At 34.7% G+C, this 288358-nt stretch overlaps 13 protein-coding genes, 1 long non-coding RNA gene and 1 other non-coding gene across 19 annotated transcripts; 4 read left to right on the plus strand and 11 right to left on the minus strand.

Annotated features, from left to right (window-relative positions):
- Positions 1-22722: 22722 nt before the first annotated feature.
- Positions 22723-71219, minus strand: LOC117684160 (uncharacterized). The gene is made up of 19 exons (XM_066065870.1): positions 71082-71219; positions 70896-70964; positions 69114-69173; positions 68589-68927; positions 67491-68134; positions 64833-64989; positions 62413-63207; positions 62146-62324; positions 61886-62060; positions 61703-61797; positions 52160-52199; positions 31878-31993; positions 29716-29865; positions 29095-29174; positions 28970-29000; positions 28716-28843; positions 28385-28559; positions 27272-27420; positions 22723-25624 (listed from the first exon to the last, which is right to left on the minus strand). Exons 2-19 carry the CDS (start codon positions 70897-70899, stop codon positions 23950-23952), a joined length of 4992 nt encoding a protein of 1663 aa, XP_065921942.1. The 5' UTR covers positions 70900-70964; positions 71082-71219; the 3' UTR covers positions 22723-23949.
- Positions 71220-85182: 13963 nt separating this feature from the next.
- On the minus strand, positions 85183-106191 carry LOC105324997 (uncharacterized). 2 transcript variants are annotated; one of them, XM_034455240.2, is made up of 18 exons: positions 106064-106191; positions 105850-105924; positions 99851-99910; positions 98940-99293; positions 98006-98652; positions 97320-97476; positions 96159-96956; positions 95890-96068; positions 95629-95803; positions 95439-95533; positions 95282-95321; positions 94905-95020; positions 94409-94558; positions 94141-94323; positions 93891-94015; positions 92999-93173; positions 92572-92720; positions 85183-88263 (listed from the first exon to the last, which is right to left on the minus strand). In XM_034455240.2, exons 3-18 carry the CDS (start codon positions 99906-99908, stop codon positions 86982-86984), a joined length of 4683 nt encoding a protein of 1560 aa, XP_034311131.2. In that variant the 5' UTR covers positions 99909-99910; positions 105850-105924; positions 106064-106191; the 3' UTR covers positions 85183-86981. The 2 variants fall into 2 exon arrangements, with proteins under 2 accessions (XP_034311131.2, XP_034311132.2); XM_034455241.2 differs by having other exon boundaries at positions 106013-106136.
- LOC136270284 (uncharacterized) lies at positions 106191-117942 on the plus strand. Its single transcript, XR_010708047.1, has 2 exons — positions 106191-106323; positions 116213-117942. It is a non-coding gene; the product is annotated as an uncharacterized lncRNA (long non-coding RNA).
- On the minus strand, positions 117345-120967 carry LOC105348950 (RNA-binding protein RO60). The gene is made up of 2 exons (XM_011458572.4): positions 120632-120967; positions 117345-119744 (listed from the first exon to the last, which is right to left on the minus strand). Exons 1-2 carry the CDS (start codon positions 120883-120885, stop codon positions 118280-118282), a joined length of 1719 nt encoding a protein of 572 aa, XP_011456874.3. The 5' UTR covers positions 120886-120967; the 3' UTR covers positions 117345-118279.
- Positions 120968-123870: 2903 nt separating this feature from the next.
- Positions 123871-134132, minus strand: LOC105348951 (protein mono-ADP-ribosyltransferase PARP12). Its single transcript, XM_011458574.4, has 8 exons — positions 133065-134132; positions 132821-132953; positions 131304-131582; positions 130837-131026; positions 130401-130624; positions 130145-130304; positions 129836-129975; positions 123871-127727 (listed from the first exon to the last, which is right to left on the minus strand). The coding sequence occupies exons 1-8, from the start codon at positions 134053-134055 to the stop codon at positions 127313-127315; spliced, it is 2532 nt and encodes an 843-aa protein (XP_011456876.3). The 5' UTR covers positions 134056-134132; the 3' UTR covers positions 123871-127312.
- A 10089-nt stretch (positions 134133-144221) lies between these two features.
- On the minus strand, positions 144222-144294 carry Trnak-cuu (transfer RNA lysine (anticodon CUU)). Its single transcript has one exon. It is a non-coding gene; the product is annotated as a tRNA-Lys (tRNA).
- Positions 144295-144363: 69 nt separating this feature from the next.
- LOC105348952 (uncharacterized) lies at positions 144364-155155 on the plus strand. The gene is made up of 6 exons (XM_011458576.4): positions 144364-144525; positions 147201-147261; positions 147691-147762; positions 147977-148119; positions 148696-148795; positions 151324-155155. Exons 1-6 carry the CDS (start codon positions 144441-144443, stop codon positions 151427-151429), a joined length of 567 nt encoding a protein of 188 aa, XP_011456878.1. The 5' UTR covers positions 144364-144440; the 3' UTR covers positions 151430-155155.
- A 3048-nt stretch (positions 155156-158203) lies between these two features.
- LOC105348954 (uncharacterized) lies at positions 158204-170582 on the minus strand. The gene is made up of 9 exons (XM_011458578.4): positions 170418-170582; positions 168494-169941; positions 166098-166166; positions 164514-164671; positions 162927-163081; positions 161319-161470; positions 160952-161179; positions 159170-159347; positions 158204-158992 (listed from the first exon to the last, which is right to left on the minus strand). Exons 1-9 carry the CDS (start codon positions 170435-170437, stop codon positions 158764-158766), a joined length of 2637 nt encoding a protein of 878 aa, XP_011456880.2. The 5' UTR covers positions 170438-170582; the 3' UTR covers positions 158204-158763.
- An 11920-nt stretch (positions 170583-182502) lies between these two features.
- LOC109617202 (CCR4-NOT transcription complex subunit 6-like) lies at positions 182503-189394 on the minus strand. Its single transcript, XM_034457036.2, has 4 exons — positions 189274-189394; positions 188498-188761; positions 187229-187327; positions 182503-182549 (listed from the first exon to the last, which is right to left on the minus strand). The coding sequence occupies exons 1-4, from the start codon at positions 189392-189394 to the stop codon at positions 182503-182505; spliced, it is 531 nt and encodes a 176-aa protein (XP_034312927.2).
- Positions 189395-190864: 1470 nt separating this feature from the next.
- LOC105348956 (large ribosomal subunit protein uL1) lies at positions 190865-197823 on the plus strand. Of its 3 annotated transcripts, none has more exons than XM_034455246.2 (9): positions 190865-190990; positions 192331-192475; positions 193102-193321; positions 193451-193540; positions 195110-195181; positions 196615-196741; positions 196853-196962; positions 197262-197396; positions 197588-197823. In XM_034455246.2, exons 1-9 carry the CDS (start codon positions 190903-190905, stop codon positions 197639-197641), a joined length of 1041 nt encoding a protein of 346 aa, XP_034311137.2. In that variant the 5' UTR covers positions 190865-190902; the 3' UTR covers positions 197642-197823. The 3 variants fall into 3 exon arrangements, with proteins under 3 accessions (XP_034311137.2, XP_034311136.2, XP_034311139.2); XM_034455245.2 differs by having other exon boundaries at positions 190866-190990; positions 197262-197355; XM_034455248.2 differs by lacking the exon at positions 190865-190990 and adding an exon at positions 191178-191245 and having other exon boundaries at positions 197262-197355.
- A 3234-nt stretch (positions 197824-201057) lies between these two features.
- On the minus strand, positions 201058-208609 carry LOC105348957 (glutamate dehydrogenase, mitochondrial). Its single transcript, XM_011458582.4, has 12 exons — positions 208146-208609; positions 206152-206352; positions 205722-205808; positions 205438-205526; positions 205167-205265; positions 204858-204995; positions 204638-204775; positions 204121-204201; positions 203160-203283; positions 202857-202951; positions 202189-202251; positions 201058-201995 (listed from the first exon to the last, which is right to left on the minus strand). Exons 1-12 carry the CDS (start codon positions 208537-208539, stop codon positions 201876-201878), a joined length of 1629 nt encoding a protein of 542 aa, XP_011456884.1. The 5' UTR covers positions 208540-208609; the 3' UTR covers positions 201058-201875.
- Positions 208610-211833: 3224 nt separating this feature from the next.
- Positions 211834-220425, minus strand: LOC105348958 (tetraspanin-5). Its single transcript, XM_011458583.4, has 8 exons — positions 220197-220425; positions 218285-218479; positions 216259-216333; positions 215966-216064; positions 215458-215577; positions 213426-213467; positions 213189-213305; positions 211834-212045 (listed from the first exon to the last, which is right to left on the minus strand). Exons 1-8 carry the CDS (start codon positions 220305-220307, stop codon positions 211968-211970), a joined length of 837 nt encoding a protein of 278 aa, XP_011456885.1. The 5' UTR covers positions 220308-220425; the 3' UTR covers positions 211834-211967.
- Positions 220426-222803: 2378 nt separating this feature from the next.
- On the minus strand, positions 222804-232978 carry LOC105348959 (protein FAM234B). Its single transcript, XM_066066376.1, has 15 exons — positions 231940-232978; positions 231543-231861; positions 231071-231433; positions 228456-228599; positions 227726-227917; positions 227464-227606; positions 226995-227172; positions 226545-226692; positions 224949-225113; positions 224504-224597; positions 224223-224417; positions 224078-224102; positions 223823-223969; positions 223239-223322; positions 222804-223125 (listed from the first exon to the last, which is right to left on the minus strand). Exons 2-15 carry the CDS (start codon positions 231544-231546, stop codon positions 222812-222814), a joined length of 2196 nt encoding a protein of 731 aa, XP_065922448.1. The 5' UTR covers positions 231547-231861; positions 231940-232978; the 3' UTR covers positions 222804-222811.
- A 14814-nt stretch (positions 232979-247792) lies between these two features.
- LOC105348960 (RYamide receptor) lies at positions 247793-265469 on the plus strand. The gene is made up of 2 exons (XM_011458585.4): positions 247793-249099; positions 264750-265469. The coding sequence occupies exons 1-2, from the start codon at positions 248398-248400 to the stop codon at positions 265176-265178; spliced, it is 1131 nt and encodes a 376-aa protein (XP_011456887.1). The 5' UTR covers positions 247793-248397; the 3' UTR covers positions 265179-265469.
- A 7380-nt stretch (positions 265470-272849) lies between these two features.
- Positions 272850-283253, minus strand: LOC105348963 (RYamide receptor). Of its 2 annotated transcripts, XM_020062602.3 has the most exons (4): positions 283066-283253; positions 279415-279529; positions 276922-277719; positions 272850-273335 (listed from the first exon to the last, which is right to left on the minus strand). In XM_020062602.3, exons 3-4 carry the CDS (start codon positions 277681-277683, stop codon positions 272898-272900), a joined length of 1200 nt encoding a protein of 399 aa, XP_019918161.2. In that variant the 5' UTR covers positions 277684-277719; positions 279415-279529; positions 283066-283253; the 3' UTR covers positions 272850-272897. The 2 variants fall into 2 exon arrangements, with proteins under 2 accessions (XP_019918161.2, XP_019918162.2); XM_020062603.3 differs by lacking the exon at positions 283066-283253 and having other exon boundaries at positions 279415-279777.
- Between the last annotated feature and the right edge of the window lie 5105 nt (positions 283254-288358).

A 288358-nucleotide genomic window follows, 5' to 3' on the forward strand; every position in this document is an offset into this window, starting at 1 on the left:
AGTAGTGTATATATATTTGTGATTGTTTTATGATTTTCACGTGGTATCTTTCACTAAAGGACTATATATTATAAAGGCTCTATGTTTCCCATTGAAAAAAAGAAATGAAAAATGTCAATTTTTGACTGATTTTGATTAAATTACGAAAACAGCCCCACTTCTGACTTCATATGCAGCGAGTGAGAGCAAATAGATTTAAAAAATAGATGAAAACATTTATCATATTAACTTTTCTTAAAAATAATATAAAAAACTAACGTACCTGAAACAGTTTTAAAAATTGCAAATTATAGGGACCAAATTTGACTCTTATCATATGAAGTTCTTTAACTGCAGATCCGCAGTTCAACGAATATTGCTGTAAGAATACCCTGCCTACTATAAAAAAAAAACAAATTGGCGGTGCGCAAACTAATTAACTGCGCTAGTTTTAAACTTATTAGCCTCATTTCCAAACAACGTTTTAGAAATGCTTAGAACCCCAAAACTTTAAGGGACATTTTACTTCTTATTAATTTTCTTGCCTTTTGACACCCTCTCAGACATGCTCGCTTTGGAAAGTGAAGCATGTTAAAATTATGTGCGCAGAGAGAGAGAGAGAGAGAGAGAGTCGCCATTTTTACATCGGTAGAACCGTTTAGGGAAATTAAGTTACTAGAATAACCACTTCAACAAGACCTTCGACTTTCGGTAGAACGTAACTATCTCCTTTTTGCATCAAAAGGAGTTACAAATGACGCTGGATTCGCGTGAAATATGCATAGATGGCGCAGTCTTAGCTTAAAAAAACTTATCTTTTTTATTTAAACTAGAGTTTGACCCGTGCGTGCACGGGTTGACATATTGCATATGATATCGGACATTCGCGAAATTGAAACATCAACACACCGTATTGGGGACATTTACATAACCAAGCTTTAAGCATGCAATTATGCTATTAATTTCACTACACTCTACTTAGTTAAAATAATCTAACTGTGTCTCAGGACAGGCCTTCACCACAGTTAAAATGCCTCTTTTATACCCGTAATGAAGCAAAAAATTTGCAGAATCGCCCCGAAACGATTTTGGAGAAAATTAATGAAGCTGCATTGCAAATAATAGTCAAATTATTCATAATAAACCATTTTGAGGCTGTAAATACCTTTCATCTAAAAATTAAATTCATATTATTGAAGTGACACGATGACTACAAAAATTAACAATATATAAACCAAGTTGTTTCAGACATTAAATTGCTGTCTAAAAATAGTTACAATGGTATTGACGCAGTGAGAAAAGAATTGGAAGTTGAAGTTATTCGATGTCTCTAGTACGAAATATGCATCATAAAGTAGGAAAGACGAATAAATACACACAAAAAATATTTTTTATCTCGTAATAACGAGAAAAAAATCTCGTAAGTACGAGAAAAGATCTCGTTATTTCTGGTAAATTATCTCGTAATAACGAGAAACAGATCTCGTAATAACGACAAATTATCTCGTTATTACGAGTTAATTATCTCGTGATTACGAGAAAAGATCTCTTAATAACGACAAAAGATCTAGTTTTTACGAGTTAGTTTTCTCGTTATTACGAGAAAACATCCAGTAATAACGAGAAAAGATCTATATAAATTTGTGCGTTTCATTTTTTTACAGTCTCTTTATGTAAAATGGATGAACATATTCATTAATGGGACATTTTCACAATTTTGGTCAAATTCTATTTTTATACCCGCACTTTCTAAAGAAAGTTCGGGTATATTGTTGTTACCCTGTTCCGTCCGTCCGTACGTCCGTCTGTCACGTTTTATTTTCTCAAACTGCTCTTACATCTTATAAACCAGCAAACTGAACTCTTGGAGTTTGATTCGGGGTATCATGTTGTTTTGAAAAAAGGTTTCTCTGTTAGTCCTGGGGGTCAAATAATTGGTAAAAAATGACGTTTTTTCACAAAAAACCTTCTTCCTCGAACTCCTCCTACATTTTCAACAGTAGACAAATCATCTCTTGGAATATGTTTTAGGGTATCCTAAAGATGCGCAATAAGGTTTCAGAATTTTCAATTTTGTCCTGGGGGTCATATGATGGCTGAAAAATGACGGTTTTTTTTGTTTTTTTTTTTTTTTTTTACAAAAAAAAAACTGGTTTCAGAAACGTTATTTTTTTTTTATATCAGTAGCCAAATGATCTTCTAGAATATGATTTGGGTTGTCATATTGAAGTGTGATCAGGTTCCAGAATTTTTTTTTATTAAGGGGATCAGTGGTCAACAAAAAATAACGTTATTTTTCAAAAAAGTATGGTTCCTAGAAATTCTCTTACAACTTTTGGAGTAGCTCCATCATTTCTTGGGATATAATTGAGGCTGTCCTATAGATGTGCAATGAGGTTTTAAAAATTAAAATTTCATCCAGGGAGTCGAATAGTAGCAGAAAACTGACGTTTATCACTAAAAAAAAAAATAGATCCTAGAACTCATCTTATGATTTAATGGATAGACACATCATATCTTGGGATATGATAGGGACTGTCCTATAGATGTGCAGTAAGGTTTTAAAAATTTAAATGTCATTCCATTGTGGAATAACAATTTGTTTCAATACAAGGGCAAAACATTATGTTTTCAGAATTGGATGGCGAGCAATATTTTGTATGTAAAAGATGTATTTAATAAAAATGGTGTGTTTAAATCATTACAGGAATTTTCGGATATTCTGTCAAATAAATCCAATTGGTTGTGTGAATATAATATAATTCGAAATGTAATTAAGAACAAGAGTATTTTGTTTGATATGAAATGCTGTGTTTTTACTAGAACAGACTTTGTAAATACATTCAATTTTCATAACGGTGTTCATTGTATCTTAGAGAAAAAATGTAATTTTTACTACGAAAATATGTTGTCAAGAAAGTTTAAACCTCCTTGCCATCAATCTTATTTAAGCAGAAATTATTGTGTAAATAAAGAGTATTGGCCAAGCATCTATGCAAATAAGATAAAGAACATGTATGACAAGCGTTTAAGTGAATTCAATTACAACTTGCTTAACAATATCTTATGTACCAATTCTTTTTTGCAAAAATGTAAAATAAGACAAAATGCAAAATGTGACTATTGTGACATCTCAAATGAAGATATTAAACATCTTATTTTTGATTGTGATAATGTCAAACAGATATGGCATAATTTGAACAATGCTTTAAATTTTACTGTTAAATGGAAACATGTTGTAATTGGTTTTTATGTTGAAACTAACCCAAAAGTATTGTTTTATAATACAATTATATCTTATATAGCTTTTAAGATATACAAATTCAAAATGGGATGTAGAATAAAAAACGAGTGTCAAGATACTAGTAGTTTAGAATTAAAACAATTTGTTAAAAATTCTTTATTTAAGGATATGGATATCATGCTAGATTTTTCAAACCTGAATTTGTTTAAAAATATGGTAAAGCGTTTCACAAACCTGTTATAAATTACTTTTGTTCTGTTATTCTCATTATTATTATAATGATGCCAATTTTCCTAATACCCGGGATATCTGGCTTTTGTAAACGGGTATTGTTGTTGAAGTGAAATAAAGCATAATTAAAAAAAAAAATAAAAATTTAAATGTCATCCAGGGAGTCAAATAGTAGCAGAAAATTGACGATTATCACTAAAAAAACATAGATCCTAGAACTCCTCTTAAGATTTAATGGATAGACACATCATATCTTGGGATATGATAGGGACTGTCCTATAGATGTGCAGTAAGGTTTTAAAAATTAAAATTTCATCCACGGAGTCGAATAGTAGCAGAAAATTGACGTTTATCACTATAAAAAACCAGAAATCCAAGAGCTCCTCTTATGATTTAATGGATAGACACATCATATTATGGGATATGATAGGGAATGTTCTACAGATGTGCAATACGGTTTTGAAAATTAAATCTAACCCTGAGGCCCATTACCTACATACCTTTTGATGCCCTTTAATTAAGGATCAAGAATATATATGGTTAAGGGGTGGGGATCACAACCGTTTTCGAGATAATCCTGTTTGATGGGGGCCACGACCACCCCCGGGGCCCATGACCTACATACCGTTTGATGCCCCTTGACACAAGGAAGAATATATATGGTTTAAGGATGGGGATCTCAACTGATTTGAAGATATTGCTGTTCGAGGGGGTCAGGACCACCCACAGGGCCCATGACCTACATAACATTTGATGCTCCTTGACATCAGAACCATGAATATATATGATTTAGGGGTCATGATTATAACAGTTTCTGAGATATATGGTAATTTCAAATTCCTGGGGGGGGGGGGGGATGACCCCAGGGGTCAGATCTAATAAACCCTATATATTGCCAGTAACAGCCAATATATGATTATGAAAACCCAATATTATAATCTTTGTCCGTTTTCAAGTTACCATTTGCAATAGAGTCTACTATTCTTCCTACAAGGTTCAATGTTAGACCCCACACCGTTTTGACCACCCCCCCCCCCTAAAAAAAGTGGTTGTCTAACCCAAAATGAGAAAAAATGAAACCAGGATGACAACTAGATATGCCGGCCTATCATATCCTAGAGTTTTGTACAATTCTGTTCAGCCATCTATGAGAAACAAGTTCAGAGTGGGAAAGAAGAAGACGAATAATAATAATAATACATGTATTAAGAACCGTACAAAAACAATAAGTCTCCAAATTTCATTCGGGAAACTTAATAATAAAGATTAAATAGAGATAGAATCATCAAACATCAATAATCTAAAGATAATTGACATTTATGATTCTAAGGGGGTCAGGATAATCCTGACCCCTTAGGGTCATGACTTACATGTCATAATGATCTGATGCGCCTTGACCTAAGGAGGAATATATCTTTGGATTAAGGTGGGTGTCACAGATTTTCGAGCGGAATTAATTAAAATTTATATTTACTGTAAGACAAAGACTAAGACAATATTTTTACATTGTTTTTACATATTTAATATAGTTTGAATTGATACATATTGAAAGTAATTGTCCTAGTAAGGGAACTGGTAAGGTCCTTTACTGTAGTCTATTGCCACTTGGTCTTGACAAGAATTGACTGGTAAGGTCCTCCTGTAAACAATGTTCTCTACTGGCCACTTAGTCTACATAAGACTTCACCAATATTCGACCACCATCGATGAAAGTGGTTTATACAATGGCTGGCAAAAGGGACCTCAGAAAAAGCCAGTACCAGGTTCACCCCAGAGTAAGCACACAGCTATTTATATTAACAAAAATCATAGTGACTGGATGGTATGCACGAGAGAAGTATAAGTGCGTCCTTCCCTCTGGACTGCCGCGTCCAAACTGATACTGCACGGACTGGCGGGTTTAAGGCCCAGTGAACTGAGGTTCAATATGGGTATTTACAAATACGTAAGACTAAAATACTAAGGGGCTCACCACAGGATATGTGGTTAAGTTAAAATACGAAACTAAATATATACAATGATGAATTTTAATGTGACATTTACTTCCCTTTTTAGAGAAGTACGAAGTACTGGAAAACCCATTAAAATTTAAAATACTGAAAGTAAATATATTTACATCAAACGACTTAGGTAGTCTGCACCCACATTGTCTTTACCTTTGACTGCATGTATAGTAAACCTGTAAGGTTGCAAACTAAGCGCCCAGCGCATAAGTCTAGGGTTAGTGACCTTAGCCTTATTTAAGTACACAATTGGGCTATGATCTGTTTCTAAAATGAACTCATGTCCATACAAATACTTCTGGAATTTCTGAATTGCCCATACTTTCTCAACCGTTGCATACTTGCACTCACTCTCTCTTAGCTTTCTACTAGCATAAGCAATGGGGAGTTTCTGACCACGTTCTTCTTGTAAAAGAACTGCACCTAGACCTCTGTCTGAAGCGTCCGTCTGTAGAATGAAAGTCTCCTTGATATCAGGAAGTTTCAATATTGGACACTTAGTAAGTGAAGCTTTTAACGTCTGAAATGCCAAATTGTGAGCATCTTCCCATTTCAACTTAGTGGGTAAACCTTTTTTGGTCAAGTCAGTCAATGGTGACGCGATTTGAGCAAAATTGGGAACAAATTTCCGGTAAAACCCAACTAAACATAGGAATGACCTTAACTGTTTTTTCGTAACAGGAATAGGAGCATTACATATAGCTTAAACCTTGTCAAAGTCTGGCTTCAACTCCTCATTACCCACTACATGTCCGAGACAGTCAATATTTGAATAGGTCAATGAACATTTACCTGGTTTTGCTGTCAGACCTGCTGTTTGCAATCGCTGAAAAAGCTCATCTAATACAACAAAATGATGATCTAGAGACTTTGTGTACACCAAAATGTCGTCTATGAAATTGTCTACATTCTCCATTCCATGCAAGCCTTTGCGCATTAATCTTGAAAATGTGGCCGGAGCCGTAACTAACCCAAAGGGCATGACCCTGAACTGAAACAAACCCTTACCTGTTCTAAAGGCTGTTTTTGGTTTTGAATCATCTGTTAGCTTAACCTGCCAGTACCCTTTTGATAGATCAATTTTTGAAAAGAATTTATGTCCTGCAAGTTTGGAAAACATTTCGTCAGCATCTGGCATTGGCTCTGAATCAAATATAGTCTGATTATTTAACATGCGAAAATCTATACAGAACCTGTTTGTTCCATCTTTCTTGGGCACGATAACAACTAGTGAACAATACGGGGAGTCAGAAGATTCAATAATTTTCACCTTCAACATGTCACTCACCTCTTCGTTTACTGTTTCCTCCATTGAATATGGTATCTGACGATTTTTTACATGAATCGGTTTGGCACTTGTCGTTCTAATTTCATGTTCAAGTACACTTGTGATACCAGGACGGTCTTGAAAAACATCATTAAACTTAAAAAGCAACTTCATCAATCTGTCCTTGCTCTTTAATGCTAATGATGGGTTAATGTTTACTGTGCTTACACTAACCTGTGATTGAGGATACTCATCTAACTGTCCATCTTGGTCCTCATCATCCACGCAATCAACTACTGCTGTGTTCACTAAACTAAGAACACCTGCATCTTCTGTCACTGAAGCAACATCTGAAATTGGTCTCTCAATGTACTTTTTCAAAAGATTTATATGAAAGGTTTTTGTCTTAACTTGCATATCTAACTGATAATTAACTCTGTTGACCTTCTTTGTGACCACAAAAGGTCCTTTCCACTGAAGCAATAAGTTGTTATTGTTAGTCGGTAAAAGAACAAGAGCTTTATCTCCTACCTTTAGACTTCTAGTTCTAGTTTTCCTGTCATAGTGTTTCTTGTATCTGGTAGACGACTTTTCCAGACTCTCTTTCGCAAGTTCAGCCATAGACTGGAGTCTGTCCTTGAGATCTAAGACATATTGGTAGGTTGTCTTGACGTTGGGATCTGGTATGTGTACGACTTGATAGTTGGAAACGTTCCAGATGCCAAACCAGCAGATCAACCAGATCCAGATTGGCAGGTAAATGCTGTTGAGACTAGGCAACAGAAACGTGACAAGAATAAACCATATCCTCAACTTAACGTTCCAGAGATGATTACTGAAGATATCAATTCGATGACAATTAGGGATGCGCAGGAGCATGATCATTCTTTGAAAAAGGTACGTGAAAATGTAGAGAACAATCTCTCTCAGGTTAAGAAAAATGGTAAAGTGAGTTGGTTTAAGAAAAACGACCTTATGTTTAGACAGTATAGTACTCATGTGGGGGATAGGGAAAAGAGTTATTCTCAATTAGTTGTTCCCGATAAAGTCCGAAACCAGGTAATGAAACTTGCACATGATTCATTGCTAGCAGGTCATTTAGGAACACAGCGTACTTTAGCGAGAGTAACGTCAGAATTCTAATGGCCAGGAATCCAGAGTGATGTGCGAAGATTTTGCCAGTCTTGTGACATTTGTCAGCGCACAGTTCACAAAGGTAAGATTAAGAAAGTACCTCTTGAACGAATGCCACTCATAGACGAACCGTTTCAGAGAGTTGCTGTTGACCTGGTGGGCCCTCTTTCTCACAAAGGTAATCGCTTTATTCTCACTTTAGTGGATTATGCTACTCGCTATCCTGAAGCCATCGCACTTACCAGCATCGAAACAGAGAGAATTGCAGAGGCTCTAAAAGAAATGTTCTCGAGAATTGGTATACCTCGTGAAATGTTGACAGATATTGGAGCTCAGTTTACTTCCGCATTAATGTCAGAGGTAAGTCGCCTTATTTCTCTTAGTCAGCGGACAACAACCCCGTATCATCCTAGCTGTAATGGGTTGGTGGAACGATTTAACGGGACCTTAAAGCAGATGTTGAAGCGACTCTGTTCCGAGAAACCAAAAGATAAGATTGGGACAAGTACCTACATGTAAGTGGTGTGCTGTTTGCCTACCGAGAAGTGCCACAGGAGAGTCTTGGATTCTCACCCTTTGAGTTGGTATATGGTAGATCAGTTCGTGGACCTATTTCCATATTGAAGGAGTTGTGGACAAACGACATACCAGATCCCACTTCTGACACCAATTTGTCACAGATTTGCAAGCGGAATTAATTAAAATTTATATTTACTGTAAGACAAAGACTAAGACAATATTTTTACATTGTTTTTACATATTTAATATAGTTTGAATTGATACATATTGAAAGTAATTGTCCTAGTAAGGGAACTGGTAAGGTCCTTTACTGTAGTCTATTGCCACTTGGTCTTGACAAGAATTGACTGGTAAGGTCCTCCTGTGGACAATGTTCTCTACTGGCCACTTAGTCTACATAAGACTTCACCAATATTCGGCCACCATCGATGAAAGTGGTTTATACAATGGCTGGCAAAAGGGACCTCAGAAAAAGCCAGTACCAGGTTCACCCCAGAGTAAGCACACAGCTATTTATATTAACAAAATGCATAGTGACTGGATGGTATGCACGAGAGAAGTATAAGTGCGTCCTTCCCTCTGGACTGCCGCGTCCAAACTGATACTGCACGGACTGGCGGGTTTAAGGCCCAGTGAACTGAGGTTCAATATGGATATTTACAAATACGTAAGACTAAAATACTAAGGGGCTCACCACGGGATATGTGGTTAAGTTAAAATACGAAACTAAATATATACAATGATGAATTTTAATGTGACAGTGGTGATACTTTACACCATATTTTCCTGTTTCGTGGGGTCAGATCGAACAGTCCCATAAGGTCATGACCTACATTATATTTGATAATACATTCAGAAAGAAATACTCCTTCCTTCCTATTATAACTCATATAAAAATGATAAGTGTCTACATTTACCTACATGTAATACACAAATTTAATACGAAATTGTTTATACAGGGTCAATATGGGGTCAACTAAATAGTGTAAGTCTGACAAATAAAAAATACTAACTTTTGCAATTAAAATGACAGAAACTTTACAAATGCGATAGGATACATGTAGGTAACAATGATAAGCTTATTTGAATATTAAAAGATGATGATACAGTATGCTGTCAAAGGGAGATCACATTTACAAAGTGAAAGTAAAACTTATGTGTGCTGGCATCTCATTATATTGTGCTACTGCTACTACATGTATTATACTTACCTATATTGGTCAACATCATAATGATAATCCAATTAAAGCACAATAATGAATTCCTTTAGCTGATCTTAACTAATCCTTTTCTGCATATGGAAAACACATACCGGTACATGAAACCATCTAATCGAAGAGCTGTGTAAAACTAGTACCCGCTAATAAGACCTGCAGACCTGTGTTGTGTACGTAACTTCAGACAAAGATCAGTTATTTGTAACATGCATGTATTTTTATGACCAATTCTTCAAAACCCCTTGTACTATTTTATTAGGTAAATAAAAGCTTTAAGGTGGTGCAGGACACCTGCATATTGTGATGTATACTTCCTTAATTGAGATAAACAATAAAGTATAGATATTAATTAAATATTTACCCCCAAAATAATGTTACCTAACATTGAAGCGCAATGGGTTAGAACGTTTACATGTCTGTAAGAGCATTGGGGTTCAAGGTGTATTTTTGGTAATTTTACTATTGATATGAATGAATTTTCATTGGGGGGGGGGGGGTCTTGACCCCTCACTTCCATACCTTCTCTAAATCTGTGCACACGATGATGTACATGTAGGCACATAAAAGCAAATCTAAAACCGGCAACCGCCACGGGAAGCAGCATAATTTAATTTTTAATTTTGGTTGTAATAATTATATAGACCATTATACTTTCTATGACATGAAATGTTAAGATCATTGATTAACTGAAAATTCACTGCAAACAGTTCAACCCCAAATTTCACATTAAAGTGCTGCTCATGTGTATTATCATATGGGAAGGGATATCATCCTTCAGTTATGAAAATTATAATTTTTAAATGTATTACAGAAGCTTGCATGTGGCGTTCATTTTTAATTAAACTGGTACAAAACAGTGTTATTTAGATGTAATAACTTGGTGCGGGTATTACTGTCTAATGACAGCATCTAGTTATTATTTACAATGCTTTAGGAATGCATTTCTAATTATCAAATAAAATTTGAGAGTCAGTCGTTAAAGGCAGAATACAGGAATCACAGTTCTTTGTCATGTAAACAAGGCTCGTGCTCTGTTTTTGTTTACGTAGTTTCAATATACCAGTAAAAATTCTTTTTCAAGCTGATTTGTCTATCTCCTTATTCATTTCAAGCACCAATAAACAATTCATAATGTTTAACACATTTATTTTAGGTCTAGAACTGAAATTGTTACTTCAAAATTCAAAATGTAAACAAGAGCTTTGCTTACATAACAAAGAATTGTAAACTTACAGACATGTAATTGCTCTAACCCATTGCGATTCGATTCAATGTAAGGTAACATTATTTGGGGGGGGGGGGGAATATTAAATTTATACTTTATTGATTTCATCAGGAAGTATATATCACAAGTGTCCTGCACCACCTTAAAGCTGTAATTTACCTAATAAAATAGTGCAAGGGGTTTTGAAGAATAGGTCTTAAAAATTCATGCATGTTACAAATAACTGATCTTTGTCTGAAGTTACGTACACAACACAGATCTACAGGTCTTAATAGCGGGTACTACTTTTACCAAGCTCTTCGGTTAGATGGGTTTCACGTGGTGTATACATACATGTATGTGTTTTTCATATGCAGAAACGGATTAGTTAACATGCATAAACATTTCTTTGTGATGATCAGCTAAAGGGATTAATTATTGTGCTCTAATTGGATTAACATTATATTGTTGACCAATAAAGGTAAGCATAATACATGCAGTTGCACAATATAATGAGACACCAGCATACATAAGTATTACTTTCACTTTCTAAATATGTGATCTCCCTTTGCCAGCATACTGTTTCATTATATTTTAATATCAAAAAAAGCTTATCATCGTTGCCTATCCTATAGCATTTGTTAAGTTTCTGTCATTTTAATTGCAAAATTTATTTTTTCATTTGTCTGACTTACACTATTGAGTTGACCCCATATTGACCTTGTATAAACAATTTCGTATTAAATTTGTGTATTACATGTAAGTAATTAGTGTAGAGAGTATTTGACCCCCTAAATGAAATTTAACTTTTAAATACCATAATCCACATCTGTCATATCCCAAGATATGATGTGTCTATCCATTAAATCATAAGAGGAATTCTGGGATCTATGTTTTTTTGGAGTGAAAAACGTCAATTTTCTGCCACTATTTGACTCCCTGGATGAAATTTAAATTTTAAAAAACCGTAATGCACAACTATAGAACAGTCCCTATCATATCCCAAGATATGATCTCTTTATCCATTAAATCATAAGAGAGCTCTGGGATCTATGTTTTTTTGGGGTGATAAACGTCAATTTTCTACTACTATTTGACTCCCTGGATGAAATTTAAATATTTAAAACCTTATTGCACATCTATAGGACATCCCCAATTATATCTTAAGAGATGACGTAGCTACTTCAAAAGTTGTAGGAGCAGTTCTAGGAACCATACTTATTTTGCAAAAAAACGTAATTTTTTTTCGCTCACTGATCCCCTTAATAAAAAAAAAATCCTGGCACCTGATCACACCTAAAAATGACACCCCCAATCATATTCTAGAACATCATTTGGCTACTGCAAAAAATGTCATCGTTTTTGAAACCAGTTTTTTTTTTGGTAAAGAAAAACGTCATTTTCAGCCATTAAATGACCCCCAGAATAAAATTGAAAATTCCGAAACCTTATTGCGCATCTACAGGATACCCTTAAACATATTCCAAGAGATGATTTGTCTACTGTTGAAAATGTAGGAGGAGTTCGAGGAAGAAGGTTTTTTGTGAAAAAACGTAATTTTTTACCATTTATTTGACCCCCAGGACTACCAGAGAATTTTTGAAACCCTTTTACAAAACAACATGACACCCCAAATCAAACTCAAAGAGTTCAGTTTGCTGGTTTATAAGAGCAGTTTGAGAAAGTAAAACGTGACAGACGGACGGACGGAACAAGGTAACAACAATATACCCGAACTTTCTTAAGAAAATGCGTGTATAAAAACCTTCTACTCTGCACTTAGGTGTGGGTGCTCGTTGTTTGAGGAGATACGGGGTATATAATCTTCCTTCATATTTTATTTTATCTATGCATAAGTTAAAAAAACCAAACTCAGTGTTCTTGGAATCAAAGTCAAACTCCTTCATTTAAAATGTTCAATGATGAAAGAAAAGAATACAATCCTTTTCTTCTTGGTTTTGAAGAATATCTGATAGTCACTGTCCTTTATGTCAAATGATATCTTTTTTTGCTTGATTTAATTACTCTATAACAACTGTATGCTGCCCTGGTCCATCCTGTTCTTTGTGTTTACATTTGCAAATCATCGGCTTTCCATCTGCGTATTTCACGTGAAAAAGAAACATTTTTGATTTTTTGGAATTAATCAGACGAGAAAAATTGGTAAAAATGAATAAGTATTTAAACATTCTGTTATTTCAACGGTATGTTTTGAATAAAAATGTTTTCTAGAGTAGCCGAGAAAACATCATATTGAAAATGGCAAAGACAAGGTAACAATTTCCAATATTACCCTTATCACGTAAGGTCCTGTGGTATATTAATCAATGCATGCCATTTCTAATTGCACTGCAAAATTCTCATTTTAACACTCTACAAGTTCAAGTTCTTTATTCCAAGGGACTAAGAAATTTCATAGATTATACATGTGAACAATGTGTGTTTATACATAATACAGTAAGTTAGCATTATACAAAGTATATGTAATGAATTTTGATTACTCGCATTAAGAGTTCTATGCTTGTTTGCATACTATGAATAAATTTCATTCTATAGACACTTGGTCTTACAACAATATTAGTTTACCAAAAGTGCATAATTGTATTTCTCGTAGTAAATATTTTAATTATGGCTCACCCGAGGCAAGGTGTCGTAATATTTTGTAACTAACGTAATTTATGCTTTATTACGTCTAGTCCTGCCCGATCTAATTGCTACATTGTACCGAAACGATGAAATAGGAATTGATTTAGAACAAATCTATTAAAAATACTGACTACTTTAAATATAAATATTTAAACATACTTCAAATATATTTTACGTTGCGGAATTTAAACTGGACTGTGTCGATTGCTTATCTAAACTATGTGTGTCGTAACGCCACGGATACGCTAGATCTCCCAAAACCCATCAGATCAAAATTGGCGATGTTTAGATGTGGTGTACTCCCCCTGAGGATCGAGACAGGTCGCTACAGAGGAGAACCGGTGGAGGATAGAATATGTAACTTATGTGATCTTAACGAAATCGAAACTGAAAAGCACTTTTTATTACGTTGTCCATTCTTTAATTACCAGAGGAGTCAATTATTTTATAAAATTGGATATGATTTAACAGTAAGTCAAAATAATACAAATGACAGTACTCTTTTCTTTGACCTAATATGTAACTACCCCCGCCAAATCGCTTATTTTATTAATGAATTATACAATTTAAGACAGAAACAATTGATAAAGCCATCTTGCTCCCAAAACATATAAAATCTATTCACATTGTAACAGTTTGAAAGTGACTTATAGGTCAGTTGGGCCGGGTGTTATATTTGTAAAATGAATTTTGTAATCATGCTATATACACATGTCACTATAATAAATTATTTACTTACTTACTGTATATAACCATCAGATTACCAAAACCTCACTTTAATTTTAATTTTCAATATTCAGGCTCGAATGATATAGGTATGCAGAGTCCATCAAACTCTTTCCCAAAATAGTACTCAGATTTGAAGAATGAGTTTGTTAATAAAAATACGTTACAAAATCAGAAATAATAACAAATGAAACAATAAACACATTCATAACTACATTTCAACAATATTACCGTTTAATGATATATTCTTATATTATTATACAGGATCATGAAGGAAATATAAGTTATTATTCGGTTTGGGTTTATTTTATAAGTAGCTACATGTGAAGACTCAGTGGCCTTAAAAATATTTATGTTTTATCCGCTGAAATACGGTCTGAATAAATAAATATAGTGCAAACTTTGGAACCTGCTGAGCTTGTCGACATTTTTTGATATGCGTACCAAATGGTACGCATATCGGCTTAATACTAGTGACCGATACCAATCCAAAATACTTCCCGATATCCAAATGAACCATCTTCTGCTATGTAAATAATACATAATGATCAACAGTTTGCTCAATCAAGCGCAGGAATTAACAATTCACACATTACTATGACATACATGTAATACTTAATATGTTAAATCAATTATTTTGTTCGTTTTGTATATACTTTGTCCGATTTTTTTCTTATCTTATTCTTTATAATTGAAATAAAAAATAAACTTCATTTTTTGGATATTTAGAGGAGCGGACAGAAACTGAAATGAATAATATACATGTACGTTGCCTTAATCCTGTTTGTTGCAGCTGACTGAATTTTTTTTTTTAATTGTTTTTATTTCAAACCAGTGAATGGGTATTGTTTTGAACATATTTTATTGATTAAACAAAGGGATCAGAAACAAGTTCTAACCACTTACAAGTTCCTCTCCTTAAATATAACAATAGTTGTCATGCATATGAATATAGAACAAAAGAAAATATAATATTGATATACACAAAGAAATGTTATTTAATTCTCAAGGATTCGTCTATAAACTTTTGTACAGAAGCAAAAATGCTTTTGTTGATATGTAAAGGTAGGTTGTTGTTGCCATATAAAAGTAAATTAGTATCAATATTGACTAAATCTAAAAACAATTGATCAAACATGTTGTTTTTTGCTCTAGAGTATTTTTTACAAGAAAAATGATACACATCTTCTGTTTGACCACATAAACACAACGGATTATTTATAATATTACGTTTACAAAGATCATAGTTTAATACACAGTTATGTCTCAGCTTTGTATGAATAATGTTGGTACAGCGTTTACCAAAAGAAAAATAAATAGGGGGTTTCGTAACTTTAGGCATATGTTTGCAAAACAAATTGATTGAGGTGGCTGTTCTGGCTTCTATACATGTAGTTAGTGAATGGGTATTTAGTGTCTCTCTAAATTTGGTTCTTTAGGTCAATTTTTCAATATAATTTCTATAACTGTCCCAAATAAAAATTTCAGATAAAAGACTTATTTGAAAAAAAAAACATTTAGAGGAGAAGGGGCATTCCCATTTATCCATATAGACGTAGACTACAATAATATGTTCATTAATCATTAATGTTTACAAATTCATGTCTAAAGTTTACAAACAATCTGTTGGGTTATGCATTTTTATCCATTTGCATACATATTTTAAACCAAAGTTGTCAGATTCAAAGTATCTGCCCGATGATTAACTCGCCCTACACTTTCCGCCATGATGTCAATTAGTCAGCCCGTTTCTGGGCACCCATAATCTGGAAAGTTCTTAGCATTAATACCTAAATCGCATTAATTGTTCCATTTTATTTATTAACGTTTTGTATAAATCAAAGTCCGATTTAAGGTATCTGCCCGCGATGCATGATGCACTCGTCCTACACTTTTCGTTAATTAGTCAATCCACGTTCGTAGTTACCCAGTTCTGGAAAGATCTATCCCAGATGTCGCAAGCGAATGAGTATCAAAACTACAAGTTTAGCTTTTTTAAAAAAGCTTACCGTCTTTAGAACAAACCCTTAACAGCAATTAGTTATCAAAGACAGTTTAATTCTTTTTAGATAAATGTCACCTTCTTCTACATAGCATGGCGAGTGGAACATTTTATGTGTCGTTTAAGCCTTCGTGTCTAAAATTGAGAACTGCGTACCCGAGCTTGTAAGTTGAGATCGACTATAGGGTAAATCAGATCTTAGGTAGGGTCGTAGACTCGTATTATTTTTATAAAATCAAAGTTATCCCACTGCATTTATCTATCTAAGGTGCAAATAACTTTACCGATATTAGGGCTACCGCATCAATTTTTGTTATTTTGTATAGATATTTGAATAAACAATGCTAAAAGAAAAACAAATAATTTCAATGTAGATTATAGAATGTTACTTTCTAGTTGGACCTGAAAACCAAAGGCTGAATTTTATTCATAGCAATTTTGTATTGCTTTTTCGTTTTCTCACTTTTTAAGATTTGAAATCTACGAAATTTGTTAAGTCGTACATGAAAAAGATCATCAGAAAATTATCTCCCTTGCGCCGAACAGTATTTCAACCAATGAAATAAATGTAAATTTTCACATCATGTATTTTCTACCAATCACAAAGGAAAGGAAATGCACAACCCGGAGACTGTAAATTATTTCAACTCTTTATACCGTCTTCCAAGGAAGACGCCCACTAAAGAAACGAATTGACTCATTTTATATATTCAACTTTTGTCAAATATAAACTTCTATGTATTCTCTAAAAAGGCTCACAGTAAATATTTTCACTTTTTGATCGAGATTATCCATGACTTGGATCCGCTAAAGCGTGTTCACCACCTTACTCAAATTTTTGGTTTTTTGGGCTTGTTTATCGAAAATGAAAGTAGGTTGTTTTTTTTTTTTTATTAATTTCACAATAATAACTCATTAATTAAAATTCAAGTGTACCTTACGGACATCATCAGACATGTGTTGAAATACCAAAGGTGTAAGTAAATACTCTGGAGCAGGCATTTTGTAGTTTATTTGCAAAATGCCTTAATTTATAAGTATAGATAAGATCAGCATATTTTAAGGGGCTAAATAACAAACCTATGCAGATTTTTTCCCTCCATACTTTATATTTTGATGATTTTAAACAAAACATGCGTAATGTGACCCTTACATTCTGGTACCTTGGGTTATTTTTTTTCAATTGATTAAGAGGTTAATAATATCAATATTTCAGAGACTCTCAAATTTCATTTGATCTTTAAAAATGCATTCCTATAGCATTGTAAATAATAAAAACAGAAAAATAGAATTTGACAAAAACCATGACCCTTTTACATGAATTTAATAAACATCTACTGATCATTAAATGTCTCTAATTTAACTTGATTCACAATTAATATCCTGAAAGTTAGGAAATCAAAGCAAAAAAAAAATTGCGTCAAAATATATGGTTTATTTTTTATTTCAAAACGACTGACCGATGAATTACCTTTTTAACAGTTACTATTATTACAACTGTGTAATCAGTTATGGAATGGCATCCATAAAATCAGTAATGAGTAAATAAATATTATACAATATACAAATATTGACTAGGGTTGAGGGCAACATTGATTATATTAGCCCCCGAGGGAAGAAATATTGTCCGACGCAAAGCAGAGGGCAATATTTTCGTCCCAAGGGGGTTAATATAATCAATGTTGTCCGAATTCACAGTCAACATTTGTTTTGTAATACATGTATGAAGAAACAAACAAAAATTTATACTCTGTCCCAAGATATTTTGGATTCACGTTTGGCTTAATTGTTTGATATTTATAAATACCTCAGGATTCAAACGATGTTCATTCAAAAGTATGAAAAATTTCCAAGATTTCTCAGTCAAAACGCCCTGTTAGCTTATCAGGTTTCAATACAATGCTAAAATATGTGATGTCTACGGAGATTTTGCATTGCAGCAAGCCCGGATGATAACGTTGAAATATTGCGCGATGTATTCCGAGTGTATTCCGAATGGAGAAAAGATGTAAACATTCCCCATTATAAATCTCCGTAAGGAATCTGTTATCGTTCCTGTGAATTTTTCCGAGTGAAAGATTATAATGTGTCAATGAAATTATCTTGGAAAATATCCCTTTCAACTATTTCAATTGCACTTCTTTCACAGGTAAGTGTATTTTTATTAAAAATCGTCCAAATGTGCAGCATAAATATCTTGGGACAGACTATTTTTTTTTTATAAGAAAGTAATTGAAATCAGATCGCCGTAATTTTCTCAGCTAAACAAAGAATTCACGAATTCAAATTTGTGCAAATTTCATTTCCAAAATATCCTCAGCATCAAACGATCACTAGTGATATTCCGCCGACCGTAAGAATTAACATACAGATGTTCCACCTGGTTTTACTTCACAGTAATTCGCAAATCCTTATATCCGTTTTGATAGCAAACCGTCGCATTGCGCGTCCGTTGTCTACTTGCCTTGACTGACTGTCTATTATGACGTCACCTTGTTTTGGAGTCGCGAAGAGTTACTTACGTCATCGTTTACGATTCAACAAATCAGAGTGATTATTTAAGAAATGAACTCAATGTCTACCCAAGTTATACTCGTATAACCTGGGTTGGGGCAATTTACGCTTTATAATTCGCGAAGCGGATTATAAAAAAGCGTAAATTGCTCCAACCCAGGTTGTACGAGTATAACTTGGGTAGATATTGAGTTCATTCCTTATAATTTAATTTTCTGGAATTTGCTGTACAAATTGAGTCCGTTTTACTTTTAAAAATGATATAAATCTGTTCAAAATTCAAACGTAACGTCAAGTGAATTAGTACGTTGGTGCATTGTGATGTGTCTTGTGACGTGCAAACCAGGTTATACAAATTTAACTAAATTTTTCTATCCAATCAAATGCCGCGTTACAACCAGAATTAAATTATTTGAAATTGAGGGAATGTTCTCTAGATATTATTTCTACCCGTTCAATATTATACAAATATTGACTGGGGTTGAGGGCAACATTGATTATATTAGCCCCCGAGGGACGAAATATTGCCCGACGCGAAGCGGAGGGCAATATTTTAGTCCCAAGGGGGCTAATATAATCAATGTTGCCCGAAAACACAGTCAACATTTGTTTTGTTATATGAAGAAACAAACCAAAATTTAAGAAATTAATTGAAAACAGATCGCCGTAATTTTCTCAGCTCAACAAAGAATTCACGAATTCAATTTTGTGCAAAGTTCATTTCCAAAATATCCTCAGCATCAAACGGTCACTTGTGATATTCCACCGACCGTAAGAATTATCAGACAGGTGTTCTCCCTAATTTTACTTCACAGTAATTCGCAAATCCTTATATCCGTTATGATAGCAAACCGTCGCATTGCGCGTTCGTTGTTTACTTGCCTTGACTGACTGTCTATTATGACGTCACCTTGTTTTGGAGTCGCGAAGAATTATTTACGTCACCGTTTACGAATCAACAAATCAGAGGCGATTATTTGAAATAGAGGGAATGTTCTCTAGATATTATTCCTAGCCGGTCAATATCTAAAAAATATTGACCGGTCAATATTTTTCGGACGAGCTGATATTACAATTATTGACTACTCGTCTATATAGAGTTATATAGTGAGAATATACTACTGAATATAACAACAAAAAATATTGACCGGTCAATATTTTTCGGACGAGCTAATATTACAATTATTGACTATTCGTCTATACAGAGTTATATAGTGAGAATATACTACTGAATATAACAATATACAAATATTGACTGGGGTTGAGAGCAACATTGATTAAATTAGCCCCCGAGGGACGAAATATTGCCCGACGCGAAACACAGTCAACATTTGTTTTGTTATACGAAGAAACAAACCAAAATTTAAGAAATTAATTGAAAACAGATCGCCGTAATTTTCTCAGCTCAACAAAGAATTCACGAATTCAATTTTGTGCAAAGTTCATTTCCAAAATATCCTCAGCATCAAACGGTCACTTGTGATATTCCACCGACCGTAAGAATTATCAGACAGGTGTTCTCCCTAATTTTACTTCACAGTAATTCGCAAATCCTTATATCCGTTATGATAGCAAACCGTCGCATTGCGCGTTCGTTGTTTACTTGCCTTGACTGACTGTCTATTATGACGTCACCTTGTTTTGGAGTCGCGAAGAATTATTTACGTCACCGTTTACGAATCAACAAATCAGAGGCGATTATTTGAAATAGAGGGAATGTTCTCTAGATATTATTCCTAGCCGGTCAATATCTAAAAAATATTGACCGGTCAATATTTTTCGGACGAGCTAATATTACAATTATTGACTATTCGTCTATACAGAGTTATATAGTGAGAATATACTACTGAATATAACAATATACAAATATTGACTGGGGTTGAGAGCAACATTGATTAAATTAGCCCCCGAGGGACGAAATATTGCCCGACGCGAAACACAGTCAACATTTGTTTTGTTATATGAAGAAACAAACCAAAATTTAAGAAATTAATTGAAAACAGATCGCCGTAATTTTCTTAGCTCAACAAAGAATTCATGAATTCAATTTTGTGCAAAGTTCATTCCCAAAATATCCTCAGCATCAAATGGCCACTGGTGATATTCCGCCGACCGTAAGAATTAACATACAGATGTTCTATACCTGATTTTACTTCACAGTTATTCGCAAATCCTTATATCCGTTATGATAGCAAATCGTCGCATTGCGTGTCCGTTGTTTACTTGCCTTGACTGACTGTCTATTACGACGTCACCTTGTTTTTGGAGTCGCGAAGAGTTATTCGCGTCATCGTTTACGAATCAACAAATCAGAGGCGATTATTTGAAATAGAGAGAATGTTCTCTATACTCTGTCCCAAGATATTTTGGATTCACGTTTGGCTTAATTGTTTGATATTTATAAATACCTCAGGATTCAAACGATGTTCATTCAAAAGTATGAAAAATTTCCAAGATTTCTCAGTCAAAACGCCCCTGTTAGCTTATCAGGTTTCAATACAATGCTAAAAAATGTGATGTCTACGGAGATTTTGCATTGCAGCAAGCCCGGATGATAACGTTGAAATATTGCGCGATGTATTCCGAGTGTATTCCGAATGGAGAAAAGATGTTAACATTCCCCATTATAAATCTCCGTAAGGAATCTGTTATCGTTCCTGTGAATTTTTCCGAGTGAAAGATTATAATGTGTCAATGAAATTATTTTGGAAAATATCCCTTTCAACTATTTCAATTGCACTTCTTTCACAGGTAAGTGTGTTTTTATTAAAAATCGTCCAAATGTGCAGCATAAATATCTTGGGACAGATTATAGATATTATTCCTAGGCGGTCAATATTTTTCGGACGAGCTAATATTACAATTATTGACTATTCGTCTATATAGAGTTATATAGTGAGAAAATACAACTGAATAATATGTTTTACGGTGCTACCGTACTGGCGAGCGCAGCAAGAATTACACATACCTTGCATCATTGTCAACATAGTGTTATTTAAGTATCACCGAACGTCAAAGAATTTTTGAGAGAGTATTGCTCTACAATGAGTATGCCAAAGGTACTAATTTTAATGGTTATGATACATACAGCGCAACCCCCCTTGTAGGTGTGTAATTTCCCACCTTTAAATTTAATGGTGTGACTATATGCAATATCTACATAAATTTTTTAACTGTTTATTTTTTCTCTTTATTCCTTTTTATTTAGTTCAAAATGTCCTATTGTTTATTTCCTGCCTACTCATATACTTACCTGCCTACTGTACATGCATGCACAATTAGCTTAAAAATTGAGTAAAGTATGGCTCTTGCTAGTATTTATTTATATAATCTCTATGTAAAAAAAATAAATAAAAACAAATCATATGTCAATGAGGCAGGTATCGCAGTCTATACTGAAATAGCTAGTAAACGCATTACAGATGTTTGATCCACCTCTAAATTTATCGCGGGAAATATAGAGCGAGAGCACTGTGACGTCATCCATGATTTGTTCGTCTTTGTTTACGTATCTCGACTCAATATACGAAGGTATGGAAGCATGTAACAAATTTCTTGAGTCTCGCCAAAGCATATGCGGTACCAAAACGTGTCTTCAAACCTTAAGACACCGTAAATTACGAGTTAAAAGTCGGCCATTTTTGACATAGCACCACGGGTGTAAACATTAGAGAGCATTATGGGACGTAGACAAAAAATTTTGTTTGATGAACTGTAGGTTTAGCTCGTTCTTTTTCCCGCGCACACTGGTTCTTAGAGCTCGCTTTGCTCGCCGGCGCTGCGCGCCGGCGAGCTGCGCTCGCTATAATAGTATTTTTAATTCATAATATCGGGCATTTGAACAGAAATAATTTTAAAAATAAATAATAATTTTTTATTTGAATTTATTTACACATGGATATATGTTTAAGTTTACAAATAAATATATGTATGTGTCACATATTTTTGATATTAAATTAATTATAAAAAAAAAGATTTTTAAAATTATTTATTTATTTATTCACTGAAAAAGAATTATGTCATTAGTGATATTGATTTTATCGTACAAATTACATATTGTTTTAGCGTAATATCAGTGCTTTTATACAAAATATATCAAAGCAATTTATGAATATATGTTATTTGTTATGCATATTGGCATAATAATAATTATATACATGTATGTTCAAACTGTAAAATGTATACTAATACTTATATTAATACACATGTAAGTAGGAAGATGGCGTATTAAATTTTCAAAGCTTATGCTCAATCCCATCTTAATCTAATGCAATAAAATATTTAATATAATTTCTGGTTTATCCAAACAAAATCAATCAATGTATATTTTTCTAATGTAAAAAACAGACTTTGTGGCAAAATTTGGAACTTTTTTCTGTTTCAAACATAAAAATATGTGATTATTTTTTATACATGTAATATAATAATGTTCATAGCTTTATTATCGTTGTTTTTATGATCTTTCCAACAAAAAACTATGATTGAATTAAGAGATAGAGTTAGAAAGAGTACAGTATTTGTATTATTATTTGTATTTTCTTTGATTCTATGTCTAGGGTCTCAATATTGAGCGATAAGATAGTTTTGTTTGCAGCCTTTCTAAATATATTTGTAAATAGCAATAACTCATACCAAAGTATGTTTAACCTTAAAAAACGCAATATTAAAAAGGCCACAACTGGTAGTCGGGCAAATAAAAAAAAAACCTTTTGTTAATCTCCTTCAAATCTTAGGTGTTTTGATGACAGTTCCTAATTTCTTATAGAATCTTCTCCACATATTAAGGCAGCATATATAATATAAAACATTATATAAAAAGTGCCTGTTTGGGAGGGTAATTGTTGAAATTGACACCCCGAGACAACCATTGTCAACCGACGCGAAGCGGAGGTTTACAATGGTTTTCGAGGGGTGTCAGTTTCAATAGTTACCCTCCCCAACAGACACTATTAATTTTATTATACTGAATGTCTTAATTTGAAGGAAAATTTTACTGCTTTTATATAAAAATGAAGTGAATTCTACGGCGAACCGTACGCGCATAATATACGCGCATGTAACAATTCGTTGTGTTACCCGTTTCCAAGTGCGTTGCTAACGCTGAGGGTAATGGAACGGATTACCAACTGCGTCTAAACCAATTAGATTTCAGTATTTAACATGAAAGTATAATAAAAGTATATGTTTACTGAATGGTATTCTAGATGGTACTACAGGCTTTGTTTCCAGTTGAATCTGGTTTATGTATTCTGAAGTTGATGTATCATGTGTTTCCCTTATCTTGGCCATTGTTGTTGTAATTTATTCTAGGTTTTGCCTTTGGCTTTGGAAGGACTTTAGGTTTTGTTTTGATTACTGACATGGGTTTAAGGTTGATATGATTGTCGTTTCCCACTTGAACTATTCGATCGCTGTCTGTTCTTTTATTGGTATCTTCTCGGCCTTTAGACACATTTTCTGAGCTTGGCACAAATTCGTAAAAGTCGGACCCTTTATACATAGAATCTTTTGAGGGGATCTCGCGTGTTACAGTTCCGCAAAAGTCGGATCCATTATTTTCAGAATCTAGAGAGGTGACCACGCTTGGTACCGTTTCGTAAAAGTCGGATCCTTTATATACAGAATCAAGAGAAAAGCTACGGTCTGCTTTCCTATCTGTACAAATTGATTGAACAGAATATTGTTCAATGAAATTTCCGTCGGGTGCTTGAAGAGGAATTCTGGGGGACCCGGGACAATTGACAAATATTGAATCAACATTTTTTTCTTTGACAAATTCTGTTATTGAATCACCTTTTGTAGAATTTGGTTTCGGAGGTCTTGGTGGTAATGAGAACATTTTTGCCAATTTAATATTATTTTCCCTTAGTGATACTGGAAGGCTAGATTTAATTTGAAGAACATTGACATCTTGATCTTTTCTATCGATTCTATCAGACTGCTCCGGTATAATTGGAAGAGACAGGGATAAACAGGAGTTTTTATCAAAAATATCTGCAGGGTTCTCTTTGTTTTCAGATAACACTGAATGTGAAGGTCTTTTAAGTGGGTTATTTATAAAGCTATTGTCGTCGTAAGGCATTTGCTGTTCCGCTGATTCTCTGTCTTTTAATGGTACAGGGAGCACAGAGGAAATGAGCTCTTTTTTCTGCATCTCACGAGGATTATTCGGTGGTGGCAGCGGTGGTTTTCGTCGGTAATACGGGAACGGAACGGGTGGAGGTGATTTTCTTTTTATAACCGGGTTGCTAGTATTATCATCAATCTCAGATTTCGTTGATTCCTCAATGTTTGTGTTAGGCAAAGTCAGACATGAAATAGCATCGTCATATATATCTTCATATTCATTTGTATAATTCAACTTTTCTGGTGTTGATAGGTGTGGTAATTGTCGGCGAGGTCCCTCTTCGAGCCGTTCTTTTATGTCCATATTGCAGTAAGTTGAAGAAACCGGCGGACGAGAATTCGTGAACTTTTCTTTCTTGTCTGTGTTGTAATAGAAGGAAGGCATGGGCTGACTTGGATGTCGTTTTATGACTTCTGGGTAAACATTATCATCCTCATCGAATTTTTTAGATTCATTGATATTGGAGTTTGACTGTATATCAATTGGTTCTGCATCATCAATTGTTATAAAAATATCATCATATTCATCTGATTCTTGTGTTAAAGTAGGAAAACTTAGGTTCTTTTTTGGAAGAAGTGGTGGCGGTGGTGGTGGTCTGCGGCGATCGTTTTCATGAACATCTTTTTTACCCTTGTTGGAATATGGCGGACGACTACCCAAGGGCAATTTTTGCCTTTCAAAATCAGAATGAACATCGTTATCGTCATCATCATATTGATCGCAAATGTCCTCATACTCATCTGTATCTTTTGCATTTTCCAGTGTTGAAGAGGGAATACTCAAGTTGTGTTTTGGCAGAGTCTTTCCAAGCCTACAAAATTAACGTAGATGAAAATGTTGCGTTTACTGAGTTATTTCATACAATTTTAAGAAAATGGAATAATATTCTAATATTTTGCGCTGAATTAAATCCAGATCAGATTTATTCAATAAAGAAGAGAAACACAGTGAAGGATGACTGATGTTCTATGTTAGGAATATACACTCTAACGAAGAGCTTAAAAGTAAAAGTAATCTCGAATTTAAGGTGTTAGAATCTACCATCATTACATGTATATATACTAATAGCCCATCCCCTACATGAGTAAGGCCAAATAAAAAAAAACCACGGTAAAATGTGATAGTTTCACAAGAGACTTATAATTTCATTTTCTATGAAATAAAAAAACAAGCAGAATAAGAGAACCTTTTCGCAATTCTCAAAGTGAGACTGTTTATTTCTCGCAGCAAAACAGCTGCGTTTTGAAGGAAAAAAACTACGACTTGTGGCCGTATTTATAACTTTCAGATTCATTTTCAATAAGCTAACCCAACTGTTTTAACTTGACGCTAGTTAAATATCTATACTTATATATTAAAATAAAAAACTCGAATTGTTGGGCTTAAATACCGAGAAATCGGAAGAGAACTGTCGTTTGTTTTAATTATATATTTTAAACATCATTGGTACTTGAAGATTGCCAATAAGTTTTTATTTTTTCTCAGTCAAGCTTTGCTAATTAATAATCAACGAAAATTCCTAAAAATCATTTTTAAAATCCGGAAATCATCTGGATTTTTTTTATTTTACAATCTTGCGCACGCGCATTGCATTCACGCTAAATCACGGGAGGCTCTTTAGTTTATGTTTCCACAAAATCAGATTTGCATGGATAAACTCAGAAACGATAATACAAATACGTGTAAATTTTCAATGAAAATTTGCTTTATATTCTGTTCATCAAAGAAAATGAGAGATAATTCTTAATCAAAGCATTTAATATAAAAAAAATCCCGAGAGTATCGAATGTCAATATGGTGTGTAAATTTGAAGCGAGTAAAAAAAGTTGGTGAAAAAGTGTTGAATTCTTCATAAATATGTATTAAATTTTTATATGAAAGGTATTTACAACCACAAAATGGCTTGTTACGAATAATTCGACTGTGTATTTTTAATGCAGCTCCATTAATTTTCCTAATGGCATTATTGTAGGCATAAAGCTTGGTTATGTAAGTGTCAACAATACGGTGTATTGATATATCTATCTCGTAAAAGTTCGATATCATATGCAATGTCAACCCGTGCCCGCACGGATCAAAGTCTAGTACTTAATATAATTGGAAGTTTTTGATACAAAGTGTTTTGTATACGTTTTGTACAGTAAGAAATATGAAACTGAAAAGATTTACGACTTTAATATATATTTTTTGGTTGTTTATCGTTATTTTCATCGACTCGCTTACAAAATTGCCACTTGTTATTCTTAATAAAAAAAGTTAACAGTTGGTTATTGTTTTAATTGTGGAAAATGTAATACGGCAAATTTTGAATTTACTGGGTGGATGTTAATACAAAATATGCAACATGAAATGTTGCAAACTGCAAATTTGCAACATAACGAACGTCAAACGAAGATCTCAACAATCATGAAAAATAGTAAAAACAATGAAATAATGTATGAAAAAAAGCTTTAAGTACTTTGTTTGTAAAACAAGGAGAATCGTTTTCATGGAAGGTCGGTCAATTTTCTGATGAAGAAGACATGGTCTGGTGATTTCTTGATAAAACCAGTCTGGGCATTTTAAAGGCTTTTCTGGAATGTATCCCTCGATTAAATGCTGAAGAATCTGAAATAGCATATGTTACCAAAGAAATAAGAAATTCATATTTGAATTCAGATAAATTTTCCTTTTATCACAAGTTTGCCTTTAATAAATGCTTGACATACACACATATTTGAATTTTACATTTTATATCAATAATAAAAGTGATTATGTACTCTTCAGATGATGGTTTATTATATGCAGGGTTTTCCCCCAAAACATCGCACCACAGACAGGTGCAAAAAAATGTATCATGACACTAGCATAATTATCCCAGTACATGTGCGTGTAGAACATAAGGCATTGATAATTCAGGGTTATGATTTTAACTCACAAGAATTCACACAAAATCATGATGTAATATTGTAATAATGTCATATTTTCAAAAATAAAATTTTAATACTCTTTCTATATATATTTTTTTTATAGAAATAAACACATCCAACGATCATCGACCATTTTTATTTTATTCCGGGTTTTAAGAATCGACACACTTTGAATTCCATTATATAATCATAACACTTGCTCGATAATTTTACAAACAGTCTTAAGGCATAAATATGTCATAAATAAAAGTTAAATAACGATATGCAAAAATACTATACAATATTTGCACATATATTAACTGTGTGCCTCTCCTTTGCCGTAATTAAAGTATTGGCCCTGGGATATGATTGGAACAACGAAGAATCTGTTATAAAACTTTTTATAAGTATTACAGACTTTGCTCCTAATAAATGAATATTTTAAGACACTAACACCATTTAGGTTTGACTTTCCTATAGATGGCAAAGGAGCGTTGGTCCATATATTTTTTTAAATTTTAGTTTGTTTTTATGATCATCTACGGATATTTGTGCAAAAATTGTTTAATTAATTCTAGGGATGGCGTTCTTGTGAATTTATTACTAAAACGAACGGTAAAAAAACATCCAACAGATTATAAATCATTTGAGATACAGCTCAGATGAGCGTATTCATTTCATACATTTTCCGACTGCTGGTAGTTAAATGGAACACATGTCAACTCTCGGCCTTCATCTTTGTCATACACGACTCCCTCTTGTCCAAAAGCTGTCATGACTTCCCATGTGACCATGCCAAATGCATACACATCACTTTCTTTAGAATACAGACCAGCTTTGATTGCTTCAATTGGAAGCCTATAAGATATCAAAATAAATGTAACAGATTTTTAGTTAAAATAAGAATTAGGGCGGAACGTTACACTCGGGATCAAGTCTTCCTGTATAAATTACATAATTTTTGAAAATTATTGTAGTGCATTTACATTGAATCATTTGTAAACCAAAACATACCACTGAACGCCGTCAATGTCCTCTCGACTTTCAACCTTAATTTGTTCTAGATGTGCATCAAACTCAGGTGAAACAATTTTTCGGTATCTACCAAATCTTGGTACTACTATTGTTTTTTCTTCTCCGTCCTGAAATTGACATTATACCAAAGCATTATGACTTTTTTCACAAAAGAAATGTAAGAACGCGGAGAACACATCTTACTGTTATAACAGTAAAACAATCTAATTCTATAATATGCGTTTTTATCTTACTTCTGTGTCCAGAATCCAAACATTTTTCGCTCTAAGACATCGAAATATCCATCCTGCTGAATGAAAAGAGTCCACGTGATAGGCTAATTCATACAGAAGCTCTATGTATGGATGAATTGTCTCACCGCGGCCTTTGTGAAGAACTACATCCAGAAGATGAGTTGACTTCGGGAATGTGTAATGCTGAACTTGGAAATCTGTAAAGCTTTTACACAAAAATTGTACGGTTAACTGGTTAATTGAAATTCGAGATTTTATTTGTCAAATATTGAGCAGTCATCCCAACTCATTCTTGTATCAAGCTAAGGTATACATATAATATCTAATTGAAGATATAAAAATTTACAGTAATTTACTAATTATTACTGTGAATCATTAAAGATGGTGACAAATTTTCGTGGATTGCTTAAATTTTACAGGTTTGTGGGGACTTAATTTTTTTTATATCCACAAAAACCCTCATTGATTAATTCGTGGATGAGAGGTACCCACGACTCCATAAAAACGGATCGACCCACCACGAAATCTAATGATTCTACATTCCATAAAAATTGAATATCGATAGAATGGTGTTAGATTAATTGCTGTTATCTGTAATGGCACACAAACAAGAGAACCAATCCGTACAACATAAAGCTAAATCAAGGCAATAACTGTTTGTTTAAACGTACTAATTTGAGTAAACATTTAAAAAAAATGACTTGGTTATTAAAATTGTTTACTCTAAATACCACATAATATTATACCAGCTTAAATCCATCCGCCGATTTACTCTTTGATGGTGGCCATGGCTCTACACACATCTTACTGCTGTCGATTTCGTTCAGACTGTTGTATGTAAACTTTAAGAAGTCATCAGTCACTCTTTCCATTACCTTCATTTTGTTTATTTTGTCCTGGTGTTGAAAACAAATGAAGAATTCAAATAATGATACATGTTATCTTTTTAAAAAAGCCAATTTCAACCTGTATCGATGTCGATTTTTATCTCATATATTAGTCTGTCCCAAGATATCTACGCTGCACATTTAAACAACTTTTTAAAACAATACATACATATGAAAGAATTGCAATTGAAATAGATGAAAGGGAAAATTCCAAGATATTTTCCTTAAGGTCAAGATCTATTAAATGAAAGGTGCTTACAGGTTCATACAATTTAAGAAATAAATTCTTTCAATGATTCTTCATAAAAATAGCTTTATTTGATAGGGTGTACCGGGGCTAAAATGTTTGGTAAACACAATGAAAAATAATGTTTTAAACTGTCATTTTCAATGAAATATGAAGGAATAATTGAGGAACAAATTTTGGAGTTTTGTCCATTTTTGACTAAAACATATAACTAGAAAGCCTACAGTCTCCCACAAAAAACGGAATTAAACAAGCTCTTGACATCCTCTTTAAAATGATGTCCAATTGAATATAGGTATCGGGATTACTTTCCCTATGTCAAGAAGTTGTTTAATTCCCTACATTATTCCTTTAAAGCCGTAAAGTACGGGAAATGATTCTTCAAATCAGTTATAACGTCATAATGGTTCTAGCACCAAAAAGACACTCTGGAATTAAGGTCAAGATCTTGTAAATGAAAGGTGCCTACAGGTTTATGAAATTCAAGAATTCTTTTAATGATGCTTCATAGCAATATCTTTGTTTCATAGGGTGTACCGGGGCTTAATTTTTGGTAAACACAATGAAAAATCATGTTTTAAACAAACATTTTCTATGAAATATGAAGATAAAAGTAACAAATCTCGGAGTTTTGACAATTTTTGACCAATGAAAAATATCTAGATTGCCTACAGTCTCGCCAAAAACGACATTAAACAAGCTCTTGGCCTCCTATTTAAAATTATGTGAAATTGAATATAATTACCGGGATTACTTTTCCCGTGATAAAATATAGAATGTCAAAATATTGTTTTATTTTCTACATATTTCCTTTAAAGCCGTAAAATACGGGAAAAGATTCATCAAATCAATTATGACGTCATAATGGTTCTAGCACCAAAAAGACAGTCTGGAATCATTTACTAGATCTTGACCTTAAAGGGGCATGGTCACGATTTTTGTCAAAAATCTTTTTCCGTTTTTAATGTTTACAATGCTTGAGAAAGACATTTATAATAGTCAACCAAAATCTGAGGGTCAGTAGTCGGTTTATAAACAAAATACGGAGCTCACAATTCCTGCCATGTAAACAAAGTTTTTGTTTACATTTTGAATATTGATAAGAAAATTCCAGGTTTAGACTTGAAACGAATGTGATAAACGTTGGGTACTGATTATTTCTGTTCAAAACAAATTAGCAGAAAGAAATTAGCCTAAGAAGAGCTTTTACCGTTGTATTGAACCAATGTAAACAAGAATATGGCACGAGCCTTATTTACTTCACAAAGAATTTTAAGCTCTGAATCTCGCTTATATCTTTACGACTGACACTCAAATTTTGATTGGTCATTTAAAAATGCATTACAAAAGCATTGTTTACATTAAAAATGGAAAAACAAACTTCGACCAAAATCGTGACCATGCCCATTTAACACATTATTGTTTTTCAATCGGAAAAATTAACAGAAACGGAAACCGATTTCTTACCGAAATATTGATAGCTTTTCTCCATTCGGAATTCACGCGGAATATCTCGCATAATTTTCAACGTTATCATCCGGGTACCTTAAACTCTTTTGCGATGGAAAATCCCCGTAGATTTTTTATTTTTAACCGTGAAAAGAATTTGAAATCCGACAAGCTAGATAGGGTGTTTCAAAGGGGAAACTTGTGGATTTTTTTTGTATTATTGAATTAAAATCGTTTGAACCGAGATGTATTAAAAAATATAGAACAATTTAAGAAATATGCGGCATACATATCTTGTATCAGACTATAGTAGGTATGTATTTACCTCAGATTCCACATTGTAGTTGTCGACAGAGGAGATTTCCAAAAGCTCTACTCCTGTTTGCTCTTTCAGCCTGCTATTGTTTTCTGCAACCTCCAGTGCAAATGCAGTTATAGGATCTATATTGTAAACAAGTGTATCACAATTTCTAAAAATGGTTAAAAAATGAAGTTAAAGAGGCTGGGGGGGGGGGGGGGGTCCAAACCAACTTTGCAGAAATGTCTCATATAATCTTAATTTACATTTTAATGTGAAAGACCACATCACAATTATCGTCAATTTTATCATTTATTGCATCTGAAACAATTACACATTATGTCAAAAAAAATATGAAAAATATGTGAAATATTAATAAAGGCAAAAAACATACCAATAACATTACACAAAATAAACACAATAACAAAAACTTATCAGTCCACACTTCATTTCATATCTTCACATAATAAAAACACCCTTTAATTTCATTGCAGCGCACCGAGCAGGCTGACGCCGGGTTTATTTTTCAAACACATAAACAAACCATTGGACAAGGCATTAATATTGAGTAACATAAAATTACAATATGTGCATCCATAATACTATGGTATAACATGATTTAAGCCTCCTCCGCCTCCCAGGAAAAACCATAGATAAAAAAACCCAGATGTTTTGAAAAACTATGGAAACCTGTGTATCCGCGGCCAAATGCGAAGTGATCAAACATGCGAGTGGCGGAACCTCACTAGCTAGCTCTTTGACTAATTTATAGAAATAGGAAATAGGAAATACACCTATATATATATATATATATATATATATATATATATATATATATATATATATATATATATATATATATATATATATATATATATATATATATATATATATATAAAACAAAACAAAAAACACGACTTGCTCGGGACGGCATGCGCTAAAAAGTGAACCTTACTGACAACCCATGAATCAATTCGAACACGTACAATCGATTTCAAACAGGTGGTAAAATTTCTCTTCTGGATGAAAAGTTTTACGCCTGTCATTGAACAATAGCATTGCAAAAGGTAACGCCCACCGATCCCGAAGAAAACGATTGGCTGTGTTCACCCACCGAAACGTGTTCAATACACAAACTCAATACAAAATAGGATTTACGTCTCAATGTCATAATTGCACCCAAAATCCCGCCAGCCACGTGACCGATCGAGATGATCTCCCCTTGAAGAAAAGATTCGATATTTTCTGTTATTACTTTTCCGGTTCATTAAAAAAAAAGACGTGTGTGTGTCATGTAAGACACTTAGTCTAGACACTTAATTTCAATAAACTAACAGTTAGTTTGTAGTTACTTAATATATATTATACGAATTTTGTTTTATTCAGTATTCCTTTAAAATGTTAACTAATACAATACATGAAAAATGGGATTAAAAGAGTATCCGTTGATTCGAGTTATATTTCATTTCAAAATTCTCTCTCTCTCTCTCTCTCTCTCTCTCTCTCTCTCTCTCTCTCTCTCTCTCTCTCTCTCTCTCTCTCTCTCTCTCTCTCTCTCTCTCTCTCTCGTAATGGCTACAAAAGATTGCTTTTAAAATTGCAAGTTTTACCTTAATCACCTATTTTACTCAAATGTAAAATATTTGCTTTGTCCAAAATGCAATGTTGTACGACTTTGAATTTTACTTTTGCCAAGATTTTTGATTATTTTAAGGGGATTCAGTTTTTTCTTAATTTGATCAAATTAAATGAGACATATTCATTCATCAGCAACAAATTAAGAAATCGCAACTACACATTAATTTAAAAATGACTTATGGGAAAAGATATAATATCCGGGTAGCGCTGTGGTAAGCGCATTCGCATCTCACCGCTGCGATCCGAGTACGATCCCCGTGATCATTAGTGGTTGTACGTGAGAGGGTATGGTGGTCGCCCACTCGGACACGTGGGGTTTTCTCCAGGTACTCTGGCTTCCTCTCAATTTTATACACCGAGTGGACTAGAAAACGTCTTCAGTTTCTTATATATACGTTCCAGTGGGTGAACACAGTCAATCGTTTTTGCTTTCTGCGGGATCGATGGGCGTTACCTTTTGCAATGCTATTGTTCAATGACATGCGAAAAACTTTTCATCCAGAAGAGAAATTTTACCACCTGTTTGAAATCGATTGTACACTCAATACTGAAATTTCATTGGCTAAATACCCCATAACAAGGTCAACTTAGTAACCCCACACTTTCGTAATTGTTTACATGTCGTCAGGACAATTATTTTTCGCTATACTTCGTAACGCACGTCTACACATAATAAAAACACCCTTTAATTGCATTGCAGCGCACCGAGCAGGCTGATCTTGGACATTACCAAAGAAAGGGAGAGAAAAGAAGAAGAAAATAATCATAATAACAATTGTTTTGACACATATAACCTTTTTTCTACAGAATCCTTCACATAAACATTTTTGCTAGACACCGATTTCCATCGCCCGTGTCTTTGTAAACACCTTTCATTGACACTTGTATTTGCAGCAGCAGTTGCCCCTCCTGATCTAAGGGAGTGTAGACCGATATTTAAATCCGGAGCTACAGTTTTTAGAAGATTAACAATATTTTTCTTTGCTGCAGTATAACTAAGCTTTTTATTTTTTGTCACTAATTGGAAATACCATTGCTTCTTAAAGCGGGCTTAAAAATAAAATGACCAGAACACATATCAATTTCCGCCTCCTTTGTATAACGTAAAAACATGTCATTTGGGCAAGCACTAGTAAAACCTTTTGCGATGAGTACTTCGTTTCCATCTCTGTATTGATCATTTTTGCATTTTTCAATAAAAATTTGCAAATAATTTTGTTCAACAATGACATCTTTACATTTCAAGGAACTTATTTCGTCAAATCTTAAAAACCCTGCAAAACCTATAAAATCGTAGCTAAATTTCTAAGCATAAGAACATTCGTTATATTTGTATGCAAATCGCACAGTGTTTGTAGCATCTGACGGTCGACGGGATCCTTTCTGCGCACTGGTCTACCCGTTAATCGTTTAGCCGACTTTTGTAGTGATTTCACAAAGGAATTATCTGTGGGATCTGGATAACCACTGATTTCATGCATCCATTTTATTGAATAAATTGTGGTGTTTACTGTAGAATACGAAACCTCAGAATCTAACAGATAAGTAAAAATAAAGCAACATGAATTGGCTAGAATCTCACTGTGTCCGTGGTCATTTATGAACTTCTTCCATCGTTGAAAACCATGTTTGTATGTCTTGTTGGTACTGTCACTATTTGATGATAAAAGGTACCCACACATGTGCTCGCTGAAAGTCCCCAATTTGCTGTACAATGAAACGCCGCTTTCGGTAACTGCTTTGTTTATATGTGACTGTACTCCTAGACCTCACCAAAATGAAATATCATTTTTGTTTTAAATATTATGAACATGTATTTATTTCTAAAACTGTATTCTCAATACCAACATCTTAAACTTCAGTGGAAATTTTGCAAAAAACTGATTTATAACTCTTGCCATGCGTTATCAATTTTTTATCAGGTAGATGATAACAAAATTTTACAAAACTTTTCTAACAGTTTCCCTCGAATATCAAAGGCCAATATGAAGACGACTTCCATTCCGGAATAATCAATGTACCTGTGGCCCTTTCTGCTATCATTTTGTTAATAACTCTTGGTATATAACTGGGCGGAGGAACTAACCAGTTTTTTTCACTTACCCAAACCTGAGTAAACGCATCAACTGCCTCTGTACCAGGCCACCAATATTTAGAATTAAACCTTTCACACTTTTTAATGTAATGTGTAGCAAATCTATCAACAGTATGGCCGGGGCTGTATGCATACCCCATAGTTTTTCGTAACTGTTAAACACATCATCGTGCACTGACCAATCGTCCATGTCCGTTACACGACTTAAGAAATCTGCTCTTTTGTTTTCATTTCTGGGCTTCCAAACATTACTTACTTGAGTGCTGTTTTTGGTGCAAGTTTCAAATATCTGGCTTGCAATGATTTGCAAATATGGTTTTTTGCTCCCAACTTGAATGATGTTTGCAACGTTTTTACTGTCTGATATAACATTTAAATTTGAATTTCTTATAATACTGACTTTACTTTTCATGACCCTATTAACAGTTTCTAATTCTCTTCATGTTGAGCTTTGCTTCTCGCTTCTTCTGCTGTCCAATTTCCTACTACACTCCCCATAAACACATTTTCATTTTTATCATTGGTACATTCAAAATAACCACCAAAGCCTACATCCGAGGCGTCACAATATAAGAATAAGCTGCATACATCTGATGCACTTACAAAATCAATGTAACAACCGTTTCCATTCAAAATTGAAACACTTTTTCACCAAAATTCAATTTCTCTCAAAGTATTTGCTGTTATTTTTACCTGAACTTCCCAGCTAGCCTTGCTTGATATGCAGTAATACAAAAATCTTGTTTTCATTCTAACAATATCACCAAAAACAACTTTCATGGAAATAATTTGACCAACAATTTTTGCTAAAAAAATGTACACGAAAATACAATACATTTTTCAGTACCTCACCATGTATAGTATCTAAACACAAATTTAGACGATAAATTTTGTCTGTGCTGATGTGAACTTGACCTTTCTCTGTATTCCAATGCAAATCTAACCATGCAAATCTAACCAATCACATTTTTGACTTGGAATCCAATTACATTTGTCGTCTGCAAGCAAGAAACCCAAATTTTGAAAAAAGCTTTTTTAATTGAATAACTTACGTTTGATGTCACTTCGAAACTGCTGCCTGCAGCTATGCCGTCGTCTAAAAATGTTAAAGTTTTTATTCCATCTGATCTTAAATGCTCAATCGGTTCTCTTAGAACTTTTGAAAAAATGTACCCTGCTGTAGAAATGCCCAATGGTAAAACATTGTATATGAAATATGAAATTTTGCCATTTTCTTCCCATGAGAAACCTAAATATTGTCGGTGTTCCTCGTAAATTTCTATATGGTGATAAGCTGATTTTAAGTCAAAAGTAAACATAAAATATCCCATTTTAAGCATTTCTTTTGCAGTGACAGCATCTTCGTATCTAAACTTAAACTTGTGCAAATGAGGATTCACGTGCCTGCAATCCAGTACCAACCTTCGCTTACCGTTTCTATTTTTGGCCAACGTCAAAGGATTTACAACTGTTGGTTTTCCCTTACCCGTGACACACATCCCTTTTCTATCAAAATCCTTATCTCACCTGTGACGAATTCTGGTTCATCTCTCGCTTACCTATTGTTGTTTAATTCAATAGAGGAAGGATTTGTTTTGAATGGAATTTTATATCCTGTCTTTATAATATCTAATATTGTTTTACCTGTCCCAATTTTCTCCCATTCGCTGTAACGTGATCTTAAACGACCAACTGGAGATATGACATTACTTATATCATTAAAATGCGCCAAATTTGAAATAGGCAATTGTTTTTCTCTTATCTTGTTTGCTTTGTCATCTTTCTTCGTACAATCCTGACTCCAATGTCCCTCCGCAGTCAAAACATCTGCCGGGTTTTCCACTGCTCGTTGATCTTTTATCTGTCTCCATACGGTCGCCGGTTTCTTCTGATAGGGTTCGAATCTCTGACGTTTTCTCCCGTTGAAAACTTTCCGCTCGGCTCTAATCTGTGCTCTGTACATCTTCTTCTCATCATCCGAATCGTCTGCTATGGGGTTGGCCTAATACTCTTGGACTACTTTCCAACCAAGCTGAGACGAATCTTCCAACTTAATCACTTTCTGGCGATTTTTAACCATTTCAATACCTTCAGCGATACTGCTCTTTGCCGACTCCACTCCATCGACGCTTCCGCAATTTAAATGTTCCCCCTGGCCTCTTCTAACTTCGTGAGCACTCGGGCTTCATGCTTATACTGATTCTCGTTTCCTTTTTTACGAAACACATAATGTTCATTCAAATTGTCCTCAATTTTGCTTATTTGAGACGCGGAAATTTGTTGAATATTTTGTTGAAAAACTGACAAACGACTGTCCATCATATTTTGCAAACTGCTTAACAATTCGGACTGCTGACGTGAAACAACTCTGTTTACTTCTTCTTAAATTGAGCTTTGTATTTGTCTGGCGTCCATGACGAAAATCACGACTTGCTCGGGACGGCTTGCGCTAGAAAGTGAACCTTACTGACAACCCATGAATCAATTCGAACACGTACACTCAATACTGAAATTTCATTGGCTAAATACTCCATAACAAGGTAAACTTAGTAACCCCACACTTTCGTAATTGTTTACATGTCGTCAGGACAATTATTTTTCGCTATACTTCGTAACGCGAACTTTTTTTTATTATTTGTTATAAAGAAAAATATCACAATTTTATCAAAAATATATTTGTCACACAAATTAAAATATGTAAAGAAAAAAAAGTAGCCACAAAATTATTTCCAAATAACATGATAATAATCAATACAAATGTAACTAGATGCTGTCATTAGACAGTAATACCCGCACCATGTGTTTGCCCCTAGATAACACTGTTTTGTACCAGTTTAATTAAAAATGAAGGCTACATGCAAACTCCGGTAATACATTTAAAAATTATAATTTTCATAACTGAAGGATGAGATCCCTGCCCATATGATAATACACATCGTGACATGAGCAGCACTTTATGTGCAATTTGGGGTAGAACTGTTTGCAGTGAATTTTCAGTTAATCAATAATCTTAACATTTTATGTCATAGGAAGTATAATGGTCTATATAATTATTACAAACAAAATTAAAAATTAAATTATGCCCCTCCCCGTGGCGGTTGCCGGTTTTAGATTTGCTTCTGTGTGCCTACATGAACATCATCGTGTGCACAGATTTAGAGAAGGGGTGGGAGTGAGGGGTCCAGACCCCCCCCTCCCCATGAAAATTCGTAAATTACCAAAAATACACCTTGGACCCCAATGCTCTTACAGACATGTAAACGCTCTAACCCATTGCGCTTCAATGTTAGGTAACATTATTTGGGGGGTAAATATTTAATCAATATTCAACATACTTTATTGTTTATCTCAATAGGAAGTATACATGTACATCACAATATGCAGGTGTCCTGCACCACCTTAAAGCTGTTATTTACCTAATAAAATAGTGCAAGTGGATTTGAAGAATAGGTCATAAAAATACATGCATGTTACAAATGACTGATCTTTGTCTGAAGTTACGTACACAACACAGGTTTGCATGTCTCATTAGCGGGTACTAGTTTTACCCAGCTCTTTTATTAGATGGGTTCACGTGTATACATACATGGGTGTTGCTAAAACGCGGAACGGAAAACGGAACGGAAGGAAAACGGAAAATCTTATCTAATGTTATTTACCTCATAGATTTGTTAAGTATGCTAAAACGATATACTTTATGTACCTTTTTTAATTTTTTTTGAAAGATTAGCAATATTAGATTATTTATTCAAGAATATTTATTTCCTCAAAATTAACAGTACATGCATTGACCACTATATTCTGTCCCAAAATATCCTCGATTCACTTTTTGCTGTATATTTATATATACCTCAGGGTTCAAGCGATTCTCTTTTAGAAGCATTAAACATTCTCATTATTCTTTCTTTAAAACGTCCTCTCTAGCTTATCAGCTGGTATAAATACACGGCTAAAAATAAAGAAGTCTACGGGGTTTTGCATTTTAACAGACCCGGATGATAGTGTTGAAAAATTGTGCAAGGTCTTCTGAGTGACTTCCAAATGGAGAAAAGATGTCAACATTTTCCATTATAAATCGTCCAAATGTGCTGCATGAATATTTTGGGATCGACAGACTATAGTCCCAATATATAATCGGAAAATCAAACCAGGCAACGTCTAGAGCTCTCTATTCGGATCATATGTATATAGCTGCTGGAATAAACAACTGCATGCTTTGTAATGCAAACGTAAACAAAATTGCATTGCTAAAAATACTAGTTTCACAAATTACCGGGTATTTTAATGTTTACTGTATTTTAATTTTTTAATGTCGTCAGTCCTACAGTTTTTTTCTTCCATCTCAATGATACTGTATCGTCTGTATGATAAAAGATCGTCTAGAACACCGAAAATTCAATTTTGATGTAAGTATATACATGTACATCATATTTGAAAATAATATAAAAATACTCAAAACACGCATAAAACGCTTTCACTAACTGCGTACGTTACGCTAATATGCCAGCAATACCATATAAGAGAAATAAGTAAAAAGTTATAGCTAATTTGCTCGTTTAATCATGTTAATGTTTCACAATTCGTATACATTTGATTTTTCCGATTCGTACTCAACTAAAGCCGAATGAATACAATGCTATGATTGATAGACATTCATATGAATATTAATAAGATAGCAACATGTTGATAATCATTCATTAGATATAAATAAAAGATACAAAGTAAATCGTTTCTGGCCAGTCTATACCCTTTTTAAGCGATAAACGTGATGATATTTTCCATTCCGTTCCGTTTTCCGTTCCGCGTTTTAGCAACACCCATACATACATGTCTGTGTTTTCCGTATGCAGAAAAGGATTACGGTAGTTAAGATCAGCTAAAGGAATTCATTATTGTGTTTTAATTGGATTATCATTATGATGTTGACCAATTTAGGTAAGCATAATACATGTAGTAGCAGTAGCACAATTAATATAATAAGATGCCAGCATGGGATTCCTGCCAGCATACATACACATGTATATAAGTTCTACTTTCACTTTCTAAATGTCATCTCCCTTTGACAGCATACTGTATCATCATCTTTTATTATTTAAATAAGCTTATCATCGTTACCTATCCTATCGCATTTGTAAAGTTTCTGTCATTTTAGTTGCAAAAGTTATTTTTTTCATTTGTCAGACTGCATGCACTGTTGAGTTGACCCCATATTGACCCTGTATAAACAATTTCTTATTAAATTTGTGTATTACATATGTAAGTAAGTGTAGACACTTATATTTTTTATATGAGTAATAATAGGAAGGAAGGAGTATTTCTTTCTTAATGTATTATAATGCATCAAATACAATGTAGGTCATGACCTTATGGGACTGCTCTGACCCCACGAAACAGGAAAATACAAAATATCTTCTAAAGTCATTATGATGCATCAACTGGTGTAAAGTACATTAATGACCCCCAGGTGTTGTCTTTAAACCCCCCCCATCCCCCCCGCCTTTATGAAATAGGAAATGATATGATACGTACTGTATATTTTGTTAACTTAATCTGAGATCTGAGATCCTCATCCCTAAACCGTTTAATTTATTTTTGCTCTTTGTGTCATTGCGCGTAAAATTGTATTGTAAGATTATGCCCCCTTGGAAACACCCTGACATTTTAGAACTAGAAATAATAATGTATTTTATCTTATTCATATGTTATACAGTAGTGTTTGATCCATGTGGGTAAAACCTAGCCTAATGATGTCACTGCTTTGTTTAGGAGACTTTACAATTGCCCCAAATAGGTGAATACACATGGAAGTGATGCATATAACATTTTGTTTATAAATCTTAAAAATTGAATTAAGCAATTTCCAAAATGTTAATGTGAATCACGAGAGAAAAAGCAATCAAGAAATGATTTAAATTTGCTACTGTACACATGTAAGAATGTATTAAGAAGACTGAATCTTTATAAGCAGGTTAGATTGGGGGGGGGGGGGGGGATGAATGTGGAGTATAAACATTTATAATTTGAATCATTTATTGTTATTAATTAATTTTAACTTGTCAATGAATACTACTTATTGATCCCAAGGTAGAAATATGACCTCTGATCGTATCTCAATAGATCATTTGTCAATTATGCAAGGTGTAATGTAATTTTTTTTAAGAATAACATTTTTTACCAGTTTATAAAAGTTTTTAGACACCCAAATTATATTTTGATTTTAATAGATTATTCGACAAGGAAGGGGGGGGGGGGGGGGGGAAGAGAGAACAGTTTACATTTGAGTTTGTTTGGAAGTGGGGGTTCCAAGTCATATATTTGACAATTTTTTAATGTAATTTAAAATAAGACTAAGCCATACTACAGTCATGAACATGAATAGTATAGAACAAAACACAAACTAATACATGTACATGTATATATACATAGGAAGTATTACAAAACAGATGATTGATCTATATCTTGGTTCTTAAATTGAATCATATATCATGTACATATTATATTATTGTTTCTTTGTTCAAGGCATTTAAGATGGTATGTAGGTCATGATCCCAAGTGCTCTTCCTGAAATTATCAAATATCATAAAAACCATTGAGATCCCCACCTTAATCCAAAGATATTATTCCTCCTTAGGTCATGCAGGCGCATCAGATCATTATGGCATGTAAGTGTTAGCATAGGATAAGGGGGGTACCATTTTTTATGTACAAGCAAAGAGAGGTAACTCCAATTTATGGTTACGCTTTGACTGGTCCTCTGTTATTGGAACTCTTTTACATTAGAAGTCAGTATCTGGTACCCAACCAAATAAACGAATTTATTTCTATCTTCACTCTTCTTTCCAGGTAATTATTACATATTTTGAGACTTGTAATGTATTTGTAATGTTGCAGAAGTATACCTAAGATCCAGCGTATAATGTTTATATTCATCTTTTGTGGTATCACACAATAATATTGTTTAATTGGGGTGTTACTGGGTTTGGCCAAGCACATGTGCGGCGCATGTTCCCGCCATTGGTATTTTTGGTGTTTTTATCATTTTCAACTGGAATTTAGACTTATTACTTATCTGTCAAATAGAGAATAACATTCTTTATATATTCATTCATGTTCATGAGATTGTTACATACCTAAAATGCTGTAGAAATGATTTTTGGGAAATTACCGTATTTACCCTTATAAGCCACAGGATACTTAAATGTTGAGTTGTGAATTACCGTAGTTACTCTTATGTAAGTATTGTTTACATTAGAAGTCAGTATCTGGTACCCAACCAAATAAACGAATTTATTTCTATCTTCACTCTTCTTTCCAGGTAAAGTGGCAATAGTTACATTTGGGGGCTCGTCCGGGATAATATATCCATAGCCATGGGAGAGAAGCAGGAGATGGAGTTTGAGGTCCTGGCCAAGTTGTACCAGGCATCTACAGAAACCCTGCAGGGAATTCTGAAAGACAACAAAGTTGTTCGCGAACCAGAGAAGCTAGACAAAATGGGGGCAGTCAAGGCCATACTGGCGTGGTTAGATGAGGCCGAACAGACCACCGATGGAAATTTCACCGTGTTGCTGTTGTTAAATGACTCTTTGACACCTAGGAAGATCAAGGCGGAGAATATTCCAGAAAAGACACAGACTGCCGGTACCAAATCAGGAGCCTCACCAACAGTAGAGCCCAAACACAAGCACCCACCGTTATGTACCAAGGACTTTAAGATTAGTGGTGAAATATCAGACAGGCCAACCAGACTTTCGTTTGTAAGTTTAGTGAGACAGATCGAAGCAGGGCTCCGCAAGTCCTACAGTGAAGCAGACATTATTGATGGGGTCACCAGAGCAATTTCTCCAAGTTTACCTTTAAGAAGCTACCTCGAAGGGCGTGAGAACCTGTCGCTTTCATCATTAAGAAAGATCCTTAGGTCCCACTATGAGGAGAAGTCCGCCACAGAACTTTATACGCAGTTGACTAACTCAACACAGGGCAGGGATGAACCGCAAGACTTCCTACTAAAGCTGTTAAGCCTGAAGCAGAAAGTACTGTTCATTTCCAAGGAGGAGGGTGCAGATGCGCAGTATGATGAAAAATTAGTGGTACCTGTGTTCCAGCATACCTTGTATTTGGGGCTGCATGACGAAACACTTCGGCGGGAAGTAAAACCCATCCTAGACTCCAAGGTTGAAGACGACGAATTAATCCAACAGTTCAGTACCATTGTGGCCAGGGAGAAAGAGAGGAAGGGGCGATTAGTTAAAGCCAAGGTGAACGCAGTTACAGAGGCAGTCCCAAATTCACCCAAGAAAGAATCAAAGCAGAAGTCAGATGTGAAAGAGGGCATTCTTTGGGCAGAACTTCAGGAGCTACGTGCGGAGATTGCAGAGATCAAGAGGCAGAGTCCGAGAGCATCCAAGAGTTCCTCAGAAACAGATGACAGATTTCAGATGGGTTGTGAGGCATGTCGTCAGTCCAACACTGGGTTCTCCTGCACCCATTGCTGGGTCTGTGGGAGTGAAGACCACTACAAAGCAGGCTGCAAGCAAAGGAGGAGGTCGGGAAACGGGAGGGGGTCACGCCGAGGGGGCAGACAGTGACTCCGAAGTTAGAAAGCTCCCAGTGTGTTTCGAGTATTTCTCACTCTGACTTTGCGAGACCAGAAAGTGCAATAGAAACTATTTATCCTCATGTGAAATCAAAACTAATTAATCTTATCGGTAGTAAATGTATTGTGACTTGTTACTTAGACAAAGTACCTGTACAAGCCTTGTGGGACACCGGGGCACAAGTTTCCATTGTGTCTAGTCAATTCCTCCGGACTCGGTGTCCAGACTCCGATGTGCGCCCTGTTAGTGATTTAGTGTCCAGTGACTTGATACTCACCTCGGCTAGCAACAATGAGATTCCCTTTGAAGGATGGACGGACCTGGAGTTCCAATTAGGTCAAAGTTCTACTTCCCTAAGAGTTCCATTCCTTGTGTCCAGCTCTACAGCTTTAGTCCGACCAATCATTGGCTATAATGTTATCTGTCATTACGTCAGTTCAAATGAAGGTGTAAACCAGGCCCTGACAGAGGCACTGCTGGAGGTGAGTCCTAGGACAGTCAACCTAATAACACAGATGCTACGAGAGACGAAGACAGAACATGATGTATACAGCAAGTCATCAGCACAGGAAATACCGCCAAAAAGTTCCCAGATTATACGTGCCTATGTGAGAATCAAGAGGAACCACGGAGGTCAGTGGAAGGGATTGTTCACCCCTTCAGTTTCAGAGGACAGTGGATTGGTGATGAGTGAAACATTACTTACTGTGAATGGCAATCATAATCGGTCAATGATTTTTGTTAGCGTCCCAGTAAAGAACCAGACAAACTCTGTTGTGATTTTAAAGAAAAATACTTACTTGGGCACTCTAGAAGCGGTGTCTTCATCTGTGAACGTAAATTCTGTCAATATGTTGAGTGCGGAGACCATGGACACACAAAGTACAAACAATGGGAAGTGGGATCCACCTGTACCTTTACCCACAGACAAGTTAAATACTGAAGATCAGCAAAAAGTGAAGCAGCTGCTTTTTGAGTATTCCGATATATTTTCACGTGATGAGGCTGACATCGGATTTGCACCAGATTTGAGGATGGACATAAGTATGCAAGACCCTACCCCAGTGCGACAAACCTACCGATCTATTCCGAATGCTTTGTATAGTGAGGTGAAAGACTATATTCATAATCTATTGTCAAAAGGATTCATCCGGAAGTCGAAGTCCGCCTTTGCCAGTCCGTTGGTATGTGTGAGGAAGAAGGACGGTAGTCTACGTCTCTGTGTGGACTACAGGAAGATAAACCAAAAGTCAGTAGCTGATAGTCGGCCCCTCCCAAAAATCCAGGATGCACTTGACAGCCTTGGGGGCAGCAAATGGTTCTCTCTACTTGACCAAGGGAAGGCTTACCATCAGGGGGTGATGTCGGAAGACAGCAAGAAGTTTACAGCTTTCATTACTCCTTGGGGGCTGTATGAATGGGAGCGAATTCCGTTCGGTCTGTCGGGAGCTCCAGCAGCTTTTCAAACCTTTATGAACGACTGTTTGGAAGGCATAAGGGATCGGTTCTGCTTGCCTTATCTGGACGACACCTTGGTTTACTCGGCAACTGTCACGGATCATTTGTCCCATTTACAACAGGTTTTCCAACGTTTCCGGGAGAAGGGGGTTAAACTGAAGCCGTCGAAATGTCACCTGTTTAAACAGGAAGTGAGATACTTGGGACATTTGGCCACGGGCAATGGGTATACGATGGATCCTGAAGACAAAAGAGCAGTCTTGGAACTAAAGGAGAGGAGACCTGCCTCAATTGGAGAAATAAGAAAACTGCTTGGATTCTTAGGGTTCTACAGAAAGTATATCCCAGATTTTGCACGCCGTGCACGAATTTTGTATGACTTGGTTAAGCATCCAAAGAACAAGACACAGGCTAAAGTTAAGAAGAATGGGCAAATATCTTCTCAAGTAAGGATAAATTGGACTAAGGCCCACCAGGATGTGTTAAGTGACCTTGTAGATGCCCTCACGAATCCACCAGTCATGGCTTATCCACTTTTTGATAAACCATATGATCTGCATGTGGATGCATCCGGGGAAGGACTGGGAGCCATACTTTACCAGAGGGATGATTTAGGGGTACCACGAGTGGTTGCATATGCATCCAGAACGCTTTCACCGGCAGAGAAGAACTACCACATGCACTCAGGGAAGTTGGAGTTTCTAGCCATGAAGTGGGCGATAGCCGATCGTTTCCGAGACTACTTGTATTATGCACCACACTTTACGGTATACAGCGACAACAACCCTTTATGTTATGTTCTTACTACGCCTAGACTAGATGCCACTCGACTTCGGTGGATAAGTGAATTGGCCGACTTCAATTTTTCTGTAAAGTATAAGCCAGGACCTAAGAATAGAGATGCTGATGGTCTGAGCCGTATGTCATTAGATTTTGCAACTCTCCAGACAGAGTGCACTATGGAATCAACGAAAGACGAGGTAGAGGCTACCGTCAGAATGGTGGAGGCTCGCACCGGTAATAAACTGCAAGGATTTGTTTCACCAGTTTGTCCCACACCAGATTCTGTTGAAAGTGTTACGAATGTACCGGAGGGGGACAAGGTCAGCCGTGAAGCTCTGCGGACAGCGCAGGAGGAGGATGAAACTATATCATTGGTAATCAAGCTGGTGAAAAAGGGGAACCAACCCAGTGCCAAGGAAAAGAAACTTTACCCTCTGCAAGTTAGACAACTTTTACGTAGCTGGAAAAAGCTTTTGGTAGACGAGCAGGGAATACTTAAACGCCTTGTGAAGCTGTCGACCGGTGAGACCAGATATCAAATTGTTCTACCATCTGAACTCAGAGATTATGTTTATAATGAACTGCATGCCAAGATGGGACATTTAGGGTCTGACCGAGTTCTGGCACTGGCTCAAGAGAGATTTTATTGGCCGAGGATGGCATGGGACATCGGGGAATTTATTCAGAAGAAGTGTCCATGTATCAAGGATAGACGGCCAAACATTAAGCCTGTTGCACCCCTTAACCCCATAGTAACAACTTACCCTTTTGAGATGGTGTCGATTGACTTTTTGCATTTAGAACCGTGCAGTGGTGGTTACGAGTATATCCTGGTCGTGGTTGACCATTTCACACGGTTTGCCGCTGCCTACCCCACCAAAAATAAATCTGGGCGCACTGCCGCAGAGAAAATGTTCAACGATTTCTTTATGTGGTTCGGATTTCCTGATAAATTGCATCATGATCAAGGACGGGAATTCGAGAATAGCTTCTTCTCGAGACTGCAGGCACTAACAGGTGTTAAACATTCTCGAACCACCCCATACCATCCACAGGGGAATGGCCAAACGGAGAGGATGAACCGTACACTTCTTGGGATGTTGAGAACCCTACCCAAAGATCACAAGCGGAATTGGAAGAAACATCTCAGCAAGATGACTCATGCTTACAACTGTACAAGAAACACTAGCACAGGATACTCACCTTTCTACCTCATCTTTGGTCGTCATCCAAGATTACCAATAGACCTTATCTTCGGACTTGACAATCAGATGTCAGGAAAGAAGTGCGACTATGTTACTGAGTGGAAAAAGGGTTTAGAGGAAGCTTATCGAATAGCAGCTAAATCAGCAGGAAAGGCTGGAAATCGTGCAAAGGACCGATATGACCGGAAGCTCCAAAGTGCTGCCTTAGTTAAGGGGGACCGTGTCCTCGTGAGAAATCTGCTGGAACGTGGTGGTCCAGGGAAGCTGAGATCATATTGGGAACCTGAAGTTCACATAGTTGTGCGACGACTAGGAGATTCGCCAGTCTATGAAGTCAAAACGGAGGGAAACGGAGGACGGCTACGTCGACTTCACCGTAACCTGCTACTACCGTGTAATGACCTACCTGTACCTGCAAAGCAACAACCAAAACCAAAGTCTAAACCTAGACGGAGGGCAACACAACAGTTTAAGAAAGAGTTGTCCAGTGACTCCTCAGATACAGAAGAAGTGTGCTGGGGGTATCAATCTGAAACCACAAGCAGTGACCCAAGGCTTGATCCTAGAGCCAAAGAGTTTGTACCAAACACACAGCAGGAGGCACCCGCAGATGTTACAGAGGATTCCTCACAGACGTCCGTATTGACTGGAAATTCACAAGGACCTTCCAGTGAAGAGTTCGTCTCCATTTCAGAGGATGATGATTCAGAAGAAGATGAGGACACCCCTACAGCTCGCCCTACTCGTACCATCCGGCCTCCAAGACTCCTAACCTACGACAAGCCAGGTCAACCAACATTCCGTGCAGTACAGAACAGTGTCAATGCATATCTACGCCTAGTGTCGCTTGACCCAGTGTTTGTGTAAATTGTGACTAAGGACTTTTCTTTAGAATGCATTGATGTTTATAATACATATGTTGCTAATGTACTCTCCTTACAGACACTTGTGATGGTGTTCATGTTCTTACACATGTAAAGTTACAACACATGTATATATATATAGCCAGTTATGCCACTAAGTTCAGTCATGGTTACAGTAAGGTATCATGTGCACCAGTAGTTTATATGTAAATGTATGGTTGTTTGACAAGTTGGATAAATGTGTGGTATGACTGTAGTCAAATGCTAGTCATTTTTTTTAAACGTTGGAACCACTGTATGAACATCCTAGTATCTACTACTTAACATTTTGTTAAGGAACACTAATGCTTGGCCAGCTGTGTGTGAAAATTGTTGCTTCATTTTGAAATATATGTAGGTTTTTGGATCATAACTATACTTAAAGTATAGACAAACATATAGTCGAGTACGGTCAAGTGGTTATCAATGTTGTTCGAAACCAATAGGTTTAATCATTTATACTTACTTTAATGTCATACATTGGTATTGACATCCTGGTTTTTCTTATCTAGTCAAGTTGTATTTTTTTTTTGTTTTTGTAAAATGTCGGGTCGACATTTGTCGTTCAGGGGGAGAGTGTTAGCATAGGATAAGGGGGGTACCATTTTTTATGTACAAGCAAAGAGAGGTAACTCCAATTTATGGTTACGCTTTGACTGGTCCTCTGTTATTGGAACTCTTTTACATTAGAAGTCAGTATCTGGTACCCAACCAAATAAACGAATTTATTTCTATCTTCACTCTTCTTTCCAGGTAATTATTACATATTTTGAGACTTGTAATGTATTTGTAATGTTGCAGAAGTATACCTAAGATCCAGCGTATAATGTTTATATTCATCTTTTGTGGTATCACACAATAATATTGTTTAATTGGGGTGTTACTGGGTTTGGCCAAGCACATGTGCGGCGCATGTTCCCGCCATTGGTATTTTTGGTGTTTTTATCATTTTCAACTGGAATTTAGACTTATTACTTATCTGTCAAATAGAGAATAACATTCTTTATATATTCATTCATGTTCATGAGATTGTTACATACCTAAAATGCTGTAGAAATGATTTTTGGGAAATTACCGTATTTACCCTTATAAGCCACAGGATACTTAAATGTTGAGTTGTGAATTACCGTAGTTACTCTTATGTAAGTATTGTTTACATTAGAAGTCAGTATCTGGTACCCAACCAAATAAACGAATTTATTTCTATCTTCACTCTTCTTTCCAGGTAAAGTGGCAATAGTTACATAAGTCATGACCCTAAGGGGTCATCCTGACCCCCTTAGAATCAGAAATTGTCAATTATCTTTAAATTATTGATGTTTGATGATCCTATCTCTATTTAATCTTTATTAATTATTAAGTCTCCTGAATGAAGTTTGGAGACTTATTGTTTTTGTACGGTTCTTAATACATGTACCGGTATATATTCTTCATCTTCTTTTTCTTCTTTCCCACTCTGAACTTGTTTCTCAGAGATGGCTGAACATAATTGTACAAAACTCTAGGATATGATAGGCCTGCAAATCTAGTTGTGCACCCTGGTTTGATTTTTCTCATTATGGGTTAGACAACCACTTTTCGGGGGAGGGGGGGGGGGTGTCAAAAGGGTGTGGGGTCTAACATTGAACCTTGTAGGAAGAATCATAGACTCTATTGTAAATGGTAACTTGAAAACGGACAAAGATAATAATATAGGGTTTTCATAATCATATATTGGCTGTTACTGGCAATATATAGGGTTTATTAGATCTGACCCCTGGGGTCATCCCCACCCCCCAGGAATTTGAAATTACCATATATCTCAGAAACTGTTATAATCATGACCCCTAAACCATATATATTCATGTTTCAGATGTCAAGGGGCATCAAATGTTATGTAGGTCATGGGCCCTGTGGGTGGTCCTGATGCCCTCAAACAGCAAGTCCCTTAATATCTTCAAAACAGTTGAAATCCCCACCCTTAAACCATATATATTCTTGTTCCTTGTGTCAAGGGGCATCAAACGGTATGTAGGTCATGGGCCCCGGGGGTGGTCATGACCCCCCTTGAACAGGAAGTGCACGAATATCTCGAAAACGGTTGAGATCCCCACCCCTTAACCATATATATTCTTGATCCTTAAAGGGCATCAAAAGGTATGTACCGGTAGGTAATGGGCCTCAGGGTTAAATTTAATTTTTCAAAACTGTAATGCACATCTATGGAACAGTTCCTTTCATATCCCAAGATATGATGTGTCTATCCATTAAATCATAAAAGGAGTTCTAGGATCTATGTTTTTTTTAAAGTGATAAACGTCAATATTCTGCTACATTTTGACTCCCTGGATGAAATTTAAATTTTGAAAACCTTACTGCACATCTATAGAACAGTCCCTATCATATCCCAAGATATGATTGTCTATCCATTAAATCATAAGAGGAGCTCTTGGATCAATGTTTGTTTTTTTAGTGATAAACGTCAATTTTCTGCTACTATTTGACTCCCAGGATGAAATTTAAATTTTTAAAACCTTATTGCACATTTATAGGACAGCCCCAATTATATCCCAAGAGATGACGTAGCTACTCCAAAAGTTGTAAGAGGAGTTCTGGGAACCATATTTTTTTTGCCAAAAAACGTCATTTTTTGTTGCCCACTGATCCCCTTAATTAAAAAAAAAATTCTGGAACCTGATCATGCCTCAATATGACACCCCCAATCATATTCTAGAAGATCATTTGGCTACTGCTTAAAAAAAATGACGTTTTTTAAACCAGTTTTTTTGTAAAAAAACGTCATTTTTTAGCCATTAAATGACCCCCAGGACAAAATTGAAAATTCCGAAACCTTATTGCGCATCTATAACATACCCTAAAACATATTCCAAAAGATGATTTGTCTACTTTTGAAAATGTAGGAGGAGTTCGAGGAAGAAGGTTTTTTGTGAAAAAACGTCATTTTTTACCAATTATTTGACCCCCAGGACTGACAGAGAATTTTTGAAACCTTTTTACAAAACAACATGATACCCCAAATCAAACTCCAAGAGTTCAGTTTGCTGGTTTATAAGATGTAAGAGCAGTTTGAGAAAGTAAAACGTGACAGACGGACGGACGGACGGACAGACGGACGGACGGACGGACGGACGGACGGACGGACGGACGGACGGAACAGGGTAACAACAATATACCCGAACTTTCTTTAGAAAGTGCGGGTATAATAAAGATTGAGCATTAAAAAAGATTTTCGATTGTGAAATTTAAAAAAAATCAAAAAGAAAGAAAATATTTGAACAAAATATTTGGAGTATTACAAGTTACCTCCCTTTCAAAAGTTAAAAAGCTTAAATGATTCTTTAGCATCTTGTATCCCTTGGTTACCATCAATTGACTATTTAAATAATGCTTCAATACCATCATAGGCATTTTTTTCAAAAGACCATTCCAGTAAGATGTAAGAGTTATAGAACATTAAAGTGAAAATCTTTTTTGTGTAGAGATAAAAACACTTTAATATGGCAGCCACCCCCCCCCCCCCCCAGCCTAGTTAAAATGTCCTTAATAATTTTGCAGAAAGAAATTAGCGCTAATGAACATGCTTTAAATTCTTATACCTAAATTCAACTTAATTTTTAAGAAACTGTGTTACCCTCAAGCTCTCTGTATCTTTGAATTGATGTTGGAATTCCCTAAAAAAGACAATTATAAAATTTCTCATGACTGTGAAAGTACAGGGGAAAGTATTATAAAATTATATTAATAATTGTTGACTATGTGCTTAATTGGCCCTACGCAATGGCGTTTTATCATTAAGGGTTGATACTATATCAACCTCCAATGATAAACAAAGCTTAATGATACACATATCATTAAGCGTTGCAATTGCAACCCCTAATGCTATAAATACTTCATAAATAGTTGACAACATCAACCGCTAATGACAAATCGCCGCTTAATGATACAATTTTTTCATTAAGCGTCGCAAATGCACAGCAGACATAACGCTTAATGAAGCAAGCCAAAAGCTACATGGTCAACCCCTAATGATACAATTTACATTTATATCATAAAGCTTTGCATTTGCACTTCTAATGATATAATGATATATCTAATTGTAACTGGACTGCGATGAACGTATGACTTACTGTGAATGTCATTAGTTATACAATATAAGTAAATGGTATATACATCTATTAATCTTAATCAAAATCGCATGTTATATCATAAAACTCCTCCACTTACTTAATAATAATACATTACGATGGTACTGTACATGACTACATGCACGTGTTTATGCGTCTTTGGACTGTAACCAAAGTCTCTAGTAAAGAGAATATTAAACATAACATTCTTTTAAACAATTACAATGGTACATGTATGTCATTAAAACGCGCATGCAATAAGTCTACTTGAAATTCTACTGGTGTAAAAGATTTGCACACTAAATAGCATTTTTTATGTCTCTAAGAGAATGATCAGAGATGTGATTATATTATACCTTAAATGGTATCACCGATGATACATTAAAACCCAATCCGTATGATTTCAAACTCTTAGTAATCTAAAAATGCTTGGACAAGTTACAAAATAGCGATCTATATTACAGAATAACATCTTTGCTTTGATTTCAAAAATTACACTTTGAAATGAGTGTCATATTCAGGAGTAAAATATTGTAACCAAGCCCTTTAAAAAAAATTATATCAACAAACTTAAACTTTGTAAAAAAAAAAAATGGTAAAAGCATAAGTCTGACAAAGTCAATTGGTATTCGATAGTCAATTCATGGCCTAATACTTATCTAAAAAAATTAAATTTTTGTCTTAGACAGATATTTATTTTTGTATACATTTTTAATCATATTGCAGCCTGAAAGCACTGGCTGTTGACAGTCACCATAAAATATTTATCTAATGATATTGTAGCATGCAAATTCTGGGTAATGACATTCACCTTTAAACATTTTTAAAAATTGTTTATCGACAACAATGCTTTGGAAAAGATTTCTAGTGATAAACTAAAATTTGAGTGTCAGTCATAAAGTTACAAGCAAAATAGAGAGTCCACACTTCTTTGTCATGTAAACAAGGCAAATGTCATGTTTTAGTTTACGTTGGTTCAATAAACCGGTAAAAGGTTTTTTTTTCCAAGCTGATTTTTCTCTCTTATAACTATTTTAAAGTATGAATAAATAGTTTCTAGCGAAAATTACATTCAAACTAGACACTATCTCGTTGCGAGCAACGGGGAGGTCTTCCGTCCGATTTTTAGAATATGGAATGACTTTGCTCTTGATCTTCGTCAACGAAACCAATCTGGAAACGGAGGGGGGATGTAAGTGTTTTGGATGAAAGACTATCTTCCCCTTTAGTGTCCCTTATTTGAGGGGTCTGCTCGTTTTACTTCATTTTAGTTAAAAGGTATTTTTGTGTACCGTTAATAAGTGTATAGAAAATGGTTACCTTTCTTGAGATATCTGGGAAAGATCGTTTTAAGATCCGGTCATAAAACTCCTTTATGGTCCAGATAACAAACAATTTTTGTAGATTGTTAAGCACGTTATTTTGAGCATCTTCTGTTCAATGTGCTTTACAGAATTTTTCTGCATTTCGAGATATTGGGGATCAAAGTTTTTGATTTTTGACCCCTTAAAATCCCTAATATCTTTGACCCCTTAAAATCCCTAATATCGTAAGGAATGAGTAAATAATTGTCATGTAGAGATAAATAACGTTATGGTAAACATAATTGCTTCGCTCATGTATTACAAAATATTTCAGTTATAAGTTATCAATTAAAGACTTTAGAGCCCTCTCGGTCCCTAATTTGAAGAGCCAGTCCCTTTTTCTTAATGTCATAAGAGAGCTTTTGTCAATTCAAACACATTTTGTTCAACAATTGTTTACAAATTTTGTACCGTTCTCGAGTTATCTGGAGAAGGTCGTTTTAGGGGCCGATACTGCAACTCCTTTTAGGGACTAGTTAAAAATGAAATATTGGTGTATATTGTTAGGCATATTATTTTGAGCATTTTTTGTTCAATATGGCTTTTTAAAATTTTCCTCGATTTTCAGACAAAAAGGATCAAAGTTTCGAAGTTCTTGCCCCTTAAGATCCCTCATTGCGTAACAAACAAGTAAATAATTGTCATATATAGGTAAACAACGTTATAATAAACCTATTCGCTTCTATAACAAATAACAAAATATTTCACATTAAAAAGTTATCATTTAAAGACCTTTTTGGCCCCTAATTTGAAGAGCCAGCCCCTTTTTCTTGATGTCATAAGAATGTTCTGGTCAATTTAAACACATTTTGTTCAACAAGTGTGTACAAATTTTGTACCATTCTCGAGTATGTGGGGAGGGTCGTTTTAGGGGCCGACCCTGTAACTCCTTTTAGGGACCACATAACAAAGAAATTATGGTTGCATATTGTTAGGCTCAATATTTTTAGCATGTTCTGTTCAATATTGCTTTTCTGAATTTTCCTCCATTTTGAGATATTGAGCATCAAAGTTTTGGACTTCTGGCCCCTTAAAATCCCTAATTACGTAAAATAGGAGTAAATTAGATCTCGTTACGAGTAACGAGTAGGTCTTCCGTCCGATTTTGTTTTATACAATACGATGTAATATCAATACTCTCTGCCAAATCTGAGATCCTGGTGAAACTAGGTTTTTTGTCCCGAGACTGGAAACGGACGAACAAAAGTGGTTTATGAAAATAAAAGCTGGTTTTTTTTATTTATTTGCCTAGTGTACATCACTGTTTATCATCCTAGATGAAACACTAAAGACAATCGGTTAAACTTGTTAAAAATATTTTAAAGTGCTTCCGGTGACGACCGGAAGTGACGACGATTAAAACAAAATATATCAAATGAAAGCTCTTGATTTTATAAAGTTTTTTTGTTCTACATATTATAACAAAATATTATCGAGAAAAGAGATATTGAAAGAAAACCACGAAAAATCACGACGCTTTTCTAACCGTAATTTTCGAGCTCGGGCGAGCTTCGGCGCGTTTGGTCACAGGAAAATATATGTCCACATGTCAGATCTATAACTTTTTGTCTAAAATCCATGAAGAGAAATCATTTCGGAGTTTACCCCTGGACAAGCCGACCCTCTAAAAATCGCTTAATTGTAAAAATCTCCAACCCGGAAGTGACGTCATCAAAAAAATGTCCAATAAAGTTCAGATCATTATCTATCAGATCTGAAAAATTCATGTTTATCAATTGAGAAGTTTTAGAAAAATCGCGTACGCAAAATTGGTTGGAAAAATAAAATAGTAATAATAGGGGAAAAGAAACTGAACGAAAACAATAAGGTCTTCAGTTGGAAACGGAAGACTTTAATAATAGGGGAAAAGAAACCGAACGAAAACAATGAGGTCTTCCGTAGGAAACCGAAGACCTTAATTAAGTCTAAAAGAGTATTTTTCACTTCAACTTTTAAAACATGCATAACGTAAGCTTTGTTAACATTACACAAAGAATTGTGAGCTCTGTATCTCGCTTACAACACTTCGACTGAAACTCAAATTTGGTTGACTATCAACATTTCCTTACTGAAGTACTGTAACCATTAAATTCGGAAAAATAATTTTCAACCAAAACCATGACCATGTGTGAAGCTATCGACATATACCGTTAAACATTATCAAATAATATTTAGGCGTGTAGTACTGGCTGTAAAGTTCACCTTTAAATATTTTGTTAAATGTTGTAGTTTGCAGGTATTGGCTATTCATCTTTAAACATTGTCTAATAATATAGTAGCCTGCATTTTTGACTGCAGCATATGCTCTTTATTAACGGTTAATAGATATTGTGAGACAAACTTGAGAAGCAAAGACTTCAAGGAAAATCTTTCTTGAATTTATATGATGTGTATTTTGTTTATATTCTTCATAATGCACGATTGTATCTGAGGCAAATTATTTAGAAATTTGTTTTGTAATTATTTTCCCTTTAAAAAATGACCATGAAAAATAACATATTTGCACTTTATTTCCTATTCATAGTCTACCAAACTTAGTGACTATAATTTGACCTGATACAAAATACTAATAGGTTAAACCAAAAAAAAAAAGATAATATATAGAAACAAAGGAAACAAATATCTAAGGTTATACCATATTAAGCTCAACTGAGCCAGGTGAGCGATGTGACCCCTGGACCTCTTACTTCATAAAAAAAAGTGTTTTATTAGTTGACCTCTTATATAAAAACTATGCATAAAAAATTAGATTTTGGAAATCAAAATGTAGCAGACCATATCTTTAAAATGCACAAATTTATTCTGAAAGTGCATCACACTGGGCGCTGATTAAAAAATAATAACGATATAATACAATACTATAACAATATATATAACACTTTATTACATACTTAGTAATAAATACAAGTTTTTGGCATATGCGATACTGATGACATCACAAAATCCGTATCGGCCTTAGGGGCTTATACAGGTTATCAGCCCCATAGGGCTGATACGGATCCGTATTACACCCCTTTCGGAACTCCTCTGCCTTTTTTCGCTTCGGCATTTTTCATGTTTACAGACGAAAAATAAAATATTTTCAGTTACAGTCGACATTTTTAAGTGCAGTTGAAAACTTCAAATGCTAGCTAATGTTTAAAGCAGTCAACTTTTAAAACCTGATGAAATTCTGTTCTGTAGCTTCATGTTTGTTATAACAAGAAGAATTCATATTTTCATTAAATACATGTACATGTGCAGACTTTTTTTTAAATAATATGAATAATCATATTTGTTCAAGTTGATGTTTTTTTTTTAATTTATTACTAAGTATGTAATAAATATAATAATAGATACACTTTTCCATATCACAGCTTGTATCAGCCCTTTTCCAATATCAGCCCTCGGGCTGATATTGGAGTCTCGGGCTGATACAAGCTGTGATATGGAAAAGGGTATGTATTATTCTCTATGTATCATGTGGTACGATATTCTATGATATAATATGATATTGTATACTATTATAAAATATGATATCTTAACATTTCATATGATGACATATTGAATAATATGTATGATATGTATCACAAAATCATACTTTTATTTCGTATAATGTGATATTGTATCATATTATATGATATTGTATCATAATTTGATACTGTAATGGGTAATATGTTACATTTTCATGGTATTGTTACGTTTGATACAAATTTGTATTGCCTAATATATGTTGTGGTAAAATAATTTATCGTATAATATAATTTTGTATTATTTTTTATACAATTACTCTTACAAATAAAATGAGATATTTTGATAAAAAATAAACAGATACCTATAACCCCCCCCCCCCAAAAAAAAAAAACACCAAATAACCAAGGGTTTAATGAACTCGTAATAAACTAGATACAGTTTCAGTAATATTTTCCTCTGTTTTAAATCAAATCTGAAAAATTTAACAGGAAATTTATATCTAAGATTTATCTGCACGAAAATATCCAAAAACTAAGAATCTATACAGAGTTCCCTAATTTAACTTTCATAAGGGTAATTGTGACGTCATAGACAGTGTGTTTTCCCGTAATTTTCTTAAAACTTAGCAGAAAATACATGTATTAATGAATTATATTCAGTGTTATTAGGGTTTTTTTTAATAGAAAAATGTGTCCGCAGTTGCTGCCCACGATTGAACTCGCATTACAACTTTATTATATAATATTACATTAAAACATACTAATTTTATTGTGGGCGATGGCTGCGGGCACATTTTCCTTTTTAAAAAAAAGACTACGAGAAAATGCGCCGTTTCCATCACATTTGGCTTAAATTTAAAACTATGCCAAAATGTTGAAGTCATGTATTTTCATCACATTAAAACAACTTTTGAATTTTAGGGCGAATATTAAAAGAAATTGTACATCGTCTTTCTGAATGTCTATTTTTCCTTCCATCAATCCTTGTCTTTCTGTTTTACATATTTAAAAAAATGGCCAGCGTTCTACATGTACATTTTGGTATGATATTATATCATTAAGAGTGTAATTGTAACGCTTAATGATAAAATGTTTGCATCATTAGGGATTGACCATGTACCGTTTGGCTTGTTTCATTAAACTTTCTGTCTGCTGTGGTTTGCGACGCTTAGTGATAAAATTGTATCATTAAGCGGCGATTTATCATTAGAGTGGTTGATGTTGTCAACTGTTAATGAAATAAATTGTAGCATTAGGGGTTGCAATTGCAATGCTTAATGATATTTGTGTCATTAGGCGACGTTATCATTAAAGGTTGACACAACCCCTGACCAAGGGATTGTGAATTTCACAACGGAGGTAGAGGGCTTCATGGACTACAACATTATATTAACCTTATATCACCTGCTATGGATAGCCCCGCCTACGAGCCTAAACCATTCATCTAGGGACCACGCATTTAGTATTTATAATATATATGTTTGGGAGTAGCGTACAACATTTCTAATATTTAATTTTTTCATTTTAAAGGGGCATGGTCACGATTTTGGTCAAATTCAGATTTATTATTTTTAGCCGGGCTCTGCTGAAAGCAGAGTCCTGGCTATAGGCAGGCAAATCGCCAATGTTACTATAAATAGCACAAATAAACATAAAACCAAACAGCGTCAAGGTAAAGCTTCCGCTATACCAAATAGTTACACAAAGAGCCACGTTTTGTCAAAAGTGTTGGCATTTTGTTTCTTTTTTTCAATTTCGAATGAATTGTCTATCTTTTTTAGTTTTCTTATTAATAACGTGTTTTAAAACAATACTATGCATTTTGGACACATACAATGCGCATGAATTTCCATGAACTACTTTGCTGCGCGATGAAGAAACGGGGATTGAATATATAATGCTTGTTGCAAAATTCAAGGCAGCAACTGTTGAACTTTTAAACTTCTACTAGACAGACATATTTTTTGTTTATAGCCGCTTACAGAATTTGGTCGCTCTCTGATGCTCTGCCGACATTAAAAGCATGAGAGAGAGAGAGAGAGAGAGAGAGAGAGAGAGAGAGAGAGAGAGAGAGAGAGAGAGAGAGAGAGAGAGAGAGAGAGAGAGAGAGATACTTTCAGTCTTTACTACACAATATGCATAAAGACACACCAAAAGAGCCCGGATTTCAGTACTTCAGTACTTTGATTATTATTTACAATGTTTTAGGACTGTATATCTAATGATCAAGTGACATTTGAGAGACAGTCGTGGAGTTATGACAAAGATACATGGGTCACAACTCTTTGTCATGTAAACAAGGCTCATGATCTGTTTTTGTTTACATAAGGTCATTATACCAGTAAAAAACTTTGTCAAGCTCATTTGTCTATCTTCTTATTCATTTAAGCATAATTAAACAGTTTCCAACGTTTAACACATTCATTTTAAGTCTAAAAATGGAATTTTCACTTTAACATTCAAAATGTAAACAAAAGTTTTGTTTACATAACAAAGAATTGTAAGCTTTATACCTCGCTTAAAGCTCAACAAACGATGCTCAAATTTCGGTTGTCTATTAAAAATGTCTTACTGAAGCACTGTAAACATTAAAATCGGAAAAATAATTTTTGACCAAATCGTGACCATGCACCTTTAATGTCATATTGGCCCCGCTTTAAACCCCTGACCTAGAGACGATGAATTTTTATAATTTTGGTATTAGGCTTCACGGTCATCATAACCATGTATTCAGTGTTTCTCAAATATATTTAGGAGTTTCATGTTTAATACCTTTTGACTTTATGCTCTAATTGGTCCTGCCCTAGGGCCTGAGTCCCTGACTATTGGGCCAAGAATTAGGTAAAGGGTTTATGGACATCATGGTCATGATTTTAGTTATTTTCCAAAATGTGAATAAGTAAAAAAAGTTTTGAAAATTTGGCCCTTTTTTACTTATTTGGACCCGCCATTGAGCAAAAGGTTACATTTTTTAAATCCTAAAGATGCTTCACACCAAAAATAGTAATAATTGGCATTGTAGTTTTCAATACATGAGTGACTCAAAGTCTTAAAAACAGAAACGTTTTAATATGTTAAGTCTTTTACGTTGGTTTTCATATCGACAAAATGTTACATTCATAAATGACTCCACATTCCATTAGAAGTAACTAAAAACAAAGTTATTTAACTTAACGATATCAAACATGCATGCATAATTTCCCCTTCTTTCAAATAGTATTAACGAGAAAGACAAATACGACAGGGTTAAATTATTTTCATAAAATTCATGATTATATATTCCTTTTTGCTTCCCTTTTTGGGAGTTGATTTTAATCAACTCTCCTATGCAGTTACTCTGGTAAACCGAAAGTGAAACAGTGTTTGGACCTAAGCACAAATCATCACCGCTGACAAGACTTAGTTCTTGAAAATAATAGAAAAATTCAAAGTAATGTATGCTGAAGCATTGTTTTTCAAGGAAACTTATCAATAAACACTTTGAAAATAGTCAGATTTTATATAATACGAACAACTAAGATATTTTTATAGTCTCACGTATTCCTACGCCAGAGTTTAATATAGCCTCATTCAACCAAACGCTCGGCTGTCTCCGTAAATCTCCGAAAAGCAAAAAGGCCCTCTTGCTTGTCGGAGATTAACGGAGACAGCAGAGCGTCTGGTTGAACGAGACTAGAGGTCGATATCAATAGTGCTTGGATCCATAAAATTTTTAGAATTGCTTCGATTACTTATACATGATTCAAATGGGGTTTCTCGAAATTCTTGTCGGAAAAGTCTAAAATTCATATAATGAAAAAGTGCATAATTCAAATATAGACTAGAAACTAATTGCCATGCAAAAAAAGTTGATTTTAAAATAAATGATAATCGATAAAATCAACTCCCGTCAGTACTTTGATTAAATAATACATTTTGTATTGACCGCGCGGCCAGTAAAACACAAAGTATTACACTGTAAAGTCGAATGCAATTATCATGAAGTAGTTTTTTTTTTAATTTTCCTTTGTAGCTTTAGTTGTAGCAGTTGTTATTTGCTTTTAGTATATCATATAATTCAATGCGCCCAGAGGAAGAAACTGGTTGTAAAAAAATTATGACCATGTTTTAATTCAACTGTTACAAATAAAATTTGATTAATTCACTAGAAAGTGTATTGCGTTTAGTATTATTTCTTTGGACTTGACCTGACACCTGAAGACAGTGAAACACATAATTAGTTATACTATCTTACTCTTTTAAACACCGAATTTGCTTTTCGTTGTCGCTCTGTAATGGGTGGTATATCATATGTCTTGCTGCAAGTTCCTTCTACTCCTGAATATGTGTCTGTTAACAAACAAGGGATTTGTTAAAGTGCCAATTATTAACCGGAATATATAGATTTACAGACTTCGACCTACACTTTAATACCAACCATATAAGCTGTAGCTGTCTCCTCCGTCAATATTGTCCAGGATCTCGAGCAACCTCTCTCTGAGAGCCTCCAGTTTAAGTCTCTTTTCAGGAACGGAATTAAGTCCTTCCAAAATCAGACCTTGCACACGCCGAGGTCGGTTAAATCCCTGGGGTTTAAGGTGGGTAAAAACTATCTGAAAGTAGTTAATTAAGATCATAAAAAAACTATCAAATTGTTAATGATAAATGGTAGTAACTAATTATAAAACATCACATTACATGGGTACACATATCATCAATGTCTGCGTCGCTGATATCGGAGTATGGCCAGGCGGCATAGTTAAGGATCTCGTCTGCTAAGATGTTGACGGACCAGACATCGCTGTAGATACTGTAATGTCCTTCCAGCAGACTTTCTGGGGCTGCCCAGCGAATGGGAACTCCTTCAAAGTCCAAATCTTTTAAGCAAAAGAAGGTTAAATCAAGGCAAACGCTTTTAACGCTTTTAAATAAAAAGTACTGACACATTTTATTTATTCCACCCACCTATGACTCCACTAACAATTCCACCTTTTGGAAGAACTGATGGCTTTGCAGCCATCTCAAAGTTTTTCAGTTTTAAAATATAGCCGTCATCTAACACCGTACAGCCATAAGAAGCCGTGGTGATATCTCTTAGCAGACATCCTTGACTGTGGACGTATATAACAGCCTTCACTGCTTGGACAATGATGTTAATTAGATCAACGATTGGGATTATCTTTTCTTTTTCTCTTGCTTTTAGGAGGCGTCTTTGCAAGTTGTCGCCTGGAAGCCTCTCTTTGATGTAAAACTTAGGAAGAGATCGGTTAAAGGCAAGAAGCCTTGTCACGTTGATATGAATACTTTTTGACTCTAAATGTTTTAAAACCGCTAATTCATTTTCTAAGTTTTCTTTTCGATATTCACAATTGTTGGCATTGATCTTTCCCATTGAGGTGTTGTCATACATATCATCGTCTGTTTCCCATGTAACAGCTTCATAAAACCATGTTATAGAAGCATCTACATTACAGAGCGTACATTGTTTACGCTCTAGTTTGCTGCTCAACTGCGATGAAGATTCGTCAAAAACAAGACCGCATTTGTTCAAAAGTGTTTTCATATAATCTTTTGTTAATGCATCTGAAATATTATCAGCGTCTGTCTCACACATATCCCTATACTTAGAACGAACCCTTTCGTTGTGGTGGAACCATAGACAATGTAAAATATCAGTGTCCTCTGATTGATCCTCTGAAGTGTCAGTTTTCAGTATAGAAAGCAGTTGATCGTGACAGCTGTCGAGTACATCCGTTTTAACTACAACATACATTGAAAAATCTAACACCCTTGCTACAGATGCTTTTTGACTAGCAACTTCAGCACCAGACTCGCTAATGTATAACTTGGCATTTAAAAAAATTAAAAAATTATCTTCGTCGAAAAGTATTAACATGTTTTCTGCTGCATATAATTATAATTACACATTTATTTTTATAGCCGCATGGCACGTTAACAAATTTTAAGTGAATCTAATGTAATATGATAAATAGATCTAGATGAAATTGGGGAATTTATTGTTAATTTTAGTTTTTTGATGCAATATGAAATGTGTCTAGCATGATATATCCTATCCAACACTGAAATCACATTTTGGTATATTGTCTAATTTCAAATCTAATGATCAATCAAAATGTGGGGGTCAGTTGTAGAGATAAATGCAAGATACAACGCTTACAATTCTTTGTAATGTCATGTGTACAACGGTTCAATATATTGGTAAGAGCTCTACGTCAAGCTGATTTTTCTATCTCCGAATTCGTTTTGAACATAAATAAACAGTCTAGCGTTTGTCAATTTCAGTTTAGATTTTAGGTCTTAACCTGAAATGTTCTTATTAATAATCAAGATTGAACTTTGTTTACATGACAAAGAATTGTGATCTCTGTATCTTGAATTTAACTCAACCACTAGCAAAAGAAAAAAAGTAGCAAATCAGTTTCATTGTCTCTCATATAATTTAATTGTGTTAATTTTCATAATAAGTGATTTGTTTGCTTAAAGTGACACGATGACTCATAACAAAAGAAATATGAAGAAATATAAGTCACCATCTACCAGTTTACAAGTCGTTAAAACGTATCCGGAATTACACATGTAAACACACTGATTTGTTTTGGACATTGATTTGAGTGTCACATGATTGTGGTTGCTGTTTAAAAATATTTACACTGAGAAAAGACTTTGAACTTGAACTTATTCGATGTTCGTATTATGAAACATGCAATTTTAAATTGTGCATTTCAATAAAGACATAGAGACTTCACTGAGAGGCCGTTCACGCAAAATATATGACGCACACTGCAGTACTAACATTTCCATGCGCTTGCATGGCTATGAAGCGGAACTCCAGGCAAACTCAATATTTTTGTGTTGGCTCAACGCTTAATTATATTTGTCTTTTTTTATTGGATTTATTCAATTTTGAGCATCGTAATTTTTCAAAATTTCATCTTTTAAAATGATATATAAAGTATGTGAAAATTGTGTAAAAATTCGATATTTAGAAATCATGCTTTGTGTGTCACCTTGTCTCTTTAACTTTTGACGTCGCGCGCGTGCCCAGATTTTTTCTTTAATATTGGTATCAGCCTTGAGCAATGTGGAAAGAAAAAAAAAGTCCACAATAATGAACTAACAAAGGGGTCAATATTCTTCTGTCATTGCCCTTCAAGATTGATGTCATATTACCTTTTGGGGGTCTTATAATGAACGAAGTATTGTTGTTACGTGGAAGATGACTCAAAAGAATTTATATTTGTACATAAAAGGCAGAATTCGAAGCCATTAAACCGATTTAATGATTGGTGAAGATCCGAGGTAAAATTCAAGGTTCGTGATTATTGTGACATATTCTTGATTCATTTACCTTAGATATAACTTACCATCAGGGTGATCTTGTTGTAGTATACGGACAACAAACTGCGTGAGTAAGCACCGAAACCACCAAGTCCTTCTTGTATCACTAGTTCCTTTCATGAACGGAGACAAATCTAAAAGTTTCTGTACACCTGCCTTTAGCTTTGATTGTTGTCTCAGTATCTATTAAAACAATTTTTAAGAACCAAAACTACTAATATGAGATAATTTTCTTTTACGAAACGAAACAATCAAATCTGACCCAATTATTCCCTCTAGCAATGTTTTAGCTTAAAACAAATAAAGTACAATTACATATGTTTTCAATTTTTTCACATTAACCAAAATAGATCGGTGGTAGACATAAATTATTTCCAAAAAATCAAGAACAATAATTAATCAGTTGACATTACAAATTGAATTTGTACACAAGGTCCATGTTTGCCATGTTTCCTGACCTTGATCGATTTTGGGGGTTTTTTTTAGGGGGGGGGGGGGTTGCATGGGCACTGCTGGGACCTATTTTAAAAACACATGTATTGTATGTGAATGAATAAAGAAGAAAGATGCGACACTCTTTTTAAGGCAAAATCGGGTTTAACAAATTCTGGGCGTTTCTCAAAGAAGAAGGTACGGCTCCTTTCAATATTTGCCCTAAACTTCAAAAGTTGTTTAAGCTTCATGAAAATACTCATATACCATCTTAAACAGATGTGTATATAAAGTACCAAGTTATACATTTTTTATCCTTTTTCAAAATATGATGACCTCAACATTTGTCAAAATTTTTGGATGCAGTCAAAAATGATAAAAAAACGGCACATTTTGTCATAGTTTTTTGAATAGGAAAATGTGTTTGCACCCGCAGTTCACAACGAAACTGATATATTTTAAGTGATATCACAAGATAGAGCTAAGATGATAATTTTATTGTGGCGACGGCTTTAAACATAGTTTTCTTTTTATAAAACTACTGAAGATTTAGTGTCTTCTTTTCAATTTTATGAAGAATACGGGATAATGTACGATGTATGAGGTCACAATTACCACTAAATTTAGGTATACTTGTGAAAAAATGTTACAGGTCAATTTTTATCCGGGTTTTACAAAGGGAAATCTGGTTACTGATATGGTGAAAATGGTGGGCGTGCGGGCGGCTGCCGAAAGGATACCCTTATTGTACGGATAACTCCTACAGTTTTCAGGATAGGATAATGTTCTTTTGCAGATCAATCGGACATGCATCAGAAGTGTGCATATTGCTAGGATTTTGACTTCTGATGATTTCTGAAAAAAATACCACCTGTTGAACAAAATATAGCATATAGGGTATCCCTATTGTACGAATAACCTTCCTACAATTTTCAAGATAGGAATATAGGTACATGTAATGTTCATCAATTCTGGGTTGACAAATGGATTATTTATACTGTTCACACAAAAGAAAACCCGGTTTGCTGTCACATTGACAGTAATTCTCTTGTCTGATATATTTTTTTTCAAAAAATATTTTTATACAGGACAATATATGACTGAACTCGTCGTTATATTATCACTAAATTTAGTACACATTTCAGCAATAGTTTCAAAGAATTTTAAACATAAAAGTTTATATATTCCTTTATTTCTAATAATTTTTACAATCTAATTTTGCAAAAATGAGGTCACAGCGCACGGTCAATATTTGTGTTCCGTCAACAATAATCCATATTATGTTGAAAGTAATATCTCCATAAATTTGGCTTAAAACAAAATATTATTGAAATCTCATATTAAGAATGTTCATGCTATTCCATGTATTAATTTAAATAATAACAGGTATATAAAATTGTTGATAAGATATTAGTAACTTAAGACAGATAGTCGTCTCTAAAATTGACTAAAACATTGATGTCGCCGGACGTCACGGCGCAACGAATAGTATAAACAGAATGGAGGTAACTCGGTGTAAAGCCGATAAAAAGACATATATCCTTCGCGATAAAATGTAAAATATATTTTACGAGAAATGCCATGATTTCTTAAAAAGTCAACTTGTAGACATGTTTTGCTATTTAATATTGTTTTGTTTTTTAAATAATAAGGGTTTTTTTCGGTAAGTACTTCTTTTATTTCATTGGAGAGCTGATAAAATCTTTTCCCGATCTATAAAAGTGCATAAGGCCAGAGCCTATCTCTGCTTTCCTTAGCGCTGAGCGGATGTGAGTCACTGACTCTCCCTAGGTTGGTAACCAGTCGATCGCAGGTTAACTTTCAGCGTATGTCGGTACCTACATGTAATTTCAGCTAGGTAGATTGGGACAATGTGGATAAAGGGGGTTTTCTAAGGGAACAGCCCCAACATCAAGAGTCCACAGCGAACTTAGTTTGGCGATTTTTTGTTATGGCCTAACGCATATGAACACTAGGCCATGTGTTTCACTTCGGAGGAAGTATTGCAATTTAAAACGTTTGCACAGAGAAAATGATTTTAAAAAATCGGCTTCTTTAAATCTATATAACCAGTTTCTTTTTAGGTCGAAGCACCTTAAATTACACCTTAAATTATTATTAATCTTCGAATATAAAATTCCTTGGATTTGTATAAAAACTGTTTCCTTTTTTCTTAATCTTTTATCATATTGATAAAAATACTAAAAAATGATTCTATTTATTTCAAATCAATCATTCCGATTCATATTTACCAGATTTCCTGTATGAAAAAGAGCAGCCAGTCCTTCAATGCAAATGACTCCATCGTCCATGCTAAATTCTGGAATAAAATCGTCCACATCTTCCCCCAATAATGAACTATCATCTAAGTCCACATTTTCTAAATCAAATATACATTTTGCTGTTTTGGCAAAAACCCGAACATCTGGGTCACTTCTTTCCATGATCTGTTTAGTTTTTGATTGCAGGGTGTTCATAACACGCCGGACACAAGCAATCCAATCGTCCATTGCTTCGACTGCTTTTAGATAAATAAAGCAATTGAACATAATACCGAGTTGAATCAAAGGTTTGAAAATGGAGAATGTTTTCTTCGTTTTCGCAATGGCAGTAAATAGCTGGACCGTGCCGGTGTCATACAGATTCATCAGATCTTCCCTAGAAAACTTTTTATGATCAATCTCCAAAATAATGTCGGTCAGTTCTTGAATACAAATACTTCTTACAAATTTATTTTTGCATGAGAGAAACATAAAGACGTCGGCAATTTTGTTATCCAGCTTCAGACTCGGAAGCAGATGAACAGTTATGAACTTCTTCAGGTCCTGTTGATCATCTGTTTGTGATTTGTCCATTTCTTGACATATCATGGCAACAGACATTTCTTCATAATTACCTGTAAGTCGATATATACATCTACTATATTTGATTAATATATTCGATATATTATAACGACAACAAAAAGTGTTATTTATGAAAATTTCGATACAAATATAATAAAATTAAGATAACTACTGTAGATTCCTTATTTTACGCGAGTACTTAATTCCGCGATTCAACGATTTTCCATCAAATCGCGAGAACATAGAATCGCGAATGCCGAAATTTTATCATAGTTTCATGTAGTTTACATTTGTCCGAAAATTAAAAGCGAGATTTTAGAATTCGCGAGACGGGCTTCTCGCGATTTTACGCGGATATTAATTCCTCGCGTTTAATTAGGAATTTACAGTATGTTGACGATCACTGGTATCATAATATCATGGTATTAACAAAGTATGCTTGGAACAATAATAACTCCAAGGAATTTATTCAACGTCCAGTATAAAGTGCCATAGAATCAAAGGTACCTTTTGGGGACATCAAAAACGTGCTGATCACAGGATTGTGACCGTTTTCTTTGTACAGATCAAATTTAATCGCATCAATAAACGTATCTTCTAATCTATTGTCTTTCATTTTTGGTTTACAGCGTACTTCACCAAAAGTTGAGTACCCATACTCATCGTCATCCAGGTCTTCTATTCGTCTGTTAGAGGAGACATGTTGTAGGGGAAGATCTCCAATAACATCTTTGCTGAAAATTCTCCTGGTTGAGGAATAATTAATAGGCTGCTTGGGAATTGGTGATGTCGGTAAAAGAGGTCGGATTATGTCATCACTAGGTTCTTTACTTGCGTCAGAGTTACCTGTCAATTTGAAGTATACTTATATTCGTTTTTATACATTAATATAAAGTTTACAAAAGTTTTAGATTTGAGCAATTACTGTATCATTTTGCACAGATTGCATATATCAAATTTTGCGTAAAAATCTCTGCCATTCATAGAAGAAAACGAATGAATTTGTCAGAATATCAGAATACAAGTTCAAACCTGTGTCTTTTTCTTTCTTGGTCTTTAGTATCTTTTTAAAGATCTTGTTTTTGATGATCTCTTGAAATCGAAAGACACGATCATGAAATAGAAAAAATCATTCAAAATACACAACTATAAAAAAAACCCAGACGATACAATTTCAGTACTGCCGCTTATAAGATCAATTTCATGATTGCAAAGATTTTAATTAAGATGGATGGTCAACATTTGATGAAGAGAACTCTGGTATCTATGCTAGTTATAGAAAACTTGAAAGAAAATCTGAAATTTCCTCAAATTTTGGCTTTTAAGCTGCTTAAAAGAGCACTTTTGAGCTTAACTGAAAAGATACTTATAAAGAAAATTCAAACAAGACAGCAAAGAAATCGCTTAAAAAATTCAAAGCTGAACAATGAAAATATACTTTATTCATGCTATTAGCCAGTATAAGGCTTAGGCCAGCATTTTTGGCAGATAATAAAGAGGCATGGTTAGCTACCAAATATGCTAAGACGACAATTAATTTCAGCCGAGGGTTTAGTATAAATGCAGAGACGCAACGAAAAATTCATGGCAGATATCCTTGCAGGAGACAAAAAGTATACGCTTTACGAGGTGAAAGTTCATCTGGAAAAAGAACACTAATGGATCTACCAAGCAAATATCGTGTCTCATACAGACATCTAAGAGCACAAGTCCAAATGGTTCAGAGAAAAATGTGTTTAAATCAAAACTGATTTGAACAGCTTAGACGCCCCTCTTCTATTGTAAAGAACCGCTACGGAAACAACAGTGAAGATGAATTTTGATACGACAAGCCAAAGATAACTCCATTCAAAACTTGTGCTGTGAAAGTTGGTGAGAAATATCACACATTATTAAAATCGCACGAACAATTTGCACACCCACTGAATTAAAAGACTTGTTTCGTCCGTAAAGCAGGCAGGAAAGTCGGGATCATTTGGAACAAGACCTTTGAAATATTGGTCAGGGAGGTTTGAAATACTGGTTTAATACATTTTTAGTCGGGCTCTGCTAAAAGCAGAGTCCTGGCTGTAGGCAGGCAAATCGCCAATGTTACTATAAATAGCACAACTTCAAAAGTAAACAAAAAACCAAACAGCGTCATAGTAAAAACTTCCGCTATACCAAATAGTTACACAGAGAGCCACGTTTTGTCAAAAGTGTTGGCATTTTGTTTCTTCTTTTTTAATTTCGAGAAAAGAGAGAGAGATTTTTAGTCTTTACTACACAATATGCTTAAAGACACGCCAAAAGAGCCCGGCTTTCAGTACTTCAGTACTTTGATTATTCTATTGTCATGTTGGCCCCATCCTGAACCCCTGATCCAAGAGCCAATAATTTCACAATTTTGGTTGAGGGCTTCATGGATATCATGATCATGCATTTAGTTATATTTTCCCAACATATGTGGGAGAAGAAAAAGATTTACGATTTCCCGCGGGGGTGATAGAGCTTTAAATTTTCAAACTTAGATTTCCCTTACAAAATAGTAACAATTGGCCTTTTAGTTTTCAAGAAGAAGTTAAAAATGTAAAATTATTAACGCACGACAACGGACGAAAACCAATTGTAATAGGTCACTTGAGTGGCTCATGTGACTTTAAAAGTAGTTTGTTTGGTAAATCATGACAATACAAAACTCTGCACTTTGTACACATGTATGTTACTGATAATGCCGAGAAATATGACAGTGCATCGTAGTGTAAACAGATATTGCAGATAAAATCAACGCCCATCTTAAAAAAGCTGCTTAGTTTAGACAGAAATTAGACTTACCCATCCCTATTTCTTTTGCACGTTTCCTTCCTATTTGCTTTGTTTGCTTCGATGTTTCTTGATTTTGTTCTGTGACCAAAAAAGACAGTATTGTAGTTATTTTTCCTTCAGAAATAAATTCTAATAACTGTATAATTTCCCATTTGAACAGTAATATTTATATAGATATGATACTATAACACTTACATGAAAGGTTAATCTCTGGCGAACACCTGAAGAAAACGAATAACATCACTCATAATTAATTTTTCGTTCGAATGCATTACATGATCTATGCTTGGACGTTGTTTTAAGGATAACAGTTTTGACCTGCCGTGCAGAGATATGAAGAAGGAGGAGTAAAGGGGGGCACAACTCTACGAAGGATAATTTGATTTGTTAAAGTCAACATTATCTGAACAATTAGAAAAAACAAGACTTTGACCTGTGCGTGCACGGGTTGTCATTGCCTATAATATCGGACATTTACGAAATAGATATTGTTGACATTTACGTAACCATAATGCTATTAATTTCACTACACTCTGCTTAGTTAGAATAATCTAACGGTGTCTCAGGACAGAAGAAGTCAATACTTTTTCACTAACGTTGATGATTTCTGGATTTCTTAAAGGAGTTTCCGTTGATTATTAATCAGCGAACCTTGATTGAGAAAAAATAAAAACAAATTGGTAATCTTCAAGCACCAATGATATTTAAAATGTATAAAATAAAAGACAGTACTCCTCCAAATTCTCGGTATTAAAGCCAAAAATTCGATTCTATTATTTTAATATAGAAGTATAGATAGATATCATCGTGCATCATTCATTAGCGAAAAAAACATGAAAGTATATGTTTGTATAAAGCAAACGCACAAAGTCACAATAGGAGTAAGGCGTTTGTTTTACAATCTTATGTAACATGTGGTTTTTTGTTGAGATACATGTAGGCTTGTTGTGACATGATAAATGGAAACTGTTTAAAATTGTAATCAGTAGTAATTATAGACACAAGAAAGATTTTTTTTAATGTGTGTCTGCACTGAAATCCACTTGTTTTATTTTGTTTGTAAGTGTTTAGTTTTTTCAGCAATGTATTTTGCAAAAGTAATGTATAGATTATAACAAGAATACCCTAATACGGGACAAGATCGCGTATATGTAGCCCCCGATATTGTATCTCAGTAATTTATCTTAATGTTTTTTGTTATGATTTATTTTGTTTTGATGAGTCAATATTACACCCGAACACCATAAATCGAAAGAAAAGACTTGTAGAAACACGTTCTGAACAAAACTAATATGATAACCATTGCACTGCCAAGGAATATCCAATGAATGTCGAAACAAAACAGACTGAAATCAAGGTACACATACTTAAAAAATCTTTCAAAAATCCTCGATAATAATAATTATTGTAGACCGTGTTCCCGTGTATGTTATAACATCGCACATGTGCAAACCACACACTCTGGCACATCGAGCAATGTCAATGACTGCATGGATTTTAGAAACAGAGTGATGGAAACGGTGATACGCTGTTACTTTCTTGGAATAACTATCATTTATCTACTGTGTTGGACGTAGTGCTGCTTGGGTTTTCAAAAAGATGCAGACGTTAAGCACTCTGTATGAACGACACACGTGTTCGATGTGCATGCGAAGTAAGGCAGCACCATCTGAGCAAAATGATACGGATTCCTTGGAAATTCCTTTAAAGAATAAATATATTTTGTGTTTTATTGATTGAGGTTTCCTTAATTCGTTATTACTATTTTACTACAATGCGTAGTTTTTGCATTTGGAAGTCCGTGAAACCTGAATGCCTTGATCGGAAAGCAACCGACCGTAACTTTTTCAACCGGTATATATACCCCAGTCACCCTTGTGAATGTTATTGTTATATATCTACATTCTACTGTGTTTTCCCATTAAATTCTGTGATCTTCAAATGCCTCTAAATGCAACAAGTAGTCAAAGGTCAAATTGACGAGTTTTATTATGACGTCACAAACGCTGAACGCTGCAAACTGCAACGTCACAAGCGAAAATCAAAGTTCACGCTTGTGGCTGTTACTGTGGCTCTTCCATTAATATTAACTTACCCTTAGAATAAGATAGGAATTTTAAGGCATGAATCACATTTGCAGACAAGGCAAGAAGTTGAAAAAATGTAAATATAAGCATTAAATCATGATTTTTTGAAGTATACACTCTCATAACTGCCGCGGTGTGTGCATACAAATTTTCATAACGCGCTAACGCGCGTTACTCAATTTGTATGCACACACAGCGGCAGTTATGAGAGTGTATACTTCAAAAAATCATGATTCAATGCTATAATATCTACATTTTCCAGTGTCTTTGCCTGTGATAACACTACGTATCGATTTTGTTCTATATAACTCCAAATTGAGGCTCCAGCGGGATTTGCTTATTATTTGAATTATTTTAAAATTAGTACTGCAACGAGTACTATATTGGCGAAACGAGCAATCCACTTCGGGCCCGTGTGCATAAACAACAAATAAACACTCCGGGATATCAACAGATACCGTTAAGTGAGCATTTGGATATTTGCGGCAATAAACAGTTTTAAATATTTCCGTTTTAAAAACGGTTGAGTGACAGTCATGTTCGAAGAAGAGAAAAAGAAAAACATTTTATCCGTATTTTTAAACCCAAATTAAACTGTCTGTAATAATCATGTATTGAATTATATTTACATTCCACATATATTTTGCATGTAAAGCTACCGCAGATATAGCACCATAACACATACAGGGTACTAATAGGTTAAATCACGAGTTTTAATTGTGACGTCACAAACGTTGAACGCTGATAAATACAACGTCACAAACGAAAATCAAAGTTCACGCTTGTGGCTGTTACAGTGGCTCTTCCATTAATTTAAATTTACCCATAGGATAGTACAGTAATTTTGAGGTATAATTCGCATTTGCGTACAAGGCAAGAAGGTAAAAAATGTAAATATAAGCATTAAATCCTTATTTTTGAAAGATATAGTCTCATAACTGCAACGGTGTGTGCAAACAAATTTTCAATTATTCAATTTGTATGCACACACCGTTGCAGTTATGAGACTATATCTTTCAAAAAATAAGGATTCAATACTTAAGGTAATTATCCATACGTCACAAAACAACGTCTGACGTAATTCACGCGTTATTACGTCTTATCCGTGCCCGATCTAATTGAGACCGAACGTTAGAAGGTGCATTTCAAAACAAAGAAATCAAGCTGACATAGAAGTTGATTCAAAACAAAGATATCAAAAATCCTGACAACTGCAATCAATTAGGCCTACCGGGGTATTAATCAGCGAAATAACATGACTGGGTTGTGTCGATTGTGTTCTCGTTTTGAAAATATAGACCGCTTACTTTTGTACTGCATAACCATCAATCCAATATAAGGTTAAATTTAATCCAACTCGTCGAACATTTAAAATCCCTTAAAGTCCATAAACATCCAAAATGAAATCCTGACCGAGATCTATATTTCAGTGCATAAGGGAGATAAAAACACAAGGGGAAATAATTTGACCTATATCAAGACATCTTTATCCTATTCGCGATTTATTTCCCACCCCAAAAAAAGTTTTTAGAATTAAAATCATGCGCTGAAGAGAAGTTATTTCATTATAAGAACAGTCTTTAAATTAAAAACAGTAAAAAAAAAGTTTGAATAGAGGTTTTGTCTTGAAGGCATATATCAGGTATTTAGCATTATCAACGCATGTGACTGCAATTTCTAAATACCGATCTCGATCCATTATACTTACCAATATCCAAAAAACCATCTATTGCGATTTAAATTATACAGATTAATCAACAGTTTGTTTAAATCATGTTTTCTAATTAACAATAATCAAAACATATTTGTTTAGAGTTATAAAATAATTAACCTATGCACAGTTTTATTTTTACGGATCTTTTGTTCAAAATATATATTTTAATGATTTTACCAAAAATATGCCAATTGTGATCCTGAAAAGGCCGGTCCCTTGGGTAATTTTATTTCCAATTGATTAAGGGCGTTAAGGTGTAAATAATATCAAAATTTTACAGAATTCTGTACGTAAATAAAATTATAAGAGCATAAATTCTCTTTGAAAATTTATTCATTTTTATCCAATTTGTATGCAGATTTATCTATCTTTTGATAAATAAGCAAGTGTAACATAAAAAATTTTGTTTTGAAATAATAATTTCTTTATTTTACATAGGATATAAGTCAAAAATGATTTTGTGAAAGTCAAATTTCAGGCTTAGGCTTACATTCTTTATGTATGAGAAAAGCGCCATTTTCCGCAATCGGTTCTATTTTTAGCAACGGCCCTGGCTTTTATAATACCGATGGACCAGCCAACAGGGTAAAATTTGATAAGAACATATCCTCAGATACACGTTTGAAAAATATGAAAAAATTATGTACGCATTTTATTTATCTAGTGGGGTATGGACCATTACCTTAAGTATATTATCTACTATGTTGCATATTATTTTTTTTTCTCGCTAAATCTAACTATGACGTCTTAATAGACATTGCCGATCAAAGATTTTGACGTCACGTTACTAAGCTACCATTATATAGCTTCTGAAGATTTTAAAATGAAAGCGCTTAACGAGGCCAGGTCTAATTTGTCCTGCCCTAGATTTTGGAATGAAATTTTTTACATGAAATTCTACTGATATAATTATTATTTTAAGATAAAAAAATAAGACATTTACCACATCGTTTGTTTAAGGGGTCATCTCGAAGATTGTTAATTTTTAACATAGGACCCTATGGGATTTTGCTTGAAATGTATCAATTTTAAACATTTTTTTTAAAACTTCTGCCCTAGGGTTTTCTTTTTCTTTTTAATAACATATTAAAGTTATTACTAAAAGGCATCAAATGGTCAAATAAAAAAACACCTTTTACTTCCTGTTTTGTTCCAGGGGTCTTATCAAAATTGTTTTTTGTATGCCCAATTTCCCAGTTTGTCAGATAATGGCTATTTTTAATTTGACAAAGAAGGAAATGGTGATCTTTATAGTATTATTAAAACATTCAGACAAATTAAAGTAATAAATAAATATATAACATCACATATTAAGGGTCATTCATATAAAATACATGGTTAATGTCTTGAAATATATGAATTAAGCTATATTTAGGCGGGTTAAGAAAACGTGACAGAGGGCTAGGCTTGCTGAACCCTCTTCACGTTTTCGACCCGAGCCCAAATATAGCTTATACTTCGAGACTTTAATGTTTATTCCACATTATAATATCAATTTTACGTATCAAACGAGCTATTTTCAACAAATGTTGCTGAATATCTGCAGTTGAAACTACATGTATCACGCCATGGCGTCAACAAAGCGAAATGATGACGTCACAATACGAATGAAACGCTGCGCGAAAGCGTGCGTACCCGTTCTGTACTGGGCCTTGTTAAGCTTTTCGTGTTTTCTTTTTTACCGTTTATCTATAACTCGCCGACCACTGTAGATTTTATTGTGTTTATATATATATATATATATATATATATATATATATATATATATATATATATATATATATATATATATATATATATATATATATATAATTATTATTATTATTACAAGGCAATTCTTATATCGCATCCTATATTAGCCCGATGTCGCGGTATATCAGCCCGAGAGCCGTCAGGATGCGATATAAAAATTGCCATGTTATGATTTTTATATCATATACTTAAAGAAAATATTAAAGAAACAATAAAAAAACATCATGTGATGAATGATTATTGTTAAGAAATCGCTATATGTCTATATATTCCATCTCTGATAATCTTCCATGAAATTTTTCCGCCAGCTGTTTGTATACTAGGTTGACGTCGATGTAACTTTTTACGTCATACTCGGAGATCGGAGTTGAACGACGCATACCGAACTCTACGTCATAATAGCCGGTGATTAACGGAAAGGGGTGTGATAAAACATCCGAAGATTGTCGGAGAGGGGTGTGATATATAGAGGATATCTATATTGTGTGATTTTATATTTGCTTTATCCAACGAGTTGAAATGGTGTATATATTCGCGAGGCTTGCCCCCCCCCCCCCCCAATAGCCCGGGTTCATATATACAAACACAAAGAATAAGTCCAGTGCTCAAACAACTTTCATCTATAGCGCTTTCGCCCTACCGGGCTCTTCAGTAGATTAAACAAAGTAAACAAGAACATTATGACGTCAATCTCGTGACGTTAGTTAGGCAACGTTATACAAACAAAGTGTTGAAGACGTGATTGTGACGTCAAAACATAGTGACGTCAAAACATTATACAGTGCATAAAAAGAGTCAACACAATTAGTATGTTAAAAGTCCAGTGTCTCTTGTACATAATTATATACATGTATGTACAGTTGAAGAGATATTATATGCAGCTGTTAAAAATTCATAATATTAAGAATTTAACTTAGGTTTAAACAGTTCAACAAAATGGTATTCTTTAGCTTTACGTAATTGTTTATTGTTTTCTTTCACTTTATAAAATAGGGAAAATATAAACATTCTCTTTTCGCATATATCGAAATGGCTGCTGCATGTTGTGTTTCTCACAGATAGGTTTCTAATCTGTTGCTTGTGGACGCGCATTCTATCTGCGAGTTTTGTTCCAGTTTGTCCTATATAGTTGTCACCACAAGTAGGACACGTCATACAGTAAATCAGGTTCTTGGATTTGCAATTCATTGTTGAATTAACGTTAAAATGCATACTGTTCTTGAACATTATAGATGGGCCGGTTTGAAGAAAAGGACATGTCCTGCATCGTGGATCCTCGCATATAGATACAGTTGAATTTACAGGGTTTGAAGTGAATTTGGCTTGGTAAGAATATTCCTCAGATCTGGAGGTTGACGTCTGCTGTAAAGTATATCATTAGGCTGGATCAGTTCTTGTAAGTTTTTCGATTGTTGTAGAATAGGGAAAAACTGTTTGGCTGATTTAAACATGTTGTGATTTCTCAACAAGAGAACAAAAGGAATTTTGTTATTGTTGCTTTCCTCATGTTGTTTAATTGATCTAAGTTCTGCAATTGGTGTTTCTGTCGCCTTACGTATTGCTGATTCAATGAGCTGTATAGGGTATTTTTGTATAGTAAGAAATATTTTAAGTTCGGACAATCTTGTTTTCCACCGTTCTTCATCTACAACGATGGTACAGATTCGCCAGGCCATATTAAAAGCGATGTTTCGTTTTGTATGAGAAGGACGACATGAATCAAAAATCAAATATTGGTGAGGGTCTGTCTTCTTGTAGTAAAGATCCGTAGTAATTTTCATTCCCTCTTTTATCACTAAAATGTCCAAAAATGGTAATTCTTTTCCACTAATTTCTATTGTAAATTGTAGGCTGTCATGTAGAAAATTTAGAATTTTGTGGACATTTTTTAAGTCATCCAGTGATTTTGTCCAAAAAATGAAACAATCGTATAGGTACCATTAGTATAAAGGAAGCTGACAAAGGCGGAGCAATCGTCATCATTGATAGAGACCACTACAAAGAAATTGGTTCTTGGTTACCTCGAAGAAAAACTTACTTCAGAGTGCATAACATTTTTTGGAGAAGAATGTACCCTAAACATAAAAAACAACTGGAAACGCTACCAAGACGATTGTTTCATTTTTTGGACAAAATCACTGGATAATGGTATCATCACTTCTAATATTTTCTAATGCTTTTCTTTCTAATATTGTAATGTTATCTCGTACACAGATATCGGTCTGGTTTATTTGAGCTGCGGTTTTTAGCAATAAATATAATCTTCTAATTGTTTGTCTCTGTTTGAGTTGAGTTTAAAATTACTTTTGTTTCTCACCGATTGTTCATCGCTGTTTTCCGAGTTTTGAAGGAAAAAAACTCTCATATATATATATATATGTGTGTGTGTGTGTGTGTGTGTGTGTGTGTGTGTGTTCAAAGATAATAAATTATAATAGTTTTATTGGGTATACTATCAGGCTATTTGAAATTTGAAAATTAATCATTATTTTATCAAAAAATAATTAGACGAGACAGACGCGTCAGAATAAATTCCGTTGTGGAACGATCTAAACGAATCCTTAAAAATCAGAAATCACGGACCCCAACACGCTTTAGCAGTAATGCAATAAAATACAAATGAAAGTATTTAGTTATTCGCGAAAAGGTTGTTACAAATCGTTGAAGACGAGTATAATAATTAAAGATAGATTAACAGACCATTTGGTCCAACAACAATTAGTAGATATCTTTTGCGATGGTTTGACCTTTGACTATCTCAGAATGAAAATACTTCGAGAGAACCCTAGAGACTTGCAACTGGAGTCAACGATTCAAGTAGCTATGCACAAACACAATTTAAGACAAAGAATAGCCATAAGAGGATCAAATATGACAAATACTGTACAGAATGACGACAACAGACAGACTTTTTCAAGGTTTGACACTATGTGCCTCTCTTAAGCGAACGATTGGTAAACTAGACAGGAAGAAGCTAGGGCCATTGATAATTCCAGAAACAGTGGGTTATTCAAGTGTAAGAAAATGGGCCATAGGCAAAATAAACTTCAGGTAAGATCCAGCCCCCAATCGAATAAACGACCCAATCAAAACCGGGCTGTACATAATGTTGAACAAAGTCCCCACCGATTGAGTGCTGGAATTGTGGCAGTTTATGGCATGTGCGCGCAGATTGCTGGAGCTCACACAGGTATCAGAGGACACAACAAAATCGAGGTAGGTCAGCGATTGTCAAGAATCACTTGACTTTAAAGACCAAGTTGATAGGAGATCACACAAAAACTGTAGCCGTCGCGCCATTTTTGACAAACAAAATCAGTAAAAGTAGGATGTTCTTCGTTCGTTGAAGCCCAAATGAAGAACTATCACAAAAGACCTACATTTGAAATTAATTCTACTTACAACCTCAGTAGCTGTTTATTAAAAATAGGTAAAAATAAATTTAGAGCTTTGGTAGATACTGGCGCGGCCGTATCTTTAATCAGTAAAAGAATGTATTATAATTTGTTTCTCCGCCCAAACTTGTGTAAAAATGATATTTTCTCTTCAAGCAGCAAATGCTACAATGTAATTCCTTAATCGCAATAGGATATGTAAATATTTCATATAAGATATCAGGGTTAACTTTAGACCATAAACCGAAACCTGATTCTCGGTCGAGATTGGCTCAGGAAAAACAATGTTCGTTTATATTTGATCTGAATTATTCGCATTGATGGCAGGACTTATGCCGAATTAAAAGAAGATCTGCTCATTTCAACAATTGTAAGAACAACCAAGAATTCCCAAAGGTTTTCTGATATGTTACATAATTAAGGGTTTTAATGGGCTAGTAGTCAAATATTTCGATCATTTATATCTTAAAAAAGAGAATTACTCTGAAAGCATTATAGAAGAGAAGATGCTCAGAATAACGTTAGTAATAATATGTAAACCATTAAAGTTTTGTTTAATGGCCCCTATCAGGAGATAAAGGTCGACCCTTAAAACAATCTTTTCCAAATATCTCAAGAATGGTTACGAATTTCTAAACACTTGTTGAACAAAATATGTTTAATTTTAAGACACCTTTCATTTGCAACTGATATCAAAAAAGGGGCTAGCCCCTAAAAAAAATGGGACAAGAGGGATCTAAATGTTCCAATCGAAGCTCTAATAAATGCATCAGAAACAAAACAAGGGCGAGAAGTCCAATACATTTATGATTTACATGTATTTGTTTAAAAAAAGATATAGAAGAAAAGAGTCTTTTAAAAATCAAATGATTTTTTCTTCTATTTCCAAATAATGTTAAACTGTTTAATAGCAAAATAAGGGTTTTAGATGTATCCTAACTTCTAAAATTGGACGGAAGACCTCCTCGTTGCTTTTTTTTAAAATTTTTTTTTTTTACAAATTTTGTGCCCGCGATTTCTCAAAAACGCCTCTGCAGATTTTAAAGAAACTTTCAGATCTAAAGATATTGATCTGAACTTAATATACAATTTTATTTTGATGACGTCATTTTCGTGATTGAGATAATGACGTTTTAGCGATTTTAAGAGGGTCGGCTTGTCCAGGGATCTCCTCCTAAACGGTAAAAGATATTGAGTTCAAACTTTCAGGGATTGTAGACAAGAGATTGTATATGTGCCATTTGGTATTCATATTTGTCATGCTCAAAACGCGTTAGAGCTCGCCTTGTCCCGAAAATTGAGACTAAAATTTTTCTTTTCTTTGTTTATCTCTTTTCTTAAACAATTTTGTTAACACATGTAATGTAAAAAAAAGTCAAAATTTAAAAGACCCTTCGTTTGATATCAAGGAAAAGGGGCTGACCCTATAAATTAGGGATCTAGAGGGGTCCAAAGTTTTTTATTTATAACTCTTTACTGAAGAATATTTCGCGATAGATTATAGAAGCAAAAATGTTTATCTTAGTGTTATCTACCCATACAGTATAATTATTTTTTCATATATTACGTAATTAGGGGTAATTAGGGGTCAGAAGTTCAATACCTATATCTCGTAAAGGAAAATATTTTGATAAGCAATATAGAAGAAAACATGCTCATAATGATATACTGTACAATATTCAATCATCAAAATTTCGTTAAACGGACCTGATAAGGAGATAAGGGGTCGGTCCCTAATATGTTCTTTCTCAGATATCTCAAGGACGGTAAACACTTGTTGAAACTAGAGGAAACTAAAGTATTTTATTTATAGCTCTTTAATGGTGGATATTTTGCAATAGATCATAGAAGCAAAAATGTTTATCTTACTGTTATCTACCAATACAGAATAATAATTTTCTTAAATAGAAAGTAATTACGGGTGTTGGGGGGTAAGTTCAAAACCTGATTACCTATATCTCGTAAAGGGAAAATATTTTGATAAGCAATATGGAAGAAAAGATGCTCACAATGATATACTGGACAATAACAAATCAACAAAATTTCGTTAAGCGGACCCGATAAGAAGATAAGGGGTAAGCCCCTAAAATGTTCCTTCTCAGATATCTCAAGAACGGTGAACTTTTTTTTGTTAGTGGGGGAATTTATCATAACGAAATACTACAGAGACAGGTTAAGTGCATTGGCTAGACAGATAACGAATAATTGTTTATATTCGTAGAGAAGTGGGTAATTAAGTCCAGTGATGAACCTGTCTGCGCCGGGCCAGAAATTATGAATAAACATATTATGAATAAACTGTTCGGTCTCGCTTTCTAAAGGAACATTACAGTAATGAATAAATTTAGTTAATTTCTTCATAGTAACATTTTTAATAAATCAAAGTCTTTCAAATATTAAAGGGTGTGTGATCGAATCGGGAGTGATGTATGCAAATGTTTATTGTTGGATAATAAATGATACACAGAAGCAACCTCGGACTGAGGAATCATACATTTTATTATCCGATATTTTGATTAATCATTATTCACGGCATGTTATCAGACCTCAAAATTTCAAAACAATCGGTGAACAAACGAGCGAGATATTAAGGATCAAAGTTGGCGTCTAGAAGAAATAAAAATAATAAGACATTTGAAATTTTTTCAGAATAATAGTAAGGTCTTCTGCTCGGATGGGCATGCGAAGTAAGGCAGCACTATCTGTGCAAAATAATATGGATACCTTGGAAATTCTTTCAAAGAACAAATACATTTTGTGTTTTATTGATTATAGTTTCCTTTATTCTTTACTACCATCATTTTACTACAATGTGTAGTTCATGCATTTAGAAGTCCGTGCAACCTGATGCCTCGATCGAAAAGCAATCGACTGTAACTTAACTTTTTAAACCGGTATATATACCCCAGTGGGAGTAGAGGAGCGATCGAAACTAATATGGCGACCAAATGCTTTTATGATTTCATGTCATGTCATGTGCTGTCTTTGTTTAGTTAAAATCAGCCAAAATGACATTGTTTTATCGCCTCAAATGATACATTTTAATTGGGATAGGAAGTATTTGAAAAATAAAAAGACAACAACATCATATTTAGTTAAAAACTAATGAAAGAATAATTAAAAATTATGTATTCCTTTTATTGCCTGTTAATAAGCGTTCTTTGTTAAATTCTTCATGACCTCGCGAGATGAATTTAAAAAGTAAACAGGTATGGCTACTAGAAAGCGTGGACGGCAAAAGTGAACCAAAAAAATCTGTTGTTTTTTTTATTTTAGAAGGTGGGTTTTAATGCAAGCTTCTATATAAAAGGTCAGTGGCACAACAATTGATTAAGTTGTTTTAATATACTTTATGTGAAATACTGAAATCTGATTGGTTTAGACGCAGTTGATAATCGCAGCAATGTTAAGGCGTCCCGATGCTAAAATACATTTATTGACACCGACGTTAAACATAATATTTGATGCATTTTTGTGACGTCATATGTACTTTGTAATCACGTGGCGGGCGAATCTTAATATTGCAAATGATCTATTTAAATCGCATCGGCGCAGGTGATTAATGACATCAAATCATACATATTTTTAAGAAAAATCCTTTGTTAAGTCATATACTTTAAAATTCTTGCTTGGGAAAGAAATAGATATTTCGTTTATGGAAAATATTGTTGAAACATTCCACAAAATCATCAAAATAATGCACAATTTTACTAATCAAAAGCGATTTACAAATAACTGGGGTAAATCCGTAGGTTTCCCAAGCACGATTCACCTTGGTACTTATATTCTCTACCAATTTTACATAAAATACCGGTATCTAAAATTGTGTTGATCTTCCACCTGCGCCAAGCTGGTTTTACATGCATTAAAATGTCTTCATTCAGTTGTTTACACGTAGCAGGGAGAGTCTCCAAACCACTAGTTTATAAATAGTTTACTTAAAACGAAGTAATAAAACTGTCGATTATTTTATACTGGTTTTTAATATGAATAAATTCTTTACGTCTAGCATTAACGGCAGCATCTATGTTAAGGAAACATGCGGTATTATACTGGTTTGATATAATTCACTTTTAACGTTAAGATACATTCCCTGAGAACTATCGACAGGAATGCAGATCGTGACGTCAAAATTAATTATGACGTCATACCGTATGAAGTACAGACAAGTGACTTTCTACATGTATATCGCTGTAAAATCCATCGGGAAGCCTTAACATGCCCGCGATCCGTTCTATTACCCACAGCGTTAGAAACACACTTGGTAACGGGTAACACAACTAATTGTTACATGCGCGTAAATTATGCGCGTACGGTTCGTCGTAGAATTCACGTTATTACTATATAAAATCAATAAATTTTTCTCTTAAAGTGAGACATTCGGTTTAATAAATACATAGTGCCTGTTTGGAAGGGTAACAGTTGAATTTGACATCCCTCAAAAGCCATTGTCAACCTCCGCTTCGCGTCGGTTAACGATGGTTTTCTCGGGGTGTCAATTTCAACTGTTACCCTTCCAAACAGGCACTATTTATATAATGGGACACTTCCATGTTGTGACGTTTTATTAATCGAAATAAACAATAAAATAAAATAAAATTTTATGAATAGTTTCTTTCACAGTTTTGACACCAAACACCGTAGCGCAGTGGATCAGAGGATTCACTACAAATCTGCATGTCATGAGTTCGAATCTCTCTAGGAATTTTGATATTTTTACCTTTCCAAACTTTAAACGTATTTTTTTACTTAACATAGTAAAATTTGCAAATTTTAATCGGTGAAAGTATTTTGATTTCAATGTACTTCAATCCACATTAATATAGACAGATGTCCCATACAACCTTAAGTTGACTGTCATAGAGGGACCCAGAAACAGCGCTAGGATACTTTTGGCTGTTTATTTTATTTAGCTGTAGATAAAGTTTAAAAGAGGGCATTAATGTGTTTGGTTTTTAAATTTCAATACCTACCCTTTCGTAAGGAATGATGTACAGTAGACTACATTATAGCATTTGACATGTTTTTTTTTTAACTTAAACTTGCTTTTCTTGTACAAAAAACAAATGTAGTATGACTTCCTAGCTCAGTTACCTTTCCCGTACAAATGCTCAGATTCCCAATAATTATGCAATCTGATTAAAACCAGATCCTCGATCCGCTCCTCGTTTTTTATTGTCGTTACACGTCTAGCGACAATAGAAAAACAGCGGATCGAGAATGTGATTTTATTTAGATTTAATAATTATGAATTCTTAGTAAATATGTACATGAGGAGGTACTAGTTTTTCCAGACATTAAATTTTTTCCTGCATTACTTAAATCAACACAAAACAATTGTCCAACTTGCCACAAGCTTTTTATTTTTACTTACAAAATTAGGATCTGGGATTAAGGTGGAATGACACATCATCACAAAATGGGTGACCTTTGAACGAAACACTGGGCGAATTTATTGATCAAGAACTAGTTTAGGTTTTAATTCGGTTTTGCAAACTTTTCCTTTATTTGCAAAACTGGTTTTGAACTAGTTTTAAACTAAAACCAGCTTTTGTATTTATTGGCTTTAAACTGAAACAAGTTTCCAGGAAACCTAAAACCACCTCCGAGTGCGGTTTCGGGGGTTTTAAATCCTTTCAAGATGGCGAAAAGAGAGGTGTTCGAAAGAGAGTTGATACTTAAGTATATATGGCACATGTGTCAAAGAATGAACTCAGTTAAGCATAAGGGTATCGTCCTAACGTTAAATATAATTGTTATGTGTCTCAAAGGATCTATGATAGTACATATAGTACTGACAAAAATAATAATGTGGAAGAGGGCGATTCCATTAATACTAACACTGTGAAATACCCTTTGCAATTTACAACAGGCAAACGAAATTTTTTCAAAGTGGTTGATGAAAAAAAAGAATTCAATGAAAGATCTTCTCATAACATTTTATTTAAGTACACATTGCAATGCATGTAATAAGTTCGCCTGTCTATTTCAATACTGGCCACTCAACTACGGCTCTTTGAAATCAACAAGATTTGTCTGGCTTTTGAGCTAAGAACACGTTATTAGTGCATATTTCACTTGAAACCAGTGTCATTTTAACTTGTTTTGTTTCAAACGCCTTGAGTGAACCAAATGATCTCTAGTGATATACGTGTAGAAAAATGAATGTTAATAGTTTTTCATAGCAGCATACACTTTTCAATAATATTGATATGGTGTTAAAAGCCAATTTTGCAATGGGTTCGCAGAATACCCTAATATGTGGATTTTGCCAGGAAAAAAATTGTCTGCACTGTTTACTATAGAGAATAAAGACTTTAATGCAAATGCATACGAGTTCAAAAATTATCTTCTTCAAATTCCAAGAACAAATCCAGTATGCGAGTGTAATGGCAGCCATTTTTCTAAACTAACTTTCCATTTAGTTCTAAACCTTCGAACCACCCAACTGGTTTCAAACAGATATGAAACTAATATCAAACCATAAACCTTAACTCGAATTAGTTTTTTATCAATAAATTCGCCCATTGTGTGCTTATGTTATGCTTGTTTCTGATGTTGGTAATAATCATAATTTAGAATGAATAATTCCATTATGGAATTGTAAATAACATTTATCACAAATGGAATCATATTCCATCAACAATGGAATAAATTATCTCGACGGCTTTCTTTTCTTTGGCCTTTCAACGCCCGACGACAGCTTGCATGAGCGAATAGGCTTACTGCATACTGTGCATGTGAACAACTTCGGCATTGTAAAGTTTCACACAGTAAACAAGAAAAAGAGTGTTTAACCGAGCGTATTTTCAGTAAACCGAAAAGATCTTAATAAGCCTGTATATGTAAGCTAGTTGTAATGTTTCTTAAAAATATAAAGAGAGATTATACACAGATCGATAGCATAATTATGTAAGAAAAACACACACCACAAAAGTTGAAATACATCACAGCAACGAAGTTGTAGATATCTTAACATATCTGCCTCAGCTAGAGGGTTAAAGTTGGTTAATTACCATAAATCTTCATTTAAAGAAAGAAATTACGCATCATAATGTACATGAACCGAGATTATAATATCAAAAATAAACAGTGATGACTGATCTGGTGCATCGGAGATCTTGGTTTTTTTATTGCAATAAAATCACTATTTGTTGAGCGGCTTTCTGGGCGGTACCGCTGGTTTTGTTCCAGGCTGATTCTGGTTTACGTACACTGGGGTCGAGATATCGTCTGCTTTCCATTCCTGTTCATTGACATAGAAAGTGGGCTTTGTCTTTGGTTTTGGAAAAACTTTGGGTTTTGTTTTAATTGCTGATGTTGGTTCGGTACCAATACTTTTGTCTTTTGTGGCTCGAACTGTTCGTTCAATGTCTGATCCTTTATGGGTATCTCCTAAATTATTGGAGCTGTTAAAATCTGATCCTTTATGGGTATCTTTTAAACCTATGGACATATTATCTGAGCTGTTAAAATCTGACCCTTTAAATGTTTCTCTCATGTCATCAGACATCATACTTGGCACAGTTCCGTAAAAGTCAGAACCTTTGTAAACAGAATCTGAAGAATTACTCTGATCTGTTTTCGTTTTAGGACCACATGACGCTGACTGGTTCTCATTTGGTGAAACAGAAAGTTGTTCAGGGGATTTTTCATCATGTTTTTGGGGAATATTTCTAGGAGATACGGGGAGTGCAGTTGTATTGCTCGATTCATCCTTGCCTAGATCTATTTTGGGATTAGCATCTGTGGAGTTTGGTTTTGATGGTTTTGGTGGTTTTGGTGGTAGTGGGAGCTTTTTTGCAGAATTCAAAGCGTCTTTCGTTTGTTGTTGGGAAATAGGATTAATTTGCGAAGCGTAAACATCTTGATCTTCCACTTTGTTTTCATTGGACTGTGGTGGTGTCATTGGAAGAGGGAGGGATTTACATGAGTTAACATCAGACGGATTAGCAGAGTCCTCTTTCTTTTCGCGTAGTACAACTGGTGGTCTTTTAAGAACAGACGGACAAGTCTTATATCCCTTGTCATCTTTAGACTCCGGTGGGTTTGATGTATCTCTGTCTCTACGAGGTACCGGCGGGACAGAGCGGTCGGCCATATCTGACGCTATCTTGCTGGGTTTCTGTGGAAGTGGTGGTAGCGGTGGTGGTGGTCTGCGGCGTCCGTCGGCATGGAAATCCTTTTTATCCATGTTGATTTGTGGAGGCGGTGGTGGTTTCCTCTTAACAACAGGAGAGTTAGCCTTGTCGTCTTCCACAGGTTTTATTGACTCTTCATCATCGGACGAATTGGGACTTGTATATACATCACCCCAACCCTCATAATCATCTTCGTACAAAATATCAGCATCCTCGTAAACATCGTGTAACTCTGGAGGGACTGAAGGGGGGAGACTGAGGATTTGCCTAGGAAGAGTCTTGCGAAGTCTGCAAAATAAAAATAAAATCTAAATAGTATGAACCACTAGACATTGGATTGTATAAGTTCTGCTTACCGCTCTATCAGAACTTGTTTTAATTGCAAGGAATCCCTAATGAAATTTAGTTATATCGAACAAAAAGTCAGAAACAAAGTCATGTTAAGTTACAATTTATGTTTTATTTTTCACAATCGGGGTACTTGATGCTTAGTCAGCTTTCTTGATAGTTAAGCAAACTTGAATATGAAACTCATTTTTAATGTACACCATAATTTTACTTTAATTTGTGTATTCAAATAACAATAAACCACAATTACCTTGACAATCGATATCTTTACATAACATTTGCATGTATATACTGTAAAACAAAACATTTCATGGATCAGCCCTAGCTAAAGAGACTGATACTGACGAGGCGAGCCATGTGGCTACCGTTGGTTACTGGTTCAGTGGTACGCGAGTTTGTTGGTGATGTATGTTATTACTAGGTTATAACTAGGTTTTGAATAAAACTATTGGATTTATTTATGAGAAGGCTTAACGGAATAGATGAAATGAGTAGCTAGTTTGGATCTATATTCACAGATGTTTAAATCAATAGAAACGACAGTAAAATTGATCGATAAATGAGAAATAAGGCCGATCAATAAGTGGCCGGGTTACAAAAGATAACAGCAGTCGGTTCTTTTCATCGCGGCCAGTTTACAGATTAGACAAGATCCGGATTGCACAACATTTTTTTAACATTAAATGATTGCAACATACAATTTAGACCGAAATATCTGACTTTTTTTTTGCATGTTTAACGATTTCGATATTTTACATGCCAGGAAAAGCGTCAGAACCGGCGCTATTACGAAAACTGGAATTTTACATACTCCAACTAGATATCTTTTATATTTATAGTGAGCAGTTCCTGTATTAAGAAAAGCCGGAAGAGTTTAATGCAAAGATAGAAACATATACATAGGAAAATGACAAAAATACTGGAAAGATCCGTTTATTTTGGGAAGGGTTCACACTTGTAATAATATATATGGGTATCACAAGTTAAATGCTGGCTGATTACGTAACGGCGAGAACTCTTTCGGTGCAAGGAACAATTGAATAATATTCAAATACACGGGGATTTAATAAACTTTAAGAACGGAGCATTTTGACAGGATAAAATGTAACTTTGTAAGTGTAACCATACAACGCTCGTTATAATTACAAACGATATAGGCCGTGTTACTTCCGCGGTATCCAGAATCACGGCCTGAAAAAAAATTGGAGTGAAGTATAATTACCCCCTCCCCAACTTTTGATATAACTTTGGTTGAAAAAAAAATGCGTATTTATTTATAATAAGGCTAACCGGAATAAACTGAAATGAGTTGCTAGTTTGGATTCACTAAATATAGAAGCCAGAACAGCCACCTCAATCAATTTGTTTTGCAAACATATCATAATGTTACGAAACCCCCTGTTTATTTTTCTTTTGGTAAACGGTGTACCAACATAATTTATACAAAGTTGAGACACAACTGTGTATAAAATTATGATCTTTGTAAACGTAATATTATAAATAACCCGTTGTGCTTATGTGGTAAAACAGAATATGTGTATCATTTCTTTTTTTTTCTTTTTTTTTGTGTGTGTAAAACTACTCTAGAGCGAGAGACAACATGTTTGATCAATTATTTATGCTAGATTTAGTCTATATATATATATATATATATATATATATATATATATATATATATATATATATATATATATATATACAAAGTTACTTTTATATGACAATAACAACCTACCTTTACATATTAATAGAAGAATTTTTGCTTCTGTGAATAAGTTTATAGACGAATCTTTGAGATTCAGATAATTTGTCTTTGTTTATAACAACATTATTAAATTACAGTTGTTTTAATCAATAGCAAGAACAGTAAAATTGATCGATAACTGAGCAGTAATTACCCCGAATAAGGCCGATCGATAAGTAGCCGGGAGATAACTCTCACTAATTATAAGCAGTCGGTTCTTTTTATCGCGGCCAGTTTACAGAATAGACAAGATCCGGATTGAACAACATTTTTTAAACATAAAATGATAAGAAAATGTCAAGGGACTGAATGATTTCGCTGGATTGGACAACATGGCGGAATGCACAACATCCGTATTCAACAAAGTTTTCTGTAACACACTTTGCATATTACTTCAAAGTTTATGCAGCAAAATGACAAACGATCAAAGCACTATTGTTATCAGGGATGGGGTAATGGTAATTTGTAATGGTAATTGAGTGTAATTAATTACAAATTTTGATGAAATTGAAAGTAATGTGAAATTGGCCAAATTTTCAATTACATGTAATGGTAATTTAATTAATTACTTTCAAAAAAAGACATGAATTCCAATTACTTTTCAATTACTTTCAATTACACACTGATGTACAATATAAATATGAAGCTGTCCACTACCCATTGTTCCCCACACTATCAATGGTACAAGATCAAGTTAGGAAGAGTAGTTATATCATACGAAATATTTTTCAGAATGAATTTTTTTCAGTGATTCAATATTTAATCATAAGTTTAATAATCATAAAATTTAATTAGGTACATGTATTTGATGATTTGCTTGATCTCTTTTTTCTTAAATAAATACTTATTTCCCTTCTTATTAGAAAAATTAGTGTGTCAATTATCATTGAGTTAGATTAAAACATCACTGTTTAATTCACAAACAAAATCAGTGTTATTGAAATTATATAAACTATCAAGTCATGTTTTGTAACATCTTCGCTAGCCAAGGGTTTTCGGTCCACTCTGCTCCCCATAAACCCTTGGCGGATTTCATTCCGAAAACTCGGTGACAAGCTCCGTTTTATGATTGGCTGCAGCTGCGAGTAGCTGATCCAATCGCAGTGCTTGTAAATATAAACTTTAAAAGAAAACACATGTGTGATCTTTGGTAAAACATTCGGTGCTTTTAACAAGTTGAGGCACAAGTTCTCGAGTACAGTGCCTCCCCAACGATGGTCTAACCAGATCGCTTTAAAAACCTACATATTTTACCGGGATTATACATAGTTCTGCAAACTTGTCATTTTTATGCTCGCGTGATAGCATGGGAAGTAAACATGGCGAATGTAGAAGTTGCCTATCCCGTTAGTATATTCGTTCCTATTTTGGTGCTTTCCCTAGGTTATAACTTAATTCGTATTTAATAGCATCGTTAATTATGTACCGATGTTCGGTAGTCAACATGTTTTCAAATTGTATTAATGCCGTAGTGTATATATAACCCGTTGTTTAATTCGATTAAAATGTAAATATGCAAGGGGCGCAACTCAAGTTGCTCGCTAGATAGCGCCACCACATCACCGAGTTTTCGTAATGAAATCCGCCAAGGGTTTATGGGGAGCAAAGTGGACCGAAAACCCTTGGCTAGCGAAGATGGTTTTGTAAATGATAGCCTAAAATACATAGAGCTAAAATGCATGGCTTCAAATGGGTTTTAAGTTTTTGATGCTTAACATGTCCACATGGTGTGTTCCCTTATTGCAAACATTTGATTATTACATGTAGGTACAGAACAAAAGGTGTGAATTGTGTTTTGATAACAATTAAAGTCTGCCCTCTACCTGAGTTTAACCTGTACTTTGGCATTTTATTTATAACAAAAAATAGTGTATAAAAATGCAAAGGATAAAGTTTTTATTTAATAGTTTTGCATGCAGGAATTACTTTAGTTGACATGATAGGTGTAGGTTAGGGGATATGACTTCCAAATGTTTATTGAATATTAAGGTGGTATGAGACACCTCCATATTGTGACTACCGGCACCTGCGTTTAAATGAAATAAACAATAAAACAAAATTTATATTTTTTCTTTCCAAAAATTGTTACTTATTAAAGTAGTTAGCAAATTCTCAAACAGTGAAAGTATTTTGATTATATAACTGTTTATGTGTAAAAGTTGTATATTAATTATAGTTTTATTAAATATTTATGAATTTCAAAATGTAATTTGTAATTTAATTAATTACATCTGCAAAGTAATTGTAATTTAATTAATTACATTTGAAAACTCTTGTAATGGTAATGGTAATTTAATTGAAGAATTTAAGCAAGTTATTGTAATTTAATTACTTACTTTCCATTGTAATTGACCCATCCCTGATTGTTATAAGGAACATATTTTCGTATTATTTTGTTTATTTTGAGATTCTTATGGATGATTTTACCATGACATTATTAATAACATTGATAATATATATTTTGTAAAATTACAACATAAAGTACTATGCAAATAGATGTTATATACCGTGATTGAAGAATCTGAAGAACTGTTTTCATGGATGGTCGGTCAATTTTTTGGTGAAGAAGGCACGGTCTAGTGACTTCTTGATAAAACCAATCCGGGCATTTTATTGGTTTTTCTGGAATGTATCCCTCGATCAAATGCTGTAAAATCTGAAAATCAACACGACTTCAAATTAGAAAAACGATCCATATTCTATAATTTCACATTACATCAGTATTCTTTAAACAAGAGGCTCATGAGCCACATGGTGCGAAGGTTGGTTGAAATTGTCCCAGTAGTTTTGGAGAAAAAGATGAAAAGTAAAAGTAAAAAGTTTACGCCAACGACACCGACGACAGACAACGGACAAACTTTGATCAGAAAAGCTGAAATAAGATTTCAATTTAATAAAGAAAATGACTTATTTAAAAATTTAAATATATCGTACATTTTCAGACTGTTGATAGTTAAACGGGATACAAGACAACTCTCGTTCCTCATCTTGATCATACACGACTCCCTCTTGTCCAAAAGCTGTCATCACTTCCCACGTGACCATGCCAAATGCGTACACATCACTTTCTTTAGAATACAGACCAGCTTTGATTGCTTCAATGGGAAGCCTAAAGAATACAAAAATAAACGTTCTTACTACTTTTTTCATCAGTAAATGAATCAAGAAATACTATACAAGTGAAAAACTGTCAATTTTACAGCAAACCGGGTTTTCTTTTATGTGAACTGTATCCATGATCAAGGTCAACTCTGGATTGATAATCAGTACCTACCGTCTCCAGTGAAATGTAGTACCCTATATACAATGTTTTGCCAAAAAATGACTAAGTTCAAAAGCTGGGTTTTTTTTCATAAATTATCATAAATCAAAATGCTAGCAATATACATATCTCTAATATATGTACATTTGATGTGCAAAAGTTTAAAACTGTAGGAGGAGTTATCCGTACAATCAGGGTACTCTATATGCAATATTTTGCCAAAAAATAACTAAGTTCAAAAGCTGGTATTTTTTCATAAATTATCAAAAATCAAAATCCTAGCAATATGCACACCTCTGATAAATGTAAAATTGATCTGCAAAAGAACAACTTCCTATCTAAGAGGAATTATCCGTACAATTAGGGTACTCTTTTGCCAGCCGCCCGCCCGCCCGCAATTTTCACCATTTCAATAGCCAGATTTTTCCGTTGGAAAACTTGGTTAAAAACTAAAGCTGACGTGATTTGTAATGATTCCCACTTTTGATGACAGATTGATTTTTTTTTTTGTTATCTTGCTGATCATTGGAGCAGTTGGAAAATTTCCTTCAAACCTCAACTAACCATTGAACACCTTCCATTTCCTCCCGACTGTCAACCTTGATTTGTTCTAGATGTGCATCAAACTCGGAGGAAACTATCATGCGGTATTTACCGAACTTTGGTACCACAATTGATTGTTGTCTTTTCTAAAAGAAGATACACAATAAACGTCTCACAAAAAATATGAAAATTCAACACAGTAGTTTATACAATGAGAACTGAAAGAAAGCGTTTAATGATCTGCAGGATATGGTGTTTTTTTATAACGTACTTGAGATTCAAGGATCCAAACATTTTTTGCCCTAAGACATCGAAATATCCATCCTGCTGAATGAAAAGAGTCCACGTGATTGGCTAATTCATATAAAAGCTCTATGTAAGGACCAATCGTCTCTCCACGATCTTTGTGAAGAACAACATCCAAAAGACGAGTTGACCTCGGGAAGCTATAATGCTGTTTACAAAGATAGAAATGAAATGAGATATTTTTCATAAACTTTTAAAACAGATATGTTTTAAAAATACTCGAAATTTCATACCAGTTTATATCCATCTGCCGATCCACTCTTTGATGGTGGCCATGGTTCTACACACATCTTACTGCTGTCAATTTCGTTCAGTTTGTTGTATGTAAACTTTAGGAAATCATCAGTTACTCTTTCCATCACCTTAATTTTGTTCATTTTGTCCTATTATATGAAAAATCGTTGAATTAAAATCAGTTCACCAAAATTTAAGAAATATCGATGAATTCATGAAGTAATTTTTTCTGCTGTTTGAACTACTTTAAAGATATCGCATTTTAGAACCATTTTAACAAGACACTAAACTTTCGGTAGGACGTAATCATCTAATTCTTGCATCAAAACAAGTTAAACAGTGACACTGGTTTCGAGTGAAACATGCATAGATTGCATAGTCTTCGCTCAAAAGCCAGATAAATGCTGTTGATTTCAAAGAGCCAAGGCTGAGTGAAATAGACAGGCCTACGTCACATTGATGTTTGATACAACTCTCTTGTTAAAATGGTTCTACCTCGGATTCAATTTTGTAGTTGTCGTCGGAGGAAATTTCAATCAGTTCTAATCCTGTCTGTTCTTTCAGTCTACTGTTGTGTTCTGCCACTTCCAGTGAAAATGCAGTTATAGGGTCTACAAAGTATACATTATATTCACGATCCAGAGAAAAATGCTCAAAGTAAAGGTAGAATGGACTTTGATTTTTTTATAATCTAGAATGGATTTTGTAAGGCATGAAGAACGCAAGTTTTATACTTTTATTATAAAAAAATTAATATATATATATATATATATATATATATATATATATATATATATATATATATATATATATATATATATATATATAATCTAAACATTGCTTAATATCTGAAAATATAAAAGCTGTCAGACCTTCGAGCTCTCTGTATTTTTTAATCGATGCTGGAATTCCCTGGAAATAGCAATTGAATATCTTATACATTTCGAGAGAGGGGGAGAGAAAACAAGAGAGCCTGGGAGAGTACACTAAAAATGCTACAGTGACAAAATGCAAGAGATTTTAACTTACCCTTTCATACACCGAGTTGGCCTGTTTTTGTCGCTCTGTTAGAGGGGGGATATCATATGTCTTGGTTCGAGAGCCTTCTACCCCGGAATATGTGTCTGATGACAAACAAAAGAACTAATACAAATCAGTAAACGTTTATCGGGCGGTATATACCACTTAAAGCATTATACATTTACACCAACATTCCTACCATACAGACTGTAGCTGTCACCCCCGTCAATGTTGTCCAGGATCTCAAGCAATCTTTCTCTGAGGGCCTCCAGTTTGAGTCTTTGTTCAGGAACGGTAGCCAGACCCTCCAAAATCAGCCCCTGCACACGACGGGGTCGGTTAAATCCCTGAGGTTTAAGGTGGGTAAAAACTATCTGAAGGTAGAAAATAAATATTCATTAAAATGTGTAGTAATCCAGATGTGTTACATAAAGTGGTATATTACTAAACATGGTATTACATGGGTGACCATGTCATTGATGTCTGCATCGCTGATGTCGGAGTATGGCCAGGCGGCATAGTTGAGGATCTCGTCTGCTAAGATGTTGACGGACCAGACATCGCTGAAGATACTGTAATGTCCCCCAAGCAGACTCTCAGGGGCGGCCCAGCGAATAGGGACTCCTTTAAAGTCCATGTCTAGGGAGTAGAGATAAAAAAAAACATGATCAAAAATTTATCTAATAAAATGAAGTTTACCAATATTTCTATTTTAGTAATCCCGCATACCTATTACTCCACTAATTATTCCACCATCCGGCAAATCCGAAGGTCTTGCAGCCATCTCAAAGTTTTTCAGTTTCAAGAAATAGCCATCATCTGACACTGTACAGCCGTAGGAAGCCGTGGTGATATCTCTGAGCAGACATCCCTGATTGTGGACGTATATGACAGCCTTCACTGCCTGTATTATTATCCTGATTAGATCAACGATTGGGATTATCTTTCCTTTTTCTCTTGCCTCCAGGAGCCGCCTCTGTAAGTTGTCGCCTGGAAGCCTCTCTTTGATGTAAAACCTTGGAAGTGATTGGTTGAAGGCTAGAAGCCTCGCCACATTTATGTGAAAGTCTTCAGACTCTACCTCCTTTAAAACCTCAAGCTCATTTTCCATGTTTTCTATCCTGTATTGGCTTTCACTAGACGGACCTTTTGTTATTTGGGTGTTATCATACATATTAACATCTGCTGATTCCATCGGAAAGGCTTCGTAAATGATTGTGATGGATGCTTCTACATCGCTAAATATACATTGTTTGCGCTCTAGTATACTGTTTAACTTCGACTCTGGTGTTGATGTTTCAAAATTAATACCAAATTTGTTCAGGAGAGTTTGTATATGGATTTCCGTTGCCGCCTTTAATTCCTGTACACCTTTTGTCTTTGCTATGTCCCTGTACCTGGAACGAACTCTGTCGTTGTGATGGAACAATAAGCAATGTGAAAAATTAAACCCATCTGATTGAAAACTGTCGCTTTTCAGTATTGAACATATTTGATCTTCACAGCGGTCAAGTACATCTTGTTTAACTACAATAGATTATCCAAAATCATATAATAAATGTAACTGACAAATTTTATAAAAAATCTATGTATTTTGCATGACTGTTTTAAGCATTGCCATAACATATTTTAAATTTATTTGATTTCGTATAGAAGCAACAAAAAGAAGGTGAAAGAATAAACCACAAAAGATTATATATTCGAAAGGGAGACCTGGTCTATCTGTCTGCGTAGCCATTTCTTCAAATACAAAAGGTAAAGACCTACAATTTGGTCTGGTGAGGTCAAAGCTCGATGCAGTTGATATTAGGACAATTGATACAGACTAAGATAAAACTTTGTCTTTATAGGGGCATTGTGTTTGACAAATATTGTGTATATATAACTTACCGTCATGGTACTCTTTCTGTAGTATACGGACCACGAACTGTCCAAGCAAGCAAGAAGACCACTTAACCATTCCGTCATCATTGGATCCGTTCATAAACGAAGACATTCTCACCAGTTTCTGTACACCGGCCTTCAACTTTGATTGTTGTCTCAAAATCTATTAATATACCAAATAAATTAATCCTATACAAAGTAGCCTTTGCAATGAATACCACATTTCACAATCTTGTGCTCGTCTTTACTTTTTTTTTTATTGTAAAAAAAGTTTGAATATATAAATCATTTTATGAAATATTCGCTCTCTCACTTCTCACATACTCACATTTTCATCCCATATTGTAATATAAATAAAGAGTAGGGTAGTTGCTTTTGATAGTTATGAAACAGAATGTCTTAGCAGTAAAACTACAATCCATGAAAAAAAAAAACAGATAACAAACAAACCAAAGAAAAAAAAACGAAAAACATAAGAAATATTAAATTGATGTATTATTGTACATATGTTAGTTCTAAACTGCCAGATGATTAATAAAATCATTCCATGGAGACCATGCTTTTTCAAATTCATCAATTTCTGATTTCTGAATATAAATATACTTTTATTTATGTTTCACTTTAATGTGAATACCTTTTAAACTTTTAATTATTTTGCAAAAATATACATTAAAATAAAAAAATATATTAACCAGATTCCCCGTATGAAAAAGAGCAGCTAGTCCCTCAATATAAATATCACCATCCTCCCTGCTGAATTCTGGAAGAAAATCGTCCACATCTTCTCCTAACAATAAACTGTCATCCAAGTCCACATTTTCTAGATCAAATATACATTGTGCTGTTTTTGCAAACACCCGAACATCCGGGTCACTTCTTTCCATGACTCGTTTAGTTTTTGATTGCATGGTATTCATTACGCGTCGGATACATGCAATCCAATCGTCCATTGCTTCGACCGCCTTTAGATAAATAAAGCAATTGAACATTATACCGAGTTGAATCAAAGGTTGGAAAATGGAGAATGTTTTCTTGGTTTCCGTAATGGCAGTAAATAGCTGAACCGTGCCGGTTTCATACAAGTTCATCAGATCTTCTCTAGAAAACCGCCTATGATCAATCTCCAAAATCATCTCGGTCAGTTCTTGAATACAAATGCTTCTTACATATTTGTTTTTGCAAGAGAGAAGTACAAAGACGTCAGCAATCTTGTTGTCCAGCTTCAGACTTGGAAGCAGATGAACAGTAATGAACTTTTTGAGATCCTGTTGATCATCTCCCTGTAGGTTGTCTATTTCTTGGCATACCTTCGCCACAGACATATCTGCATAGTCATAGCCTATAAAATCCATATTTATAATTCATTTGAAAAATATATTTACAAAATGTACAAAGTAACAAAAAAAAACCCATACAAAGTGGGAGAAAGTTAAAGCATCGGAAAAACTACAGTGCATTTGAAAACTACGATTCTGTGTCATCTACCGGGGTATTGTAAGATACAAACTAACAAGGTTTGCTTTGAACTGAACTTTATTTTAACAGGTAGCCATGGAAAATCGACTCCGTTGATTTAATTCAACTTAAAGTATTAAAGCGTTTGAGAAATTAGTATTGTAAACGCACCTTTAGGGGAGAAGAAAAATCTGCTGATCATGGGATTATGACTTTCTTTTCTGTATGGAACAAATGCCTGTGCATCCAAGAACGTTTCCTCTAAACCCATTTTCTTCTTTTTCTGTTTATTGTATATGGCACCACCAGTTGTGTATCCATACTCATCATCATCCAGGTCTTCCATTCGTCTGTTAGAGGATACATGTTGTAGGGGAAGATCTCCAATAGCATCTTTGCTGAAGATCTTCCTTGTGGTCGCATTCTTTATGGGTTGCTTTGGAATGGGTGTTTTTGGTAGAACAGGTGGAGTTACCGAGGGTATATCATCGTAGACTATATCTTTGGTGTCAGGATTGGAGGATGCTGTTAATTTGTTGTATTTCAATATATGTCTTTGTAGTATATTTTAATTCAATACTTATGCAATATGAATGCACAAGTCTTATATTTGAAAAAAGAACGCTTATTAAGTAGCATGTTGCATGATAAGGCCAAATTTAACTGATACTGTGTTTCCTAATCTCCGACAACCCTAAATTTTATGGTTTGATTGACATATTTTCTGGAAGTAATTTCGAAATTCTCATTTTAAAATACTAGTATTGATATCTTCCATGTCTCTTACACGTAAGTTTGGCCAAATTTGAGAAATACAATAAAATGTGAATCTATCTATCTTCAAATTCCTTTTCTTCGAGGTGAAAAGAAAAAAGCACCTCTTATTTTAACTTTGTCCTATCTGTTTAAAACCTCTTATTACTGTTTTTTGTAATTATATATGAAAAATGACTTTCGATCAAAAGCGTCATATTTATATATACATATATTTGTAAATTATACTTGTTTGTCAGGCTACCGAGTTATTTTAAAAAGAGAAAGCAATGAACGAAGAGAAAGTATCGAAAGAAACCAGTTCGTACCTGTATCTTTTTCTTTTTTATTCTTCGGCTTCTTTTTGAATATCTTGCTTTTAAACATCTCTGAAAATCAAAGAAAATGATACTGAAATTGGTCATTTATTAATATAAATACATTTCTTTAATCAATGTCTTCTTGTTATGATAACCAGCTGTTTTGTGTTTATGTTTATATGTGACGTCATAGCGCGCGACAGGATGGGTAGTGCACTGGCGTCGGAAGCAAATTGAAAGGGGGGGGGGGGCTAGACTAATCCTTAGAAATATTGCGAAAAAAAACTATTTCCCAATATCATGAAAATCCTAATCCGTGTGTGTGTGTGGGGGGGGGGGGGGGGGTATGCCTATCCCAAAAAACATTTACCTACCCAAATTTTTTTCCCCCCAAATCATGAAATTCCTAATCCGGGGGGGGGGGGGGAGTAGGCCTATTACTCCAACTTTCTCAATCTTTCAAGGTCAACTATACTTCCGGCGATAAAAATTGGGGGAGGGGGGGGGGGCTAAACCCTCTATAATGCTATGTGCCTAATGGTTAGGTCTACATTTGCAAAAAAAGTGGGGGGGGGGGGGCTACTACCACCCCGGGGCACTACATGCAAAAAAAAAGCCAAATTTTTAAAAATATTCTTCTCTACTCCAACACATGTGAGGAAAAAACAGGTTGCATGGTTATGATGCCCATGAAGCCCTCTACCAAAATTGTGAAATTCATGGCCCCTGGGTCAGGGGTTCTGGCTCTAGGGTGGGGCCAATATTGCCGTATAGTAAAATTGTATCAAATCTTAGAAAATCTTCTTCTTTACTCCCAAACATGTAGGCAAAAAACTGAATACATGGTTATGATGTCCACTAACTCCTCTACCTAAATTTTGAAATCCATGGCCCCAGGGTCAGGGGTTCAGGACATGGGGGGGGGGGGGGCAATATGGCAATATAGTGTTAATGCATATATAATGTTTAAAATCTTCTTCTCTATTCTCACACATCTGTATGAAAAACTGACTTCATAATTATGTTTACCAGGAAGTTTTCTACTAAAATTTTAAATTTCATGTCCCCTGGAGTATGCGTTTTGACTCTAGGGCAGGGCCAAAATGGAGTAGGTGTTAATGCATATAATGTTTAAAAATTATCTTCTTTACTCCCAAACACCTGAAAGGAAAACTGAATTCATGATTTTGTAGACAAGATCTTTCAGTTTTTCGCCAAAATTATAGGTTTCATAGTTCAGTTTGAAAGATTTCAGGCAGGGAGGTGGTCGTCACTACAAATTTTTAATTTTTCTACTCCAGAATAAAACCCAATTAAATGAATATATGAGACTCCTCGACACGTTTGTGTATAGGTTATATGCTACTCAGGTGACCGTTAAGGCCTACTGGCCGCTTGTTAGATTTCTAGTTAGGCTCACGTTACACTCTGCTGAAATACAGAATAGGTTAAGCTAAAATTACAGCAGGAAAGAAAAACAGCAACTTTGAGATATGCACTCTGTCTCGCCTAGAACCATTTTAACAAGACTGTGGACATTCGGTAGGGGGGGGGGGGTAACTAATTCTTTCATCAAAAGAAGTTAAAAATGACACTGGTTTTGAGTGAAATATGCACAAATTGCGTAGTCTTAACTCGAAAGCCAGGCCCCGAGGTTATAAAACTTTCTTGAGTACGATCTCATACTCCAAATCGTACTCCGTGCTCCAAATCGTACTCGTACTCAAGGTATCGAGGTTATAAAACTTTTTCATACTCATACTCGTACTCCGGCTGAGTACAAAACGGCGATTTTCTGAGTAAGCTTTGGAGTTTTCTCAAAGTCGTACTCAAGACATTTAATCTAAATAAAATGAAGTGATAACATATAATATTGTTCATATTGTAATGTTGCTGTATTATAGCTAAAATTTAATCATAATTACATGTATATGAATTAAAACGGAAAGTTTTTACCCTTTCATCAAATAACATATCTATAGATATAATGAAGGTGAATTTAAGAGTAAGGGCGAGCTCAACCAAGATTATCAAAATAACTTTTAGATATTTTGCTTCATTAATTAATGTACTTATACTTGTAAATCTACGTACAAAATAATTTCATTGAATAGCTCGACTTTTTAAGAATTCTGTTTTTAGTCAAATACGACACATACTCCCCATCATTTAAAAACCAAGAAATCAATGTACATGTATCGTTATTAATCAATTTTAATCGGATGCACTTGCGGTGTTTCTACTATGATTACAGTGAGAATGTAGGTTAGTTCTAAACATTACAGAGGATGGGGGATGCATAAAAGTATAACACTTTCTATTACTTACTTATTCATCATTTATCATTTTTGTTGCATTCCATAAACCTTGGAAATGGAAACATTTTATAGAATAAGCGTTAAATCAGATGCGGATTTAATGAGGGTGCACCCGGCGCCCCTAAAATTGTCAAAATAAAGTTATATCATATTCCTTCTGGCAAAGAAAATGTACAACTTGCGAGTCTTAATTATCTTCTTGGGGGATTTTTCTACATTAGACTGATTTCAATGTTGTAATATGAAGAAAACCCGTGTGTTCAATGGTGTAACGTACATAGAAAGCTCATTTTAGTTACGCTGTCCTTGTGTTCAAATATGACCAGTCACCCACATACATTGTACCCAACGTTAAGTAATTGGTTATACTAACTAGTGTTTTTAACGACTCTTCCATTGTTATTATATTATGAGCTGACATAGTTATTTTTTTTTAAACTTCATCAATTTACATTGTCCCATTGAACTTGTTTTTTTAACCGATTACCGAAGTTACAGTCAGGGTGTTCGAATCCTACTTCCTGTGGTTTATCTATAGGATTGTTTTTTCATATTTTTCTTTTATTTTCACAGAACAGCTACTGTCTGCATGTGGAAAATTTTGGCTTTTAAAAATCGCCTTTCTCTGTAGTGTCTTTAGAGTAAGTTAGAACAAGGTTCATTTCTTTTTATCTCGAAATATCAAGAGCGTTAAAAAAAATAAAAACCTATTCTAAAAGTTAACAAAAGGCAATCTTACTTGGAAATATAGAAAGTAATCAAGAATCAGCATTAAATAATTAAAACACATGTTAAAGGGCATTAGATGTAAACTTAAAAGATAAGATTTCAAATTTTTAAGTTTTCGATTGGCAATAATTTTAAGTTATGACGTACATATTTGGCTTCCTCTGTGGCCTTACATACTAGCTGTAGATATCTAGATGTATTCTTTGTCTATTATATGCCTCAACTTTTATTTAATATTACTGCCGGAAGGTAGGATATCGAACAATCTACTAGTATTTGATTTTTATTTTCCAAATATCAAAGTCATTTTGATCACACGGAACATCACCTACCTCATGATCTTTATAATTTATTTCAAATTAAAACATCGAAACATAGACATGTCTAAGTAAACGTAAAGGGAATTGCATTCTTTGGTTTAATATTGGATTACAAACGCTTGAATATAAGGACGGTGGGTCTCGGTGACCCCATAGTCTTCATGCAATTTACTACTGATATCGCCTCTTTATTTGCCTCAGACTTTCTCCGAAACACGCTACCGACCTCGGAAAATCAAGTATGTTGAATTTACATCGAGATCGAGAGTCGCCATTTTTACATGTAAACAAAGTGCACCACATGAATTTACGGGACTTGTGATGGTATTTAAAAGACTTATCCGAGGCAAGTGAAGAGACGATATCGGTAGTAAATTGCATGAAGAATAAAATGGTACTAATTGTTTTCACAGAATTTGCGTATAAATAAGGTAAATTAGTCGAAAACTAGCGCACGCTTTTCTGCGCAATAAATATACAATTTTTTCAATGGGTGGCCCTGTAGCTCCTAAGTCGTCCATCCGAATTTTTCAGACCTGGAGCTACAGACCTGCAGCTAAGAGAGAGAGAGAGAGAGAGAGGGGGGGAGAGAGAGAGAGAGAGAGTTACTTACTTACCGTTAATTACCTCGGTCTTTTAAAAGTTGTTTATATCTACGCTCCCTGCCCTCATTCCAAAAACATTTGACATAAATACAATTTGTTGATAATTTTACCAATAACACTGGATTTATCGTCTTTGTTGCTCAAAAGTTATAGAGGCAGACACATCTCCATGATTGCAGATGAAAAAAGGGCATATGTACATGTAAATAATGTGTTACACATTGGCGGATCCAGAGGGGGGGGTTCCGGGGGTCGGAACCCCCCCTTTCTCTGGGACATATGATTTTTTTTGAAAGCGTATAGTGCCTATTTAAAGACAATTTTCCCATTTATAATAGAAATACTGTAATTATCTCAAATAAATGTTTTAAAAATTGCTTATTTAAAGAATTTTGTACTGCGTCCCATAATTTTGTTCTTATGACGACAATTGCTTTTACCATTGTATTACACACGTACCATCTATTCAGCACATAAATTATCCCCATTTTTTGTCATATCCTATCATTTAGACCTTTATTTAAGAAGGCAATCGATAGGACTCAAAATCGATAAATAGTTCAGAATTTAAAAACATCAAAGACATAAAAAAAAATACCTAAATATCCATTTTTATAATAGTTTGTCGTAATTAGTCTGAGTTATTTTTTGCTTCTTAGTGTTTCTTTTCAGTCAAGCATAGACGAACTTTCTCATTGCTGAAGACTTGGGTTTCTTGTGGCTAGATAGTATGCAAATCTTCCTTACCTAAACCAAAACGGCAAAACGCTCAATAATGCAGTGCACTCTGCTGTTGAAATAGATGTGAAATAGATAGTGATGAGATAAATGTTTATAAAATACAGTTGTATACGCACGGAAAACGTTCAAAAAGTCCTTGTTTATTGACAAATGACGAATTTTGCACATTTTGGTTTTCATCAAATGGAACCCCCCCTTTTCCAAATTGCTGGATCCGCCTCTGTTACATGTACAGTTTGCATACATGCCAGGACTATTTGCATGAATTACCGGGCTCTGTCTCACCCCAGAAACGTAAAATTTCATTCATCGGCTTTTGGAGCATACTCCAAATAGTATTAAGCGGAGAAACGTACTCCAAAACTTTTATAACCTCGGTTTTTAGAGCCGTACTCAGTGGAGCACATACTCGGAGTACGGAGTACGAGTTTGTAAGTTGGAGTACGAGTATGGAAAAAGTTTTATAACCTCGGGGCAAGATCTTGTTGATTTTAAAGAGCCGTGGCTGAGTGACCAGCAGTGAAAGAGACGGGCCAGTGTTACATAATATTGCTGTTTGACACAACTACCCAAAATCCAAGCTCTTATTAAAATGGTTCTATTTCTATCTGACCTTTACGAAAAAGAGTAAAAGATCCAGGAGCCACACTGCTTGAGCTACGAACCATAATTTGCAAGAATCGTGCATATACGTATATGAACATGCAAAAGCATCTACTTTCGTCTGTTTTTACTGATCTGCTACATTAATATATTTGGTAACTGGGTTGATTATTAATATCAAGTTACTAGAAATTGCTTGGAGGTAATGTCCAGCCCAGTATCACTTTGTTCAGAATAAATGCATTCTTAGTCCTCATAATTTTTCTATTCACGGTCCAGTGGTTCTGGGTAGAATTTTTTATTTGTTCAATGCATACAGGTCACGTAGATCCATTTTAGTATTTTCTTTATTTAAAAAAAACTATCAGATTTGTTGCATACAGTTCGCTAATGATTATATTCAATAGTTTGATATGACAAATTAGCGCATCGTTTGAAACAAGTGCCTCTGGTTATAAAGGGGATATGGCGGCCACGCTGTACATTTGAGGATCAAAATGTAAACATTTTTTGACCTGGCTTGTTTCTGCACAAAGCTGACGAAAACAGAGAGATAGAGGGAGAGAGAGAGAGAGAGAGAGAGAGAGAGAGACTGAGAGAGAGTTGATAAAACTGAGGAATCGCAACAATAGTACAAAAAACAAGCAAATATGATTCAAGCAACGTTTGATTAAAGAGTTCGTTAAGCTTACCGATAGTTTTGCGTTCCCCACATTCTCTGTTTATTTCCCACGTTTCCGCTTCGATGGTTCAAGGAATTTCTCAATCTGTTACATATAAGGTAAAATGTAGATCCTTGATATCCAGGCATTCACCACGTACTGTAATATTTATTCCATAAATACCAATACCTACGTGAACAATCCTCAGGTAATCATTACCAAACTAAGCAGTCTAAAATTTTACCTGTGACAGTCCAATATTAGCGAGTTTTTAATATCAGACCGTTATCAGGGGTTAGAGTTCGATATTCTTCAAAATCAGACTGGCCCAGGTAAATCAACAATGAAATCCAATAGCAGTGTTTTAAGTACGATATATGCCTGACTTCTTTTGGAAAGGACTATTAATCCCATAGTTTACCACAAGACCTATATCGCTCGTATCAGAGTGTTTGACTTACTATTGAAAAGGTGCACAGCTTCCATACAAAGTATTTTTCCAAGGTATGTTAACTTTTAAAATAGGTTTTATGTTTATGTTTTCATAGACAATCTAAAACAAGGTGGCAAGTATACTACTTATTACTTTACTATTAACAAATCTACTTGTTTATTTTAAGAAATTTAAAAAATGTTTTTGTTTCAATAAAAATTCGTTGGATAAAAGCATATTGTTAATATGTTTACTTCCCTTATTTAAAATCACACTAACTTGACGTATTTAAGGATACAATACTTGTACATATACTGGGTCTCACTCTTTTAATTAAAATGTTTTACGATGAAAATCAATTATTATTATTATAAATTAGTTGTAGCTACTCTGAATACATTTAAATAAAATTTACTTTGAGGTTAATTTCATGTTCCACTCCAACATTAAGAAGATCAATTGAAAAATATTTATTAAACCCACTACCGGACCTTTTCTTGGGCTATAATATTGGGCCCTACCCCCGAAATCAAAATGTAATTTATATAAACACCAATAAATGTACCAATATGTATGAATTACTATAAGCTAGTACTTTCTTGTTTCACTATGAGGAACGACATGTTCTTTTTTCAACTGGCGAACTTTTTTTAGCCATAATATTGGGCCCTACCTTTGCATGAAATATCATAGGATTAAATTAAAACAAGCATCAATATAAATATTAATTATCTGCATCCAGTATTTAAACGAGATAGACCTTTTCTTGACATATAATATTGAGTCCTACCCACTGAATCAAAATATGATAATTAGATGAAAGTCAATACACGTATCAATTTGTTAAACTATTCTCTTATTTAATCACTAGATGATTAGCCGCGCAAGCGCGGAAATTAACACTTTACATATTGTTATGATATTATGCTTAATATGTTGAACCATATTTCTTTGTTCATTTTTGTATATACTTCGTCCGATTTTTTCCTTATTTTATAATTTTAAATTGAAATAAAAAACAAACTGCATTGTTTGATATTTAGAGGAGCGGGCAGGGATGAAAAATCTAAACTGAAATTGATAATATATACATGTACGTGGCCTTAATCCTGTTTGTTGCAGCTGACTGAAAAAAAATACTTTTTTGTTGTATTTATTTCAAACCAGTGAATATGTCTTTAGTGTATATCTCTCTAAATTTGGTTCTTTAGGTCAATTTCAAATATAATATCTATTTAATAACCGTCCCAAATAAGAATTTCTAATAAAAGACTGTTTTAAAAAAAAATCTGGAGGGAGAAGGGTGCATCCCCATTAAACTTTCCCGTTTTATGTATACATCATTTATTCATATAGATGTAGAATACAATAATCTTTTCATTAATGTTTACAAATTAATGGGTCTAAAGTTTACAATCAAACAGAGTTGTCAGATTCAAAGTATCTGCCCGATAGTAAACTCGCCCTACACTTTCCGCCATGATGTTAATTAGTCAACCCATTTTTAAGCACATCGTTCTGGAAAGTTCTAAAATAGCATTAAATGTTCCATTTTATTTATCAACTTTTTGTGTTAATCGAAGTCCGATCCAAGGTATCTGCCCGCAATGCATGATGAACTCGTCCTACACTTTTCGTTAATGCAATGAGTCAATTCGTGTTCTTGATTACCCCGTTCTGGAAAGTTTTATCCAATTCTCTCACCAGAGGTCGTGCTTCGCAAGCGAATGAGTATCAAAACTAAAATCGCTCACTAAAGAAGCGAATTGACTCATTTCATTTATTCAACACTTGTCAAATCTTAACTTCTATGTATTCTCTAAATAGGCTTACGGTAAATATATTCACTCTTTAAGTAAACATTCAATATTATTTCATTACAATTGTATATTTTGATCGAGACTATCCCTGACTTGGATCCGCCAAAACGTGTACACAACCTTACTCTCATTTTTGCTATTTCGGACTTGTTCATCGAAAATGAAAGTAGGTTTTTGATTAATTACACAATAAGAACTTTTCAGTTAAAATTCAATTATACCTTACGGACATCATCTAACATGTATTGAAATTGAAATGCCAAAGGTGTAAGCAAGTACTCTGGTGCAGGCATTTTGTTGTTTATTTGCAAACTGCCTTAATTCATAAGTATAGATTATATCAGTATTTCAACGAGGCAGAGATGAAATTAGGTCCCCCTCTAACATGGACGTCAGAGAGAGAGAGAGAGAGAGAGAGAGAGAGAGAGAGAGAGAGAGAGGGGATAAGGGAGGGGGAGCTATTTATCTATGCCAATGCAAGAATACTACCTCTGAACACTATCCTTTTTAATACGGACGTCATTTTGCCGGTGTAACGATGAAAAGTGACCCCCGTAGAATATTGACCCGGGGGTCAAATTTCTACGGAGAAAACTGACCCAGTATCAGTATTCTATGACAAGTAGGGTCCTTTTTCTTCAGTAGAAAAGCATTCCAGACCTGTAGATCTACGACCCTCCACACGTTGAAAACTGACCCCCATAGAATTTTGACCTCACTAATGAACTACAGAAAAAATTAAAGAAATTCAAGGCGATACGTTTAGCATTCATGTTTGGCGAGTGTCGGGGGGGGGGGGGGGGGGGGTAGCGAAAGCATATGAAAATTAGATAGAACTAAATATGCGCCTCCAGCTTGCCTTGTTGAGCCCCTTCAATAAGCCTTTTTAGGGTTGTGCCCCCTTCTACGAGATGTAAGCATTATGATGTGCTTGCTTGCGTTCCCTGTTTGCATTATGATCGCTTTGCTAAATAGGCCCCATTATTATACTTACTTACTTTTCCTCTTCTTTCCCCCCGAGGACGTATGAGGACGTGCGACAAAAGACGCCACTTACGTCAGTCGCTGACAACAAGCCTCTCCAACTGATCCACCCAAGTTTTTATCTTCTCCACTGTACGCCTCCAGATGTTCCTTGGCCTTCCTCGCCTTCTTTTTCCTTCAGGAGTTCAGGTCAGCGCAGTTCTGATATTTGAGTTTTTGTTGCTGTTTGTTCAAATAGTTGATGGTTTGATATCTTGTCTGGCCACTGGCCAGTGTATTTTCAAAATTCTCCGAAGACATCATCTTTTTCGGTGGATCTCCAGAGTTCAGGGTAACGCAGTAACACAGAGATGTTGAATATTCTCAGCTTGGTCTTGGTGCTATATTGGACTGATTTCCATAAATTGCTCAGGGATGAAAATGTACTCCTGGCTAGCCATAGTTTTTAGCTCACCTGAGCTGAAAGCTCAAGTGAGCTATTCTGATCACATTTTGTCTGTCGTCCGTCTGTCCGTCTGTCCGTAAACTTTTCACATTTTCAACATCTTCTCAAGAACTACTAGGCCAATTTCAACCAAACTTGGCACAAATCATCCTTAGGCAAAGGGGATTCAAAGTTGTGAAAATTAAGGGTCACACCCATTTTCAAGGGGAGATAATTAGAAATTAATGAAAAATTTCAAGAAATTTTCAAAAATCTTCTTCTCAAGAACCAGAAAGCCAGGAAAGCTGAAACTTGTGTGGAAGCATCCTCAGGTAGTGTAGATTCAAAGTTGTGAAAATCATGATCCCTGGGGGTAGGGTGAGGCCACATTGGGGGGGGGGGTGTTAAAATTTTACATAGGAATATATAGAGTAAATCTTTAAAAATCTTCTTCTCAGAAACTAATCAGCCAGGAAAGCTGAAACTTGTGTGGAAGCATCCTCAGGTAGTGTAGATTCAAAGTTGTGAAAATCATGATCCCTGGGGGTAGGGTGAGGCCACATTGGGGGGGGGGGTGTTAAAATTTTACATAGGAATATATAGAGTAAATCTTTAAAAATCTTCTTCTCAGAAACTAATCAGCCAGGAAAGCTGAAACTTTTGTGGAAGCATCCTCAAGCAGTGTAGATTCAAAGTTGTGAAAATCATGATCTCTGGGGGTATGGTGGGGCACAATGGGGGGTCGAAGTTTTACATAGGAATATATAGAGTAAATATTTAAAAATCTTCTTCTCAGAAACTAATCAGCCAGGAAAGCTGAAACTTGTGTGGAAGTATCATCAGGTAGTGTAGATTCAAAGTTGTGAAAATCATGATCCCTGGGGGTAGGGTGAGGCCACATTGGGGGGGGGTTAAAGTTTCACATAGGAATATATAGAGTAAATCTTTAAAAATCTTCTTCTCAGAGACTAATCAGCAAGATGATTCTTTATAATTGTTAAGACTTTGGCTCCAGGACAATTCTTTGGCCTCACAAGAAGGTTCAGAGTTTGATGCAGCTAAATATCCCATATATAAACAATTGTAAAGGATCTTTTTGAGAACTGCAATACTCAACATGTGATATGACTATAAATTTGAAGCAGGCAGCAATTTTTTTCATTAGAATCTTTTTGTATTACTGTATTGAGTTATTGCCCTTGATTTATTGATTCTTGATTATTTTAATTAATGCATCCACTGTTAACCAATTATTGTGATGATTATTCTTATACAATAATAAATATCCAATGTATATAAGTTGTTCTGCATAAGTAGTTTTGGGTTAGGCCGGATTAGTTTGCTTATTTTTGATTTCCAATTTTTAGATACTATGAATCATTTTAGGCTAGCACATATTATATAGGGACAGTGTCTATTGCATTACGACGAGCGACTGTTTGGGGTTAAACTTGAACAGGTACGGATAGATTGAGTGTTATCCCTGCTTGCGTTAACGTTGGTACCTGTTGAGTTGCGAAGGTGTGCGGCCATCTGCCTTTGTAACGTTGAGTCCTTATATATGTGCAGAAGCGGTGATTTAAGTCTGCTCTTGTAAATGTTGGCAGCAATCAGGGCTATCCGAGTTCCAAGGGGAATAAATGGATTTTATTTATACAGGATCTACATGTATTATTGTACATTGTCCAGATTGTTTGTATTATGACTCCATTAAGCTGACTTTATCATACCTAATGTTCCTCAGGTGAGCGATGTGGCCCATGGGCCTCTTGTTTCTTTATACCTGCTTCTGTCCCTCCGGTCTTGTCTATTGTGGCTAGGAGGTAAAGGAATGTTTGCACCTCCTCAACTTTTTTGCTGTTTAGGCTGATGGCATCTTTCTTTTTCTCACAAATTTTGACGACTTTGATTGTTTCTTTGATTGTATCTTTGATAGTACTCGCGTATGTTTTGCTTGGACTTAACGCGCTGAGTTGTTATTGAAAATTGGTGCTTACTTTCGAGAGCCTTTTTAATTCTTCGTCTGTTTTGGTTTTGTCCATCTGATATTCTATTTTTTCTGTGTCCAAAATTTTAAAATTATCGGACGTGAGCTTTTGGAAAGCGTCATATTTAGTAAACCTTGACATCGATCTCCCTTGAGACGGTCATGATCGAACTGAAGTTGTTCGAAATCTGATTTAAGTGTGTTGAAATCAGATGTTAAAGAGATAATTGTCTTGTCCTTAGAATTGACTAAGTTCTCTAAACTTGCTATTTTTTGTACTAGTAATTGAATTGTGGTCTTTATTTCTACAGAGTTGATTTTGTTCAGGTCTGACACATATGAAGAACTCTTGTTCTTATCGAAAATCTCGCTGACACAAGAGTTATCACCCATGAGAAACATATACAAAATATAACAGTCTTTAGCATACATTGTATTGCTTGAACCGCCTTTTGTGGATTTTCTACTTAAGAGTTTACCTGATGGACAGTCTGGTAGGGCTTTTGCACGCGAACACAAAGCATTTCGATACCAGCAGATAAGTGTTTCATCATTCGAACACAAGTCTAGCAGCTTAGTCATGTAACATTCCTTTGGCAACACTGGCGTCGGAAGCAAATTGAAAGTGGGGGGGGCTAGAATAATCCTAAGAAATATTGAGAAAAAAGTCATTTCCAAAATCATGGAAATCCTAATCCGTGGGGGGGGGGGGGGGGGGGGGGTTATACTTATACTTCCAAAATATAAAAAACTTACTTTTTACCCTAAATTTTTTTTATTCAAAATCATGAAATTCCTAATCCGTGGGGGGGCGGGGGCTAGTATGCTTCTGAATCCAACTTCTCAATCTTTCAAGGTAAATTTAGGAACAATAATCTTTATCTTTCCTGCGCGAAAAAGTGGGGGGCTGAACCCTCTATCATGCTATGTTTATAATGGTTAGGTATAACTTTGCAAACAAAGTGGGGGGCTAAGCCCCCCCCCCCCCCTAGCCCCCCCGGTTCCGACGCCTATGGGTAAGTTTTGAAGCTGGGTATCTAAAGTCTCAATATCAATCGTATCTACTGCAGTATGAAATCATTATCTGCTAACACTGGGGAGGTCTGTGACACAAAATTAATAAGCATACTAGGGTGACCTTCTTCGTAAAGAGTACTCACGGTAAACAATGCCGCAAAATCATCGTTACCGATCGAATTTTCACAATTCAACACATCTGTATAAAGATTACTTCTAGAATCATTTGCTGTACCAATTTGGCGATCATTGGCGGTCTCAGAAAGGGTTAAAATTGTTTTGTTTTGATGAGGTGAGTTGACGCGCCCGCAACTACTGGCTGTCATTTAAAAAAAAAAATTGAGCCCAAGCGGTGATCGAACCCAAATTTATTTTCTTCTTTTGTTACCAAGAACCATGCGAATCATAGGTTTAACATATATATACATAAGTAAAGTGAACAAACATATGAAGACATTTTTTTAAAACATCACAATTTTGTATTGGACTGCGTTTGCACATAGCAGTGTGCAAAATGTACATAACAAAAGTAAACAGGATAATGAAGAGTATATTCTCAAAACAAAAACAATAATTTTTTATATTTTTATCGTAATTTTGAGCATTTATATAGGTATTTTCCCAAATTGCACATCTCTTTGATATTCTTTGTTGAAAGTAATTGAATAAGTTTCAAGACAGAAGGCTTTTCATAATAATATTTTTTTACATACAACTTTCTTATTTCCTATTAAAATAAAATGAAACAGCTTCAATCTGTGATTATGAACATAGTTTACAAGCTCTCTCATTTCTTTGGATATTATAAAATCTCATTTTATCTGCCACGCTTAATCTCAAGTTGATGAGATAATAAACAGTATTTACTTATAAATTGTACATATACAGTTGGTATTGGTTTTGTTAAATATTCTTGTACTTAAAAATTATTACATAAGTGCTTGTACATTATACATTTGGGGAAATTTTCAAAGTAGCCACGACCTTCTTGTATAAACATATCGGTCAACATCTGCTTCACTTCGAGTAAGAATACATGTTCATTAAATTGTTTTTTTACAGTTCCATATAAATGTCATAGATATGTCCTGTGCCTTACCCAGCAACCGCTGTATGTAATCGTTGATCCTCATAACAATTTACCTTCAATAATTACACATCTAAACGTAGCGTTCTTGTGAGAGAAAACTTTTTTTGGGGTGCCCTCTGCTTCTTTTTCCAGGCGGAGTCTATCTTAAGGCTACCCTTGGTATTTCTACTGTTTCCTTTCTCATGACATGGCTAATCCACTTCCATCGTTTTTCTTTTATCTGGTCGGATATGGCAGCTAAGAGAGTTGTCCTTTACAGTTCTTCGTTGCTGATCTTGTTTGGCCAGAACACCTTGAGGATCCTACGGAGGCATCTTGTTTGGGAGGTGTCTAGTTCTTATGATGGTATTTGTCACATTCCAGGACTCAGAACCGTAGAAGAGGAATCCAGTTATGTTTGTTTTGAATATATTGTATTGTTTTCTTAACATTTATATTAAGTCCGATCTGTCTGCTGTATTTGACAAGGTCACCAAATACTCATACTGAATATGCTAACTAGTATGTCGCTGTGCTAGTAAAGCGATGTCATCTGCAAAGTCAAGATCTTCGAGTGACTGTTGGAATGTCCAGGATATTCCTCTATTGGCCTGTCTGTTGGTGGCTTTCATAAGCCAATCTATTCAAACGTTAAAGAGTAGCGATGAGAGCAGGCATCCTCGTCGCACCCCTGTTTGGATTGGGAAGCTGTATGACAGTTCTGTGCCGCAGATCACCTTTGCCTGAAAGTCCTTGTACAGCATTTGTATGATGGAGATGATCTTGTAGGGTATGCCATAATGCATGAGGATCTTCCATAATGCAGGACAGTATACACTATCAAATGCTTTGACAAAGTCAATGAAATTGGCATATAGTGTGGTGTTCCATCATATCTCTGTTCTAGCCTCAAGGAAAAAAATTGATCTGCACATAATTTTCCTTTTCTAAATCCAGCTTTTTCTTTGCGGAGATATGGGTCTATCATTCTGTGTAGGATGATTTCCTTTAGGACTTGAGCCAATTTCCTTGTCTGGTAGAGGGTGCGGACATTCCAGCATCCAACTCTACATACTTATTTAGGGTGAAGGATGTTCACTATCTGGATGTCAGTTTCCTATTGGGTTTGGCTGCCATCCATCAAGTGTTCAGTTTCCTGAATAGCTTCGATCCTACCCTTGTGTCTATAATCCTCGGATTTGGTTTCTGTAGCGATTATGCGTTTTACATGTTAGGGTTGATAACCCTAGGCAAAACCCCCAGGACTCGGTGGGCCAGTGGTTTTCTGTTGGGGTTTTCCTTCCATTAGTCACTGGTTCCGGTTATTTAAAGGCGTTGGAGGCTCGCCTTTCGCCTCTGTCACTCAGCTGCCATACCATTATCAGGGTCACCAAGGCGGGGAGGTGTGACATGTGACTTGCTGGCAGAATCTATTTGAGACGGTGGGCATTAACTCGAAGTTTTGTTGCTGAATCTCTGTGACCAAGAAACACCCCTTGAGACCCTCACCAGCATTTGATCCCATATTGTCAAATTAAACAAGTACAACAAATAGAACCATTTTAACAAGAGCTTGGACTTTGGGTAGTTGTGTCAAACAGCAATATGATGTAGGCTTATCTATTTCATTGCTGGCCACTCAGCCATTGCTCTTTGAAATCAACAAGATATGTCTGGCTTTTGAGCTAAGATTATGCAATCGGTGCATCTTTCGCTTGAAACCGCGTCATTTTTAACTTGTTTTGACGCAAGAAATAGATAGCTACGTCCAACCGAAAGGCCAAGGTCTTGTTAAAATGGTTCTAATAATCATGATACTCTTGACAAGGCATCTGCAATGACACTATCTTTACCTTTGATATGTTTGATAATTAAATTATACTCTTGTAACAACAAACTCCATCTAGTAAGTCTTTAATTATTGTTTGACAATTTATGCAAAAATGTCAGGGGGTTGTGATCTGTACATACAAGAATAGGATGTACAGTAACATTTAAATAAACATCAAAATGCTGTGAAGTTAACAACAAAGCAAGACATTCTCTTTCTATGGAAGAATAATTTTGTTTACATTCTGTAAGTTTCTTAGAAAAATAAGAAACAACCCGATCTACACTATCACTTTGTTCTAGGAAACTTGGCATTTCCAAGTTTGCCAATACAGTCATCAATTCTAGGAATGGGGTAGGAATCAGTTTTAGTGACGGAATCCACTTTTCTAAAATATGTGCATAATCGATAAGTTTTGATACAAGAATACATGGTGAGCTCCAGTTACTTTTACTTGGCTGAATAACGTCATTGTTAGGTACTGCAACTTTATGGGATTTAGTCGATAAGACGTTGTTTGATAGGTAAAGCATCGCCCACTATGACATTATGACAAGCTGCATTTGTTTCCTTGGGACATCAGAGAAAAGTTGTTAATATTCATCCACCAGCTTTTAAACTTATTCTTTTTGGTCAAATGTCCAATTTTTGTGTCAAAATCAGCCAAAATTGTTGGATTTTGTAAACGGGCACTCTGATTATAATCTTTCTCATTTATATCAATACCCATAACACTTTCAATACAATTTTGAACTTTCTTAAAATTGCCTAAAGTGGCAACTGGTTTGACAAGATTTCGGTCACACCTTTTTCTTTCTTTTCTTTTAGCAACTTCAAAGGACCCCTAAAACTGGATTTTAAAGAGATCTGCTATGACCTTCACATTTGACTTTGAAACTTGGTTTGAGGTCGCTGCACACCCTTACCCAAAAGTTTTGTTGATGTAAATTATGAGTCAGATAGAGCTAAGGAGTGAGTAAATATGCTCTGACATGTTTCTTACTGCGTTGTACTGATATGACCTTGACCCTTGATGTAGAAACGTTTTTCAAGGTCACTGCACAGCCTTTACCCAAAAGCACTCAGTAGGTAAAGTATGAGTCAGATTGGGTAAAGGGGAGAGAAGATAAGCCCCTGGCAAGTGATCTCGGACGGACGGATGGACAGAAGATCGACAGAAATGTGTTCTGTATATTTAATAAATGTATATATTGTATAGTTTACAATATTCTAATAAATGAGTAAAAATATTGACTAAAGTTCAGTGGCGTCGAAGACTATTGAAAGTTGGGGGGGGGGGGGGTAGATTTATCAGAAATCTTGACAAGCCTAAAAAAGGATTATATTGTGGTATTATGCACTTTAAGGACGTTGTTTTCTCAGGAATTCGGGTTGTTATAAAGTGCAATGTCATGAGTAAAATCTGCTCTAATTACAAAAGTATTTATAAAGTGAAATATTATTGACAAAATATTCGATATTTTTACTATATAATGGAATTTGGCTCGAACAAAGTTGGACTTTTAGCAAAACAGGAAATTCGAGCTATTTTTTCTGACTATATGTTTCACTGAAACATTTTTGGTAGTTCTGTAAAATTTAAAGTGTATGGGGATTTTATTTGTTCGTCAAAATAATTTTGCATATTTTCTGTTGGTTTTATCTCACTTTTTTATCTAGAATATCGTGTGGCACACACTACAAACATTTTGAAAAATGCTTTCAACGATTAATAAAGACACCTCATTTCAAAATTTTGATCATTGACCTTATATAAATTTTTATGCCAGTAGTAGACGATGAAGACGTCGAAAATCTTCTTCTCCATGGCGTGCATCATGGGACGGGAACAGTCTGTGCCGCAGAATGGGAGAGGCGCGCACTTGCAAAGCATCATGCACTATGTACCAAAGTCCTACTTCTACTTCGCATTATGCAATTGAATAAAATTAACCACGTGTTAAACACTATTTTTTTAATGGTTATGCAGACAACAAAGTCACATTTCTGATTATCCTACTTGTTAAAAAAAAAACTTAAAAATGAAATGATTGAAAATTATCTGTAAATGATCGCAACACTAAATTAGTAGTATCTAGGAAATCTTGGAGGCCTAGCCAATAATATCTTTCATTGTAGTAAAACGATTTTTTCATAATTAAACATAAATTTACTTTTATAAAATTGTGTCAAAGGAAATTAAGAAAATGCCAGCAAACTTTACTGTAAATTCATCTTATTAATTTACACATCACATCGCAATAGAAAATCGAAGAGAAATGTGGTGTTGCGCTTGAAAATTTGAAGTAGTTACTCGTTAAAAATATTCTTAATACATTGCAAAAAACGGTAAGTTTGTTATTCGGTCACTTTTTGTATGTTTTTTACACAGCGACTAACATCATTTTCCGCCATTTTATAAAGTTGCTATACACGAGTTATATTTCAAATTTTTTTTAATGATGATTAAGTTACATCCTGTTATTAAAGCAGCGAGAAATAAATATATTTTTAAGGTTCAAGATTTGTTAAAAATTGGACTGGGTTGAAAAATGAAATGTGAAAATTATGGCCGCACTATATTGCATCTGGTCAAATATAGTATGTGTCAAGCAAAAGCATGATCGGAAAATATTAATAAAACAGCTAAACAGAAATGATTCAAATATAAAACAGACAATAAACATTGGTTATACTTAATAAACATACACAAATTAAATGAAGCGTGTCAGTTCGTAAAATGATTAGTGACAGAAAATTTACATAGATGTACACGAATATGTCATAATAATCTCGTCATTAGTTTTCTTACAAATATTCTTTTTGTGTGTATAGTTTATATTTTGTTTACATGGTATACACCAAACCGCTGGTGAAATGACATTGACGTCGAGATTAAATGTGTCCCAACACAAACTCTTGGATGGCTTGTGGAGCGTTGGTGTCAAAGCCCACAACGTCCATCATCATGGGATCGTTAGGGTCGGCGATGGTGAAACTGTTGCTTGCCATCCCGCAGACGATCAGTCGCGCGTGAGGGATCCCAGACATCGAACGGTAGTTCACCAAAGCCTGCGAAGGGTGGATGTTACCGAAGTAGGTTTCCGAGTCCGTGTAGACGATGAAGACGTCGAATTTCTTCTTATTCTCCATGGCGTACATCATGGGACGAGAACAGTCTGTGCCGCAGAATGGGAGAGAGGCGCACTCGTCCAGAACGTTTTCCAGGCTGTCGGTGGCTTTGATGTTTAGTGGCCTAAGACCTCCTGAAAACGCCACCACTTCAAATTTCTTTTCAGTGCGAGCTGTGACCATCATCATGGCTGCCGCGGCGTCACGGGCCGAAATGGTTGGAGTGCCCATTACTGGAACATTCATCGAACCGCTGACGTCAACAGCCAAACAGAATCTTTTACCTGTGGGCTTGACGTTCTTAAACGACATGTAGAACGCATCCTCCAGAGCCTTAGAGATATTGTCATTCGTCTGCCATTTTAATGACCCAAGCTCGCCTTGACCTTTCTTGTACTGGTTCAAGGCCACTAAAAGGGTAAATGGGTGAATTCTTGCACGTGTGAGCATTTCTGGATTTGTCAGTTTCGAAATAGTAAGATTCTCTTCAAAGCTTCCGGGCTCCAACAGTTCCAATTGAGACATTTTCCCAAGATTTCTGATCATGGCTGTCATTGGCATGAATTTGATCAAGGCTTTCCAAATTTCTTTGGACTTCAACAAATCGGTAGGTACGTGCTCCCGCGTCAACTTGTGCTCTAAAATTAAGCGTGTCATTGTATCGGATTCCCTACATTTCTCAGCTTTCTCCACTGCGTCCATAAATACCATTACTTTCTTCAAGTCTGAGTTTTCATACTCTGGTTTCTGCTTTTCCTGCTGGACGAAGTCGCTCTTGTCAGTCTTTTCCTTGCCCTTGGTGCTGACCATGACCAAATACTTGATCTCGGGATGATCCACTTCCGGTTTGATGTGACAGAGGCGGAACACATCTTTGTGGTTCCATCCAAAACGAGTCTTGTATTTCGTCATATGAAGGGCCAAAAACTCCCCTTTGCCCTTCTTCCCGTAATTCAAGTACCAATTGGCAATGGCCCTGCGGTGTGCCCGTCCCCACCCTGTTCCCGCGCTTTCTTCTTCGCAGCATTTTATGAACTCAAACAGGTGCGTTGGAATTCGGCAAACATCGGACAGAACGTTGTAGCCCTCGTGTTTTGTTACCGGGTCGTTAGACCTACAACACAAGGCCAGGGTGTACAGTAAGGGGCGCTGCTTACATGATCGGTTCCCCACGCTGAATTCACGGACAAGTTCAACAACATATTTCCCCTTTCCACTGTTTATCAACCTGTAAAACAGAAGAAATATGTAGAATTTTATGGCAGGCATTTGACGTCAAGTGACTGTGGCAAAAACTATAACAATAAAAGTATCTACATTCAATTCTTTTCTTTTTAAGAGAAGTGTAAAGACAAAACCATTATGAATAAAAGCTATATACGCCTCTCCACTAACTTCCAGTGCCTGTGTACACGTATGTATACATGTACATTCGTGCTACAGGAATAGATATGTTTATTCAGCAATCAAGGGCCCTCAGGGGGGCATATGCATTAAAACAATAAAACAACATGATTATAACAAATAATGGATGAAATATATAAATATTGTACTGTTGAGTCAGCATAGTAAGTTACAATGGGAGGTACATCTGATATAACACACATCAGTTTGTCATACACATATGCAAGGGTATACATTTATTTGCAAGTACAGAATTAAACTATTTAAATACACAATTCCTTAAAGCAATATGTAAGTATTATAAATACAAACACATTATATACATTTGTATTTGTATATACCATATACAATTGTATGTAGACATATTATATAATTATGCATTTGTGATATATTTTCAAGGTAGGACAGTTAGTGGAATGATAGTATTTTATATTGTATAGAGGGGACCACATAGGGCACCAAGAGACAATGCCTATTGCAGCATATGACTATGCATTTCGTCAGAGCTATATCTGCGCGGTCTTGTACCCTAAGCACTCAGGCCAGCTTAAGAACAAACGTTTTTGACGTGTTGTCTTGACTAAAAGGGGCACCAAGGGACAATGCCTATTGAACAGACAGTGCAGCGTTGGCAACTTGACAGCCAGTCCTGTACCCCATGCAGTCAACACAGCTTGTGAGTGTAAAATGTTAAACAGCCACGTGACGTACCTGTCTATGCAGCGGGTATTCTCTCTTGTGAGTTCCGCCTCTCCCGTGTAATATGTCCCTCCCGTGGTACCAATACACAAGAACCTCATTAACTGGGTCTCATAGTCCGTGCTGTACACATAACCCCCGGTACTGTTCATGGTCTGGTACGGGGCCAGCCGCTCATTTTGACTTTTGAGATCGCCCTGCTCCACCAGTTGTCCACGCCATTCCTCCTCCTCCACGTCCATTACCTTTGTGTCGTCCTCAGACATTGAGATTTGTTTAATCCGGACCTGGAACTTGTCTGCGTTCCTAGTCGTAATGGCTTGTATCTAAAGATGGAATTCCCCTTCGCTAAAATTAGATTATATATGCAATACTACGGAAGGCAATTCGCACAATCAATACAAGCAAGGTTTTTTCACACCGTCGGATAGCCACGAGTGATCACGTCAAGGATCAACTGTGGGTACCCGATGATGGATTTCTCAATCAATGCAATCATTACAAAAAATGAGATAAGAAAAACAAATAAGCAAGCAAGCAACCGTGTCATTCGATTTCCGTTTTAGCTCACCTGCGCCAAAGGCCAGCGTTCTTTTCGCACATTCATTATTTCTCTCGAAACGCTAAGAAAATCCATCCAAAACTAAGGCGGGTTTTTTTTTCAGCTTTCCTGAGCTGAAAACTCAAATGAGCTAGGTCCTATATTGATAACTTATTTGTCCGGCGTCCGTCCGTCTGTCTGCAAACTTTTTACATTTTCCGACTTCTCCAGAACTACTGAACTTGACGATAAACATCCTTAATTTGGTGCAGGGAATTCAAGTTTATTAAAATGAAGGGCCGCGCCCTCTTTCAATTAAGGAATGTTTTTAATTTTTGCCCAGATTATCCGATATAACCTGGTTTGAGGTAGTGCACGCTTTATAATCCGTGAAAAAGTTAGCTGCAGGTCTGAAAAAATTCGGATGGACGACCTGGGAGCTACAGTGCCTCCCATAGTAAAAAACTGCAATTTACGGCGCACAAAAAATTGCGCAAGTTTTGGACTGATTAACCTTATTTTCACACACATTCTGTGAAAACAATTAGTACCATTAAATTCTTCAGACAATTTACTACTAGTATTGTTATTTCACTTGCCTTAGACTTTCTCTGAAACATGCTAACCGAAAATAAAGTGTATTAATTCACGTCGAGATCGAGAGTCGCCATTTTTACATGTAAACAAACTGCACCACTTCACTTTACGGGGCTGGTGATGGTGTTTAAAAGAATATCAGAGGCAAGTAAAGTGACGATATCTGTAGTAAATTGTCCGAGGAATTTTTGGGAATCAAATATTTGTACAAAATATGTACGGAATTGAGATTAATCAGTCCAAAACTAGCGCAATTTTTTGTGCGCCGTAAATTGCAGATTTTTAGTATGGGAGGCACTGTAGCTCCCAGGTCGTCCATCCAAATTTTTTCAGACCGGGAGCTACAGACCTGCAGCTATGAAAAAGTGTGCTCTGCCTTAGACCAGGTTATATCGGATAATCTGGGCAAAAATTAAAATCATTCCCTATAATTAAATTAAAAGTTAAAAGAGAATCAATTATTAAAGATAGAAATTGTTTATTTTTGCATAAAAACTCTAACACGCGCATGAATATATATGAGGTTGTCAAGGGGGCGTGGCTACATAGCTAACCATGTTATACAAAATAATTTTTTTCTGTGTGTTTAGCCAATCGAAATGCTTGTTAAAAATGAAATTAAATTATATGGAGATTAAATTGAGAATTATTTTTAAAATGTTGATACCTTTCAAAAATCCTCTCAAAAGCCAAATATAGCCAGAAAAGTTTAAATGTGTGATGTGGAAGCATCCTCAGGTAGTGTAGATTCAAGTTTGATTAAACATGATCCCAAGTGCGGTCACAATGCAGAGTCTAATTTTTGCAGAGGAGTGCATAGACAAAAACCATAAATCTTCGGGATTCAGGGCTATGATTTCATGAGAAAAAATTATTTTGTTCTTGTTCGGAATTTCCTGTTGCAATTAGGGATTATTTCACAAATTCATTTTAAATTAATGATAACGCAAGTGACTAATTGAATTTGACAATAAACAAATGCAGTGATAAGATAAAAGACACCTTCCAGCTAAGAATCGCCAGTGCCTTAGAATGTTTGAAACATTTAATAGAATTCAAAGAGCAAATGCAAATATTGAACGGCTCTCTCTAGGGCCAATGTAAGCATTGGACATCTCGATCTAGAGCCACTGCAGGCACTGAACAACTCTCTCTAGAGCTAATGTAAGCATTGGACATCTCTCTCTAGAGCCAATGTAAGCATTGAACGACTCTCTCTTGAGCCAATGTAAGCAGTGAACAACTCTCTCTAGAGCCAATGTAAGCATTGGACATTTTTCTCTAGAGCCAATGCAGGCATTGAATAACGTTTTTCTAGAGCTAATGTAAGCATTGGACATCTCTCTCTAGAGCCAATGTAAGCATTGAACGACTCTCTCTTGAGCCAATGTAAGCAGTGAACAACTCTCTCTAGAGCCAATGTAAGCATTGGACATCTTTCTCTAGAGCCAATGCAGGCACTGAATAACGTCTATCTAGAGCCAATGTAAGCATTAGACATCTCTCTCTAGAGTCAATGTAAGCATTGAACGACTCTCTCTTGAACCAATTTAAGCAGTGAACGACTCTCTCTAGAGCCAATGTAAGCATTAGACATCTCTCTCTAGAGCCAATGTAAGCATTGGACATCTCTCTCTAGAGTCAATGTAAGCATTGAACGACTCTCTCTTGAACCAATGTAAGCAGTGAACGACTCTCTCTAGAGCCAATGCAGGCACTGAAGGACCATATATAAAATCAGTTACTTAGTCAGCACTAAAACTTAATCTGAATGATTTCTCAACAAAGCAAAAAAGACATTGCACGATTTGATGACCTGGTGCAGACATTTTTATGTACTTTGTAACTCTTGTTTAGCTAATTTGGGTAAGGCGTCAGCTCGTGGCAGTTTAAAAGATTACATAATACAAATATAGTATAAGATACCACTAGAGGCAGGATCAATTTTATATAGAAATATATTTGATCCAAAATTGGATAGTATAAAATCTAACTCTTGGATGCTTTGAGTGTCATGCACACATCGCCTTTAAATTCTCATTCTCTCTCTCTCGTCATATTGCACAATGAGTGCACTAAATATTAAGTTTAAGAACAAGGACAACATTAGATATAAAACGGCCAAATGTTTAATTGAAATTTTAGTCAGCAAAGTCAGAATATAATAAAAAAGATTTCTATAATTTGAAAAGTGTTTTGTATACACCAAGTACATACAGTGACCCTTTCAAGAACAGTGTCTTTCACATATGAACCCTCCAAAAATGTTGGAACTGTCAAGATGTAGCTTTACACATAGAATACCATAACAACAAACTATAGATTGCTCTCTATCTACACGCTACACAAGGCTGCAACCCTTGTGCATTTCATATATTATCAAAATTTCTCAACATCTCAACTGTATATGCTGGTGTTTGGAAAAAAACTGCATGATTCCTAAAGAAAATTCTTCAGTATTTATTCAAATACATTTAAAAACAAAATTATAAATAAACTTGTCTTTATTCTTAATAAATTAAGATATAAATGCTTTAGCTTAAACTTGTTATAAATGGATCTAATTTAATTTTTTTTTTTGGTGGAAAATACAACTTTCTTGTACCAAGTATATTAACAAAAATTTCAATTTATGGTGGATATTGTATCTTGAGTGGTCATTAGCCTCAATGAATTTCTTTTTTTTTTCTAGTTCTGAAGTTGACTCTGCAGAAGATTTAATAATTTAAGTGTTGAAATTTCTTGTATTAAATGGTTTCAAAAGGATGAAAAGTAATATTCATTATATTTAGTACATGTACTTATAATACTTTTTTTTTCAATTTTAATGTGGTTTTATTTTTTTGCCTAGTTAAATGGTAAACAATAGTAATATTTGAATGAAATAGGATTTTTGTTATCATTTACATTAACATCTTTTTGTTAGGATAACCATACCTAACCAATAATCTTTCTGATGCATGCTTTGATTTTTTTAATGCCATCTCTATTTTATACTTTATTTTATTTTTCCGAAACATTGCTTTCTATCTATTAATCACACATTGCAGAGAGAGTCATTTTACAAAGAGTACTATGATGAGAAATGTTTGATAACAATTGCTCTTTTAAATTTTATGTCATTTTTTCTTTGTTCTTTTTCAAGTGAAAAAAAATATATATATTAACAATATTATAAAAATCTCAAATAAAACAAAAAATAAAACTGGACTGCATAACACAATTCTCAAAAACACTGGGAGCACAGCGCAGACAAAAACATGTCTGGATCTTAAAGCATCCCAATGCAAAATGTACATAACTAAATAGTTTCCCTTCAATGCATTCCCGCTTTACATCATTCTATGTTGAGATTCAAGACAATGTAAACTGATGGAAAGGAATTCATTAAAACCATTACAAATTTCAACATACTGATACATTTTTGGGTTTTTTTTTAAATACTCTTCTCTATTATTATAATTTAGTTATTTCTATTTGAATTCCTTTGCATCAGAGTTAAAAGGTTAAAATAAATACTACATTACACCGTGTCATACAACAGCACACTGAGGAATCGCCCACCCATTCATTAGAAAATACCAACATCAATCTTCAATAAAAAAAAAAAACAACCTCTAATCATATAAAAATGCACATTAAAAAACTTAACATTTCATTTAATTGATATTCCCATTATATAAAATGAACCTGACCCAAACTAAAAAGAATCCACAAAAAACAATTTCAACCAAAGAAAATTTTTACATTCCCTGCCAAAAAATATCCCTCCTACTATCCCCCCCCCCAAAAAAAAATTGCCTATCAATTATCACCCTTAATCACAAAATATACATCGATGAACATAGTATTTCATATCAAATGCCTTTACATACAATGTATGTTGTTTTTTTTTAAGTTTTTGTTTAAGAGTATATGATTAAAATTTTCTCACCATATTTACACAGTAACAAATAAGGAAAAAGGAATCAAAAACTCAAATACTATCACATAAACATGACTGCAGTAATGGAGTCCACTCTCCAGATTTCTATTAACAGTTAAACATGCTTTTATATAGTCACAGTTTTAATTAGAAAAATATCATCAAAAATGTGGAGTTCATCTGATCTTATTACACAAAATTGCAAAAAAAAAAAAAAACCAAAAAAAAAAAAAACCTCAGATATTATCACAAACATGTCTGTTACACCTATGGGTTGTCCTTTGACATCCTTTGACATGCTCAACATGACTCAGAGACGTGGAAAATTCATAATTAGTGTTTTGGTGAAAATTTCACAGGGACCACATCCACAGAAAAACTTGATGCTACATGTATTAGTAAATGATTGGAGATATCATAGCATATGTTTGATACTGCTGATCTAAACTAATCATGGTAGTTGATAGGCGGAAACATTCCGATTGATTCAGCATAAAAATTACAGTAAAAAAGATATTTCTAAATTTAAAGCCTGAAAAGTACATGTATCTGTAATCAAATTCATGTACACCTGCATCAATTTAATGAATACATACTTTTTTCCTTCAAAAGTTTATATTTGTGTTAAGGTTTGATTTATAGAAACTATTGTCTATGAGAGGTTTATACACTAAACAATCATTTCTTACATTATTTGTTTAATAAGCTTTTCCAATAAAAACACGTGTATGATTTTTTATTACATAGTACTGTAAATTCCTTATTTTATGTGAGTACAATGTACTTAATTCTGCCATTCTGCTGTTTTGTTTAAAATAATGAAAATATAAAATCACAAGCAATGATCTTTTTGTTATTATTTCATATACCGGTAGTTTAAATTGTCTGAAAATTAAAAGCAAGATTCTAAAAGCGAGAGCTGCTTCTTGTCATTTTACACAAACATTAATGCCAGGTGTTACAGTATGTAACTTGAAATTTTATAAAATTCATAAAAGTCGCACAACGTAAACAAGAGATACAAAAAATTTGCCATAAAACACAAATTCAATCAAGGAACGTAACCTATACGATAATGAATGGATTGATATATGTTACAAATATCTCTCGTACTAACTAACAGACAGATTCATAATCTAGGGCCCAACATTTAAAACAGCTAGAACATATAAAACCAAGTGGATCTTTGAACACCTTTATGCATAAACAAGAATGGATGGTGATCAAATATTTGTAACTTCCTTGGACTTATGAGAGTAATTTAGGATGATCAATTTTTTTTCATTTCTATTTTTTTTTATGTATAACATATGAATTATGCATTCTTAAAAAAAATCTTACAGTAAAATACTTCAATTTATACTAAATTGGTACATGATTATGACATATCTTTTTTCTATTGTAAACATGTGTGTCTTAAAACATTACATACAAATGATCATGAAATGTTTGAAACATAGGGAAAAACTTATAAACTGTCACCTTAATATCAGGCAACTTGCCTATGCTGGGCGTTCACAAAATTTGCTTTCTACTACATGTACTTATATGATTAAAATCGGAGCAATCAATCATGGATTTCTGAATTTTGTATCTGACAACCTTTATTTCTTCTCAACAAACTTTTAACTTAGGATCGGTACTTAATGACATATTCCGGGTATACCTGATCAAACGTAAATATGACAAATATATTGGGGTTGCCCATATCATCCACACAAGAATCGTACAGATCGAACAGGTTGGTGGGGGTTTTGTGGGGGGGTCGCACCATAGTGCTTTGACCAAGGGTGTAGTCCCCAGCCAGAACACGCACCAGAAACATCTCCTTGTCTCGGCTTCGGTCTGTGTAGCTATCCGCAAACTTGGCACTCTTTGTAAAGTAGCTTCCTTTGCCGTACTTGGTTCCTGTGGATTGGCCGCTGAATCTGAAGTCGAAGCCCTGCCTACAGATGGCATCTATGTACTTGTGTGATGTTCCATGAAAGAGTTTCTTTTCATTTATATCACCAGATTTCTTCTTCATGCTCATTTTCTCTCTCTTGCTGAAAACATATCATTTGAAATATTCACTTTCCATAATACATGTATAAGGTTTTAAACATGATTACAAGAAAATATAAATACAAGATCACTGAACTCTTACCTAAGAATAAGCAACTCTCTAACAAGAGAGATAACTTCATGTATAATAACACTGTATTAAAATTAAAACGATATAAAAGGGATTTCTGTCAACAAAGTATACTTTTATCCACATTTTAATTTACTGTGAATCATACTTAATCTTCTGGAGGGCATTACAACCAATGTCAAATTATTTTTCAGGCATACATGCCAATTGTTCAAGATAAAAACCAGGGCCAGGGGCCACTTATGTCTCCATTGTGTTGCTGAAGAACAGCTCTACTAAGGGTCCGAGAGGTGGAACCCTCAGAAAATACAAGTGGCATTTTAAAGATGATTTACCTGACATACTTCATCCACAGTTTTCCATTCCTAACCCTCTGCCATTTATCTGTCTTATACTATTCTCTTGACATAGTTCATCCAAAGTTCTCCATTCTCGATCCTTTGCCATATAAATGTCTTATTCTCTATTCTCCTTACCTGATATAGTTCATCCATAGTTCAAAATTTTCTACCCTTTGCCATATAACTGTCTTATTCTCAATTCTCTTTAGTGTTTACCTGACATAGTTGACCAAAGTTCCCCATTCTCTATCCTTTGACATACCGCATAACGGGTAATTTTTACTGCTGTAATTTTTTACGAATTTGTCATAAAATAGGGTGATTTGAATTTTTACGCGTTATTTTTTTACGAATTGGACATGTCCGTAACTGTGGTTAAATGGGGAAATTTCACCATGACTTTGTTACAGTTGACACATACATATACAAATCTTATTAATCAGAAAATCGTTTTTCTGTTAACGATTCCTTATATTTACAGCTAAGGATGTCAAATTGGTCAATTTTTAGTACTCGGTTATTCGGACGTTTTTCCTATCGAGTACCTGGGTACTCGGTAAGAGTGTAAATAAATATGAACAAGTACACTGATAACTGTAAAAACTTGGTCACTTTTGTAGAAATTCCTCCTTATGTTTAAGACAAATGTGATTTAACATGTTTGTCGTCCCCCCCCCCCCCCGTATAGAATAAGCTACATGTAGTTTACTCGCACAGCTGATATTTTACGTTTTTTGAATCTTCAGTTTTTTTTAAATATTTCCAGACCTTTGAAGTTTAGGTCTGTTCAATTTCTCTACTGTGTGCTATCTAATTTATATAATAGACTATATAAACGACAATGTTCAGTGAAAACAAATCATTAAAGTAAGCCAAAAAATAAGGGTCGAAGAGAGCCTAAGGTAACAGGTGCTTGGTCACGATAATTACTATATAAACACTGCCACAGGCGATAACGGTCATTTAGCATATTTAGAGGCGTAGGAAATCCTAATAACTGTATGTACAAGTGCAATGGACGTTTTAAGTTTTAAAACCGATGTTTTAATGCATTATTAAATAAACTTAGAAATATTAAAAAAATATACATCCGAGTATCCGAGTACCGATTTTAGTATTCACTGATACTCTGACGTTCGATCGAGTACCCGGTTAACCGGGTACTCGTTGACATCCTTACTTTATACATTTACCTATATTTCATATGTGATATACACTTTACTTATTCCTATTTATCTGGGTATCATCATTGATGTACACCATGTGCTCGTCTCAGTTCGATTTACCGGGAAAAAAAGAAAGAAAACTCCATTTTAATTTTTTTTTCTCTCTCTTTCTTTCTCTCCCAACCAAAAAAGACTACTAATGTGGATTTATACGTAGTTTTAAAAAATACTCAAGACTGACTGAAAGATCTGAACTTTTATCACCACCTGACCAAAAACGCCCAAATATACCTACATGTACATGTAAATGTACAGCCGTCAGGGACTGAGCTGAAGGTCATGAACATTACTCTCATACGTACGATGTAGAAATTTACGTGCTGTGTTTTTTTACTTCTGTGAAAATTAACGCGTTTAATTTTTACGGATTTATATAACTCGTAAAAATAAGTAAAAATTAGCAGCACGTAAAAAATACCCGTTATACGGTATAACTGTCTTATTCTCCTTACCTGACAAAGTTCATCCACAGTTCTCCATTCTCTATCCTCTCTATACAGGTGATGTACTGGTTGGGGGCCATGGTCTGGTAGAACAGCTCCTTGATTTTCTTCACTTCCTCAGCCAACCGTGGGTCACTATCTCCTGTTATCTGTAATGAAAGTTTAAAAAAATCAATTAACTAATATTGAAACCCTAGTTCTTTATCTATTCACTAGTGGAGTCCTTTCTGGCATTTTAATAGCAAGGCTTGGCAGGTTGGTACTGTAATAACAAATCTTTAAACAATGTTTTCTATGATGTCTACTGTGAGTACTTACTACAGTCCTTTGGAAGTGCTCTATGACGTGTTGCTGGCCTCCCATTCTCTTCATGTGAATCTCCCACTCTGGGGGAATGTAGTTCTGCATGGGGCGAGTCAGTGCTGGTCCGGTTACCCTGGACACCACCTTGCCTGTCTGTGAGCCTGCCTCTGGTGCCCTAAAGTTAAAACAACCATAACATGGTGCTCTTACACTTGGTCCTACATTCTGTTGGCATCATGATTACAGGGTACACTAGCTGAACTGAACCTACTTTTTCTTGTTTCGCTCCATTTCTTTCTCATTGACAAACACTGGTCGTCTACGAACGTTTCTCTGAGTGCCAGACTGCAGATTCTGCTGAAGCATCTGCTCAAAGTCCATGACATACTCGTAGCCCAGGGTATTGAACTGGAGCTGCCCAGTGGGATTCTTCAAATAGTTTTGTTCCATGCTGGAGCTGTCTACCGTGGACTGGTACCTCCCAGATTGGTTACCCTGTTGCATGTTTCATAAAAGATTATTCTAATGCTTGTACTTTGTCACTTTGCTTCATAACTTCATCAAAATCAGATCAAACAAATCATAAAAGTATCATGAATATCCTTAAGTTAATACCTTTCTACAAAAAATTACTAGAACATTGCAAATATACAGAGTGAAAAGTGGTTGGCTTTCCAGAAGTTTCCTCTATGAGGATGTGTCCTTACCTGTCCATACTCCTGCCATTTACCATCCTCACAGTTCCAGTACCACTTCCACACGGTGGCCAGTGGCTGGAACTTCTCCACCTCTGAGGACGGTGTGGATAGGCGGCGTAGTGACATCTGTACCACCACTTGGTTGTTCTCCAGCAGAACTCCCTCCAGAGTGTCAAAGTTTAACTTCAGAACTCCAGTGCTACAAAGGTCAGAACCGTACACAATAACAATCTGGTACTATGATAAAGTTGCAGATAAAGACAAAAATAAAATTCAGTCAAACTTCGTTATCTTGAACTAGATGGGACTGTTTAAAAACTTCGAGATATCCGAATATTCGATATCGAGGGTAAAATACTTCGAAAATAAGTGGTTGGGACTTACAAATCACTTCGATTGTATTTGAGATATCAGTGTTCGAGATATCAAACTTCAACTGCATACAATTTTGTCAACAATTTGTGGTTGATACATACTCGGTTTTCACATAGCATTCGCTTCTGGCTACGTCGCAATAGTTGAACTCCACCTCTACATTGTGATTGTGCTGGAAGTCATCCCACTGATTCAGGGCCTTCTTGCGATACTGCCACTGGTAAGTCATCCCTTTATGGGATTTTCGACAGCTTTTGCCAAATGCACAACGTCCTCTCAGGTGAAAAATACAGATATCAGCTGGAAGGTCATCAGGAGAGGCACTGGCTGAGGCTTCCTCAGATTCCGAGGGGTCGTCATTATCAGAGTCCAACCCTGTTCTGCAAGAGAGATATCAGATAATTTAGTTTTATGAACTTTATAAAGCAAGTGATCTATATTCCCAGTGATTCATTTTGAAAATGGTCTTAATGGGTCTCCTCTTAATCATAACTAAGCAAAACTAATCATCCCAAGCAGAAAAAAATGAGTCCATATTTTATTCCAAAAAGAACATGAACATCAAACAAGATATATTTATTTAAATCAAATTCTAAATGAGCATACTAAGAGACAGGCTAAGTGCCGTCACTGGAACCCTTCCAAGTTTCCTCTGTTTCTTTATTCACACTATCATTTATTTCACATTCTGGATCAGCGTTCCTTTCAGCATGAACCTCTTTGTTGTTATTAACTTCAGATTAACTGCCACTTGTCTACTTTTTCATAAACTCTGATTAATCTATCCTGGTTCTGGAGGAATTTTATCAGTTTTATTCGGTGTCATAGTGATCGACATAAATTTCCCTGCCGAACTGTCATGTATCATTGGATCTAATCGGTAAATTACTAAGTGTTGACCAATTAGATTTCGGCTTTTGAAATGTGTTTTTCATTATTCGGAACATTTCTACAAAGTAGGTTAAGAAAGGAACAATCTATGTTCTGACTTCTTAGCAAGAAAATGTGTATGTGTATTTCTAAATACCGGTACTAGTATTTAATGCGTCCTTTGGGCAGCTCATATAATGAAAGTATGCGTTCTGAACAACATGTGTGCATATTTTACGCAAGACGCACATCAAAATGAATCACTGACACCTATTTTAAAAAGGGTTTATTTTTACTTGTAAGACAAATGAAACATTGAAGTTCCTGTCTCTCCTTTTTCTGGCTTTTATTTTCCATTAGTTTATTGTAAAAAGTAATTTTGCTTGGTTTCTTAGCACACGTACAGGTTTGATGAACTTGTATGTATATACAATGCATATGGCTGTGTGGAGGTGTGCTTAAACAGTTCTTGACAAGAAATTGTATGAACAAAGTTTATCATGCATTTGAGGGACACACGTACAGTAAACGGAAATTTTGTTTAAGGTGAAAAGTGTTTATTACTGTGATAACAATTTCTGTTTAAAAGATTTTGAATGCGCTTAATCTAACCCGTTGTCAACTTGAAAGAAACAACAAAGAATTAATGACACAACATAATCTTAGTCATTAATAAATTGAAAATTTCAATTTTTTTAAATATAAAATGCTAATCAAGTGATCTTTTTAAACCTAGAGAGCATGATACCTGTAAGGATCCTTGCTGTGAGCAGAGGCCTGACTGCTGGCGTCATCTCCTATATCTATCTCCACATTACGAATCTCTTGCAAAATCTCTTTCGGAGTTCTGTTTGTGTTGATTCCATATTTGTTTAGGATTTCTAAGATATAAATTCATTTGTGATCAAAGTTAGTATTTACTGAACAGAACCAACAAATAGGAAATAATAGAGTTTCTTAAACATGGTTGTTGTTAAACACCTTGCACAAACCTTTAACTTGCGGATCAAATACATCGTGGCCTCGCTTGCATCTTTTCCCAAATCTACACTGTCCTATAACATAAAACTTGCAGATGTGTAAATAAGGACATGATTTTCCATCCTCCTGCGCCCGGCATCCTACGTTTATGTTATAGAATTTGCATATACTTGGCATGGTGGTTCTTCCACGGCTCTCTGTGGTTCGAAATAGACTTTTTATGCTGTGAACACTTAAATGCTCTAACATGTTTTGTCTTAGTAAAGACATATTATGTGGTGATGTCAAGTCATGACCAAACAGACAGTTCTTTCCCTGTTTTTCCACTCTACAACTGTTTGACAACAGGTAAAACTTGCAGATGTGTAGTCCATCACACACTGGGATCCCAGGGCACTGTCCCTGTTTAGAGCAATGTTCCTTGCATAGTCCCAGCTTTGTGCAAACTGTTACAATGTGATCTTCTGTCCCTTCCTTAGCATAAACAGTAAAATTATTTGGATAGTTACTCAAGATCTCTATGAGTTGCTTTTCACTCAACCTGACAATGTGTGGGGCTAGCTGTTGGGAGAGTTCAGCTGCAGTGATTGGTTTCTTGTGTTGACAGAGAATTTCTATGGATTTCCTGACAATGGATTGGTTAAAATCTTGTCCAGAGGACGACGGTTGATTGGACTGAGGTTGTTGTACCAATGGTTGCTGTTGAACTGTTGGCAGAGATTGTGGCGGTTCATAGACTTCGGTGGCAACAGGTGGTTGAATCTGTTGTACTGGTTGTTGATACTGCATATATTGGTATGGCTGCATTTGGTGTTGGTACTGCATTTGTTGTGGAATTTGGGCCTGGGGTTGTAATTGGAATTGTGGTACATTATTAAAGTCACCAATCGGACGCACCTGCTGAGGAATCTGTGCGACCTGCATTGGCATTCCAGGAACCATTTGTCTCATAAAGTTTTGAGGTCCTGTTCCACCAGGCAAAACATAGTGGTTGAATGACATTTTCCACGTTTATACCCCTCACTAATGACGACGCGTTCAAGCCATACCTTCCTTATTTAGAAAGAGAAAGTATAACGGAATTTCCGGTCTTGTGATATTGCGTCATTTAGGTAGGTAGTTCGTGAAATGGGTTTGTTAAGGCCCGAAAAGTTCGTTTGAGCTCGCTTGCATTGCACTTTTTACAGCTGTATGAATAAAAATTATCAAGCGTATATGGTATCTGAATACAGAATTATTTGTAATACTTGGCCACATTATGTATTCATAATTATTTTATTAGGGAAAGAATGTTATGTTCTATTTATTCCCCTCAAAATAATGAAGATACGATGCACTTACTCCTTTCCCTTTAATTTTGAATTCTTTGTACTGTTTTAATTTGGCGTTGGATTTGCAATTATAAAAAGAATATATTGAGACGTCATTAGTTAAAGAAATTATATTAGAATGCATTGGCGGATCCAGAGGGGTGGGTTCCGGGGGTCGGAACCCCCCTTTCTCTGGGACATATGAATTTTTTGGAAAACTTGTAATGCCTATTTAAAGGCAATTTTTCCCATATATACTATAAATACTTTAATTATCTCAAATAAATGCTTTTAAAATTGCTCATTTAAAGAATTTCTTATGCGGGTTATGCTATTTTTCTGGAATGCTAGCTACCTTCATATCTGAACAAACGAAGCTTTTTTTTGTTTTGTTTCCAAGAATCGGAAGTTACATTACAGAAATACCGTGTAAGGGGTTTATATGTAAACCATTATGTAAATGAACAACTTTTCAAAACTTTCTTGAATTTGATCGCATCTGTACTAGTGCCGGGTGATGTTGCGCACCCATTACAGAGGTCACACCAAGTTCCCTGGGACGACTATTGCTTTTACCATTGTATTACACATGTACAATCTATTCAGCAGATAAAGTATCCCCATTTTTTGTCATATCCTATCATTTAGACCTTTATTTAAGAAGGCAATCGATAGAAATCAAAATTGATAAATAGTTAAGAATTTAAACATCAAAGACATAAAAAAATTACCAAAAAATTCATATTTATAATAGCTTGTCGTAATAAGTCTGGATCATTTTTTTAGTGTTTCTTTCTATTAAGCATAGACGCACGTTCTCATTGCTGGAGACTTGAGTTTTTTTCTAAGGCTAGAAATTGTGCAAATCTTCTTTACCTAACCCAAAACGCTTAATAAATGCAGTGCACTCTGATATTAAAATAGGTATGAAATACATGTAGATATTGACGAGATAACTGTTAATTAAATTTACGCACGGAAAACATTTAAAAGGCCTTGTTTATTGACAAATAATGAATTTTGCATGTATTGATTATCATCAATTTGAACCCCCCCTTTTCCAAATTGCTGGATCCGCCTCTGGAATGTATCTGATTGTGTGTCCAGCTACAAAATAGCCGGGATCTCATTTAGCGCCTTTGGTTCATTCTCTCCATGCACAAAAACCCTGCCTTCTGTGAAACCATACAATTAAATATGAAATGCAATGCCATATGCTGCAATAGGCATTGTCCCTTGGTGCCTTATATGGTCAGGCCAACAAAACACAGTTTTCGCCCTCTATATAAAATTCTTTACTTCCACTCACTGTCCTACCTTGAAAATATATCACAAATGTATAATTATTTATTACATATATACTATTAATACCGATAAATCGGAAGAATACTGTCTTTTGTTTTATATATTCTAAACGTCATTGGTACTTGAAGATTACCAATTTGTTTTTATTTTTTCTCAGTTAAGCTTCGCTAATTAATAATCAACGAAAATTCCTCAAAAAATCCCGGAAATCATCTGGATTTTTGTCAATCAATCACGCTAACGGGATCTATAGTATATTTTTCCACAATATCACATTTGCATGAATAAACTCAGAAAAGATAATACAAATACGGGTAAATATTTATTGGAAATTTGCTTTATTTTCTGTTCATTTATTTTGAAAAAAGTACATCAATCAACCAAGTTTGTTTAAAATTTAATAGGACCCGACACTCTGACCACATAATGCGTTTTTATTAAATGAGCTATTATGGAAGTGTATAGTGTTTCGGCGGTTTTTAAAGAGAAAAGTGAGTTTTTGCTCTTAATTAAGGTCCGCCTCATCAGGGGTCCACCTTATAGGTCACACATTATTGTAATCGAGAGTGAGTTATTAATTCGCCTAGATGTTTTTGTGTTTACTGTAGGCGATTATTGATTCAATGTTAAACATTTCTTTTCAGATTGGGTCTTTTGGCAGAAGCTTCCAGTGTTTAAGAAGACCCTTAATATGAGGGTTTTATTTAGTAATCATGACATTTGGTTGGCGCTGTTTGCTATCCGTAGCTTTTTTATGTAAATACATTGGCGGATCCAGGGGGGTCCAGGGGTCGGAAACCCCCCCCCCCCCTTTCTCTGGGACATATGAATTTTTTGAAAACTTCTTATGCCTATTTAAAGGCAATTTTTCCCATTTATAATATAAATACTGTAATTATCTCAAATAAATGCTTGAAATTGTTTATCTAAAGATTTTCTCACAACGTACCGTAATTTACATGTATTTCTGATAATATGTTTTACGGTGCTACCGTTCTGGCGAGCGCAGCAAGAATTACACATACCTTGCATCATTGTCAACTTATAGTTTTATTTAGGTATCAACGAACGTCAAAAATTTTTTGAGAGTATTGCTCTACAATGAGTATGCCAAAGGTACTAATTTCAATGGTCATGATACATACAGCGCAACCCCCTACCCAGAGAGAGAGAGAGAGAGAGAGAGAGAGAGAGAGAGAGAGAGAGAGAGAGAGAGAGAGAGAGAGAGAGAGAGAGACCGTTACCTGTTTGTAGGTGTGTAATTTCCCACTTTTAAATTTAATGGTCTGACTATATGCAATATCTACATAATTTTTTTTACCTGTTTATTGTTTCATTTTATTCCTTTTTATTTAGTTCAAAATGTCCTATTGTTTATTTCCTCCCTACTCATATACTTACCTGCCTACTGCACGGTATATGCATGCACAATTACTTTAAAAATGGATCGATATGACTCTATATTAAAAAAAGATCAAAAACAAATCATATGTCAGTGAGGCAGGTATCGCAGACTATACTGAAATATAGCCAGTACACTCATTACAGATGTTTGATCCACCTCTAAATTTATCGCGGGAAATATAGCGCGAGTGCACTGTGACGTCATCCATGACTTTGTTCGTCTTTGTTTACGTTTTTCGACTCAATACGAAGGTATGGAAGCATGTAACAAATCTTTTGAGTCTCGCCAAAGCATATGCCGTACTCAAAACGTGTCTTCAAACTTTAAGTCACCGTAAATTACGAGTTAAAAGTCGGCCATTTTTGGCATAGCACCACGGGTGTAAACATTAGAGAGCATTATGGGACGTAGACAAAAAATTTTGTTTGATGAACTGTAGGTTTAGCTCGTTCTTTTTCCCGCGCACACTGGTTCTTAGAGCTCGCTTCGCTAGCCGGCGCTGCGCGCCGGCGAGCTGCGCTCGCTATTAAGAAACCATAACATTTTTCTCGAAAAAAAGTACTCCCCTTCAGCATCAGGCCCCGGGGCCATAAAAGTTAGACGAGCTCACTTTTGATCTCAGTCTCACTTTTACAAAAGGAATATATAGTGGAAAAGTGAGACTGAGATCAAAAGTGAGCTCGTATACGTTTTATGGCCCCGGGCCCAGGTGTTCACTTCCATGAGTAAACATACAGTTTGAACTGATAAGCCATCGAGAAAACGTCGGACGTTCAAGTACGAGTACACACATTCGTTTTACTTTGAAAAGCTGGTTTCAAATGTATTAATTGTTTAATTAACTTAATTAATTATAATAAAAAGGTTTTACTTCGTTTCATACGAAAAAAAAGAAAAATACAGAGAAAATTAAACCCGCTTACGCGGGTTATGCTATTTTTCTGGAATGCTACCCACATGAAACACAAAAGAAAGCCTTTTTGTTTTGTTTCCAAGAATCGGACAAAAATACCGTGTAAGGGGTTTATGTGTAAACCATTATGAAAATGCACAAATTTTCAAAACTTTCCTGAATATGATCGTATCTGTACTATACTCTGTCCCAAGATAACCTCAAAACCTCCCGACTTGCCGGACAGATCGTATAGAGCATGTCTCTCGTCAGGTTCTAATATTTGATTCAAATCTGTGATTTTCCTATTTACATGGCCTGATTTGTTCAGTTCAGTTCAGTTCAGTTCAGTTTATTTCACTCAACACCATATAATGGTACAAGAGGTACATAAGAAGAACAAACATATTTACATATATACAATATAGTTGTAAAGTTCATGAAAGTAAGTGGGGTGAACGAACAGTATGATTAATTTTTGAAATAAAGAAACACAATTTTCTTAATGTGATATAATCGACTGAAGACATGATTTCATAGAACTTTTTAGTGTTAGGAGAAGAACAGTAATATGTATCTAAAAACTGACTTCGTAATTTACTTAATGCCTTGCATTCTAATATAACATGAAATTCATCACCAATTTTGTTACAATTACACAAATTACAATAACGTTTACTTCTTTCAACAATACCCCACCTTCCTATTTCAACAGGAAGATGATGATTTGTAGTTCTAAACTTAACTAATGTTTTTCTTAATTTACTGGGTAACAAGAGTAAGTAGCGTTCACATTCAAAATTTGTTTTATAAATACTTTATATAACACCCTTAGTCGATTCATGAATATCGTTATGCCATTTTTGTAAAAATTGATCTCTTAACCTTTGGTTAATAGTTGTCTTAATCCAACTGGGGTTATAATGGTACGATTCATGATCACACCATAAATTTGAAAGCCCGCATTTATCTAAAACATTTTTTAAAGAGCATAGCCATGGATTTGATATTTGTCCCTTATCAAAAAGAATACGTACATACATATATATGATTTTGCTTAACTTGTTTTCACTGCTATTGATAATGTTGGCCCAGAATGAAATCATTCTAGTAAAAATGGTTATATACAGAGGAAATCGTCCAGTTTCACCATATACCATGTAACTAGGTGTACAACTTTTCAGATTAAGTATATGTTTCAAATATTTTAAATGGACACGTTCAATAATCTCAATATTTTCATTACCCCAAACTTCGCATGCATACAATAAAACTGGTACAACAATTTTATCAAATAAATCTAATTGACAATCAATAGGTAAATTAAAAGTTCTTATCTTCCTTATAACTCCGTACATGGATTTCTGTGCTTGCTCACATAGCCGTTTTTTTTTTGCTTTGAAAAATGAACCTGTTTTTGAGAAAATTACACCGAGATAATTAAATTCCTTAACTATTTCAATAGGTAAACCATTATATGAAAAGACATATTTGGGTTGACGACCTTTAGAAAATACAACAATTTTTGTTTTACAAATATTAACAGTAAGTTTCCACGTATCACAGTATCTATAGAATTCATTAAGGGCAAACTGTAAATCGTTTGCAGACTCCGCTAAAATAACAGTATCGTCTGCATAAAACAGGATAAACATTTTTAAATATAAAAAAAGTTCCTTAATTTTCAATTCCCTCAGTAATTGTAGACAGTCCAGTTACGTTTTTATCTAACAAATAATCTTCTAGATCATTTATATACAAAGAAAACAAGAATGGAGATAAACTTTCTCCTTGTCGTACACCGACATTACAAGTAAAAAGATCAGATGAAAAACCATTAATACATATTTTTGATTTTATACCTTTGTACATGTTTTTTATGTATGTAAAACATTTACCATTTATTCCACTTTTAAGAAGTTTGTACAAGAGCCCATCCCTCCATACTGTACCAAAAGCTTGTTTGAAATCTACAAATGCACAGAATAATTTCTTTTTACTGTTGATCAGTGTGTGTGTTAAAAACTGCAGAACTAGAATTTTGTCAAGTGTGGAAAATCCTTTCCTAAATCCCGCCTGACTTTCCTTAATAAGTGAAATATCATCTGCAAAATGTTCAATGCGTTTTCCTAAAATATTAGTAAATACTTTCCCTATGGTCTATAATTTTCTGGATTAGATGGGTCACCCTTATTTTTATATATGGGTCTAATAATGCCTATTAACCATTCCTCTGGGACAATACCAGTATCAAGAATAATGTTGAACAAGTTTTCATACAGTGGTAAAAAATTAGACATTGTAGTTTTAATGTGTTCGTTCATAACATTGTCATAGCCAGGAGCTTTGTTGTTTTTTAAACTATTAATTGAATTCACAATCTCCTCCCTAGTGATAGGGCTATTAAGTAACTCATTCACCGTATCCGATTGATCAATAATATTATCACATGTTTCAGCGCCTTGTAAAATGCGACGAGTTAGATTTGCATCGTGTAAATATATAGGGCTAAATGACATTTTGATGGCAGCACCAAACAGCATTTACAAAACCATTACAGCGCCCTGTTATAGCTCTGGAGTTCTAATTCCCAAAGTGTTAGAGGGCGCAGCTTCGAGCAGCTTGGTAAATCATTTTTATTAATTGGTAAATTGTTTATTAAACGAAATATATTGCGGTGCCTGGTCGAATTACAATACGACTGATGAATGTGGGTTACATTTGGTGTTCATAATTCCTGAAACTTCCTATTATTTATTGGTTTATTTAATTTATTTGCAAATCGTATTTATTGTATTCCCAATTTTGCCATATTGCAACCATGCAGTTAAGCAGGTGGATCATCCTTTAAACCCACTGACATTTATATCAATCATAAAACTTTTGATCTACTCTGCCCCTCTCTTGTACCTTGGCTAGCGAAGAATATAAGAATATATATATATATATATATATATATATATATATATATATATATATATATATATATATATATATATATATATATATATATATATATATATGCAAAATAAGAGAGATGGCATGTTCTCTCCTTGATGTGTTGTTCCAAGGTTACACAGACCATAGGCGTCGAAACCGGGGGGGGGGGTGTAAGGGGGCTTATCCCCCCCCATCACTTTTTTTGCAAAGTTAGACCGAAGTATTAGGCACATAGCATCCGGGAGGGGTCAGCCCCCCCAACACGGATTAGGAATTTCATGATTTGGGGGATTACATTGGGTTTTTTTCTTGCTTGTCAAGATTACAATGGTGTAACGTTGTATATAACTAGTATTTATCTACAGTAACTGTGCAAGCTGTCTAAATCAGTTGTAACTCTGCAAAGTTCGTGGTCCCTCGTAGCAAACACCCCCCCCCCCTCTATCTCCACTCTCACTAATCTTGAGCTTCGGGGAAGGTTTACGCGGACTCCGTGCCGTTGCTGATACCCGTGGACAGTCTATGCGCAATTTGACATAGAAACGTTTCATAACTGGGTCCAATTCCTTCCCAGAATTCCAATTTACGCAAGCGCATTTAAAGTTTCATCCCAATTTTTTAGTCAGGCCGCAGGCAGACACTGCGGACTGACAAAGATAGAAGAAAGGCGAGTTTCGTCATTCGATCTTAATTTTTGACTAGATACTTGCAATTGACCATTGTAGATATATTTCAAAAGGTAAGACATTTGTCGGATGTACCACTTTTAATAACTTTATACCACAAAGGCATAAACCTTTGCGCCATACAGTTTGTGTTAAAGCAATAAGGGCACAGAACAAATTCTTTTTGAGATTCATTAGCGTTATCATTTGCAACAATATTATGTTGTCAAGTTAATAATTTTAAATCATCAGAAAAAAATTCAAGTCGATTCCATATAATTAACAATGTAATTTTGTCGGTGACTCTCAGGCTGTGCTGGGTCGCATTGGTTCGGAAGTCACGTGCTCAGTTTCTAGATCAAAATGCGCATCGTCGTATTGGAAGACTCATGAATCTTGGGCAGTTATCACTGGTCCGTTATTTTTTTTTTACCTCATAATTCATCTGTTATCCGTGTAAATGTTACATTAATGATTCGCGGGTAATCTAATCTATTCTTAACTACACTATAACTCCTCCTAAGGAGAGTCTCCCCACAGCGACCATTGCTTCAAAGGACACCCGGGGAGCAACTTCACTGGAAACATGTGTCCAAGTGTAAATACCGGGGAGATGTTGAATGCAGATTGGGAACATTATTCAGTTGAATTTCAAATAACTACGCATTTTACATGTATTGTACCCTTTCTTGTATTTTTTCTATCTCCTGAAAAAGATGAACTGGTGTGAAATTAAACTTAACAATTTAATTCCTAAGCGTCAAGATGTCAACAATTTAAAGATTTGTTCACAAAAGTCAGGAATTTTGGAGACCAATTCTGACCACGCGGCCTCCTTCGTGTGAATACAGGATTTATCTCTCGAGCCATATCATGGGGGTATTAGACTCGTCCATCTTTTACAATCTATAGGATATTTTGTGCTCCATTTTCATATGAATAACGAGTGAAGGATTAGATTAATTTGTGTGAACATGTACATGAACAGAATTACTGTGTGGATGAGGTGGAGAACAGAGATGAAGAAAAGAAGAGGAGAAGTCGAAGAGGATTATGTAAGTGGTTTAAACTCCCAAAAGCGCTGCGGCACAATACGAGCCAAGCAGACTTCTATCATCGTAATATTTATATGCAGGTAACGTCATTCATGATATACAACTTAATATTTGTATAATATAATAATTAACATATAACTAATAACAAGTTGTCTTTTTGTTAATGTTCTATACAAAAGCTATAAAATTAATACAGGCACAATGCATTAAAGTGGGGGGGGGGGGAAACAAACATTTTTCTTAATTTAACTATACACAAAAGTGAACTGTCTAACATGGACCCCCCCCCCCCCCCCCAAAAAAAAAAAATTAGAAATTGAAGTTATATATACAGGTACAGAACGCCCCCCCCCCCCCGGGTTAGAATTTTCACAATTTTTGAAAAGGTGTAATTTTTAATTAATCAATTTTTTTTTTTTTTTTAACTTTTTGCCTTTATAATTTTGGGATAAGTCCCCCCCCCCCCCCTCCTCCCCCGCACTTTCACAAACGATGCTTCGTGCCTGCAATATATAAATTAAATAAAAATAACGTAACATACATGCATGAATACAGAAAGCCAATCTGTAGACTGCGGATATCAGCGCATAGACTTTTCATTGAATTGGGCAGATATAATAACACACCTAGAACAGAAAGAATATGTAAAAATTGTACACCTAATAGAACTGAAGATGAAGAACATTTTCTTATCCAATCCAGCAAATTTACAAAAGAAAGAGAGGAACTATTTGATTTAATTTCATCTAAAGCAAAACATTTTACTAGTTTGCAAGATAAACAAAAATTATTTTTGGATTTTAAACTGTGAAGAATTAGATATATTAATCTCTCTTGGTAATTTTTTTTTTTTTACAAAAGGCATTGCCTTGATTTGTATTTCCTGGTCAAATATTGTTTTTTTTTACCTTTCAATCATATGATAAACTATTTCAAATTTGTATGTACATTTGTATTTTGACATATTTATGTATGGTGTTTAACATAAAATATACAGAAGACACTGTATAGAGTGTATAGAAACATACATATATAATACTAATTAAATGTTCATGTCTGTCCTAGCTCTTTCAATCATCCAACTTTCCCTCTTGTATATGTTTATTGAATGTTTTATGTACATTGGATGCTGTATGTACAATCTTCATGTTGCCCTTTGAGGGCCCTTAATTGATTAATAAAGAAATTGAGATTGAATTGTACGAGTATGTAGAATCGAATTATAGTATATAAGATGAAATAATTATTGTAGATATCGTTAAACAAATACAAAAGTTTTACTAGTATGTATGTTGCATGATGTGCTTTCTACACGTGTCTCAATTGGAATTTCATGTGGCCTTATAGAAAATCACTAAATAATTGTTAAAAGGGTACCTTAAAGAAATAATTTCTATTCAATTATTCATTGTATTAATCTGTTTCAAAACATTATTCAATTATTTACATGTAAATTGAGGAGAAAAATGCTTGCTGCGAGAGAGAATGAGGGAGTGGGGACATGCACGCCCTCCCAATGCTAACATTACGTGCCTGAAAATGAAAAAATAATATTTGTTAGGAATATATTCTTTGAGAAAAAACGAAAAATGAAATCGCCCAACGTGGGGCTCGAACCCACGACCCCGAGATTAAGAGTCTCGTGCTCTACCGACTGAGCTAGCCGGGCTACTTACTAGTGTCACAGTAGATGACAGACAGTAGAGTATAAATAAATTAGATAAAAAGTACTTCCGGTGTTCTGTTATTGGCCAGAAAAGCACGTCGAGGTCTTGTAAACTGGATGGTTCATAAAGTAATTTATCGTCTTTTATTATGGGATGCGACAGAAGATGTACATTTATGTTATGGAATATTTATATAGGATTTTGTAGGTTTTTTGGACTGATTACAGCACTAGGTAAGGATAGACTACAATCTATTGCATAGCAACGTGGTGCGATTCAGACTTGATGATCACGCCATTTCCATGAGCTATTTTTAGAACACTTTCATTTTCCCGATTGCATGTGTATTCAGTCGTAAGATATTAGATCTAACTATATGAAACAAAGAAAAGTTTGGTTTATAAAGCGGAACTTTCAAGATTAATAACGAGTTGGGTGTTAGGCTTAAAGATATTCAATAGGCTTTTGTTTGATAATATGCCTGTGAAATAAAGTGCTTCTATCATATTCAGTAGACTGTAGAAAGTTTCAATATTTTATCGCATACTGGCATTGCTTTGTTTCATTTCATTTTCCTATTGTTAAAAATGGGAATGAATGTATAATAAACAGTGGATTAGTTCAAGGCAAAAAGATCGACCTCTTATAATGCCATTTAAATCCTGGATATTCCAAGTGACCTCTGCGGCTGGGAATATTGCCATCAAATGAGCAGAAAAGTTTTGTGAAATCAACATCAAAATCAGAGTTTATCTACATTTAGGTTTTTTATGTTACCTTAATAATGATAATCATGAAACAGGGTAATGTAGAATTATATCTACAACTATTTGTATACCCCCCCCCCCCCCACCCCACTGGTTCAACTTTAGAGGGAGGGGGGCCCTCAGATTAATATTTTCTGATGAAGTGAAATAAAATAAAAAGTAACAGTAAATTCTTTCATTAGAATGATTCCAATAATCATATACTAAAATTGGTTGGGATGAACCAGTAAACTGCTTGCTCATTATCCGAATCAGTGTGACTTATACAACCTTATTGATTAAATTGAAATGTTTAGAAGGCACTGATCAATAGAATTTAATTTTTTATTCCCATTACATAATATCTAACTCAAGTCACAAAATGAGTTGGCTCCTTATTGCATGTAACAATGTTATCTATGTAAGTACATCATCGTCATGTACATTGTATGCAGAAACTTTACAAATTAGTTTAGCCATTTCATGTATTTCACTCTCAAGAATTTTGTCATCTGACATTTAGAGCAAGAGTCAGGTTAGAAAGAGTATTAGCACAAGCTTGTTTTAACATCTTCCTTTCAGACATGCACATGAATTTTCTTTTGGTTCAGTACTGTGGCTTCCTCCCACATCATAACATGTAAATCCCTCACACCATACTTTTAAATTGTGCCTATATATAAGGATGATATTATATACATGTACAGTGATTAAATTGGTGAACTATTCTAATTGTTGTACAGTACACAAATCATACATTACTTGATCATCACATGATCTTGGTGGAGTTGGAGCTTTTTAAAGCATCATGGAGGTTGAATCTTTTATTGTTAATTTACCACCAACACACTGATTGTAGCTTGATTGTGTTTTTTAAGGATTTTTTATTTCAGTAATTCTTTTAAAAGCAGTCTGGGAAGGGTATAGTAATCTTGAAAGAAAAGCATTTCTAAAGTTCTATGTGTAGAATCAAGTCCCTGGTTTTTAAAACAAACCCTTCCTTATTTATAAAGAAAATATTCCAAGGCCAAGAGCATGTTTAATGCTTTGCGGTGTTCCAATAGAGAATATGGAAGCTTGGAGATGCTTTGTTTATGTTGTTTACGACCTGTACTGAGGGGCAATGCTTTATTCTCAAGGTCACCAAATTCTTCTGAATGATGTTGTTAACAAAGAAAAACATTACCAGGGTTACACGAATGACTCTTATTTATGACAAGGAGGAGAAAGATTTCAATGCCTTATTTTGTTCTTTCTGAAAGCTGTTCTGTAAATATTCTCTGAAATTTATGTATGTATCAATTTTTAAGTATCAATTAATCAATGATAATTTTTTATGAAAAAAAATTCAATGATGAGTTCTACATTTATAATATTTTTTCTCACATTGATTATAATAATTGTTTATACATGTTTGTACATACCAGTATATCTGTATTTCAACAATGTTTGAAAATTTTGTAGTAGAGTATTTTTCCTTTCTATATTCTTCCTTCTATGTTATACCCATATGATGCAACAAAGAAAGCATTTTATTTTTTAAAGTAATATAAAGGTCTAATTTTGTGTGTGTCACACACGTTTTTGCTTTAAATGGTTAAATTCATTCTGCAGTCAGAATTCTCTCTATATAACACTCTGTGAATGCCAGGTTTGTTGCATTAGAAGAACAGATAATAGAAATTTTATGTCACCATGGTCCATAAACAAGTTTAAAAAAAAAAAAAAAAAAAAAAAGAAACCTTAAAATATGGCTTGATCAAATAAATCAAAGCTACATATATTTGGAACTTTAGTCTCGGGGACCATGGCTCACATTGATTCCAGACTAACAGTATACTTTGTACTGGTAATACACACCCTTAGTATACTGCATGAGACTAAGTTATAAAATGGAGCTCATTCAAGTTTTATAATTGGATTTGAAACAGAAAATCTGTCCGTAGGTGTTGCCTTGTCTAATGTTGCAATGCTACTCATTCTAACAACTTTATTTAGCACAATATGTGACATATACTTTGTGACAGAAAATAAAGTGTTAATCATGTGTTACTGGTAGGATTTAAAGCATGACACTTGGTTCTTTTAACTGATTCTTTGTGTTGGTTTGTAGAACTTTGCCAGTTCCTAAGTTTGTGAGTTTTAAATGTTTCTTTTATTAGGTCTGTGGGGTATAGGAGTGGAGGCAGCTTACTATGGGCATTATCTAGGATTTTATATGATGTGAGTCATCTCTATTTAATACTATTTTAAATATCAATATCCATTTGCAATGCTATTATTTGTAATCATAATTTATTATTTTTGTACCAAATGTTTCATATAGATTTAAGTATAATGATTATTATTCAAGAATGCTCCTGTCAATAGTCTTGTATTATTTCCTGGAAGAAAATAGATTAAAATGATTGTTTTGACATGTATGTTACAACAGATTAGAAGAAATTAAATTATAGTGGGAATAAACACCATGCATCCATTTTTATTGTGTGTCACAAATAAGTAAAATTGGGGAAAATGTGTAACTTTTTTTTTGCATCAGTCATTTTTTGCAAAGGAAAGAGTATTTTATAGCAAACAATACAATTGAGAAAATTAGATCATCGCAAAGATAACCCAATATAATAAATCATGTATTTTTGATAATTTCAGAGTTGTAGCTATCCTATTGACTTTCTTGGAATCTGTGTTTGCCATCAACATGTGTGTCCTAGTCTGTGTGGGGTAAGGTTTGACCTAAAGTTTGATAATTATTTGTCATATACCGGCAGTATATATGTGTAGGTAGAAAAGTCGACCCGTGAATGGGTCTGGTCTGTGTTTGTTATAAACAACGAGACTGATGCTTCAGTGGTTATGACCTACTGTAGATAAACCCTGTCTTTATGTTTCCCCCCATTTTATCGTCACTGACCTACACTCAGTTTCTCCATGGTAGGAACGACGACTCGACCTCCCTGTGTCAGAGGCTGTGGGATGCGGTGCTGTGGATAGACAACTGGAAGAAGGGCATCCTGTACTTCTGCTTTTCTATACCTTGTTTTATTCAGCCTCACACTGTTTGGATGGGCATCATATCAGGTACGTACTCAGTGAAGTCTTGTCAGGTAGATAAATGTAGATTCAGTGATACCCCAATTATCCCACAGACAGACCCTTTCAGAAATGGGAATGACTCGCTGTAAAGAGTGAATCATCGTGGTGGGAGGGGGGCATCTTCATTGGATGTAATCGAGTGTACATGAAAATCGGAATTATCTTACATATCTGTACAAATTGTCAGGTACATAGCTAACATTGTTACATGTATCAGGACAGATCAATATTTTGACAGAATTCCCTTAGTCAGTTCATATTATATAAAAGAATGCGCTTTATAATTTTGTTTTTTGTTCCTGCATTTTATGTCAATTTCAGCATTTCTTTAAGTTGATGTGTTACTATTCCGTTTTTGGTCTGAGAGCTTAAACTTTTTTTGCCAATGAAGGAAAAAAAACCCATTAATATATTTTCATTGCCAATTAATTTTACAAAACTCATTTTTAAATGTATTTTCATTGCCAGTTGATTAAAAAAGTCCATTAATGTTCTTCATTCAGTTAGATGTACATTGCATTTGTAATTAATGATATTTACATTTATTGTTGTTCATTTCAGGAGTTATGCTTATATTCAGTAGTTTATTTTATGGACTGAAGTCATGTTACAATGAAGAACAGTCATTAGAAAAAGTATCCCACAATGCAACATATGACAGGTGAGTGTCCTTTACTTACTGTTCTAATCAGGAAATACACTGTACTATCTACTGTTACTATAGATACTGTGGCAGGGAGTGGCCCGCTCATTGAAATCAACAGTAATAGTAACTTTGATAATTTTTCACCAGGTGTTTTTAAAATTTATATAGAATATATGGTAATTTCTTAATGGTCAGCAGACATTTTGATTTGTCTCTTTGATCTGTGTTTTAAGCTGATTCCCAAATGACTCTTAATGCATGCTAATGCAGTTAGTAGAAGAGATGAAAACTCTGCCAGAGGATAAATTACCATAGGTTAATGCAGAGATTTACTGTTCGTTTCTGTTTATCAATATTAATCTCATTATTTGTCTTTGTCATAATACACAGCATTATATAAGCAATCAAATACTGTCTGTACCTATAACTTATGATTATGCAAATGATAGTGTAACAGGTTAAGAAATCACCAATCAAAGAAACTCGTCTGTTTATAAGACATGTATATCATCATTGACAGTAACTTTTCATAAATAACTCAAATGTAAGCCCAGTTCAATAAAAACAAAACAAATGAACACCTGAATATTTTCTCTACATTTGCATACCTAATGAAAGGAGATACAGGTAGGCTCAGTGTTGTACAGACGTAGATAGATACCTGGGTGTTTTGGTGTGTCAGTATACCAGTCCAATAATTCAAATTTCTTTTGTGATTTTGCATTGGAACATTCTGTATTTGACAGATATAATTGCTTTAAACAAGATTTGTTAATTGATGACCTTTGAATATCTGACTGCTGATGCTAGACAACAGAGGTTTGCATGATTGAGTCTCGGTGGCTAAGGCCCCGAGTGTTGGTATGAACCATGAGCTAAAAGCAAAAACAAATGCAGAGCTTCAGTTAATACATTTTTATAAATCTATTGTTAAGAGGGCTCAATGGCGAGGTCATTTTTGGACAGTATTAATCTCCTGGAGACACATCTTCGCTAGCCAAGGGATTTCGGTCCACTCTGTTCCCCTGAAGCGGAGTGGACCGACAACCCTTGGCTAGTGAAGATGCTGGAGACAAGCAACTTTGTATGAAGATATTGGAAAAAATTCCAATTTTAAAGCTAAGATATTTAGTTTTTTTCTTTACATATAAATGATAGTTTATGGCCCAAAATAGCTTTTTATGATTTTAAGTTATATTTAATGGATAACTTGTTGAACATCCAGCTTCATTTGAAATGGGCAGAAACAAGCTCAGAATCACGATGTGGTTATTTCTCTTACTCAGGATGAATGTTTTAATCACCAGGTACCTGGTAAGTTTTGGAGTCTTGGAGTTACTCCCCAAGATGAAAACACATGCATTTACCAAAAGCTTTCAATGAAATAATATTATTCATTTAGGTATAGAAAATACATGTACAAGAATAGCTTTACTTATGCATAAAAAATCTTACTATCCTCAAGAGTTAACCCTCTTGATATAGATATAGCAGCTAATGACTATATGTGGTATTATGCATATTTTGCCCCCAAAAAGTAAGGTTGAAGTCATATTGAAAATAGGTGTGTAAAAGGTTATCACCACAGTGACATCATAAAGTAGAAATGATGTCATGAAGATTGTCTTATTTAAGTAAATTGATATGTTGTAGCAAAATATGGGTGTTTTCCGATGGTGTTTCGATGGGGAAATATCGAGCGCAGGCTTGCTCAAGTACTATTTTTTAGTATGATGTGTATTACACGACCAAAAACAGTAGTTAAAATCGTACTTTAGCAGACCTGCGCTCTGTACTTCTAAATGCAAAATATAGATTTAAATCAAGATTAAAGTGATAGGTGTTCACTGTACAATGATTTATGAAGATTTGATTTTTTATATGATACTTTAGAAATGGGTTTAACTTTTGGGCAATTATTTAACCATTCTAAATATAGTCCTTTAAATACATATATGAAGAAAATAGATAGATAATATTGATGTTAAATACACATTGCTGGTACTAGTATTAGGCAACAAAATATCACCTAATGATAAAAAAAAACACCCATTGTAATAATCTTGATTTGTTGAAAGAGTTAATGCTTAAATTGAGAAGTTCATATTTGCTTAATATATATCTAATTCATGTAGTTTGAAATCATGTAGATAAGAAAATGCTTGTATTTTATGAAAATGTCTACAAAATCATGAGGGCTTTGATATCACTGCATGGGTATTGATGAAAAAGGAATACAAGATGAATACACATTTTGATCCTAGTAGGGTTTATGATGTACCGATTTTTGCCTGGTTTATTTTATGATACTTCAACAATATGCAAACATTGATTTTATTATGAAATAATATTCGAACTATCAAAAATGATCTATTGATGTTAAATTTTGTAGATTGTGTGAGATAGTGCTGGTTTTGATGTGATTTGGTGTTGATTTTTAAAGGCATAAATACTGATATCGGATGATCATGTGATGCACTGATATTGATTTTTGTAGATTTGATGCTAAACACTGATGGGTTTACTAACAATGATTTTTGTAGATTTGACGACATACAAGACGATATAGAGGACAGTATACTAAACCCCACGGAGGGGGGACCAGGGGTCCTGTCCCTAGCTGATCAGCAGGAGATCCTAGAAGTCTGACCCCGCCCACCTCCATCGTCTGTAGTGCTCTCAGTGTGGCGTCCTAGTGCTCATTGTCATTGTGGTGCCACTAGCCCAAACATGACTGGGCGTCCCTGCCTATCCATTCCCTCGCCACCTCAGCTTCATTTTCTCCTTTTTTTATAGAAGTGTAGGGCAACCTAGGCATGATTAGGATATTGAATGTATAGAAAACAAATTATTTTAAGGTGGTATGGGACAACTTGAGATATAAATGTGGATGAAAGTAAATCATTAGCAAATAAATTACCATTTTAAAAGTTTAAAATTGTACATTATATGACCATAAAATGCATTGAATTTTTTTTAAAGAGATTAAAATCCCCAAGAAGTTTCAAACTCAGAAGTAGTTGACTCTTAACCTATTGTGTAACTCATTAGAAATAAAATTGTCAGAAAAAATGTATAAAATTACAGTACTGTTAATTTCATCGTTTATAATAAAGAAAATACTACACAATATAGATGCGTCCCATACCTCCTTAAGATTGGAAGATGGTATCCATTCTTCCTGTAATTTGAAAATTCATTAATGTGTGTATGTTGTGTATATTGAGTTATGATATGGAGTAAAGTAGTGTAAAGTATCCAATCTCTCATTATTCAGGGGAATTCAGTAATTACATTATACATAAATACATTGAAAATGTGCCAGAAACCTGTTTGGGGTGTTTAGTATTTTTGGTGTTTTTTTGTACTTTTAGCTGTGTGTGAAGTTGATTATTTGTGGTGAAATTGCTTTTTCAAACAGTATGTGATAGTAATTTCATAACTATTAAGATAGAAAGCTGATACAGAAGGCATATAGTGTTCTTGTCACGAAAGAGGAGGTGTTATATGTACTCAAAATTGGCTAAAGATGACTTTAAAATCAGTTAATTCTTTAACAATAATTATAACTTTAATTTATAGGTGGTACCAAGCAATTTTTTCCTTACATAACAGTAATTGATGCTCAATGATATATAAAAGGTGGTTAAATTTTGAATAGATGACGATGCTTGAATTTGAGAAAATCATAATGCTGGTATAGATGGTACAGTAAAACTCTGTTATAGCGAAGTCCTAGGGACCAATGGATTTACTTCGTTATATCTGTATAACGAATTCGTAATAATAACTATTGCGAATTTACTATATACATGTTTTCTTTCACCAGACTTTAATTTTTGCTAATTGAGGCTTAGAATAAAAATATGTTTCTTTCATACCTTTAATAATCGGATTGTGAGTTGAAAAATTTATATGAAAATAAATTAATTCAAACTAAATGGTAGTGCAAACTTTTTTTAAACTGTAACGGATTTCGTTATAAAAGTGTTAAATTCGTTATTATTCACTCTGCAGGACTCAAAATCAGTTCGCTATATCTGTAAATTCGTTGTATTTGAATTCATTATAACCGTAAAATTTTGCAAAGATTTGTTAAAAATTTTGCAGGTGACTCAAAAAAACTTTGCTATATCCGAAAATTTGCTATACCCGTGTTCGTAATAAATTAGTTTTACTGTACCACCAAGTGACCAGACTTAAATTGTTCTCTTTACCTTAAAATTAATAATAGATCTGAACATAATTTTTTTTTTATCTCTCTGACATATTTACGTTATTGTAATATTTATTGATTTATTTTATTTTAATATTCTTTTTTTGTATAAGTGTATTGACATGCATGTATATAACATTTCTTTATGTAGAAGGTCAGAATCTCGCTTTATACACCGGTTTTACATTTTTAAAATACTTTTTTGTTCAAGAAGAACACTATTTTTGACAGTTTCTTATATACTCCAGACATTTTGGTTCAAGTGTTGTATACATCATCTTGATGACCTCTTTTTAGATTTTTGCATAATGCTGGTTAAACACTGCATAATGTTTATATATTAAATTACTGTTTCTCTTTGCATTAGATGTAACTCTTTTTTTGAAGTAGTGAAATAATCTATATACATGTATTAGGCTGTCCCAAGTGAATTCCATGTTTTACATTACCTTAGTGTATAAGTTAAGTAGAAATTGTCAAATGAAAAAACCCCACAAACCTCGCCCCTATTTTCAGTACTTTAAACCAATTTTATTCGCGGCGACTTTATTTCGCGATTAACTTCCGATAAACTGGTTAGCGACGACTAATGTTCGTGACCAAGTCTTGTACAGACCCATGTTGTTTTAACAACTATACGACAAGGACTGGTTTGTGGCCAGTAATATTTGTGATGACGACGAGGCTGTCGCGAACCTCGCAAAAATGTCAGTATTTATATTCTTTCTGAGTTTGATATCAGGTTTTACAATTAAAATAAGATGTCTTAATCTCTAGAATTACAAATTATTAAGTGGATATACTAATAAATCAAAAACTTAATTGGATTGTCTCTATGATCAATAGAACACATGAAACTTAAAATCTCACAGTATTTGTATTCACCATTAATTAATACAAATCAACTGTTTACCAAATTTGTTTAAATTTTATTGCCTTTCTTCACATGTTTTTAATTTGAAGCGATTTTAAATGTGGAATTAACTTTGGACAGTCTTTCCATGTTTAAAAAAGTGGGGATAATCAAGTTATAGAATGATCCTGATTCATGCGTTATCAGGTATGTGATTTCATGAGTATAAACATCATGCAGTCCTAAATTATTCTATACACTGCGTGTGCATAGGAAAATTAAGATATGATATTGTTCCAATAAGGTGACTTATATAATTTATGAACAAGAAATATGTGACATATCATTTGATGTACCTATTGAGTTGTTACAGTAATATTTTCATTGTACTGTGAGGATATACCAATACATGTACCAGTTATTGAGTACGCATGGTGTCGGAGATAGTGAAGTGAAATGGAGAAGATATTTATTAGTGGAATTGAGAACTTGCGGTATATATGAGTGCTATCAATTTTATGATCATGTTTAGTCATTACTGAGTATTAATTTAGTTGAAATGTCTGTGCTTGTGTGATTGTTCATGATTGCTGTTGTTGATTTCATGTTGTTATGAATGATGTCATTTTTTTTGTACATTCCTATTAGCATTCATAATTCACTAAGATGTTGCCAATTATCTTCCTTGATCAGCTTGAATCGTTGTTTGAATCTGTTAGTTTTAACAGAGAACTACAGCAGTGGATGTAAACTTCTAATGATTCGATTGCCTTATTTCACTAGGATGTTGTAATGTAGCTGCATTTTTCACTCACTATAATGCTGTATCAGAGGGGCCAAGCCCGTTTTAACATTTATTTCAATGTAACCATAAATAAATCTTTATTTATGTTACATTGAAATAAATGTTTAAACGGGCTTAGCCCCTGTGTGCTCTATCTAAGATATATTTTGTATTTATGATTCGTAAGAGATTTTCTCTGAGGTAAAAATTCTAGTTTTGATTTTTTTTATAGAATATTTTAGTACTACCGGTACTAATGGGTTATACTAAACTTTTAAAACAATTTAAACAACTAAAACAATTAAAACAATTTTCTTCAGAATCAAAGATTGGTGAGGGTTAGGTAATATCCTTGTCTCGTTTAGATTCCTCTCTGTATATTTTGTGACACTTTACTTAATTTCAATGATAAGACAGTGATTTTAATTCATGTGTATTAAATAATTGTTAAGACATTTGCAAAATAATATGAGAACATTTGCTGTCTGTTTAAAAATGCACAATAAAAAGGAAAAGAGTGTGTTTTATAGTTTGTTCTTTTTTCTTGTAGAAGGTTTAACTAAGAGAAATGTATGTTTACAGTCTAACAGACCTCCCTCTACATCCATGTTGGTAGAGTACGGTAGCTGGTATGAACTTGACTTAAGGGTCTTCAACACCTTTGGAAAAAGTTTCGCATACTAACTGCTTGAAAATTCATAATCTTTAGGGATATGAAACCTTAGTATGCGTTCAAATTGGGGGAACAAATCAACTTTTGAAATTACCGGTATATTGCTAACATTTAAAGAAACAAAAGCCTTTTCTGTATTTGAACTAAGAACCTGCAGGTCAGTAGGTCGAAGCTGTACCCATATTGTGGTACATACAATAGACCAGTTTTAGTGATAAGATAGGGATTTTAATTCATGTGTATAAATAATTATTAGGACATGTTGAAGTCGCAGAATCTTTTAATGATAAGATGCAATATGATATAAAGCTTCACAATACCATAGGTGGAATTGACATGTTATGTACTGTCATGAAAAGTAAAAGTCACTGGGTGTCGAGGACACTTAATGTTTTCAAGGTAAGGTTGGCGATTACAAGGAGATAACTCTTATATTTTCATTGTGACGTAACCTCATCTATCCTTTATTACAGATACTGTGGAATCAATAAAATTTGTGGGGGCCCATTTTTGTGGATTGCTTAAATTTTACAGGTTCGTGGGGACGTAATTTCGTGTATTCTCTTATTCCTATAAAAGTAAATATGACTTTATAACCCTAATTTAATAATTCGTGGACGAGAGGTACCCACCAATTCCCCGAAATATATTGATTTCACAGTATGACCTCCAAATTTATATGATGTAATAAATGATTTGGGTTTTTTTTCTCGCAGGGTTCTATAGAGCCACTTTTCCAGATGTGTTATTTTTTTTTGAAAGATATAGTCTCATAACTGCAGCGATGTGTGCATACAAATTGAGTAACGCGCGCTAATGATTCAATGCTTATAATTACATTTTTTTAACTTCTTGCCTTGTCTGCAAATGTGATTTACACGTCAAAACTTCTGTATTATCCTAAGGGTAAGTTCAAATTAATGGAAGAGCCACTGTAACAGACACACACGTGAACTTTGATTCTCACTTGTGACGTTGCATTTTACAGCGTTCAACGTTTGTGACGTCATAATAAAACTAGTCATTTTAACCTTCGAGTACCCTGTGTGTGTTACAGTCTTATAACTGCAGTGTCTTTTCACACACTTAACATGCAAAAATATTTGGAATGTAAATATTCCACCTTAAAATCAGATTCTTGCTGCTCCCATTTATATGATATGGCAACACATCGTACAAACAGGAGCAATGAGGATCTGATTTTTATCAGATTGTAATATCACATAAGAAAATCTTAAATCAAAGAGAAACGTAACAATGGTAATTTGTATATATTTTTTATTTGTATTCCTGTGAGATTTTCTGTAGACAAACAATAGACAAACTCCACCAAAAAAAAGTTAAAAAAGGAAACTCTAACACAATCTAGCCAGCACTGACCGATATATGTACAGAGAACGATGTCAGATCTTGTTGAAATGCACCTCCCTATCTTTACAGAGTATGTGAAGCACTAGTTTATAATACCCCTTGTACACAGAGACTCTCTACCAGCCTTGATCAACAACTGTTGGGTCATTTCTAAATCATTCATTACACTGAGGCTGTCCTTTGATCTCAAAGTAAAATTAAGGATATGCATCATTTTTTTCTGGTATTCCAATTTAAAAGTCAAGATCTAGCTAGCATTCTTGAGTTTTGGCGTATTCAATATTTAAAAGGCAGCATTTAATGACAAAGTATTTTCTTAAATTTTTTGACAAAAATTCACAATTTAATATGTGTCTAATTAGATTTTATTTCAAGTCTTCAGTATTAACTGTCAGACATCAATTGAAAAGGGTATGGTATAGTTTTTAAATATTTTTTTTAACAAAAAACGAAAAGGTTTATTTAAAGAAAATAAATCACTTGAATGTATAAATTTTGTAAATATAATAAATCAATTTAATTCTCTAGATCTTGACTTTGAAATATATAAAAAGTTTAACTAAGTTTTAAAAAGATTATGAGCAGTCTTTTCGCCAAGTCTGGTACTTCATAAAAAGAGTCTATAACACATCATATAATATAGTGGACACAATGTTTACAACAGAACAACAGGAATGTTTCCTCACCTTTACCATGCCAGAAATAAAACAAAATCGGTCATCGTCTTACTCGCTTACACCCTGACCTCAATTATTTCTGTGTAAAAAAGCTGCCTGATCTGCTATGACAGACAAAACAAAATATATCATATGCATTTCATGTAACATAGCAATATTACAATAGATCTAATACATCTTGTTTTTATTTTTTGTCGGTTTGCTACAAAATACAAATGTTTGAAATACAATTTAAAATCAAAAACTCCTAGTATTTAATTTTTTGTTTGAACAGAGAAAATTCTGGTTACAATGGTGATGGGTAGATATGTATATTGCCAAGTGATGCACGGTTAAGAATGACTGAGATCATGGTATCAAACATTGTACTTTACTGGCCACTGCCGCAGGCCAATCAATACACACAAATAAATACCATACACACAAGCATAACTTATAAAACCTACTTTACATTATACCTATCAAAAATGTACATCTTACATACAATAATAAAAATCTAATTCCAGACCTTTATTTAAAAAAATCAGAAAAAAGTATTATTTTTTTTCACTTATCTTTTACAAAAAATATATACACCAGTATGTACTTTCTAAATTCTGTTCCATTAGCTTAAAAACAAAGGAAAGAAAGAGAAGCAGAACCTGAGGTACAGTTGTTTCCCTTTTGGTCTGGCGTGTTGAGTATTTTTGGTCTCTTTATATTTCAGTTATATTATAAGTTATTTCATTCTTTGTCTAACATTACTAAGCATTAAAAAAAATCATGCAGCCTACATAAAGCCTTCAAAACAAGTCTGTACAGTAGCCCATAACAGAGAGGAAATAATAGCTGTTTTAATGCATGTCAATACAAACAAAGGAAATAATCATTCATCACAGCACAATGATTTGTAAAGATTAAAATCTGACAACCAGAAGGCAGAACTACGCATAATCCTGGTCTTGATTCGAGGGACAGCAAACCATTGTACAACAAGGGTGGCCTCCCCTTGATTTTGTTCATATTCTTTGCAATGCATGACTTATATAAAAAGAAAGTGCCTATTTACATCAAGTATAAAAACAATTTTATAATATGAAATTATAATGCACAAATTACTTAATAAGCAATTTTAATACACTTTATTTATAACCACAATAAATGCACATGCTACAAAAGTTGTCATGACAGAAAAAAAAATAGAAGTCATTACCGACACTGGTCAGTAATTATGAAATGATATTGTAAAGACTATGACAACTGCCTGGGAATCAACATGTAGAAGGTCGTATAAAAATAAGAAACAAAGTATCCCTGATACAGTTCTGAAAGGCCTTTTAAAAACATCATTCATTGCAAAGAATTCAAAAGATCACATTAATTTCATTGCACTACCGAGGTGCCCCTTTGAAGTTACAATGAGGGGGGCACTATCTGTACTGAACTAGGGGAGGAGTCCCCTGGCTCCCAGGGAGGCTCCTAGCTGGCATCTCAAACTCCACCAGGAGCGGGAAATGGTCTGAGGGGACGTGGGGGTGGGGGCATCCCAACACCTTGTTCTGTCTGAACCACTCCTCCTCCAGTGGCCCTAACATACCGATCAGATTCATGTGATCTTTGGAATAAAAGATGTAGTCAATGATTCCCTTGAAGTCATACCTGTAAACAAAACCACATAGTAGTATCTTCACATTACAAATGTATAATATCTAATGTCAATTTAAGCTTAAAAACAAAATAAAAAAATTTTGTCCCATGAATGCACTTTACATATTTTAGATTTGTGGTAATGCTGTTAAAGCTGTTAAATAGCATTCATGTCAATCAGACACCTACGTATAATTAGTAAATGGCATGATGTCTTTTTCGTAGGCTGTGTTCAATCTGAAGTCGTGACAAAAAGAATCCTTGTCATTGGATGCGTGGATTTTCTGCAGGGCATCTTCGTAACCTATGTCTTTGAAGTCGGTGTGTGTGCGAGCTACTTTTCCTGAGAGAAGATATTCTACAACACCTACAATAAAAAGAAAGACTGAAACATTGGTATAAATGCCAACAACAGATAAACTTCACAACACAAGGTGTAAAACACGGCTCTGAGACATGGGACGTCGCCACAAAATGTTGACATCTTTGTCAACACATAAGCTTTTCTGGTTTCTGGTAAACATGAAAAAGCAACATGCTGATCACTGGAATATTACCGCTCACTGATGTACAATCAGTTACACAGCGCAAACTGATATGTCACTATGTCCTTGAAGGTGGTCATCCCAACCAGAGCTGTCCGACATACAGAATATCAAAACTCTAGGCATCCAAATCAGGGAGAATCTCCATGACTGTTTGATTAATTCATTAATTCAAATAGTACTGATACAACTTTCTTACAGATACCATATTCAGAGAGAATCTCCATGATTACAGGATTCATAAAATACTGATAAAAGTGACTGTGTAAGAGTTTGTGTGTATGTGTTTCTTGAGTGTTTTTTTTTTTTTTGGGGGGGGGGGGGGGGGGAGTGGGGGGAGCTAAGACTTATGAATCTGTCAAGAAGAGTATCCTCCAAACTCCTGCCCTTGTACCTGTGTAATAAGAGACTAAAGTGCAGAGCTTTATTGTCTGTGTATGAGATGCGCAGTTAATAGATCATAATAAGTTAGAGTAAAAGGTCAAACACAGTATAAACCAGCACATGCTGATCCATCAAGGCTCCCTCCTACAGCCAATAACCACATTCGACATCACGGGGTGCTGACCTGTGCCCCTGACGGCACGGGGCCCATTACCCAATCAGTCAGACCTCTTACCAGTAACAGGTGTACTTCCACACCAAGGTCATAACCCGCAGTCAAGCATTCATCAAAGACTGATCAAGTTGTCGAAACTCACAAATGATGGATTATATAGTTATTTTGTAAAGTTATAAAACTTAACAAAGCCTAACATGCACTCTAACTAATCATTCCCATGTTCTTCACTGCAATGGGATTGAAATTTCTTGTTGATTTGTTTGTCTTTAAACTCTAACTTTGTCGTTTAAGAGACCACAACATAATTCCCAGAATCAGAAGTACTATTAGATGCAGGTGTAAATAGATAAGTACAACACAATGTTTCTACCAGCAACAGCACAGTGATCTATCACAGTCTCAACCTGGTCTATGGGGAAAAGGTTAAGAGGGGAGGGCATGGCAATGAGATTCCATCGATTTGTAACAAAACTTAACATCTGATAGCTACCGGTATTCTGAAAATTACTCTAACAGGAAGATTGTTTCAAAAAAAGTCACACTCCTTACCTCTAACAAAAAAAATTAAGAAAGAAAATATCTGGACTGGATTAACATTTCCTTATTCTTTCTTAATTAATCTTTTAAAACATGAGACTTATGCACTTCATGTAAATTAAATGTAAATAATCACACCATTTCCCCCACTACTTATCAAGTTTATAATTGCGATAATAAATAATTAAACAGATCTCCACATAGACTGTCAAAATCTGCGACAACTTTCAGAACAGATAACACCGAGTACACAACTTTCTGGTAGATATTAGGGGCGTGTAACATAAAAAGTTTGAGTGAGCACGAAGTACACAAAGAGCTACAGACCTGATTCAGGCAGTGAGTTGAGGTCTCCACACAGGATGAGGGGGATGGAGTTGACGTCCACCGCCCCTGAGGCAGTGCTGGTGAAGTTTTCCTCCATCACCTGCTTCAGGCGCCACATCAACATCATGGTCTGGATCAGTTTCACGTCCGAGAACTCAGGGTCCCAGTGGATGTGGGCGGTCGCCACTACCAGGGGCTGCTTCACCTGGGCCTCACTCAAGGAACTCGCTGTTACAAAACAAAGGGGGGAAAGGGGTTAGTACTGAAGATATACAGCTCATGGCACATAAATGAATCATCTATATCATTGACACATGTATTTAATTTTGTGAATTCATTGATGGGACAATAAGTCAAAGATACCAACCACTGTCGTAAGCTCCCTCTTTGGTTTCTAACATGGCTGCTAACCCTATGTTGTCCTTTGTCATGACTCTGTTCAGCATGTCGTCTGAGCCCTCAGCATTAGCCATGGCCAGCTGATTGAACTCAACACAATCCTCTTTCACTAAGTTGAACCTATAGTAAAATAAGAAATAAACTTTACATAATGTCACTAAACAGTTTACCTATATATGTGATCTATCTTTTAAGTCAAAGAAACCATCTGAGCTTAAATGTGGAAGAGGTCTTGGGGTGCAAAAATCTTTTATTCTGAGGTTTGTGGTGAAGTTTTGAATGCTTTGACAGATTAATGGTCGACGTATAAATAGAGTATCCCGGGGTCAGCGGGCAGGAGATCAGCTGTCTACATGTTACATGGAGAAGGAAATGCTTTACAAATGATGACATCAAAATGTGCAACAAGTCTTCGCTGAAGAGGAAACAAGCTGGGATGTACACATCCATTGTCTCTCAAGCATTAACAACTCTCCATCACATCATAAAGCACAGCTACAGGAATAGGTCAATTCTCTGAATATGTATTTGAAATGGGAATGATAAATATGTTCAGTTTTTGCAGTGACAGAGTTTCTATTTAAGGACATATTGTAACCATGTCTTACAAATCTGTTTAATGCTTCATGAAGAAGCCTTGCCACATTTCTAACTTCCCTATGAGAATTTACAAAATACATGTATCTTTAATTGACATTGTTATACTTTTTATTTACTTTTAAGTTTAATTACCAAGAAAATTTTTTAAAATGAAAACACAAAATTTTTCACAATATTATACAAATACATATTGACCTTTACAAAAACACATAATGCAGAGATTATTTTGAGTGTCCCTTTGATTTATGAAGGAAGTAATAAGATACTGTCTTCTGTTGGAGACCGGGTGATTAGTTCCACACTGTGCATCAACAGAGGCGGCGACTGCCCGACTACATGGTTTTTTATTCTGAACACTTGAGAGACATGGTATCAAATGTAGGTCTAACATTTGGAAAAGATTTCTGCCAGGAGTTCAAGAGTTTTTATTCAATCAGAAAATAAATCTGTCCCCCTTATTGCCTGACCTATTCAATTCAATAAGGAGATATTGCTACTCTGTGGAGATAATGTTTACGATCTCAATTCTGCTAAAGGTCAATATAATGAATGACAATTCCAATATTTCCTTAATGAGTAAAAACTTCCCTTTTCTGGATATTCTAGACTTCCATAAGAAACTGAGTTCATGCAATATGCAGATTACAAATTCTAATTGGGTGGCACATTAATTGTAATTTCACATCAGGGATGTAATTAACATTTAAAATAATGAGTGCAGATAAATGTAGGTCTCAGCTGCCTGTTTTTGAAGGGCACACCCTGTACAGCCAATCTGTCATGCTCATTTTTCTGCACTATCACACATGTGACATAAGAAGATAAAAAAGAATCCTCTCTGATTACAATGCTTCTAATAGGCTTAATATGCAAATGTGTTGAGATAGAAACCTGTGTGAGAATCTTCACACCTTGTCTGTATGATCCACACAGAAATCACCAGACAAACATCACTATAATGAACTCTGTCACATACTTGCTGGTCTTGAAGAATATTGCACATCCATCCACATGTTTTCTGTCTGCTTCTGTCATTGTCCTGGCGCGGGATTTAGCCGAGAAGATTCCATCATAGCCGTCTCTCTGGAGTTCGGGGAGGAAGAAGTTATGGAACTGATCCGTCTCTACTTCCTGAAATGACATCACTTGATTAACTCAAAGAAGCACTTTATGTTTTGGTCATACTAAGGATTTTTTATTTTAAGATCATAGTATATCAGATATTAAAACATAAAATTAAGATTTTGATCTGCATTGATCGATTGCTGTGTGTGATGATCCAAAGAACCAGAGTTAGGCACTTTTTGTATGTTTTTTTGTACCATCAAACACACATCACTTCACATTTTGGAGTGATAAATGACGACTAATTGAGAAGATGTAAGGGACAATTGTTCAATTGACAAGTGTCTAATTTTCATTGAAGTGATTTGTTAACGAGATGTTACCACTGTTAATTATAGACTGGGTGATTGGATATTGATCAGTGGTAACCACAGGGAAGATCTATGTCGTCTGCTTCCTATCTGTGTTGTGACATTTCCCTGCTTCATCAGAATAGAAGTCACAACACATCTAACAAAAAGTGTTAACTTGTGGGTCACCGTGAAATGACTGTAGGGGGACAGGTGCTCTAAAACCAGACATGGAGTACTTAGGTGGACAGGTGCTCCGAAACAGACAGGGAGTACATGGGACACACTGAGATGGGTGTCAGGTGTATCGGAACATCTCCGTAAACACACCTCTCTAACCTGTCTCTCTATCCAGGAACATCTTAATGTGCACTTTAACAATCTGATGGGGAATAAACATAGAGCACATTTAGCGAAGATCAGGTCATAAATCTGTTTCTATTTATCACATCATCTGCACTTAAGCTTTTTAATTTGATGACAAAGAAGTTGGTTTTTTTCAACTTGTGTCAGCTTGCCCAGGGCGAGGTGCTGTGTTCTTTTCCTGTTTGTCTTAATTGAGTTGATTCTAGCTTAGGAGAACCCACGTAATGACTGGCGAGCTGTGTCCTATAAGGAGTGCTGATAGTAAGATGTGATATGTTACAAGGTGGCCTAAAATCCTTGTCGCAGAGTACTATTACATAGACCACATCCTACACTTGAAACAATGACGAAAATTGTACAACTGCAAGTTGACGTCTGCAGTTTATCAAAATAAAAACAATTCCTCTTGCTTTCTTGCAAGTTTTGATTCACTTTTAATTGATGTCAATCCTGCTTGACTGACGTAAATGACCTTCAAGGTTTTTCTCCTACGCCATGCATCGTACAAAGGACGGTCTCTGTAATGTCATATACCCATTTCAATGATCTTATCGATATTTTCTTGAAAACATGTGATTTTTTATGCCTTAAGCCTTTTCACTCCATAAATTCAGTAATCTGGCTAAAGACAATATTTGAGATACAGGAAATGATATCCTCACTGGTCGAGTAAGGACATACTCTGAGATATATGTGCTGATTTCTCACCTATAAACTGAGGACAAATTTGAGATAAATGTGCGGATTACAATGTCTTGAGAGACAGGAACTGATTCTCTCACCTGTAGACTGATTATGTCGGCTGCACCGTGTCGGATTTCTTCGATGATCCCCTTCTTCCTGTATTCCCAGTTGAGCGCCCAGGTTGGACAGTAGCCATACATCTGGCGTGTGCAATACTTGTCACACAACACATTGTAGCACATCACCGTGAAAATGGCTGCAACAAAAATGAGGAAATAAATTCAATACTAATGATTCAGCTATCTAATACTGAAATAATGCATGTCAGAGAATGGGAGATGCTAGAAATTGTCTGGAAATGCAGCAGACTTCATTAATTAATTTTTGAAGGCAAATGGTATTGTGGCCCTTGCTGTCAGAGAGCTGACAGAATGTCTCTTTTGACTTTACTTAATGTTAACATGAATAATGATAGTGACAGCATCAACAGGGCTGTATTCTACACAACTTGATTCTGTTTTGATTTATACTGTTGAGGCTGTAATGTCCCTATTGTCTATTACACAAATCTGTTCAAAATACACGTCCACTAAACCAATTTTATTGATTTCTTCTCATATAGCTGCTTTCATAGTCCAGTGTTTACCTTACATATTGAATGCAACAAATTGCTCCAAACAAAAGCCAACTTACCCTAAACCTAGGCATATAAATATTGGCAGCAACCAAAAACCAATATTTGGTCTATTTGTTTTTGGTTGTACTAATGAAAAACATTTTTGTGTGTAAGTGCTAGGGAAACAGACAGTGTGGTTAATTGAACACAATATGGTCGGCCGCTCAGTGACCAGTCAGACCAGTCAATACTCAATCTCCCTGGTGACTTCCCTACCACACACACACACACGTCCCTACAGAGCACACAAATTTCTTCTTGACTATTTATTCAATTATATTTGATACAGATGGATAACAGAAATTGAAAGCTAGAAATAATAACATCAGATCATTGATTTTAATGCTTCCCAAAGCCTAGGTGATAAAATCATCATGGCTGAATGACAATATGAAAACAGTCAACAGTCCAGTGACAAAGGAGAGAAATATTTCTAGACCTCGCGGTTAATGGACACTGAATGTCAGCATAACGGTCAAATGTCTAAAAACCACCTAAAAATAAACCCATCCCAATCCCTCATTGGCCTCAACTTTCTAATTAATTCAAGTTAGGAATATCATAAATATTGAAATGAATCATTCACTCCTGCATTCTGAATTTTACAATTTTCTAAAATAAAATAGATGTCACCTCTACAGATTGTATTAACTTTTTGAACTTCTACCAGGGACAGCATATATTTTCATTGAAAGAGCTAAAAATAATTATGACCATAAATAAATAAAGTGACAACAATAAGGAGATTGTGCCTGAATGCCGTGGTGTATTTTATTACATCTTTAGGCCTAGTGTCATCTCAGGCAGTTTAAAAACTTAAATGCTTGGTGGAATAAAAAAAAATACATTGGTATTTTTTTAAAACCCTAAAACCTGAAACTTTGGTATCATATATCTTGTACCAAGGTGAAATATTTTTGTAAGTTTTTGCATCAAATGACAGACTGCCTACATGTAATGATTCTTGGAAACTACTGGTTACCATGGTAATGGATTTTTAACCTACCACTTGGTCTGGACTTGTCTGCTGCCTTGACTGGGATCCATGGTCGAACTGTGGGGGCGGTGGAATTGACTGGAACAACAAAAATAAAATCAAACATTTGGAGACCATGTCATCAAAAATGTTTTATGGAAGCTTATGAATGACGAGCTAACAGAAATAGTCCAGCACATGAATCGGCCAGTGGATAAACAAATAATTATCTAATCATGCTGATACTTATATGTAACAGATCTGCAATGGCTCAATCTGATGGTTCATTTTACAGCTGGAGGGGATAAAATAGCATACCAGGGTAATTTGTTCACAACAGTAAAATAAATGATTCATCTCATAGATGAAAATCAGTATCAATATAGATCAAAAGGGGTCTTCTTTTGAAGTTTAAAAAAAGGATCAAAATATCATCCACCATTCCTAAAACAATAAACCATATGTGCCCGAGGGAGAGGGCCCCTATTTGTGTGGTTTGATTATTGGATAGTCATTATTTTACAGAGCTGATTATCAAGTAATCTTCTACTGAGGTCACATTTAACACATCACAATAATTCAAAAACTAACACTTGTCAATTTATTTTGAATTGTTATTCATATATAAGCACAGTGACTGCAGTCATGATCAATTAATTAGAATACATATTCATATTAATTGTGTCTGATTAATAATTTATAAAACCATTTTTGACGAGACTCTGTAATTAAAGGCAATGAAAAACAAATGTTTTCAAAATTCCTTCAGAAAGTGTTAATTTTAATGAAGTTGTCATGTTCTCTCACCAATGCTGTCAGAACTGTGGATTGATAAGTAATGTGTCTGTGGTATGATTTCCTGGTTCAGAATCCTAAACACCAGATCATGATTAACAGCTAATCCGGTAACTTTACAAATTGTTAAGCAGACTCAACCAAACCTACATTTTCAAATATTTTTATCACATGTTTTTTGGTGTGTTACAATATGAATTTAAAACTTTTTATTTTTTTACTGAATTCAAGATGATTGAAGACCAATGTATACAGTAACTAAAAACAGTGGCAAATTTAATATAATTTTAAACCCTTAAAAGGGCAACTGATTACTCCAATACACTGTACTAAAATATGAAGCAGTGAAAGTAATTATGCTGGGTAAGAGTTATGCAGAATCTAATAAAACATGTCTCAACAAGCAATTCTGTATCTCAGAAACAGGTACAGAAGTTGAACTGAATCCCCCTCTAACATCCATTGACCACGGTCAGGCGTGAAGAATTTGAAAGGATAGGTAAATAATAGATGAGGAAGAGAACTACCTGCCTTATCCTGTGTTTAACAAAGTGGGGTTTTATGGGTACATTCCTCTTTGTCAGGGGGAACTAGAGCGTTAACTTAATTACATGTACAGTCATATTCGAAACTTTTTGTAATAATACGCACTATCTGACTCCAGCATTACAAATAGATGGAATTTCTTTAAAATTGGGTTAGCAACTCTGAACAGAATGAGGGAGTGGTGTATAGCTCACACTGAGAATCGTAGGAATGCCTTGTACATAAAAAGACATGAAATCTCTTTCAAAATATCTATTAAGCTAGATCATCAGCAATAGGTTTTCACAATCAGCACCCTTCATAATACTTTTAGACATACATAACCTGCTTCAGGCAGCATTATGAGAGATCGTTCTTATTTCAGTTGTGAATCAGACAGGGAACATGTGTTACTACCTCTCTGTTATGATTTGTAATACTTATAGAACTAGTCATTCATAGCTAGTCAAAAAAATGACAGGGCACGAACATGACACACTTCTGTTCAAAACGTCTATTTTGGTTAAAAGTTATTAAAGGTCTCAGGTGGCACATCCATTAAACTATATTATTAAAACTTAATTTAAGCTACACTGTTCTTTGTTCCTAAAACAGATTTTTACGCATCTATCTTAAAAAAACCTGAAGTGAATTAATGATATTAGTTTCCTTCCATTAAAATTCACAATTCCACAATTGATGTCCTTCATACTCTAAATAGTAATTGATAATAGCATGCATAAAAAATATTGTTCTTTCCTAAAAATTTTTTACAAATAACAAACAAAATACACTGTTTAGTTGAATTAGACATCAAATCAATACCTTTTTTTTAAAGGAAAGTTTTCTGCTCAACAAAATTGTTTTTGGTCACTAATGATTACCTATCAGTTTTTGCTCATGACTTTTAAGGAGCATATAGTTCCCCTACTATTAAGTGTAAAATACCTGGGAACCTGATATTCTAACACATGTATATCTTTCTATTCTGTGTAAAGAACCAGGGATTAACAATAAAGGGGGTCAACCAGGGTCCTAGGTTTCCTAGGATACACACATTACACCCTCAATCTGGTCACACTAACTAACAGAAATTACAGACTTACATTTCTCCAGTTCTTTGGGGGGAATCATGTGAGTTTTGGGGATGGACTCTGTGTCCTCCGGTAGGTACATGGAGTTCCGTAAGCTGTATGAGGGAGGATACATGTAGGGCCAGTAACAATATGGCACGGTGAAATAGGGATTCGTTGTAAACGGGGTCATCATATGATATGGCACCATAGGGGGTAAAAAGGTGGGTGTGCTTGCATAGTTACTTTCCACATCCTCTGTGAGGTCGTGGTGGTAATATACAGTAAAAGTCACATCAGTATCAGTCAAGTCAACATAGACGTCATCCGGGAACGGCTCCTGAGGGGACTTGATGCCGATGTCCAACAGTTGCTTGGTTGAAGCTTTCTTGCTCAGCTTAGTTGGTGAGTCTGACTTTTCATTGGGGCTGTTTGTGTCAATTATCTCTGCCTCAGTGGCTTCATCTTCGACCTGACTCTGACTCTCTTCAATTACTTCCACGCCCTCTTCTGCCTCACTTTCCAGACTCTCCTCCTGAGGCTCCTTGGTTTCTGGGGGTGCCTGGAAGGGCTGAGCAAGACCCTGATCATAGTAATACTGATAGTTGTAGTAGAACTCAGACAGGCACTGGGGGCACTCCGAAGGCGGGCAATCATAGCGAATCAGTGGGCAGCCAGTGGTGAACTGGGCCAGCCTCTCCAATTCCTCAGGGGTCATCTCTGTCTCCATAGTTTCTGGCTGTGAGTTTGAAGCATCAGACTCACACTGAGACTCAGAGCTTGAGATAGTGGACACAGTATCACTCTCTGTGTCTTCCATGTATGATCCTTTATCACTTTCATTCAAGTCATTACAGATGACTTCCACATTCTCACACTCAGCAATACTTCTAGGTTTACTACTGACCTGGTCAGTATTTTCTAAAGAGTAAGTGGCATTGTTTAAAACATAATCTGCCACAAATTTAGAACTTTTCGTTCGAGTATTTCTTGCAAGATTGTTAGATCCTACATGAAACTTTTTATCTTTTCTGTGAGTCTTCTCAATTACTGAGATTAAGGCACTTAAATTTTTAACGTCTTTTTTCGTTTTGATTTCCTTGCTACTGGCGATTTCTTCGTCGGACACAACACTAACATCACTGTTACTGAGCTTGCAGTCCTCTGACTCCTCACGCTGTTTGGACTTGAGCAAGGTATCTGCCAGGGTCCGCTGTTTCTGTTTTAAAGCTGCCTTTAGAGTGTCTTTTAGCTGAATCACTATAGGGCTGTTTGCTTTGGTTTGTTTACGTAATTGTCTTTGTTTCCACTTATTGTTTTTGCCAGTTCTCTCCTTGAGACATTTTTTACAGGAGGAGGGTGGTAGCCTGAAGGCATTGTTTTGAGCGGTGGGGATGTCCCTGGAGTCTAGCTGTACAGCTCCCGTGACGCTCACTACCTCTCGCTTCACAAAGCACGTGTCTCCTGTAGAACACTCCATTCTGAATAAAGAAACAACCACACAATATTATCAACCACACTCCACTTAACCTGAATCAAAATACATCCTCATACGAGTAGGTCCTATGTGTTTTTTTAAAATAATCTTCTGACACAAAGAGGCACATAACAGGAAGAAACATGTTCATCCTGCTTCCATGATGACAAAAGAAATTCAAACGTGCCCTTCCTACAATGTGTAGTAATATCCTGGGTTTAAAAATCACTCATCCATGTTTCCCCTAAACAAAGAAGGTCAGAGAATCAGAGGCAGCCCTGTGCTGGAGACTGATAAATAGTCAGGTAGACTGAGTATACCTGTACCTCTTTGTTCAGACAGGGTGGATCAATGTCCAATGAATTTATAGCACACAAAGGAATATTTAGCATACAAGTCTTCTCACCCCTGCAGTCCTACCCTAGGGCTGTTTACAAGAAATACAGGCAGTCTGAATTACACTTATAAATATCTACCTACCCTGAACAATTTTGCATCATGTTAAGACTCCTGCTGTGTTGAGATCAGAAAAACTTCCTCCAGGATTTCCTGAGGAGATAGAAGATGTGCATAAACCTGTGGCTAATGATCACATGGAGGTGACTGCCTGGTCAGCTGTTGGCTCCAGTACCAATCAGGGGTAAGGTCAGCAGCCTCCCAGTGGCCCCGGGGTGAGCAGCAGTGACTGACTCAGTGACATGTGCTCTACTGAGCTGCAGTGAACACACAGGGCACTAACACAGCACTACACAGCTCCTTTCATATTCCTTCCTTTTCATAAACAAGGTAACCAGATAGGTGGAACGTCAGGTCTAAACACGGTAAATGATCCTTGTAATGTTTTTTAAATATAAGTCTGTATAAGCCAAGTAAAGGATAAACAATCTTGGTATATATTAATCGGTTTTAAGATCACAGGATCAGACTTGTAGAAAGAATCTGTGTACTTTACACCAGAGGAACACGTGTTTGTAGGTGTACTACTATCACCGAGTAGTAATATCTCTCTTATCAAGCCATCAAATTCTCCTCATATCTACTCCATGTCGGTAATGCTGGCTAAGTCAATAACACACCTTATAATTCCTCTATGAGCTGTCATTATACAGATTTCCTCAGTGAATGGTGAATACGTCAGGCATTTGAGGTTACACTATCAGCCAAAAACACATGTTGTTATTTCTTCACCTTGCAGTTGGAATTGTGATCCTGGTATGACAAAATCACCTTTTTTAAACACCTGAGATTGACCTGCCAGTTAAATTCTCCTGATTGACGTGCAATGACACAAGGCGGGCATCATCAATGATTACCTTTATAACGACTATGTGTAAGGTGCTTGACTCACATGAAATCACTCTCCCGGGATACAAACATTACTCCAGGTAAAATCTCTCGGCCTGAATGTTCGTATTAAATACACAAGCCTAATTAAGACATTGTCTTGTGTTGAGCGGGAGAGAGAGAGAGAGATACAAAAACAGATAAGTCACCGCCTTGCTAGAGGTGTTAGATTGCTGGGAGCGAGTCCCGTGCCTGTGACTGGTCCAGAGTTATCCTCCCCGCAACTCACCACAGCTCTAACAGTCAACCTCCTCCTGCTGCAACTCTCAGAAAATGGTGGATTCCAAACTCTGCAAGCCAAGGGGAAGCACCTGCTCTGACGACATCATAATTTGCATCAGATCACATGACCCCGAGATGGTAGCACAATAGAGATGCCTGACAAAGCTAATGTATGCTAATAAATGTGGCTATGCAAAGTCACATGGTATGCTAAGTTTGTAATAGAAAGACGGATTGCAACTGCTTTTAATTTATGATGTTATTTGAAATAAATATCAGCTACATAAACAGATAGGAATGCAATGCCAAAGTCATCCATCTACAGTTAGACAAATGTACTTTGGAAAATCCAAATTGATACACAAACGGCAGCGTAAAAAGGAGACCGAGGTGCCGTGACAAAAGCATTACAAATATTGGGTCAATGCACTGACACAGAAAAAGATAAGTTATTTTTCTGGTCATTGACACACTTCAGTCTCTTTGTCATATCTGGTCCCCTTAATATGAAGCAATGACAAAGAAAGTAATCACCTAGATCAAATCTTCACACCTAATGAAACAGTGTAATTGTGTGGATTTAACAAAATTCTACCTCCAGGATATACATTTATTTACAAAAATTTTTTTTTACCAAGCATGCCTTCAGGCAGAAGAGCAAAGTAAAATATTTCTGATTTGAACTTTAAATTGATTTTTGGGGTACCTGAAATGTAATTTCAAAAAAGATTCATTGCATGAAAAATACAAACAATTTTACACAAATTGGCCCTTCGCTTTGTGTTCAACTAAATAGAAACACACAAAAGGATTGATTAAATAAAAATCAGTATTCTATATCATTTACATAGTGGCAGATGAAATCAATTCATTTCATTGATCATTATCATAACTCCTTGTTTACAATTTTTTGAACCTGGCGAAAATTCAAAATGGATAAAAGTAAGTTAATTTTCATGGTGTCCCATAATATCAGTCATATTATAAATGAACAGTTATTTTTCTCTTTTAGGTTCATAAAACAAACAACACAAAAACTGTAATGGATTATTGAAAACAAAAATTGATCATCCATGTATGCACATTTTGTATATCAGTATTGCTTTTCTTAAAGTATGCTTCACTGAAAATTCTAAATCTTATTTTTAAAATTTAAACCCTACAATTGATAATACTAAGATTAAGTCATAACATTGAATTCAATTACTTTGTGGACATATTTGGGATGTGAAAGCTTCGTGGGGAACTATATTTTTATGTGGCGGGATATTATGAAAATCACAGAGTTTTTTTGCATGTTCAATTCACAATGCTCCATATATTTGTCACTTGAATCTTGAGAGAATGGTCACTGTTCTTTTTAGGAAAGAGTTGTTGACCCCTGCATATTGAAATTCAACAAAATTAATGGCATTAATACCATACATTTACTACATGTATAAGAGAACAGGAGAGAGTTGTGCTTTAAAATGTGTCATCTTCCACAAGCAGGGACTACCAGCACTGTCTATGGCATAAAACATTATAGGTAATTACAACATCCCCATACTTAAAGATATTGGGAGTAATCAGGATATGGCTGGCCACACTCAGTATATCCTACTTTAGACTAATCTACTCCAACTTATCTGTATCTCCGATGACAGTTTTTCCATTTTGATTGATGACCCTGAATTGCTTTTTTTTTTTATAATTACCGGTATTTGTTTTGAGAGTGTATGAAACTCAAAATTTATGCCTATAACATTAAGCAATATCATAACATGATAAGCAGAGATAGGACAAGTTATTCCTTTCTTTTTTTTTTTTGGAGTTATTTAATTAATGGGTAGTTTGTAGGTTCTTTAATAAACTGCTAGTAGGTTCACCATTAAAATCAACTTAACTGGAATTATTATCTAATGTAAATAAATATTTGTACTCATTTTAGTACAAGCATACTGTACTATGTACTAGCATGTACAAGTAGACTCAAGTTAATTTAAATTCATGTTACAGCACTTGGATAAGCTCATCTTTGTACAACGATTCTCCTGTATGCATTTAGTGGTCCAAAATCACTATCATTTTGCGAGATCTTAATATTTTTTAGAATATATTATCTACATATCTATTAAAAAAAATAATTCTCAGGAGTCACTGGTCAGAAGATTGACTTGAACTTACATGGACACTTCATTTCTGGCAATTTGCAAGCTGGTGTAGCTACACTTTAATATATTTCTCGCATGAAGTCATTTACAGCAATTTAATTTACAAACTGTTCTGGCAGTCAAAGCCTATAAAAGAGGGTTTATTTGCTTGCAACATTTCTCTCTATTGTTCAAGAAAAGACAAAAGAACACAGGCTTTGTGTGTAGCAGTAACAAACAGTGGTTTAAGTTTTAATACTGCTCAATTTATCTTATAATCTCACAGTAAAGGAAAATTTGGAAATAAAATTGTGTAAACAATCTGGGAAAAGCCAGTTACACTTGAAAAGTTATCTAGGGAGAAGTAATCAGTTACCAAAATTTTTATAATCACACGCAGTAAAAATACGAAATTGCAGAATTAAATATTACTAGTATCGTTCAACGTTTCATGCAACAGTGTATAAAAAGTTTTATTAATGATAACTGTTGCAAATTAATTAAAACGGATGCCAAATTATTCAGGGAGAGACTAGTCGCTATTAATTTCTTTTGTGTACAGTATACATGATATATATAAGATATATGGTAATTTTTTCTCGCTTTTTTTATTAATATGCCTCTCTTATTCCTCCAAATGTATGCATTAAGAACTCTTCAGTCGCAATAAGTCTCTCAATTTTCCCTCACAGTCAACAATGAGCAATCTGTAAACTTAATGACGTTCAATTTGAACCAATAAACAATATTTTGGCCAAACATGAGACTGCTTTGTTGATCCTTCCATAGTAATTGTACAGACTGGAGACAAATGTAGAAAAGACGGAAAATCCACAAGTTTTAATATTACTCTTGATGTCTTAAATTATTATTAGTCCCCTACCGGTTTTCACCGGAGGGGACTATAGCTTTCCTCTGCGTCCGCCAGTCTGTCTGTCCATCCGTCTCTCCGTCTGTCTGTCTGTGTGTCCATCTGTCTGTCTGTCCCACTTCAGTTTTCCACTTTTTTTCTTTATGCTTTGAGGAATAATATGAAATTTGCTGAACAGCTTCAAAATGTCAAACTACAGATCAAGTTTACACTTTTGTAGCATCTGGTTGACATATTTTCGAGAAAATAAATTTTTTTTATTTAAATTTTTTAATGTTCGGGTTCGATATTCTGCATAACAGTGCATTGATTTCACAATTTCCACAAACCAGTAGGGGATGTGTATTGCTTATGCAATACTCTCAGAATGCTTGTTCAATCTAATAATCTTACAATAAAATACCGGTAATTGCGTAAACTCTGAAGTTAGATGTGGGAGGCTATTTAGTTTTGAAGATGGTGAAGTTGTAACCTTGGTAGTCTTCAATGTGACTTACTGAGCACAACTTATTGTTGGTGGCCACAGTGTTTAGATATAAAGCTTGTGTAAAGCATAACAAAACTGAGATAAAGCTGCTTAAACATGCTTACTTGCTGCTTTAATTATAGAAAGACTGTAGTGATACCAATGAACCCATTGTACCGGTATAGTGAGTGATACTAATGAACCTACTGTATAGTAATATGATCAGCATTAAGAAAATGTACCTCACAATTGAACATTTTATGCAAGAGATTTTTCGGGACGATAGTGAAAGAATGTACCTGTTTCACCCCAAGGCTAGCACTACAAAATCTTTTTTGTAATGGAGGAAATTCTAAAATAAAATTGAGTAAACAATTCAAAAGTCAGCTATCTACTGATAGGAGACTTGATAAAAAAAATTTATTTTGTGTAAACACGTATATGATATATGTATATCAATAAATGGTAATTCATTCTCCATTGTTTACGACTACCTTCATCTGACTCATATTCATAACATTTATTAATGTATTAAATTCATTAAGTGACAAACAACAAGGACTATGAGAGAGTGTTGTTCAAATTACAAGGTAATTTGCATTGTTGTAATAAGTACCATGGGGATGTGTTGTACAACTTACAGGGCAGTTCTGTGTTGTTGTAATAAGTACCATGGGGTTGTGTTGTACAATACAGGGCAGTTCTGTGTTGTTGTAATAAGTACCATGGGGATGTGTTGTAAAACTTACAGGGCAGTTCTGTGTTGTTGTAATAAGTACCATGGGGATGTGTTGTACAACTTACAGGGCAGTTCTGTGTTGTTGTAATAAGTACCATGGGGATGTGTTGTACAACTTACAGGGTAGTTCTGTGTTGTTGTTGTAATAAGTACCATGGGGTTGTGTTGTACAACTTACAGGGCAGTTCTGTGTTGTTGTAATATGTACTATGGGGTTGTTGTACAACTTACAGGGTAGTTCTGTGTTGTTGTAATATCTACTATGGGAGAGTGCTGTACATTAAAACTTAGAGGATAGTTCTGTGTTGTTGTAATAAGTACTGTGGGGGTGTGTTATACAACTTACAGAGTAGTTCTGTGTTGTTGTAATAAGTACTATGGGGTTGTGTTGTACAACTTACAGGGTAGTTCTGTGTTGTTGTAATAAGTACCCGGTACTATGGGATTGTGTTGTACAATTTACAGGGTAGTTCTGTGTTGTTGTAATATGTACTATGGGAGAGTGTTGTACAACTTACAGGGTAGTTCTGTGTTGTTGTAATATGTACTATGGGAGAGTGTTGTACATTACAATTTACAGGGTAATTCTGTGTTGTTCTAATATGTACCATGGGGTTGTGTTGTACAACTTGCAGGGTAGTTCTGTGTTGTTGTAATAATTACTATGGGAGAGTGTTGTACAACTTACAGGGTAGTTCTGTGTTGTTGTAATAAGTACTATGGGAGAGTGTTGTACAATTTACAGGGCAGTTCTGTGTTGTTGTAATAAGTACCATGGGGTTGTGTTGTACAACTTACAGGGTAGTTCTGTGTTGTTGTAGTAAGAGAATGTTGTACAACTTACAGGGTAGTTCTGTGTTGCTTTGGAGGTTTTTGTTAGGAACAATGTGTACAGGCACTGACTGAGTGACCATTAAAGGAAATACTCCATAAACTTCCCTCCTCATTACAGCTTATTGATTACTGGAATGTTACCAATCATCAAACTTAATATGCTTCAGAACTCACACAAAAGCCCTCCACCCATCTCTGTGAATAACAGCACACTAAAAACCATTGAAAGAAGTCATTTCAGTGAATATAAATTATCTGGCAGTGTTTCACAACATGTGGACACATACAAAGAGTAGATCCCACCATCATTTGTCAGTGACAAAATTTTTTCTATCCAATTTATATTTAATGTATCCTTTATATTTACAGAGTAATAAACATTATTTCTCAAGGGTTTTGTATCACAAATTCATTTGTTCCCCCACAGTTTTTTGTCGTAAATGGAGAGAAGGAAAATGACTCTGTGATGAAGAGCTTAGGCCTATTAAGGTAATCCACGACTGATATTATCAGTGCTACTTTCCGTTATTTTCATTGATTTCGCAACTCAACTGATGGTACAAATACAACATTTCACAATAACAGGCGCAAAGATCCCCCCACTACAACTTAATGTTTTAGGACATGTAAAAGATCTAAGGTACATTAAAATTTACAATTATATTTTAAATCTGTACATTATACTACAGTATATGTATTAAAATTCTCCTGAAAATTTGCATTTAGTCTACCTGAACAAAAGAAAACACCTTTCTTATCCACCAAATTATTCACAATTAACACATGAACTTAAAATTTGAAATGAGAAAAATAAAAAACACTCGTTTATTTTCAAACAACAGGATAAGCTAACCTAGAGTGTGGTTTTGGGTTGGCCACATATCAGTGTGTACAACTCTTCAACAACCCTTGTATTACGAAAGAGAGGTCAAAATATTCAAACTTAACTCCTGCATGACCTTGACATTTCCGGATGAAATAAGTGAAAATTTGCAGGAACTTACAATATTTTTGATAATGTAAGATATCTTGATTTAATATTTAAAAATATGACTTTTTATTTACACTTGAAAATTCAGAACATAAATGCCAATGCTATATCTTTGACCTTTTCCAGATGACCTTAGTTGAATAATGTTATTTTAAAAGACCTTAACACAAAGCACATCCTGACCATGCAATATGATGTCAGAGATATGTTTCCTGAGTATCTAATTTGCAAATTTGAAAAGATTACAGATGCGCTGGTTCCTACTTACACATTCTATTAACCATTGTACGAAGGGCTTTTAATATTTTAGCTCCACAGCCTGTATATAAGGACTTATTGCCTTAATCTCCCATCAACTTACCAACTTGTACTGCTGCAATATCAAGCCAATACTGTTCCTTGGATACAAAATCAATGAGTTTTATATGAAACTCATGATTTCCTTCTTTATAACGATTCCCACATTGCTTAATAGACCTTAGAATCGACTAATTGGACTTCATTTCTGATGCTGCTGAATGCAATATGACAAATGTTTGTAGTTCTCATCCATCCATATTTTTATCCACATTAAGTGGAATAGCCTTGAATTACAATTGTTTTGGGGAAAAAGAGAATTGTGGAGAGTATGACATCAATAGCTGGACAAGAAGTGCAAACAGCCACGCAGTGCTAACTTTCTTCTGCATGACTGGGGACATTTTCTCAACAATTGGCCTTTATGTTTAAATTAACCTTTTTTGCAGAGTATAATGATGACATTACTTGCACATCCCATTTCCATGATATGGATAATTATATGCCTTTAAGAACAAAATTATTTTAAACAATTGCACTTGCTCCTTAAGCTATCATTCTGTAGTAGAATTTTTTTGTTATACTTGATAATAAAACAGACAGAATATGAATTTATTCACCATAATGACCATAGGTTTTTTTGATGACATACATTGTAAAAATTTACATCTTATAATGGCTTAGTTGAAAATGGCATAAAACCAGAGGTATCAATAATTCATTAAGCTGTGACAGACACGCGCTCAAAACAAAGGCCTGTAGCACTTCAATTTCTCCTTGGGGTCAGACCTTCAAATTTATCACAAAAAAAAGAAAGTACACTACCGTATTTAAATGAGACGGGATAGTGATTTAAAGGCTCCTGCTGATCAAAATAATTACAAATCAGGAATACTCCACTTCATAATCAGTGGTCAGAATTTGACCACAACTGTTAAAATACAGTAATTAATTATTCAACACTTGATTTCAATATACCCATTCAATCAACAGTTAATATTCAGGCTTGACACATTACTGGACATTTAGTTAAATTATAAAATACACTTTTAATGCAGTATGTTATCAAAATAGTACAGTAGTGCACACAAAATTAAAAGATTATCTTGCACGGTTAATGAGTCTCATAGAACTTATAGCAACATGACATTCATAAAATTCTTGAAATTCCTTTAAATCAGTTTTTCAGTCAGTCTACAGATTGTAATTAAAAACAACAACACTCAAGTATTTCAGTTAAATTTTTCTCTTAATAAATAATTTAAATATACTATATTACACTCAATGTCTCATATGAAATACTGTATATTCCTTAATTATCATACGTGAGTACTTAATTCCGCACTTCCACCGTTTTGCATCATATTGCGAGAATATGAAATCGCAAAAGCTGAATTTTAATCATCATTTACTCTTAATTTTACAAGAAAATTAATTCCTCTTGTTTAATTAGGAATCTTCAGTATACTGAACGCCTTCGTCTTGTTGATCATGTGTGTATTTTATGATACATGGATCATAGTCTTTATCTTAACATTAATTTTTTGCCAATATATTTTTGCAATATATCTGAAGATATTAAACTAGGATAATATTAATAAAATACATCCTAGTCTTTAAGATGTTAAACTAACAAATGATCCCCACATAAAGTTGCAGCCTAATGGACCTGTCAATTGATAAGTTTGGTCAAGGTGAAGCAAGTATAATTGCCAGAAATGGACCTACAAAAAGTCTTGGAAAACATGAATTTTAAGAACCCTCTCTACACTGCACTTTGAAGAGTTCTTTTAAACACACAGAGCAATGAAATTCCAAGATAAAGTATTTGTGTGTATTTCATTTTAAATTTGTGAGTCTATTTTATTTCAATTCATCAAATTCAGTACTTCTTTGTCTGAATATTTATCCAGGAAAATATGGCCAATACCCATCTTGAAAAATATGAAATAACAGATAATAAATTCATTACCATCTTTGATAAGAATTTCAAAAGTTCTAGTATATTTAAAAGTGCCTAAGCATTTCCTAGGCACCAAATGAATGACTGCTAAAATGCATCATAAGATGGTATGATACAAATTGTCTATTGAATATATATAATATATATATATATTCAAATTTACAGATCAATCAAAATCAAACTGTTGTTGATCAAATCTTAAAGATATGTTCTGGTAAATTATACTACATACTATATACTATATTCTATGATTATTTTATAACACCACTTCTTGACTCTGTATTTTGGAGAGGGTTTATATAGGCTTTGCCTGTTGCCTAATCCATTTGATTACTCAATAAAATATGTTTAAATTTAAAGATATGTTCATTTAAAAAAATCATTATAATGATCTGACAAGTCGCCAAAGAAATCAACGTCTATGATGACAAAATACAGATAGGTTAGTGAAAGGAGGATCATACTAACAAAAGGATATGGCTTAAAGATTGATACACAACTCAAAAAATCAAGTGTTCCATCAAACAGTTATATCAGTTCTATCAAACACCTGACCAGACTGTATATTAGGCTAGTCTACAATAACTAGAGCAAAGACCTTATACAACTGGCAGTTGTAAACCTGAGGAATAAGTGTAAAATCTGGCATTTTATGTTTGATAATGAAGTAAAATCAGGTAAAACCAACCACAGGATCATTTCATTGGCTGATACTTGCTGAATATGTTTGGAGCAACTATCAATCATGGATTTAAGACTGTTATTTTAAGCCATAACCCACCCTAGAGGCCTTAATATATTAAATTAATTCTAAAATGGCACTGTCACTTGAAGTTTGATTAGCATAGTATATGTTATGAGTGTTCCCATCAAATATCACATTTTACATCAAATTGGGCAGTGTCATACTTCAGAAAAAATTCTTAGTTTTGATAAGAACAGTAATAATTAAAGCTCTTCATTACAGCCATTCAACAGCCCAAAATTAACTGCTTCATTTTTACCTCAACTCCGGTCTATTTTCTCATTTATTTATGTCAGATATATTCATGTACGCATAATTTTCTCCTCTAATTATATATACTGAATGCACCGTCATAATTCTTGAATTGTAACAAGGCGACTGAGCTGAGGTCCTTGGTTAGCTATTTCTTTCCCCCCTGGGGGCTCTCTCGTATCTCCCACCACAGTCCAGTAGCTGCAGGCCATCCCATTTGGTGAACAATGCTTCACCAAACCTCACTAATTTACATGTTCATTTCTCCATTAATCAGACTAAATTTAGCATTCTTTGGCAATAAAGTTATATTAATGACCAATTCTTTTTAACCAAGTATATATCTTTGAGTGTTTGCTCTCTCTCTCTCTCTCTCTCTCTCTCTCTCTCTCTCTCTCTCTCTCTCTCAACAAATATCTAATAGTAATGTTTTTTATGTCACAGACAAAAAACCTATTAAACTAGCTGAATAACAACAAAAGAAAGTAAGCCTTTGCACACTTTAAAATTCCCTGTAAATTTCTCAACAAACACTGTGACGTAAAGCTCCACATAGACTGGATTAAGGTCTTATACTTAAGCAGAATAACCCCCCACCCACCCAAATAAAATGTCATAACAAGACCAAAAAAAAAATTCCTATTAAGTCTAATACATAACCAAATCCAGTTGCTGACAATCAAAAATTAAAAAAAACATTTGCCCCCCAGAGATTTTGATTAATTAATGCTTGATGTATTGAGCCATCATATATTTTTTTTGTGAAAGTCCTAAGAGATCTTGAGAGATTTTTCACTGTAAGTAATGAAAACTGAAGCCAGAAAAAAAATGAATGTGAGATTTTTTACTCTGTGAGTGGTTGTTCTCACGATTTTAAGCAGGTCTTAATTACTTGCTTCTAATAACGAATCTACAGTATACATTTGGCAAAGTTGCGCAAGATCTAACGTACACCACACATTCTGAACAAATATTAATGCAAATAAAAAGCTGATATTTCTGTCACACCAGACTAAACATTCAATCTTTTTAGCTTTGATTTCCAAAAACAACGGATCAAAGTTCACTCATAAAGTATTCTTCAGGAAGAGCTCAACACAAAAACTAAATGATGAATTATGTTGAGATAAAAAACAACAAATCTGTACGTAGCTGAAGTATGGTTACGGAGGAAAATTCAGTTAATCAGGAAATCTGTATGCAGACTGGCTGATTGCTGATTGCAATAAATCACCACCATCTTCTGGACACGAATTAGCAGGATGTTCTTATATTCATTAAATTCAGAAGCTTGTGCATTTGTCTTTTAAAACTAAATTGATACATCAGATAACAAACAAGTAACCACTACTTGAAGAAGCAGCACTTTTCTTTGCTTTGTCTAATAGTTCTAACATCCCAATCATATGCTCTTGTCTTCATAACACATGCAGTTCATTTCAAATATTTCACAACTACAGGTACTGGCAATATACAAGAAACAAGGTTTAGAGAAGCAAGTAAAGCCAGTCCATGAATACTACGTGTTTCTTGTGATGGTTTCAAAATACCTGGGCTTTTTTTGATAGAATAAATTTAACAGAGATACCCTTTTTATACCCTCTCCTTGTATAACAAGTGAAGACAAAGAGTGAGGTTTGTACATACTAATTCATGTGTATTTGTAATTGATACCTGGTCTATGCAAGGACACTGGAGTTCTATCTCTTCTACACCTGCCGGTCACAGATCTGATGAGCACAGCTTCCATAGAAAGCTATATATAGACAGCAATACACATCTTAGCAATACACATCTTGCAACACTCCCCCCCCCCCCTCCTCCATCAGTTTACTCTATGAATCACTCCAAAATGTCCATAAAGTATGCCAATACATTACATACGTGTATTTACCTCTTTCAGGAGGCATGGCTTACACAATATAAATCATCATATTTACACAGTCAATTTTTATGCATAGTAAGAGAGAAGAAAAAAAAATTTAATGGCAGTTCTCAAAATACTGAACAGAGATTTGGACTGTTATTGTTAACATCTTTTGACAGTTTATGCGGGTTTGATGTCTCAATTACATGGTAATAATGAACATCATCTAAAATTGCATGTTTCAAAAATTAGTTTCATAATTATTACACTTGATATTTAAATAGCAAAGAGATAAAACTTATTATCTGCAACAAAAATTCTAATAATACTTTCTAATTATAAGAAAACACAAAAAATTCTGATATTCTTAGTAGACTGACATTTAACAAAAAATGCTTGTACATTTTATTATTAAAACCAATATGCTGAAAAACAGCAAGGTTCCTTTGACGGCAATAGCTGAAGTGACGCAAGATCTGATGCAGTGATGCTGGATCTGATGCAGTGACGCTGCCTGCCCTTATAACGATTGCTAGCTTAATAAGCTTGTCAAAGGTACGTCACTGGCAATTTTATGCTCTTCACTTGGAACTGGCCACACTGCATGAAAATCAAGCTTTGTCTCCACTGCTTGGTTATGATAGTTTTTAAAGTTGTCTTTAAAAGACCAACCAAATTTTTAAGAATTCAAAAAAGAAAATTATATGTTGAGTAAGGTGAGCCAAACGGTCAATCTCCAGCAATTAAATCAGCAGAATAAAAATGAGATTTAAATATGTTTTAAACAAGAGAGTGAACAGTATCCATAATTCATTTGTCAACCCTGATTTGATAAACACTACCTATCCAGAGAAATGGGGTACTCTTTATATCATATTTTGCCAAAAAATAATTAAGTTAAACAAGTGATATTTCTTTCAATAAATAATCAAAAATCAAAATCCAATGTAATATGCACATCTCTGATTAATGTACAATTGATCTGCAAAATATTGACTTCCTATTTTCAAAACTGAAAGAGGAGATATCTGTACCATAGGGTTACCCTTTTGGCAGCCGCCCAACCCCCCTCCCCCTTCCCCGCCATTTTCAGTATTGAAATAACCAGATTTTTCCTTTGGAAAACCTGGTTAAAAAGGGAATTTTTATTGGACATTTTTCAATCCTGTTGGGTGTGAGATGGGGTTGGTTGGTGGTATTACTATAACATTTCTGAAATTGTGCAATAATATGTTTTCAATTTTTTTTTACCTACAGTATACAGTTCAGCCACTATGTAAATGTATTTTCTACAAATTCATATCCATATTTTGTTAGTAGTCTAATTCTCTATATCCAAAATACCTTAAAGTACTGATAATCAGTAAGAGAATTCAAAGCAATGCACTGATAATCAGTAAGAGAATTCAAAGCAATGCACGTATTACAGAAGGGGAATAACTGAAACACAAAGTAAAGAACTGAATATGGTGGCGTATTATTACGCAGTACTACCGGTTATTCCCCTAACTACGCATACATTACATGCAACCAAAAAACCCAAATTATTTCTTTGCAAAAAAACACATTAAATGTGGCCTTATGTACAAATATCTGTTTTATTTCTCAAATACAGGTCACTAAAGTCTGCCTCATATGGTGTAATCTAGCAGTGACAACACATCTTTAATTAGCAATGACATTTTTTTTTTGACAATGACGTCTTTTTTAGGAGTGACTTCTTTAATATTCTTTGCTTCTTACATAAATGGACTTAATATCATTCCTTGAGAAGCAGTACACAAGGTTTATGGTGTTAAGATGGAATAAGAGCTCAGGATGACTTTTGAGAGTGGCTTGTTTTAAATAATAGGATTATTCTTACATAGAACCATTTTAACAAGGGCTTGGACTTTGGGTTGTTGTGTCAAACAGCAATGTGACGTAGGCCTGTCTATTTCATTGCTGGTCACTCAGTCATGGCTCTTTGATATCAACAAGATTTGTCTGGCTTTTGAGTTTAAAGACTACGCAATCGATGTATATTTTGCTCTTAACAGCATCAATCTTGACTTGTTTTGACACAAGAAATAGATAGCTATGCCCCACTGAAAGTCGAAGGTCTTGTTAAAAATGGTTCTAAATCAAATTCATTGACATGAAATGTTGAAAATATTATCATCATACACCTTCAGATGATTCTCATTTGCTTTTTGACTTGCCAACAAATTGAGCTTCTTTCATTTTCGTGGATATGTGATACTGGTTTGGGATTACATTGTACCAGTATATGGATATTTATATATATCTTTATATTTTTATATATATATTTATACATATGGATAGTGTATTGCATAAAAATAAAATGAAAAAAAATGTTTACATATGTTTTTAAAAGAAGAATTATTTTGATTTTAAAGCTGACTAAAGGTAAGAAGCTTATTTCAAAAGTGGCTTATTATCAAGAATGGCTCACTTATAAGATTTTAGGATAGATATAAAGCTTACTGCATAATTTGTTTCCTAAAACAGAACAAGAGCACATTATTCCACTTCCTGAGCTTTATAAATAGGTGTCAATTTGAGAAAAGAGCACAGATGTAAAGCACCCTTTCTCAGTAAGCTCCCAGGACTTACCAGTCTATATCTATGGTCAACATAAGATTTATTTCACTTCAGTCTAGATATATCTTCCCTTTTTAAAAGCCAATTTTTGCACTTAAAATAATGACTTTTAAAAAAAAATCACAAAAAGTACCGTATGAAGACACCATTTGCAGTTGAGCAAGAACTTTTTCATTTTTACTCATTGGCAAGTTTATCATGACAGTACTCAAACTCAAAATAATTTATGTTCTCAAAAATGAATCAATAAAGTAAATTTTTGAATAATCGGGAGTTTGTTATAACAATACACACACTGACATTTTTATTTCTGCAGGATGTTATTCAAGTCAGCATTGACACAGTTTGTATCTTATTTTTACACTGATCTTGTTGAAATTTTTATATCTGGTATTCAAAAATCACGACCACCAATTCTCTCTTTTTTTGATTTCATACAAAGGTAGTTTTTGTATTACACTTAGGTTGTAGATAGCTCGCTAGCTGCTTTATATATATATGAATGAGTACTTGTCTGAAGCTTTGATTCACTTGTCTACAGACCATCACCTCATCCAGAGGCCAACTCAGTGCTGAACTAGTACAGTGACTCAAATAAAGAGGTTTGATACTCACAGCTCTGCCCTGTTGCTGTAAGTAAAGGGAGGAATAAAGCATAAAAACCAAGTCAGAACAAGCAAAACCTATCAACATTTCCCTTCCTTTCTTATTTTGTTTATCATAATCATGTCTTTTTCATTAATGTATCATAAAATATTCACAGGTTTAAAAAAGAAAATTATCTTAAAATTTATTTTCCTGATTTCAAATAGCATTGTAAACATTCAGAGTACACTACTAATAACAAGGCAGTAATTAATTCTAAGCAGTCTGAGAGGGTGTTACTGTTTCAGTGTCTCATTAACTAAGAGTGCATCTTCCAAACCAACATAAAAATACTATTTAGCTTCCCCTACATTTCATGTATATGCATGTATTTGCAAACCATAGCGACTATATACATTAAAAATTAAGAGCAGTCAATATATCTGCAAAACATATCGTAAATCTTAAACTATATAAAGAGTTAAGTTATTAAGTGTATTAAATAAGAATATTCATTGGATAATCATTTTCTATAAATTGATTGTTAGGCCATACCAATTTGTAACGTAGTTCCTTGGATTCGACACTTTAATTTCAGATTAAATTAAATTTAAATGTAATAAAAAATATATATCTGCCAGCGTGCCAGGAAATATCTGAGTATAAATTTTCTCAATTTTTTTTATACCAAACACATTTAAAAGGCCTCTACACACATGGTAGAATATGACAGACAGGAGAAGAAGGCTTAAGAACATTTCAAATGATGCCTGTCTTTATTTGTTCAATAATCATATACAACGGATTTTGAAGCATTTTACGATGCAACTAAACAGAGAACATTGACTGCTTAGAAAAAATCAGCAACGGTTTCGTGAATATTATCAATGAAATCAAAGAAAATGCTTACAGTGATGCAGTTGAGATTTTAAGACAGAACATGTTCTTATCAATATGCAAATATCTAAAAAAAAGTTAATAGAAATGAAACTAAACTGCAATTAAACACATCATTCAAAATAAGACAAGTGGTATGTAGATGAGTTTTCATGTCTTATTAATACTCTAAAAGACTTATTCTCTCTAAGGAAAAATTACTGGCAATGCGATTAACTCGAATAATTTCACTCTCTTCCTCCAATTTTTTTAAATTGAAAATCTGAAGAACTATTTTACAAATTGGTGTGGCCTTACAGGTTTGTAATAAGATCGTACTTTCTGAAAATAGTTAGATCCGCTATAATGTATTGTTACATCTACAAAAAACTTCTCTGAAAGTTGCAAGAAAAAAGGATTCCATGACAAAAAAAGCTTATAAATGTGGGGTAAAATATCCAATGCAACATGAGGATTGCCTGAGAGATCTGAAGTCCAATTACCTGGTAAGTGATCCAACATGTAGCGCAGGAGCAGCTGGGTTCCATTGGCCTGGTTGTAGATGTTGAGAATATCTGGACTCAGTGGGTTCCCCTTCAAACCTACAAAACACACAGTCATATGGTCAACTATTGCCACCTACTTGTATTATCAATAAAACAGTTACAGTCACCATCCTCACTGTCAATGATTTTGAATTATTGAATCGTTTTGAATGAATGCCTCCTCTTTACTGCGAACATCTGTTAAAAAATCTATTATGACTGGCATAACAATTGATTTTCACTAAATGAACCAAAAAAAATTTTAAATTAAAATCTTATGTTGACCATAGATATAGACTGGTAAAATTTAACTGCCAATAAAATAAATTGCATTGTAATTTACTAACTTGACTAATATTTCCCAAATAGTGCTAAGATAAAGATTAATGCATCAGTCAATATGAAGACAAAGAGCAGTAACTCTGTCTTTCATTTAAAGGAGCATGGTCACGATTTTGGTCAAATTTTATTTTTCTGTTTTTATCATTTACAATGCTTTAGGAATGCATTTCTAATGATCAAATGAAATTTGGGTGCCAGTCAATTAGTTTTAAGAAAGATGCAGGGCTCACAATTCTTTGTATTGTAAACAAGGCTCCTGCCCTGTTTTTGTTTACATAGGTTCAATATACCAGTAAAAAATCTTTTTCAAGCTGATTTGTCTATCTTCTTATTCATTTTAAGCATAAATAAACAGTTCCTAACGATTAACACATTCACTTGAGGTCTTAAACAGGAATTTTCACTTCAACATTCAAAATGTAAACAAAAGCTTTGTTTACATAGCGAAGAATCGTAAATTCTGTAACTCGCTTATAACTCAACAAATGACATCCAAATTTTGGTTGCTTATTATTAATGCCTTACCGAAGCATTGTAAACATTAAAATTGAAAAAATAATTTTCGACCAAAATCATGATCAGGCCCCTTTAAACAGATCAGGAAAAACATCATTTTTACCATAATTCAATATTTTGTGTTGCTTATTGGTCTGAATCTTATATACACATGGTTGAATCTGCCTTTAAATGCATATTGTTTCTTTGTTATGTGAATTTAAAGATGTTGGGCACAAACTGAATCGACATCAATGAAAGCATTCAATGTATTACTGATATTAAACATGATAAGATAACTGCTGTATTGAAAACTTTAGATTAGGTACAAGGAATTGACTATGCTGTAAAAGACTTTGCATTGTCATTATAATAGGACATGGTCATTACCTAAATTCTGTAAATTAAACAACTTCCCAAGCTCAAAAGGAAGCATTCGAAGCAGGTTGTTATAGAGCAGGAGTTCCCTGAGTTGAGACAGGTCGCCCAGCTCCGAGGGCAGACTCCTGAGTTTGTTACTGGACAGGTCCAGGTAGGTCAGCATGGTCAGGCGGTTGATTTCTGGAGGGATTCGAGTGATGTTGTTCAGGTTTAGGTACAGCGATGTCAAGTGCTGCAGCTTCCATAAGTCTGGTCCAAGATTTCTTACAGTACCTGGAAGTAGTATATAAAAATGCTGCTTTATAATGAAAGATAGCATGTCAACATGCATATTAACAATTAACTTAATATAACCACACAAAAAAAATATATATAAAACAGTTTTCTAAGAGAATGCAAAACACAATTATAACAATTGTCTTTTTTGGGGTATCCCTCTAATATGGAATAGATAACAGTATTTGAAAATTAGTCCTGACTTTGAACAATATCAAACTCAAAGAACTTGTGATATACACATTATCAGTATTAAATACTTTGCTAGCCAGTAATAGAGAATATGATCACAGTGTAATGAAGATATGAGCAAGATAGAAAAAACATGGCCAAGGAAACACTATTTTCATGCTTTCATTAATTATTAAAATTTCAATGCTACTTGGTCTATATATGTCCTTCTTCAACTGTTAATACACTTCTATGAAATAAGTAAAATAACTATCATAAAAATAATCACATAAAGTCTAATTCAACATAAATTCTCTCTTGTTGCAATCATATCTTACCTGTTATTTCTAATTCAGTCCAGGTGGACTTTTTCCCTGCCGCTACATCTTCAGCCGACATGAACGTATGAGTCCGTCTTGGATTTGGCGAGTCATATTTGTCATATTTGTCTCTAGGCATCTTCTAACCTGTGGGACAATAAAACCATATTTTTGATGCCAAAGAATGATTCCAAAAATTACTGGGTAGTTAATCAACGTGGTTTGTGTTTTTTTCAAAGAAAAGGATATATGTGCATCATGATTACTATTTATCTTAGATTTGATGCATTAGCCATTTAGATTTAAATGGTTTTGCACTACTTATGAAATAGTTTATTTATGTCATTTTATGAGAGATTCTACCTTGGCTTAGTTCAAAAGTATTAATGCATACATATCAACATTATGAACCTAATATCAACAAATCAAAATTTAGTAATTTACTGTTGCTATATATAATTTTGTTGCTATCATATATTGAAACATTTCATTTGGTGATAAAATTCTCCATGTTTGATAGGAAGGTATTCTTTTTGAAGACATATGTTATCATCTATGGGACAACTACAAATCATAATATAGCAAAGTTGAAACTATAATACTTAAATTACTTTCACAGTACTAAATACTTATGACAAGAAAATGAAAACCCAGTCTATGCTTTTAACTAGTAAGTTGATTTTAATGCAATGGTGTGTGGAATTCTAAATCTGGGACAAGTCAACAATCTTATCACCATATCTATCAACATCCAAAGAGTGTCCCTACTTTGTATGTGATGTGCAATTTTTGTTTTGCTGTTTGGAACATAGTCAATATATGAAAATTCACATTATATACAATATCATATTGCAGAACTTACATATTTAAATATAAGGACAGTTCCTTTGCACAAATAACTTCAAATCAATAAGGTATAAATGTTTCAGATTAAATGCCATTGTGTCCTTAACACCCATGTGCATGGGTCTAAACATCAAACGATTCTGCAACCAGAGAGCGAGTTGGAATATATGAGATCACTACCTTGACCAAAACTACTTTTACATCAACCTTAAATAACGAATAACATTTGTAAAAATTGGAATAAACAACCAACAAAGACTGATCTATGAAAAATTCAAACAATAAACAAAAGTAAATTACTTATATTTTACAGTTTTCTTTCTTTGCATGATATAAAAAGAACTTTTAAAATATAAATATTTTCTTGCTGTTAATGTAATCTGCAGTGCCCATGTGCAATACCTTCATCGAAACCTTCTACAATATTCCAAAATATGATGAAGTTTCAGATTCTTCTATGAACAGCAAAAAAAGAAAATGGCTTCTTCTTTCGTATCCTCTCTAGGTTTTAGCAGAAATAGCATTGAATTACAAGACGTGACAACTTTGAGTGAAAATATTTACAACCCTTTTAATTTTTTTGGTAACGTTATTCTACAAGATTTTATTTATTAAAAAAAGACACTTTGAACAATCTGTATTTTTTAGAATTAGATAACTCGGACATAATTTATGTTTAATAAGTTGAAAACAAAACAATTCTTATTTTTCTTATTTTATATCTGGATCATAATAATAAAGAGCTCAAACAGTAATTAAAAAAGTGATGCGCATAACACATGTATAAGATTCCTTTTCGAAATGAAGTATTTACATGAATACATAGTGGAGTCAACAGCGAACAACTTATTTAAAAACAGTCCTTGCCTCAACATGGCGGCCACCATGGGTTAGTATGGAGCAAATTAATTATGCATTTAAAAATGTATCTTTATGCAAAATAAAAGAAAACATATGAGATGAGGTGTTTAAAATGGTATTTTACTTGTTAAAAGTAGGTTAATATGGACAGTTTTAAGATTTATTCTTTTTAAATTTTGTGTTATTTAAAAGATTTTATAGAGGCAATTCGAAATAGATTCTTTTCACATGTTTGGATGAAGCGAATTCATTCTCTTGAATCTCTACCTGGTCAATGTTAACGGTATATTGAAAAAAAATTCCACCTCTATTTAACATATGTAATATTGCAGTCTGTTTTAAACTTGCATCCAAACTTTTTAACACAGATAATCATATCATGAAAAATAAATCAGTAAATTAGTTACACATTATATTACATTATGTTGATTGTTTACATCATTCCTAATGAAAATCCCTATTTAACTCTAAATTTAAATCAACTTAAAAGATTTTATACACTATGCTCAGAAGAGGTAGCATTTACATTTTAGTGAAAAATAATAGAAGTAATCGATTGTTAATTGATTACTTGTTTTAAAGTCATCGATTACAGGACAAAAATGGGTGTAATCAATTACACAAAATTCCACCATGTAATTGATGATTAATCGATTACATTTTTAAGTAATCTTGCCCATGCATGAATTTCACATAACTTTGAAAAAAAAAAATGTATTGGTTACAATGCATTATCATTTCAAGGCTGTCTTAAATTAGTTCTATGTTTAATATAACCGCATGCATAGGTTTAGGAGAAATTATGTTTTAAAAAACCCAAACAAACCCCTATTATGATTTTAGGTTTCCTAATTTGTTTTTACTAAAATGCTGCAATCTGCGGAATTTTGAAATTTTTTGAACACATTTTGACTATATATCAGATATTTATTGGGGTTGTCTGGAAAGATCATTATTGTAGAGGTAGCTAACATGTAGATAAAATTCTCAATGAAATTTTACGGATTAAGTGAATAAAAACCATTTGTTTAAAAAAATTATTTTTAATTTTATTGCCATCCCTCATAGGTCTGGTATTTTGTAGTGGTGTTAAATGTAGAATTAGCTTTGGGCAGCCCAAAGTACAGAATCCTAGGTCTGTCACTTAACTTCTTTACAATTTGATGTTTACAAAATTTGAAAAGTTTTACCTATTTCCAGTAAGTACTAAGGGAAAAAGCTTTTTATATACTCACAGCAGTTGATAAAAATCTTTTAGATATTTTAAATTTTAAGAGCAAATACTGTTTTTTTATAATTTAGTACATTTATGTTTTTAGTAAAGAAAAAATTGCTTTGTATTCATTGTTAAAGGTTTTCTTTTGCTAGCGCAAAGATTATCCCAGTTACGAGGTATTTCCAACTTTCTCACTGCCACAACACCGATGCTAGTGCCAGCATGCACATTAAGCAAACGTAATATAAAAGCGTACAAAGATGGTGGCAAAGAACAGAAAAGAGTCTGGGCACCAAGGTGATTATTAATTAAGACTTTATATAAACACTGCCATAATCGTAAATAGATTATGATATAGTAGAAGACGTCTAAAATTCAACAGTTGGAGTTAATTCACAGTTTCAGTTGGGAGAACAAGTGTAGTTCAATCAATATCTTATAAACCCTATGCTAGAAAGACACAGTAGTACCCCTTTAGCAGTGGATGACCCCTATTGATCTGAGGTCAACAGTTCAAATATCAAACTACCGGTACTCTGAACTCTAGACAGTATCCCGAGATTTCTTTGCTTGACAGACATCAAACTTGCTACACAGATAATCCTTAAGAAGTAGAGATCCCCTTTTGATTAAGAGGTCATAGAAAGACTGATGGTTTCTACTTGTGGTATTTCATCTTTGATAAACCATCAAGAAATCAAGGGCCAATTTTCATCAATAACATCTGAAGTCTTTAGGGCATAGTATTCATATGATCAATACATTTTCCTTAGTTCAAGAATTGATAAATCACAAGAAGATGATATTAAATTTATTGCTTACTAGTCATTAATTATCTTCGATTGGTCTTCCAATAACCCTATGCCATATCATATTTCCATGGTCAGAGCTAAAGTTAAATGATGCTAGAATTGTATTTTTAGAATAAAGAAAACAATTTTTGAGGAGAAGAAACAGGATGCTGAGTTTTTGTCACGAGTTCCTGAGGACAGTATTTATTTGATGGAGTTGTTCCCCGAGTCAGAATTCTCCCTCCAAGACGCCATTAAATTACAAAAGGATTACGCTGATCCTTTTATTATGAACAATATGGACGGTGTTATATATCTGGACATCCTTTGTAATATGAGAACAAAGAAGCAGGTGCATTGATGGGAGGATAGTGGTTTAATCTTTATTTCTTATTTTAAAAAACCTGATTAATATGACAACTTTTAACGTTCTAGTTTATTTATATTTTCCAGCATGCATTTGTTCAAATCCTTTTTTCAGACCAAATTCATATCTGAATTCACAGAGAGGTTGTTTTTTCCAAATCCCTTTGAAGTTGAATTACCAAGGAGATGCTTAGTTATCTGTAAGGTAAATAGAATTTATCAGAACACAATGAATTTTAAATATTAATTATAAACAATCCTTTAGCAAGGCAGCTTTTCTCAATCAGTTTTAATGCAATGAAGGTAATCATACTCATTCTGTTTTATAGAAAAATCATAAAGATTCACTCATTTCATTGCATGAAATGTAGATCTTTTTTTCTAGTCCTTTAAAATTTATTTCATTGCATATGCTGATTATGTGTGAGCAAATCCAATGGTATCCCTATTCCATAAGTGTAATGATGAAACATTTCATAACATGACTTCTGTGTATTGGATATAATAAGAGATGGTCATCAGTGTGTCATCTGATAGAGTAATCCTAAAATAATTGAGCCAAAATTTCAAAGTACTGGTAAACATACACTTAGTTGTGCCATTGGAGCAGTTTTTACATCAGTAAACTTGACTATCGGAGGGATGAGAATAATTGATACTTATGGCCCCCTACCCATATTTTTCATAGACTCTAGGTGATTTATTCTTTTGCCAGTAATACAGTAAAATGCGGTTATAGCGGAATCCTAGAGACCAATGGATTTACTTCCTTTTATCTGTAATTAGTTGTACTTGTTTAATGATTTCATGACACATCATTAAAACGGGAGCATCGAGGATCTGATTAAAACGGGAGCATCAAGGATCTGATTTTAATCAGATTGGCTATATCTGTAAATTCTTTATATCCAAATTTGTTATAACTGTAAAATTTTGCAAATATTTGTTAAGAACTTTACCATGGACTCACAAAAAACTTTGCTTTATCCGAAATTTGCTATATCAGTGTTTGACTAAACGATTGCTACTGTATTGTGATAAAATTATAAAATTCATGGCAAATTTTATATCATTTTGATATTAAACATTTTTTTGTACCAGAAGTTGAGTACTGTTAAATATCTAAATTAAGAGGGCTCCATGATGGTGGCTGTTCATATAATTAAAGCTATATATGTACCTCCTTAGACAAGTAGCTTTGTATAAAGATATTACCGTTAGAAAATGTTAGAAATTTAAGGATAAGATATTTTGATTTTTTCTTTACTAGAGAATAGATGATGACCAAAAAGTTCCTATTTGAAAGTGTACGGCAGATCTGATGGGTAATTTGTTGACCCCCAGCCTCCTTAACCACTTAAAAATTTTACTTCTAGCTTGAGGTGGAATGAATTAAAATAAAATTTTTATTATCAAAGTTTCCTCTTCTTTTATCTGAGTTTTCGAAAGAAAAAATCATGTAATTGAAATGGTGGAAATGGCAGGGAGGCAGCTTGTATGGATAACTCCTCCAGACCTACAGTTTTTAAGATACTGAGTTGTTGTTTTGCAGATCAATGCATATTACTTGGGTTTTGATATTTGATAATTTATGGAAAAAAATACCTCCTGTTGAACTTTGTTATTTTTGTTCTGTAATGTTTATCAATTTAGAGTTGACAAATGGATTATGGATACTGTTCACACAAAAGAAAACCTGGATTCTGTCACATTGACAGCTTTTCTCTTGTTATAAGAATTTTAATACTAAGACCTTTTGTTTATTTTCTTCCAGACTGAGGAGGAAGCCTTAACAGCTCAACGATTAGGAGCAGTATTCGCAGGGGATGAAACCATTGCACAAAGGGCAAGTATATCTGTGCTAACAAGTGCTACTGATTGTATTGTTGATGGACAAATCAGTACTGTTGTGTGTATTGATGACTGACCAACCAGTGCTGCTGTGTGTACTGTTGTGTGTATTGTTGACTGACCATCAGTACTGTTGTGTGTATTGTTGACTGACCATCAGTACTGTTGTGTGTATTGTTGACTGACCAACCAGTATTGTTGTGTGTATTGTTGACTGACTATCCAGTTTTGTTGTGTGTATTGTTGACTGACCATCAGTATTGTTGTGTGTATTGTTGACTGACCATCAGTATTGTTGTGTGTATTGTTGACTGACCATCCAGTTTTGTTGTGTGTATTGTTGACTGACCATCAGTATTGTTGTGTGTATTGTTGACTGACCAATCAGTATTGTTGTGTGTATTGTTGACTGACCATCAGTATTGTTGTCTGTATTGTTGACTAACCAATCAGTATTGTTGTGTATTGTTGACTGACCAATCAGTACTGTTGTGTGTATTGTTGACTGACCATCCAGTTTTGTTGTGTGTATTGTTGACTGACCATCAGTATTGTTGTGTGTATTGTTGACTGACCATCAGTATTGTTGTGTGTATTGTTGACTGACCACCAGTATTGTTGTGTGTATTGTTGACTGACCATCCAGTATTGTTGTGTGTATTGTTGACTGACCAACCAGTATTGTTGTGTGTATTGTTGACTGACCATCAGTACTGTTTGTGTATTGTTGACTGACCATCAGTACTGTTTGTGTATTGTTGACGTACCAACCATTTGTATTTACTGACCCCATGGTGTGTACAATGATTGACTTCTCATGGTTATTGTGTAAATTGAATGAACAAACTTCACTATTTTAAGTATTGAATGTAATTAAAGGTGACTATTTTTGGTATCAGCTGACCAAACATGACTCTTGTGTATCTTGATCAATTAACCATGACAATGTGTGTATAGGCCAATTAGCCATAACAATTGTATGTATTGACCAATTACACATGAGAAGTGTGTGTATTGACCAATTAGACATGACAATTGTATGTATTGACCAATTACACATGAGAAGTGTGTGTATTGACCAATTAGCCATGACAATTGTATATATTGGCCAATTACACATGCAAAGTGTGTGTATTGACCAATTAGACATGACAATTGTATGTATTGGCTTTTGTTTTGCATTGACTATCAAATTATGATTGCTCTGTGTATTAAATTAACGATTCGAATCAGAATGACAAAGCAATGGCAGTCTTTTAATTTTATGCATTACTTCAAGATAAATTTAGTAGCTTTTTGGGGTATTTCTTAATAGACAAAGAAATATAATTGGATGTTTTTGTGCATTACTACTGACACTTATCATGATGTGTTAAAAAATTGCTGTAATACACCATTTAAATGTTGGCAGTCTTCATTTTCTTACAGTTGGACCGTAAAAAAGGAGATATAACTGCAAATGATTACGACATTGTTTTATGTACCAATGAGATGCAGGATGCATTGTTCAATTACCGCAATCTTCTCAAAAACAATTACCCCTCCGAAGAGACATGTGAGTACTAAAATATTTGATTTTTTGTTAAACTTCCTTTTAAATCATTGGTAAAGTGACTCATATACTAATGTAGCAACTACTTATGCAGTGAAATATAATTAATTTCAGTTTCCCTTGATAACGATGTAGAAAAAATGATGTTAAAACAGAAAGAGAGTGTCAGCTTCACCTGTAGAAAGGAGGGGTCCCTGGGCAGGATACAGATCCCTATTGGACAGGTAAGTGTTTGTAAAAATGTCAGGGAGAGTTTATGGAGGGCAAAAAGAGAAGCACTCTCCCAAAAATGTTAGATTATGTTACTCAGAGGGCTTCATTACTTGTATTGTATGGTCAAAGATTAAATATCAAAAAGGCTAAACATATATAAAATACATGTATTAAGATGACTACATGTATGCACTTTGTTGTAATAGTAAATACTAGCTGCAATTATTTTTTTTGGGGAGGGGAGTTTAAAAGACTACATGTATCATTATTAAAGTGATATTTGGTACATAAATGTGTTATTGTGTTTTAGTTAAACCTGGAAATAGACCAAATCACAGAAAACTATGACTTTTTCTTTTCAACCTTATTAAAACATCCTAAAGTGGCACAGGTCCGACCAGGAGGTAAGGAGCAATGGATCAGCAGGCTTAAGTTCATCACTTTTGTGTGTTATTATTGATATACTGAAAACAAGATAACTGAAATTTAAAATTAAATCAATGTATAATGTTTTTATTGAAAGTCACCATTATTTTTCAACTAAAACGTGCACAATTTTAGTGGTTATGGATTGAAGATTTCGGGTACAACATTGTGTACCTTAAGTAATGCAATACTGGTATTTGAATTTTGCAGAGAACTTTGTTACGTCTGCACGATTACTGGTGCCCCCATGTCCTGAACAGCTGAAGTTAAAGGATGATGAACTCCGTCGTATTGACACACCTGCTAACAAGAGAAAAGCGCCACAAAAAGACTCTACATCAGAGAAAGTTGACAGTGATAGTTTTACTGGGGATTTATTAATGAGTGCCTAATGCATGTACTTATAGTCTTCCTTTTTTTTCGTATTAAATATGCTTTATGATATGGATATGTGTCAGTTTTACTTAGCCATAAAAATACCAAATTTGTTTTTGTGGAGATGGTTGTATGATCATCCATATAATATGTCCACCTCCAGCCTTTTGAATTTTATTGGTTACTGTGTACAGCTTCAATTTAAATCTAATATACTACTCCTTGTATTTTGTTTACACATGTAAACTTATAAAAACTTTGAATTATCATTCTTATCAAAGAACATGCTTCTCCTCTGCAAATTTTAACCTAAATGAAATGTACACAAATTTAAAGCATGGGGTTTGTTTTTGGCTCATTTTAGCCATTTCATAAAAGCTTACTACTTTTGTTAAAAAGTTGCTAAATTTGCCCCCAAATGTATACTTTATTGGTTTGCAAGATATCTTGAAACACTGCGACAGCCAAAATTATTAATTTTCTGTTGCTCCCATTCATTTCCATGGCCTTTTAGGAATTAAAGGGTGATGGTTAAACACAAAATGGAAAGTGGAATATATATATAGTTAATCATGAAACAAATTCACCACTCAAAAAAATTTATAAATGAAACCAGATACCATTTCATTTAGAATAAGTGTTTATATCTCGGCAAACTTTTTTTTTCTTTCCACAAAATGCATCATTACAGTAAAACTTGTTTAGTGAAGACACAGACATAGCAAACTCCTGGATGGAGCCAAGTTCTGTGGAGTCACCAGCAAAACTCCTTTCAAATCCATTTGGAATTTTATGGTCATAGTGAATGTACAGAGAAAGCAAATTGAATTTGAGTAATGTAGAGTTTAAAAAAATTAAAAAATTTACATTTCATACAATGAAAATTTTAATAGTTTAAAAAATTAACAATTACAATTAACATAATTGTTTTAATAAACGACTATGTGCGGTATGGTCAAATACATATATCTGCCCCCAATTTTAACCAAATTTTTAATAGTACATGTATCGTATAAAAATCAAATCTTAATTCAGAAATCATTGTACAGAAGATGCCTATCACTTTAATCTCGATTTTAGTCATCATTGCTCATTCGCTGTTTATCTATGACATCACCTAAATGACCTAATTCCTGCAAAGAACTATATATGATATTAGTCAAATTTGGCCCCCAAAATTCGCTATTTTTAAAACGATTCAGGTACATTAATTTGTTGTGTTATTTTATAAAAGAGTTGAAATGAAATATGTTTTTCACCTATTAATTTGATTATATGCACTCACTGGCAGTATATGACGTCAGAAGTGACGCTATTTTTATAATTCAATCAAAATCAACCAAAAATTGACATTTTTCTTATCTTTTTTCGAATGGGAAATATAGAGCCACTCTTTGAACATGAACGAACTTTTGGTTACTTTTAAGTATTGGAGAGATACATCTTTGGTGAAAATATTTTGTTTGTTCAAGTAGTCGCTCAATGTTTCCTTAAAGAAAAACTGCCTCAAAACAAGCCGTTTTATGCTAAAATGAGAAAATGGCGGGAAAAGGTAAACTTTATGATGTCATATTTTTAAATTGTGGGCACTAAAATCAAAATGAAAATTATGAAAAAACTTCAAATGTATATTTGTACAAAAAAAACAAAGAATTACAGTAAAATGAAAATGTTCATTTTAGGGGGCCATTTTAGGCTCAAACCATATATAGTCCTTTGCAAACAAATGAAAATATTCTAATTTTTGCTTTACATGTTGCATTCGGAGGTATAGAGCGCAAGTCTGCTCAAGTACGATTTTAACATACGCATTTCTTCAGGTAATCATACACATTATACAAAATAATGGTACTTGAGCAAGCCTGCGCTCCATGTTTCTCAGTATAAAAATCATCGGAAAACGCCCATATTTTGCTACAAAACATTGATTTATCAAAATAAGGCAATCTTCATGATGTCATTTCTACATTATGACATCACTGGTGATAACCTTTTACACACCTATTTTCAATATGATTTTTACTATCTTCCACCTTATTTTTAAAGCTCTTAATAAATTAAATTTTAATTTTGGGAGGCGAAAAATGCATAATACCGCACATAGTCCTTTCTTTGAAGACTGAATTTAATTAATTTTTCACAATGTTATACAATATATAATATGCTGGTAAGTTGGGGCAGTTTATGCTTTATAAACCATGAAGGTTTCCAAAGAGCATATTTTCATGCCATAAAAGCACCAATAGAAGTGATGTAGAGGAGAACAGTTATTTATAGCAAATTCACTAAACTTATCACTACGAATCAGTTATACCGATATTATTACAAATTAGGTTTGTTACTGACTGTCCACAGAAGAATGTTGGGTTGTTAAAATCCAAAGAAGGCTGAGAGAAGCCGAGCTTGTTACATGTATTTATCATGACTGTAGATAGTGACAAACCTAATAAGTGTATTTTTTTGTCAAGGACCTATATTTTTTATATCAATAAACTGAAGAAAGAAATACATGCATAATGAAAAATGACATTATGGCCAACATGTTGCAACTTACCGACAATAGAAATGTACCTGTAGTTGGCAATCATGTGACGCATTTCATCCATTGACTTTGCAATATTTTAGTCTGAAGTTAAATAAGTACAGATATCCATTGTTCCTCAGGACTTGGCTTTAAAGTTTGAAGGAAGCTGCACAATACGTTATATTACCAGAATCCTCAACCAAGGCTAGGATGACCTTTATCAACAGACTTCCACCGAGTTGTGTTCTGTCACTGTTATTCATCCGTTCAACCTCCATAGCATTAGCCAGTGAAATCTGATTTGAGTTCCAAGAATAAAATTTCTGCATTAATGGTAAATGATATAACCAGGAATGAATTTGAAAATACTCCCAGTACAACATTTAAGTCAAGAAACCCCGGTACATCACTGTGATAACTATATAATAAGACCACAGTGTGCTTAAATTCATGTGAAATAAGAACAAACAACTTCATTGCTAATATCATCTATTTTATCTCACACATACATATTCTATTGGTATTCTCATCCTTTTATTTCAAACTTGGTGAACAAGATGCATTAGAAAAATGGTAAACAACTCTTGATCAATATCACATGAAAGCAGTTCAAATGAATACTTTCACTTTTTGTTGAGGAACAACATCAATTTGGGATGTGAAAAAAGGAAGGCATTACATTGGTTAAACCTACATAACAATGTACAGTACACATAAATCGTGTGTGATCAGTCCAACCTTCAAGCAGTGCAAAACTATAAATCAACACATAAAATTCTGGAAATAAAAACAAGAGCCGCAAAATAAACAAAGAGAACCTGTTTGTTTTCAAAACAACTATATAAATGCAATAAAACTTTCCCCAAAATGACGTAAGTACATGTAATTCTTTATATTTTGTGCTGTTAAAACAGAGACTACTAGGTGCAGGGATTGAATCCTACACTGTGGAGATTTCAGCTGCCTATCAGACCCACTCCTTAACTACTGATACAGTTCCCCCATACGCTGATCGAGTATTTTCAGATGTTTTATTGCAGGTTACAGACTATCTAATTCAGTGAACTTGCAATACTACTGCTCAATACCAAGCTCAAGCTAAGCAACTCACCACATTAACTCAAGGGAAATAGAATTCTACTAAAGGTTTCTACAATACAATAAATATAGTTAATTCATCATTAGTTTTTAGGAACACCTGAACACAAACTGCATTTTGTTCATTTAGAGGTAGTGTCTAACTCATTTTCTGACTAATAGGAATTATGCCAGACATTTTATTACAAACATTAAATATCTTCTTTAGGGTGTTAGGTGCAGACAGCTGAGATTATAGATGGACAAAACTCTTACTACAGGTTACACACTTGTACATAAACAGTACAAATATAGTCCTCCAATCAGGTACTCCATTGTTCAACAAAATATACTAACAGATCCTCTTCCTCTAAAATCACACTAAAATTAAAATCCCAAAGTTTGGGTCAACAGACAGTACAAAGATCAAATAAAGGGGCGCAATAGTGAAAGTAATGTATGAAAGCTCTGTATGTATTGTTGGTTAGATTCAGGATTAATGCCCTGTGGGGCCCCCACTGTCTATGTGAAGGTCAGACCAGCCTCCTCGTAGACCTTGAAGATCTTCTTAATGGAGGTAATGTAGGCTGCAGTGCGAAGATCCAATCCCAGGTTATAGGTCATAGCGGTGTCCATGATATTCTGTAACAAAGACAGCCAGCTTTTAGTCTAAGAAACTTAAAGTAGAAGCTCTGCATAATATGAATGGGTCATAGATCAGATATGGTAATCTATAAAAGTACTGATTCTATAACATTACTGCTTTCATTACTGACTGAAAGCAGCTAGCACAATGAGTGATCAGCTCTCAGCAGACTTATTCCCTCTCACTTACCCTGGCAGACCTCATCATGGTGTACTCCAACCCTGAGTGGACAATATCTTTCTCTGAGGCACCCTGTAACCATGGAAACATCAATTAGAATACATCAGGTATTCAAAAATGACAACTGTAGCTGACTTTTTAAAATTTAATCAACAATCCAAATCTACAGCAGACACTAGTAGAGTCACATTACACATGTCTGACAGTAATAGTGTCACACATCACATGTTGGACACTAATAGTATCACACTAGTATTGTTACATTACACATGTTGGACACTAATAGTGTCACACTAGTATTGTTACACTACACATGTTGGACACTAGTATTGTCACACTACACATGTTGGACACTAGTAGTGTCACTTTACAAATGTCTGACAGTAATAGTGTCACACATCACATGTTGGACACTAATAGTGTCACACTACACATGTTGGACATTAGTAGTGTCAAAACTACACATGTTGGACACTAGTAGTGTCAAATTACACATATTGGACACTAGTAGTGTCACACTACACATGTTGGACACTAGTAGTGTCACACTACACATGTTGGACATTAGTATTGTTACATTACACATGTTGGACACTAGAAGTGTCACACTACACGTTGGACACCAGTAGTGTCACACTACACATGTTGGACACTAGAAGTGTCACACATGTACTTACGGCAATCCTCTCCTGGAATTCACGTGATGGGATGATAGGAATGGATTCCTTCTTTCCTCCTCCAAATTTCCTCTCCAAAGACTGCTGGACACTTTCTGTAAATAGAAGTATAAAAGCACACATGAAAACAAATATATTGTGTGCAAGACTTTGTAACTTATCTAATTTTTAATTTAAATTCTTTATAGTATCATGTATGCCCAACCACAACAACAAATTACGAAAAGTTAAATATTAGCATTATGATTAAAATGCTATTACCCTTCTGACTAGCCAGACGTGTTAACAGTTATTAGCACTCACCCAATAGATACTGGTTGGAATCCCTTTCGTACTTGAAGGTCAGGCGTCCATAACTGACGTGATTTAGATTTTTCAACCACTCAAAATATGAGACAGTCACACCACCAGCATTAATGTACAAATCCTACAAAAAATCAAGTTAAATTGTGACTGTTATTCATTATGGTATAGACTTGCTTATTTAAAAATAAGTAAGGTATAACAAAACAAATAAATACAAATACACTGTATATTATGTTTCAATTCAAAGCTGCATGGTCTGATTTTTTGGCTAGTAGAGTATAAATAATTTTCCATACAAACCGATTATCTTGGAAAGTTATAGACTTTCGTCTATTTAAACCAGCAGATATTCAAAGAAAATAATTTCTTTATGGGAACACATTATAAACAAACTAAATGCATCATGGGCATGTTTTTGACCCCCATAGGATTGGGTTTATCCAACCCCAATATTATGCACTGATAGTAAAGCAAACAAACTTCAAAAATATTTGCCAAAACATTATGACTTTTATTTGTAGCAATGTCAAAGTTGTAATACAATCGTACCCATGTCAAGGTTTTTTTTTTACATCATTTTCTTAGTGAAATAAGGATTAATTGATCGGGAAAACCACTGAAATGTCTATCATTATACTCGTACCTACATAACCGTTGTTTAAAAGCGTACACAAAATTTACTAAATTTGGACTAAGCAGCTTTAACACCTTACGTTTATCATCTATCAAAAGCATGTTATATTTAAAGAATTTTTCAAATCATTTATCAAATTGTAAAATTTTCCTCATATGATGTAAATTTTACAGTACCAGGTAATCCAAAGCGTGAGAAAAATATCATCAAATTTGAATCTTTTTAAAGTATTAAGGTGCACTATCTATTGTATTTATAACCTACATATTCCAGTAGGAAAAATAAATATCAAATTTTTCACCTTTATGTGTTTCAGATACTCACAGGAATCACTAGGACTTTTCGCTCAAGGAAGATTTTGTCTGCTCCCATAGTGGTTGGGCCATTAGCACCTTCAGCAATTATCTACAAAAATTGTCCATTTTTTACTAATTTATTTCAATTCTTGAAAACATCTCCATCTTAAACAAAAAGAGACGTTTTCAATAAGCTTATGTATATTCAAATAAAAGTATGTACAAATTAATGTCATTTTTTTAATACAATAAGGCTTTGTTTCTATAATCAAAATTCATTAATAAATGTGAATAATTTCTATATAAGAGTATTTTCAAATACACTACTAAAGAACTAAAGTTTACAAGAAGACAATAGAGATAATGATATTCTCATAGTACAAGTGTTCCACAGTCAACTCTATAGCTTTGCTAATGTATTACATACAACATACAAATATCAATACATGTTTAACTGAAGCAGTTAAGAGAATGTAACTCAGAAACAGTCAAATTTACAAGTAAGTTTTAACCTGACCTAACAGGAGGAAAAGAGACCCACATACCTTGGCCTTCACTTCATGGGCGTTTTCTTTGGTCAGTTGCCTTTCACTGGCTGCAGGAACCAGGATGTCACATTCTGCCAACAGAAGATCTCCGTCATAGGGCTTGGCCTTGGGGTATCCACTGATGGTTCCATGTTCCTGAACAAAACAACAAGAGGAGTCATTTACAGTACAGCCACAACACCCTGGCCTGATTTACTGAACTAGACTCGTTACTCACCAGTTTGTAGTCCTCTAGTTCCTTTGGATCGATTCCATTTTCATTGTATATACTGGCATCTATTTCCTTCACTCCTATACACTTAGCACCGGCTCTGTGGAGATATCTCATGGAGTGGAGACCAACATTACCAAATCCCTAAACACAACGTTATACATTGAATTTCTCTCCTTCATAAGATGTAGAACTTATCAAAACAAATCCCTTTCTACTCCTTTCTGTTGGATCATTAATAAATGCACTTGTTTATTATATATTATAAATGAAAGTACAACAGAATATGAAAGTATTAAATGTAACACTCTGTACCTGAATAACAAAGGTCTTGTCTCCAAATCCTGGCATCAGTCCAATCATGCTCATGTAACTGGCTTCATTGATGAAGTTCTCAATTCCATGAAACACACCCTACAATATGAGAAAATCATGCATAAACAAATATCAAGAAATATGCAGTAATGACCAAACTTTAAAAGCTTTTCTCTTGTGAGTTAGGTAACAGTTTACAGTGCAGATAACATTAAGATTACATCTTGATTATAATGTTACAGTAAATAGGACACAATTAAGGTGGACTTACACGGCCTGTGGCAGAGATACGGCCATGAATTCCCCCCTGAGTGATGGGCTTCCCAGTGATACATGCATGAGCATTGATATCATTGAAGCCTGTGTACAAAAACAAGATATATAAAAAATCAAACAACAATCTAAGAAATATACTGCCATAGTTTTCAATATGAATTGTGACATTTACAATGAACTCTTGACTTGCAGAAAAGTAGAAATTTGATTGCTAACTGTTACAATCTGTTCTAGCGCTTGCTGATTTGATGTGGAAAAATGTCAACAGATAAAACATACCAAGAGTGTTGGCGTATGTGTCTGCAATCCAACTCATTTCCCTCTCTCCTGTTCCCATGTCAGGAGCAGGCACATCAATGCCAGGCCCTGTAAAGAATAATGATCAAAATCTAGTTTTAATGCGCCATTTGATTGGTTCAACAAATTCATCTATATTGTATCACATAACTTGTCTGTCACAATATGATGTGCGAGTAAAACATATTAATCCACTTGACAATTGCACTTCATTTTTTAGAATTTGTTGTAGAAAATTAATTTATAAGGAAGGAATTTATTTTCAATCTATGTTATACAAGTATAACACAACTTTGGATAGCTAAAGCTTTTATAAACTGTGAAGTATTCCTTAAATAAAAACAGTTAACTTGTTTGAATGTTCTAAATTAACAAAATGCCAAACTTTCCACTGATTTCTCTTGATACGAACCTATGAAACCTTTCTTGGCAAGTTCCACAGCAAATCTCCTGGTGATTTTCTCCAATTCTTTCTCCGAGTAGTTGGCAGGGTTGATTTTCACACCCGCCTTGGCGCCTCCAAAGGGGACGTCCACAACGGCACATTTGTAGGTCATTAGGGCAGCTAAGGCTTTCACCTCATCCTCACATACATCCAAGCTGTATCTTATACCTGTGTTATAATAATTAATGCTCAATTGTACATGGTTTTACATTCAAGATCTAAATTTTATTGCCTCCCCTTCCTACATCCGATAACTGGATGATTAGACCAGGCTTGGTAGCCATAAAAGTTAGATAAACTCATATTTAATCTCAGTCCTACTTTCACAGTAGTAAAATGAAACGAGATCAAAAGTGAGCTCATCTAAATTCTATAGCCTCCAAGCCAAAAGAATGTTTCGACATTTAATTTTTTATGCTCAAACTTAAAAACTACCACAAGCAGTGCTTCTTAACAATATTATGGTAAAAACCTAAGGGAAATCTGAACCTTATACAATGGTTAATCCAAATAATTTTTAATTCAAAAGTGAAAGTCTAAAGCCCCCTCCATATTCAACTACATTTTGAATATTTTGCAATTTTGGCATGTTAGGAATTAGCAACAATAACAATTTTTTATCCAGTTTGCCATAGCAACAAAACCTTTACTTTACTGTCATTACATGTATTTCAAATATTGTCAGTGATGCATGTAGTCAAAATATCTTACTTTTTCCTGGCTATTTTAACAATTTTGATATTTTACTTTACAGGAAAATGTCAGAACAGGCGCCATTATGTAAAAAGAAAATATGCTGCCTTTAGCTGGAGGTGCCATTCTCAGCTTGATTTAAATATATGAATTCAACTCCCTATTTTGATAAGCACACTGATGACAAATTGTTTGATAAAAAAGTGTTCAAGCAGTCTATTTATGGGGTGTAAGAACACATAAACGCGGTATCAGTGAGTAACATAAAAATAGTTGTTTTAATAATTATACTCTGTCGCAAGTTTCTACTTCCACCACTTTTTTGCTTGATATTTCATTAATCATAAATATCCCTGTGCCCAAATTATATTCATCTATTAAAATGGGAAAAGTCCAGATTATTTGTTTTGGAAACACTCCATAACGCTTCAGGTTTTAATACACAACCAAAAATAAAAATATCTACAGGGATTTTGCATAGAAACAGCCATTGAAGAACCCATATGATAACATTGAATAATTGTGTGAGATATTCAAAGTGACTTCTGAATGGATAAAAGATGTAATAAAACATTTCCCATAAAAATCTCAGAAATCTTTTTTCGTTTGTGTGAATTTTTATGAGTGAAAAAGGATAATGTGTCAATGAAGATATCTTGGATATTTTCCTTATCATATATTTCCAATGTATTTCTTTCACAGGTATATGTACTTTTATGAGAAATTGTCCAAATATGAAGGAAAGAATAACATGGGACAGACTATTATTGTAATTTAAACATTTGATTCAACTCAAAGATATTTAAAATTGAGCTGAGAATTTCCAGTTTTCATACAGGTGCTTGTTTCAGGCATGTAAAATATCAAAATCATTAAAAAGCCTGAAAAACGTCAGATTTTTGGGGATTATGTTGCATGTTAATGTATAATATGCAGTACAATTTCCTAACGTTAGAAGTTTGAAGGACATGTGCTGTCGGAATAAATATTTGCTTATACTGTGGAATCATTAATTTTCGTGGGGGCCAATTTTCGTGGATTGCTTAAATTTTACAGCTTCGTGGGGACATAATTTCGTGTATTCTCTCAAACCTACAGAGAAAATATGACTTTATTACCCGAATTTATTAATTCGTGGAGAATGTTAATTCGTTGATGAGAGGTACCCACGAATTCCACGAAAATTGAGCCACCACGAAATCTGATGATTCCACAGTACTTAAAAATTTAAGAATATAGAAGATATTAAGTGTATTTTTTTATTTTACCTCCTTTGCAAGGGGTACGATGCTGGCTATGCTGCGCTCGCCATGCTTCAATGATTTCATACTCGCCGTTGTCACGTCTAATCGGAAAGGTGATCTCGATCATGTGGTTTGCTGGTTTAATAATTTTAAGGATACCTTTCACCTTTTTAATCTTCTCCTCCACAGGTGCACGACTTCTCATACCCTTAGCCAGATCATTTTCTATCAAAGCTGATGCCCTGTCGTAAAATTTGTCAACTGTTTGTGAAAATGTTAAACTATCGTAATCTTCCTCGCCAACATCGGTGCTGTAACAGCTTTTCTTGTTCAAAATCCAGGCAGAATTTGATGGATTGTTTCTGCCTCCCCATTTAGAAACGCTTTTTAGGACTTCTGTTGATAGTGTACGCAGCATTTTCTACCAGTTGTGTCGAAATGTGAAATGCTGCTTCTTTCACTTTTCTACCAAATAACCTTGAAAGAAAGTATGTAAGGATGTTTTTGATTGGATATTTTCTGAATTACGTTAGAAGGTGTGTCTAACGTTCGATAAAATACACCAATCAAAAGCGACGTCATATAAGCTCAAGTTCAAGGACACACATCGAGTTTGTTTACAACGAAAACGAGTCGGTCATACTAATGTACGCACTGGACTAATAAGAGAAAGAACTAATGCTAAAAGCTTGATATATGGTATTTAATTGATAACTATGGTAGTAGCTTTGTATCCCAAACCGAATTTTCCTCAATAAACTTGCACTCCGTGCAATATAACCAAGTTTGTTATATAGTTCATACAAACTCTTCACATCGAGATATAATTCATACAGTGTATAGTATTTGACTGATGACTTTTTTTGTAAAAGGGAGTAGCTTTCCTCAATAAACTTGCACTCCGTGCAATATTACTAAGTCTGCTTTATAGTTCATACAAACTCTTCACATCGTTATACAATTGTTCAAGTTTGAAAAATTTAGAACATCAAAACTACTAGATGCACGCGTGATATGCAAATATATAAAAATGCTTTGAAATTCATAATAATTCATATCACAAATTGTAGCATACACGTTATTACTGTTCTTGAGAAGATGATGATCGATTCCCTGTGTTTTATACCTATATGTTAAACTTAAGTACTTCCTGAAGGCTTCAACATTTGTTTATAAATGTGTTAAGGTATTCGATGTATAACGACCACATTTTGTACCTAAGAAATGAATGGTCCGATATTCCTAATCATGGTATCATTTTGAAGGTGTTATCAAATGAAAATACTCCACCAAAGGAATTTTCAAAATATTAATTATGGTCCAACTAATTACACCTTGACTTTTGTATTCAAGTCTATGGGCAACGTATGTTTTAATGCGATATTGTAAAAAGTAACTTAAAATTTGTAAAACTCTCTTGGTTAATACATGCATAAACTTTCTCTTTATTAAAATATGAATTAAAATGAATCATTCACCGCAGATATTCTGACGAAATTAAAATTTTCTTTTTTTCAACAAGGGGAGATAACTCTTTAAAAAATTTTAAGGTGCAAAATGACCGGCTTCTTATATGTTGTCAGTCATGTGAATTTGGTTTACTTCATTTTCATTGTTTTTTATCAGTACATATTTAACTGGTTTTAAACGATTCAAAATTGTTCAATATCCCTTCATTATACATTGAATACCTTAAAGTTTGTACAATCTATATAAATCAATTAATTTAATAATTCATGTACATGCATACATCACATTCAGAAATTGAGTATAATTTTGATTCTTGTCCCTAGGTGCACACTGTTTATTCAACACAGCAAACGTAAGCATACATCTCTCATGTAAATTAACACCTGTTTCAATTGTACTAAAGTGTAAGCCCAAGTCCATGCAACCATGAAGTTTGCATTTTTATAATGTATGATTCCCTTAGAGACTATACTGAGAGGAAAGGAAGGAAAAAATGTTGGATCAAATAACATAACCACAACAACATATATAGAAAATATATTACACATTTTATTTCATTTTAAACATTTAAAGGATCACCTTCATAAATTTCTGGACATATAATTTTATTCAAAGTGTGAATTTTGAGGAAATACAAACAACAAAATGTATGATATACCTCTTAAAATTCATTTTGCTATATCAAATTTGGTATTAAACTCTAAATGCCTATCATACAATGTTCTGTTTCAAATTCATTTCATTTTTAGAAATTGCAAAATTCCATAAACATGTATAAATATTAAGATATGTAAATAAAACATTTTTCAACCAAAACATTTTTAAACATGTATCACTCCTCTCAAAATAACAATAAAAAAATTATGAAAACAAAAAGTAAGAGTTTATAAATACAATTATTAAAAATCATATACGGTATGAATAAATAAAAGTCATGCATTGACTAAAAATTCACAAACAAAAAGCTTTTTACACTTGTATATATGGCTAAAAGCTCATGAACTCGAGGACGGAGTATAGCTTGCCTGGAATAACAGCTATTTAGTATCCTTCAGAGAGTAATCCAGAGAGAGAGAGAGAGAGTATTAGTTGCCCGGAAGAACAGCTATCTTGTATCTTTAAGTACTGGTAAGTTATCCAGATACTGCAGGCATTTTGAGGACATACAATATCAATTTTATTAAAGCTGTATTAAAGTTAGATATCTGTATCTAATATATAGTAATATGGGAAAATTCTTTCATAGACACTTTACAAATCAACCAATTAATGTGATGAAGTGATTACCGGTAAGTAGTATGTTCCATCATCAGTTTAGATGTTTATTCACTTTCACAACACTATTAAATGTCGATTCTTTGTAAAATTGATAATTAAAAAATCTATTTCCTTATTTATTTAATGTTTGTTTAAAAACTACTGTGAAGTACCATATCTTGTTCTACCGTAATTATATGTCGATACACTATGCTCTTTGCAATTTCTGACATAGGATATGGTACCTTGATTCTTGAGATACAGATTTTGTTGATGCAGTCTGTAAATCATAAAATTATCAAATCTTTTTTAGGGTAGTTCACAGAAATTAAAATTTTGATTTCCCTATACATCAAAACTAACAAGTTCAAGCAAAATATAAAAAAAATCAAAATTTGTAAAGAACAGATTGATAAACTTTTAAAATAAAATCATAAAACAAAATGCCAATACTTACAGGAGGACATGCATGATTACATGTATAGGTTTTTGTATAAAGGAATGCACAACCATCTTAAATTAAAGCATATACGGTAAAACATAAACCAAACTAAAAGAAAAAAAATATAAGCAAAATCTGCTGTAAATAGCATAACAAAAATGGACTTATAGGAAACTATGAAGAATAGACACACAACTATGTTATGTGTGAGGGGATCAACGATAGCTTTGTTCACAATGTGTAGGAATGATCATGGTATAGCTAGCTATAAACAATCACTTAGGATAAAAATTACAACATTTTCTTTGACTTATCTATATGATACTTGTAAAAAGAGAAATATTGTACAAGCATACATGTTCCATATTCAAAAGGCATTGCACATAAAGTAAAATTGTAAATAGGACAAAATGAAAGTTTTCAAATAAAACCTAAACTGCATGTACTGTTTGATACTTGATCTGACCCAACTGTTTCAATTGGTAAGTACTGTAAGCTATTCTTAACATGGAATGAATCACAAAGTTCGCTACATTCATAAAGATATCTTAAATTTTCAGAGAGCATAGACATAGCTGTCAAGATATAGAAAGATGTACAGAACAGCCTATAACACAGACTGAGCTCTGATTCCTGACCACTGTGTACCGGTACACAGACAGTTAGCTGCTGCCTGGTCAGTCATTGTAACCCCACTTGGCTTTCTGGGCATTCACATCACATCGCAATATGGATGCAAAACAAATGCCTAAAATCTGAAAACAAAAAGAAAATCATGAGAGATAATAATCTATTTTCAACCAAACAATATAGTATATGACTAAATTTGTAATTTTGTTTAACTTTGTAGAATGTGTTAGACATGTTACTTACTAAAAGATCTATGTCTTAAAAAGTGACATACTAGCATATCTATGGTATTCTAACACATTTATGACATATCAACAAGATGTTGGTATTGTAAAAGTTAAATCTATGCTTAGTGGAGAAAAATGTGATATTCTGACATATCTACTCTAATCAAAATCAGTGATATATCTTTGAAACAGTAACAGATACTGTCATATCTTTGTTGATACAGATCTCTGTTTATGTAAGATAAGACACTGACAGACATGTCTACTATACATGTACTCTAAGTGACATACTGACAGGGCTGTGTTTTTCTATACAATTGATATATCTATGTCATTTTATGCCAGTGACTGACAGGTCTATTTCATTTTGTACCACTGACAAACTAACAGGTCTATGACATTTTACACCACTAACACTTACAGGTCTATGCCATTTCATACCACTGACATACTGACAGGTCTATGTCATTTTATGCCACTGACATACTGACAGGTCTATGTCATTTGATACCACTGACAGGGATCTGTTATCTAATATGACTGGCAGGTCTATGTCATTTTATACCACTGACATACTGACAGGTCTATGCCATTTTATACCACTGACATACTGACAGGTCTATGTCATTTGATACCACTGACAGGGATCTGTTATCTAAAATGACTCGCAGGTCTATGTCATTTATGCCACTGACATGTCTATGTCATTTATGCCACTGACAAGTCTTTGTCATTTTATTTATTATTTTATACCACTAACAGGTCTATGCCATTTATACAACTGACAAGTCTATGACATTTTATACCACTGACAGGTCTATGTCATTTAAAACCACTGAAAGACCGTTAGGTCTATGACATTTTATACCACTGACAGGTCTATGTCTTTATACAACTGACAAGTCTATAACATTTTATACCACTGACAGCTACATGACATTTTATACCACTGACAGCTATATGACATTTTATACCACTGGCAGGTTATGTCATTTATACCACTGAAAAGTCTATGTCATTTTAAATAATTGGCATACTGACCTGCACAACAGCTATACCAACTGCTATTGCTGCCACAGGGATCAAGTTTGTCTCCAACCATTTTTCCCCCAGGGAAATACAGCCTTCCGTGTAAATCTTGTTCTCTCTGTCTGCATTCTACAAAACATCAAACACTAGAAATACATCTATTCATATACTGAACATAGACCAGCAAGTGTAATTCAACATCTAAAAATATCCTTTTGTAGAGTGCAATCATCTTTGTCTAGTACTTACATTGATCATTTTAAATCCACAGTGGTGGTTCTTGATAAGATCCTGGAATACAGACAGTCAAACAGATTAAGACACTGGAATACAGACAGTCAAACAGATTAAGACAATTGTCATTGTTGTTCATTGAGGAAGATTTTCCCAGACCTTGAAATAGTTTTGGTGTCAAGTATTTAATGAAGCAACTGTTACTAACTGGTGTTCTAGAGTAATTTCAGTAGACAGTAAGTAATGTTTTAGTGTTTTAGTTGACTGCTACTGAGGTACATTGTATTTAAATGTTCTGTTAGTAAAACTACTACTTTATACTGATGTTTTCAGGTAAAGTCAGCAGACTGGTTTTAGTTGTATGAGTACACTGCAACTAGTGTTTAACATTAGATATTATTACCTAATCAAAGGGATTTTGTTGATTTATTACAGTTAAATATTTTCTTCTATTTTGTATGTGTATTCAGATTTGAAAGTGATCTATTGACTGTCGGTCAATAGACTGCGATCTATTGGACTGGCAACATATTTTAGAAAAAGTTTAATTGCTACAAGATTAAAAGATACCGGTAAGTTTATTATGTTTATTTTACTATTGTTCTTAAAATTTTAGGTCATCTTGGTATTGATTAACAATGACCTGAATGCATAATGGTATGAAAACCTTATGTTATTTATAATTGTGAAGACAAAATACAAAAACAGAATTAAGTAATAAAACAATTATTTAATGCCTGAACAGTCAATAGTATACAGTTGTTGACTGGGGTCGAGGGAAACAGTTGATCTGTCGGACCGGCTCGTAAACTGTTCATTCAGACTATGGTTACTAACTGAGATAATAAAGTGTTTTAGTGTTCATTCAGACTATGGTTACTAACTGAGATAATAAAGTGTTTTAGTGTTCATTCAGACTATGATTACTTACTGAGATGATAAAGTGTTTTAGTGTTCATTCAGTCTATGGTTACTTAATGAGATGATAAAGTAGTTTAGTGTTCATTCAGTCTATGGTTACTTACTGTGATGATAAAGTGTTTTAGTGTTCATTCAGACTATGGTTACTTACTGTGATGATAAAGTGTTTTAGTGTTCATTCAGTCTATGGTTACTTAATGAGATGATAAAGTAGTTTAGTGTTCATTCAGACTATGATTACTTACTGAGATGATAAAGTGTTTAAGTGTTCATTCAGACTATGGTTACTTACTGAGATAATAAAGTGTTTTAGTGTTCATTCAGTGGAATGTTACCAGTACTTACCAACGTAATCTAGTATTTAAGAGTTTAATCAGTTGAGACTGAGGTGTTTAAGTGTTTAATCTGCTGACTGTTACTTACTGAGGTGTTCATGTGCTTTAGGATTAAATCAGTTGATTGTTACTTACTGAAATGTTTTAGTGTTTAATCAGCTGTTACTCACTGAGATGTTCTAGAGTTTAATCAGTTGACAGTTACTTACTGAGGTGTTCTCGTGTTTAATCAGCTGTTACTCACTGAGATGTTCTAGTGTTTAATCAGTTGACTGTTACTTTCTGAGGTGTTCATGTGCTTTAGGATTAAATCGGTTGACTGATACTTACAGAAGTGTTTTAGAGTTTAATCAGTTGACTGTTACTTTCTGAGGTGTTTTAGTGTTTAATCAGTTGCCTGTTACTTACTGAGGTGTTCTTGAGTATCGGTGTTTAATCAGTAGTTACCTCCTGATGTGTTATAGTGTTTCTGTATGTAATCAGTTGACTGTTCATTACTGAGGGGTTCTTGTGTATCGGGGTTTAATCAGTAGTTACTTCCTGAAGTGTTATAGTGTTTCTGTATGTAATTAACTGACTGTTACTTACTGCGGGGTTCTTATGTATCAGTGTTTAATCAGTAGTTACTTCCTGGTCTGTTACAGTGTTTCTGTATGTAATCAGTTGACTGTTACTTACTGTGGTGGTTGACTGTTAACTACTGAGGGGTTCTTGTGTATCAGTGTTTAATCAGTAGTTACTTCCTGATGTGTTACAGTGTTTCTGTATGTAATCAGTTGACTGTTACTTACTGTGGTGGGCTTGCAGCATGAGAATGGTACACCACATGCCTCAATGCTGCCTTGGGAGGAGCAGTTGAAATAGCGGTTCAGTTCCCAGTCTGCATAGCTGTTTACCCCACAACAGTGTAGCTGAAATACAACATCATTATTTATTGTTACTCTTGAATTTTATATTGTACAGTAATTAATGTCATAAAGTACACATTTTTTTGGTCGTTGCCATTATTTACATTATTTAGGCTATGATTGCCTCCTTATGAAGAAGAATTCTGTATCAAGACAGACTTTTAGGAAAGGCCTAATTTTAGAACTAAAATATTTGGATTTTCTTTACTAATTAAATGTTAATTTGTGGCAAAAAAAATCATATATGTCATTGGCAGATCTAATGGTGAATTTATTGACCCCACAGCCTCCTCTCTCTCTCTCTCTCTCTCTCTCTCTCTCTCTCTCTCTCTCTCTCTCTCTCTCTCTCTCTCTCTCTCTCTCTCTCTCATCAACTAAGGACATTGTTTACCCAATCCTGCTGGACCCAGTCTATCAGGTTCTGTAAATCCAAGTCTTCCCTGTAATTGATGATCATATTCTTCACCTGGGACTCAATCTGATTCTTTATCTGGATCAAATAAAATTTAGTCATCACTTTTTAGCAGGCCATTTCAATATCTTCTAAAAATCTAATTTTAAACTAAAGGGTATATCTGAATTGCATTGAATATTTAACTGTACAAGAATTAGAACCACTGTAATTCTTTGAAAAGATATATATTAAAATATTTATTTAAATTCCAATGAATGATAACTGCTTACCCAGTCTTTGTATGCAAAAGCCAGAACACCAAAGAGAAGTTCCACAGCAAAAATCAGGCCAACTGACACAGAAAACTAAAAATAGAAGAACAATTAAAATACAATACATGCAACGAGAATTTTTTTTTTACCAGAAATCTTAGACTATATGCTGATGCATATCCCCAAGAACTACAAGTGGACCTTTATAGGCTGTATCCACATGAAGGATTCATTTCATTAAAGTCATGTCAGGAAGTCAAGTCCCAAATAGGAGTTTTAATTACCGGTATTATAATCATTTTAAACATTCAGTACCAAAGTATTGTTAAAATCCTTTAGGATACTCTAAACAGGGAAATATTACAGACAGGGCGAAACTGTTTGCAAGTGTAGAAGGGCGAAAATTACCCTGTATACAATACATTTCATTAAAGAAATACACATTAAGCGGGAGCAATTTTCATAGAATTAAATTTTACATAATCAATAATTTCATATAATAACACTGACCAAATACTCTGAAAAATACTTTACACACAAATTATCAAAAGTCTTAAATATATTTGAATTTCAAGTTTAAATTTTTCTATTTTGCCAGCCAAATGTACTGATCTAAAAATCTGGAGAACCTTTCAATCAATCAATTGATTTTCAGGATGTGACAACTTGAAAATCAATAAACAGCATTAAAGTTTAAAAGGTTTAAAAGGAAAATGCAGGTCAAAGTCATATGGGTTTCAAGATGAACAATGTCCTAACCGGCTGCAAGATTTCTCAATCAATGTGACAACAATTTGAGAATCGGATTCTTTTATCTATAGAGATGTGTCTCAGAAAAAGACAAAATCAATCTTCCATTCAGGCAATTACTCATTGCAAGCTTATTCACCCATTAGAAAGTCAGCTATTGAATATCATCTAAAAGCTAGAAACACCAGTACTCTCACCCAAAAGATTATAATTATTTCTTAGAATAAGAAGGGACTTTAAAGAAAAATGAGTGGTAGTGGCCTTGACTTTTAACATACAAGAATCATTCAAGGATAATAATTTCAATTCTTTTTTGGTGTGACTTTTTGAAATATTTTATGTTCAATTTTGACAGCTGCGCCAAGTATAAACAATACCTGCCTCCTAACCACAAGTTTACATTTTACTGATTAGTTGCTGGAACAGAGTAACCTAAAGAAATTATTCAGCTATAAAACTATTTGGCAGTACATGTATTTGCCATAGATAATTACTTTTCAGTTCTATTGTTGTTTACTTTACAGTTATATAGTACCGGGTATATTTGGGTGCATGCAATTAACAAATTCACATCATAAAAGTCATTGAGCGAATAAAAAAGGAAAAATCTCATATTATTTTTATGATGATTTTTAAAATGATTAAAATTTACTTGTATATGGATATATGCCTATATGGCCGAGTGGTTAGAGCCATGGCTGCTCTCTGCCAGGAGTGTAGGTTCTAGAGGTTGTGAGTTCAAAGCCATTCAAGCAATTCAAGTGTATTTTCAAAAAGATTATATAGGAAATTGCATTCTCTAGTATTTTGCAGAAATGCCTGGTAAGGTATCCTAATTTTTTGCAAGAAAGCTTGTCAGAGTAGTAGTAAACCATTAACAAATTCCTGGAAAATGTTATGTAAAATTGGGGAACGTGTCGTCTGACCTTAAAATACTTTTAAAAAAATAAGCCGATGGGACTTGTAAAACACTTTGACATATCCATCGTATTTGAGATATCTGTGTTCAAGTTATCGAAGATCATTGGTACATCGTATCGTAGTCAGTCATACCGTGGTAATACTTTCATACTAATAAGATAAATTTAATTGTAAACATGTTAAATGAGAAGTTTATTTCTTTTAAGGAAAACTCATGACTTTTCCGTATCTAAATTAAAGTCTGGGATGACAAGAAAATATGTTACAATTCACCCTTGAGATGGGGAAAATGCTATAAGTAGTAATAAAGACACAAGGTCAATAAAAGCATTAACTCCCTTCTCTTTTAATCTGAGCAGGTATGCTGACTTACAAACATGAGGAGACATGTGTTTTCCCTGAGGGCACCAATACATCCACAAAAACCAATGACAAACATCACTCCTCCACTGATGATGAAGATGAGGGCAGGGTCAAGGGTCACTGTGGTTATCTTGCCAATGTTGGAGAACATGTCTTTTTCTGTCCAGGCCCAAAGCCCTATTCCACAAATCCCTGCACCAACAAGCTGTGAAAAAATACATGTTACACCACCAACAGTTTTAAATGATAAATACCGGTACATGTAAAAGGTATTAAGCATATAACTTAGTCATTTATGTTATTGGTCTATCAAAGAACAAAGTCAATTTGAATGTACAAGTAAATGCCGTAAAAATGTTATTTTAACGTTAAAGAACAATCATAATTAAAATTGAAGCAAAATCTTAATTAAATAAAATATTGTTATTAAATAAATCAAACTTGTTGAGGTTCATGTGCATTGTTTTATTCATCAAAAATACAATATAATTAGATGAATTATGTCTCATAATCTAAAGGGAATAAACCCATTTTAAAGATAACCTGTTTAACTGTGTTCTAATGTTAAGAATTTGATTTCCTAACACAATGTTCCTGGTACAAAATTTCCTGTAACTAACTATGCATAGCTAGAAATATTCATAGTGTTTGAACCTGTCTTCCTTTCCAGATTAAAAGTATATCACATTCAAATATTTCTAACAAAAGTACCCACAAAGAACTCGATCTTTATTGATCGATCATAAAACACTGTTTTGATATCCCCTTGACAATTTTTTCACTGAGAAGACTGTTCCATTTAAATCTTTCGATACACACTATATAGATTAAAAATTTTATCTCACAAGATTTATAATGTATTTATAGTACCGGTATATCATTATCGCAATATGAGATATATGAGAAAAAGAAATGCAACAATTTTATGGTCTAAGAATCTTAAATTATATTAGGATTTGCATTATAAGATAGTTTGTCCTCTGCAATTATCAAATAAAAAGATATGATCTATATCAATAGGAAAGGAAATGATTTATCCAATATACATGTACACAATAAACATGTAATCTGGGGTGCATATATATACATGTTCTATGAATTTTAAATCTTCAGATATTATTTATTGTTATCTTTAGAACACTTTGCCTACCAAGGCTGTAATTCTGGAAAATATTCTGTCTTTTTAAAAGTGTGGATGTTCAATATGAAATAGCCTAGTAATATGGAACCATCGGACTTCTTATAAAATGTAACATAGTTTCAAATCTTGTAGAAAAGGGAGCATTAATTATGAATTTATTTTATCTATGCATTATCTTAATATTGACTGTTTTACATTGTAGTTGAATGAATAAATTTATCAGTACACATAAACTGTCTGTGCACAGGCACTGTCTCTTGATACTCTTCGTATTCAGGTCAACTCTAATATAAATTACATAAACTGATTTTTTCTACTTAAAACTTTTATATGTGATATATTGCATGCCATCAATGTGTTATTAATCATTTTTGTTCCATAAGACATGTCAAACCATTGTGAAATCAGTAAAAATCATAAAGATTTCTCTAATACAAACTTTTAAATGATTAACTGTTTATTAGTAATTGTTCAAATAAAACATGTCCCAATAGGGCATCTCAGGACATTTTCAGAACTCTTAATTCAGGGTCTTTTGGTAGTGTCTTATGCTTCAGTATGTATTATTTTTACATGTACTAGCTAAATGTACTCCTTTTATCAAGTACTCCAATGCGAGGATAATACAGAGAGAGAGAGAGAGAGAGAGAGAGAGAGAGAGAGAGAGAGAGAGAGAGAGAGAGAGAGAGAGAGATAATTTTTTTGAATTAAGATCTACGTTACACATATAAAACATATAAAATGATTTAGTTTTTTTAAGGGGTTATAATTGCATAATTACCCAGAATAGAACATTAAATCCAAACATCAAATATTTCATACAACAGCTGACTTCCGACTTCTCCTTTCGAATTCCTCGACCTTTCGTCTTTCTATTCTTATGCTTTTCCATGATTTTGGTGATCAGACTGAACTCCACAGGCGAATACAATAGATTTTTGTGAAAGAAAACCTACATGATCATTATTTTGTGACAGTTCATTGTGCGGTGCCTAGATATATCGTACATAGGCTTATTCGAGTCCAGCCACAAATTCCATTATAGTAGACTGCGCGAAAGATTCTAATAAAAGTTGAATATACTCGTTTATTGCTTCTATCTGATTATCTCTTTTTATAAATATGTACACTAAGAGCAAAAATGAAACTTAATAAATCAAAGTATTGAGAGTACTGATGGTCTTCTGGCGACTGAAGAAAGCAGTGATGGAAACTGATAAATTCATGTAAAGAGGTAGGGCCTATATGCTTAGCGCACTTAGCCTAGTTTACGATTTAGCTGCAATATCACGCTTTTGCAGACATGAGAGATTTTTAATATTATACAATATTCATATTTTTTAAATTATTTTTCTTTAAAGCGGCATGATAAAATTCGAACAATTTCCTACCTCTTATGTTAACCAACTTTTAAGATGATTCAATTAATTCAAAATGCAGTTTTATACTCGGCACAATGAGATTTCAAACTTGAAGCACTCTTTACCAAAAATGGGTAGCCATTAGAAAAATTAATGGTTTAATTTGTAATTCTGATAAAACACATTGGTATTTAAGAAAAGGAAGGACACTGGCTTGTCTTACACTAAATGTTGATTTTTCTGACCCTGTACAGAAACTCAACACTTCACCAAAATAAAGTATTAATGCAAGTAATCCCAACACCTTGACAACAAATTGCTCACCGCTTTATAGTACCTTCAGTAATTTGATTAGGTGTGTATACGTAGTTACCCATTCCAATTTAAGGTATACCTAACTCACTACATCAAGAACACTTCACAACAATACGTCAGTGACAAGATGGAGATTTAAATTAATGATTTGTTATTCATGAGTTCGTATCCATGTGGAACTTTTGTCCATATTTACTAAATTATACTTTTGAAAATAATAATTTAATTAAAAACTGGATATTTTTTTTTGGCCATTTGACATATATACTTCTTATGAATCATGCCATCTATCATAATCAAGTAATTTTCTGATGATTTGACATATTATTTCAAGTTGTAGTGAGCCACCTTAAAGGTTTGAAACATGCAACTTTACATGGAGATTTAACTGTTTAATTTTCCTCATTGTTTTCTTTTTTAAATTTCTTTTGATGTATTTATTGTAAAATGATTTGGCTGTAATTCTAAAACAATATATATTTATCTTTTAAAATACGTTTAATTATTATATCATTTAGTATTTTTTATTTAAGGCGAGAGCTGTTGCAATGATATAGCCCTCTCCAAATCATTTGCAATTGGCGCTTCTGAAAGTATATAAAGAGCTAAATTATCACTATATACTAGTACATTTTTCGTGATTTTTTAATCATTATTTTGTTTTCGATGAAATATAGCAAACAAATTAAAAACCAATTTACATTTATGTGTTAATTATACTTGCATACAGATATTTAGACTACGATTGTCATTAAGTTCCATGATCTTATTATGCAAAGCTTCTGTACCTCCATCAAATATTGTTCATATTGATACTATTCAATTATTCAATAATATTCATATAGATACTATTTAATTACTTGGCCACCAAATTTAAACATCCTCAAATCTTTACTCCTTCAAAAAAAATTGTTGTCATTAATATTTTTCCATTTTTATTGTTTACAATGCTTTAGTAATGTATTTCTAATGGCCAACCAACATTTGAATGGCAATCGTACAGTTATTTGTTATGTAAACAAGACTAGCTCGTGCCATGTTTTTTTTTATATTGGTTCAATATATCGAAAAATGTTCTTTTACAAGCTGGCATAAATAAGCAGTTTCTATCATTTGTCATATTCATTTTAGGTCTAAAGGTGGAATTTACAGTAACACGAAACAAGGAGGAGTTGAATGTTCCTAAGTGTAGGTTAGATTTACTGAAAAATCATTTGTACCCAATGCTGTCAATCAGTGGAATTCAATCAATATAGAAGCCAGGACAGCCACCTCAATCAATTTGTTTTGAAAACATATGCCTAATGTTACGGAACCGCATATTTATTTTTCTTTTGGTAAAATGTGTACCGGCCAACATAAATCATACAAAGCCGAGACACAATTGTGTATTGTGTTTATGCTAGATTTAGTCAATAGTACTACTTGTGTATTGTGTTTATGCTAGATTCAGTCAATAGTACTACTTGTGTATTGTGTTTATGCTAGATTTAGTCAATAGTACTACTTACTTACTTTTTTTATGGCAACGACAACCTTTACCTATTAACAAAAGCATTTTTGCTTCTGTGCAAAAGTTTATAGACTTTTAAAATTTATATATTTTTATAAGTCTTATAAGTCTTGCAATACTTTCTTGAGCTTAAACACATTTTAACTAAATTTGTATTAAATTATCATGCTACAATTAAACGATAAATCTACACAAGAAATCAACGTGTTATCTTTTATTCTTAAAATGTCCGTTTTGTTTGGTACCAAAGTATGACAGCCATTGCTGTTGTTTAAGCGGAAGCGGGTGTAAAAATGAGACGTCCTTCTGTTGGTGGTAACGATCTAGTGGCAGTGTCGTCTGCATCTTAATCGGAGTCCGGAATTCGCCATTTTGTAGAACAGGACTAAGGTTAATTTTGTATAGTGTAGTCTTATAGATCATTCTGTCATAGCTGTAATGCTCGTCCACCATTTGTCCGGTATGACCGATCAAGGTCACGAGGTCAAGGTTGCCATCTCCATCTACGTCACCGATGGCAGCTACAGTATCAAGACACCAATGTGATCAATATGGTTATCAATATTCAATGCTTGTATTTTTATGTGGCACAATAGACCTACTGTGAGATTTGACAGCGTCTTCTAATACTTACACGTGGTTCTATCTTCTGGAATCAACACGGCACAATAATTTACACTTTCATTTCTAACGCCAGCTTTCCAGTTTATTCTTGGATCTGCATAAAAAAGAGTTTTAAAATTGTCATTCAATAATTTACAGTTAAGGAGTTTAAATGCTCAAGAAATTATCCATCTTATCTACCTTAAACAAAATAAAATGATTTTCAGTCATAAGATATATCATAAATCGTTAGACAGTGCTCTTCATCTTAAAGAGATAAATATATACCCAGTAGTCTAAAAAAAAATGACCACAATAATATGTGCTGATCTATATTTTTTTCGGGGGTGGGTGGGGTGGTCTTACGGAATATTTTAATTCGCTGGGGGGGGGGGGGTGGTAAAATTACTATTTAATTTTAAGAAATTTGAATTCACACACCATGCATCTAGATCCGTGCATAGAGAAGAACATTTGTACCGCCCCTTGAGACAAAAAAGCGATATATTGCACATATGCCTTCGTACCATCGTGTAACTATCGGTAAATCTAAAACAAAACTTTATGAATGAAATTCCATTGGTTCTTGGCACAGAACTGAGAGGAGATACTCACGGTACTCGTATTCTATTGGGGGCGTTTCCATTATTTTGATGGGCGTGTCGGCCGTCGATCTGTCCATCATAAAAATTTCCGATTTAATGTCGACCCCGGCATTGCACCGGAAATGATATTTCATGAAATCTTTATATTCCATGGAATCTACAAAATACAAGAACAATTATTTAAAGTGCAAAAACTACAATTGTTCGACAATACGAAAACGGCAATATTAAACTTATACTGTTAAGAATACGTGGTTTGTCCTACCGTCATTATTTGGAAGTATGGAAATCTGAAGGAAAAAAAACCATTTGTTTGTGTTTATTAACAATAGATGATGTTTGTAATGACAAATTTAGAGCGTCTTATATGTAAGTATGTAGAAAATATAATTTGTATGGGTGTTACTTACATTCCTCTGCACCCCGACACCGTGGATTTCTCCCGTGACGTCTTGGTACACGTGCGCACCACGCCCCTTCATCTTGTACAGATAAATGTCTCTGTGGGGTTCGGTAGTTTGAATGGTCAAGTCTGAGGACATCTCAAAATTCCTCAGGCCAGCCCGCCATATTACACTCCCGTCCTTCCCGCTCAATATCACTTTCTGGAATAAAAGATTAAGATTAAAAAGACAGAAGCATGATGGATGTTTTATTACAGGTGGACAAAACTGAGGTTTGGTGACGTCACCTGTGAGGCATTGTACATTGGCCAAGCGCCTGTGCTCCAGTGAACCATGAAATCTAATACGTCATCTTCATCAAAGTATCCCGGAGCAGGCGTACTATAGAAGAGTAGATCAAATGAAACAATAGAATGCATGTGCATTGATATCAAAATACATGAGTATACATATACTGTAGATTCGAGAAATTGATATCCACGTAAAATCGTGGAAATAGCCTTCCCGGATTTTACAATCTCTTCAACATTTTTTTTTCGAGAGTTTAGAACAATAAGAAAAAGGGGATTAAAGTTCCGCGTTCGCGATTTTATATTCTCACGACTTGATACAAAACAGCGGAATCGCAGAATTAAGTACTCGCGTAATATAAGGAATTTACAGCATAAATGCATATAAATTCAGATTATAAAGGGTTTCCTCCTGCTGTTTGCTCCAGTTATCGTTCATTACCTGTAAGATTCCATTCCCGGGAATTCGGCTTTCCATTTGGACTTCATGGTTTTACCGTCCAGCAGCATCACGATTCCATCGTAAGCCGACATCACGATGTCGTCCACTCCGTCACGGTCGATATCCGTCATCAGGGGCGGGACCATCACGCCCTTCGTCACGCCCCTACACACAAAATAAAATCACATCCTATTTAAGAGGCTGCATGGTCAACGAATTACCCATTACGAGGGTCAATCAAAAAATACGAAGACTTTTGTCATAGCTATGTTACTTAACGTCATATCATTACTAAATTTGGTAGACATAATTTAGCAATATTTTCAGACAATTTGCAAGAAAAAAAGTTAATAAATTTCTTTATTTCTAAGAATTATTTATAATTTAATCCTGCAAAAATGAGGTCACGGCGCACGGTCAAAATGTGTGTTATGTCAACAATAAACCATATAATGTTGAAAGTATTATCTCTATAAATTTGGCTTAAAACCAAATTATATTGAAACTTCAAATTTATTATAGTCATGATATTCTATGTACCAAATAATGATGGGATATATTGTTTTGTCGAACAGATATTAGCAACTAAAGTCAGATAGTCCTCTTTAGAATTGACTAAAAACATCGACGTCGCCTGACGTCACGGCGCAACGAGAAGTACAAATAAAATGGATTTAACTCAGGAAAAAGCCGATACAAGCTGTGAAAATGCTCAATTGTGCAAAAAATAAGTCAACAATTATTTGCAAGTTTGTGTTTAACTGTAATAAATTTTGTGGGGGTGGTGGTCATTGTATTTTGAATATAAAACAGTCCGAAAGAGAGTAGAATATCTGTAAATATTTGGTCATAAAAGAAGTAACGTCAACCGACGTTCAGGGTTATCCTTACTGTAAACTAAGATATACACGGTTAGAAAATGAAAACATTGAAGAACTAACTAATGATTCTCGAGCAAATGTGTGCAAATAATATGTTAAGTGGTTCAGTGCCATTTTAAATTGTAAGAAGAAAGGCACAAGAGACAAAGCAAGATATAAAGATGGGGTATATCTATAAATTGTGCATGTTTAATTTTGACGTCATGTTTTGAACGTTACCGTGCGCCGTGGTGACAAAACATGTTGTTTTTAAAAAGGGGTAACAAAAATACCCTTTCATCAAATGGACTAAAACTTCGCATATCAATAACATAAGTGTTTGTGCACAGATTAATCTGTTAAGTATGACTTTCGTGAAAAATATATGATAGACAGCCGCATTGTCTTCGTATTTTTTGATTGACCCTCGTACATCTATACCTTAAGATTTTAAATGTGATATATTCGGTCAAAAACTATTATTTAGTCAAGAAAACCCCCCCAAAAATATTTTACCTTTGAAAATTAAGCATACATAAAGCAAATAAGAGATAAATTAAGTACAACAATGGCATGGGCTATCCAGTCCTCTTCTGATATGATATTAGTTTGATAATATATAATTGTTATTGAATTTTTCGTAAAGTAACCGAAATAAATGGTATAAAAATTAACCGAGGTCTTTTAGAACGAGGTATATGTAATTTGATTGCCCAACTATAGTAAATGTACTTACGTGAATAACACTATGATGCCCGTGTCTGGATGTCTGTGGAGATGACTCCATTGGTCGTATGATCCCCTTGTATTCGGTACTTTGGCGTCCTTTGAGATCCCCATCACGTAACGATAAAAATCCGGCAACGAGATCATCATAAAATCCCCTGCAATGTTAAAAGATATCAATAATATATTCATATGAAGAAGAAATAGCATACCTTTAGAAACTATGATGAACAAATACAAAACAAGCAACTCCTCTAGTATTATTGTGCGTCTAAGTACCAATGAGGCGGGCTGAAGGAACTACCTACAACCTCATTACCTAATGAGAGTCTCGTTAAACATGTACATAAGCCTTGTTTGGACATTCAACGCCTACCCAACTATGCAGAAATTGTTTTTCTGGTGCCCAATCAATTGACTGGGAATAGTTAGTGTTTCAGATGCCCAACAAACAACTTACCGGGAATTGTTTCGCCCCCACTCCCCAGCAGGATGTACTGTGATCCGTCACTGTAGGTGTACATCACCGGACTCTGGTAACTCTCCTTGCTGTTGGGCATATCCAGAGAGCGCACCCCCATCCCCTCCCCCGTCCTACCGTCCAGCATGATCAGACGGCCGGACTCTCGGTCATGGTCCTAAATTAAATGGCAAGAGACTTTGTATTAGTAAAGGAATTTGACCAATTTGTTGAAAGACTTTTCTCCTTCATAAAAGGGGAACAAACAGGTAATTCGATCTTGTAAAGTTTATATCAGCGCTTCTTTTACCACCTTTTCTTCTATTTTAAAAGAAGGACAACTAAAAAACTTGCAGTTACTAGAATAATCAATTTGATTAATATCGGTAATATTCTAAATTTATTAATTTTTCTCATTCTTTATGGATCGGCAAATCTCTATTTTGACTGTGTAGGTTTTTATTCGTACGTTGGAATCTTTGGTTGGATTCCCACCATGCATGACCGCTATTTCTTTGACACCATCTCCATTAAAATCAGGCAAGGCCATTGGGTGATAAAAGTTCCAGGTATTGCTGAAAAATGCTGAACGAGCTTCCCAAAGTCGTTTTCCTTTGTAGAAAAAAAGAAATATATTTTTCATTTTCATAAGATTAAATATCTGAAAATTGACACGTAGATGGCAGAAGAAAATTATTAGGGAAAAAATCATTAATGGACAATAGTTATACCGTTCCTAACGTCTATAGCCTCCATGGTGGCGCTGCGGCCTCCGATGACACAGTCGGTGTTTCCGTCCAAATTGATATCAAAGTCTTCACAGTTGGTCAGTAAGGCGCCGGCTCGTGTAGGGATTTTCCATAGGACTTTTCCGTCATATCCCCTCATACCGATAAAAGTGCCGATACATGGGTAGGTTCTGCCTATAGAGATGTTTAAAAGAAATGTTTCTTTCTAAAAAAAACAAGTCTTATCATTCGTGATCTTCATTTTAAAACGAAGCCTTAGTAAATATTCTGCGATGTGTGTTTATTGTACACCATATTTTGTTCACAACCAGCAAGCCACTTCTATTGCGACAAATTGATATTAAACACTCCAATGAATACTAGTGCATGTTTCATGATACAAAAGTACGTCTTCATAGGCGTCGGAACGGGGGGGGGGGCTAGGGGGGGGGGGCTTAGCCCCCCCCCCCCACTTTTTTGGCAAAGTTATACTTAACCATTAGGCACATAGCATGATAGAGGGTTCAGCCCCCCTCCCCACTTTTTATCGGAGGAAAGATTATTGTACCTAAATTTACCTTGAAAGATTGAGAAGTTAGATTCAGAGGCATATTTTTAAGTGCTTCGTAACAAACGTACCCACACACCCTGTAGTGATGCATGAAAATTCTTGTTTAATATTGATGCGTAAAAAATTCGTTTAGAAATAGAAGTAAATTTAATCATTGCATACCAGTCGCCTTGCAAAATTTCCTCAAATCTGCGTTCATGTCGAGGCTTTCGATATTGGCGAGGTCAGCGGTGGCGGCGGCACCAAACACTATGTCCTGTAGGCCGTCCCCGTCAATGTCGATCAGTCGTATCACACACTCAGTGCCTAGAGAAAGGAGTAATGTAATAGTCAGTGCCTAGAGAAAGGAATAATGTAATAGGCAGTGCCTAGAGAGAGAAGTAAGGTAATAGGCAGTGCCTAGAGAAAGGAGTAATGTAATAGTCAGTGCCTAGAGAAAGGAATAATGTAATAGGCAGTGCCTAGAGAGAGAAGTAAGGTAATAGGCAGTGCCTAGAGAAAGGAGTAAGGTAATAGGCAGTGCCTAGAGAATGTAGTAATGTAACAGTCAGTGCCTAGAGAATGGAGCAATGTAGTCAGTGTCTAGTTAAAGAAGACACTAGAATAGTCAGTGCCTATAGAAGCAAGCAATGTGAAATAGTCAGTGCCTAGTGAAAAATTACAATGAAAGTGTCAGTCCCTTGAGAATTGGGTAAAGTGATAGTCAGTGTCTAGTAAAATATGACCAAGAAACACGCAATGAAATAGTCAGTGCCTAAAGATGGAAATAATGTAATAGTCAGTGCCTAGTAAAAAAACAATAAAATAGTCAGTGCCTAAAGAAACAAGCACTGAAATATTCAGAACCTAGTGAAAGAAGACAATAAATTAGTCAGTGTCTAGAGAAAGGAGGCAATGTAAAAGTCAGTGCCTAGTAAAGAAGGAAATGTAATTTTCAGTGTCTGGAGAAAACAAAAGAAGACATTGTTACAGTTAGTATAACAAAAAACGCAATGTGAAAATATGTGCATAGTAAAGAATGCAATGTTACAATGAGGGCTTAGAGAGAGGAGAGAATGTTATAGTCAGTTCCTACAGAATGAGAAAAGGGCATTTTTTTCAGCTAGTTCCTAGTAAGGGAGCAATGTAATAGTCAGTGCCTTGTTAAAAAAGGCAATGTTACAAGCAGTGCCTACTGTATTTGACAATGTATTAGTCAGTACAAGATAAAGGAATAAATGTTTCAACCAGTGCCTAGTAAAGAATGCGATGTTTTAATCAAGTCCTAAAGATAGAAAACAATGTTAAAGTCAGTGCCTAGTAAAAGGAGGCAATGTAATAGTCAGGGCCTTCAGAAAGTAAGCAATATCCAGTGCATAATAAGGAGGACAATATCATAGTCGGTACCTATAGAAATGTCACAGTAAGGCAATGTTACAGTACGTATAGTAAATGAGGCAATGTTACAGTCAGTGTGTACTGAATGAGGCAATTCAGGAATGCAGTGCTATACAGTTAGTGCCTTGTAAAAGGAAGTAATGCAATAGTCAATGCCTGTAGAAAGGGGGCAATGTAATAGTCTTTCTCTAGTGAAGAGGGACAAATGTTATGGTCAGATCTTAGAGAAAGAAGCTTGTGCTTAATGAAAGGAGGCGATGTGCCAAGAGAAAGAAAACAATGTCACATTCAGTGCTTAGCTATAGGAAGCAATATTTGGGCAGTGCATAGCATTGTAAAAGAGGAGATGTTACATTCTGTGTCAAATGAAAGAAGGTAATTTATATTCAGTGCCTTGATAAAGAAGACAATGTTACAGTGGGTGCCCAGAGAGAGGACACAATGTTACAGAGGGTGCCCAGAGAGAAGACACAATATTAAAGTGGGTGCCCAGAGAGAGGACACAATGTTACAGAGGGTGCCCAGAGAGAAGACACAATGTTACAGAGGGTGCCCAGAGAGAAGACACAATGTTACAGTGGGTGCCCAGAGAGAAGACACAATGTTACAGTGGGTGCCCAGAGAGAAGACACAATGTTACAGTGGGTGCCCAGAGAGAAGACACAATGTTACAGTGGGTGCCCAGAGAGAAGACACAATGTTACAGTGGGTGCCCAGAGAGAAGACACAATGTTACAGAGGGTGCCCAGAGAGAAGACACAATGTTACAGAGGGTGCCCAGAGAGAAGACACAATGTTTCAGAGGGTGCCCAGAGAGAAGATACAATGTTACAGTGGGTGCCCAGAGAGAAGACACAATGTTGCAGAGGGTGCCCAGAGAGAAGACACAATGTTACAGAGGGTGCCCAGAGAGAAGACACAATGTTACAGAGGGTGCCCAGAGAGAAGACACAATGTTACAGAGGGTGCCCAGAGAGAAGACACAATGTTTCAGAGGGTGCCCAGAGAGAAGATACAATGTTACAGTGGGTGCCCAGAGAGAAGACACAATGTTGCAGAGGGTGCCCAGAGAGAAGACACAATGTTACAGTGGGTGCCCGAGAGAAGACACAATGTTACACTCAGTGCCTTGCATTGTATTTTAACAAACATAGCCTTTTCATTTTATGACAAAATTTTATACATCCACCCATTACTTTTATAAGGTCCACAAAAAATAAATTTTCCAAAAGGATATCCAAAACATTGTCCGATTACTTTATACATTACAAAATCAAGGTACCAATAAAAGAGAGTAGAATTCTACACAATCATTGTTGACACGCCATAATTGGCATGAATCGCGTTGTATTTGTTCGTGGGGCATAAAACTAGTCTTACAACACGTGCACTCTACCTACCCAGAGCATCAAAAGTCACATTCCAGTCTGGTGTCGTTCGACGTCGATTGTCCGGAGCTATGGTCCCAATGGGTGGGGTGACGTCTTCTGTAGAACCTTGGGTAATCTTTATGTTTTCTGTCACAGAGGGCGGCAGGGTGGTCCTGGTGGGGTCGGGGCGATTTACTATGACGTAACACATGGCGGCGATCACCGCTAACAGTACTATGATGACTAATGCTCCGGCCACCAGGAACGGTCTGTGATAAGGTCGATTGTGGCGCCTCTGACGGAGGCTGATGTTGTACACCGGTCCGGAATCTTCATCAGAGTCCGAGACACTTCCGGAAACCAGGGGCACCCTGTCGTACTCTTTCTTAGACACTGAAATGAAAAGGAGACGAGATTGAAAACAATTTTTTGTACAAACTTGTAATTTTGAAAAGATTTCTTTACATGTACCTTAATTACGAGAAAAAACATATTAGTATACCCATGGTGATGATGATGATTAGCTTGTCCCACGTCTTACAAATCCGCCAGATTTTCCCTGGATTTGGTCATTATTATTCCTGAACGGTGTAATCATCACGTACTCCGAATCATAACGAACGATGCCTGATGTGACAGAGGCATAAAAACTTCAGACTAAATGTTTGCGTCTATAGTTAATGACTACTCTTCACTGTCCCCATGTTCTGAACACAATACGGGGTTCGACGGCTGATTTTCAATCTGTGACAAAGTTTATGGTGTGAAGTAGCCGCCAGGTTGTTCTAAGTGATAACGAAACGCCGCTGTGGTTCCTTGCACTGCAATACAGTGGGCATTTAAATAATCTATTCTCGATAGATAAACTTAACATAAATATAGAAAAGAAACAAACTTACATGTTGTGTCTTAACTACAGCGCATTTAAATGGCCAGCCACTTCCCTGTTCCAGGTTTCACAACACCCATTTATCTTTATGGTTTCGATTGTGTTTGACAGTTGGTCTTATCTAAAGCACTACACTTCGACAGAAGCTGTACTGAACCTATAGATGAACCGACAGCAGAGTCGATATTTGGTGACCGATCGTGTACGAACACATAAAGCGAAGTTCACAGCTCCAACATTGGTCACAGATCCGTGTCTAAAGGTTCACGATTTCGCTTTTTTATGCTTTATTGCATTCTGATTTTAATTACAAAGAGTCTCGCTCCGTTAAAGTCTGTAATGGGGTTTAATTTGACACCAACCCAAGATAAACTTCGACTCTCAATAAATCTACAAATCAACAAACGTGATTGAATGGTTCAATTTCTTATGCAAGTGTTGTCAAGTTAAAGTTGAGGGGGGTGATATGGTAATTCCGTCTATTCACCGTGCGCTTCATTCTAATGCGCTTCAGGGGATGGACCTGTTCACAATGTATCCAGTCTCCGGCACTGGGTACTCACTAAGTGGATACAGTGCTACAAAGCTTATCTAAATCCACGACCAGAAAACTATTATTAACGCATCGATTTTCAATTCTAATAACTAAAAGATAAGACGAGATCGCTACCCTAAATAGGATTTGCCGAAGTTTAATAATGGAATTAATGAAATCACGTTTTTTGTGCATTTCAAACAAATCTGACGGTATTCCTACATAAAACCGACAGACCTATAGATTTCCGATCACTCCGGGGTCGGCGAGTATTTAGTCTCCTTCTTCCTATTCTGTTCTGTGTCTGCTCCGTTCCATTCACTGGACCAGACATCACTCAGACGGTTCACACAGAGAGGCTGCGTCTCAGAAGACCCAGCACTATTGATGCCCCTTTGTACCATATAAAGAAAATTCAAGCACGGCAATTAACGAACTGTCTAATGTGATGAAATCCAAGAATTGCAGTGACACTATTTCTAAATGGGTCATGTGGCCTCTCATAACGTCTCGGTGAGGAAGGGGGTATAGTTTGATATGGTTTACACCTTCCTCCTGCTATCTTACAGGTGTTATCCTTGTATTTCTGATAAGGTAATTGATAAGACTTTATAAAGCACTACTGTCTTTACGTACTAAGCATGCACTTTGTGTTAAATTCCAAGAATAGACGATACCGATAGACAGTACTTGGACGTGTCGGTCGGATATTTCAATGTTTGTACAAATTTCCTCAAGTTTCAAACATCGTTACCAATAACTGAGTAACATCTCTGTAATCTGAACTGGATGTGTGATAGTTTTCTCTGCTCATCACCGTTTGTTTTTATGTTTTCTATAAATGTATTCTTGTTATTATGATTGAACATGTGAAATCTTGAATATCGAAGATCCAGGTAAAAAAAATTATAACATGTATCAATATTACATACATGATGTATTTGTAATTTTGCTAATACACCCCACCCCCTTCTGGGGGTTTATAGGACCGCCGATGTCCAAAAATAAACATTCTTTGCTTAATTACATAACATGGAAATCCAAGGAAATAATCCACAAGAGGACAAAATATTATTTTGTTAAAACAAGTACTGGATAATACATGCCGCACGAGCAACCATTGTATGGAATTAGAACAACGCTGTCTTAATATATATAATAAATTAATTTATTATACTTTCATGTTAAATACTGAAATCTGATTGGTTTAGACGCAGTTGATAATCCGTTCTATTACCCTCAGCGTTAGCAACACACTTAGCAACGGGTAACACAACGAATTGTTACATGCGCGTTAATTATACGCGTACGGTTCGTCGTGGAATTCACGTCATTTCTATATAAAAGCAGTAAAAAAATCTCTAAAATTAAGAAATTCAATATAATAAAATAAACAGTGCCTGCTTGAGAGGGTAACTGTTGAAATTGACATCCCTCGAAAATCATTGTCAACCTCCGCTTCGCGTTGGTTGACAATGGTTCTCTCTGGGTGTCAATTTCAACAGTTACCCTCCCAAACAGGCACTACTTATATAATGGTAAAGTTTAGAAAGGTAAGAAAATCTAGCCAGTTAAAGGTTCGCCCATTACTGCGCAATTTTTCCAGACTTTAACAAAATAACATTACATTAATCAATATGATATCGGCTAGTTATAAATCTTCAGAGAAAATATGAAAATATGCAAATCAATGTTTTTAAAAAGTTCTACATAGTAGTAACAGTCCAGTGGAGAGAGCACTTATAATCGTAATTCTCACCAGCAAATGCAACGTACATATGTAATGATATTCTTTTTCCACTATATCTTCTATTAACTTTGTCACTCATGTGCTGTTTTGTATTAAGATTTTATTCTTCATGCAATGTCCTAGGGGAGAAAATAAAGACAGAATGAATGAGCAACTCGACGGACCCTGGTCACGCCAGGTAAATAACACCTTCTTTTGATTAGGCCCCGCCTTTTTTTTCAGTAACCGTACGGTCATGAAATGGGTCCTTATTCCAGAAGCAATATGCTGATAAATAGTGATAATTTACGTCCTTGGGCTCAAATCTTATGAATTATTAAAGAAAGAGAACGATATAAAAATTACAACCAATGTGATGCTTTTCAGTGGTTCATGTGGGCAGCAGTCTTTAAAGAAAAAAATAGCGAAGAAAATAAATACTGGTCTGGTATTGATAATCAGACCAGGAAAAAATAACAGCTATAAAGAAAAAATATCAAAGTATAAAAAATTGGAAAAGTTTCATTTAAAGACAAAATGTAAGCAAATACATTGACAAAATATTTGAATAAAAAGATATACATGTATGGCTGCATTATCAGCATCAGCATATATAAACAAAGTGTCTGAACATAAAGATGTACATGTAAGGCTAGAATATCGGCACGTAAGAAACTTTATTGGGATGCACTGTATTTCAAGTGCCGGTGTTGTAGCATAGACCACCTCCCTCCCCATTATGTGTTTAGCATAGTTTCCCACCGGAAAAACTTGGCCAGATTAGATCCCCCATGAGCGGAATAAGTGCCCCAGCACATCCCCCAACCCCCCTTGCACAGAATCAGCATAGAGATTTCCCGGGTGGAAATACCGCAATGTTGTTAGCACCGTTTGTTCTGTCTTATCGTGATCTTTGCCATATATTTTATTCACAGAGTATTTGTTACAGCTCATCATTTTAGCTCGCTTTTATTTCACCCAAGTTTCACTGCGCCTAAAAAATGCAAACTTGCTGGAAACAAGTTTTTATTAAACATGGAATCATTTACAGCAATATCTTTCTGAGAGCCCCAATTCCACCGGACACAGCATCGTTAGGTTTATAACAATTCTCAGAAATTTCTTTCTGATTATTGGAATTGTTCTGATTCCTGTCATCTCTGTGTCGATTTATGGAATCATTGTTCGATTGTTGTGAGTTTTAGAGATCGGCTTTTAGCGTTTATAAAATACAAGTCGATAGAACAGTAATTATTGAGCATGAATGACAGAAATATGACAGAAACTGTTTGATGAAGCCCATCACCAGGAAATACAGATATACATATGAAAAATATCACTGATGATGTAATATCTTAATTTAAACATGCCGTCAAACTTATTTATAACGGTAGATATAGAGATGACGGCTTTATTCTATTCAATGGAATAATTAAATTAAATAATTTTTTGACATAAGGAACTGTCGTCATAAATATCTTTGATTAACTTATGAATTATCTCACACTAGTGTCAATTTCTTAGACACAACCATATACAAAGGAACAAGATTCTCAGATAGCCAGCGATTAGACATTCGCTCATATATCAAACCTACTAACATCAGTACCTGCACATACAGGGTACTCATAGCTCATCAGTTTCTAAGGGCCTAATTAAAGAAGAATGTACCAGCCATCTTAGAAATGCTAGTGATCGACATGTATTACAAAGTCTGATTTCAAAACTCATCTCGAAAAAAGAGGTTACAAACAATCAGAAATTGAACATATTATGCAAGAAACTCTTTCTGCAAATAGAATGGATCTTCTCAAAAAGCAAAGGAAGAAAGAAAAACAATAAAAAGCCTGTACTCAATGTTTTGGTGACCAAATTTAACCCATGTATAAAAGGGTTAGAGAAACAACTTATATAATGGTGGGATAACAAACGACATGACGAAGTATGCAAAAAAAAAATTATTCACAACACCTCCTATGGTTGCCTACAGTAAACACTAAAATATAGGTGATTAATTACTAGATCCAAATTAAAACCAAATGAAGTTCAAAGAGAATACATGTAATTGATTTATGCATAAGGTGAACTCCTGACGAGGCGGGCCTTATACAAATTTGAAATGACACGTGATTAATTCCGCCGAAACATCTTGACTAGTTATGACATATAAGCAGTTGACCAAATGCTTCATTAAGACTGTCGGGTTCTAATAAGTCTAAGACATGTCTGGATGTTAGGATGCCGTCGCCTTTTGCACAATGGAGATCACAACTGCATGAGATATTAGTAATTCCAGTAGACATGTGCTTGGATTTTTCATTACTAAAAATAAGAAATCGCACGTAATCTATAGATCTATTTTAATTTTCCACCGGATTAAGTTTCCTTTGATCCTGCCTTGCTGGACCTGCTTCACAGCTAGTCATCGTCACACATCTGACAGCGCATTAGCCGTTAATCCGACATCAATAGCCAATGTATCAAAATCACAGAGGTTACCCAACATACATGTATGTTTACGTCGTCTGAAGACGCAATGACATTTTACTTTGGTATCTCACTTTTAGAAGACCTGTGACTGTACATGAGTACCATTTCTAAATAAATAGTTATCTTTCTTTGGCAATGGGGGATACAATTGCTATTTTTGAGGATGAAAAAAGTAGAATAATGGGGGGGGGGGGGGCTCTTAGAGAGCATTGAGCATTTGCTGATTTATTGTAAACCAAATGCCATTTTCATGTGTTTTAATCTAAGCTATATAGCATATAAACAATTAGGGGTGGGGTGTGAAAAGTATCTGCAGTATTCAAAACTCGTGAACTGCGAGTTGGTAGACCGAAGCAATACCGAAGAGATAGTCTCCATTTGGCGAAATAAACTGTTTCACAAAGCGTTGAAATCGCCACATTGTGACTTACTGTCATAAAAAAGTAAAAGTCAGGGAGTGTCGAGGATCCTTAAATAGCTGTAAGCTGACTCTGGGGGTGAACCTGGTCCCGGTGTCTCTGAGGTCAGGTTTATTAATTGTAAATTTTATCTCCATTTTGTTCATTTCTGTTTTAAAACACCTAATCATGGTATTCTAATCGTTTCTGTGCTTTGTTACGTTTGAATTCAAATGTCTATGTTTAGATCCACGTCTTTTATAAGTATGGCGTGCTAGATTCGTCATATCTGTATAAGTTATGAGTAGAAATATGCAACACTGCATTTGAGTAATTAGGTCTTTCCACCTTTCAGGGGAAAGACCTTATCTATTTCTATGTTTATTATTATTATTATTATTTTTTTTTCTTCTCTTTTTTTCCAGGGACAGCTTTTTTATTTCTAGAGATATTGAAACAATTTTATGTAATTGACCATTAAAAGTTATGAAACCAAATAACCCTTTGCTTAATAACTCCCAGAACTGACAAAGTTAATGCCCTTGTGTATGGAATATATATTATTATAAAGTAACTTGATACATTTTTACAAAGAGTCGGATCACGTCTCGTCGCCAGGATCATCAGATCAAATCAGATCAAACGAGACGCGCGCCTGGCATCGAGACGTGATCTGGCTCCTAGGATCAGTTATGATTACAAAACTATCTTTCTAAAATCAATTGTATGACGTTTTTGAAACGAACTCTTTTGAAACGCGCTGTAATATAGACGTTGTTTAATCTGTACTACGTCATCAGTTTCAGAGTTGGGTGATACGGAATCGGAAACCCTTGAGTAGTGTGGAATCCGGAAAATCGGGTCACACTCTGTAAAATTGACAGTATTAAGAAAGGAAAATTGATGGGTATATAATAAAAGCTTGTTATCGCTATTCCTCTTACCTCCTCTTTGAATTGTTAAGTTCACTTAGAGGCTCCTTCAATCTATTCATACCAAAAGGGGTCGAGGTTCCCTTCTAACAGTTTTCGCCCCTGACAGTTTTAACATTTAATAAAAACACAATTTTTTTCCATACCTCGTCGAGACATCGGACCACTTGGAATTAAAGGTCAAAGGTCAAGGTCATCATTAAAAACACAAATTGAAAAGTTGTCAAAATGAACGAAAGGTCTAGTCAAAGGTCAAGGTCAAACAAAAAATTTGCATACTTACTTTTTTTTTTAAGTAACGCAGAGAAAATATTTTATTAACTCTATCGAAATAAAAATATTATAGACATAAAAGATAATGAGGTGGAAAGACCTCAAATTGTTCAAGAACAATAAGTCTAATAGTTATGTACATCCACTAGCATTTTTAAGTGTAAAAGTTTTATGCTCTATAGTAAGATTTCTTTAAGACTGTTTATTAGTATTTTGTGTGTATAAAGCGTCTATGCTTTAAAGTGTGTCATACGTGACCGTATAGTGTGCAAGTACAGTATGGTGTGTATTTGTGTTAAAGCCACAGCTGCTTTTTCATATACTTAATGTGTTTTGTACTATGTTGGCGCAGGTTCCTTTTCCGGTCAGTGTGTGAAACACTCTAATCGGCGGTAGTGTTCATTGCCAGACATCGGTGGGGATTTGTGAAGGCCAAGTGGCCAGTGGACAACATTACCACCGAAGGACCTTACTAGTCCACGAATTAGGACAACGACCAAAACGAACATTTGTGTACTCTGTATCTGAACCAAACTGTATTAAATAATATGTAAAAAAAAAAAAAAAAACCCACTGTAAATTTGTCTAAAAGGAAGTACCGGAATAAATTTTCAACAAATATATTAGTATTCCGCTCTAAATTCTGTTAAACAAACTTAGTTGTATTTTTAAAAACTTTTTTATGAAGACCTGGGTTGATGAAACTAATGTAAAAATAATGTATTAACCTCTTGATTTTGATTTCGTAATCAATAACTGTACGTAATTGATGTGTCTTTGAACTTACAATTTATATAAATACATTGTATATTAACTTGTTTTCTATTTTATTCCTTTTATTTTCCTTTTTTGACAAAGGATAGGGATTGAAATGAGTCAGTTCTATAGTTTATTTACATTTTCAATGAAAAAAATTGACGTCAGGGTCTTTAACTCTAACAAAAAAGGCTATTTTAATTTTGATCTTTTACGGTTTTCTTTTGGGTAATTTTACGAGATAACAATCCTTCTAATCTTAGTATTGGTCATATATCATCTGGGTCACGTCACCCTATCTCTATCACCTTTTGGGGCTTCTGCAGGGAAGTTGTCAGGTCCTGACAGTCTTTTTGTTTTTCCAAAATGATATTGCTTTCTATCATTAGAGGATGCTACAACCTGATGTCCGTAAGGTATGTAGAGAAATACAATGTACCTTGTCGTTTCTCTTTGTACTGTCTGATTAAGCAGTGATTTAAAATGCTTTGTCCATCTATAGGTTTGTTCCTTAATATAGTCTTTCCGTCTTTCTAATAAATCCATTCTCTTTAATAAACGAATAAACGCGAAACTTTCGCGATATAACGCGCTAGTTTCGCGAATAAACGCGAAACTTTCGCGATATAACACGTTAGTTTCGCGAATAAACGCGAAACTTTCGCGATATAACGCGTTAGTTTCGCGAATAAACGCGTTACTTTCGCGATATAACGCGTTAGTTTCGCGAATCTTTCGCGAATAAAAGCGTTAGTTTTGCGAATAAACGCGTTAGTTTCGCGAATAAACGCGTAACTTTCACGAAGTAAAGCGAGACCATTATATAAATATTGTCATTTCATACAGAACCCTTATGACGGAAAACAATTGAAAACAAACACATTTTAAGTTTTATATCATAAAATACTTATCATTCATTTTTATTATGATATCCGTGTTACGTTGATTTATGAAGACAAAATTATTTTTTTGCATATAGATATTAATAAATCTGATAAAACTTTATAACATTTTTATATGTTAAATATCCAAAGTAGATAATAAGTTTGAGCATCATTTTACGATTTTCAGTTGTTCGAACAGGCATTCATTGATGATCTTTTTCTTAAAAAATTGATATAAATTCAACCTTTAAAATCTTAGTATTAATTTTTAAATGACATATGTGATAAATTTGGAGGACGAATTTACGTCATCTAGATTTGAACAATAGCTTGAAAATTTCAATTCACAGCTTGACTTATCTTTCTGATATTAAACTAGACGTTAGGTTACGTCGCAGCGATATAACATATATATTATAACGTTTTAACAATGATATCCTTTAAATTCTAAAATGATACTTAATAAAACGTTGATTAAAATTGTTATAATTAAAATTGCTGCCTCATTTTCAATAATACAGCGCCCATTAGAATGTAAGAAGCGCGATGCATTATGTCCTTTGAAAATCAGTACTAAGATGTTATAGATTTCCTACGTTTGAATTTATGTTAATTTGTATAAAGTTAAATCTAATTCATTTAGATCTTTATATAATATCATTTTGTTTTATTTATGTTAATATATTTGTTTTCAGTAATTATTCTTCATAGGTGTTCTTCTATGAAATAACAATATTTATATTTAAGTTTCGCGTTTAATCGCGAAAGTTTCGCGTTTAATCGCGAAAATAACGCGTTATATCGCGAAAGTTTCGCGTTTATTCGCGAAAGTAATGCGTTTATTTGAGAGACTAACGCGTTTATTCGCTAAAGTTTCGCGTTTATTCGCGAAAGTTACGCGTTATATCGCGAAAGTTACGCGTTTATTCGCGAAAGTTACGCGTTTATTCGCGAAAGTTTCGCGTTTATTCGCGACAAAAATATTTTTTTCACATACGAAAATGAGCTCAATGGGCTTTCGTAGAAAAACAAAGTGTACATAATCAATTTGGATAATTCACATGAAGAGTTCGTAAAGCTACATGTATATATGCCGTTTTAACGGCATTTTTGCAATGTTGAAAAGCAGACCCAAATTTTGTCAGCATGACTAGGTATATGAAAAAGAAGTTTATATCAAATTTTGCAATTTTTTGATAAATATTAACGAGGTTCTAGCCATAATTTGAAAATAAATAACGGCGATTTACCTATGCATATTCATAAACGATTAACGTTTGAGGTGGATTTGCGCATGTGCGCAGGAATAGTAATTTTAAAAAGCAGCATGCTGAACGAGGTAATACGACAGGGTTGTTTACATTTGTTTGAATTCATATAAACAGGTTTTGTGAAAGATAACCAGCCCGAAATAGCAAAAGTGAGAGTGAGGTGGAGGACACGCTTTGACAGATCTTAGTCATTTTGAGTTTTTATCAAAATAAATCATTGCAATGAAATAATATTGAATATTTACGTAAAGAGTGAATATATCTGGCGGGAACTTATATAGAGTGCACATAGAAATATTATAATATGCAAACAAATATGCATGCTCTCGCGTTTTTATATTACATATATTTTTGATACTACTGACAGATTGGTAGTCGTATATATCAATAAATTTGTAAACCATGAACATATTGTGTTGACAACTCTACTTTGAAATCAAGCCTAAATGAACAAATGGTGTACGCATAAAACGGGGACGTTGCTTCTGAATGAAAAGGGGGGGGGGTCTCAACAAACAGTTGTTAATATGAAATTTACGTATAGAAAACTTATTCTGTTCTGTGTTTAAAAATTATATTTAGATTTGACATAAAGAATTAAATCAATGGAAGAAATACGACGTACTATTTCTCCCTCCCCGTTTTGAAATAAAAACAAAACCTTGGGCATGCATGTATATGCCATTAAGGGTTGACATTTGTTACAATTGATAATGCAAAAATTGAAATATTTTCAATTGCAACAATAAACTGCATACGGAACAAACAGTTAAAAGCAAAATAAGTTTGTATTTTTTTTTCAGACAGCTGCAACATAAAGGATTTAGATAACAAATAACCAATTTCAGTTTTGATTTTCATTCCTGTCCGCTCCTAAAAATATCCAAAAATGATTTCATTTTTTTTTTTACAAATAAGCTAAGAAAAACATTTTTTTAAAAATTGGACATCATTAAGATCTATGCAAATAATACAAACCCCATTTATATTCAAAATGTATATCCCCCGCTTGCGCGGGTTATCATCTAGTATATATTATTGCTACGATTCATATATTTCTCTATCTTTGTGCATTAAATCACTTGTTCTAACTATTTCACATTCTGGTTATGATTTCCCCAGGGTTCGTTTTTTTCTTAGAGAAGACGTATCCAATTACGTTTCCTCTTAGAGAAAGGGTATGTTTTTTCCAGGTCACGTTTTTTACACGGTATGTTTTCAATGATACCTTTTTGCACGCCCTTTAGCAGCTTTTCAGTGATTGACTGATGGTTTTCCATCGGTAATCGTTTGTTTGGCATCGATGTCTGTTGATTTTGCAAATAAGTCTGTTAATTTTGTTTTAAGCTGTTCTGTTTCGTATTTCAATATGTTTTAAAAAATTAGTTTTTTGTTTTGCATTAAGGTCTTTTTTACCCTTCCCACCACCCATAATGTTCTTCTATGCATGTAATTTATAGCATCAATTTTAAATTAGTTCTTTAGTGTTAAGCCTTTCAACGGATTCTGTTGATTTCTCTTACTTTTGATTTTCAAGCTTAGTTGTTTATTTTTCTGTGTTGCTTTGAAAATTTTTGGGTTTTTTTGCGTAAACGTCTTCATTAACCTGTACACCGCCTTTATAAGCGAAGTCTGCTCATTGTGGAGACGTATATTTGAAATCACCTGTTGACATGTATCTGACAAGGAGACACCTCGAACGAGCTGCCAAATGTTATACCCACAACAAGTTGGTTACTGCCATGGAAGGACCCTATTCCCCTGAATAAAATCTAAGTCGCTAGACCTTGATACACATTTATCATCTACCTAAGGATAATCAAAATACGCCTTGAGGGTCTGATATTCAAAATCATATCTATATCTCAGAAGCAGAAAGTATGACTGAAATTCACGAAACCTTTTTGCACATCAGCCTCCAACCAAAATTTATCAAGCGCTGTTTTTAATCATCATCGACATTTTGAACAAGTTTAACAATAATATCGCAATAAGGGCGTTTCATTCAGAAAACGTGCTATAAGAATACTTAGTAAAATTTTAATATAGAATGTTTATACATATATCAGGCGGCTTCAAATATAAATACAATACATCATATTCATTCAGGGTCGTAATCTGATTGCTGAGGTCTCTGCCAGAGCGCCCCCTAGCGGTGCTGGCGCTACTGCAAATTTAATTTATCATTTCTAACAGCTGCACCCAGGTATCTGTCAGCTACAAATCATAGCTAATAAAGTATAAGCAATCCGAGAACTGAATTGGATACTATTATTATTTCTCAGCCCTTTTGTTAATTCACGCCCATTTTTCCTGTTCCTTCTGCTGGTCATAAAATACTCTTACATATTTTTTCACTTTCTGTTAACAAATTAATCTTCCTCGCATGTGAAAGCATTGATTTAAGCACCGCAGTTTGACCTTGACTTTTATTACTATACCTGCACTTTATTTGAACGTGGATTTCTTGGTAAGCTAAAAAATTAAAGCTCTACACTTGGTAGAATTCATTTGATCGTAGAGAGCTAAAATTATTTAAAAACAAGCATTCTGAGAGTATTGCATAAGCAATACACGTCCCATACCGGTTTGTATTATTCTATGAAAGCTTCCTAGCACATAGGCGTCGGAACCGGGGAAGGGGGGGGGGGGGCTAGGAGGGGGGCTTAGCCCCCTCCCCCCCCCCCACTTTTTTGGCAAATTTATACCTTACCATTAGAAACATAGAATAATAGAGGGTTCAGCCCCCCCCCTTTTTCTCGCAGGAAAGATTGTTTCTAAATTTACATTGAGGATTGAAAAAGTGGATTCAGAAGCATAAGCATACTAGCCCCCCCCCCCCCCCCCCCCACGGAATAGGAATCTCGTGATTTTGGAAAAAGAATTTTGGGTAAGTAATTTCTTTTTATTGGAAGTAAAGGTATACTCCCCCCCCCCCCCCCCCCCCCCCGGATTAGGATTTCCATGATTTTGGGAATTACTTTTTTCTCAATATTTCAGAGGATTAGTCTAGCCCCCCACTTTCAATTTGCTTCCGACGCCAGTGAAGCACACAACTATTTCAGAGCTATTAAAAACGAGATGTCATGCTTTAATCAGAGATAAAAGAACAGAGGAAATTAAAACTATATAGTTGATATAGAAATTAAATAGGAAATAGGTTAAATAATACTCTTTATTTCATCTCCTGTAATTTCGCCAAGTCTATTCTGTATTCGCTGGTAAAAAATTGTGAAAACAATGCACTGTTATGCACAATATCATTTCTTACCCTCTTCTGAACCCCGAATCAAACCAAACAGTTAAACAGCCCAACCCGACAACGAACCCGATTGTAATAATAATACAAAAAAACCCTGCCGATTAAATTTACAACACAATGCTTGACACTATTTTATAGATTTTATTTGTTTGTTAGAAATGATTAAAGGAATGGTACAGGAAAAGGAATGGTACAAGTAACGCACGATATTATTACTGACTACATACTGACCTCGTTTATTCAGTTACACACCGAACCCGATAACGAACCCGAACATTAAAAAATTGGAAGATAAAAAATTAATTTTCTCGAAAATATGTCAATCAGACGCTACAAAAGTGTAAACTTGATCTGTAGTTTGACATTTTGAAGCTGTTCAGCAAGTTTCATATTATTCCTCAAATGCATAAAGAAAAAAAGTGTGGAAAACTGAAGTGGGACAGACAGACGGACTGACGGACGGACGGACGGACAGACGGACTGACGGACGCAGAGGAAAGCTATAGTCCCCTCCGGTGAAACCGGTAGGGGACTAATAAACACGACTGTTCAGCAGTAGGGTGAAGACATGCAAACGAATAAGTGCCATATTTATTACAACTGATGCACTGCAGTTAAGAGCTGGATGGATGTGGCCACTTTTATGGTCTATTTACCCCCATTAGACGAAGGACTCTAAATAATGATATAAGAAAATGTTGAAATATTTAAAGGTGCCCTGTAAAATATTTGTAATGTTTTTAATCAAATAAAAGTTTATGACTAAGATATTTAAAAGTTTAAAGCAGTTCTGTTTGATAATTTGTTGACAACCAGCTTTTTAGTACAATATCTGATTTGAAGTATTTTTTCAAACCATCTGAAGTATTCAGTCTTTATGGTGGCATATCTCTGCCCCCTGTGTGAAATTTATTTTTCTCTTAATTATGTTGACATGCAAGATAAATATGTTGACATGCAAGATAGTTATGTCAACATGCAACTATCTATATTGACATGCAATAAAACTGCAATCAAATAAGAGTCAAATCTCAAATATCGCCAACATGTGATATCCAAGATGCTAGATACGCTACCTATTGATGTCAACATGCAACTTATTTATGTTAACATGCAACTTCTTTAGGTCGACATGCAACTTATTTATGTCAACATTCAATTTAGTTATGTTCACATGCAAGATAAATATGTTGACATGCAACATATTTATGTCAACATGCAACTTAGTTATGTTGACATGCAACCTATAAGTTGCATGTCAACATATTTATCTCGCATGTAAACATAACTAAGTTGCATGTTGACATATTCATCTCGCATGTCGACATAAATAACTTGCATATCGACATAAATAAGTTGCATGTTGACATAAATAAGTTGCATGTCAGCATATTTATTTTGCATGTTAACATAAATAAGTTGCATGTCGACATAGATAGATAGCATCTAGCATCTTGGATGTCACAGGTGGGCGATTTTTTGAGATTTCGTATAATTCATATCAGATTGCAATTTCTTACATGTCAACATAGTTATGTTGCATGTTGACATAACTATCTTGCATGTCAACATATTTATCTTGCATGTCGACATATTTGATAGAAAAATAACTTGCACACAAGGGGCAGAGATATGCCACCATAAGTCTTATATATTGACCTGAACAGTACATGCGTTCAGTGGCCTCGATAAAACGGAGTGATAGGCGAATAATTCAATTCATTTGTTAATTAAATCTGGAATCGCTTCCAATAATTCAGGTTTGCGTGGACTAGGCCCCCAATTATAGTTGTCCGCTTTTGAAGCGCTTGCCTTTCACAAATGATTTTTGTCAGTTAAATTCTTCCCAAGACACACGCGTCTTTGTATTCCGACTGTTCCTCGGTGAGCAACAATTGTCCCCTGAAAGCCCCTGCCCAAAGGTTTTCTTTTTTTACAGATGTTGCGAGGGATGCTCTTTCTCTAAAGATCCAATCACTCAAACATTGAATTGTATGTCAAGCTTTTAAGCTGACGAAAATGTTAATTAGTAACTGGATTGATTTATCGTACAGTTAAAGGTCCTCTTTTGACGACGTTGGTTTTGGCATCATCTGCTATAGTAATAGCAAGCATTTTTGTATGAAACTTTTCCAGAATTTTCTTAACGTCAAACTGATTCAAATACATGTAATAGCCACTGCCTGCCTGTTCCGGCGAAGGTGTGGCCACGTGCCGGCTGTCGACAGCAAAGTCTCTAGAGGGAAACTTTAAGAATTCGCTATAGCATCGAAAACTTGTACGTAGGATGAAAATCCGTTACACAACTAACTTTATTAAAATAATTATGTCAACTGGGACATTCCACGGGTTTAAACTTTTTTCTGTACTATTAATCAAAAACAATTTTTTCGTTTCATTATCCAACCTTATATCTCAGCTGTGATGTATTAATCCATTACTGCCCATTTTCATCCTTGTAAATGCATTATGCCAATGCTTTTTGTTTGTTGTTCAAATCCTACTGAGTATGTTTTGACATTGTATCTACCGTCCAAAATATGCAATGACCATGTTACTCTCCAGGCTTATCTTTATTAGATAGCTTACTAGTGATGTCATTTTAACTTTCCTTTCTTGAAATATTTTGTGACCTTGTAACTAATACATTATTAATATCAAGTGATTTTGAACTTTAATATATAAAAATGCAACGTTTCATCTAAATGAATTATATGTAATAACCTCGTGACCCTGTTACACGTTATATTTATATCTAGTTACTAAGTAACATCGACTTTGATCCTAATGAATATTTATTGACCCTGTTACTTTTCATTTTTATCTTTGTAAATACATATGAAATGACCCTGTAACGGGTAACGTATTACGTTTCATCATAATGAATATTTGATAAACTTGTTACGGTGCAATGTCATTTTATTAAATACCGGAACATTCAAATAGGCTTGTAATATAGGTTATTATTCATAGATGTATATGACCCTGCAACTTTCCTGTCCTGCAGTCATATCCACCATTTAAAACATTTGACAATGTTAAAGTTTGAGCTATATGGCAAAATGAGCAAGATTTTTGTAGCTTTAATTTTGAAAAAGTTTAAGGGATGAGAACAAGCACAGTTCATGTGTACTGCGAGTGGTTAAGAAAACACATTGGCGATCCAATAACGAAACTTTATTAAGTAACCGAAGACGTGAAGGCAAGTGTTGCTTCTTGTAACTACCGCCATAACTCGTGTTCCGAATAATAAAAGTTCCCGTTAAAATAGTTGCCTCGTGTTCAGTAGAATTTAACCGCTCTCCAGTAAGATGTTCTTATTTCGCGAAAGAGGCGGTAAATTGGTTTTGTGTTTTCTCACGAGTCAAACTAAAATGAAATACAAACACCGAGTGGCACGAAGTAAGCATTAAGCAGGACAGTACAGTTACACTTTGTTTAACTATCATGCAGTGAGACTGTACACTGCAGCATCTCGGTCACTTCATTAAGACTTACCAAGATCCGTTATCAGATATATCTCTCCGAGTCGATACTGGTATAACAGATCGATTTGATCTGAGGTGGACGCTGTTTTCTATCACGAGAGCCGGAATGAAGCCATGGAATAGCATACCGCTTATACGCTAAACTGTTGCTGTAAAAATGGTGCAGATTTTTTCCAAGAGGTCTTGCAGTTTCTAATGGCCCCTTAATACATTAGAGGCCGTTTTTGAGGCAGTATGAAGTTTTACGTTCTTCGCATCTCAGACAGTATATACGATAATGCACTTCGGCGTTAAATCAAAGGAAAGGGACCACGAGCTGGAGGAATAACACGGAGCCACGATTGTAAGCTGCTACAATAAGGCGTGCACTGCCTAAATAATTCGATGTTTGATTCTAGATATCAGTGTGTATAATCTTGTCAGAATTATTCAGAATTGCAGACTGAAAATATGAACAACAGTACAAATGGAACCCTGCAATCGGCTCCTAAAATCTCCACAGTTCTCCAGACTCTTTTTATCATGATGTATTCGTGCATTATAATAATTGCTGTTGGAGGTAATGGTATTGTATGCTATTTGGTGTATGCTTATAAAAGGATGCGTACCGTCCCAAACTACTTCATTGTCAATCTGGCTTTGAGTGATATCATAATGGCCATTTTCTGCATTCCCTTTACGTTCGTGGCTAACCTGATGTTGAACTACTGGCCGTTCGGTGAGCTCCTGTGTCCGGCGGTTTGTTACCTCCAGATTGTGTCCGTGTTTCTGAGTGCCTACACTCTAATGGCGATGAGCGTTGACCGCTATATCGTCATTGTGCACCCATTTAGGAAGAGGATCACAACTGAGTACGCCCTTTTCATCATTTTGATAATTTGGATTTTATCGCTGTCCATTCCAATTCCTACCCTGTTCAATGCCCGGATTCAGTATTACTCTAACACGAGCGGCCAGTGCCTTGAGACATGGGAGGGTAATGATAGGGGGCGCTACGCCTACAGCGTCATCATCATGGTCCTCCATTATTTTGCTCCGATGCTGGTCATGATGTTTTGTTACACGACCATCAGATATCACATCTGGCTGAAACACAACCAAAAGGACGACCATAATTCTCGCAGACTTCAGCTTGCTTCCGCTAAACAAAAAGTAAGTACAAACTGCTGCTGCAATCATTGACGATTTTTAACCCCCCCCCCCCCTTCGCCCTCTTAAAAATGTTTATCTTTGATCATTTAAGGTTATATAACATACCGATATTGCTGTGTCAAATCTGTTAGGGTTAAAAGATTTTTCAATATAAACTTAACTATATCAGTTAACCACAGAGTATCCAAAATAAAGATTATTCCACTAAAACATCAGGAATTTTGCAAACCAGAGTGTGATGTATCTAACAGGTATTAGTTTTTGGTATCTAAAAAACAAACCAAAATTATTAAATTAGTTCTTTTTCTTCTTTGTTTTTTGGTTAATTTATTTGGGCTTCCAGACCGGAAGACAAATAATATAAAATCAATCTTTATCGTTCCAACTTCAAATAAATCTAGAGAATGTTTGTGCAAGCCGAAGTTTGATTAATATACTTTTATTTGCTGTTCCAAGAGAGGCTTTATCCGTATTTAGACGACCTATTACGGGAGAAATTGATTAAGCATCTCTTTGCCATTTGGAGCGTAATGAGATCTAATCGGCTTTAACAGCTTGTTAAAATTTCCTGCATTTTGACCGAGCATTGTTTAGGGGTGTAAGAAGGATGGCGTGAATCTGGAACATTAGTTCTCCACCAAGTGTAATAATATTTGTAGAGACATAAATCTTCTCGCATCACATCAAGATCTATAATGTTCTGTTGGGATTATTAATAAATAGGAGCGAGGAATCTATATAACACAATGTACTGCCATTGTTGTATCAAGTTATTAACTTACATGCATGTTTTGGGATTGGTTTACTGAGCGTAATATTCTTATTATTTGTATATGTTATAAATTGAAACGATTTTCAGAATTACTTTCCTCTTCCTATCAAATCTAAATTACCACAATTTTTTCATAGCTCTATGAAAACAAACACTTCCTATTTCTTAAATCTAAAAAAAACAAAGAGCTTGATTATGCTTTGTCTTGATATAACGATTGTCTCGGTTTAATGGATCATGATTAGCAAAGTGTTTTCGTATCGTCATTAAAGTTGTCAAAGGAGATAATCTGGACAGATAGCTGTTTAATGCAGCGATAATCTGAATGAGAATGGCCCATATCAAATGCAGCATATGGCAGTTTCCTCTGACGTATGTGGTTGTAATTGGTTTGTATTGTGCAATTACCGGGATGTGGAATGGTTGTTAAAAATTGGTACACCGATAAAGGAAACCGTTAGATCAACGGGGAATGTTTTTCCAGAAATTAAAACATAACTTTTTTGTGCGATGAGAGCTGTTGATTTGATTTTATCTGTTCTGCTATCGCCAACTATTGCTCACCACGATTTTAGTCTTGTGTGATGAATGACTATTGCAAATGTAAAAAAAAGCGAAAACATTTGACAGTATTGCTGCAGCAAGACCAGGAAGCATTGTTTGTCTGTGTCAGTGAGAGTTTGCATCAAACTGAGAAAAGGGACTCTTCTTGTTCCATTGAAGCCAAGCTTCATGACAGTCTTATATCACTGGCGTCGTAAGCAAATTGAAAGAAAGTGGGGGGACTAGACTAATCCTCAGAATTATTGAGGAAAAAAAAACCTAATTCCCAAAATAATCGAAATCCTAATCCGGGGGGGGGGGGGGGGGGGGGGTCATACTTATACTTCCAAAAAAAATTTTACCTACCAAAATTTTTTCCCCCACATCATTAAATTCCTAATCCGTGGGGGGGGGGGGGGTAGTATGCCTTTGACTTCTCAATCTTTCAAGGTAAATTTACGAACAATTATCTTTGCTGCGAGAAAAAGTGGGGGGTGGGGGGGCTGAACCCCCCCCCCCCCACTGCTATGTTAAATGCTGCTATGTCCCTAATGGTTAGGTCTAAATTTGCAAAAAAAAGTGTGGGGGGGGGGGCTAAGCCCACCCTAGCCCCCCCCCCCCCGGTTCCGCGCCTATGTATATGACAGTCTTTGACTGTATGATTTTAGTAACTTAAAAGTAACGTAAAACACAATGTGACGATACATGGAAACACGGTCATAGCATTTTCAAATAGCTAGTACATATAACGTAAAACGAATAGAATGATTGTCTCACAGGATAAACAACTGAAAGAATCTAAAACTATGCCAATTTTCCATGCAATGAAGCTTTGCTACATGGAATTGTGTCTGTTATATTACTAAAACCGATTTGGTTGGACTTTTCCGAACTCGTCGCGTTCAACTCTTTCAGCTACGTCATACATAAACAATACCCGCACCTTAACCACAATTTTTTTTATTGGTGGATTCAGCTTACCGCTGATTGGCTGCTGGTTAACTAAGACTAAATTATGCACGGACAGAACAACAACATATCAGAGAATGAAAAATTCACATGGGTACTCGTGACTGTCGAAATTGGGCTATTTTTCGAAAGTGTACACTTGTGATAAAACAATACATACGGTACATAACATATATAGCTGTAGCTCTATGTATAAATTTTGGGTTAGAAAATATAAAGCTACAGTGCATACAATACTTACATGTACAAATAAACTTTACGGCAATTTGCCGCATATAAAAATAACGCTATTTTTGAAAAAATTAATAATTCTTCATTTAGTTTACTACTGTTAATAATTGTATTTTACTTGCCCCAAACTTTCTCCAATTACACAACCTTTAACCGTACTCGGAAGGCGGATCAAGAACTGTACTTTTTATGTATGTAAACAAACCAGTGTTCATGTATGGAGCTGGTGATCGGCGGTTCAGAGACAGGTAAAATAAAGAAATCTGCAGTAAATGGTTTGTGGATATTTTAGTATATATATTTACACCGAAAGTGATAGGGCAACAGAAGAGAAACGAATCGGACACTTGGCTAATGAAGACACACATGTACAAATTAACCCCCTTGCACTCTCCACTTTCGTCTCGTTCTTTCACACCATCGTTCAATTCTTTTATTGACTGTCGATTGCCGATCGAAAGGTGTAGAAATCGAGGAATTCATATCTATCACTTCGAGTGGCAAGTTAGTAGGTAATACATGTGCATTACACATTTACGGTATTTACATAAAATGAACGCTTAGCACATGCAACTTTTAAATATTATATTTTTTATAACGCCGTACTCTGGACCGTAGCTTGAGGCTATGGTTTAACGCCCGTTTACACAGAGAGAGAGAGAGAGAGAGAGAGAGAGACAGAGAGAGAGAGACAGAGAGAGAGAGAGTTTTGCACAGAATTTCAACATAGGGGATAGTCGATTTAGAATGAATAATATTGGGGGGAAATGAACTGTTCTGAGAAATCCTTCAGCTCTGGCATTGCATAAGCGTGTACTGATAACTCCGCCTAAGAAAAGGAGTTAACCAATCATAAAGTTTTCACAACGGCGGCGTGTATAATTTATGCATGACGTAGCTGACAGAAATGATCGTGAAGCTATAGGAAAAGTCCAACCAAATCGGTTTTGATAATAAATAAGACAAAGAGAAATATCGTGCAAGTTTTAACTGACAAATAAAAGTCTTGTGTCAATCTGACAATCTGTAACATGGGTGGATTGATAAATTAACAGCCGTTAGCGATGAATCGTACTGAAGGTAACTCTTTTAATTGTTAATAACAAAAAAGTAAGAAGTCGTTGAGAAGGGTGTATAGAATTTGTAGACTATCTGAAGGCGAGCTGTCAGGGCCACGACTCGCGTCGATTAGAAGTGAGAGAAAGTCGTGACCCTAAGGATGTGATTTCCCACCACTTCATTGCAAGTTTCGCCTAATATTAACTTTTGCTGTAAAAATTGATTTTTTGCGCTGCATGAGTTTATTAATTTTTATGAAGTTCTGCACGAACAAAATAAAAATTATAAAGGAACAAACGCTACCTCCATTGGACAACCATCGGCAGATATGCTTTACATCTTAAAATTCTTTAGGAAACATATGATGAATTCCATACAATTATAGCTACTTGTATTATTTGACATTTGGATGAGTGTTAATGCAGTGATTCTATTGAGGACCAATTTACACTAACATCGTAGTGTTTTGTATATTTCTTTCAGTTTGAAATTCAACTCGAAGAATATATCTAAAGTATATCTCATTTGGCAGTTAGTGATGGACAACCCAATTTCAGAAGGTGTCATATGTTGTTCATCAGTGTAATTTTATATCCCTCCAATCTCAACTACTTTTATCCCTATCACTTGTCCAACACGGCTCAGCTGTGATAGATGATAAATCCTGTCACTTCAACCAATATCGATTTCAGCCCCTTCTCTGCTACCTTACTAGGTTACTATTTTATATGGATTTATTTTTCTAAATTATAACGATACCCAGGATTTTATTTTATGTCAAGGGAAAAAATAAGGGTTAGAAAATAGCAGAGCATGTTACTGGAACATCAATATCTTTAAAGAAGAGAGAGAGAAGAGAGAGAGAGAAAAGATATTTCCTTGCTAAATCTTTGAGAGGAGGGGTTCAAGAAGAGAGGAGCATATCGGGAATATTTTTTTTTAGCTAAATCAATTTTTTCAGAGGAGGTACATTCCATCTTCGCTATTTGCCATGTACGGAAGGTGTATACATGTATTCTACGACTTAAAGTCTTGACGATTAACTGGGAGTGGATTCCAATCAGCCAAAATTATGTATTTCAAATTGGTCTCATTGTGCATTTCTTTTAATTTGATGCACGATATCTGGTGATTGCAGGGAAGGGGGGGGGGGTAACTTTGAAGCGGGGGGGGGGGGGGGGGATTCAGATCCCTGTCGATGTAAGAGCTGAAGTATGAAAACATGTCAGGGAATCATTGACTTAGATTAAGAGTACAGTTTAGGGTACGATGAACCTATGGTGTTGAGCTTCATTCATTTGATTCATTAAATATACATGTTTATTGGAATTAAACATTGGCATAGCAATAAAAGTATAGCTCTTACTTGAATTTACTGCGCTGCATCATGTTATTCTAGCTAAATAAAGATTCATTATTAACAATATTTTACGCAGCAAAGACAACATGACAGGAATTTGGAGTTAAAGTTGTAATATTACGCATTATCTCAAGATTCATCCTGACCATTCACTACGATTGACTATACCAGCATTATTAAGTGGGTTGAGCGATCATCGGAAAGAAAGAAGCCAGACGGTTGTAGAATACGTCTAAAAGTTGACGTAGTGAGGAAAATGCGTTAACAGTTGCAAGGACATTGTTTATACTCGTTTTTATCATTGGTGACCTAGTCCGCCAGTGTTGACGTGATAGGAACATAGCAATCTTACTCCTGTTGTTTATTCACTAAGAATCCGTTTCAGTCCTCTGTTTGTGATTGTAGTTTTAACGATGGCGACCAGATTGTAATGTTTTATGTCATCTATTGAGGCGACTTGCGACCCTGTTATGGCTTCCTCGGTAAATGGGTACAAAACACAATGAGATGTTTCATCAATAATGTCGTGGATTTGTTTTGTGAATTGTATGGAGACTTTTGCATTGTCATTTAATGCTTTGAATTGAAAAATTAAAGTTCTGTGTATGAATTTCCTATGATTTAAAAATCTTCTTTAAAAAAAACCTGGGTTTTGTTAATAAGAAAGCCATGTATACCAGAAAACGGTTAGTTAATTTAGAAATCCTAGTTCAAATGATTGTCTTTCTAAAATGTGCCCAAGTTTTAATATTTCCTTGGTTTGGATGTGTGCGTTTGATTGAGTTACAACCTCAGAATTGTAGATGCAGAGTGTATGTTGAAATTTATATCAATAAAATTAAACAAGTTATCAAAAGGTAACAAGCTGTCAACAATATATGGCGAAAAAGATTTTGGATATTGACATCCGAAACTAAAAATCTTTCTAGCTTAACATTCGACGGGAATTTACCTTCATCCTCGACTATATGTATTTTAAAGGCTAATATGGTAATAGTAAAATTGCTTGAACTTCCTTCCAAAATGTTTCCTTCTAGTATTCTAGCGCTTTTCGTGCACACCTACATTTAAACGTCATTACGCATGCCTACAACAGGACCCTTCTGTAATCTTTTGAACGCTTTCATGAGGACCTTTTTGTTCATGCCTACTTTAGACCTTTTATTTTGGTGATTAAGATATTTTGAACAACCCTACCAGACCTCAATATTATGGTAGTGTCCCTACATGTTTCGAACCCACACAACTATGATTAGCTCTTAACAACGTCATCAAAACGGAAGTGTGATGTCCTTAAAGCTCAATTTTATCTAGTTTCTTTAACTCTAATAAAATAAGAACTGTTGCAAAATGATATTCCTGATATTCCTTGGATATGAATCTAGTTGCCAAGGATATTTTCAACAACCAATTAATGAGACATTGGTTTATAAATAAATTGGTTTTTAATACGTTATGTTATAATAATATTGCATGTGTTCATCGGTATTTCTGTACAATGTCCGTCTCACAGGGTTTTCATCACATTTTTGTGAATTACTTTATCGTGTTACAGCAGGGAGTAGCTTTATTTAATTGAGTCTACCTGATAAAATGTTAGCATCCCGATGCATGGCAAAGCACTTATCTCTACAGAATACACAGTTTATGGAAGGGCTGGTTAGTTTTATTATTGAACTTTTTTTCCTTGTACATGATTTCAGAGTGACAACATCACATAACATCAATTTTGTTATGTTTTTGTGACCATAGAGATTTTTAAAGATTTCAAACTAAGACTTTAAGGAAGTCGCTGCCTCTGAATTGGTCGAATTGAGTCATAAAATTCTCCATTTGTTATTGAAAATCTTTTGTTCATTATGCCCCTAAGAAACAACCGATACTACACATCAAATTTTGCAAATCAGTGTAGTTGCAATATTTTAAAACGGCATTTTGCATTGTTGTAGATTTTGTGTGAATCTGTTCAATGTTTTATGATCGCGAGGTTATCAACCGAGTCTACTGAATGTTCGAAAAGCAATCCGTCTATAAATTATTATTAATTTGTCACAAAGCAATTTATCATTCTGGCTCATTCTGTAATGAGGATAACTTCGGAAACGTAGGCAGTAACAATCTATATCTATGTTTAAAATAAATCATCCATATTCTATAAAATTAACAAGCCCAGCAACTCGCCGCCATTGTATGATATTAGGTAGTCAAGGTCATCTACAGAATTGTCAATACTTCGCTCTACTCAGTGGGGAGTCAATCGGCATGCGTGACCTGGACTAGATCTTGGCCGGAAGTGTCTGAAGTTTAAAACTACGCTTGTTTTGAAGCGAGATTTATATGTTATTAACAGTTTACATTCAAATGTAGTATCTTTGACCACTTCCGTTTGATATAAATCATAGAAATGGCGGTGGTTGCAAGCCTGATTGTATTTTGAAGTATAGTACACTAATTTAGATAGGGAGCACATATGTTGCGAACTTCAGAGGCTTCGGGATGGCTCGAGTATGCTCAGAGGGTACACGTAAGTAAGGTCAAAAGTAGGACTTAAGCCTATTTCTAAGGCTTTGTAAAAGTGATACTTAGTATAATGCCGTCACATAAAGAAAACTTAGTGCGAGAACTTGACTATAATATGATTAAAACTTTCAGCCTACAGAATGTATTGCTGTCTCTCATGAAAAAAAATAATCGGTTAAATGCATGTTAAAATACGCTTTCCGGGGCAGACACAAAAAGATGTCAGGGTTACAGTTTGAAAACATGCCCTAAGTGAATCACTCGACGATTGATCCAAGGCGACACTGCTCAGTTTGCCTATTGATGGTGCGTTTTGTTTTGACAAATGTTCTCGTCACAAACAAGGCAGAAATGGCAATTTGTACTAAACAACAGGATATTTTGAACTATTTTTCCGATGTATATATAGTACAAATTGGAACAGAAGATAAATCAGCGTATGAACATATGAACATGTATTTGTCTACATTGATCATTTCATGTGTATACCATTATTTCGAAAACAAAATTATAATAATATCAAATGACAAGTGTGGGAATCTAACAAAGATGTGTGCGTAAATAAATCATAAATGTTCGATTGCTGTTGAGTGTAATAAATAGCGGGTCGCAGGCAAAGAGTTATTGCCCTGTTCCTCTGTAGGCCAACCTTGCCGTAGACCTACGTGCACTGACCCATAGATGATACCTACTAGTATTACTTACGTCCAGTATTTTTCCGGGAGGGGGCACTATTCTTATCCTCTCTCCTTCCAATATTTTGATAAACAAAATGCAAAAATAAAATTACTAAAGAGAGAGAGAGTACATTGTGACTGAAAGGGCTTCCTTCTAGTTTACATATTCTATATGTCCGTATATGTATAATATATCTTTTTTCCGAGGGACTAGCTAATGGTACCTGGAGTTTTTTTCAGGGAAGGGGAGGGGGTGGTGGGGTGATCTGGATCCCCTTTTAATTTCATGCGAGTGTTATTTGATTCGCACACCACACACATATTAGTGCCTAAATTATTAGAACCCTAGATTGTTCATATACTGTATTTGGAAAGATCAGTCCACAGTTTGATGCAAAACCATTGTATAAAAATTTCAACAAAACTCGTCCAACTTGGCAGGGTTCGATCGTTCGACCTTATGAGAAGGATTTTGCACTCCATAAAAGCAATATTTATCTCACCATGAGATCACATTTGACTTTTTAAGCGCATCATTATTGCTGTTTAATCGCATTATTTTCTCCTTCAGCGAAGTTCATTTGATTAAGTCGGTATTTTGGTTATAATTTGAATTAATGGTGATTGTTTTTTAAATAAAAAGAAATCCAGATAAAAAATTAGCGTTCTAAACTTTTCATTTTTAAGAACATCTTGTAACAATTTTAGGTCATCTGAGTGACTCAGGTGACCTTTTGCAATATTGGTTGCGTCGTCCGTCATGCGTCAACAATTTTACATATTTAACTTCTTTTTAAAACCCATAAGGCCAGTTGTTACCATTTTTTGTATGAAGCATCTCTATCGTAAGAGGAATCAACATTGTGAAATTAATGGCTCTATCGCCTTTGGGGTATCATAGGCAGAGTCAAATATCCCCCCCCCCCCCACCATTTTCAAAAATCTTCTCTACTTCCACATGTGGGAAAACTAAATACATTGTAATGATGTCCATGAAGCCTTCTACCAAAATAGTAAAATTCATAGCCCTTGGGTCAGGGGTTCAGGCCTTAGAGTGGGCTAATACGGCCATATAGTAAAAATGTATTAAGTCTTAGAAAATCTTCTTCTCTGCTCCCAAATAAATTTGAGAATAGCTAAATGCATGGTCATGTTGTTCATGAAACCCTCCTCCTAAAGTGTGAAATTCATGACCTCTTGGACAGGGCTTCAGGCCTTAGGGTTGGACGAAATTGGCCATATAGTAAAAAAAAAATATTAAATCTTTAAAAAATCGTTTTCTCTACTCCCATATATATTTGAGTAAAACCAATTGATTGCTAATGATGTCCATAAATCCCTTGACCAAAATTCTGAAATTTGTGGTTCCTGGGTCAGGGTTTCAGGCCCAAAAGTGAGGCCAATATGGCCATATAGTGATTTTGCATTGATTTTATGTTTTTGTCTATACTATCATAGTTGTGGGAAATATAGTCACGCATTGTTATTATGTTCATAAAGTTCTGTTATTAAATGTTGAGATTCGAGGTCCCCATGACATAGGAAGGCAAAGGCAGGGGTGGGGATGTTGAATATGACCATATATTGAACATCTATTTTTATTTAGGGTAATTGATGTTTGTTATCCATTAACAATTTTAACTTCATCTTACCAATATTGAATTGATAATTGTTCTATTTTAGGAAATCTACTTTACTTTCAAAATCCTCTACTCCCACACATTTGTAAGAAAAGTTGAACTCATAATTATGTAGACCTGACCCCGGGGCCATAAAACTTAGACGGGATTTATTTTGATCTCAGTCTCACTTTTTCACAAGGAATATATAGTGGAAAAATAAGACTGAGATCAAAAGTGAGCTCGTCTACGTTTTATGGCCCCGGGGTCAGGAAATCCTCTACCAAAATTGTAAATTTCATGCCCCCCCCCCCCGGGAAGGGGTTTAGACTTAAGGGTGGAGCCAAAATAGTCAATTAGTGTTAAATTAATTCATATAATGGGTGTGATGGGCTGTATTTTATGTTTAAAATATTAATTACTTCATTCAGTTCTTGAGTTTTAATGAAAGAAATGAGTACATATTTAGAAAAAAGAATGAATGAAGTTGTCTATCAAAATTAAAAGATATCATGAAAGCCATTGGCAAGAGTTTGGGTAGGGGGTGTAACAGTGAATGGAGCTATCTCCCCTTGCTTGCTCATATTTAATAGTTAAACATAAAATAATGTAATTAAGAAGTTAAAATATCAGAAAAGTTAAACAAGTCTTTTTATTTATTTTAAAAAACCCAACCAAAACAGATTTTTTTTTTAGTTTTTAAGTAAACAGTAGACTATAGTAGACTATTTTATAGTTAAGTAAAAATTAGCTAGCCAAAAATACTGAAGTGTGATATGTGTTCAATATTTTTTAATAAATGCCACTTGTTGTTAACGATGGGGATGGGAAGAGATATCAGCCATCTTTAATTTATATATGAAAACATATAAATATAAAGGTTCTCTTGAAAGTTAACAAATACATGTATGGGAAAAAAATTTCCTATCAATGTACGTGTTGTAAGATTTCAGGTAGGAACGTGGTGGTCATTACCATATTTTAGATTGTGAGACATCTCCTACAGAAAGGGATATCGGAAAGATACTGTAGTAAACTAAAGGAGATATCGGAAAAAAACATTTAATAGATAGTCCAAAAAAGTAGAAATCGAATAAATAGGAAAAGAAGAAAATACCGAATAGATGGTACAAAGAAAAAGATATCGAGTAAGTAATGCAACGATGAAGATATCGAATAGGTAGGGCATATATAGAGACATCGAATAGATAGGACATATATAGAGATATCGAATATTGTAGACATAGAAAGAGAAATCGAATAGTATATACATAAAAGGAGATATTGAATAGGTAGGACATATCAAATAGTAAGGACATACGTAGAGATACTTAGAAGGATCCACAAAACAAATAGTTATATGAAAATATTCAATAGATAGTTCAGAATAATGAGATGTCGAACAAATAATACATACATAAGGGGTATACAAAAATATTGAAAATATATATTTAATAAGCATTTAATCAAGGAGATAACGCTTACAAAGAAAAAACGTTTAACTCATAAAGATTTCCCCTATATAAACGCTTATAAAATGTTAATTTGAGTTTACCAAAACGTATCTACTTAATCTCTCATAACCATAAAAAATATCCTTATGAATTGATGATACATGTCTCTATGTAATGCATATCTAAATTGTTTTGTATCATAAGATATCTTATTATATATTGGTCTTTAGAAAATTAAATCAGAGAAAAAAATTCGACCAAGTTCTAAAACAGAACAGAAACCATACAAAAAATATAAACAGATTAATTCTGTGAGATTATTTTATTAGATTGATTCATTATTTGTAATTCTAACCCAATGGTTCATTGTATTTCCATCAGAACCTTCCACGTACCAGTAAGTAGCCATAAAACATTAGGTCATTGAATGTTTCTTTAGTAATGTCTTCGAAGAAACGGAAGAAGTATACACGTATCTATCTAAATCAATAATTAGGACTATGATCTCCTGATTTCTTTCTGCAGAATTTATCCTTTACATATCGTGTTTTATGATAGTTTTAGGGTGAAATAAAAATGGTATGGGATAAAATACGTAAATACATAAATTCCACACATCAAGAATGCAACGCAATTTCTCTTTTGTAAGTGGCTCGGCAGGCCGAACGCTAGATTGTGTATGATGCAGGGAAATAAATTGGTCTTGCTTGAATCCCTTTGAGAATAAGTAGATTTATGTCTGCCGGTTCCTTGGATTGTTTTATGGATGGCCGAATAGAAAGATGTCAGATTTTAATGAATGAATTAATACAGCATTCCATACTCGACACCTTTATTATCTCTGACATCCGTCGGATATTTTGGGTCAGCAAATGTCGCAGCTAACAACATCCCCACGACTAACTAACCCCCTTTCACTCAGCATATAAAGTAATACACATGGTGTAACCTCTTATACATATAAACACAACATTTTACATTTTCTACATTTGTACGTATTAGACTAAATTTTTCATGCTGAACTAGAAAATTAGTTATGTAAGTGAAATACCTTGAATTACTTTGTACAAAATATGCTAGCACATTATATTAATGTTTCACTAACGATTTACATCAATTATATCACCCATTACATATACTTATACATTGTATCATCTCGTTCTTACACTAGCAAATTTCATCATCCAGTTCAATCATACTCTGCACACTAGCAAATTGTGTCATCTTGTATATACACTAACACATTGTATCATCCAGTACATACACTAGCACATTGTATCATCCAGTACATACACAAGCACATTGTATCATCCAGTACATACATTAACACTTTTTATCATCCTGTACATACACTAGCACATTGTATCTCAAGTACATACACTAGCACATTGTATCATCCTGTACATACACTAGCACATTGTATCATCCTATACATACACTAGCACATTGTATCATCCAGTACATACATTAACACTTTTTAACATCCTGTACATAAACTAGCACTTTGTATTATCCTGTACATACACTAAAACATTGTATCTTTCTATATGTACACTAGCATATTATATCTTCCTGTACATACACTAGCACATTGTATCATCCAGTACATACATTAACACTTTGTATCATCTTGTACATACACTAGCACTTTGTATTATCCTGTACATAAACTAACACATTGTATCATCCTGTATATATTATACTAACACATTGTATCATCCAGTACATACACTAGCAAATTGTATCATCCTGTACTTATAATAACAAATTGTATCACCCAGTACATACTCAAGCACATTGCATCATCCAGTACATACATTAACACTTTATATCATCCACTACATACACTAGTATAGTATATTACACTGTCGTGTGCATAGATTAATTATATAATAACACCCCGTGCATAATATAACACCATTACATATTTGTCCACATTACATATATGTTGGCCCGTACATAGCACAGCACGTTTTATAATACATGAAGATTTTGATATGCATAATTCACTGTACAGTTATCACTGAGATTGACCAACGTTAAATCGTTTACTACCAATACTATATCATATCATAATAAGTTTGTTTATTACCAATGAATAGTTTTGTTATTTTACTTTCTAAATACAAGTGATAAGACAAAATGTTTTACGATATCAAGGGCAATAATTCTCATTGCTGAAGAACAATAACCAAACACTCAATAATAGGTGATAATAATTTTTACTTCGTATTTTTCCATATCAAACACTTGATTTTTCATAATGAACATTAAAATGCCTGAAATCGTAATGCTCTATTGACTGTCAGAAAGAGAACATGGAAAACAATACCGAAATATTGTTGAAATCATATTGGCACTAAATCATAAAGATGTCGACTTTGTTGCTAATAAATTCTGCTTGTTGACAATAAATTGAACACTCATCGTATTAATTTTATAAAACATTCAATTCCGGCAATCGGTTTAATTTGAAACTAATTCAATTTCATTGCCGAATTTCTGTGCTAAATTGTTCATACCAGTACCTTTTCTGCACTTGCGATTTCGTTATTACTTTCGAGTCAGAGATTTTGGTCGTCTGTAAAACAAAATGGTAAGCAAATGGTTATTATGACAAACGATATTGAATGTTACTTTTGAGAAAAATGAAACTTTTCCAGGACCTAATATCACCTTGACCGAACTAATATCACCTTGACCGAACTAATATCACCTTGACCGACCTAGTTCAAGTAGAACATATTTTATTGATATGTAAAGTTTCTGTCCATTCTAGATGTAACGGTTGTCGATTTTAAAAGTAATATGTTTTGTCAGCACGTTAACGTTAGAAACATGACGTCAACATGACACATGCACAGTTTATGTTTACTCCATCTTTTTATCATCCCTAGTCTCTTGTGCCTTAACAATTTAAAATGGTACTGTACCACTTAACATCTTATTTGCTCACATTTGTGCGGGAATCCTGAGTAAGCTCTTTAAAGTTTTCATTTTTTACCGTGTGTCTCTTAGTTAAGAAAAACAGCATTGGCGAACGTCTTCGTATTTTTTGATTGACCCTCGTACATGTATGTTGAGAATAATTTAACCGCGATGTGATATTGTAATATCATGCATGTATATATCTAAAGATTTCGAATATATACGTCAATATACCGTATTTTCTGTTTTCCCTGTTTTGGTCACCAGTATTTACATAAAGATGGCGTGTTTTTGTTTTGTTCATTATGTTTTAGAATGTAGTGCACTGTCACATGTAAGAAAAAAATTGTTTAGTAATTATTATCTTAAAAACCCAAACATCTTAAAATTTAGAACACTTATGTCATCTTCAAATCATGTAATACTTATGAAAATGTGTACTTTAATTAGAAAAATATTTGATTTGGTCGGTCATCCTACGTAACAACTATAACAAATTCATAGTTTACTTTATTCTGTTTCTTTTTGTAAATCCTGCTTTTCTTATACTTTTGTAAATAATTCTTCTGCACCTCATGTAACATAATATGTTATGAGTGAAATAAATGAACTTGAAAAATGAACTTAAACTTGTTTCTCCTGTGTTGGTCACCAGTATATATACTAAGATGGTCTATTTTTTGTTTGCCCTGTCTTGGTAACCAGAACATACATCAAGATGGCATGTTTTCTGGTTTCCTGTGTGTTTGCTACCAGTATTTACATAAAGATGGCGTTGGTTTTTCTTCTCCTGTGTTGCATGGTTACTATATAGTACTATAGTCTGTCCCAAGATATTTTTGCCGCATACTTTCTTAAATTATTCAATATTTATAAATACCTCTTGGTTCAGACGATGTTCATTCAATAGTAGGAAAAAATCCCAAGATTTCCCTTTTGAAACGCCCCCTCCAGCTTGTCGGGTATCAGTACACGGCTAAAAATAAGAAGTCTACGAGGTTTTTCCATTGCCAAGGAGATGAAGACGCCCGGATGATAACGTTGAAAAATTGCGCGAGGTGTCCCGAGTATTTCCGAATGGAGAAAAGATGTCAACATTCCCCATTATAAATCTCCGTAGGAAATCTGTTTTCGTTCCTGTGAATTTTTACGAGGGAAAAATGATAATGTGTGAATGAAGTTATCTTGGGAATTTTCCCTTTCATCGATTTTAATTGCACTTCAGTCACAGGTATGTGTATTTTTGTTAAAAACCGTTCAAATATGCAGCATAAATATCTTGGGACAGACTATAAGATGGCGTATTTTTTGTTTCCCCTATGTTGGTTACCTGAGGCGTGTTCAACAGAGCGAGCGCTCGCGATCGCTCGCCAAAATTTGTGTTGCGGGTATAGCGAATTTTGGCGAGCGCTTGCTCTGTTGAACTCGCCTCAGTAGATACATTAAGATAGGGTGTTTTCTGGTTCCCTTATGTTGGTTACCAGTACACACATTAAGATGGCGTGCTTTCTGTTACAGATGATCCGTATGATGGTGACCGTTGTGATATTCTACGCCCTGTGTTGGTTACCTTTCCACGTGACTACGCTGGTTGGGGACCAGAATCCCGAGATTTACAACCAGAGCTTTATGCCAGTCCTCTGGCTTCTCTTCCATTGGCTGGCCATGAGCAACAGCTGCTACAACCCCATAATCTACATCTGGATGAGCCCTAAATTCAGAGCTGGACTCCACTTGGCTTTTTACAAGTGTTGTCGGCGAACACATTCCAAGTGTGAATCAGACGAGCAGATTGACGACATAGGAATTAACAATGGGGTGGTTCTGCGAATTGAAATGCAGTCCATGCAAAATAAAAAATCAAAAGAATGCCGGTATTTATCCCACAAGGAGCAATTACTGTCGGATAAGTACGACTTACCTGGTAATATACACAGTGACACCTGAAAAATCGCGTAATTACTGTCCCTGTTCAACTGACAAGTTATACCTTAATAATATCTGGAGGAAATGGATCTAAATATAAATCTGAGGTGGATTGATGCAGAATAACAAGATGTGAGAACTATTTCCCTCTTGTTAACGGTTACATTGACGGACAGAGCCGTTTGTGTTCAGCCATGTTAGTTAGACATTGGTCAGAATGAGAATCAAACTGCGGTTAGAAAGTGTCCGGATAGATTGGTTCGTGTAAACATCGGGATATACAAAGAAAATCAGAATAAATGTAAAAATAAACCTTTGTTAGTTTATATGGTTATTACAAGCGTTCCAGTAAATACCAGCACGGCAAAACTAACTCAAAGAACCGCTCGAAGGTACTAGGGTCAAAGTAAGCTTTTTATGACAATATCATGAGATTAAATGGTAACAGAAAGCTGGGGAAAATGCATAAAACATCAATATAAATTTAAAAAAGACCCAGATTTTATGATTCCTTTGTTTTCATGGAACAAAATGAATCTTGTAAGATAATTCGACTAATTTCCAATAGACCTTGGCCCTCTGTCTCTTTACCTTTCTCGGTCTCCAGCAGTCCCGCTTTCAAGAACACTCGGCCATCGCTCTTTTGAAATCAACAAGATTTGTCTGGCTTTTGAGCTAAGACGTGTATATTTCAATTGAAACAAGTGTCATTTTTACTTGTTCTGACGCAAGAAAAAGATACTTACTTCCTACCGAAGTACAAGGTCTTATTCCAAGGTTTTATTCTCTAAATTAATCTGCGCCGTTTCTAAGCAGTTCAAATGAATTAATGAGCAAAAAAAAAAAAAAAAAAAGAACTCTTTACCTTAGATATCAAAAAACGTGTTTCAAATTAAATCCTATGAATTGCCTCAATATGAAATGATATTAAAGAAAAGCAATCTTGTTGATTTGAGGATATCAGTTGTCACAACTCGTGTAATTGAAATGGAAAGGTGTGTTTGTATTGTTGTCTGTTCCGTGGGTGAGGTGATCATCCTTACAGCTACAGAGATATTGGAATAAACTACATTACAGTCCATATAACTGTAGAACTGTATTAGAATGGACGGACCGTAGTGCTACTGTACCTAACATGCAAAAAAATTCAGTTTAAGGGGAACCAAAAAACACGAGCGATAATTTATACATAACCTAATTTCTCGAAAGGCTCTAATGAAAATGACAATCGGTGTTGTTACTTACTTCCCTCTAAAATTATTCTGAATATCCTTACCAGCCCCGGAAAGAGGGGGTAACACATAATCAAGTAATTACTTTTTATGTAAAGGAGTGAGTGGCAGATAGTTTGTACAACTTGCGATGACCCAGTTGTTCAGTTCAATTCGTCATTTTTGGTTATAAATGAAAAGAGTACATCTCAATCCGGCTTTATGGACTCTCACTACCGGTATCACAGGCGAAGCTGTGACCGAGCATCCAAACTAATTATTTTTGCGTGTTGACATACATGTACATTCCATGCATGTTATTAAATCTTTAAGGCAGTGTGTTAGAAATATGCAACCATAATAATTAATTTTGCGTAACTCGCAGGATGGTTTCCTATCATGCATGTCAAAATAAATATCTGCATATTAACATAGATAAGTCAAATGCCAAAATAATTACGTTTTGCATCTTGCGTGTTTGATATATGGCGTTGATTAGTTCTTATTTTTGAATTACAGTTCTATAAAAAGGAATCGAAATTGCATGTAGACAAAATAATCTCGCATGTTTACATACTAATCTGGCATGTTGACGTATATATAGTATTTCATTTTTCATGTTGACATCGTGTATGTAAGAAGCAGAAAAATATTACCATGGGAAACTTTACAACCAGAAATATGCTATCCTAAAATTATTTTTTTTAGATTTTTATATGAATCCATTGTTCTTATCTACGTTTGTAATACTCCAATAGCTAGATTTTGTGCATTTTGATGTCTTGAGATGTCCCCATTTTAAAACCAGATAGTAAAATTTAGTTTTCTTTATATATATATGGTAGAAATCAAATGATAATACTGATTAGTGATTACATATTACATTTAAGGAAAATGTTTTATTGTAGTATTTTTATAATCTGCTTAATAATTCGAAGTGCGGAAAATTTTCCTATATATTCCTGTGGTAAATATTCCCGTTTCTATAGAAGATCAGACAGTAGATTTTCATGAAACTTTGCAGGTACACTAGAGTTCTGAAATATTACACATGATTTAAAAAACAGCCTTTTCCTTGAGGTTTTTACGCAAGGTCATAAGTAATACTCATGCGGAAAATTGTCTCCTAGCACAGACACTTGGCGTCATCTATTTATTTCGCAATATAAAAAAAATCAAAAATACAAATCAGAGAGAGAGAGAGAGAGAGAGAGAGAGAGAGAGAGAGAGAGAGAGAGAAAGAAAGAGACCCCCCCCCACACACACACACACACATACACACACAGAGTGCACTAGTACATAGTCACCATCTAGGTTTTTTTTAGGGTTGCACATGCATGTTAGCCTGACTTTACACCTAAAACTCGATGATAAAGTTAAAGTGCAATTTCCTTCGCCTTTCTGTAGGTCCTTAGCATCTTTGTTTTCTAACTTTTTTCCGCAGAGGAACAGTGAAAAATCCCGCGCTGCTGAAGCTGAGGCGACAATGCAAATTTACGTCTTCCACTGAAGTATCGATAAGTAAATCACCCAGACAGGCCCTAAGTAACTCGGTTCTACAAAATTAATGACCGTGTACCTAATCCGAAACTGATCTATGCTAACTACAACCCACAACGGGACAACATATTGATCACTTCTTATAAAGAAGCACGACAAAGCTGCGGGCACAAGAGGAATAACTCTATTCATTTTGAAATGAAAATTAAATATCGGGAGATGATAGGTTACCCCGCCACTTTGTGTTTCCTTTAGAACCATTTTAACAAAAGCTTGGACTTTGGGTAGTTTTGTCAAACAGCAACGTGACATAGGCCTGTCTATTTCATTGCTTGCCACTAAGCCATTGCCCTTTGAAATCAACATGATTGATTTGTCTGGCTTTTGAACTAAAACTACACAATCAGTGTATATTTCACTTGAAATCAGCATCATTTTCAACTTGTTTTGACACAAGAAATAGATAGTCACATCCTACTGAAAGTCCAAGGCCTTGTTAAAATGGTTCTACATGAAATGACTTTCACTGTCTTTGTCTGATGTTAAAATACATCAGAACAACAGATACATGAAAAGTGAATAGAGATTTTTGGTAAAATTTGTCAAGTTTTTGGCTCTGTCTGTCAGGACTTAATTGGCAGTTATATAGCTCATAGCGTGATTGAAGAATGCCATTATATGTAATATTAAAAACATGATTTTTACTTAGATAAGAGTTGTATAGCAAGGTTCAAAGTTACTTAAAATTTATAAATAGCAGCGTAATTACATTAATAATTATGTGAGTGTTTGGGGGGGGGGGGGTGATACTTACATGTATATGTACTTAAACAAGGATAGGATGGCGACACAATCGCAGCTTCTCGGGCCTTTCCAGCAAGCTCGGAAAAGCACCTCGAATGTATTACCTAGGCGTCCATTACAACCCCCCTTCTTATAAAACTTGATATAAACACAACACATTTTACGATCTGTTGAGATGTAAGCTAGACTTCATAAAGTAAATGATATACCCTAAAATATAACACAGAAGCGACTTATAAGTCTGTCTAGCCGATACTTATTTTAATGGGAAGCGACTCCATTTTGTATAAAATTCTAACATCCGGTAATGTTAATACATTCGAGGTGTTTTTCCGAGCCTGCCGGAAAGGCCCGATAAGTTGCGATTGGATGGCGGCATACTAAATTCTGAGGAGCTTACATTTAAGAAAATGGTACAGAAAGCCAACATTAGGGAAATTGGAAATAGTCGTAGTCTTTGGGAACCGGAATGTTTCTAATTTAACAATTTCAATGGATACTTCTGATTTGAAAAAAAATTATCGTATCAACATCTTATAAGCTGTAATAAAAGCTAAGAGATGACCAATTTCCAAAATGGACACAGAAATGCAACAGTTTGGCGTTTGGTGCAGATTGAATGGTCTGTGTTCTCTGACGGAATGGTCTTTGGTGTGTCTACCTGTGACAGGTGCACTGCATGAGTACATTTACCTGTCGCTGTGCCGTCAGTGTGAGCGTTATCTACACATCCCACGTTCCTGTCTACCGGTGATACTGGGATTATAATGCCTTTAATCAAAAGCGGATCTGATGACGACAAGCTCTTGTGCGAGCCATAACACAGGTACTACCCTCGTCAAACGAACAATATATAAGAGTGCTCGAAATCTTTCTAATTACCCACTGCAAGACCTACTTTAAAAATAAAAGTTTGATACATTACATTCTAGAAAAAGCATGTAGCTCACTTACAACCCTTTCACACCGCTCAATATAAATAAGGTAATGTTCTGAGCCTTTGGGACAACTGACCATGCGTGTTCAATGATCGTGTGTGTGCACCGGGTTTTACTAGTCCTGAATTCCGTGGCCGGTCGTAGTGTGAGGAAATGCGATGGAAGTGATTGAAGGTGCAGCTGAAGACAAAGAAAGGTGATTGGAGACGAGGTGTCGTGCACTCGCAACGTGTAGTGCAACAAACTACTTTGCCTCACGACTTTCGCGCGAATAATAGTTAGATTTCTCATTGAATATAGAAACTTTTTCATCTTAAGACACGCATTAAAATAAAATCCATCTAAATCTGTTAAAACTAAGTAAATATGGAAATGTCAGTATCTGTCCATTCATTTCAACTCGAACACGAAGAGACTGTAACACTGTAATTGATGAATACGCTAGACCAATTCGGACGACACAAAAAAAAAATTTCCTCAAAATATAGCTTATTTTTCGCATCTGATACCCATAATAATAATAAATATTTGAAATTGCTCTGAAATATGGAGGAAAGCCTGTATAAATATCTAATTTAGCAAATTATCGAATGAAAATTTTTCTTAGCCAGTGCCGTATATTTGTATCTTTTGAATACTGTTACATTTTAGTTCATTAAGCAAGGTCTACGAAATAGCTTTGTCAAAATTTTTAATTAAAGTTTTTTTTCATCACATCAAAATGCTTACGTTGTACAGTTTTTTGACAGAGACAACGATTACACTTTTTTAAATTTTAGATTTAATTAAGCCCAAAAAATAAATTTTCCGGAACCTCGAATTAAATACCGGAAGTTTGCTGAGAAAAATTTCTTGAAAATGTTTCATGTATTGTTCATAATTCAAAGCAATGTTTATCTCCTGAACATTTCATATTTAAAATTCTGGCAACAAATGCTATTCGGCCTTAATTAAATTGCATTTTAGGTACATAGCGGTCAAATCAAATGCCCCACAACTTAAAGAGAAGAAGACCCCTTTTTTTCTTTGTATTGTAACAGTACACTGTATGTTTTGTCTACAGATTTCAATTTTTACCTCTTGTACGTTAAGTGGGTCTATCTGTAAGAGATTGATTCTGGGTGTGTAATTGGTAAGAATTTATGCTTTCGTTTGAAATTTGTGTTTTAAAATATTATTAATACTTGATTGTTGATACTTCAACGGACAAAGATCAAATCAAGCAATTTTATGACACCTTTTCATTAGAATCAAGATAAATGATTAATTCAAAGATGCTGAAAAGGGTTGCACAGCCAGCTCATCACTTTTCAATATTTCAGTAAATAATCAATTAACTAGACCCTAGTCTTTTTTGTGTCAAAAATATAAAGGAGACGTTTATAATACTATGAAAAGTAATGACCTAGATAACAACATATCTAATGTCGATGTCGTGTAAAAAACAAATCGGTCCGCAGCGTACAAAATGATTTCGACATTGCGCCTAATGAAACGTAAAGTGGCCTCAGATCTGCGCAATCTGTCATCTCTTCCCACATGGAAATATTCTCTCGTTAATGATAGTTCCATTACTAACTTCTTCGTTTACGTCCAAAAATAAAACAATTGGATTTCCTTTTATATTGCACATGTATTAAAAATGAACCTTTTGCATGAATATAATCGTTACCTTTCGAACGTTTCATTAATGGTTCAGCGAAAGACAAAGGCACCCAGACCTTGCTGATAAACTGGGGATGAAAGGTATGAATATCAAAATAATGTGCTGGAAAGTGCGTATTTCAAAGAGCTTAATACTTTTTAAATAAGAGTTCCTTATTCACAATGAGGATTGTTCGTCTGGGGGATGGAGGAACACGTTTGAACTGTACAGGGATCATAGCGAAATATCAAACAGGCATACGCAGAGAAAATATTGGATTTTTCATCTAAGTGACTTTGACATTGATAAAAAATCATAAAAGTTCTTATCTGAACTGAAGAAAAAATTGCATTTATCACTATCTTGCAGTTGGGACTACTCATTGAAACGTTTCCAATAACAATTTGATATCCGAGTGTCTCCTTTGACAAAGTTCTAACAAAGAAAGCACACCCTCCCACCCTGACCTGCGTACTCTGATGTCCGCTGTGGATGCAAGGACACGTCTCCTGTTTTAAATATATTTTATTGGCAATTATAGATACATAATGTGCAAAAGGGTTGAACAAAAGTTCTTACCAGTTACGAGGTTCTCACCTTTTAACACGTCTTCGACCAGACTGGCTTGATTTGACATGACTTTTGCAAAGAGTCTACAACCTTACCGTAAAGTTGACGTTAGCTGGCACAATTTTCTCAATTTTATGTATTTAATGAAATATTCTTAACAATACAACAATTTATTGGTCACCTAGAGACATGATATCAACCTCTCGCAGGATGCTTCCAGTCCAGCAAGTCGGTTACAGGCAGATAGTATATTTTTATATACACATATATTGTGATCAACAGAACTCGTATGTCCCAGGGGGTGGTGTAGGAAAGGCTATGGTTATTCCCTTAAGAAAAAAAACGGAATTCATACGATTATCTACCAAGATAGAAAAAAGACAATCTAGTTATAATTGTAGTATATACTTATATAGTTAGTATAAGATAACGATAATAGAACTGTATAAGATATAAAGTATAATTCAATAAAATTTCAAGAATTTCTTACTGGAAAAAACCCAAACGAAAACAGCAAAAGCCAATGATTGTCACTTTGTTCTAAAACTCTAGTGATAAAATAGCTAGAGACCTTTCATAGCTCAAAAAAAGATGTAGAAAAGGGGAGAAAGGGCGTGTTTTCATTTAAAAGGAGTCTATAGTATAAGAACGGTCTTCCCTATGGTGATATAATGTACCAATTTTTTATTTTATTTTCACTGGGGGAATTTTACGCCAAACGATAGCGGCTTACCCGGTGCTGTTTGTACCGGACCTTTTTGTTCCTTAATAGTGTTTAATTGGGTTTAATTGTCTTACCACCTAACATCGGGATATATTTTCCTATTGTGTGGCGTTTTTAACTTAACTAAATATCTGTTGCATCTTTGGTAACCACCGACTTTCGCATCTGTAACATTCAGAAAGGATAAAGTATGTACAGAGTTCTCCTGGACATTGCAAGGTATTTTAAGTCCTGCGCTTGAAAGTCCAAGTTTACGTCATATATGTACAGAAATTAATTAATTGCCATTGACCAAGGAACTAAACATACAAATTTTTTTATTATAACAGTACACAATTTTATACATGATTATAAAACAGATGGCACCGGGCTGTAAACATTTCCATTTTTCTTTATTTTGTCTCGGACTGATGAGCCGTCTTTTGACGTCATAGAAACTGACGTCTGCTTGTAGTATCTGGATAGGCTGCCCCCTACCGACGTATTCACTGTGTCCGTCCGCCGGAAGTGAGACAGCTCCACCTCGTCCGCCATTTTAACGTAACCGCACGTGAGGTGACTCAGTACCCTCCGGAACCCATTCCTGAATTTCGAGTTCATCCAACAGTAGATGAAGGGGTTGTACATACAGTTGCTCATGGCGAGCCAGTGAAATGACATCCAGATGTAGTTCATGCCCTTGGTGTCGTAGATGGTGGGGTCGATGTCTCCGGCGATGTTGATGATGTTCAGAGGAAGCCAGCAGGTGGCGTAGATCACCACCACCACGATCATCATACGGATGATCTACAAAAGGAACAAAACAGACAGGAAAAACTTAAATACCTATAGAATAATAACTGACACACATGCAGGTATCAATGTATATAGGTCAACAGATAGCGTATTGTAAAGGACCAAAAAACCTTTCACAGTTGTTATTTTTATGAATCTCAAAGTAATTACGATGCAACGCCATTCAATTAGAGATAATGCTCTCATATTTAAAAGGAGCAAAACATGCAAAAATAATGAATAACCGATACAGCTATTCAAATGAGTACGCATAGGCCCTTAATAACATATTGTAGTTTTGACGAGGCCATTCACAGATTTTATGTGTAAATTATGATGGATGAAGCTAAAATTTATTACGACAGAACGCAACTCTTAATCAGTCGGAGACAATTCTCTCGTCCGATTAACACATTTTTGTTCTGGCGACTCTTCATTCGCGCCTAATCTCAATCACAACTATGTTTTATTGTCCCTGTTATAATCTATGGTGTCATTACTTCCCCATCCCCTGTGATGGCAGGAGTTTGGATTACCCGTCCCTAGCTATCACCCACCGTTTCTACCCCACTTACTCAGGGCCGGCATGATTGTGGTGATTTTATGACCCTTGTAATGATTTCCCCTGTACAGAACATCCAGACATGTTATGTAGGACTAAGCTGAGTCGGAATGGCCGATAGAAAAATAGACCTTAAATACATTATCAAAAGAGACTATTTTTAGTGTTATTTTATGATTTAGGAAGGTAATTGTACCACAAATATCTGAATGAAATGTCGGTTGGCACTCATCAATTGACATTTAATGTTTCTGTTATTAAAAGTAAAAGTTTTATTTGTTTTTGATGACCATAGCCTCAGACTCGTGTTACGGAGGACAAGAGGTGACTCGACCGAACAAGACTTTGTAAACACCGTAGTAGCAGAATAGTACGTATAGCAAAGAATGCAGGCAGAAGTGAGGCTAGGACTTGTCTGACTTTTCTTACACAAAGCTTCACGTGAAGACAGTATCACTTAGGTACTTCAATTATTTTATTTTAAAAAACCGATTTTTTGTCCTGAGTTAATGAAAATGAAGTCCTAATTATGGTTTCCTAAGCTCAGAAGTAGTCGTTTATACGTTACGTACACGCCGCAAACCCAAAAGGTACTAGTACGTTTTTTTCTGTATGTTAAAACATTAATAATTGTCGGGCATTATATCGGGGGACATCTTCAGTTTTTGATATTGTTTGGTTATATTTTTTGGTCATTTGATTTGGATCCATATAGAAACATACTTTTTTCTGAAAATATTTTCATTATTATAATTGTTACCCATGCCTCTATCAATTAACTTTTATACATGTACTTTAGTTTAGCCTATACACTTCAAAAATACAACTATCTCTAGAAAATAATGATCATTTTCCTTATCGTATTATAATTTACGGTATGTAATTAAGACAGTTGTTTCTACAGTTGGTTATGTTATCTCCCTTTACGAAACGTGTTATTGTAATTGAAGAAATAACAATCCGAATACGACCCGTTATCTTGATTGCGATTTTGAATGGTGATTTGGTCTAGGATAGGTTGGATTTTAACAGCTGAGGCTGCCTAAACCTGACCCTGTTACAGAGAATGATACAATTACTTACCATCTTTTCGACATACCTATGTAATATATATAGCACCATCAATGAATTAAGTTTACGGCATAGTGCTAAACATCATTTTGTTTAACATACATGTAGGTGCAGGTGTTTATCAAGATCAGATTCAAATTAATTCATTTTAAACAATGTGGTGTTCCGATTTACAATCCTATGTCAATATACATGTATATTGATCTTCCGGACAATAATTGTTGTTTGGTTTCACTAGCCATTCCTTTACCGTATCATTTTCAGGCTTAAATTCATTAACGGTTTTATTCAAACGTACGGAATCTCATGAACTTTCCTGATCTACCGCCTGAAATTGGCAGTTTTATGAGCATACGTTATATTTATGTAGTGATTATCTTATAATGAGGTTTCCAGAACGCCGCCATTGACAGGATACATACTTTTCATTTCTTTCGTTGAATCATTTACTGTTCTGTTTGGGTTTTTGTCTTCCACATATTATATAAAATGACAAGAATGAGTTATGAAAAACAGCACAAGATTGGTCCTCAATTACTTCAGTTTCCTTATTAATACCCAAGGGAAAAAAAGAGAGTGAGATAACAAAGAATTCCAATATCATTATTTATCTTCAATTAGTGAAATATTAGCTATTGTGTTTAGTATTCTGCCGGCCCTTTCGACCATTTAATTCGATCTCCTAATATTATAACATTAAATAAGAACATTTTGACGAGGCTAGTGGGTCTTGACCATTTTATTGTTTTTGTCTGTCTCCGAACAAAAAAAATCTTGATTGCTTTCGACTATAAAATCCTCGAAAATTGGAACAAACAAACAAACGGTTTTGAGACGTTTTTATATCGCCAATTGATTGGATAATTCTGTCTCTGCAAAACTTTGTCATAAGTAAGTCTCGATCAGTGTATCGTTGTTGGACTCGGCCATACATCGGTATAAGGATCGGCCATTATGTCGGCATAATACTCGGCCATATACCGGTATAAGGCTCGGCCATTATGTCGGCATAAGACTCGGCCAGATATCGGTATAAGGCTCGGCCATTATGTCGACACGAAACTCGGTCATAATATCGCCGTTAGTCTCATTCATTGTATCGCCGAATGAGTGGATCACTATATATCTCAGCAGGACTCGGTAATTATTTATAGGCCTACGTAAGAATCTGTTGGTATATCTCCAAAAAAGTCGTCCACGAATTCTCAAAAAAGTTCGGTCATCATTTCACGTTTTTTCATTGAGTTAAATGTTGTCACCATGACGTCATAAGATTTGTTCATTTTTTTCACCTTAATAATCGGTCATTTTATCGGTAATAGAATGGGACATTTAATCGCCGAATGCTAACACTCTGTAACTCCCGTATTACTTTGGATTTTAACATTTGGAGCACAGTTGTTACTTGGACTTAACCCTGAAATGTCGGTGTTTAGTTACTCCGTCAATATAGGGTCAATAGAAGGGCAATCAATTTGCAAATATTTTAAAGAAGTGATTTAAAACAATTTGCATGCATTGATTGAAAATTTTCTTCGACTAATCTGGAGCCATTTGTGATTAGTCTATAACGAGGGTGGGTTCAAATACATATAGTTCTCTCTCTCTTTCTCTCTCAAAGCTTATTAACAGAATATAGCACGTTTACAAATGTATAAAAATGGTTGAATGGTTATTCAGACAAATTTTTTGATTAATTGCATGTCGTACTTTTTCCCTTAACTTCAATATCAATAACGTGTGGTTTGAGCTTGGAAATTGTATGAATATTTATCGAGAGATTAAACCACGCTTTGTATCTTTACTGTATCATATGGGTCTTAATGATTTTATAATGATGCCGTGTCTTCTTCAAAACAGGTCCTCTCTTATTGAGTTAATAGGATATAAGAACTTAATAGGGAAAATCTCAACCCCTTGAGCTTAAAACATTGGCCTCAACAACCAATCAGAACCCCTACATACCTTTTTCTTGGACTCTGACATCCTCTGGTCACGTGATGATACTGCTTCACCGGGGGTCTTCTCGACCCACATAGCTACGATGATCCGACCATATGCACAGACGAAGATGACGAGTGGGATGAAGTATTGGAGAAGCATGATTGCCACCCCGTAGATGTACTCCAGCGTGGGGTCGTGCCACAAAATCTCCTCGCAGAACTCCGGGGCCGTGGACACGTTAACGTACGTGTGCGTCCTCGCCGTCATTGCGGTGGGAATACTGATCACAAAGGAAAACAACCAAATCACTGATATAACAATAAACGCCTGCATCTTTGTCATTTTAGCTCGAAATGGATAGATGATGGCGACGTATCGGTCGATGCTAATGGCGACGAGGGTAAGAGAACTGAGGAACACCGTGACGGACTGGAGGAATGTAACCACGGGACACATCGTCTCCCCGAACGGCCACTCATTGAGGATCAGGTTAGCGACGAAAGTGAACGGGATGCAGAAGACTGCCATGAAGATGTCACTGAGAGCGAGGCTGACGATGAAGAAGTTCATCACCGTCCTCATTCGCCGGGCCCGAAACACAATGTAACAAACTGTACCGTTACCGCCCACCGACAGTAGAATGGTAAATGAGTATGCAGTGATGATGATAGCCTGAACATATCCAGGAACTTTAAGAGGTTCGTACACAAAACCGTCTCCATCGTTGTCGGAGACATTGCCAATAACCGTACTGTTGGGTAATGATGCGTTTGGGTATTCCATTCTCTAAACGGAGGAGAGACATTCAATTTTCATGATCTAAAATGTTAAGAGGAAAAGTTCATCAAAATCGATGACCAAAGTAATAAAAAAAATTGTAATCATATATGTTTTCACATTTTTATTAGATGTGCTATTCGCACAATGCGTGTAGCGCAATGAATCTGCAGAAGTTTTACTTCCGGGTTTAGAATCGTAGCGGAAAAGGTGGTCTTTGAGTCGCGGAATGGATAGGACGTTGGAACCAGGAGCATAAGAAATACTCTTAAATCTGAGGTCCAGTGTAGAAGAACGTGTTCGCAAAACAAGGACCCCGTTTTGCTAAATGACCCGTATGTCCAAGCAAAAAAGCGTTGATACGAAGTGACATGTGCTGCTTCAGTATATATACATGTACATGTAAAAAGTCTCGAAATAAGATCTTCTATTTAAAGTACTCACATCAAAACCGCGAATTGTAAGGTGTCTAATTTAAAATATTTAACAAATAGTAATGTTTTTAGTCCTTATATAGAAAATTGAAATAGTGAACTTTTGTCTTCCTCTCCAACATGCTCTGGCTATTATAATCAAAGAATATAAAAAAAAAAAACGCAAAGTATATACCACTGATGTCATCCCAGCTGTTGGAATGCATGTCTTGACTTATTAGTGTGACGTATACTTTCTCATTAAGTCATACTCTGATTGGTTACTTTACTTAATGCTGGATTTACTCAAGGTGCTGTGGTATCAAGTCCTAATTACCATACTCGGGAACTCAACTATGCTTGTCCTTTTAACATCGCGAGCTGGTCATTTAAAAACTCTATTGAAAAATCCCTAGAAAGATAAATGGAAAAGATATCTCCCCACACAGAGAGTCAAACGCTCTTAAGAAGATGCTTTTAAGAAATATTTTCTTCCTGAACGCTATATATTGATGTTTACAAGTGAGTCCCGTGAAATTTTACATAACGCCGTGCCACTCAGTATTCCACACTTAAGGCGATGATTATTTTTTTCCTATTAACTTATAGATTATCTTAATTTAAACTAATTCTTTGTGTCAAGTTACACAAAATGATTGTATTAGTTATAAGATATCGTTGATGTAGACTATGGTTATTAACATACCGAGTGTTTTATTTTTGATACCCTTGATTTGATCATCTAAATCTAAGTGAAAAAAGAACTGGACCGGGATGATAGCTACACGGTCTCTTATTTACCATGATGGTACCTGCAGTGTATGCTACTAGTCACTAAAAGCCATATACAGTAAAAGCAACAGAGTGGTGAATCCCCTTTTCTGAACTTATTTACATTCAAATCTAATTAGTCCACTAAATGTTTAATTGCATGTTAGTCGATACTATTAACGTCATTTGGAATTTCCGGTTTACGGCAGTGTTTCCTATTGTCGTTAGCCGTAAATTAAACACTAGAAGCTGGCTGTCGCAATAATGGGACAAATATTTCCGACAAACAACGTCCTAATTTTCGGGTTTTTGGTTAAAACCCAGCGTCATTGCCATCTAATAGAGGGCTAGGTGCCCGAGTAAGTAGAGTTGTGTTCATTATTTGCTGCACGACATCGCAGATTACAAGAACCACATATATCGCTCAGTTCAAAGTAAAAAACGGCATCAAGACTTTCATCATGTCTAGGGATATATTGAAAAATAGTATTTATTGGTATTGTTTTACAATAATCTGAGCACTGATTAAGCCGCGACACACTATTACACTTACCTAATAGTATCTGTAAGCATCCAATTTTGGCATCCAGGTTAACTGTGAGTTTGTAACGTCCAGAGGTGACTGAAGATGCTCACTCAATAAAGGTCGATGTCAAGCGAATTCTTTTCTAAAACCAATAAACAGTCAACATTATAATGTAAATAAGGATCTCCCCCTCCGGTGACCGGAATAGTTTGTCATTCACTTTATTCATATGCATCATGTTTTTGTCCCCGCGGTGTTTTCCCGGTCCCGGCCGGATGGGGTTGACCGTTCTTGGTGCGACATTCACTGATCACTGTACAACGGTGTTCAAGACGGAGAAAATAAAATGTATTCCCCGAACATAAACATTTTAAAAAGATTAAAGAAAATAAGCGGTTTTATTTATCGACCATAACTTTGTTGATGAAATAGATTAGTGTAAACACAGTTCACGGGACAGTTATTGGTAATATAGGGCGGTGACTCGTCATGTGTAGAAATTCATTGAAAAAAGACCTTAATTTCTTTTTCATGTTTACTCAAAATTGAAACCAATTTATGTCTACGTTTATAGAGACCTTGAAATTGTTTGGACAATTATTGGCCTAAGATTGGGATATGTTTGATTGCATATACAAATATAGCTCTATACTTGTGTCTTATTGGCAATTTAGATTTTCAATGCAAAAATAAAAATTGATTTTTAAGTGTCAGTATTATTATTGGCCCCGGTAGTAAAACAAGGGAAACATATGAAAACTGCACGCATGAGTTCACCATGAAACTTACAACTTAAATAAATTTATTTCATCGACTTTAATTAATTACAATAACAGGCATGTAATTGATTAAATATGTAATGAAATAAAATTCATTAAACGACAATGCAACACTCGGTTGGATTTTGTCGGCGGATATTGTGTTCACGTATTGAGGCCCTCCAGCAAATGTCGGAACAATTTAACTACACTGGTCAGATCTGAGTGACAGGTTACAAACATAACGTACCCAGAGTATTGATAGAGCCCTGATAGATAACTGATAGACAGTGTCATGACTACATAAAGTACTATACCCATCATCCATAAAGTATTATACCATGCACAAAATATACTTCACATCAGCAGGTATATGTACTTATAATCTGCCTTACACTGTACACTACATATAGTGCAACATCACCTAACTAGTGTTATACTATGTCCCGAGTTTTTGCTTCCACCACTTTTCGCTAGATATATTTCAATAATAATAAATACCTTTGTGCTCAAACTACGTTCATCCATTAATATGAAAAATGTCCAGATTATCTGTTTTAAAACGCCCCCTCTACCGCTTCAGGTTTCAATACACATCCAAAAATAGAGAGTCTACGGGGATTTTGCATTGCATCAGCCATTAATAAGCCCGGATGATAACGTTGAAAAATTGCGCGAAGTATCCGAGTACTTCCGAATGGAGAAAAGATGTAAACATTTCCCATTATAAATCTCCGTAAGAAATTTGTTTTCGTTCCTGTGAAATTTTATGAGTGAAAAGGGATAATTAATTTGTCAATGAGGATATCTTGGATATTTTCCATTTCATTGATTTCAACTGTACCTTTTTCACGGGTATGTGTATTTTTATTAAAAATCATCAAAAAGTGATGGAAGCAATAACTTGGGACAGATTATAACTCTTATTTATTTCTGGATGTTTGGGTAAAATCGGGTAAAATGAATTAAGTATAACAACAATTGGTAGAGAAAGTCAATGACAGCATACATATAATATATGTATGTCATTTTGGTCAATGTTTTAAGGTAAACAGCGACAGTGAATGTGTCTTACATCAAAATTCTGTTCATAAAATGTAATCCTATTCCATCTTGTTTTGACGAACTGTTTGGGGGTGGGAGGGGGGGTGGGGGGGGGGGGGTAGTTGTGGTTTTTTTAAAATCAAATTTAATTCTTCATTAACATTATACAAATAGTGCCTTTTTGGGAGGGTAACAGTTGAAATAGACACCCCGAGAAAACCATTGTCAACCGACGCGAACAAATCTAATTTATGATATACGGCATCGCATACTAGGTCACTAGACATGGTGTGGATACTTCTTCCGGCTGATCGGCTAAATGATTGATTGATGTGATATTAACGCCCTCTCGAGATCATTTCACTTGACTGTCAATGATTGTTTTCATCGCTTTCTTTCGCCTTTTAAAGCATTCTTATACTTACGAAGTGTTCACAAGCATATACGGACTTTCATCATACTCTGTTTATTTTTACCAGGCAATTAGACCAAGAGCAGTACGCTACACAGGAGCTAGGAATATAAACATTAGCGTGTTTTTAGAAATTAAATCAGACGTGTAAGGGCCAGGTGACCTGAAAGATATAATCGTAGTTTAGTTCATCTCTTAACCTAATTATTTCATTTTTCAGCGTAGAAATGAAACTGAATCTTTGTCTATCTCGAAGCAGAATTTTTCCATTTGTCTATCTGATAAGGTTTCCAAAACTGAAACATGTACAAACTGCTGTAAATCTACCTTTAAATTGAAACTAACAAAATAGTTATCTAGTTAAAAAAAATTATACTTTATTTTTCAGGCGAATCAGTATGAATAAAGTGCTAAAAAAGAATTATCATTTGTATTCTTGACGTAATGAATCTATTTTTTTTTTTTTGCAAAATACAGTTAAATCAAGTCTATTACGGAGCAGGCCGTGAAATGTGTCATATTCTTTGCAACCTCCACATGTTCATGCATACTATGGTTTTCTAATCTTGACAAGGTGAGCATGGTAATGAATAGAGATCTAGTGAGCAGTGTGACGTCATAAACCTACAGTGCAGAAATGACGAGCCACTGATTAATTAATCTGGACCGAGAGAAATATTACGAACCGGATCCGGGCTTTGATGCACTTATTAGAAGACAATCCAAGCGAGCGTTGTCTATCGTGAGCTCTCATAAGATAAGTCGGGGGTGATCGCAAGTCCTCTGCCTCCGCAAGAGATCGCGTATATGAATCTAGTTTCTTTATTAGTAAAAAATCCCAGTCTTATTCATTTAGTGAGGGAAGTGGACCAAAATCAATAGATGAAAGTAGGTAAGTCCAACTTGATGGGGACAAATGACAATCTAATGAATTCGCCGTGGAGGGAAAAAAGAATGATTGGCCACTAGATGGCACTAAATCTGTTTTGGGAAGCTTCCTCTCAGTTCCTTAATTTTTTACTGGAAAAGGTCAGCCTCCTAAATATCTAAAGCTCTTATGAAAGTACTAAAAACTATATCATAATTCAAATAGAAGTCTTCGACTATTGATTTCGTAAAATTATTACTTCGCACCCACTATGACCAGTTTGTTTTTAAGAAAATCGATGAGGAACATGTTTAAAACCATAAGTAAAAAGTAAAAAAAGAAATGTTTGCGATAAATTCTGTGCACCACAGCTTGCTCAGAAAACCGACAATAGTTACAATACAGAATATCAATATACTTGTTCCTTTGCTTTCACGGGAGAAACTTTTGTGTGAAAAGAGAGACTTGAGTCACATATTAAAAACATTTGCATCCATAAGTAATTTTAAATAGTACAAGACGTACACGATGTTTTGCCATTGTGTCATTTTTAATCAAATACAATAAACTAAAAGAAATTGACAGATAAAATGTACCTCATTATGATGACGTATACTGCATCAAAAGCATCAATTGCACGAGCTGTAATCCTCACTGACTGATGTATGAGCGTACAAATAGCGCGCTATGTAGATTTCACCTCAGATAGGTGTCTATCAATGAACGATGTCTGGCAGTGAAACAGCACGCGACTCTCCGCGCGGGAAGCTGAGGCATCGCCTGCTGATCTCCCGGACACCGAGCCAATAGATTCCGAGGGGCGGATACACGGACGGCCCCGGCACAGAAGTAAAACACATTCATCGGTAGAAATCTATTACATGTAGGCATTTTTTTAAAGAATGCCATAGAAAAGAAAGTGGGTGTCTCGTTTTCTGCCAAACAAAACTCATGCCTGTGTTTTATTAGATATGTATATCTTCTTTCACACTGATAGTGATGGTTTATGTTATTTCTGAAAATTAACCGCAAATTTCCAATTCTTGTTAAGTGATAAAAATCCGTTCAAAGTCATCTTGGTTATCATGATAAATGCTTTTTGTTACAAAATATATTTTATTAAAGAAAATCAACGGGTAATAATGTAGAAGCAAAGTTATACAGATAGACAATAATAAACAATAAACCACGGGTTTTATTTGTTTATTTGGACCTTGATCAAAAACTTAAGTTATTAGATACAGTGTGTCCTTTTGTAAGATTTTTCTACACATATTTTCCTTATCTGTAGCTGGTATAGGTTCATAAAATATCCTAAAGGAGGAATTCTCTCTATATAGTAAATACTACTGGTTTGTTTGCAATACCGTTCTTGTTGGTTTTGCGTTGGCGTTGACATAGAAAATTTTGCAATCACAGCACAGATCAAATACACCATTCTCCATTTCTTTTGACCATACCTATTGTTTGGGCCGGACTAGACGAATCTTGGCCTTGCTTTCAATGGCCGGGTCTTTACCGGAAGCGAACAGCGGGGAAAGTAAGTGTAAGAATTGATAAACACAATCCAGAAACCCGGTGAACAGCAGACAATCGATCTATTACACAAGATTAACACAAAGCAACTCTGCACAATTGTTTGCAACTTATTAGTGTCACATAATTCTTCGTCACGTTTTTTGGTCACGTCACATTACATCTATCTTAATTTTTAGTGAAAGTACATTTGTCAATAGATGTAGAATCAATGGTACGGATTTGGCTGTTAAATATCCTTGAATCGATAAATCTTTGAAATTACATGTACACTTGAGTAAATATTGCAAAACCACTGATAGTGTTTAAAAAAAAAATATTTATTGTTTTAATAAAAAAACACATTTAAATTAGTTGCATTTTTATGGCTTAAAAGGGGTATAAAAGCAGCATACGAAACAATTGGCTGGTTTATAATACAGTGTCATTTAAGAAGAGAAACAACTATAATTTTCTTGTAATTTGGTACACCAAAGTGCATGACTTTATTTTGAAGGGCATGATCCATTTTTGACGTTTGCAATTGCTTTGTTAAAGGTATTTCCAATGATCAACCTCAATCCTAGTTTTAATCGTCAAGTTATAATCGAGATACAGAGATATTTATAATTAGCCCATTCCCAATTTTTTCTGTGTTTAGCGTCTACTTAAAAATCAAAAACCTATCTTTCTACCAGAAGAAAAAAATCCCACAAGAACAGAAAAACACACTTTTTTGTATATAGATGAAATTTATTATCATTATTTAAGTACATGTATTTTCTTCATACTGTCACAAAAATAAACCGATAAAAACCCGATCTTTGGCAGATACGGTAAAACAAAGCAGATTAGAATTCCTAGTAAATTTATTTTAAAAGATGAAAATTACATGTATAATTATTTATTTATTTTTTTTTTTTTTTGGGTATTTGCACGTGGCTTTTTTTTTTATGCCTAAAACCAATCCGTCTGCTGAGGTTAAAGAAAGAAAAAACTTGGGTTAAAACAGGGTTAAAAACAAAACTAAATGGGACAAACACTAGAAACTGTTTATTTGTGTTCATAACGAAAGAGCAAATAAAAAACACCTGCTTAAAATAGAAATTTGAACAGTATTATTGACCAATGTAAACAAAAACAAGACACGAGCCTGAATCCAGCTTATAGCTTGACTACTGACATTCAAATTCTTAGTTGAGAATCAGATAGTCTTTATTGAAACATTGTAAACATTCAGAATGGGAAAATAAAAAATGATAATTTTCGGCGAACCTTGAATAACGAAAACAGAGGCAAACCTGGGCATACAGAGGAAACGAAAGTTTCCATTGCAAAACTTTTCAATGTTCTTACAGTCACCATTTTGTAGAAATCTTTCTTGTATTTTTCTATTTTGACAGACTATAGTTGAATTCATTCTTTAGGAGTATCCACATCAGTTATTGTAATTTTAAAATACAATTTTAATTCTAAAGTTTTCAAATTCTTTTAAATTTATGTATAAACAGCCTCGTTCTTATACTAGTATAAGGTTCTTCGCTCCCAAGTTGATGCAGAAAATGTATGTTAAGTTCTGTAAGCGTGGTATTGTTTAATCAGTCTCTTTAGGCTTTTTCATTTTTCCAAACTGAAAAAACGATAAGTCCCTGCCAATCATCTCAATTATCACGGTCATCGTAGGACCCACTCAGCTACTCTACATAATCCGCGCTACCAGATCTCATTCAAGATGTCACGGGGGTTCAGGCAGAATCTGATTCTTAGTTCGATAGAGACGAGTAATGCATGGCTTTTCGACGTATGATCAATCCAGGCAGGTCGGGAGCATAATCTCCTCGACAAACATTGGAATTACTTTTGTTATTTTTCAACAGGGTATGATTAATGTCTTAATTAATAAAAAAAAAATCCCTACTGATCTTTGGTTTTGTTTACATGATATTCAATTTTTGTGAAATGCAAAATACAATTTATCTTATCTTTAACTATTAAAAAAATCATTAAGTTGCAGTAAAGGGTATGCCTGACATTTGATATCAATCACATGACGAAATCAGTGTGTTTGCTTGCTATTTTCCATCTGAAAGAGAGACCAGCTTCACCCGTTTCAACGGCAGCGATATTTTAATCATTGGTCAATGTGTAGTTTTTCTTGTTCACACATTCCATGGGTAGCGTCAGAGTACAATAACAATTATTGAACCTTTCCGTCAGAGCTCGAAAAAAAACCCTCGAATATATTATTATCACCAGATGTAAGAATTTTATATAAAAATGGAGTCGCTTCCCGTTCGCTTCCGCAACTTAAAAAATAGTGCCAGAAACTAAATCAAAATAAATTTTATTTTATACGAATATATAATGATTTAATGATTATTTTTCATTAGTACATATCAAATTGGTTATGTGATTGAACGTTTCACTTTATCTTACAAAAATGAATATAGTCAAAACGCATGATGACGTTTACATTTGTACTCATGGTGCATGAATTAGCTAAGTGTATTCACAGGAAATTTCAAATGCAAACATAAGGGGAAATACTGAATGTAAATATAACTTTATGATTATAATACACTCGAGGACGTTTTCCCATTTGTTCGAAAAGCCCGAGAAGCTCCGAGCTTTGTGTAATTATATTTTTTATGTTTAGCTTACAATGCATATTCCTCCTTGTAATTCTTCCTTATATTAAAACAAATACATGAACATTATTACAGCGGGCAAATGAAATAAACTCACACTTGTTACGCTAATATAATCATTATAATTCAGTCTTAAAACCAATCAGATGTGCTTAAATCGCTGCCAGAAAACTAATTGGTGTTATTCATTTCCTCCGTAGTATGTTTTATATATATATACTGAATTACTTTTGCCTCCACTGCATACAGTTTAAGTCCAGAAATAACCATACACTGTGTTTTCAAAGAAACCCTTTATGAGTTATAATTGAATTTGACTGATTGAGAATAGGAACAAGGAATGATTCGGTAAGCTCCTACCACATACGACTATTGTTCGCTTAACGCATATTAAATGTGTATTCGTGGCTTATATGGCCGTTGAGTTTCAGGAATCTGCACATTACTACTATATCGACCGCTGTCCGTGTTTCTCCTTTGTTTTCGTTTAAAGATTAGCACCCTTCTTAGGAAACACATCCTTTATGAAGCCGAGAACATAAAACATGAAGAGGCTTACACAAATTAGATCTTCTTCGCCTCTGTGAGAAAGGCTGAGTCTAAGGAGATAAGCACGGAAGTGAAGAAACTGTATTGACAGGCAGAAATAAGGTTAGGGACCTATGTCTGATGTTGCCTTTTGCTTTAAACCCTCCATAAACTCTCAACATGCAATGCCGCGACAAGTTCCAATGTGGGATCTGATTTTCTTTTTGTTTTAAATTTCGCTATGTTTAATTAAACATATAAAACAATGACTTCGTGTGTCTGTACATATCAGCAACATCTAAAACATTCATTTGATATACTGGACATATCAGATACTTACTCTCTAGATGTCCAGTGAAATGGAAAACTCACCCTTTCCCCTTGGACAGACACGAATCTAAATTGTTTCTTTTGTTCAATGATAAACATTTGTTTACTTCATTTTCTCTTAATGCTCGAGGCAATATCTTGTTTTTCTACATCTGTGGATTTCCTATAGTAACTTTCAATTTCGTTAGGAGAAATTACATGCACCGCTTGATTTGCCAAAAGCTCTACTGCCCCCTGTACTGAAGTATTGTAATGGAGAGATCGCCTCGTCATCTGTACACCAACTGTTACAAGAGAAAATAATAAAAAGCACTCACTTAGGATTTGTTATTCTAACTAAGAAAAAAATAACATCAATATTTTGTCAGTTGTTTGACAAATCAATTGAAGCTAAATGGGAAAGATTATAAATAAAATTCAACTTCACTTTTTGGTTTTACGTACATGTAAATGGCGTACAGGGGAGGGGGGGGGGGGGGTAAACGGTACACCTCTCTTGGTCTGGCTGCATTTTGTTGAACCTTTTATTTGAAACATAGGGACAACAGCTCGGAAACCTGACCATCCGTACTCTCCGTGAAAAGCTCTAGTTGTTCCGGATGGGGGACTGTCCCGAAGAAACTGTCACGGGACAGACCAGTGTCGTCAGTATAACTCAATCTCACGTCTCTTTTGTCTTCCTTCGTTCTGTAAATGACCCTCCTCTTCCACTACAGTCATTTTAGGGCAAATCTTTCGTTCACAATAAGGGTCTGTATCGAAGTGACCTGATTTTATCATCGATTTCTGGAATCTATATGAGATTCATTTGATCTCTTTCACAAACCGATTTTCCAACATGAACTAATTCCAGGACCGATTCACAATG

This window comes from Magallana gigas, chromosome 7 (assembly GCF_963853765.1).
Source record: "Magallana gigas chromosome 7, xbMagGiga1.1, whole genome shotgun sequence".
Lineage (NCBI taxonomy): Eukaryota > Metazoa > Mollusca > Bivalvia > Ostreida > Ostreidae > Magallana > Magallana gigas.

Bases quoted from the DNA above. Each gene is read 5' to 3' on its own strand.
- LOC117684160 (XM_066065870.1), bottom strand. The intron at 62,325-62,412 runs GTGGGTGGAATA...TTTGCTTAAAAG, and splicing joins AATTGTTAGTGGAGTCATAG to ATTTGGACTTTGAAGGAGTT. The intron at 29,001-29,094 runs GTGAGACAATTC...TCGATGTCTTAG, and splicing joins AGTTCTTCACAAAGGCCGCG to AGCGAAAAATGTTTGGATTC.
- LOC105324997 (XM_034455240.2), bottom strand. From the start codon at position 99,908: ATGTTTAAAAGCAAGATATTCAAAAAGAAGCCGAAGAATAAAAAAGAA. The intron at 96,957-97,319 runs GTAAGTTATATA...AATCTATTGTAG, and splicing joins ACAGAAAGAGTACCATGACG to TTAAACAAGATGTACTTGAC. The intron at 94,016-94,140 runs GTACGTTATAAA...ATCTTCTTTTAG, and splicing joins TTTGGATCCTTGAATCTCAA to AAAAGACAACAATCAATTGT.
- LOC105348950 (XM_011458572.4), bottom strand. From the start codon at position 120,885: ATGTCTGAGGACGACACAAAGGTAATGGACGTGGAGGAGGAGGAATGG. The intron at 119,745-120,631 runs GTACGTCACGTG...TCTGTTTTACAG, and splicing joins AATACCCGCTGCATAGACAG to GTTGATAAACAGTGGAAAGG.
- LOC105348951 (XM_011458574.4), bottom strand. From the start codon at position 134,055: ATGTCATTCAACCACTATGTTTTGCCTGGTGGAACAGGACCTCAAAAC. The intron at 131,583-132,820 runs GTATCATGCTCT...TCTCTCTTGCAG, and splicing joins CACAGCAAGGATCCTTACAG to AACAGGGTTGGACTCTGATA. The intron at 131,027-131,303 runs GTATGTATCAAC...TGACCTTTGTAG, and splicing joins GAATGCTATGTGAAAACCGA to CACTGGAGTTCTGAAGTTAA.
- LOC105348952 (XM_011458576.4), top strand. From the start codon at position 144,441: ATGGGATGCGACAGAAGATGTACATTTATGTTATGGAATATTTATATA. The intron at 144,526-147,200 runs GTAAGGATAGAC...TTCTTTTATTAG, and splicing joins TGGACTGATTACAGCACTAG to GTCTGTGGGGTATAGGAGTG. The intron at 147,262-147,690 runs GTGAGTCATCTC...TGATAATTTCAG, and splicing joins TATCTAGGATTTTATATGAT to AGTTGTAGCTATCCTATTGA.
- LOC105348954 (XM_011458578.4), bottom strand. From the start codon at position 170,437: ATGATGCAAAATTGTTCAGG. The intron at 163,082-164,513 runs GTGAGAGAATCA...ATGTCATTTCAG, and splicing joins CCGACATAATCAGTCTACAG to GAAGTAGAGACGGATCAGTT. The intron at 159,348-160,951 runs GTCTGTAGCTCT...TTTTTATTGTAG, and splicing joins CAACTCACTGCCTGAATCAG to GTGTTGTAGAATATCTTCTC.
- LOC109617202 (XM_034457036.2), bottom strand. From the start codon at position 189,394: ATGCCTAGAGACAAATATGACAAATATGACTCGCCAAATCCAAGACGG. The intron at 187,328-188,497 runs GTAATGACCATG...TGTGTTTTGTAG, and splicing joins GTTTAATTTACAGAATTTAG to GTTTGAAGGGGAACCCACTG. The intron at 182,550-187,228 runs GTAATTGGACTT...GTCTATATATAG, and splicing joins CATGTTGGATCACTTACCAG to CTTTCTATGGAAGCTGTGCT.
- LOC105348956 (XM_034455245.2), top strand. From the start codon at position 190,903: ATGAAGTATTTACATGAATACATAGTGGAGTCAACAGCGAACAACTTA. The intron at 193,541-195,109 runs GTAAATAGAATT...ATTTTCTTCCAG, and splicing joins GATGCTTAGTTATCTGTAAG to ACTGAGGAGGAAGCCTTAAC. The intron at 197,356-197,587 runs GTAAGGAGCAAT...TGAATTTTGCAG, and splicing joins GGCACAGGTCCGACCAGGAG to AGAACTTTGTTACGTCTGCA.
- LOC105348957 (XM_011458582.4), bottom strand. From the start codon at position 208,539: ATGCTGCGTACACTATCAACAGAAGTCCTAAAAAGCGTTTCTAAATGG. The intron at 205,527-205,721 runs GTATGTTTTATC...TTTTGTACACAG, and splicing joins CACATACGCCAACACTCTTG to GCTTCAATGATATCAATGCT. The intron at 205,266-205,437 runs GTAAGTCCACCT...CTCATATTGTAG, and splicing joins GTATCTCTGCCACAGGCCGT to GGTGTGTTTCATGGAATTGA.
- LOC105348958 (XM_011458583.4), bottom strand. From the start codon at position 220,307: ATGGAAAAGCATAAGAATAGAAAGACGAAAGGTCGAGGAATTCGAAAG. The intron at 216,334-218,284 runs GTAAGTCAGCAT...TTCTATTTTTAG, and splicing joins ACACATGTCTCCTCATGTTT to TTTTCTGTGTCAGTTGGCCT. The intron at 216,065-216,258 runs GTAAGCAGTTAT...TATTTGATCCAG, and splicing joins CTTTTGCATACAAAGACTGG to ATAAAGAATCAGATTGAGTC.
- LOC105348959 (XM_066066376.1), bottom strand. The intron at 227,173-227,463 runs GTACGAATAAAA...CATTTAATTTAG, and splicing joins ATCCAACCAAAGATTCCAAC to GACCATGACCGAGAGTCCGG. The intron at 224,103-224,222 runs GTAAGTAACACC...TTTTTCCTTCAG, and splicing joins GTGTCGGGGTGCAGAGGAAT to ATTTCCATACTTCCAAATAA.
- LOC105348960 (XM_011458585.4), top strand. From the start codon at position 248,398: ATGAACAACAGTACAAATGGAACCCTGCAATCGGCTCCTAAAATCTCC. The intron at 249,100-264,749 runs GTAAGTACAAAC...TTTCTGTTACAG, and splicing joins TTGCTTCCGCTAAACAAAAA to ATGATCCGTATGATGGTGAC.
- LOC105348963 (XM_020062602.3), bottom strand. From the start codon at position 277,683: ATGGAATACCCAAACGCATCATTACCCAACAGTACGGTTATTGGCAAT. The intron at 273,336-276,921 runs GTATGTAGGGGT...TTCCTTTTGTAG, and splicing joins TGTCAGAGTCCAAGAAAAAG to ATCATCCGTATGATGATCGT.